Raw genomic sequence first — 228,376 nt, forward strand, 5'->3', positions numbered from 1 at the left:
AGGATGAAGACTTGCTTTCTGGGGGAGCTGAAAGGAAGGTGTTCTGCACAACAAAGAAAACATTGGAAAATTTTTGCTTCCTGCTGCAGCAGAGGAGGTCCCAGATACCAAGTGGTCCAGCCTGGGGAGGAGGGCCCTGTGAAGTCCATCCAAGAGGTGGCCCATTGTGCGAACATTTGGGTCTGCCTGAAGTGCCTTGGGATCCTTCGACTGTGTACGAGTGGAGAGAGGAGACAGACCTGAGGGGTGGGGTATCCACTCCGGCTTCTCTCCCAGACACGTACAAGGACTGGGACAAAAGACCCATGTGAGATCATTGGGACCTTGTGTTGGTGATAACAGGATACAGGCTGTGGACAGAGTCTGCGTCACTCAGAAATCCACAGGGAGGAGCCCCCTGGCTTTGCCTGCTTAACACCTTCAAACTTTGGACCTGCCTTGACAACACAGGTCTCTCCTCACCATCAGTTTCCCAAACAGCGACCACCACCACATTCAAATTCTTGAATGTGAGTCTGTCTCAAATCTTTTTTCTTAGAAAGACACAAATCATTGGAATTAGGGCCAACCCTAATCCATCTCAAGATCCTTAATTACATCTACAAAAACTATATATTTACAAGTACATTTACAGGCATCAGCAGTAAGGATGTGGACATAACTTTGGGGAGACACTATTCAACCCACTACAGTGTTGGACAAAGGTTTTCACCCATCGGGCTCCTGGCACAGCCCTGGGAGTTTGTTGGCCACAGCCAGGTTCACCATGGTCAGGTCTGGACAACACAGACATCAGAATCTTTGCAGCACAGTGGGTATCTGTCCTAAGGGGACAGCTCATGAGCACAGGTTCTTCGGCACCCTAACACTACTCGGGGACCTCATTGGTGATGACCTGGTGGTGCAGCTGGCCAACTGCAGTATCCTAACTCTCAAAACCTGCTACTTCAGGAAGATGTGGCTGCCACCTTGAGCACAGAGAAGGCCTTGCGGCTGCATACCCATTCAAAGCTGACCAAGGTCTTCCCAGGCCTGTTGACATCCAAACCCAGGAAGCCAGCCTGGAGGAGGGCCTTCCTGAGCTGCTTTTCCACCACCTCTCAGCTAGGGCCATGGTGAACAACAGATGGCCTATATGGAGATGCTTTGGCCCATATATTGCTGGAGGACAGTGTTATGTGTTTGTAACCCCAGAGAGCACCAGGAGCGTGAGCAGGAAGGACCAGTGACCCACATGCTTACTCAGCGAGTTGATCAAGAGGGTGTTTGCTGGATAGGCCAGGGGGTCAGTGACCCAGGACTGGACACAGCACTCCAGAGGGCTCAGGATACCTTTGGAGGGAAGAAAGGAAAGGAAAACCACTGACAGTACAGCTGGATACGGGCATGGTGGGCCATGATGGCATCTGAGAGAGGGTCAGGGCCTTTCCAGGGATTTGGACTGATTGGGGGGGTGGGGGGGGGGAGTGTTGGGGATTGGAAATTTTAGACCAAAGGGGCCTCTGAGCAGTAATGGGTCACAGATTGAGGATTTCACCTCTGTATTTGGCTGTCACTGGGGCTCTTGTGTCCCTTTGGGCTGGGGTCCAGTCTGACTTGGAAGTTACCAGCTAGCTGCCCAATTTTACCTTGGCAGAGCAGTCACTCATGAACCATTGAACATTCTTGTGTAGTCAGCAGGACCTTCCCTGCCCCTGAAGCCTGGCCCCCTGCAGCTGGGCTGTCATGCTGAGAATTTAGTCTCCAGGTGTGAGCCCCACGCTGGCTGTGGGCCTTTGGCAGCAAACCTTGGCCCAGATGGATGCTCGTTTTAACCCATACTGGAATAAATGGAAACTTCCTGTGTTCATTGTTTCATTCACTCAACATGTATATATTGGGTGTTGCTTATGTCACTCCTGCACTGAGTGCTGAAACTGATAGTGGACATGGTCCCTGCCCCATGGAGCTTCTGGGCACCAAGAGGGCACTGTCCCATCTGGGCAGGGAATGTCAGGGAAGTCTTTGTGTTTCAAGTGAGACAGGATGCTTGAACTGAGACCAGGTGCATGTTAGGAAGGGTGAGAGAAGGGTATGCCATGCAGAGGTGACAGCATGCACAAAATCAGCTGGGGGGTGGGGTGGGAATAGACTGGTAGTCAGGTGAGTGAAGGTTTTGGTTGCAGAAAGAAGTGTGGCTGTGTCAGTGAGGGGCACCGGTGCAATGCCTTGACAAGCCAGCCAGAGAAATTCTCTCCTTTATCCTGAGTGTAATCCGGAGCTATGGAAGGATTCTGAACTGGGAAGACTACAGGCTGAGTTGTGTTTAAAAAGTCTTTTTGGCTGTTAGAGAATAGGTGTATGGGAGAGGTGAGAAGGGCAACAGACCAGCAATGAGGCTTGATTTCTGGAATATCCAAGCTGTGAGGTTCAGGGGAGCTTGGGGGCAAAAGTCCACCGGAGTTAGTAAGGGAACAGCTTACAGACCCAATAGGGGTAAAAACAATGTCCCAGACCAGCAGACTGACCCAGCAAGGGGTGTTGCCTTGCCTCAGAATACAAGATAGGGAGAAGCCTAGACACATACGTCCTCACCCCCCCCCACCCCCCCGTTGTGGGGAGACGAGCAGGGATGGCTAGGGAGTGGCCATGGAGGTCACTACCCAGAGATTGCAAGTCTTGTCCCTGACCTTTTCAGTATCTCCCAAGAAACTGACACCTAAGATCAGCTTCTTAGCAGCTGGGCTGGTAAATGGGTGGGGCAAAAATATCACGAGTGTGCTTACCACTCCTAGAACAATAAAACAAAGCCTCTAGGTCCCTGGACCCGTATTTCGACGTTAGAGGTATTTGAAACGCCCACCTCTTCAGAGGTTCCTGGAGTCCCCATTCCATAAATCTAACTTCTCTTTTCTCAGTCCGGGGACATCCTTAAAGCCAACCACCTAGTATCCAGTTTCGGGGGCTCTCCTGGGCAGCTGCAGCAATCCCTGAGGAAGTTGGGGAACCTACGGATCACCCCCAATCCCAGTTACAAATCTGGGGTGATGCGCCGGCCTCCACTTGAGGGGCGAGAAAATCAGCGAAGACCCCGTTCTGTAAACATCAACCTTACCAAACCGCCTCCAGTTTGCCCTTAGAGCGGTTTGTTGGTTACACACTGTAGTCTTCCCTGCCCAATCAACATGTCCCGCCCTAACAGAAGCGTTTCACAGGCTCCGCCCAGTGGCTGCAGGCTGCATCGCAGTTATCGCAAACACTTCTAGTGGGACCCTTTCGTAGGCCCCGCCCCTGCCACATCCCATAGGGTGCGTACAAAGCGCCGCTTCTAATAGGATAGCTTCGCAGGCTCTACCCTTAGCGCTGCTTTCCTTGTCGCCAGGCAACGTGAGGGGAGCTATCCAGAGTGCTGAAGACTTCCCAGGGCCGCCTCAGAGAGAGTTCATGGCGCCCCCAGCCCTCAATAAGCGGCGCAGAAAACTCGATGCCACTGAACCTCTGCTGCACCCCCTTCCACCCCGTACTTGACCTCTTGGTGATAGAAATCTCTTCTCTCCACACCCTCCCTGCCATCTAGTTCAGAGGAAAGTTATCATGGTAAACTAGAAGACTTGCAGGACCTTGCCGCTTGACCTCCCAAACCTCATCTTCCACTCCTTCCCTCACTCCCTCCAGGCACACTGATCTCTCCAATGCACTACAAACAATCCAGGCACGTGCCCACTCAGGGGCTTTGCTCTCATTGTTTTTACTGCGTGAAATGTACTCAGTGCCCATCATGGCTCCTACCCCATCTCATACCTTAAAAATGTCACCTCAGTGAGTCTGATCATGACCACCCTGCCTTTCAACTCCTTGTCTCCTACCTTGCCCTCTTATTCTCGAGCACTCCTCACCACCTGACACAAGATATGCATTACTAATTTTTCTTGTTCGCTCAAGGGCACAGATTTTTGTCTGCTTGTTCATTGCTATGTTGCCAGCAATGAGAACAGTGCTTGACACGGAGTGGGTGCTCCATAATATTTATTGCATGTATATTCATGTTTGTAGTTGGGCATTTACTGTGAGCCAAACCCTGCTTACTTCATAATGATCCTCTGACCCCATTTGAAGATGGAGAAACTGAGATTCAGAGAGTGGTGATCACCAGACCAAAGTCCCTGGCTTCTGAGGGTCAGAGCCTGAATCCTCCCTCTCAGGTTCCTCTGGCCATAACCTTTTCACCCCATATCTGTGCTTCAATCCCTAATACTGCCTCCTTCTTCAAGAAAAGAAGTTGTATAAGAGAGCAGCTTCACAGGGCTCACACAGGACTAGATTTCAACTCCTGTTCCTTGATTACAAGCCATGTGACCATGAGCAAGCCAGCAAACATCTCTGCTTCATTTTCTTCATTCATAAAATAGGAATGAAAATAATACCCACCTCATTATACCGAGAGGGTCAAATGATGCAATGACAGTATAGAGCTTACCAGACATCTTGCATATATTGACACCTGCTCCATTAGTGTTGGCTGTTAATCATTATCATATTATTTGTGTGAACTAAAAAACAAAAAATTTAGAACAATGAGACCAGAAAAGCTACAGGAAGAAAGGGATTCAAGAAGGTGTAAATGAATAAATGCCAAACCTTACTGGAATAAGTGATTGAGCAAAAAAGGAAGAACTCATGGACATGAACATCAGTGTGGTGATCGTGGGAGGGAGGGGAGTGTAGGAAGGTGGAATAAGTGGGATAAATAAATGGTAATAGAAAACAATAAAAATAAACTTTTTAAAAAAGAAACAAGTTACAGTTAGCACAGTGCTTAAGTCAGCAGGAAAACTTGGAGAGGCTTTGGGGAAATAGGCACTCCATCTACTATCTGGTGCAGGTGCAAATGTCAAAAACTGATATAGGGCATTTGTAGGATCTTAAAATATTACAGACTTTAACCCAGTCATCCACCTAATGGAAATTTTGCCTAAAAATATACTTGCTGCCATGTGAAATTACTTAAATACAAGATTACTATTGCAGCCTTGTTTATAGAACCAAAGGTTACTCATAACTCAAGTGAGAATCAATGGGACACCACTTAAGAAAGTGATGGTCTACCAATACTTTGAGATACCAGGCAACTGTTAAGAGCAAGGAGACAATGTACTGACAGGACGGCCTCCAAGGTATAGACAAAAAGCAAGGTGTATCCTAACAGTGTTACTAGTAAGCCTTTTGTATTAAAAAAAGGTGTGTGTGTAAATATTTAACTTTCTATTTGCTTCTGTTTGCATGAAGAAATGCAGGAAAGACAGGAATCTAATAAAAAAATTATTAGGAAAAGCTGAGGTGAAAAGTGGGTAGGTGGGGGATGAGGTGGGAATGAGTTTGTTTGCCTTTACATTTTCTGAACTTTTTATACATTTGAAATTTTGAAATACTACAAAAGAAGAAAAGTGCCTAAAACATAAAATTTAGTTCAATGAAGACTCTTGTACTTACAACCTCCAAAGACCACCATTTTGTATTTTTGTTTCATGTGGAAAAGATATATGAGTGTGTGTGTATACACAAAACACTAAAATAAAAAAAGAAGTGTTCAGCAGCCTGGTTGTATTGAATTATGCTGCCATGTCACCTAAGTGAGTAATAAAAAATATTTGTAAATGGCTCCAACATCTGAAAAGGTGTTCAATCTAAGTAGGAATCATGGAAATGCAAATTAAAACTCCATTGAGATTCCGTTTCACAAAAACTTGATTGGCAAACATTTTTTTAAAGAGTTTAAAAAAATTTTTTAGAGAGAAGGGAAGAGAGGAAGAAAGAGGGAGAGAAAGATCAATGTGTGGTTGCCTCTCGCATGCCCCCAACTGGGCCCTGGCCCGCAACCCAGGCACATGCCCTGACTGGGAATCGAACTGGCTACACTTTTGGTTTGCAGGTCGGTGCTCAATCCACTGAGCCACACCAACCAAGGCTGAATGGCAAACATTAAGAGTTCTGAAAATATGGCCTGGCCGGTGTGGCTCAGTGGATTGAGCACTGACATGTGAACCAAAGAGTCTCCAGTTTGATTCCCAGTCAGGGCACGTGCCTGGGTTGCGGGCCAGCTCCCCAGTTGGGGGTGGGTGAGAGACAGCCTATCGATGTATCTCTCACATGTTTCTCTCCCTCTCTTTCTCCCTTTCTGTCTCTCTAGAAAAAGTAAATAAAATAATTAAATTATGTGATAATATAGTATCTATTTTTAAAGTATAAGTAAATCTATTTAAAATTAAATCATAAAACATTAAACTATGTTTTCACATTTTTCTTTGATTTTTTTGTTAGTGTACATGTGTTTTTACTCATTAATATACTGTTTAATGTAGTAAGCTATATAAAATATAAAATTTATTTTAATCTTTTTCATATTACTAAGAGATTTCTCCTCACCCCCCCCTTTTTATTGAGATATAATTGACATATAATATTGTATTAGGCCCTTGCTGGTGTGGCTCAGTGGATTGAGTGCCAGTCTGAGGACCAAAGGGTCACCGGATCAATTCCCAGTCAGGGTATATACCTGGGTTGTGGGCCAGGTCCTTGGTTGGGGGCATGTGAGAGGCAACCACACATTGATGTTCTCTCCCTCTTTCTCCCTCCCTTCTCTAGGAATAAATAAAATCTTTAAAAATGTACTAGTTTTAGGTGTACAACTCAATAATTTGATATACATTGTGAATATATTTTATATTTTCAATGGGAAATAACATTAAAAAGTATGCAGAGACAATTGATTTCCTGCATGCTAGTGTGAGGAGCTTCATAGGTCCACTCCCAGTCGAACTGGTGAAAAATATTAAAAAGAAACTACTTAAAGTCTCTGAAAATGGTCCTAAGGGCATACAGCCAATGAGGAATCATCTATACAAGAAACCCTATGAGAAAATTTGGTTAGAACAGTGAGTGTGGTATTTGATATCTCCTGTCTCCCTTTTACCAGTTCAGAAGATGGAAGTTGCACTCCAGACTGGTGCATCTCTCTCCCAGCCCCCAATCAGAGGGCTAGCTTCTTAGGAGGGGCAGCAAGTCAGCATTTTCCATCTTGCCTTAAGCTACCTATGCTGAGTCTAAGTTGCAGGCAAGTGCTGCTCTTCAAACAGAAAAACAGAATTTTCCAAAATTATGGAGAGACTTCAATGATCAGATCCAAGAAATTCAGGATATCCCAAACAGGGTAAATGAAAAGAAATCCACTCCTTGGCTGGGTAGCTCAGTTGGTTAGGGCATTGTTCTGTTTCACCACAGTTGTGGGTTTGATGCCTGGTTAAAGCATATACAAGAATCATTCAATGAGCCCTGGCCAGTGTGGCTCAATTGGTTGAAGTGTACTGTAACCTAAAGTTTGTGGGTTCGATTCGAAAGCTCAAGCAATTGGTCAAGAGCCAGGGCAAATAAATTTCTTTTCAGGTAAACAACACTTTAGGAATTATCAACTTAGGGTTTTTATTATTGAAATAAATTTCAAAGATGTTCTTCAGACAAACACATTCACCTGAGATTCAAAGTCTCAGTGAATATAAGTTATAAGCAAAGATATTGCTGAATATATATAAAACTGATTGGTAGAACAACAACAATCAAAATGCCTAATCTGTAGTCAAAAAACCCAATCAACATATCAAATACTGGACAAATGAGGCTTCTGAGTTCTTAATTAAATTGTCTTAGTTGATTGGGATATGTTAAAGGTACTGGTTGAGTACACCACTTACCATAGCTAGCAAGTCCACCACAATAATACACAGAGCACAAAGTTTCAGTAAAATCAGAGAAAAAATCAATTGAGAAAAATAAAAGGTGAAACATTTTTAACAATTAAAAAAAAGGCAAGCAACAAGTGCTGGCGAGGATGCGGAGAAACGGGAACCCTACTGCACTGTTGGTGGGAATGCAGACTGGTGCAGCCACTATGGAGAACACTATGGAATTACCTCAAAAGATTAAAAATGGAACTGCCTTTTGAACCAGCGACTCCACTACTAGGATTATACCCGAAGAATCTTGAAACACCAATTCAAAAGAACTTATGCACTCCTATGTTCATTGCAGCACTGTTTACAATAGCTAAGTGCTGGAAACAACCTAAGTGCCTATCTGTAGATGAGTGGATCAAAAAACTGTGGTACATTTACACAATGGAATACTATGTAGCAGAAAGAAAGAAGGAACTTCTGCCATTTGCAACAACATGGATGGAACTAGAGAGAATTATGCTTAGTGAAATAAGCCAGGCAAAGAAAGAAAAATACCATATGATATCACCTAATACAGGAAACTAAAGAACAACACAAACAAAGGAACTAAATAGAACGAAGAGCAGAATATCAGTCAATAGGGGGGAGGGGAGAGGGAGAGAAGAGGGATAAGTAAGGGAAGGGTTTAATTAAAGAGCCTGTATAAAAGACTCATGGACATGGACAACGGGGAGGGATATGATTGCGGGAGAGGGGGTGGGTTGGGTGGGGGAGAGAAATTAGGGGAAAAGGGGACAACTGTAATTGAAAAACCAAAATTAAAAAAAAAAAAAAGGCAAGAGAGACAGAGGAAAAGCCAATAAAAGAACCCTCAGCCTTGGCTGGGTAGCTCAGTTTGTTGGAGCGTTGTCCCAGCCAAGGTTGTGGGTTTGATACCCAGTCAGGGCACATACAAGAATCAACCAATGAATGCATAAATAAGTGGAACAATGTATTGATGTTTCTCTTTAAAAAAAAAAAAAAATTAGAAGAGAACCCTCAGACTCTACACAAATAGCCTGTAAAAAATGGAATCAGATCCAATATATTAGTAAGCATTATAAATGTAAATAGAATAAACATCAGTAAAGGCAAAGATTATTGGAATGTTTGAAAAATACCAACGTTCAGTTTTTGTCTTTTTTTCTAAAGACACAACTTAAGGCAGAAAATGTCAAGATCAGGGTACAAAAATATTTAAGGGTTACCATAACATAAAGGAAACTGGTATAGTTATATTAGTATCAAATAAAAAGATTTATACAAACCCATAGGTTGTGGAGATAAGGGAATGGGAATTAAAGAAAAGAGAAAAAGAAGAGAGAGACCTTACATGGATTGGTGTCATTCAAGGACTGCGAATAACTCAAACCTCTGCATTTGAAATCCAAAAAGAGGGGAACAAAATTATATGAGGACATTAGGAGTAACTGTAAGCCAGTAAATTTGACAACTCAAATAAATTAATAAATTCTTAGAAAAACTACTTACCTGTATTGAGAAGAAAGAGAACACCTGAATAGTCTTGTATAAGTTTAAAATGTTTTGCAAGGAAAGCAACATAACCAGGCTTGAGCAAGATATTACTATAAGCAAAGAAAATTATAGACCAATATAATTTATAGCCAAGATGCAAAAATTCTAAATAAAATAAAAATATTAATAAAATGCCACAGTCTAAAAAACAAAACAAAACCATGAACAAGCTGGATTTACTTCAAGAATGGAAATAAAATTTATTAATAAATTAGAAAAGAAATTTTATGTCATTGGGCATTTTATTTTATTTAAAAAAAATTTTTTTATTTTGGTTTTTCAATTACAGTTGTCCCCTTTTCCCCTATATTTTATTTTTTAAATATTGATTTTAGAAAGGGGAAGGGAGGGAAAGAAACATTGATGTGATCAGTTGCCTCTTGCAGGCCTCCCAATGGAGGACCAAACCCGTAACCTAAACATCTGCCCTCACCAAAATTGAACCCACGACCCTTCGGTTCATGGAACGACACTCCAGCCAACTGAGCCACACAGGCCAAGGGCTCATTGGGCATTTTAAAGTAAATGAGACAAATTATATAGTTATCTCTATAGATATAGAAAAAGTGTACAATAAACATTTATTTACAATAAAAATCTGTGAGTGAACTAGGAATTGAAAGAACTCCCTCTTTTTTTAACTTAATATGGTGCATTTTCAAAAAACCTATAACAGACAACTTACATAATGGTAAAATGTTAAAATCACTTGTTTTAAAGTGTCTTCTGGTTTATAGCATAAGGAGTCCATGACAGAAGCCCAAACATTGAGGAGAAGGCTGCAATAATCCAGGCAAGAGCTGTTGGTGTCTGGACCAAGGTGACAGCTGTGGAGGAGGAAAGTGTGAAGTATTTCATTTTGGCTAAATGTTGAAAACAGAGCAGCCAGAATTTGCTGATAAATCAAATATAGGGAGTGACAGACAGTGAGAGCTCAAGAATCATCCCTAATTTTCTATCGGAGATCCTGGACGATTTGAGCGGTTACTATTTGAGAAGCTGAAGGTGAAAGGGAGTAGGCAAGCTTGGACTGGGCTACAATCAGGAGCTCTGCTTTGGACATGTAGAGTTTGGATGCCTATAGACACCCAGTGGAGATTTCAAGGAAGCATGTCTTGAGATGGGAATTTAGGAGATAGGAATAAAAGTTTGGGTATTGTCTACATATAGAGGTTTTAAAAATATATTAGTTACAGGTCATGTGACATAGTCTTGAGGGGGGAGGGTTCTTAAGATTTGGGGAGTTAGGGGCAACTGATGGTGAAAATAGAGGCCAGCCATGGGAAAATCAGAAGTGTTGCAGACAATGGCAACAGCAAAGGCCTTGAGGTGGACCTCCTGACCGGTCGTTTCCTAGATGTGATCTCAGTGAGGAATCTCCACCATCCTGAGAAACGGGCATCATTATCCCGAAGCTCCGAGGATCAACCCAGTTAGGCCAGTGGTAGTAAGAGGAAACAGTCTGGATTAATAGCGCCCTCTACTGGCCTTAACGGATATCAGCTTCATTTCCCACAAAAATAACGGTTATTATATTTATTATATATATAGTTGCTATTATTGGTGGAACACAGCCAGCGCTTAATGAATCCGTGACTCAGCCTCTTTCATCCCTGTTTAACATGGAGGATGGCACTAGTGGGGATGTATATGTAGGTGTGCACTGAATGAATGAACGAACGAATAGGTGTGGCCAGGTTCTGGACCTGCAAATCTGAGATTCCTTCCTTCACTGAATAAACTAATGTTGATTGAGCACGTACTACCTGCTAGGTCCTATTCTCAGCACTGAACAAAACATACAAAGCTCTATACACATCTATCCTCATTCAATCTTCACAATGTCCTTAATCCGAGATGCTATCATTCGCCCCAATTAGTTGGCATACAATATTATATTAGTTTCAGGTGTACAACAAAGTGATTAGATATTTATATAACTTACAAAGTGATCAGAAGTCAATTTTTGATACCTGAAGGCAATGCGTTGCTTTGGAGCAAACTGCACGCCCTGAGAGGACCAGCAGGCTAGTGTCTGTTGCCATGGCCCCCTGACGCTCTCCCAGAGTTTCGGCAGCCCTTACGCCTCACGTGACACTAGCCAATATGGCGCGGCCCAGAGTGTTTCAATGCCCACGTGGTTCTGGCAGGCAAGATGGCGGCAGCTAGCCCCACTTCCCTGGAGTCGACTCCGCGGATCTTGCGGCTGGTGGCCGAGTGCAGCCGCTCCAGGGCACGGGCAGGCGAGCTGCGGCTACCGCACGGGCCAGTGGCCACTCCAGTATTCATGCCAGTGGGCACGCAGGCCACCATGAAGGGCATCACAGCGGAGCAGCTGGACGCGCTGGGTTGCCGCATCTGCCTGAGCAATACCTACCATTTGGGTCTGAGGCCGGTGGGTGGGCTCTGCCCGTAAGGGGTGGTGGTGGACTTGGGGAGCTCTGGAGCATCTCCTAGGCCCGGGCATGGCTCCAAAAGTCGGCTGACAAACGCCTACTGAGAGCCCCCGGTGGCCCAGGCCTTGTGCTGTGCATGAGGGAGCAGCGGGGATCCAAGTTGGTCATCCCTGCCCCCTACATGAGTTCCCAGGGTCGCGCTTCCCCCCGACACGACTCTTTCTTTCACCCCCTTCCGATTCCCAACCCAGGGCCCCGAGCTGATCCGGAAAGCCCACGGTCTCCACGGCTTCATGAATTGGCCCCACAATCTGCTGACGGTGAGGTGGGACGGGGATGCGAGGACGCTCCTCGGAGGTGAATCTCTCCTAACCCCTCTCATGACTGCCCTGCGGTGGGTTTTCCCCAGGACAGCGGCGGCTTCCAGATGGTGTCCCTTGTGTCCCTGTCTGAGGTGACGGAGGAAGGCGTCCGCTTCCGCTCCCCCTACAACGGCGACGAGACCCTTTTGAGCCCAGAGAGGTCCGTAGAGATCCAGAACGCGCTGGGTGAGCAGATCCGGGGCACTGCCCCTTCCCCTACATTTCGAGGGTAGAGGTGAGGCGGCCGGCCCCTTACATGCTGTGTGGCTTTGGGCAATCGCTTTCCTTCCCTGAGCTTCAGTTGAGCCAACTAAAATGCCGATAGTTCACAAGATTAATGATCTAATGCCGGTAAGTCTCTTAGCACAGTGCTTGGCATGTATTATCCCTTATTATCCTTATTACTATTATGACTTTTTCTTTTTTATGCTCACGCGAGGACATGGCCATTTATTCTAGAGAGAGGGAAAGGGAGGGAGAGAAACAGAATGGAGAAGAAACATCGATCGGTTGTCTCTAGGCATGTGCCTTGCTGTTGGACGTGGCCTAACCAACTGAGCCACACTGGTCAGGGCATGGCTGGTTTATTGTCTTCATTTGTCTGTTTTCTGTTTTGTTTTTCTTTTCTTTTTAAAGCTTTATTGTGATATGATGCACATATAATTCATTCATTTAAAACGTACACTTAAGTATATTCAAAGAATTGTACAACCACCAGAACATTTTTATCCTCCTAAAAAGAAATTCCATACCTATTATAAGTCACTCCCCTTTCCTCCCTCTTCAAGCCCTAACTAATCTACTTTATGTTTCTATAGATTTGCCTTTTCTAGACATTTCATGTAAATGAAATCCTACAATATGTGGTCTTTTATGAGTGGCTTCTTTTATGTAGTATAATGTTTTTGTTTTTTGTCTTTAATATGGAACGCTTCATGAAATTGCGTGTTGCACTTGCGCAGGGGCCATAGTAATCTTCTCCATCAATCCAGTCTTAGTATACATGCTGTCGAAATGAGCACTAGTATAATATTTTTGAGGTTCATCTGTATTATAGTGGGATCAGTACTTTATTTCTTTCTATATCCAAATAATATAATATTGAATGGATATGCTTCATTAACTTTTTTGATAGTTGCAATCTCACATATCCTGTTTAGTTTTTTAAAAGATTTTATTTACTTACTTATTTTTAGAGAGATGGGAAGGGAGGAAGAAAGAGAGGGAGAGAAACAACAATGTGTGGTTGCCTCTTGCGTGTCCCCAACTGGGGACCTGGCTCACAACCCAGGCATGTGCCCCAACTGGGGATTGAACTAGGGACCCTTTGGTTCACAGGTTGTCACTCCATACACTGAGCCATACCGGCCAGGGCTCCTGTTTATTTTTTAGTTAAATAACTTTTTTGCTTTGCTCCTCTTTTTCTATCTTAAAAAAAAAAAAAAAAGATTTTTGTTTACTTATTTATTTATTTTTAGAGAGAGGGGAAGGGAGGGAGAAAGAGGAGAGAAACATCAATGTGTGGTTGCCTCTCACATTCACCCAACTGGGGACCTGGCCTGCAACCCAGGCATGTGCCCTGACTGGGTATCGAACCAGTGACCCTTTGGTTCACAGGCCGGCGCTCAGTCCTCTGAGCCACACCAGCCAGGGTTTTTTCCTACCTTTTAAAACCCCTTAGATCATCTGTAATAATCAAACCAACTCCTAGATAGTCTATCCTTTCATCTGTATTTTAATTTGTATCTTTAAAACATAGGAATTTTTTTTAAATATAAATTTTAAAAAGATTTTATTTCTTTTAGAGAGAGGGGAAGGGAGAGGGAAAGAGAGAGAGAAAAACATCAATGTGTGGTTGCCTCTCCCATGCCCCCAACTGGGGACCTGGCCTGTAACCCAGGCATGTGCCCTGACTGAGAATCAAACTGGCGACCCTTTAGTTCGCAGGCCGGTGCTTAATCCACCAGCCAGGGCATAATAGCACCTAAAAATAATTAACAATAATTAATTAACATCATCAAATATCTGGCCAGTCAGTGTTAAGAGTTATAATTTCTTTATTTTTATTTTATTATTTTATTTAATCTTTATTGTATTTTTTCCCATTACATTTAGTCTCCTAACAACCCACTGCCCCTATATAGTTGTTTTATAAATGTCATTTTTCTCCTTTATAGTCTGTTTACTTTAGGGTCCAAATAATGTGCAGATACCACAATTGTTTGAGTGGTCTCATAATATTCTTTTAATGTATATTATATATAATATTATATATATTACATATTATCTAGTTTCTCCCTATACTTTTTTGTTTGTTTTCAATGGGCTTCTTGAAGAAACTGGTTTCTTTGTCTTGTAGTGTTTTCCACAGTCTGACTTTTTGCTGATCACTGCCCTGTGGTGTTGAGTAACAGTTTTTCTCCGTCCCCTATATTTCCTGTAGGTTGCTACTTGGATCTAGAGGTTTGAGCCAGATTCAAATTCTTTTCTGTATGGGGATTTTAAAAAATTTGTATTTATTGATTTTAGAGAAAGAGAGGAAGGGAGAAAAAGAGAGAGAGACATCAATTTGTTGTTCCACTTATTTATGCATTCATTGGTTAATTCTTGTATGTGCCCTGATCAGAGACTGAACCTGCAACGTTGACATATTGGGACGATGGTCTAACCAACTGAGCTACCTGGCTAGAGCCTGCAGATTCTAATTATTTTTCCTTTTGGCAAGATGGCCTCACTGTATGTATTGCCATTGGAGAGTGCCTAATGTCTCCCCTTCTTTCCCAGTTAACTATCCTTGCTTCTTGCTTGGGACCATTATGCCATTAGGAGTTACAACATGGTGATGTTCTGGTTCTGTCATTCTTCTGTAAAGAAAACCATCTGTCACCAACTGGGAGACCAAATAGTTCAGTTCATATAGGAAACATGGGATTAATTCTTTTCCCTTATTTAAAAGTTTTCATGGGTTGATTACTTAGCATCCTCCAGCAGGGGCAAACTAACGTTTAGATTTTTAGGATCACCATGAACTCATGGCTTTACATGTATTTGATGTGTCTCAGTCCATTGCAATTGGATCAATTCTTATTGATTGTCAAATTGCCCCATGTTTGGCTAGTATGGTGTGCTGTGCTTTTTTCCTATAATGATACATGATACTTAATATTTTCTACATGTAAGTACACATTTCCTAATCTGAAATTCTAGGAGCCAAGAATTTTCACGTTTTAGAAGATAACAAGCCCCACTTACTAAACACACAGCATCTCAGTGAGGTCTGGAGCAGTACTCTGTGGTGCTGCACTTCACTTTTTTTTTTTTTTCGAATTAAAAATATTGTGGTAAATACACATAACATAAAATTAACCATATTAACCATTTTAAGTGTTCAATTCACTGGCATTAAGTACATTCACATTATTGTGCAACCATCCCCACCATCCATTTCTAGAACTTTTCATCTTGCAAAACCGAGACTCTGTCCCTATTAAACAATAACTCCATATTCCTCTTTCCCTCTTCCTCTGATACCTACCCTTCTACTTTAAGAATTAGACTACTCTAGGAACCTCATATAAATGAACACATACGGTATTTGTCCTTTTGTGGTTGGCTTATTTCACTTAGCATAATATCTTCAAGGCTCATCTATGTTGTCGGATGTGTCAGAATTTCCTTCCTTTTCAAGTATGCATAAGGTTCCATTGTATGTCTATATCACATTTTATCTGTCGATGGACATGGGTTGCTTTCACCTTTTGGCTCTTGGGAATAGTCCTATGAACATGGGTATACAAATATCTCTTAAGATCCTTCTTTTAATTCTTTTGGGTATATGCCCAGAAGTGGAATTGCTAGATCATATGGTATATACTTAACTTTTTTTGGATTAACACTTTATGAATATTTTTATTAAATTGGATTTTTGAAAGAGTTATAACCATCTTGGGTTTTGTTACCAAATGAGTGTGCTATAAACATAAGAAAAACCTTTTGATTTTGAGAAGTGTCTAGATTTTGGAATGGTTGGGAAGGCACATTCTGTCAAGGGCTGGACCATGGTTTATTAACCAGACCCCTGTTGATGGACACCTGGGTTCCTATCTTGCTATTGTTTGCCACACATCATTTTATACTCACGATGTTTTGTTCTTGAAGGATAAATTTGCAGAAGTGGGATTTTATTCTACATGCCAGGGAAGAGATTAGCCTGGGAGTGCTAGGGTTAGGTGGAGGAGGTAATAACAAATGGACATTTTGAAAGTTCTCTCTAGCTGCTGTATAAGTGATTAGGGGATTAAATGGGAGTCAGCAAGACCCAAGGAGGGACTTTTGGTGTACAGTTTGCCCCCAACAGGTGGGGTCTTTCCTAGTGACAGTGCCCGATTTTCAACTCCCTCCCACTTCAGGGTCAGACATCATCATGCAGCTGGATGATGTGGTCAGCAGCACTGTGACGGGACCGCGTGTGGAGGAGGCCATGTACAGGTGTGTGTGTGTGTGTGTGTGTGTGTGTGTGTGTGCGCGCGCGTGCACCAGGGGTGGGGATCCTGATCCTGCACCCTTGTTTCCCTGCCCTTCACCGGACCCAAACAGCTGATTGGTCCTCTTGCAGATCAGTCCGCTGGCTAGACCGATGCATTGCAGCCCATCAGCAGCCGGAGAAGCAGAATCTCTTTGCTATCATCCAGGGTGGACTGGACACGGATCTCCGGGCCACCTGCCTTGAAGGTAGAACCATGTTCGGCAGGGCCAGAGTTTGTCACATTGCTGAGGGCCTTACATAGGCCTGGCTTGTGATGGTGCTGAGGCAGTGGTGGTTAATGGGTGAAAGGGTTCTCCCGGTGAAAAGGTTTTCCATGTGGAAAGAACAGCTGAAGCAAAGGCCGAGAGGCAGAATGGAGTAGAATGTTTGCAGAATAATAGTAATTCCAATAACTGTCAGTGTTTTCAAGTGCTGGTCACAGATTGACCCACTGAGTTTTAATAACAATTCTGTAAAGTGGGAACTACCAGTTCCCAGGTTTACAGAAGGGAAAAGAAGGCAGAGAGCTGTTAAGTTACTTACCCCAGGCCTACAGTTTGGATGTCACAGAGCTGGGATTTGGGCCCAGGCCTTGAGCCCTAGAACCTACAGCATTAGTTGATACACTGAGATACTGGGGAGCCATTGAGGGCTGTTGAGTGGGAGAGTGACAGGAACCAACGGGAACTGTAGAGAAACCCTGATAGGACAGGAAGCTGAAGGCCCATGAGGAAGCTAGAGTAATTATCCTGGGAAGGGCGACTAGGCTTAAACCAAAGCTGTGGCCCAGGAGATGAAGGGGAGCAAGTAGGGGGGCAGAGAGGAGGAGGAGCAGTATTTCCTTTTGCCTGGTTGCCCCTCACCTTGCGCTGTACCTTCAGAGATGACCAAGAGGGACGTCCCTGGCTTTGCCATCGGGGGACTGAGCGGGGGTGAGAGCAAGGGCCAGTTCTGGAGGATGGTGGCGCTGAGCACTTCAAGGCTACCTAAGGACAAACCCCGATACCTGATGGGGGTCGGGTATGTCCAAAAGCGGGGAGACTGCTGCACCTGTGGGGAGCAGATTCCTGGGGACCCTCTGTTCCCCCTTCTGCCCCTCTTCCCCACTGTGTGTTAGGGGAAAGGATATAGCCCTGCCTGGGAGGGGACTAAGGAGGACATGGTCCTCTGCTGGGTATGTTTCTGAGGGTTCCAGTTTAGGGGGAGTCTGAGAATCCTGAAGGGGGTCTGGGTGTGTGCCCAGGGTTTGAGGTACTCTGCTCCCCTCCCCCCATGGCCCCACCCCCAGCTATGCCACTGATCTGGTGGTCTGCGTGGCTCTTGGATGCGACATGTTCGACTGCGTTTTCCCTACAAGGACAGCGGTGAGGCCTTGGGCAGGGGGCAGTAGGGGCGGGGCCTGATGGTGGGCAAAGGTGGAGGTGGGGCCAGAAAGCTTAAAGACCTTGTTAACCTGCTTTGCGCCCCCTTTTCTCCCTCAGCGATTTGGCTCTGCCCTGGTGTCTACTGGGAACCTGCAGCTGAAGAAGAAGCAGTTTCAGAAGGACTTCCGCCCCATAGACCCTGAATGTGCCTGTCCTACCTGCCAGAAGTAGGAGAGGATAGGGCTGGAGGCTGGGGGAAGCCGTGAAGGGGCGCAGGACCCTATACTGCTGAGCCCTGACTTTCTGTTCCCAGGCACAGCCGGGCCTTCCTTCACGCGCTACTCCACAGTGACAACACCGCTGCCTTGCACCACCTCACTGTCCACAATATTGCCTACCAGGTAGGCCCGTGGCTTGGGTGGATAAGGCAGGGGTGGGACGGGGTTCCCCTGGGTGCAGGAGGCTGACACTGACACCTCTGCCCCATAGCTGCGGCTGATGGGCGCCATGCGCGCCAGCATCGTGGAGAAACGGTTTCCTGACTTCGTTCAGGACTTCATGCGCACCATGTATGGGGACCCCACCCTCTATCCCACCTGGGCCACAGAAGCCCTGGCCTCTGTGGGAATCACATTGAGTTGACCTGGCTTGGGGGAGGGAGGGGAAGAGGATGGAAGATAATGAAGGGTTTGGATTTTTTTTTTTAGAACTTACAGTGTGTCTGTTCTTTCTTGGGGAGGTGGCCTGTGTTGGTCCCCTTCCTGGTCTGAGTGTCCTGCAGTCATGCCCCTTGCCTATCATTGATAGTAATAACTAGTAACCATAGCAACAGCTAGTATCTGGAAACCACCTCTCACAGCCCATCATGTAAGAAATGTCCCAGAGCTGCATTCCTTTTTCTGTGGCCCAGGCCTTCGAGCCACTCCAGGGGTCAACACTCTTATCTCTTCCCCTTTTCACAGGTGAGTAACAGGCCCAGAGACGGGAAGTAGCTTACATAAGTTCACCACTTAGAAAGTAGCAGCCTGGCTCCAGAGCTCATGCCCTTAGCCTTGATTCTTCAAACATGTGGCTTAATCTTGCTGTCAGTAAACAGTTAAATGATAATAGGTATGATGTAGTAGGTGCTTACACTGCACCTGGCCTTGTTCTAAATGGTTGTCATGTGTATTTAATCCTTGCAACTTTATGATGCATGAATAGCTACCTTCCCCATTTTACGGATGAGGAAACTTGCGTTTCGGGAATGAAGTTACTTGGTCACTATTACCCAGCAAATAAGTAGGCCCAGGATCTAACCCAGATATGGCCCGTTACAGAGCTGGTGCTCTTAGAAGATAAGGGTTTTTAAATTGAAAAAATAATACGTGTGTATGACCTGCCATTCAAATAGCATAAAAATGCAACTATGATATTTTGATCGGTTTGTATATTCTTCCAGAAACTTTCCATGTGTGTATATTTTTCATGCATGTCAGTGTTCTTTACATGCAGTATATTCTTGGCTTTTTTTCCCCTCGTATATATCAAATTGTTTACATGTCAGTACATGAAGACTTATCCTCTTTATAGCTGCTGCAGAAAATTTAGCTCCATGGAGGGACAGTTGGGGTGTTTCCAGGTTTCTGCCATTCTAGTCAAGGCTGCAATGTCAATCCTTGTTGGTTGTCTTTTTACCCCTCTATCTGAGATTGGAGTATGTGTCTTGGAGCAAGTATATACTGTTGGCCACTCTGCCACCCCACTCCTGTTTCTACAACCAGCCCACTGCCCCACCTCCATTGCTCCTGACTCCTTACTGGGTTGCTTCTGTTTTCTTGGACTCCTTGGTTTCTCTCTGGTCCATCTATGCCCAAAGGGATAAAATCACTTATTTCTCTCTTTCTCTTTTTAAATATTTTATTTATTTATATTTAGAGAGAGGGAAAGGGAGGGAGAAAGAGAGGGAAACATCGGTGAGAAAAACATCAATCAATTGCCTCTGAAATGCGCCCTGAACGGGACCAAACTTGCAACCCAGGCATGTGCCCCAACCCAGAATGAAACTGACAACCTTTCGCCTTGTAGGGCTACACCCAACTGAGTCACACCAGTCAGAGTAAATCACTTCTTTCTTTAAAAATATTTATTTTTAGAGAGAGGGGAAGGGAGGGAGAAAGGGGAACATCACTGTATGGGAGAAACTCCAACTGTTACCAGGCTGGCAACCCAGGCATATGCCCTGACTAGGAATCGAACCAGTGACCTTTCAGTTTGCAAGCCAGGGCCCAGTCCACTGAGCCACACCAGCTAGGGTACACTTCTCTTCTTAACGTGTCTATTTATGGGCTCAAGATCCGTTGAGTTTCAATGATACTCAAAAAAGATAATGTTCGCTAAATTTGAAGAGGCAGGTGTGTTTGTTAGCTTTATCAAGGCAGGGGTAAAGGAAGATAGGCAATCGCAAAGGCATAGAGGTGTGACTTTTATATACGAAAGCGGGGGAGACAATGCCCAGCTAGACAGCCTTTCCCTAGAAACCACTAACATCCTCAGATTCGTTTTAAAAGCGTTGTGAAACCGCGAGCAAAGAGCTGGTTTGCAAGCCCTGGGACAGATGCATTCTGGGACGTGTAGTTTTCGTTAGAGCCTAGAAACTCGCTAGTGACAATCATCACTTAGTCGCCCCACGAGGAGTCGCACTTTCGCGAGTATGGTGGGTCTTACCCTCTGCTCCGGAAGACTTAATAGGCCTGCGAGTCACGAATAAGAACGGGAGAGTGTTGATTGACAGGTGCAGCTCTAAATCAGAGGTTAAGGCCCTCCTATCTGTTGGCTGATGGAATGATTATATATATATAAACCAATGGGGAGTTTTTAGGGAACTAGGTAACGTCAAATGACAAACCAGCGTCCAAAGATTTGATCCCAACATCATTGGCCAGTGTTGTTGATTGGAGGGTATTACTACCAATAAATCTGGCGGATTTGCCAGCTACCCGGGAACTCCCCTCGTAGGCGGAGCCAACGTGCCTTTTTTTCGAAACACCACTTATTAGCCTTGACGAGTCGCTGCCAGCGCTTATTGGCTCAAGCATACCAGCGACAGGTTTTAACGTCCAATGAATTGGCCAGGAGGTGCCCAGGGGTAAGGCTCACACAATCCTGAATCTGTGCCTCGCTTTCATTGGCTGGTTTGCCTGAGTGGCAGTGTGGCCTGCCAATCAGGGGTGTCGCGAGAGTTTTGGGGCCGGAGCGGGAGGTCGCTCCGGTCGGGTGTCGTCTGAGAACCGGATGAAGTGGCGACCGTGAGGCCGAGGGAGCGGGCGTCGCGCTGAGCCCCGGGCGGGGAGCAACGGCCGCGGACGCCGCGGGACCGTGTCGTTGAGGGACGGGAGCGGGCAGGGAGCGCTGGGCGCTCTGGCCGGGGCCACCGGCGCCATGGGCAACCGCGGGATGGAAGAGTTGATCCCACTGGTCAACAAGCTACAGGACGCCTTCAGCTCCATCGGTCAGAGCTGCCACCTGGACCTGCCACAGATCGCTGTGGTGGGCGGCCAGAGTGCGGGCAAGAGCTCGGTGCTTGAGAACTTCGTGGGCCGGTAAGCGAGCGCGGTGGCGACGACCGGCGGGCGGCGGCCTAGGGCGGGGAGGGCGGACCGGGAATGGCGCGCCCTGCGCCTCCAACGTAACTGCGGCGCTTGCGTGCCGGTGACGGGGACAGGGGCCGGGAGGCGGGCCCTGTGGGTCACTGTGAACGTAGGGTTCCTTGAAGGGGCTGGGGAGCCGGCCCAGGCCCAAGGTGCGCCTCACGGGCTGGGAGGCGTGGGCCGGGATATGGGGTGGACTGCTGCCGACTCTCTGGTCACCAACTTTGTGGGTGACTTCTACCATCAGGTTGCCTGTGGGTCAGGGGTAGATCTCTTCTCTCTGTCAGAAACGTGTCACCTAGCTGTCTGTTGGGCTGACCCCTGCCGTCTGGCGGGCTCTTCATTTATCTGGAGCAGTCTTTGCCGCCTGGTTGGCGGACTCTTTGTCCTGGATAGGCCTCCCTGCCACCACCATTTGGCTGTCCATCTGTCAATTCTGCAGGGCAGTTCCCTGCTGTCTAGCTAGCTGTCCAGGGTGACCTGTGTGGTCTGGCTGCCCATCCGTGCCTTTCACAGACTAACAGTTAGCCATCCCTCTGTTGTGTTACCCCAGCTGAACTCTGCTGTCTGACTGGCTGGACCCTAGGGGACCCTGTTGTGTGTCTCTCCTGGGCTTACTCCTCAGCTTGGTCCCTGACAAACACGGGCTCTTCTCTCCCAAGTTCATCTTTTTGTTTATCTGTCCTGGTGTCTGTCCTTCTCCTAGTCTGCCCATCAGTGCCCTAACAACCCCTGACTAACCCAACCGCTGTCAGGGTCTGGTGGGAACATGGAGAAGAGGAGGGAGCTGAAGGATGAGACTTGAACTACTGTCTTCTCATTTGGAAGTAGGACCCCAGTGGGGACTTTCTACAGGATTCTTTCCTGGCCCACAGGTCAGGATATTCCAGGGCCCCAGAACACAGGGACAAGCCCCCTAAGCGAAAGCCTGCCAGTGGGGGGCCCTCTTGGAGCCTGGGAAGGGAGTTCTTGTCTGATCAGGCCTTCATGGTAAGAGCTGGGATAAAGTCTTCCCTGGGCTACCCTGAGAAGCCCCAGTTTGCCCATCTGTCCAGGAGGCAAATACTACTCTCTGGGCTGTTTCAGGGATCCAGGAAGGTAATGAATGAGAACTGGTACTGTAGCCTTTGAAGGCAGTTGATGCTCCCCTCACTTCCTTCTTCTGCTGCCTCTTGCCTTTCTGCCTCCCAGATGGGCAGCCGCATTTCCATTCCAGGAAGGACTCCATTTGTGACTGTGTGGCTGCCATATGATAACATCATAGTTGTTGTTATTATTAGTGTTGTTGTTATCAGTGTTAAGAAGTAATGTTTGTCCAGCAGGTGCCAGGTTGAGTTCTTTATATCTGTTTTTTCTTTTTTTTAAATCCTCACTTGAGCTTCACTTGAGGATTTGTTTATTGATCTTAGAGATAGAGGAAGGGGTGACACACACACACACACATCAATGTGAGAGAAACCTCCTCCTGTATGCACTGCAGTGGGGGTTGAACTGGGGACAATGCTCCAACCAACTGAGTCACCTGGCCAGGGCAGGCTGAGTTCTTTCTTCATTCAGGATCTTGACTCCCATGATAAGCAAGTGGGGTTGAGATTCTGTTATTCACACTTTAGAGATGAGCATGGAGGCTGAGAAAGGACTTGCTGTTTTCCCAAGGCCACCAAGCTGGTGCTCAGTGGAGCCCAGCTGGGTGCCTGGCCCTGCCCATGCCTTCCTAGAGGCCTGGGGTTTTGCTCCCAGCACTTTCTCTTTTGTCTCTGGTCCTTTGCCCTCTGACCACTGTGATGTTGTTTTGGGGTCAGCTAGGCTTGGGCTGTGGGCCCCTCTGCCTGACCATCTTTGTACCTGCCCAGACTTCCAGTGGGTATCTGCAAAGCTCTGTCCATTTCAGTTGCATTTGACTTTGTACAGTTTTTTGACCCCTCCAGGCCTCAGTTTCCCCTCCCAAAAATGAAGTGATTGTCTCTCAGGACTATGGCAAGGGTACAGTGACTTAGTGGGTTGAAAATGCTTACTTAGCACAGTGCTTGCACACAGTAGGTCAATATGGCTATTATTCATTGGTCTGGCTCTTCTCATATCAACAACAGAAACTAATCAGAATTAAAGTGCTCTCAAGTTTCCCACTGAACTTCATTTAAGTCTTATTAGGGTGGCACTGCTATGATCCCATTTTACAGAGCAGGAAATGCTCAGGGAGCTGAGCACTCTTGCTTGAGGTTGTTCAGTGAGGAATGAGTGGCTCTGGGTGGGTAGAGGCCCGAGTTTCTCTCCCCTTGCCACCTTTTTTTCTGTCCCTCTGCTCCTTCCTTGCCTTTCTCTGCTGCCTACTCTGGCATACGGTATTGCCAACTACTGTAGCAACCTCCTCCCAGAAGCCTGCAATGCAACATACCATATTAAGAGCATTAATTCAAGACCTGAGAACCAATTTTGTAAAAAGGCCTCTCTTTGGTTATGGGGTGCTCTAACAGATCTAATTTCTTTTTATTTCTAGAATTTGGGGAAGGCCCCTTAGCTACAAAGCCCTGTTCCAAGGGGATGGCAGATGGGAATTTCACTCCCTACTTCTTTTTCTGAATTTGGTCAAGCCATTTTTTCTCTTGTACTGTGGACTTGTGCAGTAGACATCCCTGTTGGTTTGAAGGAACAAGTAAGAGAGTGTCAAGGGCATGTGCCTGGGGGTCAGCACAAGCTGCTTCATTACTTCTTATTTTTTATTTTTTTACACGCTGCTCCGTTTTATTGCTCCCTCCTTGTGGATTTTCTAAGAATGTGGTAGGAGTGGGAATGACCCAGTTAACTTAGCCCTGTACCAGAGTTGCACATTGGTGGCCCTGGGGCCCAACGCTTGCTTGCTGGAACTTTTGTTTCAGCTGCATGGTGTTTGTTACTTTTTATTTTTTTTAAGATTTTGTTTATTTTTAGAGAGAGGGGAAGGAAGGGAGAAAGAGAGGGGAGAAACATCGATGTGAGAGAGAAACATTGATTGGTTGCCTCTACACTCCTAACCGGGGATATGGCTGGCAACCCAGGCATGTGCCCTGACTGGGAATGGAACTGGTGACCTTTTCATTCACGCTTCAGTGCTCAATCCACTGAGCCACACCAGCCAGGGCCACCTGCATGGTGTTTAAAGTATTTTGTTTTCAATTAGCTGTCAACATTTAAAAATTAGATTCTGAATAAAATCCAGATTTTTGAAGTTCTGGCAAATGTCCAAAGATCTGTAGCGATAAAAGCTCCACCATGTTTGGCTGTCCTGTGTACCCATGGGTGCTGCTGGTGTAATTGTTTTCTGGCCTCCTTGTTCCTGTGTCTTGCTTGCTGCCAACTGCCTGGATTTCAGAATCAGCAGTCACTGGCTACCTGGTCAAACCAGGACTGGCCATTCGAGCTGCGACAGTCCCCACCACTACCTAGTACTTGCCCAGGCCTATTTCACATTTGCCTCCTGGACCTGACTCAGCACCAATAGATAGACCTGTGGCCCTAAGAAGAGGGAGGGACTTGGGAAATTTTTCCTTGGGGAAAAAAGCAGGAGGAGGCCCATGGTGAGGTCTCCAGCTCCTGAGGAGGCCAGGGCTTGATCCTATGAACCTTTCCGCTCTGAGCTTCTGTTTACCCAGCCAGTGGGGCTGTTACAGTAATTACTCAAAGGCCCCAGTCAGGCATCCAGATTGGGTATGTTTCACTTCTTAGGGCAGGTAAAGTCATCTGGTGCACCTCATTGAGAGTGAAGTGAAGGTTAAATGAGATCATTTAGAGCACTTGGGAACCTCTAGCACAGAAAAAGTGCTTAAAATGCTTTGCATTTTTCATTCCTTCATTGAAACATGTTTCTAGACCACGAGCAAGATACCAAAACCCTTGCGCTGGGGAAGCTGACTTTCCAGCAGGGGGCAGATAAAGCAGAAACTTGGTAGAAGGTGATAACTTACACAAGAAAGAGCAGGATTAAGGAGGGTGTGTGGGATGGAGAGAGGTTTATGGTTTAAATGGGGGTGCGTGTGTCAGGGAAAGGGTCATTTGATCAAAGACTTGAGGTGAAGGAGGAGCAGGGAAAGGGTCATTTGATCAAAGACTTGAGGTGAAGGAGGAGCCTCCAGTGGAGATGGAGAGTTACTGGAAGAGCATCCAGGCTGTGGGAACAGCCAGTGCAAAGGCACTGAGGTCGGAGAGTGCTTGGGGGCTCCTAGTATAAGGGGAGGAGAGGAAGATAAAGGAGGTATTGTCAGTCTGGGTGGGTGAGGGTCACATGGAGTCCTGGGGGCTAAGGAGGACTCTGAGTAGAGGGAAAACTGCTGATGGTGCCCTCACTGTCTCCCTGGACCTGGTCCTGGGTGAGCTGAGGTTTTTGCCTTTGATTTTCAGCTTTACTTTGTTTTCTCAATGAGCAGATCCCTCAAATGCATGTGGGGGTCTGGTGCCATTTTTGTTTTAACAAGAAACAGCTGCCCATGGGACTCTATTGTCTCCAGCTGCTTTTCCATTTGATCTTTGGTGATGTGTTCCTCCAGGGAGACATGGCTTCTGCCTGGCAAAAAGAGGGTGCCAAACAAATGTAGGTTGACTGTTAGTTCATGTCTCTGCCAGACATGGGCATGTGGTCTGCCCTTTGGACTGGTTTGTTCCCTAATGGATCTTAAGTGTTTGAAGCCACTTGGCAGTGATGGCTGCTATTCCCGTTGTTTTTTCTTTTGGACAAAACCAAGTTGTCTTTGCCTGTGTGGTCTGTAGTACCCGGGGCAGTCATAATGGGGAGAGTCTAGAGGTGCCTGTGGGAATGTGGCTGTCCCTGTGCTGCTGCACATCAATTGAATAACCTTACTTCTCTGGGCCTCAGTTTCCCTCTTTGGAAAATGGGGATCACAGTGGTCCCTCCTTCCTGGGAGTGAGCTGAGGATCAGTTGAGCTAATCCTTGTGAAACATGCCTTTTACATAATCCTGGGTCAGGACTCTGATGGTCAGTTGTTAATTTCTTTTCCCGTAAAGAAAAGTAATTCATAATTACATTATTAATATAAGTAACACCACATTTTAGCCCAAACACGTAGTTGAGCTCCTGTCAGTGCAAGCCAGAACCAGATGGGGAACCACATGTGTACGGCCCCCCAGGTTCTGAAAAACTAGCCAGGGTCCTGTTCTTAGTTTGTTTCTAAGTGGATACAGTCAGTGGCTGCAAACAAGTATTTGGCCCTGAAAATTATTTCTGCTCATTTTATTTATGGTGGTGGGAAACTGGAAGCAAAAATGCCTAACAGTAGGGAATTGGCTAGACAAACAATGTGTCCAGACAACAGACTGAAGTAGCTACTCAGAGTGATCTAGAAGAGGATTTAATGACCCAGAAAGCTGTGTAAGACCTGTTAGGTCCCAAACTACATGGATGGTGTGATCCTATCTTGTTCAAAAAAGTTTCATTTCCATAGTAAAAAGCCTGGTGAGATGTGTGCCCCCCCCCCCCCCACCTCATATGTAGGTTGTCTTCCTATGTGATTCTTAGTTTGGTTTTGCTCATTTTGTGATTATGTTTATAACCAGGATGGGATTGTTTATATCCAAGAAGACAAATTTCTCCAAAGTTCAGAGTTCTTTGTCTGGGGATAATGTCCCTCTGTAGGTACTCAGATTGAAATCTGCTAATAAGCCAGCTCAGTTCTGGGTGAGAGCAAGGGACTGGCTTGTGGAAAGTTCTAGAGTTAGTTTTCGAAGATAGAGCAGGAAGAAGGGCTGGTCTTGAAATGGAATCTTGTGCCTCTCTGGGTATTTGCAGTTGGCTCAGAGCCACATCTGCCAAGCTTTTGTCCGATTAGAGTGAAAATGCCAAAATTATAGGCCCCTCTACTGCAGAAAAAAATGGGAACATCAGCTAACCCTTAATTTACTGGGGTTGCCAACCGCATGCCGTAATTAAGTCCTTATTGTGTTAAAGCTTTGGAAGAATGCAAGCCAATAATGAGATATTTATAGGGTATTAGCTACAACCTGAATAAAAGAAAACAGTTGTTCTACCCATGAAGCAGGATGGCACTGGAGAGGAAAGTTTACTCCTGTTTCTGGGTGCATTTGGGTTCCTGTTAGTATTGGCGATGAGGCCCCTACTGGGTGCTGGGGGGTTCTCCCCTTGGAGTCACCCTCAACTTGAACAGGATGCTGGGTGGCTCTTTTGGTTGCACCTGCTGCTGCATGTTTATGATACAGTAAAAGCTGATATTTGTGGAGAATTACCCTGTGTAGTTCAGAGAAGGAAAACTCTGACTCCAAAAAAACCTCCGCTGCCTTGCGGCATACCTCTTCAGAGGAAAGGCTAAGGGAGTAAACCCCGACAGAAAATCCGGAGCCGGAGTCCCTAAGGCGGTTTGATGTTGTAGTCAACACCGGCAACTCCTGCGGCGCACCTGAACCCAAGCTGTATCGACTCCGTCTTTCCCTTGGACCCTTCAGCTGCGAAGAGAGGGGGGGTCTGCTGCATGGGCAACACAGACCCTCCATATTACCCTGCCCAGGCTCTGTAGCTTCAGCGTCATCGCAAGATGTCGATTCAACACGGGAGGAGACAGATACCGTGTCACTCCCGAGTCGGACTGCACAGCCATTCTCGGCGGTGCAGATAGACTCTTAAGAAGCTACACCATCGTCTCTCGAGACGGACGGCTGCCGACGACGACGACGACCCTGTGTAGTATCTAAAAGTTGAACACAAGGTCCTAGCAGTCACGGGGAGCAGGTACTGCTCATAATATCCCTGCTTCAGAGGTGGGGAAACTGAGGCCAGATGGGGGGTGCTGACTTGAAGTCACAGAGGGAGGAGTGCAGGAACCAAGGCCTAAGCTGGGCCTTACTCATCCAGATGCAGACTCCCAGGGACAGTGGGGATAGGAAGGTGTGGCCACGGCTTTTGGGAGTGAGGTAAACATGGGACGCCATGTCACTTGTGTCCAAGGATGGGGTAGAGGTCACAGATGGAGCGACTACCAGCTTTTAGAATCATTTGATTAGCTGTGTGTCCACTGGCATACCTTAAATAGAACCTATTTTGTGCTGCATGCTGGGGATCCAGCAGGGACTTAGAGGGGCAGAGATCAGGTGAATGGTTACAAGAAGAAAACATTCTGAAGATCAAGAAGTACAGTGAAAATGGGGGGTGGTAGGTGAGAGAGTGACTGGGCAGGGGGCTGCTTCAGAAGAGGGAGTCTGGGTGGGTGTCCTGCAGTGGAACCAGGCCCTTGAAAACCCCAGAGAAGAGTGTACCAGGCAGAAGGAATGGCAGAAACAGAGGGCCCTGCACAGCTGGCCTGCCAGCTGCCTGCTGCACGTGTGGAAATGGGCCTGAGATGGAGTCAAGAATCAGCAGGCACGTGAGGGTCAGCGGAGGCCTATTTTTCGTAAATTTTAGTTACACAAGTAGAACACTGCTGACAGTGTTGTAAAAAGGGAAATCATGACATATGAGGAAGAACACACGGCCCACCCTGTCCCTTCCTCCCAGCTCTGCATGGGAACACCATTGCCAGTTTGGGGTATACCCTGCCAGACGCTTCTTGTGTATTTACGTATATATGTACATGTTGGTACCTATAGGAAACATATAGCACTTTTAGGGGTTGGTTCTTTTTCAGTGTATCTTTCCAGAACTGGGACCAACCCATTTATGTAGTTTGGCAACTTGTTTTCCAACCACTGAACACATCCTAGGTCTTTACGTGTCAGAATGTTTGTAACTGCTGCTTAGAGCTTTATGACTGTCCCAGAGGGTTAAGTAATGGAGGCAGGGGGCCAGCAAAGTGGCTGTGGCTGTCCAGATGAGTGATGACAGCACCCTCGCTGTGCCATGATCCACGCTTGAGGCCGGTGCTTGATCCCCATTTGCTGATCAGGAAACTGAGTCACTGAGGCCTGCCCAAGTGATGCTGGGGTTTCAGATGGTCAGACTTGAACCCAGAGCCTCGGTTGCCTAGGGAGGCCTACCCCACAGGTCTGCTGGCCTACATGTGGAGTGGCACTCTCACCCCTGGCTTCGTTGGATCGGCTATCTTCCTTTTTCCCTTGGTCTTGTTTCACTCCCCCTGTACTGTGTCTTTGTGCCTCAGCATGGCCTCAGAAGTTTCTGGAACAAGGCAGGGTGTCAAGAAGTAATCCAAACATTTTTGGAGTCCTTGTCGTGCCCAGCGCTATGCTTCACTTGCCTGATTATCCTCCTTCAGTGGTGACCAGGGCTGTGGGTCTGGTCTTCCTCCTGCACATGTCTTTGAAGCACTTGCCATGTGTGAGGCATTGAGTATTGTCTGTACGTTGTCTGGCTCAGCCCCATTTCACAGATGAAGCAGTTGAGGGGCAGAAATGGGGCAGGCAGATGGGGGCCTCTGAGCCCTCATACTTAATCACTTGTCCACTCAACCAGTATTTTTCTTTTTTTTTATTTTTTAAAGTATATTTTATTGATCATGTTGTTACAGTAGTTTCAATTTTTTTCCCCTTTGTTCCCCTTTGCCTAGTACCCCGCTTCCCTCCAGCAACCCCACCTCCACTTAGTTCATGTCGATTGGTCGTGCATATACGTTCTTTGGCTTCACCCTTTCCTATGTTATTCTTACTTCCTCCTCTCTATTTTGTACCAACCACTTATGCTTCTTAATCCCTGTACCATTGCCCCATTTCTCCCCCTTCCCCTTCCCAGCTGATAGCCTCCAAATGATCCCTATACCCATGATTCTGTTCCTATTCTGGTTTGTTTAGTTGGATTTTGTTTTTATTTTTTAGATTCAGTTGTTGATAGTTGTGAGTTTGTTGTCATTTTAATGTTCATAGTTTTGATCTTCTTTTTCTTAAGTAAGTCCCTTTGACATTTCATCTAATAATAGCTTGGTGATGATGAGCTCCTTTAGCTTTACCTTGTCTGGGAAGCACTTCATCTGCCCTTCCATTCCAAATGATAGCTTTGGTGGATAGAGTAATCTTGGTTGTAGGTCCTTGCTTTCCATCCCATTGAATACTGCTTGCCAGTCCCTTCTTGCCATCAAAGTTTCTTTTGAGAAATCAGCTAATAGTCTTATAGGCACCCCTTTGTAGGTAGCTCTCTGCTTTTCTCTTGCTGCTTTTACGATTCTCTCTTTATCTCGAACCTTTGGTATTTTAATTATGATGTGTCTTGGTGTGGTCCTTTTTGGGTCTAGCTTGTCTGGGACTGTCTATGCTTCCTGGACTTTTATGTCTCTTTCCTTTGCCAAATATGGGGAGTTTTCCTTCATTATTTTCTTTTCTTTTTTTTTTTTTTTTATTTTTTCCAGATTTAATGTGTTTTATTGATTAAAATATTACATTTGTGCCACTTTCCCTTCCCTCTGCTCCCCTCCACCCGGTGGCCCCCTCCTTCCAGTTGTCCCCCCCTTTTAGATTATGTCCATTAGTTGTGCATACAGTTCCTCCCAACCTCTCTCCGTCTATTCCATTCCCTCCTACCATGATCCCCAATTCCTATATCATCTCCCTCCCTCTCCCCACTCCCCCTCCCTGTTGACCTCCCCCCACTATGCTTCCCTTACCCACAGTTCCTTTTCCACTCTCGTTGCCTGTTTCGTTTGCCTTTGTTTCATCTCCCTAGCTTCTGTTTTTTAAACCAGTCCCTTTAACTTCTCATATAACAGTGGTTTGGATCTAATGAACTCTTTCAGTTTTATTTTGTCCTGGAAACACTTTCTCTGTCCTTCTATTCTGAATGACAATTTCGCTGGATAGAGTATTCGTGGTTGTAGGTTTTGGATTTTCATTACTTTGAATATTTCTTGCCAGTCCCTTCTTGCTTGTAGGGTTTCCCTTGAGAAGTCAGCTGATAGTCTAATTGGGACCCCTTTGTACATAATTCTTTTCTTCTCTCTTGCTGCTTTTAAGATTCTCTCTTTATCTTTAATTTTTGACATTTTGATTATAATGTGTCTTGGGGTGGTTCTCCCTGGGTCCAGTTTTTTTGGAACTCTCTGTGCTTCCTGGATCTGTAAGTCTATTTCCTTCCCCAAGTCTGGGAAGTTCTCCTTTATTATATTTTCACTCAATTTTTCAAGTTCTAGTTCATCTTCCTCATTCTCTGGCAAACCAATGATTCTTATGTTGGGCCTTTTATAGCTGTCCCAGAGGTTTCTGATCCTCTCATTGTTGCTTCCTATTTCCTCTCGCTGCATTGGTTGACTGCTTGTTCCTTCTCCATATTCCAGTTTGTTGAAATGAACTCTGGATTCCTCACCATCTGTCTCGTACGTGGTTTTGTTCCTTTCGTTATGAAAGTTTTTCGCTTCTTTCATATGTTTTTCCAGATCTTTTGTGAATTCTGTAAGCCACCTGATAACAATGGCCCAGAACTGAGCCTCTGACAGGTTTCTTATCTGTTCATCTGTCAGGTTCTCTATCTGCTGCCTGGTGAGCTGCACCACCGGGATCTCTATATTTGTCTGCCACATTTTGACAGATGCGTTTTGTTTTCCTGGGCTGGCTGTCGGGGGCGGTGCCTGTGTAAGCGTCACAAATCAGCGACCTGCCGGCGCCTGCCTGTCCGCGACCTATTTCGCAGCCCTGTGGTGCTTTCTGTGGGGGCGGGGGTCCAAGATGGATTCACACAGTTATTCAGCTAGGAGACCGGGATCCGTCCTCCCGCCCCCCTGGGCCTCACTGTTCAAGGCGATGCTGCGGCTGCTCCCCAGCGCCGGAGTCGCGCACGCCAGGGGCTTGATTGGAGTCGCGCCAGGGGCTTGATTGCCTCCGGGCTTTTTCGCCGCCCCGCCCCGCCGCTCCGCAAACAACTTTGCCTTCTTTAACTCTTACCTGCCCAAATGGCACCGCTGGTTTATAACTTCATATGTTGGGCTTCCGTGTAGCTTTATTTTCTGGAATTTCTAGTTATCCTTTGTTTTGAAGTAGTTGTATTCCTCTCTGGTTGTAGAGGGAGACCTAGCGTGTCCGTCTAAGCCTCCATCTTGGCCGGAAGTCATTTTCTCACATAAGTTTTCAATTTCTTGCTCTTCCTCTTCTTCTGGCACCGCTATGGTTTGGATGTTGGTATGTTTCAAGTTGTCCCAGAGGTTCCTAAACCTTTCCTCATTATTTTCAATTCTTGCTTCCTCATTCTGTACTGGTTGACTGTTGTTTTCCTCTTTATGTTCCAAATCATGATTTGAACCCTGGTTTCCTTCCCTTCACCGTTGGTTTTGTGTGGATTTTCCTTCGTTTCACTTAGCATAGCCTTCACTTCTTCCCTTATGCGTTTGCCATATCTGTCAAGCCTGTGAGTATCTATCACCAGTGTTTTGAACTCTGCATCTGTTAGGTCAGCTGTCTCCTTGTTTGTTAGGTTGGCTATCTCCTCTCACTTAGTTCTCCCACTGGAACCTTGATCTGTTCCCCTTTTTGGGCCATACTTCTCTATCTCCTCATTTTGACAGGCTCCGGTGTTTGTTTGCCTGTGTGTCTTAGGTAGAGCTGTTGCACCTGTTACATTGTAAGGGGCGGAGCCTTAGGTTTCTCCTCAGTACAGGGCGACCTGTTTCACCACGTTGTGGCGCTGTATATGGGGGAGGGGTCTGAGAGGGAACAATGCCACCTGCCCAGCACTTGCCCCTTTTCCAGGCAGTTCTTCCACTTTGTATGGGACTGGCGCCCCTCTAGCTGTTGCCCTGGATGTCGTCCTCAGAGTGGGTGGGTCTGTGGACATTATAGGACGGGGGGGCCCTTGAAACAAGTGGACTCTGCTGAGAGACGAGCTCTTTCTTCCTCCGCCCCAACCCCCACTGATTTTCATAGTCAGAAGCAATGAGGCTTGATTTTCCCCGGCTCTAGGACAGTGAGCTGTGTGGTCTGGTATGGAGCTGGGAACGCTCCCCAGGTGTCCCTCCTGACTTTTTAAAACATGTGACTGCGCTTTCTGGCAGTGTGCCGCTGCCACCACTGCTGCCGCCACCACACCGGGTCTCTCCGCCCTGGCTCTGCCTCTTCTACCTGTCTCAATGAGTATTCCTTCTTTATATTTTTATTTGTTGGACTTCCATGCAGCTCAATTTTCTGGAACTTCTGGCTGTCTCTAGTTTTGAGGTACAGTAGATGTGTTCCTTCTTAGTTGTGGCGAGAGACGCAGCGTGTCTTGTCTAGGCCTCCAGCTTAACCAGAAGTCTCAATCAGTATTTTTCCCTAGTGGAGAAAATCACCACCATAGCAAGTGACAGAGGCTATGTTTGAATGGGGAATGTCATGGTGAGTGAGGCTTAAGAGGTCCCTATTGTCTCAGGATGCACATTCCAGTTCAGAATGAGAGGAGGCATGTGGAAGATGGCTCTGGTATGGAGCCTTGGGGCAGGGATCGTGGTCAGGGAATGCTTCTTGGAGGAGGCAGTAGGCCTTTGTGCTGAGGCAAGGAGGACAGGCAGCAGCTGGCTAAAAGCAGGTAGGTGACTGTTGAACTCATACCTTTGTGCCCATCTTGCCTGGCTGTGGGCCCCAGCTTGTGGCTCATGCCCTATTGTCCATAGAACACTTTCTTTCTTTTCTTTTCTTTTTTTTTTTTTTACAGCTGCACAGTACTTCACAACACAAAGGCAGCTTTACTTATGAGCCCTTGGTAATGGGTGTCGAGGCCCTTTCCAGTCATTCAGTCCCAGGACTTGCTCCTGGATAGGGTATACCTGTGTAGAACGTGGAGGAGGCAGACATCGGGAGGTTATGGCCAGCACTGTATGTGTGGCCCTCACCTACTTGGGTGTGGTATCCAGGACGCCACCAAATGGCTGCTTCGTAGGGGTTGAATGAGCAGATTTGGGACTGGTCAGCATGTCCTCACCGTGCCTCACTCCTTCTTACCTCTTTCATGCCCTGGACCAGTGCAGTGGCCTCTACCCTTGTCCCACAGCTCCTGCCCTCACCCCCCACAGCATCCGCTGGGCTCCTGTGAACGTCTGACTCAGGGCACCTTCTTCTTCTGCTCACCAGCCTCCATGGCCCACACCTCACTTGGGGTAAAAACCCAAGGAGTCCTCCCATGACTCCTGTCACCTCCACTTTCCTCTTTGCTTATCCCTCCAGCCACATGACCTCCTGGCTGCCCTCTAGGCTCACTTCTACCTTGGACCCTTCTCTTCCTCTCTCTGCATCTCCTTTTTTCTAGAGCTCTATTGTGCCTGAGTGGCCCATCTCTCCTCAGGTCCCTGCTCAAACGTTACCTGCCTGAGAGGCTGCCCCTGGCCTGGTCCAGCTCACACAGGACCCCGGCACTCTCAGGCTGTCTCGATGGGTTTTCCTCAGAATTCATATTAGCACCTGAAATTATTTGTTTCCTTTGTCTTCCCCCTGCCCCCTAGAATTGCATGGACTCGGGCAGGGAATTTTGTCTGGTATGTCCCTTGCTGCCCTGGCACATAGTGTGAGCATGCATATTGGATAAATGTACCTAGAAGCCAGTATTGGGTTAATTTCACTGTACAAATGTGCATTGAGGAAGGGGCCAGAGGACTGGCCCATGACTCACTCACCTTTGGGGGCACATAGCCCACTTGGGGGGTGTCAGACTATGAACAGACAGGGGGCATGGGGTGCTCCAGGGACACAGAAGGAAGTGCATTTTCTTTATGGGTAGGCTGTGATTTGCCTTGTTGACACAAATAGTGATAATAATAGGCTAACACTGTGAGGTGGGCCAGGCATGGGTGTCTTTTTAGGCTGGCTCCTGGCTCTAAGATGGTGTCCCTTCCCAGGGCCCTTAACAGCTACCAGTTAAGTGCCCCCTCCGACTCCTGCTTTCTCTGTTGGTGCCAGGAAGTCCCAGCAAGAGAGGGCATCTCTGTATTCAGGCACTTCAGCATTCAAAACAGGGATCTGTGGTTTTGAAATGAGCCCCCAGCCCCCCACCCGGCATGGACAAGTGCTCGCTTGGACCCAGAACCCAGGAAAGCAAGCCTCTGGGAGTTGTCACTCCTCAGCCCTGGTGGCCCATTAGTATCCACCATAGAGATGCCATAAAATACCACTCCCAGTTCTAGGCCCCTCCCCAGACCAACTTAAACTCCCAGGGGTATTCCAGGCACGTGCCACAGTTCAGAGAATCACTGCCATTTGTCACAGGGGACCTCCTTTGATTAAACTTGAATCCACTTGGACTGCATACCCTTAGGGCTGTGGACAAGTAGCCAGCAGAGCTGTCCATGGCCCCGGTGACACCCCTAAGTTCAGATATAGGAGTAGGTACCCTGGAGACTCTGCCGCATGACACATTTTCCCAGAGATAAGAGTGTTTTGGGTCTGGCAGCCTGGCAGGCAAGTGGAGCAGGCAGGAACAGTCCCGGCTGGGGTTACACCCGCCTGCTGGGTGATACACCCTGGTACAGCCAGGCCAGCCCCTCATTGTGGATCAGAGACATAGCCCCGTCTGTCCGAGGCCACGGGACCTTTGTCTTTGGTGCTGATGGGCAGGGTCCTTCTTGAGGGTCAGTTTCCTCACCCAGGAGGTGCCCAGCTGGCGCTGCAGCTGGGGAGCTAGGGTTTGAGAAGTTATTTTTACTTGGCAGGGTGATAGAGTGCCAGGGATCTAGAAATTGAGATCAGAGGCCTGGGATCAGAGACCAGGAGCCACCCATTCAGCTGGAGAGAGCCTTCCTGTGGTTTGGGTTGGCATGGCTTCTTGTCTTGCTACATGGAGTTCCCCTCGTCTGGGCAGAAGCCCTTTCAGTGGAAGCCTGGCTTCTGCAGTGTCTGCCCTGGTGGCATTTCTCCACCTGGCACAGGTCATTGGGGAGCTCAGGGTACCCTCTGAGCACTGGGTGAAAAATGACTGCTGGCTTGACTTTTTAATTACAAGAATTATTAGGCTTTTTGTTTATTGTAAAATAAAATTCACTCCTTTAGGATGTGCACAGAGTAAGGCCAGTTTCCTATTGCCCTTTGCATGGGAACCACCTCCATCAGTGTGTGGCTCTTCTCAGGTCCTTTTTCTATATTTCTATGTGTAAATGTCCCCTATTCCTCCCCCCCAATGCCACCGTAAGTTCATCTCTGACAGTCTAAAGTCTTGCCAGAATGTGACCACCTCATGCCAAAACCCTGCTATTTAGTGGCATGAGGGGTTTTTGCCCTTGTTTTGTTTTTAATAAAGTTTTTATTTGGGAATAATTTTAGATTTATGAAAAATAAAATTTAAAAAGTTCCTAAGATACAAAGAGCTACCATATATATACCTTTCACCCATCTTTCCCTAACATTAACATCTTACCTTAATATGGTACATTTCTCACAACTAAGAAGTTAACCTTAGTATATTACTATCATTGATAAAGGCCAGACTTTATTCGGATTTCCCCAGTTTTTCCCCCATGTTCCTTTTTCTGTCCTAGGGCCCCATCTAGGTTCTCACATTGCATTTTGTTGTCACATCTTTTTAATCTCTGCTTGTCTGTGATAGCACCAGTCTTGTTTTTCACCACCTTGGTATTTTATCGAATGTCCTTCAATTTGGGTTTATCTTGTATTTTCTTATGATGATACTAGGGCTTTGGGTTTGGGGGAAGAGGTGAGGTGCCCTATTCTCCGCATCCTATCGGGTCCTGGATATCAACAGGCTTACCACGGGGGATGTTGACCTTGATCTCTTGGTTAAAGTTATGTGTGTCAGCTTTCCCCACTGAAAAGTACTCTTTTTCTCCTTTTTATACACTATTCTTCTGAAGCACTGAGGGTTCTATAATTGTTTGAATACGTAATATGTCCAAAAGCCTCAAGTTCAAAACCATCATAAAGGATAGAGGCCCTATAGTTAACCACTCTTTTCAGTCTCCTATGCATCTTCCCAGTTTCTCAATGCAAATAGAAGCAAATATGAATGTGTTTTTATTCTCTCCTCCCCTGTACACAGTTTTACACCCTGTTCTGAACAGCGAGACTGTTACTTAACAGTATTTCTTGGAGATTTTAGTGTTTTAGCACATAGAGTGCTTGCTCATTTGTTTTTTTCTCCCTTGAGGTATAATTTACCACCAACCAGTTTTATCTTTATTTTTTATTTTTCAGTGTATTTCATTTTTAAAATTTTATTTATTTATTTTTAGAGAGAGTGGAAGGGAGGGAGAAAGAGATGGAGAGAAGCATTGATGTGTGAGAGATACATCGATCAGTTTGCCTCTTGCACGCCCCCAACTGGGGACCTGGCCTGCAACCCAGGCATGTGCCCTGACTGGGACTTGAACTGGTGACCTTTTGGTTTGCAGGCCGGCACTCAATCCCCTGAGGTGCACCAGCCAGGGCATCACCACCAATTTTCAGTATACAGTTCTAAGAGTTTTGAGAAATGCAAAAAGTTGTATAGCTACTGTAATCAACACATAGAACAATATAAAAGGGTTCGTGTAGCCTTTTGAGTCTTGACTTGTTTCCCTCTGCATAATGCATTTGAGAGCCATCTAGACATCAGTAGTTTGATCCTTTTTAAAAAGATTTTTATTTATTTATTTTTAGAGAGAGGGGAAGGGAAGGAGAGGGAGAGAAATATGTGTGAGATTGATTGGTTGCCTCTCACACACCCCCAAATGGGGACCTGGCCCTCAGCCCAGGCATGTGCCCTGACCGGAAATCGAACCTGCAACCTTCCAGTTTGCAGGCCGGAGCTCAGTCCACTGAGCTGTATCAGCCAGAACATGAGTACATTTTTTACGTTGCTTTTAGAAAGGGAAGAAGAGGGAGAGAGAGAAACATTGACATGAGAGAAGCATCTATTGGTTGCCTTTCATATGCACCCTGGCTAGGGATCAAACCCTTAACCTTTCAGTCTGCAGGACACATTCCAACCAACTGGGCCACACTGGCCAGGGCAAAGTGGGATACATTTTGAGTTGATTTTTATATGACTTATGAATGCACAATTGTTCCAGTACTATGTATTGAAAAGACTATCCTTTCTCCATTGAGTTGCCTTTGCCAGAAATCAATTGGCCATATTTATGGGGGGTCTATTCCATGCATCTGCCCTTTGGCCAAAACCACATTCCTTTATCTTTACAGTAAGTCTTGACTCAGGCCAGTTGAGTCTTTGTTTATCTTTGCCAAAATTGTTTTGGCTAGTCAAGATCCTTTGTCTTTACTTATAAATTTATTTAACTTATTTTATTTTTAATTTTTTACTCCTCAGCTGGAGATATGTTTATTGAATCCAGAGAGAGGGGAAGGGAGAGGGAGAGAGAGAGAAACATCAATCGGTTGCCTTATGTATACATCCTGACTGGGGATCGAACCTGAAACCTTTTGGTGCATGGGATGGCACTCCAACCAACCAAGCTGCCTGGCCAGGGCTGCTGTATCTCTTGATTGCATCATTTCTCTGTGCTTGATTTAATCAGCTGTTGCTTTGTTCAGTAATAGGCTGTATAGACTCAGAGAAGTAGGCTCTACCACATAGCCTGGGTCCGTAGTAGGCTCTATCATCTAGATTTGTGGGAATGTACTCCATGATGCTTACACAACAATGGCATTGCTTAATGACACACTTCTCTGTTGTTAAGCAGCGCATGACTGTATTTTCTCCGTTTATGTGGTGAAAATTTGGTGTCCTTTGAAGCAAAAAAGTTTTTTAAGTTTTGATGAAGTCCCATTTATCTATTTTTTCTTTTGGTGTCATATCCAAGAAGCCATTGCCAATCCATGAAGGTCATGAAGATTTACTCCTATATTTTCTTTAAAATGTTTTGTAGTTTTCCTCCCTTCCCCTCTTTCTAAAAGTACATAAAATCTTAAATAAAAAAGAAGACTACAGCTACATGGATAAATCTTAGGAACAAGATATTTAATGAAAGAAACAAGTCCCAAAATGCTACCTACAAAAGATATAAATTTTCGTGAAATTTGAAAACAATAAAAACGAAACAATATTGTTTAGGTATTCATGTATGTGATAAGAATATATGTAAAAAGAACATGGAAATAATAAATGTAAATCAAGAGAAAAATGTTTTGTAGTTTTAGCAGTTACACTTAGGTCTCTGATCCATTTTGAGTTCACTTTTATATGTGGTGTAAGGTAGGAGTCCAACTTCATTCTTTTGCATGTGGCAATCCAGTTGGCCCGGTGCCCTTTGTTGAAAAGACTGTTCTTTCAACCATGGCACCCTTGGTTGAAAATCAGTGGATCATAAATGGAAGAGTATATTTCTGGATCCTCAAATCTATTCCATTGGTCTTTATGTCTGCTCTAATGCCAGTACCACACAGTCTTTATTATTGTACCTTTTAATAAGTTTTGAAATTGGGAAGCATGATTTCTCCAACTTTGTTATTTTTTGTTTGTTTGTTTTGGCTGTTCTTGGTCCCTTGCATTGCCATATGCATTTTAAGATCAGCTTATCAATTACTGCAAAAAAAAGAAAAAAAATGCTTTTGGGGTTTTGATAGGGGCTGCATTGAATCTGTAGATCAATTTGGTAGATATTGCCATCTTAATATTAATTCTTCTAATCTATGAATACAAGATATCTTTTTATTTATTTAGGTCTTTAATTTCTTTCAACAGTGTTTTTTAGTTTTTACTGTAAAAGTTTGAGCTTCTTTTGTTAATCTTATTCACAAGTATTTAATCCTTTTTGATGCTGTTGTAAACGGAATTGTTTCCTTAGTGTCGTTTTCAGATTAATTGCTACTGTACAATAATATAACTGATTTTTGTATATTGATCTTGCATTCCACAACCTTGCTGAATTTATTATCTCTAATAGATTTTTTGAGGGGGTAGATTTTTAAGGATTTTCTATAGAAATGATCATGTTATCTGTAATTAGTTCTCCTCCTTCCTTTAGATGCCTTTATCTCTTTTTTTACCTATTGCCCTGGCTAGAACATCCAGTCCAATGTTGAACAGCAGTGAGAGTGGACATCCTTATCTTGTCCCTGATTGTAGAAGGAAAACTTCCAATGTTTCACCAGGAAGTATGGTAGCTATGGTTTTTGTATAGATACCCTTTATCAGGTTGAGGAATTTCCTTTCTATCCCTTATTTGTTGAGTGTTGTTGTTGTTTTTTTATCTTGGAATGGTATTGGATTTTGTCAAATGCTTTTACTGTACCTGTTGATATACAATTATAGTTTTGTCATTTACTCTGTTAATATGATGTATTGTGTCGATTTTTGACATTTTTGGACCACTGTTGGATTTCTGAGATAAATCTCACTTGACTATGGTGCATGATTCTTTTTTGAGTTAATTTTTATTTATTGATTTTTAGAGAGAGACATAAATTTGTTGTTCTACTTATTTATGCATTCATTGGTTGATTCTTGTATGTGTCCTGACCGAGGATTGAACCCTCAACATTTGCGTATTGATGCGACATTCTAACCTACTGAGCTACCTGTCCAGGGCTGGTGCATAAACTTTTCCATATGTTGCTAGATTTGTTGTACTAGTATTTTGTTGTGGGTTTTTGTGTTTGTCTATATTCTTAAAAAATATCAGTCTGTAGTTTTCTTGTGACTATTTTGCTTGGCATTGATATCAGGATGATGCTGGCCTCACAGAATGAGTTAAGAAGTGTTTCTTCCTCTTCTGTTTTTTGAAAGAGCTTGTGAAAGATTAGCAGTACTTCTTTAAGTGTTTGTTAGAGTTCACCTATGAGGTCATTTGGACCTGGGCTTTTTTTTTTTTTTTGAAAGATTTTTGAGCACAAGTTTAGTCTCTACTTGTTATAGGTCTGTTCAGATTCCTATTTTTTTGGGGGGGTCAGTTTCAGTAGTTGGTGTGTTTCTAGGAATTCGTTCATTTCAATTTCATCTAGTTTAATTTGTTGGTGTAGTGTTTTCTTATAATCCTTTTTATTTCTGTAAGGTTGGTAGTGATAGCTTCTTTTCTTATTCCTGATTTCAGTAATGTGAGTCTTTCCTCTTTCCCTTGGTTAATCTAGCTTAAAGGTACATCAATGTTTTTGATCTTTTTAAAGAGCAAGTTTGGTTTTATTGATTTTTCTCTATTTTTCTTTTCATTTATTTCCTCTCTAATCTCATTTCCTTCTTTTTGTTCATTTTGGTTTGGTTTGCTTGTCTTTTTCCAGGTTCTTAAATGAATGATTAATTTTTTTATTTGAAATATTTTTTTAAATTAAATTGTTTTGAATTAAAACTTTTTTTTAAAGGTTTTATTGGGTTATAATTGATATACAGAAAATTATAATTATTCTTTTTCTTTGAGTTAGGTGCTTACATCTATAAATTTTCCTGTGCATGTTGCTTTAGCTGTATCCTTTATGTTTTTGTATGTTGTATTTTCAATTTTGATTCATCTCCAAGTATTTTTTAGTTAATTAATGTTTTAGAGAGAGGGGGGAAGGGAGAGAGAAAGAGAGGGAGAGAAACATTAATCGGTTGCCTTTCATATGCGCCCCAACTGGATACTGAACCTGCAACCTAGGCATGTGCCCTGACCAGGAATTGAACCAGTGACCTTTCACTTTCTGGATGACGCCCAGCAAACTGAGCAACACCAGTCAAGGCTCAAAGTATCTTTTAATTTCTTTGTGATTTCTTTTTTGACTCATGGTTATTTAGGAATGTGTCGTTTAATTTGCACATAGTTTTGAATTTCCCAAAATTTCCTTTTTTATCCTTCTAATTTCATTCCATGTGGCCAGATATCATTTCAGTCCTTTTACAGTTGAACCTTGTTTTGTAGCCTAACTCTAAGTAGGCCTATCCTAGAGAATATTCCATGTGCCGTTGATAAGAATGTGTATTCTGCTGCTGTTGGGTGGAGTGTTGTTTACGTGTCTGTTAGGTCTTGTTGATTCATGGTGTTGTTCACTTTTTATTTCCTTGTTGATCTTTTGTTTAGTGTTCTAGCAGTCTCCAACTATTATTATTGACTTATATTTCCCTTGCCTCTTGCTTTCTCTACAGCTGTGTAATATTCCTCAGTCTGGACCAGCCCTACTAAGTCCAGTCACTCTTATGTGAGCTTTTAGTTTTCTGATTTTCTAGTTTCCCCCTCCTGACTGAGTGTTCGGGGTCTTCTGGCTTGTGTGTTTGCTATGCCCAGGGCTGATTCCTGTAAGAGGGTTGCCGTGTTGGAGAGGAAATGGATTTAGAATCCTCTTGCCAGTTCTGCCTGGAAAAGCTATGCCAAAGCCCTTCTTGAGGTGCCAAGAAGGAGAGTCCCCCTTCCCCATCACCTTTGTGAACTGTCCTGTAGAATGGAGCCTTACACCTGCTGGGTGCTGGTTACCGTGACTCATTCTTCTAGTCCTGCTGACATCCTGACTGGGTTGGCACTGTGGTTATTCCCATTTTACAGACAGAACAAATGAGGCTCAGGAGAGTGACAACCCTTGTCCAGGTCACATGGTGTGGCTATGGTTGAGCTGTCCAGCTGCAGACTGCTCTCCACCCCCATGTCTACTCACCAAGTTGTCCCTACACGGAGATGTGACTGGCCTTCTGTCTTTGGAGTTCAGGGGCTCCTTTCCATCTTTGTTCCTGGATGTGTGGTGTGACTGAGATGGTGTCCTGCAGATGGAGACAGGAATAAGGCCGATTGGGTTGGTGCCTCATTGATATGGGGGTGTTGTTAGCTGTGTGGCTTTGGTCCAGATGACCTAAGCTCTCTGGCATCAGTTTTACCATCTGAGAAATGGGGTTGGCGGGAGCCCCCATGAGGGTGCAGTGCCTTTGCCATATGTGTACCCTGGAGATGCCAGCAGCTCTTGTTGTTTACATCTCAGCAGGCATTTATTGAGCACTTTCAGTGTGCCAGACACCATGCTGGGTGCTGGGGACTTGGCAGGGAACAAAGCAGACAAGAATCCCTGTCTTCTTAGGGCTGACAGTTGAGGGTGGGAAGGATTGAGACCAGGAGGCAGGAAAGGAGGTTAGATGCTGATGCTGGGGTCAGGACAAAGATCTTGCAGGGGGAGTTTATATAACCTGGCCTGGGGAGGTGGGAGGTGAGGGCTCTCTCCTAGGAGACACCAAACAGCCAGTGTCCTAAGGAAGAATGGAAGATGCTGTGGGGGCATCTGGGGGCAGAGCCGCCTAGGCTGAGTCATAAGCCCCCAGGACCTTGAGTTGGGAGCCAAGGGAGCGAGCAGGGGAAATGGCAAGGAGGTGACAGGGTGCTGGTACAGGGCCCTGTGAGTCACAGGGAGGACACTGATTTTGTCCCAAGTATGCTGGAAGCCGTGGATTTTAAGCACGGTGCAGTGTTTTGAAAGCTCTCGTTGGCTATTGGGTTGAGAACACACCAGGAAGGGCCAGGCTCTGAGAGATGTGTGGAGTGTGGCTATTACCCAGGGTACTTAGTCTAGGGATGTTGGAACTGAGCAGGCTAGAAGAGCATGGGTCTGGGTCCATCTCTGGCAGCTGACAGAATTGCCTGAGATGAGCTGTAGGAAATGGGGAAGTGACCTTGCTGCCAGGGTCACAAGGCTGGCCAGCCTGTGCACAATGCAGGCTGTCTGCTGTGTAGAGCAGTGGTGAAGATGCTGAGGGGACCTCCAGGTGGGTGGAGTCAAGAGCTGGATCCCAACAGGAGTGGTTTCCTCTTCATTCTTGAAAATGCTACTAAATACTACTTGGTCGATGCACCAGTTGCTTTGGAGCTTCTCAGTACAACTGAAAAGTTACTAGTTACCTGGTATTCCCCTCCACACCCCCACTGTTATTAGAGACTTCTGGACCCAAGGGTAGGTAGGACAACGACCATGTCCAGCTTGAAGCATCTAGAGGAGCATGAGACCTTCACCCATTGTCCTTTATAAGATTATAAAGGGTCTTAAGTCTGAGAGGGGGGGAATTGTAATATTTTAATGTTATAAAAAATTAATTAATTTTTAAAAAGACTAATATAGGAAAGGGTGAAGCCAGGGAACTTACATGCACGACTCATGGGACATGAACTAAGAGGGGGTGGGATTGCTGGGGGAGAGGGAGTGTTGGGCAGAGGGGAACAAAGGGGGAAAAAAATTAGAACTTGTAACAATATAATCATAAAATATACTTTAAAAAATTGCCTGTTATAAAAGTTATCAAATAGTTATAAAAGAAAGAAACCCAAATCCTTTGGAGACTATAAAACAGAAAGTTTTCCACTCTCACTCTACAGACAACCTCTATCAAGGGTTCTGTTGTTGCGTCCAAGCTTATTGTTCCCACATAGGCCAGAAACTTAAACAAGCATTAAAAAACAAACAACAACAACAAAACAAAATCGAAGGACACTGTCAGTTCTGTGTATCACATTTGGCTTTCAGCTCTGCAGCCTGGATTGCTTCCTGGGCCAGTTCCAAGGCCAATGCAGCCAATTCCCTGCTCATGGACCTCTAAGTGGAAAGCAGTGCTGCAGGGAGTGGCTGTCCTTGCAAACCCACTCAGGAGAGTGATGTAGGGCAGAGTGGTAAGTAGGGACAGTCAGAGGAGGTGACGTGTGTGTTGAGTCCTGAATGAACAGAGGAAGCCAGGGTTGTGGAAAGGCTTGGAGGAGACATTTCAGACAGGGAATCAGCATTTGCAAAGACCATGCAGCAGGAATAGATTTGGCTTCCTTGCTCTACCTTGACCACCAGGTTTGGCTGGAATTAACAAGCAAGGTGGAGGAGGGCAGGGAGGAGATGGGGCAATTGCTCAGGGCCTTCGTCGCCATAGGAACACTTTGGAGCAGAGGAGAGACGTGATCTGACTCACGTTGTTTTCCTTTGATTGTATAGAGCAAATGTTCTCTTTTGGTAAGAACTTTCCAAAACTCTTTCAACTACCCTCTGAGGCGTGGCATTATTCCCACTTAACAAACGAGGAAACTGAGGCATAAAGAGGTGACCTGACTTATTCAGGTTGTCCAGAAAGGAAAGGGCAGTGCTTGGATTCCAGCTGGGCTCTGAGAATCCCAGAGCCAGGACAGCTAGTTGTCATGGGCCACTTCCTGCTTTTGCTTCTGGCCTGGCTGCCAGATGAGACCATGGAGCAGGTGACACTGTGGCTGAGTGCCAAGGGCAAGGCTGGCTCTGGAACCTGCAGGATTCCTGAGTAGGGAGGAGCCTGTTGAGAATTTTGTGAAGGGGTGGTGGCTGGAGTGGAATTGTGAAAGCCAACAAGATGTCTTCCTACCCCACCACCTCCTGAGGCTCATTCTCATTTGTACAGTGGCGGGTTTGCTCCTTCCTCCCATAAGCACTGGTCACCTGCCTTGTGCCTGGCTCTGTGTTGGGAGCTGGGGAGAGGCCTGAGAACGTGCCAGGCAGAGGACCCTGTCCTCATGAGGCTGCCACTCTAATAGGTAGGTGGGTGGGGAGGGACAGATCATAGCCATGTGAACAAATCAGTGAACTGGAGGTTGCCAGTTAGAAGTAGACTTGGGAGTGGAACAGGATGGTGTGCGACACAAAAGAGCTGCTCAATATTGGGGCTGGGAGTAGGGTGGAGGTAGTTTAGCTAGCAGTTGCCTGCTTGCCATGTGAATGCTGCAGGGAGAGGGTTCCAGGCCTAGGCAGACAGTGCAAAAGGTCCTGAGGCAGGACCGTGTCTGATGTAGGGCCCTGTGGGCTGTGGGGAGGACTTAGGCTTTTTACTCAGAGGGAGCTCTGGGAGGGCTCTGAACAGAGGGGGGACATGCCATGACTTCGCATCCACAGGCACACTGTGGCCATTCTGGAGAGAACAGTGTGGAGGTCAGAGTGGGCAGCCTGAGAGGATGATTGCGCTGGTCCAGGCAAGTGCTGAGGGGACAGGCCAGTGGCCTTGGATGTAGAGAGAAGTGGCTGCATTTGAAGGTGGAGCCAGCAGCACTTGCTGCTGGGCAGGGCTGGGCAGGGATGGGTGAGAGTCAGGAGGAGCCCCAGGTCTGTGATCTGAGTGAGGGGTGTAAGTACCCTGCTTCACCTTTGGGGTGACCACAGCGACAAAGTGGCATCTGTCTGGGGACACTTGAGTGTGGGCTGGGCTCTGGGTGACCAATAGTTACTGTTGGATGGCCATTGTTGGGTGCAGATGAAGCAGGAACCCAGGGCAGGATGTGCACAGGCTGATTATTGAGGCTCTGGAGACTGAGTGGTAAGCTCTATCTCTGTTCTAGCAAAGCCACAAAAGAGGCCTCCTGGGAGGTGAGGGTGCCTGGGGTGTCTCCCTCATTGATGTCCCACCCACGTTCCCATCCTGGCTCTTCTCCTTCCTGGCTGAGTGTCCTGAGCAAATCCTGAAACTCTGAGCCTTAGTCTCCCATCTGTGAAATGGGTGTAGTGGCCCTGGCCTCATTCCTTCAGTGTTGCTTGAGGGTTGCTGAGGTGTTGCCCAGGCTGGGCAGGTGGCCAGTGGTCCTTGTGCATTGGGCATGACTGGGGTCCTGCAGCCTGTGGCCCCTGCTGACATTGTGCTAAGGTCTCACGCCACACTGAGGCTTTGAGTAACTCCAGAAGGGTGTGGTGATGAGGAATGGATCCCAGCCCAGGGCCCTTGCCCGGCACCTGCTACCAGGCTGGCCAGGCAAGGAGTGGCCTAGGCACTCACTGGATCTGGGTTGGGCTTGCTGACTCATCCTTTGCTCGATTAGCTATTTGTTTTCCCTCCCCTGGGAAGGCCTGCCCACTTGCCAGCCTGGGGTGTTGGCCTCCATTGTTCCTGCATGCAGGAGTTCCCAGGTTTGCTCATGGGGGCTGGAAGTCAAAGGGCTCCTGCTGGGGCCTTGTACTCTGTTCAAAGAACACTTCCTGGAGCCCTCGTCACTTTCCAGGGAGAGGCCCATTTTAGAGCTTGTAAACTGAGGCAACACAGGGGTTCAGTGACTCATGCTAGGTCATGCAGCCAGTCCTCTTGTGGTTGGTGAGCATCCTCCCATTCCACAGGTGGCTGAGCCAGTGCCTAGAGAGGGTCGAGAACCCAGGCTGTCTAGTTCCAGAGTCCATGGACTAGACCTCCATTGGAGGCCGTGTTGGTGTGTGGAAGATGTGCATTTGGGAGAAAGTGCATTCCACTGTCCCTGCCCAAAGGTGGGTGGGCAGGGCCTGTGGGGAAGGATTTCTTAGCAGAGATTACAGCCTTTTGCTTCTGCCTATCGGTCTGGTACCCAGTAGTCCTGAGGTGGGCGGAGTTACACACACACCCCCACCCCCACCTTCTCTTACTGACCAGGGAAGCCAGTCCAAGGTCATACAGCATGTAGGGCAGTCTAGTTGCACGGTGGCCCTTGTAACAGTGGGGAAGATGGAGATGGGAAGTCGGCGTTTTGAGCATAAGTGAACAGTCAGTGTTTTGGGCAAAGCTGCTTGGGAGGAGCTTCTCTTCCACCATGCCACCTGGAAGGCCCCAAGAATGCCCCTGCTGCTCGTCAGTGACTGATGTGGGTGGCCTGAGGGCACAACTGGTCAGGCCCTTCCTCAGCGAGTGCCTTGGAGATTCTGGGGGGCTGCTTTTTGGGAGCTGTCTAGGCTGAGGGAGGGTGTCATTGTCCTTTTTACTCAGTAGTCCAGGACCATCTGGAATGCAATTGGATGAGTCCCAGGGCTCCTGGCTTGCAAGCACCCCCCCACTTTCCCCCCACACACACCCCCACCCCCATGCCTGCCCAGCCTCGTTTTTCAGACTTCTCCCAATGGGTTCCGCCCTCTTCAACCAGTCCATGGCCTCCACTCATCCTTCCCGTTCACCACTGCGTCCAGGGCCCAGAAAGCCCACGTCCCCCATGTGTGCCCAGAGCTGGGTTCTCTTGGGCATCATACTAGCCCTCATGTTCTCAGGCTCCCATTGTCCATGTCTGTGGTATCACCTTGTGTTTGCAGTGCCTGGCCCCCAGACATGTCCAGAGCAGTCACAGGATAACATGTGTCAACACTAATGGCAAAAGGCCTGGCCCTGGCTAGGGAGACGCTGGCGGCCTCTCTGTCAGATGTGCACGCCGAGAGGCCTGGTGATCTGGTGGTCAGAGGCTCAGACCCCTTGGGTTTCAGTCCATGCTCACACCACTCCAGGCCGCTAGGTGACCTTGCACAGCTACCCGTCCTCTGGGCCTAGCTGCATCTGTAAAGTGGAGCTCACAGACCCATATTGGTGGTTCTTGTCATGGTTAAGTGGGTTAAATCCATGGAAAGTTCTCTGCTCCTTGCTTGGCACACAGTGAGCGCTTGACAAACGTTTATCTGCTTTTTTAAAAAAAGTAATCTTTTGGAGTCAGTAATCCATGTGGTTGATGATACACAATTCAAAGGTGTTCCAGAACGTGCAATGATTTTTCCCTCCCAACAGACCCAGTCTCCATGGGTTCAATTTGGTGGTGGTTATTGTTTTCCTCAGTACGTCCAAGCGGAAGTTCTGTGTCAGGAGATAAAAAGCTTTTTTTTTTTTTTTTAGTGACTCCACAGTAGTGTGAATGGGTCCTAATTTATTTAATTAGTTCCACTCCACCCCACCCCATGGGCTTTAAAATTCTTTAGATCTGAGCTATTCTTACTGGGAAACTAACAAGACCGTAATGATTCTGTGGGCAAATTTTTATGGAGTGTTCTCTCTGTACTTTCCTGAGTCTTCATGAGCATGTCTTCCTAAACTTATTTTAATTGAGCTCTAACTTACTTGATACATGAACTCGCTCAACATTAAGTGTGTGTCTTGATTTTTAAAATGAATGCATGCACACCCAGGTAAATCACTGGACAGATTAAGACAGAGGATGCTGTCATCGTCCCAGAAAGTGCACTTATCCCCTTCTAGTGAGTTCCCCCAGAGGGATCTGAGTGCTCTGATTTCTATCAGCAGATACTAGTTTTGCCTGTTCAAGTTCAAGTCTTCTCTGTGACTCAGCAGGTGAAACAAGACCACATGTCTACAAAAGGCATGTGTGAGAATGTTCATAGCAACTTTATAATGGCCCTGAAATGGAAAGACCCCCAAATACCCTATCACCTAGTGAATTAAACCATCTGTGGTCCATTCATGCACTGGGACATGAAAAGGAACTGGCTTTGGTCACACACATCAGCAGGGAGGAACCTCACAGACAGATGTTGGGGATTCATTCACACAATGCTCCTGTATTGTTTGGTTACTGATAACATTCCACTTGCAAGGAAGACGGGGAGCAGGAGGTTCTTATGAAGGATGCACACACTGTCACTGCTGCTGTTGGTGATTCTGTGTTGAAGGGCCAGGGCCCATGGTCTCTAATGTGCAGGGTGCCTCCTGTTCCTGCCTCTCAGATCCCTGCCTGTGAGCCAGGTGGCCCGGTGCTGCAGGGAGCCAGGGTCAAGGCCATGGATGGTGCTCTAGAGGTTAACAGTCCCCAGCAGGCCTGCTGCATCCATGGGAGAGCCTGGGATGCTCCATGAAGGGACATTGCTCTCTTAGAGGCACTGGCTAACAACCCCTCTGGCAAGGGCTGAGGTAAAGAACTTACTTTGGGGTCTGGTTACCGCATGTGGCCTCCTTGCTATTTCCCCTGCCCTCCCCACTGCACCCCTACATGTGCATTTTCCCTTGTCAGAGGCCTTCCCTGACTATCCCACCCCAACCCCTCTAACTCCCATGGTGTGTCTTCTTCATCCCCACCCCTGCATCTCATGGGTCCCCATCAGGATGTTGGTGCTGGTGTCCTGAGCACCTCCAATGTGCTCAGTAGGCGTAATACTTGAGTGAACGCATCTGTGACCTTGGCCAGACCATGTAGCCTCTGTACCTTGGTCCTCTCATCTCCCAAATGGGAGAATAGTACATAGTTCACAGTGTCACCCTGTATGAAGTGGGTGGGAAATGCTCTGTGAAGGGCTCTTTGTCATGCTCAGGGACGTGGCTTGCATGGGAAGCACCCAAGGTATGGAGGGTTGACTGTGCCAACAGGGGCTGTAGGCTCCCTCTCTCCCCTGGGTACTCAACGCATGTCCTCCAGGTGTTCTTCTGTTTTGGCCTCTCCCACCCTCCATCGTCTCCTCAGTCCAGCCTGTGCCCCCATCATGGCTGTTCATCTTCTAAACTCCTCTCAGCTCTACCCAGTACCCAGTGTCTGCCCACTGCCCTCCATCTCCCTATGACCCTCTGGGACGGCCCCTGTCATCACTCACCGGGAGCAGTGCCACACCTTCTGCCTGCCTTTTTGGCTGCCACTCTCACACCTGCAGCAACCAGAGGGCTTTTAAAGCCACGCACCTATAAAAGCACGCACAATTATAACTTGGTTGTCCCTAAACCCCATCAGTGGCCTTGCACTAAGAATGATGACCACCCTTCTTATCATGACCTCCGGCACCACCCTAACCCCATCCCTCTCTGGGCCTGTTCATTTGAGCACCCTGCTCTGCTGCTTGTTGGGAGCACCCCCCATCAGGCCTTCAGAGCCCTGTATCCTGCTAAGGGCCCCTCATCTCTCAGGCTTGACTGCAGTTCTCCACGAGGGTGCAGGCTGATCTGTTGTGTAGTCACTGCCATGCCCCTGATGCCAGCCAAGCAAGGCACTGCATGAGCGCGCTGGGAAGGTCCATAGCTAATGGGGTTCCTCCTTCTGCCCACTGGGTTAACACATTCCAGGGATTCTGATTCCCAGTTCAGGCTGAGAAAAACAGCTTCCTCTGGTGCCCTCCAGAGTCCCAACAGGGGTTCCCAACACAGTTAGGGTACCCCTGAGACACTGGGAGCAAGGTGGCACTAATGGCACTAGGCTGGGAACCCAGAAACACTGTTGTCTTGCCATACGAGACACACCTGTCTAGTCCCAGTTGTACTATGTCCTACACAGATTTCAGATAATGCAAATGTTAAGGTGTAAACTTTGTTGGAAATTCCCTGATCCTTGAACCTGTCTCTATTTTACATGACACAAGAGTTATTTGCATGGCTTTAAAAGTCTCTGAGAATGTCACTTCTACTCCAGTGCTTGCTTGGATCTCTCTGCTCCTCCGCTTTCCTTCCCTAATGGTCCAGGGCGGCTTCCAGTCTTCCCACTCTGCACGAACCCACGGGTAATAAATAGTGAGTATAAGTTGGTGTAGGTAGTGCCTGAGTATTTCTGTAGTTAAATATGTAGCATTAAAAAAATAAAATTAAACAGCTACACTGAGGAATTATTTACACGCTAGGAAATTCACCCATTTCAAAGCAGTGATTTTTAGTAAATATACAGTAAATATTAGCAAACATCACCTCGGTCCAGTTTTAGAACATTTTCATCACTCCAGGGAGCTCCCTCCTCTCTGTTTTCTACCCTGGGCACCCACTGATCCACTTCCTGCCTGTATTGATTTGTCTTTTTGGAACATGAAATACTTCATATTTTGTCATCTGCTATTTTCTTTTAATCTTTATGTGATACATATGACATTAATACATTTTCTACATACATGTTTTAAATTAATGTAATCTCTTTGGGTCTGGGGGAGATGGTTCAAGTATTTGTTAAGGAAAGGGCCCATTGGGTGTGTTGAGGCTGGAGCACAGCCAGCCAGAGGGAAATGGTTCTGTTTGTTACCAACCTTCTATCCAGTCCCTTCCATGTGCCCCATTTCTGCCTCAGGAACCACTCCTCTCCAATGCCACAGTGTTCCCCAGGGCCCTTCTGAGGTTAGTGTCTTTGCTGAGGTTACCCAAAATGCAAGAGGAGATTACCTCACCATGTGTGGTCACACTTCCTGTCCTGCACACTGGCATCATGAGTAATGCCTGTCCCTTTTCCCTCCCGCAGGGACTTCCTTCCCCGAGGGTCAGGAATTGTCACCCGGCGGCCTCTCATTCTGCAGCTCATCTTCTCAAAAACAGGTACGGTGGGGTGAGTGGAGCTGTAGCAGGAAGTGAACGGGACGCTGTGTCCAGCAGGAACCAGGGGGTTCATGATGGAGTCTGCTGGCTGGGCTGTTGTTTGGGTTTGAATCCATGTTTTCCATGTGTGCAGGGAAGTTGAATCACAGTTCACTGAACACCCTCCCAGCATCCTCAGCCACAACCAGGCCACCAGGCACCATATGTGTGTGCTGTGTTGTAGATAACAAGTTCTTGCTGAACGCTTTCAAAATCAGTAGCGGATGTTGTGACACTTCAACCCCAAATGCTTCAGTGCACCTCCCCTTGCAATAGGGGCACTCTCCTGCAGTCACAGACCGCACCCAAGAAAAGGATCATTACTTCATGTTACTTAATGTCTACTCCATACATGTTGCCAGTTGTCCCTTAAATATCTTCCCTGGGTGACTTACACATGCTCTGATCAATCTGATCAATCCCATGCTGCATTCACTCCATTGTCATGTTTTCTGTTTTCATTAGTGCAACATCCCTGCCCTTTCTTTTTTAATTACAACATTGACTTTTGGGAGATATCCTCAGAAGGAAGTTCAGTCCTTTGAATTGAATAAAGAATCTTCCACAGGTAGATTTCTTTCTGTCCTCCCCTTGGTGGCCTCAGTTTATTTCTGTTTTTCCCACACAAGTCTGACATGACAGGGGCATGTTGCCCAGCTTTAAACCCTCTTGGGCTTCCTTGGAGAGCATCTCAGTTCAGAAAGTGGACGAGGATGTTACTGGATAGGAAGCCTGGTCCTGTGCGGATCTGCCGAGGGCTAGCCAGTAGTGTGTGGCTTCTTGACTTTGTGCAGGAGAGTGTGTTTGTTAAAGCTGGGGACAGTGAATCAAGGAAGGGCTTAGCATAGAAGCAGCAACAGGAGAGCCAAGACTGGGCTGCTCTGGCTCCCTAAAGACGTTATAGGAAAGAAATGAGCCAAGATGGGGCTGTTCTGGCCCACTGGGAAGTCAGAGAAAAGGGGCCTTGGAGACAGGTTTTGAGGGTTAGCTTGGGAGAAGCTGCTGCGGCCCATTGCTTCCCTGGTTGCAAGTCTTATGGGGACCCTTAGAGTTTAGGAGATGCGTGCCTGTGGGGGAAGAAGAGGGAAAGGCACTGCATGCTCCCCAGAGAGCTCCTCCTGGGTCCTTTGTCTAGAAACTTTTATATCTCTCTGGCAGGCAGGAATCTTAGAGGAGGTCTCAGAGGAGAGTTTCAGCAGAATGTTCATTAGTTTTCAAGATATGCCTTTCAGGGTCATGGTCTCCACTAAGTGGTCAATGCCAGGGCAGGGGTTATTGGTTATTGAAGCTGGTTCTGGCGTCACTCACTTGGTTTTGCTGCTTTTCTGGGCCTGGAACTGAAATAAATTGGGTGCCTAGATGTTAGCTCATTGGAGGTGACCTTCTGTACCTGTCTGTAAATTGCTTGGCCATTTTGTTCATCTCTGTCTGTTTCCCTATTCCACTTGTCCTGGCTTACTGGCCTGTCTCAGGGAGAGGGATGCCGTTGGGGCTGGGTCCTGTCTTCTCTCCGGAGCCCCTGTGGGTCTCCATGCAGAGTCTCAATGCTGCTTCCCCACTGACCTGGAGTGTCAGCCCTGGCCAGTTCAGCATTGGAAAGGCAGCACATAACGTTCATTTTACAGATGAAGAAACTGAGACCTATCCAAGTTACCTGCCTTCTTAGCAGGCTCCAGATCTGGAATCTGAGGTTAGACCTTAGCCCAGGCTCTCAGCTGTGTCCTAGTCCCACACTGCCCATTCTCTGTGAGAAGGTGTGACTCCAGTAAGAGGCTGCTTCAGATTGGCCCAGCACCTCTTTGTTAGTCAGCTGTGCCAGGACAGGCAGCTGCAGAGCAGCAGGCTTCAGAGTTCATGGGGATTGGGGGATGGTGGGGGGGATTGGGGCTTGGCCTGTTGGGCTTCCGCTTCCCGTTTTGTAGGTTGTTGGGGGTGGGGATGATAATCTGAATTTTAATGCATTCCTGGCCCCTAGCCATAAAGGGAAAACTTCTGACCCTGTGGGTAGAAGCTGGGAGCTGAGGCTGCCCAGGTTCAGATCCTGGCTCTGCAGCTTACTGGCAGTCTGGCCCCTGGGGAGGGATTGCTGCTCACAGCCATGCTTCCTGTCTGGACAGTGGAGATAATAATAGCACCCCTTTTGTCTGTTGTGGTGAAGACCATGTTATTCAATATAGGTACATCCTTAGAACAGTGCTGAGTGGTGCTGACCCAACAGCTGCAGTTTTGTGCTTGCTGTCAGCCTGTTTGGGGACAGCTCGCTGGGAGAACAGGTGGGCTGGCGTCCTTCACTGGAAGGTCATGGCCATGTCATGGCAAAAGGGCTCCCTCATCACCTCCACAGTGGCTCTCACCGAATGGTGGTCCACTGCGCACCTACTGTGGGCCGCAGGCTGCCGTAGGGCTGGGCACTGAAATGAGCAGGACCAGGGCCTGCCACCTGTCCTCCTGGCACTTCTTTAGTGCCACACACAGGCCTAGCCCTCATCAGGTGGGAGCATGTGCGGTAGGGGGTGGGGGTGGGGCATCATGGGGCTTTTCAGAAGTCATGTGTGAATTGAGTTTGACAGGGGCGGTGGGTATGTTGAGGAAGGGGGCACTCTCCTTCCAGCAGTGAGTATGTGTGAAGACCATGAGGGCACAGTGCCCAGAGTGGCCTGCTGGAGGAACTGAAATTCTTTCTGCAGGAAGGGAGAAGCATATGACAGGCAATGGCCCTGTGGGAGCACCAAGGGCAGGAACTTGAGGGCACACATCTGCCCAGTGCCTGACCCAGGTTGATGCTGAAATCTTCATGTCTCTCATCCCCACTTCATCGAGGACTGAACTAAGGCTTCTGAGATAAAGCCTCTTTCCTGAGGGCACAAGGGAGAGTGATTTTGAAAGTCCCTACTCTGGGGAGTGTGGCCTTAGACAAGGTGTGATTTGAACAGATCCTGCAGCTGCTGACAGAGAAGAGACCACAGGGACCAGCGCAGGGGCAAGGGCAGGGGTCCCAGGAGGGGGTGAGAGCTGGTGCCTGGAGGGCAGGTAAGGGCAGAGTGGCAGCCAAGGAGATAGAGATGTAGTTGGATCCTGTTTGGTGGGTTGTGGGTAGGGGTGGGGGAGATAAGTCCTGGTGTCCCACAGGGGAGTGGCCTTTGCTGTGCCCCAGCCTGTATACTCTCCCTCCCCCACCTGACTATGGCATTCCAGGCCTCTTAAGGCCCAAATAGACGTGTGCGCACTCTGATGTGGGCCTCTTTCAGACACCAGTGAGGAAGTGTGAATCCTCAGAGTCCCAGCCCTCCCTGAGCCCAGCCAGGCTGAGGGGGGAAAGCACAGGACATTGTGGGAGTGCCTGTTTTGACACTGCCTCTGCTTTGGGCCAGAGACCCCCGGAGGACACTCTAGGCAGGGGCAGCAGTGTGTATGAAGCTGTGAGGTGCATCTGGGGAAGAGGCAGGTGGCACAGCCTGGCAGGGGTGGTGAGGGATTCCGGCCGTGGGAGCCTGAGTGGCATGCAGGTTGGGATGAGCAACTCAGCTCATTGGCTGCTTTGTGCAGGAGGGACCGGCAAGGCCAGGAGTATGGGCCGGTAGGCCAGGGAGAGGTTAGCCTGGTGAGAAGTGATGGGGCCTGGCCCGCTGTGGTGCCTTGGGCATGAAGGGCAGTCTAGAGTGACCTTGATGTGAAGAGGCCACCAAGATCCTAAATGGCGAGGCCCTGGGGCTGGGAAAAGCAGGTGGGAGAGAGGACACCCCACTCATATGAGAGAGTAAACTCAGTGCAGTGTGGGATGAAGTGATGCCTGGGGTTCCTGGGTTCTCTGGGGGCCATAGGGGCTGTGCTGTTCCCAGAGATTGAACTTCTGTCTGTCTGGCTCTCTGGGACATGACTTCGGAGCCAGGCTGCCACTCTTTACTATCTGGGGCCTCTCTCTTGCCTCAGCTTTCTCATCTGTAAAATGAGGTGAGAATGGGACCCTGGTACCCCATGTGGCTGAGTGGCCCTGAGGCTGTGCCTCATTCCTCCCCTCTGACTCCTGTGATGCCCAGTGGTGCCCAGCTTCCCCTTGTCTAGTCTGGTCTCAGTGAGCCATTACTTTTAATCAGCTTAGTTTGAAAATTACCTGAGACTGCAGCCTCCAGGAAGTTTGGTGGCTCATGTGTGAACCCTGCTTCCCTTTGGGAACCATCCCTGGGCCTTGTAAACCCTGAGTGCTGGGGACTTTTCTTGTGTGGAATGTGGATGACTGGGACCTCCTGAGCCTCCCCTTCCAGCCTTGACCTTGGCCGGTGCTTACAGGAGCCAGAGAAGGGATGTCATGACTTGGTTCCCAGCCACCTTCTCGTGGCTTTGTGGCCCTGACAGGGCTCCACTGGCCTCTGAGACCTTACCTCCTGTTGGTCACTAGGTGCAGCCACAGTCCCCCTCCTCATCCTCAAGCTTAACTCATTTGTTTCTGCCTCCAGGCCTTCATCCTCACTGTGCTGCCTGCCTGGAACATCCTGCACCGTCCTCCTCCTCCACCCCACCCTCCAGTCACTACTGCTGTATTTCCTCTGCAACCCGGGTTATGGGACATCATCCTGTTCTTTGATTTTCTTAACGGTCTCTCTCTGGTCCTGCTCCAACACCAGTGGCGTGAGAGCAGGGACCTTGGTCTGCTTTGTCCACTGCTTTCCTCCCGTTCCCCCCTCCCCCCATGCCCAATATAGGGCTTGGCACCTAGTAGGTGCTCCATCACCATCAGCCAGGTACCCAGGCTTGCTTTAAGGGCTGCTGCCGTGCCCCTTCTCTTCCTTGGGTGGGATTAACAATGACTGTGCTGCAATTTTCCCCATGAGCCAGGCTCTGGCAGGGCCCTTCTCTAAAGCCTGCAAACACTGTAGCAGTCAATTGTGTCTCCATGAGGAAATGGAGCTGGGAACTGGTGAGGGTTGGGCTGGGATGCCAGCCGGGGCTGTCACCTTCTCCGGTGTGTGCTCTTTTTCCATATCACCAAGCAGTTCTCCCAATTTTAAGTGGATACTTACCGGACGTCCTATAATTCCACTCAGTTCTGATAGTATTTATCTGGAGGGAGCTTCAGATCCCATAGATTAGGGCTCAGTCCCACAAGACTGTACCCTCCCTCACCTTTAGACACCAATTGCAAGTCCAGGTGGTCACCTGTACTTCTGACTGATTCGCTATAGATCAGAGGTTTCAATGACCCTCTCCTTGGGTTAAGTTTCTAGAGTGGCTCACAGAACTCAGAGAAACATTTTAGTCACTAGATTTCTGGTTTCTTAGAAAAGTATATAACTCAGGAATAGCCAGATGGAAGAGATACACAGGGCAAGGTCTGGCTCAGAGCTCCTGTGCCCTCCCTCACCTCCAAGTGTTCACTAACCCGAACTCTCCAAAGCCATTCTTTTGGGGTTTTGTGGAGGCTTCATCACGTAGGCATGAATGATTAAAGATCCCTCATTGGTGGTTGAGTCAACCTCCAGCTCTGTCCCCTCCCAGGAGGCTGGGGTAGGCCTGAAAGTACCAATCCTCTAATCACATGGTTGGTTCCTCTTGACATAAATTCAGGTGAGGTTGAAAGGGACTTATTATGAATAGAAACTCCTTTATGGTTCTTTTATCATTTAGGACTTTCCAAGGATTTTAGGTGCTTTGTGCCAGGTATGAAGGGAAGACCACATATATTTTTTATTATAAATCACAGTATCACAGCTTCCCAGTTGCAATGTGTCCTAGGCTGGGAGATTTGTCTCAAGTCAGAGGGAGCTTGAGGGCCAAATGAACTTGAGAGATGACATGTGCTTTGTCCCTTCGTCAACTAAAGGCTCTGAAAAGTCTCTGGAGATCAGATCCAAGTCCCTGGAGATTGGATCTGTTTGATTGTGTGGTACTCAGGGTCTTCCAAGTGTTTTTGAGCCACGTCATTCCTCCTGGGCCATGTCAACAAGACCAGCATGCCTTTCGGTGCCAGACTTGGAGAAGGCAGACCCCATCTCTTGCTGCCAGGGGTCAGCCTCATGGTTCTGCTCTTTGCTGGGTTCAAAATGGGGAAGGGATGGGATCTGGGCATGAAAATCGGGGCAGAGCCCCTCCATGTGGAGCACTGGGACTCCCAACAGCTTCACAAATGTCCCTAATCTGGCAGCTAAACTATCTGTGTGCTCTTGTGAGCCCAGCACTGAGCACTGCAGGTTTGTTTGTTTTCTCACTCGCCCAGCACTGAATTCTATGTTGTTTTATTTCCTCGTGGCGAAACTGAGGGCCTGATAGACGGGTGTGACTAGGTACCTCTCCCTCTCTTCCTCCTGACATCTGCCCAGATCATGTGGTATCTTGACGTGCCTTCTCCGGGCCTGAAGGGTAGGGCTGAAGGCAGGTTGTTCTAGTGAAACATTTCACAATTCTTAAGAAATGCCCAAACAAAACAAGAAGACGAAAAGAGAGGGGAAAAAAAGAACAACAAGAAAACAAATGTCAGCAGGCATGTGACTTGGTCTGCCTTTGGGATAGGGAGGGTTATCTTACGACCTTGTTTTCTTGATGTCCACCCAGGCTACAGCACCTAATGCTTTGTTATAGGCTGCTCCATCAAGTTTTCCTAAGCAGCTACTCGTACCAGGCACCGGACAGAGTATGACCAAAACCAAGTTCCTGAGAGTCCTTCTCTCTCAACTCCAGCTCTAGCTGGGGATATTTGAGCAGATGGTGTGTCAATGTGAGGAGTGCCATGGATGAGGGGACAAAGGGACGGGGCAGGGGTGCTGTTGGCATTGGATGGTCACGGTGGGCCTCCCCAGCAGTGTTCAGAGATGAGACCTGAAGGAGGCAGGAACAAGTGCTGGGGGGTGAGCAGAATCTTTTTAAAAACTACCACAAGTGCATTTACTGACCCCACAACTAGGATAAGGCTGGAAGCCCTGGGGAGGATGAGCGCATCCGGCTCCTCAGGGTTGGCTGTGTGCCGGCTGGACGCAGGCCCACTTTATTCCTTTATTTCTGCTGTGCTCCAGGCACTGGGCTGGGCCCCACAGAGCCCCGAGGCCTGGTTACATATGCTGACCCTCCTCCTAGGGAAGCTACTTGGCTAGGAGTGGAGGGGATGTTTGTGTGGTTGTTGAAATACTGTGGCAGGGCCTGGACACAGGAGGGACTGGCTTTGTTGTCTGTGCGTGATGGAGAGAAGGTTTGAAAACGCTGCAGCTGGGCCAGACACAGGCGCAGCTCTGAAGTGGGGACTAAAACAGGCAGAGTGCGCAGTAGCTTGGCCTTGGCTGAGGGGGCGAGTTGAGAGGGACCTCTTCAGGCATCACAGGCTATGGACATCACAGGCTATGAACTCAGTCCTAAGTCCTTTGACTTACCGAGACTGTGGATAATTAATCTCCAGGATTCAAACATGTACAGGGCTATGGAGGCCCAGGCTAACACCTCTTGTCTCTTTCTCCCGTTTTCATTTTCCTCATGGGGCAACTAAGGTACAGCAAGCGGGCTTGGCCAACAGCCAGGCCCCTCCCTCTCATGTAGTCTCCCCTAGGTCTGAAGCACCCTCAGGGCATGGGGAAAGGTTGCCACTTCAGAGAGATGTCCCCGCCCTTACCTGCCTCCATCTTCTTGCCTTGGACTGGGGTTGGAGTCAGGTAGGTCATCTCTCCCAGTTATTAGTATGTTGGCTCTCTATCAGAGCTTCTGTGACATGTTTATGCAGTGTCTGTCCTCCCCGTCAGGCCAGGAGACTGGCCCAGGGCTGGACCTATGTCCTCAAGCAGTGCTTTGGGAAGAAAGGAGGGAGGGGAAGACAGCAGGTGACCCCTCCAGACCCTGCCCTGTCCAGACTTCCATATATCCAGTTTGGTGGCTTTGGAGGTGCTGCGCTACCTCAAAGAAGCTGAAGCAGGGGCCATATTCTGGCAGAGTCATTTAGTCATGCATGCAATTATTGAGCACCTACTGTGTGCCCAAAGAGAGCCCGGGGAACGCAGAGTGCACAACACAGATTCAGATCCTTGCCCTGTCAGTTGGATCTTCCAGCTGGGTACCAGAGACAATATAAAGGATGTGAAGGTAAATGATACTAGAGTGCTTGCAGGAGGATAAGACACCAGAGGGGGAGGTCTGTCATCTCAGGTCGGGGCCAGGGCATCCCTCACAGAGAAGGTAATACCTGAGTGAGGCCAGGGAGGGAGCCATGAGTGTACCTGCAGACAGAGAGCCGTGAGGCAGGAGCAGGCATGCAGTTGTGAACAGGGAGGCCAGCATGAATGGAGAGAGAATGAGGTGAGGTCAGAAATTGGGGAGGAAGGAAATTTTGTAGGGCCTTGTAGGATATGGTAGACTCTGGCTTTTACTTGGATGAGACGGGGAGCCATGGCGGATTTGGAGGAGAGGAAGGCTGAGGTTTGGCTTTAAGAGGGACAATGCTATTGGGGGGAAGCAGGCTTGGTGGAAGCTTTTTATAAAAAAAAGATTGTGTTTATTTTTAGAGATGTGGGAAGGGAGCGAAAAGAGAGGGATAGAAGCATCAGTGTGAGAGAGAAACATTGGTTGGTTCCTTCTTGTACACGCCCTGACTGGGTTCTGAACCTGCAACCCAGGCGTGTGCTCTGACCAGGGATCAACCCAAAGACCTTTCACTTTGCAGAACAACGCTCAACCAAGCCACATCAGTCAGGGCTGGTGGAAGCTTTTTCTTTTTCTTTTCTTTTTTTATTTATTTATTGTTTTTCTATTAACAGTTGTCCCACTTTTTCCCCCATTGCCCCCCCCAACCCTGCCTACCCCTTCTCCCCACAGTCAGTCCCCACCCTGTTGTCCATGTCCATGGGTCATTTATACTAGTGCTTTAACTAGACCCTTCCCCTTCTTACCCCGCTTCTCCCTCCCCCTTTCCCTCCGGTCTCTTGTTAGTCTGCTGCTTGTTTACATGCCTCTGGTTCAGTTTTACTTGTTTGTATTGTTCATTAGTTTCCTGTATTAGGTGATATCATATGGTATTTGTCTTTCGTTGCCTGGCTTATTTCGCTAAGCATAATTCTGTCTAGTTTCATTCATGGTGAAGCTTTTTAATGTTGGTATGACCCTGGAATCTAGCACATGGTTCCAAGTGACAAGGAGCCCAGTAAAGAAGGCAGGTGGTGAGGGATGGGCCTGGCTGGCTTCTGAACCTTCCTGCTGCCTGGTGATGTGCTGGGGAATAGCCGGGGCTTTGCAGCGCGATCTCTTGCATGTCCTTTACCCACACAGACTGGAGACCGCCAGCACATGCTGGGCTCTGGCAGACCACAGCTGGCAGGTTCTGGTCCCACAAACATGATTATCCAGTGACCTGGCTCTGACAGGGGAAGAGACCCAAGGTGCAGGGTGGAGTGCCAGGTAGCACAGAGTCTGGGAAGGATCCCTGGAAGAAGTGACAGGCAGGTACGCCCTGGAAGAGAAGGAGGTGGGGCCAGACCTTCTAGGCACTGGATCTGGTGGGGCAGAGGTCTGCAGGGTAGAGGGCCCATGTCCTGGCTCCCACCCCCATCTCATCCCACATCCCCCTGCATTCGTCCTGGAAGGAAGATGGCTTCTTGCAGGTGCTGAGTCCAGGGCCTTGAGCTGGAAAAGAACTGAGGTTTGCTGTGAGGGTTGGAGAACTGTTTCATTTTAGGGTGGCTGCTGCAGGAAGAGCCGCCAAGTGTTTCTTCTTGTCCCTGTGGAGAGCTGGAACATGACTGTCTTTGAGAAACAGGGCAGCTCATGGGGGTGGGGTGGGTGATCCTTAATCCTCCAGTTGGTGTCCTCATTGCCCCTGCTCCCTAGTGTCCACTGCCCATGCGGACAAGGTCCCCAGTAATCTGAGCCTGTGAAGTCCCCCTGACCCCGGCTGCAGAACTTCAGAGAGGTAAAGAGCATATCGTTTGAGAGCCACTGCCTGGAGACAGATGATCTGAACTCCAAATCCCAGCTCCACCACTGAACTTGGGCCAAGTCACTTCACCTCTCTGGGCCTTAGTTTCCTTACTGTGGTGCAGGCATCACCGAAATGCCTACCTGCAGAGATGCTCATCCACGGGGAACAATGGGACCACACACTGGGCCTGGCCAGAACAAGGAGGGCCATAGTTTTTTAGGTTACTGTGATGGGAAGGTGAACCTTTTTGAACTCACTTCTTTCTGTCTCATTACACTTGTGGGTAGAGATTCTAGACCTGCTGGCCTTTCTCTGTCTCCTTCTCTATCCTTTCTTTTGAGGCAGCTGATGGTAATGTCTGTGCTGTGGTTTATGTAGCCAGGTCTCCTCCTGGTGGACATTAGAGGTGATTTCCAGATTCTTACTTTTTGAAAGCACGGTAGTACACACTTTCGCATCTCTGCAGTGGTCCAGTTCTTTGGGCTGTTCGTTGCATGACTTATTTTTCTGTCTTTAGCATCCCTGCAGGAGCTGTGATTTCTGAGCCTTGTTCCCAACATTTACTTTGAAAATTGCAAACCTAAGGAAAAGCTGAGGAATTATACAGTAAATGCATGTAAACTCAGCACCTACATCCTACAATGGACATTTTTTATTCTTGCTCTATCCCATATCTGTGCTTTTGATTTCTCTTGCTTGATGATAGGACTGAGGCAGGATAGTAAGAAGCTAGGAGAATTCCTTGGCAAGTGTACTAGGGAAACTGAGAGAGAGAGCTGAACACAGTGGCCTAGCAGTTTACAGCCAAGTACAGAAAGTCACCAGGGCCGAAGGCCCCAAGAGCCTGGCAGGGGGCAAAACTTGGAAAACAAGGACCTCACCCCTAGGGCAGCCTCTTCAACCCTGGCCTTTCCTCCCGGGAGATATCATCTAGGCCTCAGCTGTGTTTCAGCTTCAGGCCCAGAAAAGCAGCAAAACCTGGTGAGCTATGCCAGACCCAACCAATTGCAATGACTAAAGACCCTCTGGCCGGTCACTGACCAATCAGTGGAGACCACGACCCTGAAAGGGTACACCTGGAGAACTGATGCATATTCTGCTGAAACCCTCCCCTGAGTCCTCCTCTAAGATTCCTGCCTACAGGAAAGAAATAAAAGCCTCAGGACTGAGGACCCAGCATGTACACTCTCCCTCTGGGGAGCAGCCCTCTCCATTCCCTTCTTCTTCTCCCACTTCTTCACAGGCACTCTCTTAAACTCTTAAAGCAATGGGCTGCTGGCATCTTGTCCCAGGCTGATCCCCTGAACCTGTCCCCAAGGCCCCCTTTCCTCTGACATCCCATTGAGCTAAGACAGCCCATCCTAGGCTCTCCTGTTGCTTCTATGCCAAGCCCTTTCTTGTTTCATTGTCCCCAGCTTTAATAAATGTATCTTCATAGTCATCTGGACTCATGTTATTAAATCTTTACTACGTGAAGTCAAGAACCCACATGCTACCGCTGGCCCTTGGCAGACCCACACAGGTCCCTGTGTGGTAACAGGACCAACTCTGCCTTGTTACATATTTGTTTCCCTCCATCTCAGTTTCAATATGGCATTCAGACACCTCAGGCTCAGAAGGCAGGCAGAGGCCTCTTAACGTCCACTCAAGGCCCTGCCCAGAAAGCATTTCTCCTGGAGGGATTCATGTCTAGGTGGGGCACCCCTTGAATAGCCAGGAGTTAGGAGGGACATTGAGACAGGCTTTGGAGGCCAGTGGTGGTGCCCTATTCCCCATACTGTGTTGGTGTCTTGGGGAAGAACAAATGGGTTCCAGGGGTATGTGCCAAGTGGCAAGTGCTGGTGGCTTGGGATACCACTAGGACAGCAGCTGGCATCTCTTTTGACTGTGACCACAGTGAGGGAGATTCTACATCACCACCTAGGACACAGTCTTATGTATGACACCACAGCAGAAGTTTCATCAAATGTACATCCCCATATTTCCTCATTTATTCTCTTCATCCCAAAAGAATAAATGCTGGTCACATCCACTTGTTGATTTTATTTTTTAATTCATATGTCACAATGTGTACTTTCACAAAATGCTTCATGAGGGTATCTGTTCCGTGGGGATGGGATCTTTGCCAGTTGCTACCTGTATTTCTAGAGCAACTGTGACTGATTCTTCACTTTCTCTGCTTGCAAAGCACCTGTCCCACAATGCTGTTTGCTCCTCACCCACTACAAAACTGCTTCTCTTTCTCATTTTGAGCATCTTTCTTTCCTTTGCAGAATATGCCGAGTTTTTGCACTGCAAGTCCAAAAAGTTTACAGACTTTGATGAAGTACGACAGGAGATTGAAGCAGAGACCGACAGGGTCACGGGGACCAACAAAGGCATCTCCCCGGTACCCATCAACTTGCGGGTCTACTCGCCGCACGGTAGGCAGCACGAACACGTACCTATCATGGGGGCAGAGGAAAGCTGACTCTGCTAGACACAGGTCAGGTCGGCCTTACTGTCACAAGGAATATGTCCCCTTCCATTTTCTTCACATACACCAGCCCTCTTGATCTGTAGTTTCCCACTTCTGATAGGAAGGTGGTACTGTGAGACATTGATCCCAGCTGTAAGAAAACCAGCTGCTAGGAAGACTGTTGGGAATGGTGGGGACTGGGGCAAATTGTAGCTGTATGCTCCTTTTATTTTTTCAAGTATTTATTTTTAATTGAAATATGTTTCTATTTAGTATTCTATTAGTTTCAGGTATATAGCATAGTGGTTAGACATTTATGTAACTTAGGTCATTCTGCCGAAAGTTTAGTGTCCACCTGACACCATACATAGTTATGACAATATTATCTACTATGTTCCCTATGCTGTACTTGACATTCTCTTAACTATTTTGTAATTCCAAATTTTGTATGTTCCTTTTAAAAGGGCAAACACCACTTGGCTTCCAGGTGATACTGGCCCACATAGTGACAGGTGAAACCAGCCTGAGGCAGCCAGGTCTTTCTGATTCTGAAGAGGATCCAGAAAGACTTCTCTGCAGAATGTCCTGATTTTAAAACTATACATCATTTAAACAGAGAAGCCTGTGGTCATGTGCAGCACAGATTGCTAATTCAGACAGCATTTGGGAAATATTCCAGCAGACTCAAACTTGTTAGTATGAGATCCTTGTGATCAATTTTAAAATTTATTTTTGAATAAATTATGCCTGTAGATGGCTCATATTAAAAATTATAAAAGAATATACAGCAAAAACCCACCCTGGCCCCCAATATTACAAATATATTTTATGTTCTTTGTAAATTATAATACATATGTAAACATTTATGAATGTTTACATGTGTATGGGTTGTGTGTTTTTTTTTAAAGGAAACACATTTTAAAAAATATTTTTATTTACTTTTAGAGAGAGAGGGAAAGAGAGGGAGAGAAACAGCAATGTGCAAGATATACATCAATTGGTTACCTCTCACATGCCCCCAGCTCGGGACCTGGTCTGTAACCCAGGCATGTACCCTGACTGGGAATCGAACTGGCAACCTTGTGGTTTACAGGTTGGCACTCAATCCACCAAGCCACACCAGCCAGGGCTGGATTTATATGAATATACATATGTGTGTATTTATTCAAATTGTAACATGAAATCATTTATGCCTCTTTTTTTTGTATGAATGTATCTCAGAGTGTATTTCTTTTCAGAGTATCATCTTTTTATTTTTAATGGTTCCTTGGTATTGGCTGAATCTTTGAGTTGAAATTTATTTAGCCATTTAAAGCAATTAAGATCTGTAAATACAGATGTCCTCACTGAAAACTGTTTCACTGAAACAGAGTAGATAAAGGGTGTCTGTAGGATAGGATCCTAGAAGGGGAATTACAGGATCAAAAGATGTAACCTAGCCCTGGCTGGTGTGGCTCCGTTGGTTGAAGCATCATCTCATAGCTGTAAGGTTGTAGGTTCAATTCTCAGTCAGGACACATACCTAGGTTGCAGATTGATCCCTGGTCCAGGCACATACAGGAGGCAACCAATTAATGTTTCTCTCTCATATCAAATGTTTCTTTCTCCCTCCCTCTCTCTCTCTCTCTCTCTCTCTCTCTCTCTCTCTCTCTCTCTCTCCCTCTGTCCCTTCCTTTTTCTCTAAAAACAATGAGAAAAAAATGTCCTTGGGTGAGGATAACAAAAATTAATTAAAAAAAAAAAAAAAAAAGGTGTGACCCAGTTGGAGTAGCAGGAGGAATCCTGAGGCCTGACCCCTCTGGCACTTGGAGAAATGGGCTGAGTGGCTGAAGGGTCTGTGCGTGCCTCCCCTTCCCTGGCTCTGATGACCTTTCCCTCTGGTTTCTTTCTCAGTGTTGAACCTGACCCTTATTGACCTCCCGGGCATCACCAAGGTACCAGTGGGGGACCAGCCCCCAGACATCGAGTACCAGATCAAGGAAATGCTCTTGCAGTTCATCAACCGGGAGAGTACTCTCATCCTCGCTGTCACCCCTGCCAACATGGACCTAGCCAACTCAGATGCCCTCAAGATGGCCAAAGAGGTTGACCCCCAAGGTAACCACCAAATCCCACAATAGCAGCTCCCTCTTCCAGGTGCCTCCAAGCATTGCAGCTTGCCTATCAACCTTGATTCCAAGTCATGGATGTTCTCTTTGGTATGTGGCCTTCCTAGGAAAAGGTCTCATGGAACATAGCATTTCCCATGAGGACTGGCAGTGCCGGGGGGCATCCCCCAGGAGACTATCGTGTGGCAATTGGGCATTCCTCAGACATGATGGTCCCCACTTTGCCTGTGCTGAAAGCTAGTGTAGGGGAGTGAGAAGAGTTCAGTCCTCCCAGGGCACAGATGCAAGTCCAAATCTCATCTCTAGAAGTTGCTTACCCTTCCAGGCTTGGTCCCCTTTCTGTCCAAACAGGAGCAGCAATCCCAACCTGTAGAATTGCTGAAAGGGCTGGAGATGTCTCCATAGATGCTCAGGGACCAGGCAGGGGAGGTGAAAGAATGAGTTAATGAAGCAAATTTGGGCAATTGGTAGTAGTGGGAGACTTTGGCAACTCTGGCTCCGGGCGATGCGGGTCCAACTTTTCCAGTGGCCATTTATTCAGTGAATGTCAGTTAAGCATCTGCTGTATACCTGGCTCTGTTTTGGCCTTGGGAATCTTGTAGGGGACAAAATTGACAGGTCCCTACCACCGGGGAGCTGTTATTCTGATGGGGGTGATAGAATCCAGTGAGGAAATAAGCAAGCGGGATAATTTCTGGTAGATGTAAGCACTGAAAGAAAATTAAACCCTTTGAGAGTGCTGGAGTGGAAAGGGATCAGGAGTCTGAAGATGTGAAATTTTAGGCAAGACCAGAATAATAAAAAGAAGCAAAAATCCAGGAAAATGGACAGTAGATACTAACTAGGCTGGGTTTGATTTGAGCCTGGGTTGCCCAAGACACAGCGAGGAGGCTAGTGTGGCTGGAGCAGAGCCAGCTAAAGGGAGGGCAGGGGAGGTGAGGGCAGGGCTGAGGCCAGAGCTGATTGAGCAGGACCTTGTGGGCAGCGATGGGAACCTGGGTTTATTCTGAGAGTGTTGAAGGTTTAGTGGAGTGTAACACACTGAATTGTATTTTGCAAAATGCCCTCCAACTGCATGATTCCATAGTTGTTTGGAGGGAATCAGGTACCAGCAGCAAACCGGGGTGACAGGTTCTATGGCTTGGCTTTCCAGTTTCCAGCCCTGAGTAAGCGAGGTGATTGGCTGCTGATGGCCCTTTCCCACCCTGGACTACTGGTTCCTGAAAGTCCAGGGCTGTGTGCTGAGCATCTTTGTCCCCGGGGGGGATAGGCTGTTCTAGCTCCTCAAGGTCATCCAAGGTGTGCTTCCCAGGAGGGGCTGCCCCTGCCCACAGTCCCTACAGCATGCTTGTCCCCCAAGTCTGGTCCCACAAAGTGGGATATGACTATGACAAATATGTTGCAGAGGCTTTATCAGGTGGTGAGAAAATCTGAATACAGTTAAACCCTGTCTGTGAACTTGTTGCTGGCATTCTGCCTTAAAAGAAGTATTTTTCTGCCTTTGAAAATATTCATAATTTTCACTTAAAAAGGGTCACTATTTTAAAATATAGAACCTAAAAGGTGACAGCTTCTCTTCCCCTGCAGAGATATTGGTAGTCACACTTGGTAGATAACCTTTCAGTTTGTTCTTCCTTGTAAACTCACATTTTTGAAATGAGGTGATATTTACTTATTTTTCTGTGATGTGTGTTTTCTTATTACCATAGGGTTGTGCAAACATAGGCACCTACGGCGTACCATTGTTGCATTTTCTTTGTTCTTGAACCGGTGGGTTGTTTCAGGTCTTTAATAAACAATGGTTCAGTGACACTTGATGTTTCAAAAAAGTCAGTGATCCTGGATCCCCTCCCCCATCATATCTCTGGACCTTGCTCTGCTTCTCTGCTCCAGACCAGGCAGGAGCTTTGTGCATATCCATGGCTGTGGTCCCTTTGCCCTCTGAAGAGGTGACGCCAGCTCACAGTCTCACAGCAGAATGGGTTCAGGCAGAGGCCCCAGGGAGGGTGTGCTATTACCCTCAGATGCCTACCTTAGTGCCCATTGGAGATCTTCCTGGGCCTCCCTTTGTCCTCCTGTCATACATATGCTTGTACACACACACACACACACACACGCACACACACCGTTGTCACACAGGCATCCCTCGGGCACTGGCAGGGGAGGTTGAGCTGCAGGTTTCAGGCTTTGCTAGGAGGTTCCTCTTGATTCTGGGGGGCCTGGAGAGAGGCAGAAGTCAATAGGTGGCTTCCAGATTAGAATTTTGGCCATTCAGGTAAAAGGCTACCCTAGAAACAGTAGCCTTGGTTTGGTATTGTGTTGGGCTTTGCACACGGAGAGCACAGCATGGAGCCTCTGACCTGGGAGTTCAGTGAGATTTCCCATGATGCTGCAGCAGTAAGACATAGTCACTGTTCATGCAAATGATGATGACAATAGCCAGTATTTATTGATTGAACATTTGCCTCACATCAGATTTATTCTTATGATCAACCCCCTGAGATTGGTGCTGTTGCTGTCCACATTTAACATGAGGGAAACCAGAGTCCAGCTAGGTGACATTGTGGCTTGTCCCAGGCCATACAGCAGTGCGGAGAGGGGGGTCAGTTGGACCCATGGTGGCCTGGGGCTTCTTCCTAATAGTTCCCTTGACCTCTGGGCTCTTTCAGGCCTGCGGACCATTGGCGTCATCACCAAGCTGGACCTGATGGACGAGGGCACCGATGCCAGGGATGTCCTGGAGAACAAGCTGCTTCCCTTGAGAAGAGGTGGGGCTGGATGGGAAACTGGGGGCCATGGGGTGGGGCAGTGGGAAGCCATATGGCCAGGAAAGGCAGACCTGGGTGGGGGGCCATAAGGCCAGGGGAGGGGCAGGAAAGATAGGTGGGGCGGAGCAGGAGGGCTGGTGCACCCCTGCATTTTGAAAACAAAATTTGTTTTTGTTCTCGTTACTGAAACCTCAGCAAATGCTCCCAGATACATTTCCCCAACACCCGTTTCCCCACTACCCAGAAGTTGCTGCTTTTCTATTCTGTCGTAAACCCTTCTAACTTCTTTTTATTTATTTATTTTGAGTGAACGTATATTATTTTTTTCTTCTGTTTGTATACATTTATTTTTCAATTACACACTTAACACCTGCTTATTTGGGGAACATGAGAAAACAAATACAGTTGAGCTACGCAGGTCCAGTATATATGGATTTTTACACTGACCCGCACAGTTTAAGCCCACATTGTTGAAGAGTCAGTTCCCATTGGGAATCCACATATGCTGAGGGCTGGCAATAATTATATGTAGGTTTCAACTGCACAGGAGGTAGGCGCCTCTAACCGCCTTGCATTGTTCAGGGGTCAACTGTCGATAGAAGGAAGAAACTAAAATCAAATAACATCAGCCACAGCCTAATTCCCCCAGACAGCCACAAGTTCACACTTTGTGGCTCTACTTCCAAAAAGTTCCTAAGAATTTGTAACTTACTAATTTTCATACTTTAAATTATAAACATTTTCACACATTCTTGAAAGTAGAACTGAACCAGCCTTTGTGGGTATCAACATACAGCTAATCTTGAATCTTCCACATGTCCTCACTTCCTGTTGGGATTTTCTTACTGGGGATTATAAAGCAAATCCTAGGCATCCTATCAGTTTCCACATAAGTACCTAAGTTTCTGTTCAAACAGCTCCCTCTCCCAGCCCCTTGGTTTTTTTTCTCTGACATTCATTTGTGAAAGAAACCAGATCATGTCCCACACTCGGGATTTGGCCAGTGGTAGTTCCCTGTAAACTGGTAATTAGGTCTAGACAGAGGCCTGATTAGACTCAGTTTTAGGTTTAGATCTTCTTATAGGAGTAACCTAAATATTTTTATTTCCAAAAAATGAATAACAAACATTAAGTGTCTGGTTATGCACTAGGCACTGTTCTAAGCTCTGGATGTGTAAGAGTCCACTTCATTCTGATAACAACCAACACAGTGGTTCTATTCTCATCCCCGTCTTATGGATGAAGAAATTGGGGCACAGAGAGGCTAAATCCCTTGCCCCAGCAGCACAACTAGCAAGTGGTAGAGCTGGTTTTAAATGCCAGCGCCCCAGCACCATGATGCTTTGTGACCTGATTTTCCATTTCATGTAGCAAAATAGCAGAACATTTTTCCATAAAAGGCAAATATTCTACAAGATGACTCCAAAAGGTCCCACGGAGTCCCTTATATGGGCGTGTATGGGCCAGTTGTTATTCATTCCCCATTTGTTGAACACTTAGGTTGGTTCTGCTTTTTTTCCCGTGTGCAGCAGTTTGACTCTCCATCTAGGTTTTTGGTTTTTTAGGCCATTTTGTCCTTAATTACTTGGCTGCTTTTCCCATTTCTTCCCTCTGGGATCAGCTCTCAGCAGCAGGCACCTTCTGGCTCTTGCATCTTGTGGATACCATTTAGGTCTTGTCTTCTGCTCCCAGGGTGTCCGTCCTTTGTGTCTGGGATAGCCACGGAAACATTCAGACCTTGATTCCCCTCCCCCGGCACAGCTGACACTGATGGAAGGTGGCCCTAGATAGATCAGGACAGAGAGGGGTCAGGAGCAAAACGCAAAAACCTTTTTGACTGTGAGGATCAGAGGCTGAAGAGCAAATGCATGTCAGAGGTTTAGGCTAAAGGAAGGGTCAGTGCTGAGGAGGGAAGCAGACCCCTTCTGTCTCCGCGCCCTCCACTGGCAGTGCAACCCCATGCTCCCTTGCATGTGTTGGACCACAACCTTAGACTCTGAGGGACACTGGCTGTGCTCAGCGTTGCCATCTGAGCAGCTGAGTATGTGGACCTCCTCACCTTCCTTCCTCCCCATTCACTGTTGCTAGTGTCTCCCCTCCTCTGCCTTCCTGTCTATTTCTAAGAAAGAGGCTCTTCCTGTCTCCACTCACATGCTTACTTCTGGTGTAAGACCTCAGGCTCTCTCAGTTTTCTCCTCCTGCCCCACAGCTTTCAGAATCCCTCCTATTGGATCCTTTTTCTTGGCTTATGAAAGACCCAACCACAGCACCTTTAGAGGAACCGAAACCCAAGCCAGACTCCACTCTCTGCCCCCTACTGCTTCCTTCTGCTTACGATGATGGGGATCATAGAGACTTTGAGCTTCCCATGAATCTGGGTTCTACTGATCCTCTCTGAGACCTTTGCAAGTGACCCCATCTTGGTCTGCCTTGGTCCCCTCATCCATAAAATGGGTATAATGACAGATAGGAAGAGGATGAAATTGGGTCTGCGTAAGACTCCGCAGGTGCCACTCCCCTTCTTCCCAAGAGAAACATTGAAGAAGACGCCCACTGCTGAACAATGGGGATAAATATATATGTTTATCATTTCAGGTCTTGCCATCCATCTCTAGTCTACTTTTCCAACTTTAATTATATTAATAGCAATGAATAACTGCGTCTGATTATTGAGTGCCTAGCGTTTGTCAGCTGCTAGGCTAAGTTCTTTATTTCACACAACTCCCATTTGTACACGCATATTGCTTGGTGCCTCATGTCCACGCTCAGGGGCTCCCAGCTGTTCTAGCTTCTCTTTTTTTATCCCCATTTCTTTATGTTTTTCTCTGTCTAGTCTTAATTTCCAAATATTGCAAAGCTTTTCTTTACACTAGCATTTTTATTCTAAAAAATAAACTCTTATGCTTGGAAAAATATTCCAAAATGGTACTGAGGGCTCTTAATTGAGGAGGCTGCCTCTCAACCCTCTCCCCCAAGTCCCATTTCTCATGTACTGTCAGTTAACTGTTTCTTAGGTTTCATTCAGAACATTTTAATATAAATACATTCATTTTTAAAACTAGCCCATGTTTTCTTTAAGTACTTTTGTAGTTTCATGTTTTATGTGTAAATCAATGATCCCTCTAGAATTAATTCTGGTAGGTACCCAACTTTGCCAACAGCAACCATTGAATAATCCACTTTCCTCCCACTGTGTTTGAAGTGTTAGCTGTTAGTTTCCCCTACTACTGGGTATGGTTTTGGACTTTCCATTCATTCCATTCATCTCTCTGGACATACATGTTCCAAAATACCCACCCTGTTCCAATATAACAGCTTTAGAATAGGTTTTAATATCTGGCAAGATTAGCTGTCCCCCAATTGCCCTTCTTTTTGATCTTTGTTTTTCTTACCTGTTTTTAAAGCTCAGTTTGTGGATATCACCTTCTTTAAAGCCTGTCTCTCTCCTCCTCCCTCACACAGGCTGGATGTCCTCTCTCCTTCCAGACACTTGTGTTGGCTTTTCAGGACTGCTCTCTGTGCTTGTGTTCTCCGTGTTGTTTCTAAGTAGAGCATACTGCTTGTAACCCAGTCTGTCAGTGACTCATGGGACAGAGTCCACGAATTCGCCTGCACCCGGTTTAGCTTTGTGCTTGGGCTACGGTGCGCACCTGGGCATCTGGGCTGTCCTGCCAGTGGCCCTGCCCTGACCCTCTCTCCCTGCAGGCTACATTGGTGTGGTGAACCGCAGCCAGAAGGACATCGAGGGCAAGAAAGACATTCGTGCAGCATTGGCGGCCGAGAGGAAGTTCTTTCTCTCCCACCCAGCCTACCGGCATATGGCTGATCGCATGGGCACCCCACACCTGCAGAAGACTCTGAATCAGGTATGGCAGTGGTTTTGTGCAATTACACATGCTGTGCACTGCACAAATCTACCATCCACAGTGATGCTGGCCTTAGTCCAGAGTAGCTCTTGTTTTAGCAGAGTGTGTTTAATCCATCTGTGATTCATGGCTTGGTGAAGAGTGTATATTCAGTAAGTTGGTACCAGTAATATCACTATTATTATTATTATTATTATTTCTATTATTAAAATTATTTAGTCAAAATACCCAGAAGTTGGCATATAGTTCCTTAGATTGGTGACCTGGCTTATGAATGCCTGGCCTGAACCAAAGTAGGGCAGCCAGCAGCACCTATAGCTAAGTGCAAAGACCTCAGACCCTGTACCTCTTGGGTCCAAAAGAAGCCCAGGGAAGCTTCTGACCAGGAGGCCCTGGACCAGGGGCCCAGCCTCTCTGAGCCTCCCTCAGCTGGGAATCAGCACCATGCCTGCCCAATAAGGCTGGCATCTTACCTACTAAGTGCTCAGTGCATACACTATAAAATGCAGCATGTACCAAATGCCAGCAACTCCAATATTTCACTTTTTCTATCACTCCTTTTTTGTATAGGCAATATATTCACAGGTTCATAAACAAAACCAGTATTAAAAAGTGCACAATGAAGCACCCTGTCTGCCCCTCCCTCCCACCCACTGGTTAATACTGCTTGACTTTCTGTCCGTAAAAGCCGAAAAGACTTCCAAGAATCACGTTCTTTCTTACCGTAAATGATGACATAGTCATAGATGCCACCCTTGTTTGTTTGTTTTTTCTCAGCAGTTTCTCCTCAGCTCTGCCCATGTGGAAAAGAGTACTCACTATCTTTCGTGGCTGTGTAGTATTCCCTAAGCACAGGGCCCCTACTCTGTTTAACCAGTCTCACTGTGGAGGCCACTGGGACAACTTCTTATCTTCCTAGTCAGTGAAAGGCAGGTGTTAGTAACAGAATTTTGTGCACGTGCCAATTTACTCAGGGGACTGTGAAACCCCACTGTAAAAGGCAGTGCCTTCCCTTAGGAGCTGTCCTGATTTGCCCATCTGGGGTCACAAGGCAATCCCCCCTTGATACTTTCTGGCACTTTCCTGGATGGTGGGAGGGCCTCAGAGCGACAATCTGAGAGTCATTCCTTCATGTCCACCATGGGGACACAGTGGCAACCCGAGAACAGGGATCTTATCTTCTGGGAAGGCAGATTTTAATGGAGTGGACAGACTTGGAACAAGTCACCAGATGAATGCTCTGTCAGGTGTTCAGTAGTGATGGGGGCCAGAAAGGGAGAGGGCACAGAGCAGAAAGGCAGACAACAGCTCAAGGGAGCAAAGAGGAAGGGAATTGTCCAAAGGAAGGGGCCCTGCAGGAAAGGAAGTGGGTCTGCCTGGGCAGAGGTGTGGAGGAGTAGGAAGGGAAGTAAAACTGCCCTGCAGACTGCTGGGGCCTCCTGAGGGCCTGGCTTCACATCAGATGCTTCCTGGAGCGGTGGTCCCCCACTCTCTTTCCCCTTGAGTTACGTGGAGCTGTTACAATGCCCTAAGGTGCCGTTGGGGACCAGAGTGGTCTGTAGAGTACATGGCCCATCCTCAGAGACTGGCAGGGCCCGTGGTCACAGAGGACTTGGCAGTAGCTGAGATTCATACCACAGAGTATTATGCTCCTTCTCACCTGTGTCTAGCTTGATGGATGTTTTGTAACTTCTTTTCTATTGTAGGGCAGATGGCAACAAAAGGCCGCATTAGACTTTCAGGATATTAGATGGTTTTATGGCTTTGTTTTGCCCTTCCTTCCTCCCAGCCAATCTCTCTTCGTCCCTGTCTCCCTTCCCCTTCTCCCCTCCCCTCCATCACCTCTTCCTTTCTTTCTCTCTTTTACCCCCCACTTACAATAATAAACAAAAAATGTCATACAACTCAAATATAGTGACTCCCATTTCCTCCCATCCCATGAGGAGACAGCCAGTGTCACCATTTCCTGGGCTTCCTTCTAGAGACACTCAGGCCTATAGGGCCATATCACCGTCCTCTCTCTCTCCTTCCTGCCTTTCTTTTCCTTCCCTTCTGTTTTTTCTTCTTTCATTTCCCCGCCTGATCAGTATTTACCCACTGCTCTGTATCTGGCTTCTTCTCTAACAACTCATCTTGAGACTCATTCCCTAAGCTTTTCTGCATTACTGCCTCTTTAAAAGTTAGGCATAGTGACCAAATCCACATGACACGAAAGCAGAACTGTAGAGGAAAAGGAGGCTGTGGTAAAAGCTCTCCTTCCTGCCCACCTGCTCTGTTCTGCCCGTTTCTTTCACTTTCATTTCTTGTGAATTTTCCTTTTCTCTGTTCCTACAGATGAACACATGTTCTTACTTTCCCCTTGTCTGTCACAGAAAGGACACTTAATGCATATGCTTCATAACCTTTTGAGGGGAGCTGTTTCCCATTTAGTTTGTAGGACCCATCCTGATGTCTATCTGCTCAGTGTCCCGCCATCCACATGTACTGTCTGTCACCCATCCGCATGGTCCTGTGGTGGCCTCCTGGGTCTTTCACTGAGCAGCACTTATGGGAGGCTGTTCTAGGTCAGCACACATGTCCTTGTACATAGTTATGTGTCCTCTCTGGTACAGACACTCGGATGATCTGTCCTACAAAGGCCCCGTGGGCTGTTCTCAGCCTCTTCCTGCTCCGGGCACAAGCATGACTACAGTTGATGTTCTGTTGCTTTTCCTTGAGGCTGGGGGCAGGGGTTGTGCTGGGCCCAGCACCATCATGCATGGCCCTTTCTCATGCCTGCACTGACCTCTGACCTCTGGCCTTTCTCCTGCAGCAACTGACCAACCACATCCGGGAGTCACTGCCGACCTTGCGCAGCAAGCTGCAGAGCCAGCTGCTGTCCCTGGAGAAGGAGGTGGAGGAATACAAGAATTTCCGGCCCGATGACCCCACACGTAAAACCAAAGCCCTGCTGCAGTATGTGTGCCCCGCACCAGCCCCTCAGCCCAGCTCACTGGGGCCTTCACCCAACCACAGGGTTTCCAGTCTAGGGCAGGCACCAATCCTCATTCATCCATCTGTTCACTCAGCAAACATTTTCCAAAGGTCCTCTGTGTGCCAGGCCCTGTCCTGAGACCTGGAGTCACCACAGTGAATGGGGCAGTTGTCTATTCCTGAGGGATGATGAGACAAAGTAAGCAAATAAGTAAATATGTAGTATGCGAATGGTGAAGGTATTAAAGTGGGGAAGGGACTAGAGAGCACCAGGGTGAGACAATGAATATCAGGCAAAGACTTGAAGAGGTGAGGGAGGAAGCCATGTAGAGCTCTGATGGGGCCTGGCCAGTGCAAAGGCCCTGAGACAGGACTGTGTCCAGCATGTTGGAGATCTATGTGGCTGTAGCAGAGTGAGTGAGGGAGAATGGGAAGAGGTGAGGGCAAAGTGTGCAGGGCCTTGTGGACCATGCAGAGGACTTTGGCTCTTGATCTGAGTGAAGTGGGAGCCATGCTTGGTTCTGAGCAGAGAATGTGAATGGCCTGTCTTGAGTGCTCACAGGCACCCTCTGGCTGCTGTAGTGAGGACAGATAATGGAGGAGGGTGAGAGCTGGACCCTATGTTAGCTGCTTCTGCCTGGTCTCTTTGAGTTCAGCTCAGAACTCTGGGAGACTTGCTGTAGCTTCGTAGCTGAGAGGCAAGAGAGCAGGTGTGCCCCACCATTCCAAGTTCTCACTTGGGGCTCCTCCTGCCCCTGCAGTCTTGGTTTCTGCTCTGCCAGGGACCCTGAGCTCTGCAAGGACTTGGCTAGAGTGAGTTCCAGAAACTCCCTGGCAGCTCAGATAGTATGCACGAGATTCCTCCTACAGGCACACCAGAGGGACACTACCCCCATGACCATCTTAGGTCTGACATCCCCCCACCCTCTCTGCCATGTGACAGTGCATGGTGGTGGGGTCAGGGTGAGAGTGTTTTCTTTTATGCACAGACAAGCTCAAGTGCATTCTGCAAAGCTTTCTACAAAGCAAACGCAGATCCTTGGCAGACTTGAAGAGGTTTTGGTCTTGCAAGTGCTGCAGTGTGAGGGTAAGCCTGGGCCTGCTGGGCTTCCACCAGCTGGAGACCATGTATCTCTGAACCTTGCTTTTCTTGCCCCTAAATGAAGATGGCAGCAGCTGTTATCTCACGTGGCCATTGGTAGAACTTGTAAAAATGCCTGGTGCTGCTCTAGAAGCCTTTGGCAGGACTGAAGCCAGGGTTTAGCACGTCACGTGTCATTTTTCACCAGGGCCCTGCAGATAGTTTTGACATCACTGTGGAGGTACACTGCTGTCATTTGCAGAGCCCCCTTGGAGGGCTGGGCCTTTCCTCTTTAGTGTTTTATCCATAGGTCCCAGCAGGCTGCAGGCCACACAGACAAACAGAGGCCCCTGCTCTTTCCTTTCCTGTTACTGGTTGTCCCTTTGAATGGCTTGTTGCACGACTTCCTTCTCAGCCTTGATTATAAAAATGATGCAAAGGGACTGACTGTGAAAACGTTCCCTCCTCTGTACCTTGGTTCCCATCTTCAGGTTGTTGCCTTGTAAGAGAATAAGAACAGTTGACAAAGCATCATCAAGACCCTTCTATTTCTTGTGGCCACCTGGCCTATGCCACAGGTTATTACTGTGTTCTGACATTTGGGTATTTTTTGCTTCAACAGATTCTTCTTGAATTCATTGTTGAGTACACATGTGAGGATTCCTGCAGGGGAGACTGCTAAAAGTGGGATTCCTAAGTTGAGGGGCACTTAAATTTGAATTGACATCACTTATAGTTTTCAGAGGTGTTATCAGTGCCCATGCCTACAGGTCTGCAGGTCATGCACAGGCACATGCAGTGTGTGGTTCACAGGAAGCCAATGATGGAAAAGCTAACTTTTACTTTTATCACCGTTATTATGATAAATTGTTCTGTATCTGTGTCCCTCCTCCCTCCTCCCTGCACTGCTTGGTCATCATGCCAGGTGGTATGCCACCTTATTTACCTGCCAGCTCTATCCTGTGACTAGAATGCAGATCATTTTAAAGCTTCTGGCAGGTTCTCTACCCTGGCAGAGGATGGGGGCATCTTTCAGACCTGCTTTCCTTCCTCAGCTTGTGTGCCTTTCACTTGGATCTCTCCCCTTCTAGTACTAGAAACGGGAATGCCCGTTCCCTAGATGTGCGAATGTGGCTGTCCACTCACAGCCAGTCATGTCTGGTGACTGCTGGCCATCTGCAGGTGTCTCACCTGCCCTAGACATTGCTGTATTTGTTTGCTCTGGCTGCTTTGACAAAATACCACGAACTGGATGGCTTAAACATTTGAAATTTACTGTCTCGTAGTTCTGATGCCAAGATTTCGAGATCAAGTGTCAGCAGGATTGGTTCCTTCAGGGGGATTTTGGTGGTTTGCTGGCAGTCTTTGGTATTCTCAATCTCTGTCTTGGTCTTCACGTGGCTTCTCGCTGTGTGCGTCCAAATTTCTCCTTTTTTCTAAGGACACTAGTCACATTGGTTTGGGGCCCACCCTACTACCGTGTGACTTCATCTTAACTAATTACATCTGCAATGCCTCTGTTTCCCAGTAAGGTCCCATTCATAGGTCCTGGGGGTTAGGACATCAACATGAATTTGGGGGACACAGTTCAACTCATGACAGTTGTTAAGGGTGCTCTGTGAAGTGACTTGGAGTCCAGTGGCCCTGGGAGACTGGCACACAGTGTGCTGTATCTTTTCCTTTCTGAGGCTGGTGGCAGATGGCCAGAGTCTCCATCCTGGCCCTCATCCACTCCGCTGCTCTCATTGTGCTACTAAGCCTTTTACAATTTTGGCCTTGGGATTTGGCCCACCATTCATAGTCCCCATTCCATGTGTGGCATGAACATAGACATTTTATGTGTCTCTCGAAAGGAAATCCAATATGCACACCATCTGCTTCCGGTGGGTAGACCTCTTCTTAGGACCTGGGACACCCTGCCTCATGCCCCCGCTGCCCCAGGTGTGGAGGGAGAACACTTTTCACCAGTGGCCAATCCTGGTCACCGCGGCAGCACACTAGCATCTCCTGTATTTGCTCAGAAGAGCTGGACTTCTCTTTGCTGGAGCACTTCAGGCTCCATGCTGCAGACCCAGGGTGGGTAACTCCATGCAGCAGTATAGACATGCCATGTTTTATTGTGTTTTGCAGGTACTACATTTTTTACAAATTGGAGGTTTATGACACCCCTGTGTCGTACGAGTCTATCAGTGCTATTTTTCCAATAGGCTTAGATGATGGTTAGCATTTTTTAGCTATGAAGTATTTTTAATTAAGACGTGTGTTGTTTTTCAAAAACAATGCTATTGGAACTCTTAATAGACTGCAGTATAGTGTAAAAATAACTTTTATGTGCATGGGAAAAGAAAAGTTTTGTATCACTAGTTTTATTCCAGTATTTGCTTTACTGCAATATTTGCTTCATTTCAGAGGCCTGGAACTGAACCTGCAGTATCTCTGAAGTCTGCCTGTACTTGAGTGGACCGGGAATTGGGGGGGGGGGGGGGGCAGAAATAAGGAAATAATTAAGGCAGACAGTGCAAGGGACTGGGGGGAGCAATTAGAAATGCTAAGGAAAACCAAGACATGAATAAATATCTTAGACTTCCGCTTTGCTCACAACATCACAGTACTAATTAGTTACACTTAGATGCACTTTGAAAGTGTAGGGCTGGCTTCTAATAGGTCACTCGTGGTGGTATCATTTTTTTTAAAAAAGATTTTATATATTTATTTTTTAGAGAGAGGGGAAAGGAGGGACAAAGAGGAAGAGAAACCTCAATGTGTGTTTGCCTCTCACACGCCCCCAACTGGGGACCCAGCCTGCAACCCAGGCATATGCCCTGACTGGGAATCGAACTGGTGACTCTTTGGTTTGCAGGCTGGCGTTCAGTCCACTGAGCCACACCAGCCAGGGCAATATTATCACCTTTTGTCAATTATGTGACATTTTGAATTCTCTGAATTCAGAAATTTTAGGTGAATTACCATGAATTGGCAGCGTTTTTTCTTTTTTGTGGGTATATAGACTAAAGGTGCATTTTAGGATCAGTGACTTCTTGGAGCTAATGAAATCTAGAAACTTCTGAGTGCTCACAATGACCCTGTGTGGAGGTGCTGATACTATCAACCCACTTTGCAGATGAAGAAACTGAGGCTCAGGGACAAAGCCATCTGTCCAGGCCCTCTGCCTATAGTGTTAGAGTGCCGACCCACATATGTTGACGAGTTGTGGGAACCAGTGGGAACCACATTGTGTGGAGGGACTATCTTTTCACTCCATGGTGCTGTTAGATTAGGCCAAGCCTCCAGACAGAGGTGAGTTGCTAAGCTGTGGCCCCTGCACCTCAGTCTTGTCATCTGCAGAGTGGAATAATGCATGCCCCTTCAGTTCAGTGAATGGTCATAACAGGCCTATAGAATGAGCCTGGTGTGTACTGAGTGCTTGCTACCTGCAGCTCCTTAGTTTTGTTTATTTGTTTTGATCTACATATAGATTTTGCTGCTAAAAAATGAAAAGAGGAAACAACTGTGGTTTGACTCAGGACATAACACTGGAGCTGTGTCAAAACCTCTGCTTGATGTTTCGGTTTTCTTTTTCCTCGTAGGATGGTCCAGCAGTTTGGGGTGGACTTTGAAAAGAGGATCGAGGGCTCTGGAGACCAAGTGGACACACTGGAGCTCTCTGGGGGCGCACGAATCAATCGCATCTTCCATGAGCGGTTTCCCTTCGAGCTGGTGAAGGTAGTGTGGCCAGGGCTGAGCCCTCTTGTCCTGTCAGGTACTCTTCTGCTTGGCCTTGAGCCCAGCCTCCTTCCAGATCTTGAGGTCTTGAACTCTGGCCTTCAGGCCTGAGCCTGACATGGGCAGAGTGTGGCCTAGGGGAGACATCCCCAATGTGTTTCCTTCCCTGAACAGGCAGGTTTCTGGCAGAGTTGTACAAAAAGATTCATTATTTTCCTCTGACAAAAGCTAATACATGTTCTTTGCAATTACGTAGACAATAGTGGGAAATTCATATTTCCCAGCATGTTGAAGAGAAAAAATGAAAACCAGGTTGTGGACCCAGCATAACATGTAGATAATATTTGTAATATCCTTTCATATGAAATTACACATGTGTGTCTAGATGTGTGTATTTGCCTAGACCTGTAAAGATGTTCTTTCATTTCTTGGTGTGGTGATTCGAGTGTTTTGTTTTTAAGATTTTATTTATTAATTTTTAGAGAGAGGGGAAAGGAGAGAAAAGGAGAAAGAAACATTGATGTGCAAGAGATTCAGCCATCTGTTGTCTCTTGCATGCCCCCGGCTGCGGACCTGGCCTGCAGCCCAGGCATGTGCCCTGACTGGGAATTGAACCGGTGACCTTTTGGTTTGCAGGCCAGCACTCAGTCCAGTGAGCCACACCAGCCACGGCTGAGTTCTTTTGTTTCTTTTTTTGTTTGTTTGTTTTTTCTTAAACTTCTACTTTACTGTGACCACATATTTTTTTAAGAACCAGGAAAGTTTTGAAGCTAAAAAGCAGGAAAACTCCCATAATCCTAGCACCCACAGACAACTCCTGTTAGCACTTAGGTGTGTGTCCTTTCAGTTATTTCTATGCAAATGGAAAGTCCCACCTTATGCTCACTTCAGTGGCACATATATTAACATTGGAACGATACAGAGAAGATTAGCATGGCCCCTGCGCAAGGATGACACACAGATTTGTGAATTCCATATTTTAAAAAAATAAAAGCTCCCCTTGGATATGGAAACACAGTACATATATTCATGCAAACTTGTGTGTACATATATAAATATATTTTTAAATGCTGTATTTTTCATGTGGTGGCCATATTTCAAAACTAGTCATAAACATTTCATGCATTGTCAATGACAAAACAATATATTTTACGTATGTCCCATCATGCATTAAACCAGACTCCCTTTGTTGGACATTTAGGGGGTTTTGTGTTTGTTTGTTTGTTTGTTTGTTTTTCAAATTTTTTAGCAGTTATGAATAGTTCTGTGAATATAGCTAATTCTTTAATTCCTCAAGATAAATTTTTAGAGCATTTTAAACTCCCAGGTATATTTTTGGGTTCTTGATTTGTACTACATGTAGCTCATAAAAAAGTTTTATGTGAATTCATGTTTCCAAGAGAGCAAGAGTGTTATTTTCACAGCATCCTTGCTGATACTAGGTTTTAATATTTTAAAAAATTTGACCAACTTAATATCCTGCCGTGTGAATACAAATACACACAGGAGACAACATTCTCTGAAGGTGCCCCAGGTATATCCTTGCATGTGTTTGGTTTCTCTATTCTCAGATGGAGTTTGATGAGAAGGACCTAAGACGAGAGATCAGCTACGCCATTAAGAACATTCATGGAGTCAGGCAAGTTCTATAGGGAGAGTCAATACTGTTCCCTTCACCTTTGCGGTGCCACCCTCCAACCAGTTGTTCTGGGTGCCCTGATGGTGAGGGCTTGACAGGGTTCCTGGGTGTCTCTCAGTAGCTATCTCTCTCCAAGGGCACTTGAGGGTGAATGTGCTCAGTCCTGTGTGACTTCGTAATGGGCCACAGGGCTGTCTGCTGCCCTTGGATTAAACATTAAACTGCCCAGTCAGTTGGCATGAGCCCTAGTTACTATGATCATCCAAGAAAGCTCACTGCATATTTGTCCTGGAAAGTGGGGGTGGGGGCCAGACCTAAGTGTGATTGTAGGAACCCAGCGTTTATCCCCCTCACAGGTTCTCCATTGAGCCTCATGGGTCCCCTTCATATTCCACCAAAAGTAGTCGCTCCAGTTGTCCAGTCTTATATCATCATGGGGTCCTTAGGTTGCCCTGGGGGTTTCCAGGTAGTGGACACAGGCGTCTGACCCCCAGACATGCTATGGCCATGGCTCTTTCTCGGGAACCTGGCCCGTGCCTGTGAGATTGCTGACCATGCTTTGTTTTTCTCTGACTTATCTCCCCTGCCCCTGGGTTTGGATGGTTTTAGGACTGGGCTCTTCACCCCGGACCTGGCATTCGAGGCCATTGTGAAAAAGCAGGTCGTCAAGCTGAAAGAGCCCTGTCTGAAATGTGTCGACCTGGTTATCCAGGAGCTAATCAATACAGTTAGGCAGTGTACCAGTAAGGTATCAGCCCTCGGTGGGGACCCTGGCCGTGGAGATGGGGTCAGGGCTTTGGTATCAGGCTCCCAGTGCTGCTTCAGCCTGTGCCCTATGGTGCCTCCCCCGCCTCCAGACTGCCTCAGTTTCCAATAACGTGGCATCTTCCCAGAGGCTAGGGTGGGGTCTTGTCAGCCTGGGCACAACTGGGGGAAGGGGATGCTAGACCTCCAGAACTGGCCAGACTGGTGGACAGGGCTCCCTGGGACCCTGATACCAAGCCTAGCATGTGTCTGATGGAATTGGGGGTGTCATTGGGCTGTCGCTTTGCTGCCTTCTGGGAAAGAGAGAGACCCTGCGTCAGCTGCTCGAGGCCAAGCTCCCTGAACCTCCCTGGCTGTCACTCCTTGAGTGACGCCATTGGGCTTCCCTATAGACAGTCACTTCTCTGTCCCCAAGGTGCCAAGAAAGACCCAAATGCCAATGCACAATGAGTGCTTGGGTCCCAAAGTGAGCTCGACTCCTAACTGCCTCCTCTAATTTTCTTGCTACTCCCAGGAGCAGTGCTCTTCCTCCAGGTAGCCAGTCCTCAGATCCACTGGGTCACAAGCATCTGTGTCTGGGCCACTGCCTCCCCATAGAAAGTTGTGCTGGGTTCCCCCCGCGGACCTGGTTCCCAGGGCAGCATGCTTTGGCCAAGCAGCTGAGGCGCCTCCTGGTGGGCAGTTTGTGCTTGCACGTCCACAATGGCCCTAGAGCTCTGGGTTGGCCTTCCTAGGCAGGGGTTTCTGCTTGGGCTTTCTGTTCTCAGTCTGGAAAAGCTCACATTTGCTTCTTAAGCTTCTTCAATAGGAACAGAGAGGGGAAAGTAACCCAGATGGGTTTGACACAGATATGAAAACTCAAAGCATCCGCACACCCTTAGCCGTCTGCATGATGACACTGACCCTTAGCACTTCTATAATTAAACCCAGACCAAGTCCACCCCTCGGACCCAGGATGCCTCTTTGATCTGAAGCAGCTTCCGGGGCAAATGCGGGCGCAGGCTCCCCCATGCATGTCACTAACCAGCTGACTCTCGTTTCTTTCTTTCTCTGTCTCCTGTCCCTGGTGTGTGACCTGCACTGTCCCTGGGTGTCTTTCTACTGGTCCCACCCTCTGCATGACCCAGGACGGGGCTCTTCACCCCTGATATGGCCTTTGAAGCCATTGTGAAAAAACAGATTGTAAAACTCAAAGAGCCGAGTTTGAAGTGTGTTGATCTCGTGGTCTCAGAACTGGCCACAGTCATTAAAAAGTGTGCTGAGAAGGTAACAGAAGGTTTCATTATTATCATCTATGCATTTGTCCTCCATCTTCTCCCTCTGTTGTTAGTCTTAACCAGTGCACCTGGGAAATGCCTCGGCTGGGACCCCCGCCCCATGGTCCAGTTGTCACTTAGCAATGTCTCAACTTTTCATTTGAAGACAAAATGGGACAAGTTGCATCGCATGTGTGTTTTACCTTTGCAGTTTGGGCTACTGAAGGGGCTGGGAGGCCTTTGGTGTTGCCAAAGGCATTTACTTAGCAGCCATTGGGGATGAGAGTCAGTGCCATTTCCGGGGCTCTTAGAGAAAGGGGGTCTCCATACTGTCACCAAAGCAGTAAAACATTTCAGGGTATGGACCTTCATGTTCTTACGTCATGGGACATTTACTAGATTTTCATCAAGGAATTTTGACTGCTCAATTTTCTTCAATTTGTGAACTTAACCCAAACTGCAGAAGGTACACTCTTCATGTGTTTGGTTTGGTTACTGCTGCAAAGCTTGGGCTCTAGGGGTGTTAGAAGAGTGGATTCCAAAGATGAGATGATGGGGAATGGGGGTCCCTCCGAGATAGATGGTCCAGATGCCAACCCACCATCTTAGAACAGTCGCTGCGCATTCACAAGCTGAGCGAGAGCACTCGCCCCAGTGACCAGTGGCTTTAATTACCATCAGTGTCCTCACTCTCACCCAGTGCTGGGTGGGAAGGGGATGGCTGTCACCCACTTTCTCTGCCACTTCTCACCTCTAAATCATGTTCTCAAAAAGCATCTTTGCTTTTGCATGGGCACTCTGTCACTCTCTCTGGCCCACTGTATCCCCACTGTCCCCTTGTCTCCCAGCTGGAACAGCTATGAGACAGGAGTGAGGTGGGGACTCAGTGGGCCAACCCCATGTCACCTACCTTCCCCCATGTTTTCACTGTGGTTCGCATCGCTTCCCAAGACATGAGGACCCAGCCAACACTGCCACTCTGCTTTCCCCCCAGCTCAGCTCCTACCCCCGGTTGAGAGAGGAGACAGAGCGAATTGTCACCTCTTATATCCGCGAGCGGGAGGGGAGAACCAAGGACCAGGTATTGGCTTTTTGTTTTAATTTTCAATTATCATTTACTTGCAGTAAATCTTGAGTGTACAGTTCTTTGAGTTTGGTTTATTATTATTATTTTATTTTGATAGTGCGTTTATTAAAGGTAGGGACAGTGAAACAAGGAAAGGCTTAGGATAGAAGAAACAAGAGAGAGCCCAGACGAGGCTGCTCTGGCTCCCTGAGAAGTGAGAGAAAAGGGGCCTTGGTGTTGGGTTAGGGGGTTAACTTGGGACGAGCTGCTGCTGCCCATTGCAAGTCTCCTGGGGTCCGTTAGAGTTTAGGAGATGCATGTCTGAGAGGGAAGAAAGGCAAGGACGTGCTCCTGAGGAGAGTACGCCTGGTTCTTAGAGTTTAGACAAATACATACAGTAACCCACACCTCAATCACAATATAGAACGGTTCTATCCAGAACCCAAATTCTTATCCTTTGCCCCTTTGTTATCAACCCCTTCCTGACCCCAAGACCCTGGCATCCACTTGGCTGCTTCTTGTCCTATGGTTTTGTCCTGTTTTTCCAGAACGTTTTCCTATACTACATAGCCTTTTCTTTTAATTGACTTATTTTAGAGAGAGAGAGAGAGAAATATTGATTTGCTATTCCACTTATTTATGCAATCATTGGTGGGATTAAACCTGCAACTTTGGCATATCAGGATGACACTAACCAGCTGAGCACCCAGCCAGGGCTACATAGCCTTTTGATTCTGACATCCTTCTCTCGGCATGATGTATTTCTCATTCATCCCTGTTGTTTGTGGTATTTCCAAAGTTTGTTACTTTTGATCATTGACCGTATGGACCACAGCTTGTTTATCTGTTTGCCTGCCAGAGGACATTAGGGTGCTTGTTTGTGTTTTAAGTTTCCTGTGAAGACCATCCAAGCTCACACAAAGGTAGAGAGTGGGACTCCTCCAAGCAATCACAGTGGAAGCCTCACCTGTCCCCTGCTGAGTACAGTCAGGGCCTTTATCCTGCCTTTATATGACCTAGCGCCTGGTCTGAGTCACTTTCCCCCAGTTGTCTGCTATGGTCTCTTGGCAGCTGTTTGTTTAAACCAGAACTGAAATAAGCCAGTGTGTTGTACTTGGTTGTGATATCACCTGTTTAGAATGGTTCCCCCCCTGACATTGATGGAGGAGATACTGGCTCATTTGTCCTTCAGCGTTTCCTCCAGTCAACCTGTGCCTTATTTTCTCATTGTTTCTGTAGCTTAGAAGTTGTATCAAAAGTGGAGAGATTCCAATTCATTTTGTTGTCAATGTTGTCAAGAATGTTGCTGACCCTTCCATACACAGTCCCTGGTTGCCTCCCTGTCAACATTGCTAGGCTTGATCCACTGACTTTATAAAACTGACGACAGTGGATCCCATGGACGGAGCTCCCCAGAATCTTCCAGCAACCCCGTAGGGTCTGACCCAGTGCCCAGACTGTTTTATGTTTGCGGGCATGGAGGCATGGTGAGATGATCAGAAGGGGCAGGGTACTGTTTAAGGGCATACATATCATTTATCTGAGATGACATCCCAACTGCCTTCTCTGCATGCGTGCGTGCGTGTTTCATTTTAATGTTTTCATCTGACCACACTATCTTTGCTGTTTAAATGTAGCACTTACAAAATGTCAGGTGCTAGCTAAAAACTTTTTATATTGTGAATTATTTAACCTTCGAAGTGGACCTCTTGGTAACATGGGGCCCAGGGTCACACAGCCAGAGAGTGGCTGAGCCAAGCCCACAGCCCAGGTGGTCCACCCCAGATGCTGTGTCTGTGCCCACCTTGCTGGGCTGCCTCACTCTGCCTGTCTTACTTGGTTGTGAATCCTTGATGTCTGGAAGCACCTGTGTCCCCTCTCCCCTGCAGGTGTACCCCAGGGTGTATGTTGGTAGGTGTATATGTGGGCCCTGTTCTCCTACCTGGGAACCAGCGTGGTTCTGCACCATTCCCCCAACTCCACTCCCCATGAGAAAGTGCTCCATCTGCTGCCCCTCCTTGCCATGCTGGGCTCTATACAGATGCTTCTCAACTTACGATGAGTTTATCAGGACATAACCTCATTGTTACATCCTGATAACCTTATCATAACTTGAAAATAGAGTAAGCTGAAAATGCATTTAATACACCTAACTTACTGAACATTATAGCTTAGCCTAGCCTACCATAAATGTGTTCATAACTCTTATAAGAGCCTACAGTTGCACAAAATCATCTAATATAATGAATACATTGCAGAGCATCAGTTGTTTACTCTCATGATCATGTGGCTGACTGATAACTAGGACTTGCTTCCCAGAATCACGAGAAAGGATCATATTGCATATCACTAGCCCAGGAAAAGATCTAAATTCGAAGTACTGTTTCTACTGAATGCTTGTCACTTCATACTCTTGTAAAGTGGAAAAGTCATAAATAAAACCATTGTAAATTGGGGACCATCTGTACTCACAATGCCCTCTGCTTTCCCCCAGATTCTTCTTCTCATCGACATTGAGCAGTCCTACATCAATACAAACCATGAGGACTTCATTGGATTTGCCAAGTATGTACTGTTCAGTACAGAGGTTGACGGGGTGGCACCAGGCCACTCGCAGTTGGGATTCCTGGTGTGGGCTGGGGGTCTTGGGATGAAGTATTTGGTGGTTGCCTGGACTAGTAGCAGTCCCATTGCCATTGGTCCCACTGCATCTCCTATGGGGCACCAGTGATTTAAGGAAGAAAGTGCAGTCCTGAGGTCAAGCGTGTGAGGAAAGGCCAAGGCCAGCCAGCATCCAGTACTTCCTTTCCTGAGGGACTTCTCAGAGCCTTTCATAGACTCCTGCACACTTTTCCCAGACTCTCCGCATCCACCTGGCCCTTTCATAGAGCATCTCACAGGGTCAGGGCTGCCCAGGAGCACCATGGCTTACATTCATACACTGTAGACTTAAAACCAGCACCTTCCACGGAACCTGGATAAGGGACTACAACAGGGAGCTCTGATTTTAGTAAGATGTAGATAGAAATGCTGGTTGTCTCAAGCATCCTCCCACCGATTCCATCAGCCCCTGGACCCACCTCAGTGGGCTTGGGTGTCACATGGATTGTTCTGGTGGCTCACAAAGGTTTTCTTTCCTGAGTCCAATAGAATAACAGATCATTGGTAGCCAACTCCCTTGTATCATTTAGCAGATATTGCTGGTGTGCCTTCTCTGTGCCAGGCCCTATGACACAGCAGTGAACAAGCACAGACCCAGGTCCCTGTCCTCAAAAGAAGGTCTCATGCCAGGGACAGACATACACCCAGACAGTTAAGATGCAGTGTGATCAGGTCCAGGGCAAGGGCTGTGTAAGACCCGTGAGAGTCCAGAGGGTGGCCTTCTGGCATGGCCTTGGGGTGCAGGGAGGTACCTTTGAGGAGGGGCCTGCTGGAGCCCAATCTTGGGCTAGCAGGCTGTAATGAGAGAGGATTTCTGTCAGGGGTCTCTCTGTTGGGCTAAGTAGTTACCATGTAGAACCTTTATCAATACATTCAACACAGTTGAATGAGCAGCTGCTCTGTGTTGGGCACATGGTAGGTGAGTGGAATGAATGAATAAGGGCACGGTCAGAAACTTAAAGCCCCAGCTGGGCTGTCCCTGCTGGGAGTGGGCTGTGGGGCACAGGCCATGGACTGCCCCTCAGGCAGGATTCTCAGCCTGGGGAGTAACCCCTCCTGCCCCCTACCCAGCAGCCTCTTGGGTGTGGGCTGAAAACACTGGCCCTCCCTGTTCGATTTACTGCTGTTTTCCTCACTTTGACGTCTCTGCTTCTCACACTTCATCCACAGTTCCTTCTCACAATCTCTCCTGTTTTTCCTTTGACTACTCCACTCTTTCCTCTGGATTCCTGCGCCTTCCCACCTCCCCCAGCTGTTACTATACTGAGCAGCTGGTGACCTGGTGGGTATTGCCTGCTGTGTGCCTTTTCCCTGGTGTGTGAATGGCTGGGGGCAGGGCCCAGGGTGCCAGGCTCCACCCAGCCCAGGTTTAAGCCAGGGCTCAGCCCCGGGAGGGATATCCTAGAATCCCACTGTACAACCCTGGAACACTGTCTCAGAGCCTTTGGACTAGGACAGTGAATGTGCTAGACTTTGGCGCTGCTTCTTCAGAGCCTCCAGGCTGGGGACACATTGTCATTGAACAAATTGTCACAAGGAAAATGGGACTTAGAAAGGAGGGTAGATGAGGCGTTGTGGGAAAGGAGGATAAAGGATGCATCCTGGAGAGACCTTCCTGAGGTCCTGACAGCCAGATGACAGGCGGGGGCACCCCAGAGACCGTTAGAGACAGGGAAGGAAGGCCAAGAAGCCAGGAGCATGGGGAAGGTGAGAGGCCAGGCCCCATCACCAGGAGGGCCCTCACAGAGCTAGGGTTGGACTTTGTACTCCCCGCAAGGGAGTGGGAGATCTCTAGCTGGGTGCAGGCAAGGGAAATGTGCAGCATGTAGGCTGCCACGAAAAGGAGGGAGCCCAGAAGCCCGTAGGAAGTAGCATATCTGGAATCTCTCTAGCTTAGCTTGGTTCTCTCTTCTTCAGGCACTTTTGATCAACTGTCTTCCCTTGCTTAAATGTTCTGAGCTCCTTTACCATGGCTCTCCAAACACTAAAAACAGGGCCCAAAGAAAACACCTTATAATAAACTCATTGAACATTAGGAAAATTATTGGGTAAAATACTACCTCTATTTTTTTTTTATATATATTTTATTTATTTTTAGAGCAAGGGGAAGGGAGGGAGAGAAACATCAATGTGTGGCTGCCTCTTATGCGCCCCCAACTAGGCACCTGGCCCACAACCCAGGTGTGTGCCCTGCTCTGACTGGGAATCAAACCAGCAACCCTTCGGTTCGCAGACCGGCACTCAGTCCACTGAGCCACACCAGCCGGGGCCCAACCTCCACTCTTAATGTTTCAACTTTTACTGATCAAGGAACAGAAGCTTATTTCATTTGTGCATGTGTGCACACAACACACACTCAACTTATCCAACAGCCAACTTGAACTTTAAGGTAAAACCCCAGAGAGCAGCCCTAGCTGGGTGGTTCAGTTGGTTGGAGTGCCCTCCTATATGCGATAAGATTGCAGGTTCCATCTCCAGTCAGGACACATACCTAGATTGTGGGTTTCAATCCTCGGTTGGGGCATGTAGGTATGATGTTTCTCTCTCACATTGATGTTTCTTTCTCCCTTCCTCTTTCTCAAAAGAAAAAAATTAATAAACATATATCCTTGGGTGAGGATTTAAAAATTAAAAAATCCAGAGGCAGTCAGTAAAAGAACAAAACAAGAGGGTTTTTCATGTTGTTCTGAAAGTTCCAGCTAAAGCAATACAATAAGAAGATATGACATTAGGACAAACAAGAGAACTAAGTAGGTGCCCATATATAAGATGCATGGCCTTCCTCTGCACTCATCATTTCCTGTCACAAGCTAGCCAGGAAGCAGGATAAAAGAGACCTGGGACTATAGATAAATAACAGACCTTGTAATAGAAACATGCCCTGTTGACCTTGACTGTCCTCTGGTTTGGGGCAGGAGCTACTGAACATGAGTGAAGTACCAGCGAGCAGCTCTCCCACGGTCTGATGTCTCAGGTCTGACAACACTGTGGTCACAGCTGTTGTACTTAGGACTTGGTGCCAGGGTTGGCATCAGGAATGGGGAGCGGGAGGAAGCCTCAAGCCTTTGACCCCCGAACAGTCTGACAGTCAGGTTATTGTGAAACCACCATGGCTAACTTCCAGCCACCTGGGAATCCAGCTTCTCGTGCCCATTCTTGGAGGCTCCATTACCCAGTAAGTTGTGGAAATAGCAGGTGCTCTCAGGAGTGGCGGAGATCAGGGCCTAGAAGCCTTGGTTTAGCTCCATACGTCTTCTCCTCATTCCACAAGTCTGGGCTCTTACCCTGGAGCAGCCCTTTGTGTGCAGGGAAGCTTCTCTCTGACTGTGCCCTTAACTGGTCTCCTCCTGTAGGAAGGAACCCCACCTTTTCCCTCCTATCATCTCACCTGCATGCCTCTGTGCTTTGGTTTCAGCGCTCAGCAGAGGAGCACACAACTGAACAAGAAGAGAGCCATTCCCAACCAGGTAGCCACCCCTCGGGCCCGCAGCACCACACTCGGGAGCAGGGGTGGGAGGGCACTAAGGGACCATTAAGTCTTGCAGTGGCACCTGGTGTGTGCATGCCCCACCAGATCCTCACCCCTGTAGCCTCCTGAGTCCACTTAGGTTTTGATGCTTTGGGAAACTGGTCTGAGAGCCAAGGGGGAAGATTCTGCACACCGGTAAGGCCCTAACTGAACATGCAAGGCCATGGTTAGAACTTGACCCCCTCAGGGCAGCCCAGTCACCCATGGTGTCTGCAGCTGCATTGGGTTCTCAGCCCCAAGGACTAGGAGCCTGTGGGAGGCAGCATCGTGACAAGCACTTCTGGAGAGGCGTGGGGTGGTGTGACTGCACCCCTAAGCCACACACAGGGTTTTTTGCCTTGATGTTGTGCCTCAGCCAAAAGCCTGTGAAATAAGAACAGCTTTATATTTACCAGTATTAGGTACTTTTCTTTTTTTCTTTTTTGAGAAAATCATCATCTTTGCAAAAATTTCTATCCATGTCCCCTGCTTCTCCACATCATGCGGGGGTGGAGATGGGGGCTCTGCTGTTTATCTTGCACGATTATAGAGCCCTCTGGAAAAGAAGGGTGTAACCACTGCATGATTTTTCTTTTTTTGTGCTTGTAGGTAATATGTATGTTGTTGCTTTTTTGTTTGAGAAATGATAATGAATTAAATATTAACACCATGAATATAATTAATAGCATGTAATTTTTTTCTTTTGCTGTTTTTTTCTCTGCTCTTCTCTCCTCCCATTTTTGTGCCTTTCCTGCTTTTTCTCCGTCCCCTCATGTCCCTCATCTCTTTTCCTCCGCCTGCTCTTCTTTGATTTACCCACAATCCTAACTTTGCATTTCCAAAGGGGGAGATCTTGGTAAGTACCCACTTAGCGTGCGTTAGCAAACATTAGAGAATGTAGAAGTGGTGGAGATCCCCCACCCCTTAACATTCCCTTCCCCTCAAAATAAAAATACCACTAAAAATCAAACTAACCTAAAACCCTCTGCCTATGCCCGATGTCATGTTGTCCTGGGCATAAGCCTACTCACAGACGCTAACCTGACCACCACCCTGATGGGAGGCCCATTCCTCCAGCCCATTCCTGACGTATTGACTTGGTTTCCTGTAGGTCAGGGATGGCAAAGTACCTCTCACCTCCCTCCTCACATCCCTCTCAGGGAAAATTTTGCTTAAGCTCTGCTGGAACTTGCCATTGCCACCACTTTGTCTCCAGTGTGAACGGCACTGTGCAGAAAATTCCCCCCTCCTGCACTCATGGCAGATGTTACTAATTGATCTAGCACTCTTTCCCTTGTGCCTCTCCCCTGTCATGTGCCCATGGCAGACACTACTAGCCAGTCCTGGCATTCTTTCCTAAGCATGTCACCACTTACCATTCCATGGCCAATGTGACTAACTTCCCAGGGAATTTTTTTCCACATGATAGCTTTGTATGTGACCCAGTCGCATGACAGATATAACTAATTGATCAGGCAGCTCTGTTGGACACTGCCACTATCCTGCCTCCATGGCAGAGACACTTGCCCCCTTTGCCTGTGGCAGACATCACTTGTTGATCCTAGCATTCTTTCCCTCTGCACCTAGAATTCTTACCATAGGGCTTCAGGCCCCTTCTACTCATTGATGGGTGTGGCCCCCCACATGGGTGGTGTTTGCCATCCCTCTCCTTGTGTGGCCCAGTCCAGGGGGGAGCAGGTGCTGCTCAAGTCTGAGAATTGAGCTCTTTTCAAGGTGCCTGCCTCCAGACAGCTGCTTCAGCCCCAGCTCCCCACCTTAGAGAGCATGGCCTGGGCCTCCAATGCTGACAGTTGCCTCCTCCTCTGGGATAGTCTGCCACCGCCAGCCACTGAGGCACTGGGTTCCACTGCTGCCCTCTGGCGGAGCTCTTCTGGCAACCCCAGGATCTTTCCAGTAGCTGATCCTATGCTCAGGGCCTAGAATTCTCTCAGATTATACGGAAAGAGGAATGATTGTCCTTGGTCCTTAGCCCCTGATTTCACTTCCTCACATGTCACTTACAGCCCTCTTTGAACTTGAATGATTTCCTGCCTCTAAACAGCCCAGTGGCCTGCTTCTTTCCACACCCGGAGAAGTTTAGTCGTTCTTTCCCTGCTGGTTCCTGGGTCTCCCAGCCGTGGTTGCCATCCCTGCCTTCGTGACTGGGGCTGGGACCCTCATCTGGGAGGAGGCTGGCCCATCCTGCTGGTGGGCCTCAGCTTTGTTGCTTCTTGCCTGCTGCCCGTGCTGCCCCTGCTACGCTTTCTCCCATTCCAGCATGCTCGTTGCTGTGCGCCCTGGAATGTGGGAGCTCTGCCTGCCTCTTCTGTCTCCCCTACCCACCCCACTCCTGTTCCCCCTCGTTCTGAGCCCAGTCCCCTTGGGCACAAATCTGCCTTTTGGGTGAGCGGGCCTAAGTGCTCCTTTTTCTCTAGACTCAGCGCCTGTGTTTGCCACCCATAGCTTACACTTCTCCAGGTTGAGGTTCTGTCTCTCACCTCAGCTGGGCTCCCATGAAGGCAGCTCTCTGGGTGGCTCAAGGGAGAAGGGACCTCAGGGGCTTCCCCAGGTCTGACTAGTAACCTTCTGCCCCAAGACTCAGGCATGCTATTCCTGGCGTGGCCCTACCTAATGTACCCTGCAGCACAGCCAGGGCCCTGCCTTCCAGCTCGCACCATGCTGACTGAGGGTGGAGACAGACAAGTCAAACCACCAGGGAGGGGGTGGTCGGGGCACAACTGCCCCTCAGAACCAGGCTGGGCCCAGGAGTGCGGAGGTCTACCCATGGGAGGATTTCTCTGGGGAACACTTAACAGCCTGCCCCCCACTCCTCACCATCCTCCCTCCCCCGCCTGTCAATCAGTGACTGAACTGAAGGTTAGAAATACCCTTTCTGTGTGTCTGGCCTAAGCCAGGACAGGCCCCACCTACCCTAGGGGAATGGAGGAGCAGGTGTGAGCAGAGCTCCGAAGCTCTGGGGCTGGATGTGGTGACCACATGTAGGGGCTTCTTCCTGCGTCCTAAGCGAGAGGGCCTTGGGCCTGAGTGTGGAGACCAGCCTTGCCCCCAGCCTGACCAGCCTTCCTGCTTTATCCAGTACTGAGGGTATCCTCAGGACTTGAGACTTTTAGTGCCAAATTGGGGGTCCTGGGAAAACTAGGGTGAGTTGGTCACCCTGCTGCCAGGGAGAGTATCATGACCTTGATGGGGATGATAACCTCTGTCTCCTCGCCCTCCAGTCAGCCTGTGGCTGAGCAGGTGCCAGAGGTCGCTGTCTGCTCCCTGATGGCAGAAAGACTCCAAAATGCTGTCTTGTCATCCCAGGGAGGGAGAAGCCTACACCCTTGGCTTAAGAAGGGCTTCCAGGCAGCATCTCATGCCATCTCCAGCCAAGGCAGGGACTTCTGCATGGTGCAGTAGTCTCTGGGCGCTCTGTTGCCACGTTGATCTTTAGGCTCTGAGGCTCAGAGCCCAAGTCTAGCCCCAGGAGGGGTGTGAGCTGGGGGCTGGTCACCCTGTTAAGATTGGGCAGGCTTGGGGGCAGGTCAGAGTGGGCAGGATTCAGCCCCTCCTGGTAGCTATCCACTAGGAAGCATCCCCTGGGCCTCAGAAGCATCCCCAAAGCCCCATCTAGGGTACTCCTGCTCCACCCCAACCTGGGGTCCCAACACCAGCTCTTCCCAGCTGTTTGTGGCCACTTGCAACTTACCCACTGCAGGTAGGCCTAGTCTGTTGCTGCCTTGGTCCCAAGTAGTTCTGCCTATGCCTCCACATGCTTCCCGCTGCCCCAGGGTCCCCAGTCCAGAGTGATGGGGGGCTCTGGCTCACACATGCCTCCATGGCCCAGGAGGCTGCCAGCGTTTAGCTGTCAGGTGAGTTCCCTGTGCAGGCCTGGGTTCGCTTTTCACTGAAATGACAGCCACTGTCCGATGACCCCCATCCAGGAGGCCTCTCAGCCTAATGTGTCAGGCGGAAAAAAAGAGATCACAGGGCTTGAGTCCAGCATGGAGAGTATTCCCTGCAAGTCCCCTGGGCTTAAACCTTCACCCCCAGCGCTCTGGATGGAGGCATCCCTTCATCCTCATACCCTGAAGGAGCCTGTGGGGAAGGGAGCCCCGGGATGGGGGCTGTCAAAGCAAGTACCTGTGCCTGCTAAGCATCTGCCCTGGCAAGTCGGGCCAGGTGAGCAACAGTAGACAGCAGAGTTAAGGCTGCAAGTGGAGCCTCTGCCAGTTGGCTCCTGAAAGAAGAGAGAGCTACTTCATCATGTAGGTGACCCCTCCAGCCCTCCATTGATGGCTGCCATCCAGAGGGCATGGCCCAAGGGCATCCCTCTTACCCACATCTCATTGAGATAACCACAATTCTTCCAGTGTCACATTCCATGTGACATGGCCCTACACATAAGCCCGGATTCCTCCTCTGGGCTCCTTTCAGCAGGCACACCTTCTGTCATCTATGCTAACTCAACCTAATCCCAGGGGCCCCATTCCCTGTCACCTCATCCCAGCATGTGAGTGAGTCAGTAACTGTCCACCTGAGTGCTCCTCACTGGTTTCCAGTGGGAAGTGCTTGTGGCAAGGCGAATGTGGGTTGGCTGTCTTTGGGCTGGAGATGTCTCTGCCTTGGTCCCTGGCTTCCTGCCTTGCTGAGGGCAAGGGCGCAGGCTGTAGCGCTGGGGGTGGGCTGGGCTGGGGGGTGGGTCCTCCACTGAGCTGCACCCTTCTCCCCAGGTGATCCGCAGGGGCTGGCTGACCATCAACAACATCAGCCTGATGAAGGGCGGCTCCAAGGAGTACTGGTTTGTGCTGACGGCCGAGTCTCTCTCCTGGTACAAGGATGAGGAGGTGAGTGGCTGCCAGCAGCGGGGCCCTAGGGTGAGAGTGGTAGTTGCTCTCTTGTCACTTGCTCACTCACTTATTTACTCATTCGCTTACTTGCTTACTCGTTCATTTAAGAAAGGTTCTCTGAGCCTCAGAGCTCACCATGCCAGAGCTGGAGGATGTGCCAGGCATTGCACATCACGTTCCGGCCCCCCATGACCCACTGTGGGGTCCAGCCTAATGGAAGAAAGGGGGATGGGGGAGGGAGCCACCAGCAGGCTACAAACAGACCCCAGCCTCCAAAGGCACAGCAAGAGGAGGTTCTGGCTCTCAGAGGGAACACAGCCTGGGAACAAGGGTTCGGGTTCAGGCTCAGAGCCAGGCTGCTGGGGTGCTGGGGTTCTATGGTCTACAAACTACATGGGCTCAGCCAGGCCCTTAGCCTCTTTGGGCCTCAGTTTGCTCATCTGTGAAGTGGGAAGAATGGCCTATAACTACTGTGAGGTGCTTAGCCATAGTGTTTCTTTGGTGTCCTGATCAGGACAGAGGGAAGTCTCACAGGACAGCACCCGGAGCAGTAGCCTCAGGGAGCAGTGTCACAGGCTGCTTTGAGCCACAGTCTCTGTGGAGTGGGGCAGAGGGTGAGCCGTGCGTGGGCGCCCTCCTGGCCCAGCAGGCAGCCTCCTCCAGGCAGCACCACAGGCGCTGCTGCCCTGGTCCCTCCTCTGCCTCTGCTCTGGCCCATCCCATGTTGATTGGCCTGTTTCTTGACTTAGTTCTCTTAGTGGAACAACATAACTGTGAAGCCACTCCTTTGGTCCCTGTTACTGCTGTTGTGGGGTCAGGGTCACCAGCGAGGGGCATTGTGTTTCTGTAATTTTCCTTGGTTGCCTTCTGAGAGACCCACAGGCTCTTCTTGTTGGCTAGAGCAATCTTATGTGTTCGTGACAGAGGCCCAAAATGAAGGCACTTGCAAAGACAGAAGTCTCTTGTATGTATCCCTGGTGAGCTTGGTGGCCCTGTGCTGCAAGGCTGACCAGGGCCTGGGCTTCTCTTTTTATGTTGCCACCTTAGCACATGGTTCCCCCTCATGGCCCAAGGTGGCTGCCCCCGTGCTCATTACCATGTGGCCTCTAGCAGCCTAAGAAGGGAGATAAGGGCCTCACAAGAATGTGCATGCATTGCTCTGCTCATTGTGTGTCTGACCAGAATCTAGTCACACACCACTGTGTTTCCTGCTTGTCTGGGCTGACATAGCCACAACCCAGCCCAGGTGCCCTTGGAGAAGTTAAGCGTCTCTGATCACCCCTGGTGCCTCCCCTCCTGGCTTTCCTCCCCTCCCCTCCTGGCTTTCCTCCCCTCAGGGGTTTTGGAGGGCCCCCTTGAGAAGTGGCCCACACTAGAGGCCCCACTGTCAGCTGACCCTATCCCAGGACAGGCAGGGCTGGCCCATTGTGTGTATGTCCACCCAGCTTCAGAGCCGAGGCAGGTAGAGCTGTGTCGGGGCCCCTGGGCAGCTCTCTTATGTATGAAGCCCACTGAGGCCACATGTGGAAGGTACCCTCCTCCTCAGGAAGTCCTCACACTTTGTCAGTGAGAAAGCAGGCTCCAAGTAGTGACTTACCCCATGTCACAGAGCAGAGAGGGGGCCCCATGGGTGGGTAAAGGGCATCAGCTCCCTGACCCAAGACACAGCCCAGCCTGGACCCCTGCCCCACAGCCCAGGCCAGATGTGCATTCCTCCAAGGGAGGGTAGTTGGGGGTGAAATGATCCCACTTCACACAAAGCCAGACACACACCCCTGGAGTGTTCCAGATACTGCAGGAGCTCTGAGTCCCCTGAAGGGAGGGACCCTATCTAGGTGGCTGTTTTTAAACAAAGATGTGGGGTTGTCCAGGAACCCACAGCTTCATGGGTTTGGATGTGGAGGGAGGGTGAGACCAGGCATTCCTCAAGGAACCCTCATGGCCACATCAGCTCCCTAAAATGGCCGGGTAAGGGGTGGGGTGATGCTTTCACATTTTTTCCCTCTCCACCCCCACAGCCTGAAACCCAGCCTGCTCTGCAGTTTCTCAGCTGTCAGGCAAGTTCAGGGCTGGTCCCTGCCTTTGGGCTCAGGGGTCCTCAGGGCCTGGTGCTGGCCTTGGGCAGTTGTAGAGGGACTTTGGGGCCAACCCCCAGCCTGGTTCACTGTTTCTCTTCTTGAACTTCAGGAAAGGCCTTTCATTTATCTCTTACCTGGGGGTTGAAAGCAGGAGCCCCAGACTCTCCCTTGGGGCCCCAGGGGCAGGGGAAATGTTGAGAGGAGGGTTGAACACCCCCCCCACCCCCACCCCCGGTGATAATGAGAACCAGCAGGCCTGTATGTGCCCCCAGACACAAAGCAAGCTCAGGTCAGGAGGGGTGGGAACGAAATTCTGTGCCCCTCCCCAAGTTTGGATCCTAGCTGGGACCCTCACAGTCACATGTGGCGACCACCCCCAGGGACCAGGCCTCTAGAGAAGCCTCAGAGAGGGGCAAGATATCTGTATTTCTTTATTCTAAAAAATACACAAGAGAAGGTCGTTACAGCAAGAGGTAGGGATAGGGGAATGGTTCGGCCCCGGCCCCCCAACCTCACGACTGGTGTCGGATCTCCCTCTGCCTTTCCCTGGAGCCTTTTCTCCCACCCAGACCCTTCTTTTGGACTCCAGAGCCTTCCATCCAAGTCTCCACCCCAGTGGGAAACAGGGTGGTGGGCGATGACACTCACCTCTGGCTCTGCCTCTCTGTGGGGAAGGCAGCAAATTTGGGGGGCCCTGTCCCGACGTGCCGCTGGCCCAAGCCCAGCCTAACCAATGTGCAGACTACTGTACACATTCAGAGCCCCCTGAACAGGTAGTCTGAACACTGGGTTGGCGGGGCTGGCTGTCCATCCTGCAGGCCCCCCAAGCAGCAGCAGAGCCACCTCGCTTCAGCACCTCTGAGCAGACAGGGAAGCCACTGCTCCACCCATGGCAATCCGCTCTAGCTTTTCTGACGTGGCAAGGCTGGGCTGGCTTGCATCTGGAGAAAGTTGTGGGTTTTCAGGAAATCCTAAGGGGGATAGGGGGTGGGAAGGAGGGTTTGAGTCTGTGGCCTCTTCGTGCGGGAGAGAGTTTCCTTGGGGGTCGGGGTGGGGGCGGGCGCACATACGGCTGTGTGTGTGCATGTGTGTGCGCGTGCGCGTGCGTGCCGGCAGCATCAGGAAGGCAGCCACTGTGCTCTGGGCAGAATCACACTATAAACACTTCCAGATGTGGCGTCTCGCTCAGGGTCCAAAAGGATTGTGACTCAGTTACTTGGCCTGGCCGGCTGACTAGAAGCTTCCTGCCACATGACACGGCAGAGTGGGGGCAGTGAAGGCCTTTCCACAACTTCCGGCCAGGGAACTCCTGCCTTGGCCCCATTTAAAGCTCCTAAAACTCCATGGGACAACTGGTACGCCCTTTCCTCACCACCCTTCTTCCCTTGGGCTTCAAGTCTGGGGCCTGAATGGAGGGGTGAAGCTCCCATCTCCTTGCCTCTCTGCAGCTTGGTCTGGAGGCCTGGAGAAGCTCTGTGCTCTGCTTCCTCCCTGCCCAGAGCTGGGTAGGCTGACCCTGGAACCATGAGAGAGACAGACAAAAGAACACCCCTGGTGTCTTATAAGCTCTGGCTCTGGGGATCAGCACTTTCAAAATGTCGATTCTCATCTCAAACAAGGAGGGCAAGACTCCTGTCTGCCATTGACAGGTGTAGAAACTGAGGCAGAGTGGAAGGGGCTTGCGCAAGGGCACACAGTCAGGGAGGGGCAAGCCCTACTTCCAGTGCTGAAGGATAGCCCACATATGCACCCAGCCTGACGCTAGTTCCTGCCTCTGTAGTCCTGAAACTCCCAAGCCAGCACCCATCCACCAGGGAGCCCCTTCCATCACTGTGGTTGCTCTTGAATTTGGGAGCAGCAGCCATGTTGGGCTTCTTTCTGGGGTTTTCTGGCAGACAAGGACAAGAGGGATAGAAGTAAACTGCTAGTGAGGGGGCAGGTCTCTCCTTCAAAGTGACCCAGGAAATGAAAGGCTGGGAGAGCAGAGGAGAGAACCTAATTTGGGACACAGGTGCCTCTGTGGCCCATTACACCTGCTGTGTGGCCCTGGCAGCTGGCTCCCCTCTCTGAGCAGACGCATCCCTGGTGGGGCTGGGGGAGAGTTCTGTGAGCTGTTGGAGGAGCAGCACTTCATATCTGTCCTCGGTTCTCGAGCTGCTGTGGGTCACGTGGGCATGGGAGCTGGGAACCTTGGTGTCGTGCTCTGGTTTCCTGATGTGAAAACCCAAATAGTATGTGCATGTGAGCACATGGCTACTGCGGGGAATAATGGCACACTGGCCCTGTAGGTGCTTAGGTGATGACTTTGGGCGAGCATTGGGCTCCAGTATGACTTGATAAGCCCATGCTCCTGACCAAAGGACACAGTTTCCCTGGGCTGCTTCTCCAGCAGCCATCAGCAGGCATTTTCTAAAAGGGGCTACCCTTAGGAAGTGAGTGACACTTCTGTGGCTTTGGGGCTCAGGCATCAGCTCCTGGATCATCTGAAATCCCAGCCCCACTCCTGATGCCTTCTCTGCCCTTCTCTGTGCCTCTGTGCACAGCAGTAACTCACTTTCAGGCTCGTTATGAGGCTTTAGCTTAGTTAGTGGTCCATTCTCTCAACCTGGAGGAGCGAAATAGTTGGATTCTGGGTAGTCAGAGCTGGCCAGATTTGAGCATCCACTGTGTGTCAGTAGTAATCAAAATGGATAGGAGTCCCCTGCCCTCCAGGAATTGAGGAGTCAGTCTGGGTGACAGACTGCAACCTGGGTCAGTAAGTAAGATACCTTGTGTTGCGTTGTGAGGGGAAGCACCAAGGGGAGAAGTTAGGGTCAGGGGGAGCTTGCACTGGGGTTAGGGTAGGTATTGACAAGGGGGTCTCCTCTGCACAAAGATGTGAAGGATGCAAGAAGGGAGCCACAGAGGCATGGGATGTTCCAAGCAGAGGTGCCAGATGTGCAAAGGTCCTGGTAGGAGCTTGCCTAGGACGTTCAGGGAATGGCAAGGAGGCTGGCATGGCTGGGGCGGGGTAAATAAGGGGGCAGCAGTGATCGATGAGTTCATCTGAGTAAAGTGACTAACATGGGAAGCATCAGCCTTTGGCAGTGGTCCTTGCAGTAGAGTCCAGCTCTGAGCAACCTCAGGTCTTCAGTTAAAGAGCACAGGGTGACTGACACCTGCCCTTCCGCCCTCAGGAGAAAGAGAAGAAGTACATGCTGCCTTTGGACAACCTCAAAATCCGCGACGTGGAAAAGGGCTTCATGTCCAACAAGCATGTCTTTGCCATCTTCAACACGGAGCAGAGGTGAGCACCCATGGGGTCCCAGGGTGGAGACCGATGACTTCAGTCATTCAGCAGCATCCACTGAGCACTTGATGTGTGTATAGTCCCTGCACTAGGGTGTCACATTCTAGAAAGGGAGTCAGATGAGAAACAAAAATGCCATTGACCCTTTCAGTGGATGGTCAGGGCAGAGGGACTGGGATGAAACGATGCAGGAGCCTTGGAAAGGTCTAAACAAAGGGACAGGACCTGACTCAGGTGCTCGCAGACGCCCTCTGGTGGCTGTGGGAGAAACAGACATGAGGCCCCTGGCCAGCTAGATCAGTTGGTTTGCGAATCATCCAGATTTGCCAAGGTTGTGGGTTTGATCCCCAGTCAGGCACATACAGGAACCAACCAATGAACTCTGGCTGGTGTGGCTCAGTGGATTGAGCACCGGTTTGCAAACCAAAAGGTCGCCAGTTCAATTCCTGATCAGGGCACATGCCTGGGTTGCAGGCCAGGTCCCCAGATTGGGGTAGGCAAGAAGCAACTGATGGATGGATGTATCTCCCACACAAAATAAATAAACAAAATCTTTTTTTTTTTTTTAAAGGAATCAACCAGTGAATGCGTCAATAAATGTATGCCTGTATCTCTCTCTAAAATCGATAAATAAAAAATTTTCAAAAGAAATAGATGTCCGGGGGTGGGAAGAGCTCAGGGACTGAGTACCAAGAGACTGTGCTGGTCCAGGTGGGAAATGGTGGGGCTGGATCCTAGTGGTGCTGAGGACATAGAGGGGGTGCACATTCCAATCGAGTTGACCAAACTCCTGGTGGGTGTGGTTGTGGAGAGAGCAAGGCATTGCTGGTGACCCTGAGCTCCTGCAGGGAGGAGCTGCCATCAGCTGTGATGAGGAAGGCAGAAGTGAGATAGGCTAGGGGACAATCAGGAGCCGGTTTGGGCCATGCTAAGGGAGAGAGGCCTGGGGGGTTTTAGGAGGCAGCTGGGTAGGTACAGTCTTCAGAAAGGGATGTGGATTGGAGAGTTGTGATTGCATGGTGGTGTTTATAGTCATGAGACAGAATGAGATCCCTGAGTGTAGATAGAGAAGAGAAAGGACAGGGAGCTCTCTGTAAATATGATCCCTGGGGTGTTGGTGGGAGACTTTATTTAGCACAAGAAAAGGCAGTCCCTCCCCACACTCACACATACACCCTCATTCAGGAACCAGGGACCACCTGAATCAAGGGTTAGCTGTCCGGCAAGACCTGGTGGCTATTCATGACCAACTGGCAGGTGATTGACATCCTCCCAGTTAGCCCCAGGACCACCACCCCACTGCTCATCTGTACCTCCAGTTCCAGCTGAACCCCCTGTTTTGTGTAAAAAAAGCTCTGTCTTGTTTTTTTTCTGAGCTTCCCGAAAGACCTACTTTGACCAACAGCTGGCTTCAAAAACCTCTATAGCTCTTTTGGGCTCACTGTCTTCCCACCTCCTCTGCCCAGAGAACTTGGGCTCTGCAGTGGGACAGACCTGTTGAGAAGCTTTTTCTGGCTTAGGGACACAGGGAAACTGCCCCCCCCACCCTGGCCCTGTGTGTCCCCCTGTGCAGGGGGTTGAAGATATTACCTGATAAATGTTTATGAGTTCAGAAAACCCAGAATAATAGTAGCAGAAACAAGATAGATGTCCTTATTCTTTTATATAAATCAAGTTAAGACTTTACTATACAGGGCAGGTAGGGCAGCGCCCCAGGCACCTGAGCCCAAGCCCTTTCCTCAGGCTTCCTCCTCTTTGTCCAAGATGGCTACCCAAACTGCAGCCATTTCGATGACTTTGCAGGCATCAGGGAAGAGGGGGAGGAGCAACAAAGGCATGCACCTCCCTTCATAACTCCTATAAGTCCCTCAGGGGAGCCACTCACCACCAGTTGGCCAGAGCTCTGTCATAGGGCGATGCCTAACCTCAAACCCAAATCTCCCGTAGATACTTTGGGGTAGCTTGGCTATCTCAGCCATACCTGCCCCATGGGACAGGATGGGGTGCAGATGCTCCTGCTACCCTGGGACCTATGGTTATGAGTGTCTGGGTCAAGTATGAATCCTGGTCACTTGGACCCCAGAGCTCACTACACCTGAGCTGGACCATCAGTCAGGGTCGAGCTCATGCCTCTCTCTCTTCTTCCCATCACAGGAACGTCTACAAGGACCTGCGGCAGATCGAGCTGGCCTGTGACTCCCAGGAGGACGTGGACAGCTGGAAGGCCTCATTCCTCCGAGCTGGTGTTTACCCTGAGAAGGACCAGGTGAGCAGTTGTCATGCCCTACCCAGCCAGCAGGGGCTGAGCTGACCCCACCCTGGGGGAGGAAGGGAGCTGGGGTTCACAGGATGAGTCATTTCCAGGCTGTATTTGCCATAACTCTCTAAAGGCATGTAGCCTATACCCTCAAGCAAACAAAGCAGAAAGGTGGAGGAGGCTTTTGTCATCAGGGCCCAGAAGGTTCTCCAACTGAAGCCAAAGACAGGGATGAATAGGGACTGGAATCCCATCTGCTTTGTTCTCTCTTCTCCTCCCCTCCTTGAGGTAGCGTGAACATGGCTGCCTTCAGTACCCAGATATACGTGTTTCAATCCTCAAGTAAGAGGATCTAGCCCGTTTTAGGCTCTGGTCACCCCGGGTCCAGGCAGCTCAGGCCAGGGGCAGACAGGGCCACATGGTGCTGGCACAGCCATCAGGAGCCAGCCCTGGAGGATTGGTTGTGGGTGGGATGGGGCAAGCAACTTCCAGGGAAAGGGGGCTCCCAACGCTCTCCTTGGGCTGCAGTCACCCCTCATCATCTCTGTTCCCACCTTGTAGGCAGAAAACGAGGATGGAGTTCAGGAGAACACCTTTTCCATGGACCCACAGCTGGAGCGCCAGGTGGAGACCATTCGCAACCTGGTGGACTCCTATGTGGCCATCATCAACAAGTCCATCCGTGACCTCATGCCAAAGACCATCATGCACCTCATGATCAACAATGTAAGTGTTTGGCCCCTGCAGGGCCTCCAGTCACAGGCAGGGGCCAAGGAATTAGTCAGTCATCACCATTTAAACATCAAAATCAGGATTCCCAGCCTTTTCTGGGAAATTGGAATGTACAAGCTGCACAGGGTTCACACTTCCATTTATCAGGTAATTGAAGCTAACATGACACATACGCACTTCCTCTAAATTAATTTTTTTTTTTTGTCTTATAGTAACTCTAGGAGAGGGATTACTATCATCCCCATTTTATAGAGAGGAAAACAGAGGCCCAAAGAGTTCAAGAAACCTACCCCAACACTCAGAAGAGTGGGAGATGGGATTCAAAGTTAGGCTGTATCCCCAGCTATCGCCTGGTATTGGCAGCCTTGGCCTCCTGATGGCCTGTAGTCCAGCCCACTCTTATTTTCAGCGTTAGCTGCTTGCCATGGGGCTTGCAAGCCTCTCATTTACACTTCTCTTTTGTAAAATGCAGCTGTACTAATTATCTCCCATTTTAGGCCTTCTGCTTGGCAGTAGGTACTCAGAAAGCTATATAGACCAGTTTTGATTTGTGTTGTGGCTATAAAAACTGAAACTATGGCAAGAGTCTAAAGCAAAAATCCCAAGTCTCCTCTCTTTTGTTCCGTTTTTCACAGTTTCCTGAGTGGGGTCAGTGCTAAGTTTTGTAGGTGCCCTGGTATATTCTTCACAGATAGATGAAGTTTATATTAATGGTTCTGCAGCCTGAAATTTAAAATGCATATGCTTTGACCCTGCAGTTCTACTTGCAGGGATTTCTCCCACAGAGACATTTGCCCATGTGCCAGTTGAGTATGTACATGGTTATTCTTTTCAACATTGTTTTGTAGTGGCCAAAGATTTGAAATCTTTATTCTTTTAATAGAATCCATTTAATAAATATCAGTTCTATCACATGAAAGAATGAGGAATATCTGCAGGTCTATAATAACTTTCATTATTAAGTGGAAAGGTATGGAGCATAACAATATACAGGAAGACTCCATTTGTGTTTAAAAGGATAAGAAATAAATATATATAGTATATGCATTGCTGTCTCTGGAAGTTTGTACAAGGAGCTGGTAAAAGCAGTTGCTTCCCAGAAGGGAAATACAGGGGGGCTAAGGAGGCCAGTGTGGACAAAGGAGTTTTTGTTGTACCTTTTTGTACCTTTAGGTTTTATTTTCCTTTTACCAGTTTTTCAAAATGTAAATGTTTAAATAGCTGATGCATTCACATTTAGAAACTATAGAGCTTGGTCATCTTTGCAGATGTTGAAAGTTTGAGGAAATTTCCAATATAGATAATTTGTAGTCAGAGTCTTTTATTATGAGGTGTCATATATCCACTGAATCTATGTATTTCAGTCTCAAGCCGCACTTGACCTTAATGAGCATGCTTTGGAAGCATCCCCTCTAAAATCAAGAACAAGTTGGCCATTTCCACTTTTATTTAACTTCCTTGTAGAGTTACTAGCCAATGCAGTTAGACAAGAAAAATAATTTAGAGGTGTGAACGTTGAAAAAGAACGGGGAACTTCCGGCCAAGATGGAGGCCAAGACTGACATGCTCCATCTCCCTCCACAACTAAGAAGGACTACAACTACCGCAAAACCAGAAATAACCAGAAGTTCCAGAAAATAAAGCTACATGGAAGACCAACATATGAAGTTATAAACAAATGGTGCTCGTTCAGATGGGTAGGAGGGGCGAAGCTGGGGTGGAGAAGTCAAGCTGTGCTGGCCGTGGCAGCTGCAGCGATGGCGGTGGGACGGCGGTAAGCACAGACACCTATATTTAAGGGGAGGTAAGAAGTGCCTGGGGAGCACCCCCGGCTGCAGACCAAACCTGTCAGCTCGCGATTCCAACACCAGGGAAGGCAGACCCCCATTGCCTCGGACTGTGAGGACCGGAGGGCGTGGGGACGGAGAAGGCTCCTGGTCTCAGCAGAGGGTGAACGGCAGGAATCCATCTTGGATCCCCGCTCCCACACAGAACGCCACAGCATGGTGAGAAGGGTCGCCGGGTAGTGACAAGTGCACGGGGCTCCACTCAGGAAGCAAAGATAAACACAAAACTGTCAGGGTGGCACAGATCATGATAGAGATCCCAATCACGCAGCTGACCAGACAGCAAATATCTTAGCTAATGGATCAGCAGATAGGAAATCTTTCTGAGGCACAGTTCAGAGCTTTGGTTATAAAACTACTTACAGACCTAACAGCAGATCTTAAACAAGATGGGGAAGGAATGAAGGCTAGTCCTGCTGAAATGAATGAAAACACATACGAAACTAGTGGTGAGGGAAAGAAAACCAGGGATCAAATAAACAAATTGGAACATAGGGAAGGAACAACCAGTGCAGAAAGAGGAAACAAAAAGTGAGGAAAATGAGGAGAGGCTCAGAAACCTCTGGGACAGCTATAAGCGGGCCAACATCCAAATCATAGGGTTGCCAGAAGGTGAAGAAGAACTAGAAATTGAAAAGTTATGTGAAAAAATAATGAAGCAGAACTTCCCTAACCTGGGAAAGGAAACAGACTTACAGGTCCAGGAAGCACAGAGAGTTCCAAAAAAACTGGACCCAGGGAGAACCACACCAAGACACATTATAATCAAAATGTTAAAAGTTAAGGATAAAGAGAGAATCTTAAAAGCAGCACGAAATAAGAAGAGAATTACGTACAAAGGGGTCCCAATAAGACTATCAGCTGATTTCTCAAAAGAGACTCTGCAGGCAAGAAGGGACTGGCAAGAAATATTCAAAGTAATGAAAAGCAAAAACCACCCTGGCTGCTGTGGTTCTGTGGATTGAGTGTCGGCCTGCGAACCAAGTGTCACTGGTTTGATTCCCAGTCAGGGCACATGACTAGGTTGCACGTGCTTGAGAGGCAATTGCACATTGATGTTTGTCTCTCTTCTTTCTCCTTTCCCTTCTCTCTAAAAACAGATAAATAAAATAAAAATACAATAAAATAACCTTGTTAAAAAATAAAAATAAATAAAATAAACAAAGAAAAGCAAAAACCTAACAACCACGATTACTCTATCCAGTGAAGCTGTCATTCAGAATAGAAGGGCAGAGAAAGTGCTTCCAGGACAAAGTTAAACTGAAGGAATTCATCGGATCCAAACCACTGTTATATGAAATGTTAAAGGGACTTGTTTAGGAGAAAGAGGATCAAAACTATGAACATTAGAAATGAAAACTGTATCACAACAACCAACAACAGAAACTAGAGAATTGAAACAAAGGCAAACTAAGTAGGCAACGAGAGTGGGAAAAGAATTATAGGTATGGGGAACATTTGGGAGGGGGAAGGGGGGAAGGGGAGGGTGATGGTACAGGAATTAAGAAGCATAGTTGGAGGGAGTGGAGTAGACAAGAAGATGTTGAGAAGAACTGTATGCACAACCAATGGGCATGGACTAAGGAGGAGGGACACTGGGAGGAGGGGAACAAAGGGGAAGGAAGTTGGTACAACTGTAACAGCATAATTAAAGCGTATTAAAAAGAAAAAAATAGGAAAAATTATTCCTATTTGTTGAAGTTCATGTACGCATGATATGTGTACCTAGAAAGCTCAAGAACAGTAACTGAAAAACTACTGTATTCTATAGGAGGATTCAGGAACAAAGTATAAAATTAATGAACAGAAACTAGTGCAGGAAGGTCTCAATTAACATTGTAGATAGGTTCTACAATTTAAAGTGAAATAACTTATAACGAAACAAAATTTTCCATAGGCTAATTACATACACTTGAAACTAAAATAGCTAATATAATATTGTATACCAACTACACTCAAATTTTAAAAATGCCATAGGCTAATTGTTATATATAAATAAGGGTATGTTCCTAGGAAATTGCATCAATGACATAATCAAATTACATTGAACTAAAGGACATTATTGGAGGACCTGCTGCAGTTTTCAAACAAAAGCCAGTTTGAAGATAAAATGATAGCAGAAAGGATAGTAATAAAAGAGATAATGCTTCTAGGAATAACTTTAAAGAATCTCCTGAAATGTGTTGGAAGAACACTTGAAAGCTTCCCTGAGGAACTCGGAAGACAGCTAGGTGCAAAGCTCACCTATGTTTTAAACATCTTACATGTTCTACAATAAAGACAAAGAAAGCCCTACCTAGTGTGATGGGTGCTTTTCCAGCCAGTCACAGAAGCCGAGTGCATGTTCAGTGTGGTGGGAAGCCCTAACCTCTCTGACCCTTGCCCCCAGACGAAGGCCTTCATCCACCATGAGCTGCTGGCCTACTTATACTCGTCAGCAGACCAGACCAGCCTCATGGAAGAGTCAGCTGACCAGGCCCAGAGGAGGGATGACATGCTGCGCATGTACCACGCACTCAAGGAGGCGCTCAGCATCATTGGGGACATCAGCACCAGCACTGTGTCTACACCCGTGCCCCCACCTGTTGATGACACCTGGCTCCAGAGCACCAGCAGCCACAGGTCTGTGAGGCCTGGTCACCCATTTGCTACAGAGGCTATTGCCTGGGGGTGCCTAGCTCTTCTCCCAACCCATGGGCAGGCAGGGTAAGGGGCTCAACTCAGATGGCACAGCACCCAGGGCTACTGACAGTGGGAGCTGCTAGCCCACCTCAACCTGAAGGGATAAGGAGAAAAAAGGGTTAGAGGCCTGGGCAACACCAGCCATGGGGGTCAGCCTCCTGGGGCACAGAGCATGGCCAAGAATGGTTGGGAGGGGGAGGATTTGGAGGGACAAACAGAGGGCATAACCAGCACATCTCCTTCCCTCCAACTGTCCCCAAGCTATTGGATGGAAGTAAGACCCTTGTGTGGGAAATTCAGAGCAGCTGGCATGGAAACCTAACCAGTGGAAGGGTGGGCAAGTGGTGGGAGGAGAGAGGACAGGTCAGGGAAATCTCATTGGTGTCAGCCCCACTGATACTTCAAAGAACTAGTTACTTAGGGAGAGGAAACAGCATCTAGCCCAGGGAGCAGCAGGTGCTCAGGCCCAGAGGTATACTGTGGGGCACCTGGAGCATGCGCTTGTGGCCTCTGGAAGTATCTGGACTTTATTTGTAGGGCAGAGCTGGGCTCCGGTAGGGTTTTCAACTATGGAGGGTGGATTAGAGGAAGCATGGAGGTGAGGAAGCCTGAGCAGGGCCAGTGAGAGAGAAATATCTGTGAAAGGTCAGAGGGAAGCAGGAGCCCTTGGCCAAGCACAGGTTTTGGGTAGGAGACTGGCCATCTCTAACAGGTCTGGGGGGGTGGGAAGAGGATTCCAGTGCACCTGCACTGCCCCTTGCCCTGGACCAGGCAGTCACTCACATCTACCTCAGTGGTAGCTGGTACCAGCCTGTTACAGAGGCTGCCACCATGGCTAGCACTCCCAGCCCGCTTCAGGCTTCTGTGGCCATGCTGGCATGGCTGGTGCTCCTCGCCACTGTTTCCAGCTCACACCTTTTTTCTTCCACAGCCCCACTCCACAGCGCCGACCCTTGTCCGGTGTGCACCCCCCAAGCCGGCCCCCAGCGGTGAGAGGCTCCACCCCAGGGCCTCCCCTAATACCCGTGCCTGTGGGGCCAGCAGCCTCCTTCTCAGCGCCTCCCATCCCATCCCGACCTGGACCCCAGAGCGTGTTTGCCAATAACGACCCCTTCTTGGCCCCGCCTCAGATCCCATCTCGGCCTGCTCGGATTCCTCCTGGCATCCCCCCTGGAGTGCCCAGGTAAGGCTGGCCCCCTCATTGCATACCATCTAGTCACTGGCCTGTGCCCTTTAGGGAATAGAGGAGTCACTGGCATCTTCATTTTACTGGTGGGGAAACTGAGGCCAAGAGAAGCCAAGTTAACTGCCCAGAGTCACAGAGTTGTGGAATTAGGTGACTCCAAGGCTCCAGGCTTGCCCACACATCTTGGGATCCTCACATGGGGGTTTTGGCCTTTGCTTCCTGCTTCCTTACTGAGGACACACATCAATCATGGCATAACCCTGCCCTCCTCTCCTCACTTTGCAGGCTAAGCTCTCTTCCCCACCTGTCCCCCTTGCAGGTCCAGGGCTGGTGGGGTACTTGTCCAGGGTCACAGAGCAAGCAACTGCAGGGGTATCAATGCCTAGGCTTGGCAAACTCCTTCCTGGCACTCTGGCAGCCTTCAGAGCTTCTAGCGAAGAACAGCAACCTGGGAAGGGGTGGTTGGGCCTGGGTCCTCATTGTTGCCCTGCTTCCAGCCTCACTGCCGTCTCCCACCTCTGTCTGTCTTTATTCTCTTTGCAGCAGAAGACCCCCGGCTGCGCCCAGCCGGCCCACCATTATCCGCCCAGCCGAGCCGTCCCTGCTTGACTAGGCTGTGGGGCATTTTCTCGGGGCTTTCTTGTGCACCCTCGGTGCAGGAGCTTCAGTGGTCTGGGCCCCTCTGCTACCCCTGGCCCTCCCCTCCCCATGCCAGGACCAGGCTCCCCAACTCTTTCCTAACCCTAGCCCCCATCCCCAGCTGGACATAGCACTGAATGAAGGGGCCCTGGAGCCCTAGTGTGGGGGGGGACCTTGGGTGTTGCACTTTGGGGGATGAGCCATTGGGTAGCAGAGGAGGGAACTGGACCCTGGGCACCATCTTCAGTGAGGGATCCCAGCTAGTATAAGGTGGACTCACCCAGGGGCCTCTCTGGCCTAGAAAGCCTGAGTAGACCAGGCCTTCTGGAAACTGGGCACCAAGGGCAACTGTACCCTTAAGTCATTGTTGGGGGGCAAGGAATGTATCCACTTCTCAGCAGCAGGAGCTCCTGGTGGCAATCCAGGAGTGGATCCAGTGCTGCCCGCCCTGCCCAAGTTGTACATATTCCTTCCTTGGCCGTACTAACCACACGGCCCAGCCTTGGCTACCAGAGGTGCCTTTGCCAGGTCCGGAACCTTCAGCTTCCATGGCCTCGCTCTCTCTTCCCTCAGCCCCCTTCTCCTCCTGGGTCCCCAAAGTGGCCTGGGCTTGGGGCTAGTGGGTGAGGAGACTCTGGGGGCCCCTTGGCTCCTATTCAGGCCTCCCACACAGGGCTGGCCCCGGGTGGCCGCTCTGAGCAGACTTGCTCACTGCTCGCTTGGTTTGACCACTGTAAGTGCCTGCACTCTGTATCCTATTAATAAACTAAAATAAAGGGAAGACGCTTCTGGTGGCTGCTGTGTGGGCCTTTTGTGTTGGCGTGTGGGCTGCTTGCTTTCACCCAGGAGGCCTTCAAGTAGAACCACCCTTCTCACCATGGGTTCCCCCACGGGGGCTCTTCTCTTGGGGTGGTGGTTCACTTCTTCCAGAGGAATCTATGCTCTAGAAGGGAGAACATTTACTTTCCTTAACACCTCAGGAGTGGAGGCAAATATTCCCCAGCACCCCACCTCACTACACTATACAGAGGCCTGTGGTGGGTATCAAAATCACTGAGGGGAGAGGGAATCCTAGCCGTCTATCCCAAACTGCAGTTGTCGGGCCCTCTCTTCACCTCGAAGTCCTGAGCACTTCCCCCCAGGTCCCCTCTTCCCCTTCTTGGGGCCCCAGGCCTTCTGGCCCAGCCCAGGACACAGTTCAACTTTGCTTTCTGATTTTTCTCTTATGCCCAGGCGACCACCTCCATCGGCTCCCACCAGACCCTTCTTCTGAGCTTCGTGGGAGATCCCTCCCGCCTGCCTGTCTACCCTCCTGGGGGCAGATCTGATCTGGCTCATGTCCCTGAGCCCCAATCACCAGGCTCTGATTTTCTGACCATAATTTATTGGCTTCGGTCCCCAGGTCAGACCGCCCTTTGTTCTGTGAGGTTCCTGGCCACCCCTCAGCACTGTCTTGGGCCCCTGCATGGGGAGCAGGAGGGGCAGGTGATCTTACAGGCTCCACTTCTGGAATTCGTTACTGGACCTCACACCTAGCCCCTGCTGGGCTGAGGGGCCAGCTCCTTCCTGTTAATAAAGTGACTGTCCTGGCAAGAACACTGCAGCTGAGTTTCCTTCCCAACCCCTGGCATGAGGGACACCCTCAGCAGCAGCAACAGGGCTCAGGTGGAACAACAAGGAGGGGAGGGGAGGGGAAGGGAGGCATGGGGTTCCATGAACAGCAAGCCTCCTCCCACTACCACCTGACTCATAGGGCCAGTGGGGAAAGAAAGGGGAAGTTTGTTTCCTGGGCCCCATCCTGCACCAGGCAATGGTGGTGCAGTTAGAAGGCTCAGGCTAAGGCACATTTACAGTAGGGGGTAGAGGTGAGGCCAGGGAATCCTAGGATTGCATCCAAATGCTGCAGTGCCCCCCAACCCCCATGTACAAATTTTCAGAAAAGTAGATGCAGCCACTGAGCCACCCTTCTGGATGGCCCAGACCTGCAAGCCAGTCAGTCAGTGTTCCGGCCTGGAAGGGAAGATGCACAGGGGCCACATCTGAAGTCCAGAATGTACAGCCTCCCTTCCCATAGGAAACTAAGTTGGTGAAGGGACCCCCCCCTCCCCCCAGTCTTACATGCATGCACCCTGCTGTCACTCCTTTTCCCTGTTCTTCCTTCAGGGGCAGGGGCTACGTAGGCACAGGGCGCTTATCCTGGAAGAAGCGCTTGAGTGTGCAGACCTGCAGCACAGCCACTAGCAGCAGCACAGCCACATTCACAGCCGACCAGAAGTTGACCCGTTCCAGGTTGCCCTCCTGCAGGTTGCGGTCACGTGCCTCAAAGGCTCGCAGCAGTGTCAGCATCTGGATACTGCGCTCCAGACGAGTCCTCATGGTCTCGATAGACTCCTGTGGAACAAGGGAGGAGCAGGGTCAGGCCTCCGTCCTTTAGGGAGCAGAGAACAATAAAATGAGGAAAGGGGGTGAGAGTCCATGTTGCAGGGAAAGAGAGAGCTGAGAACACAAACTCTGAACAGGCTGCCTGCCTGAGTCTAAATCCTCATTCTTCCACTCACTGGCTATGCAAACATGAGCAAATTAACCTCTCTGGGCTTCAGTTCCCTCCTCATAATTGCTGTGTGGACTAAATGCTTAAATAAGTGTAAAGAATGTATTTACTAGTGGATAACAGCACAGTTGCTGAAGCCAGATTACCTGGGTTCAAATATTGGCTCTGCCAGTTGCTAGCTGTGTGACCTCATGACCATTACTTAGCCATCCTGTGCCTCAGTAAAACAGGGGATGATTTTAGCACACTACTTCATAGGATGGTTATAGAGATTTAATGAGTTATGTAACTCCTTAAAATAAGGGTTTACACCTAGAAATGTCCTTTTTTAAACTGTGAGTTGCAATATTAATATAAATTGGGGGCCCTGCTGCTAGGAAAGGCTAGGTCAGGTCAAGGAGGATTCTAGCCAAGGCTGGAGGGCAGGGGCACACTGCTGCCCAATGCCAGAGATCTGGGAAGAGTCTCCCAGATCAGCCTGGGCACACCTTGATGTCCTCCATCTTGACATCCAGCATCTCCTCAGGCTCCACGACCTCCGCCCAGCCTTCAACCTCCTCATCATCCTGCAGGCTGTCAAAGATGAGTTCGAAGAACACCAGCTTCTCAGAGATTGTGCTGAAGGAGTTGTCGAAGCACAGCTTGTAGTCCCCAGCCTCCGTGGGTTCTACCCTGGGCAGATAGGCAGACACACAGACGTGACCCTGAATGGCTGCCAGCCGGACTTTGCGAAACAGACAGGGCGGTAACCGGAGGCTGCTGGGGAGGGGCAGGGCTGTAACTGGACCCCAGCAAGCGCCGGGACTTAACTCACGTGTGCACCCCATCTGCCTTGCGGGACTCACTGACCAGCAGCACACCCTGAGGGCTCTCCAGCGTGAAATCCACATCCAGCCCAGCACCTCCGATCACCTGGGGGGCAGGTAAGAGCAGTTTGAGGACTAGGGGTAAGCCAAGGGCACCTACCAGACAGCCAGGACTGGACCACCGCGCAGACCCATACAGACCAGTAGGGACCTACGTGAGCACTGACACTCACACCTGCAACTGGGTCCTGTCCCACCGAGATCATTGCCCTGGCTGCACCCTGATTGATAATGCCAACTTTGGTATCAGCTCCTTAGCCTGGTAACGCCCCCGTCGGAAGTCCTTTATTGGCTTTTACCTGGCCACGCCCTGATTTGTCACGCCCCAAATGAGACAACTGGTCCAGCCTTCAGCACAAGACCCCCCTCCCCCCAAATTCTCATATTGATCATGCCCTTTCTCGTAGAGCATACTGGTCACGCCCACCAGCCCAAGCCAACCTGTCTTGGCCACACCCATGAGGGTTGGGCTCTATAAAGGCCTCTATTCTTCCCTATGGCCCGCCTCCCGGCTGTCTCCCTCTAGCCCCGCCTTCGTCAGTTATTCCCACCCCTTCCACTCCCACGCGCTGTGTCCGCCCCCTCCGTCTGACTCAGGCTCCTCCCCCACACTTTTGCACCGGTTTCTGCCCCTTCCGTCTTTAATGCAAGCCTTGCTGTAGGCTGCTTGGCCACGCCCCCTCCTCTTGGCTCTGCTCGCTCTCCGGTCCCGGACCGTCTACCTGGTACTCAGTCTCGAGGCTTGCGTTGGCTGGCGCAGACTGGTAGAAACATTGCTTCCTCCCCGCAGGCAGCAGGAATGTGAACTCGCCGTCCTGGATCGGTGGAGGCCCTGCCCCTTCCACCCCCACTGACGGGAGTAGTAGCCACAGAGCCAAGGTTAGGGCCACGCTGGCCGCCATCATCTAGATCATACTCCGGTCTGCTAACGGGTCACGGCACCTTTAAGGGCTAGCCCTGCCCCCTCTGCTATTCGGCGGAGTTCATTGGCAGCCGCTTCTGCCGGTTTTCTGAAGTCAGGAGTGAAGGATTCCCCCTGTGGGTGTAGCTGCCCAAATGAATGCCTGATGTGCCCGAAAACACTCGGCCTCTTAGAAACTTTTTTTTTTTTTGGAAAGATCTTATTTATTTTTAGAGAGGTAGGAAGGGAGGGAGAAAGAGAGGGAAAGAAGCATCAGTGTGTAGTTGCCTCTTGAGTAACCCTAACCGGGGACCTGGCCCACAGCCCAGGCATGTGCCCTGACTGGGAATCGAACTGCAACCCTTTGGTTCTCAGGTTGGCACTGAATCCACTAAGCCACACCAGCCAGGGCAAAAACTTTTTTATGAAAGGCCTCCACTTTTGCTCTCAACTGCTGGTGAAGGGAAAATGACAAAAATAAGTACCATGATGGCATGTTCTTCTCAGGCAAACATTAAGACAACTAAGGTAGAGGCGGCCGGGTCCTAAGGCACAACCTTGCGGTTTTTCTAGAGTAGTTGGCGCACGACGAGCACTGGATTATCCGGTCTGGATGGAGTAAGGCCAAAATAGAGGCTGGGCGTGGCCCTGCACGCGAACCGTAGGAGTGGTGTATAAAAAAGGCTCTGCAGGGGTAGGGCGGAGTTTTTTATGTTAACTGTTGTATCACTTTGTCTCTGGTTTCTGAGCAGAGCCCCAGATTCGAAGCCCGACTTCTCATTCCCTTTGCGCCTTAGAATCATCACTATCAGTTTCGTCATCTGTAAATTGGGGCTATGAGAATTAAGTAAGATGAAGCCCTGGTCTATAGTGAGCTCTCGGTTTTCCTTGCATAGTCACCAGAGGGGCGTGGCCCCGACCCACCACCCAAGCGTTTCAAATTTACGGATCAGGGTAAGAAAAACGTAGCTCAGGTATTTTAGAGTCAGCAGAGATGAAGCGAGAGTGTGGGCCTCGGAGCCAGGTTGCCTAGCTCAAAGCACGCCCAGCCCTTTACTTGAGGTAATCACCCTGCTGGCCCTCAATTTCCTCATCTGTAAAATAGGATGATACAGGGCCTACCTCAATGGGCTGTTGTGAAGACAAAGTAAGATCATGCTTGTTTAGTGCTTGACACATCATAGCCCCTCATTAAATATCTGTTATATTCTAGGTTTATCATCCATCCATTTAACCTCTTCCTCAGTCTGGCTTAGAGCATTTGGAGACGACCTCCCTCTGGGAAGCAGACAAATAAGCAAAGAAGTCATTGGAGAAATGGATTCTGCTTGGTGATCCGTCTAAACATAAGAAAAACTGTTTAGATGGAAATTTTGAGTCTTTAAAGATAGGACTGGGAGAAGTTGGCAGATGGTGACAATTACTCTTCAAATACAGCTGTCAGCTGTCAGCACCTTCCAGCATTTGGAGAACTGGGGAAAGTTACACCACTTTGTAATGTCAAAGTTTATGTAAGGTTGTGGTTGGTGTTTTGTTTCACTAGTATTTCTGTCATTCAGACTGCTTGAACATTTTGAATTAGTTGTGGAGACTGATTTTTTTTAATGAGATGAGGTGAAATTCACATTACTACATAAAATTAATCATTTACATAGAATAATTCAATGGCATTTAATACATTCACTATGATGTGCAACCACCACTTCTACCTACTTCCAAAACATTTTCATCAGCCGGAAAGGAAACCCTGTACCCATTAAGCAATTATTTCTCATTTCCCCATTCTCCCCAGCTTCTGGCAACTGTCAATCTGCCTATATGGATTTACAGATTCTGGATTTCTGATAAGTGGGATGTGTGACCATTTGGCTAATTTCACTTAGCATGTTTTCGAGGTTCATCATCGTAGCATGTATTTAATTCCTTTTATTGCTGAATAGTATTCCATTATATGGATTACCACAATTTATTTAACCATTCATCTGCTGATGGATGTTTGGGTTGTTTCTACCTTTTGTCTATTGTAGATAATGATGCTGTGAATATTTGTGTATGTATTTTTTGTTTGTTTGTTTTAGTATCTGCTTTCAATTCTTTGGGGTATATACCTAGGAGTGGAACTGCTGGGATCGTATGGTAATTCTACATTTAACTTATTTAAGGAACTGCCAAACTGTTCCACAATGTCTGCACAATTTTACATTCTCACCAACCATATATGAGGGTTCTGGTTTCTCCACATCTTCATCAACACATGTCGTTTTCTATTTTATTTTTATTATAGCCATCCTAATGAGTGTGAAGATGTATCTCATTGTGGTTTTGATTTATATTTCCATAATGATGTTGAGCATCTCATGTGCTTCTTGACCATTTGTATTTCTTCTTTGGAGAAATATCTGTTCAAGTCTTTGCCCATTTTAAAATCTGGTTGTTTGTCTTGTCTTTTTGTTGTTGAGTTATAACAGTTTTTACATATTATGAGAGAAAAAGGAAGAAAAAAATGAAAAACGTCTCCTACTCTGCAGATCTATGAAGTTTCAATGTTTTGCCAGGTCATTTCCAGCTCTTCCTTAGCCTTCACTTCCTATTTGTGTTGAACTAGAGATCAGCCAGGGGTGAAAGCTTGTCTTCTCAGGTCCTTTCTAAGCATTTGTCTTGCGTTGGGTATACATGATGCTTTCTAAATCCCCCAGTATATATGGGTATTTTTGAATGCTCTAGTTACCCAAAGAAACTTTCATCCCAGCTTTTCCTCCCAGCCTTTATTAATAGCATGTCTATCATTGTCCTCAGTTGTAATCTTTTGCCCCAGGAAACTATGGGTCTCCCTTTTCCTTACACTGTTCTCCAAGAGTGCATTCTGAGTCCGACACATACTTATATCTGGGTCAGCCTTGCAGACAGCCCCCAGACATGCCAGAACAGACAAAAACAATACTGTGAGAATGAGGGCTGCTCCCTCAGACACCAAGGACCAGGGCCCCACACTGATGACACAGGTTGCTGTCTTCAAGACCTGCCATGCTGGGGAAGGAGCTAAAGGAAGCGCATGGAAAACACCAAGCTTTTCTGCTGTATTCATGTTGCTTTTTTCTGATTGTGCATTTGCTTGGTTGGCATAAACCTTTTCCAGAGTTTAGAAAAGGTTGATTCTGACTGTTTGCTCAGTTTGTCATTGTTTTTGTGGAGGGACAGCCCCTTAGAGCTACTGACTCTTCCATTTTCACTGCCATCTGGGGCCTGAATGGGTGATTCTGATTTCCCTCAATTAAACAAAAACAAAAACGGCCCCCCTCAAATATTCAACAAATATTTACTGAGTATCTGACACTGAATAAAGCAGGTACTGTTTACATCCTTGTGGAGCTGTCTTCCTAGGGTTGCTCCACTAAGATGTTTTTAGGTAGTCATAGATGCTAAGAAGTAAATGCTAGGTTGTAGGTGGGTGGCTCATTTAGCCTGGGTGGAGTCAGGGAAGGCTTTCCTGAGGAGGTGGCATTGAAGCTCAGACTTGAAAAAGGGAGAGGAGGAGACAAACAGAAGAGTGCTCTGAGGTCAGAAGGCACTCAGAGTGTTCAAGGGGCAGAAAGGTGAGAGGAATGATGGGAGTGAGAGAAGTAACCAGAGAACAGATGGGAGCAGTCAGCACAGGTCACAGCATGAAGGGTCCCTCTTTGTAATGTTGGCCTAGAGTCTTAGCCTGGGTCTTCAACCATGGGGAGTTGGCAGCCTGACTTCCAAAAGGTTCTAAGAGTATGTGCTGGGCAATCTTTGTATGCTCCACACCAGAGTTGTTCTTTACCCTTCCCTGCACCACTCTGTGCCCTGGAAGGCTGATCAACCTGGCTGCTTGGGTTCAGCTCCAGCAGGAGATCTGAGACCTGGAGGAGAGGAAGATCTAGGTATATATCCCCTGGTTCCCACACTGTTGGTCTGTATCTCTCTACCAAAGTCTGGAACTTCATCTCTCTCCAAGTTCCAGGACCACTTCCTCCCCAGCAACTTCAGGCCTGGGCTAGTAATATCCCCCTATAACCCAGGAGTCACCATCCCTCGTTGATTTTCCTTCATCCTGTCCATGACTCCTCAGTTGTGCCTCTTAAGGACAACAGCTATGTGACAGGTGACTAATATAGGCATGTGTTGCTGTTTTCTGAACTCAATTTCAGGTTATAATTTCTTACACCATATTAAACGCTTCCAGGATGAAGTCCTTCACACATACTTTTCCCTCTACCTAGCATGCCCTTCCTCCATCTCCTCAGGCTTTTGGAGCCAGACACAGTCAAACCTTGGTTCTTGACCATCTTGGTTCTCAAACAGTTTGGGTCTTTACCTAAAGTTTATGAACAAAAAAGTCTCGGTTGTTTAACAAAACTTCAAGTCTCAGTTGTCTACCTGACAAACCTTTCGTGCTAATACCTATATGATCATCGGTTGGGTGTCTCTCAGGCAAAGGAGATTCGGTTTTTGAACAAATTGCTTCTCAAAACAGTTTTCTGGAACAAATTAAGTTTGAGGACAGAGGTTCCACTTTATCTGGAAGGAATCTCTCAATTCTGTCTCTTACACATCAAAGCCAAGAATCTCTCAACTTTCTCATATATATACCAGATAAAGCCACAAAAACAGATAATGGTTTTTGGCTTTCAGATCAGACAATCAAGAAATATTTGTGGTTCACTGTGTGCCAAGCACTGTGGTAGGCATTGGGAACCTGCAGGAGACAAGGACCCCAGCCCTACACCTCTCGGGGAAGAGAGCTGAATGAATTCAATTTCAATAAATTCAAGCATGTTCTGTGAATCACTTTGACGTAATCTGACATTTACAGAATATTATACCAAACAACAGCAGTGTTGTTTCTATATTTTAAGGGCCAATGGAATATAGGTCAAGATAGGCTGGGCCATTAAAAAAAAAAAAAAGTTTCAAAAGATTGAAATTATATAGAGTATATTGTCTGAACACAAAGGAATTAAATTTAAAATCAGTAGGTAATCAAAAAAGTCCAAATATTTATAAACTATAGTTCATAGAAAAAAATTCACAAGGAAAATAAGATAATATTTTTAACAATGATAATGAGATGTAGTTAAAGCAGTGCTTAAAGGAAGATGTATAGCTTTAAATGTTTATATTAGAAGATAAAGCTTATATTAATGCTCAAAGCTTCTATCTTAAGAAGCTTATAATAAAAAGTGCCAATTAAACACAGGGTAAATAGAAGAAATAAAAAATAAAGATAAGACCAAAAAGCAAAGAAGTAGAAAACAAAAAATAGAGAAAAACAACAAAGTCAAAAGTTGGTACTTTGAAAAGATTAATAAAACTGATTAATTCCTAGCAAGACTAATGAAGGGGGAAAAGAGAAAAAAAACAATTTATGTTACCAAGAGGGGACATCACCACAGACTCTACAAACATTAAAAGGATAAGAAGGCCCTGGCCAGTTTGTTAAAGCATTGTCCCGATATGCCAAGATTGCAGGTTCGATCCCCCTTCAGGGCACATGCAAGAATGAACAAATGAATACATAAATAAAGTGGAACAACCAATTGATGTTTCTCTCCTGCCCCCCTTCTCTAATATAAATAAATAAATTTATTTTTAAAATGGGAAAATGATAAGAAAACGAACAATTCTACAATAAACTACAACTTAGATGAAATGGACAAATTCCTTGGTAACAATGAACACGCTAACTGAAATAAAAGAAAGTTACAAGATACTTTGGGAGAATTCAGCAAGGGGATTTTTCTAAGTCCAGAGGGATCTGAAAAAGATTTCCCATAAGAAATTTTTAAGCAGAGACCTGAAGGAGTGGAATTTGACCAGCATGATAGAATTGTGTCCCAGGTAGTGGAGACAGCATGTGCAACGGCCCGGAGGTTGGAATGAGGTTTGTATGTCCAGAGAAAAAAAACTCTAGTGGCTCTTTTTGCTGCTTGGTGAACACACGCTTATGTCCTCCCTGGGTGTAAACTGGGTGGACTTGCTTGATTTGAACAGAAACCTTTAGAGACCAAAGCAAACCCAAAGGTCAAATTTTGGGCTTGAAATGGAAGGCAATTTATCCTGCAAAGTATATCATTGCCCCAGTTCTGGAGCTACTGTTTCACCTGACTGGGGGAGTTCCTGAGGCTTTTCTTCTCTGTGGCTTCACACTGGAAATGCTCACACCCCACTTGGCATTATACTTCAAATCATGAGTTCTTTGGATCTTCTGTCTTCTCCTCTTAGCCCCATTCTACAGAGCAGCAAGGTGAGGCTTCAAAGAAGGACCATGTCTTGCCTGAAGTCACAAAGGTCAAGCCCTAATCACCCTCCACCTGGCACGTGTATAACTCTGGTGCTGGTTGGGCTGCGGTGTGTGTCTTGGGCCTTGGTTTCCCAAACAGCCCACAGTCCTTAACTTTCCTCATGCCCAGGAGGCCCTTCAGGGGTAGAAAAATAAACACACCCCAACCATTTCATTTGTCCCTCCCATTTGCAGAACCATGGCCACCAAGGCACAGAGAGGTGCCAGGGTCTGATGTGAGCCAATGGAAGGGGTGGGAAGAGGAGAGAGTCTCTTTTAGTACCCAAGTATGTATGCAACTTCCTGTCAGTGAGGAAACACTTGGCTGAAATCTGTCCAGCTTCTCCTTTCCCTGCTCGTCTCACAGGAGGAGTTGTGGCGCGCCGTGGGCCGCACTGCCCTCAGCCCGACTGTCCAGCCAAACGCTGGAGAAGCGATGCCCTGGATGGTCCTGCTCTTTGCAGCAGGTGAGCCTGACACCCCTTCACCACCCCACACCACTCCCCCCATGCCTGCTCACCTCACCTCTGCTCTGGGGGCAGTAACTAGTACCCTTGGCTGCCACCCCAGGTGCTAGAAGAGGCTGAGTCCTCATAGATGTGCCCTAGAGCCTTGGGAATGTCCTAGGAGCATGACTTTCTTTTACTGGGCTCCTCATTACCCCCACATCATGGATATCAGAAATGCCACCCCACTGGAGAGAGTGGTGCCCACACCCCATGATTCAGCCTGCTTGGCCTCTGAGGCTCCCACCTCCAGGACCAGAGCAGCAGATCTGCAGGGGGACATGGGAAGGCTTTTGTAGACTCACCTGAGCCAGACACATACTGTGCTCAGGAGCCTGGGGGCAGCTGGGGAGAAACTGGCTCCTCCTGTAAGAAACTGAACCCCCAAATCTACATTCCTCTCCACAGCCTGTGAAGCAGGAACCTCTCAATTCTCCCTTCCTGCTATTCATCCCCACCTACCCACATCCCCTCTAGCCACCCTGGCCTCCCTGAATATCCCACACCCCTTCCAGCCTCCCAGCCTTTGCCCACGCTGTTCCCTCTGCTTGAAATGCTTTCCTTCAGCTCTCCTCAGGTCACTTCTTCAGGGGAGCCTCTGTGGCCACCCCAGCTAATGCAGCCTTCCCATTACTCTGATGTGCTGCACAGCATTTCTTGTCTCCTTGAGAACGTCAGCTCCCCAAGGCAGGCATGTCTGTCTGTCTGTCTGTCTCATTCACTGCTCTAACCCCAGCACCTAAAACAGGGCCTGGCACATAGTCAGTGCTGTTGATTGAAGTAATGAGAATTTAATTGTGTTGCTGTGCAATAACCACTGCAATTATTTTAAAAAATGATGCACCCCTGACTGGGTAGCTCAGTTGGTTAGAGCATCCCCCTGATATTCCAAGGCTGCAGGTTCCAGACCTGGTCAGGGCACACACAAGAATCAACCTATGATTGCATAAATAAGTGGAACAAATTAATGTTTCTCTCCCTTCCCCTTCTCTCTAAAATCAATAAATAAATTTATGCCTGGGCTGGTGCGGCTTAGTGGATTGAGCATCAGCCTGCAAACAGAAAGGTCGCAGGTTGGATTCCTGGTCAGGGGACATGCCTGGGTTTCAGGCCAGGTCCCCAGTTGGGGCCTGTGAGAGGCAGCCTATCCATGTTTCTCTCACACATTGATGTTTCTCTCCCTCTCTTTCTCCCAACATTCCCCTTTCTCTAAAAATAAATAAAATTAAAAAAAATAAAATCAGTAAATGCATTTCAAAAAAAGGACTCGAATGCAGTAATCCCTCACCAGGTGCTAGGCACTTGATTCCCTCAACATCACAGTGGGGTAGGGATGACTAACTTCCAGTTGTACATAAAACTCAAGGCCCACCCTAGCTGGTGTGGCTCAATGGATTGAGTGTTCGCCTCAGGGAATATGCCTGGGTTTTGGTTTAGGTCCCTGGCTAGGGGCCTGCCAGAGGCAACTGACCAAAGTATCTCTCCCTCTCTTTCTCCCTCCCTTCCCCTCTCTCTAAGAGTAAATAAATAAAATCTTTTTTAAAAATTGAGGCACACAGAAGTTCTATCAACCAGTTTGAATCTATCTTGATTTGAATGTCTTCTAAATATGTGAAAATAATAAATAAATGTATCTTTCCTGCTAAATGTATAATAAGAACTTCTATAATTGTGTATATGCCTTTGATATATTTTTCCTTTAAATTACCAACAGTGTGTTTGACATGTGAAAAAAAGAAATCTGTCATCAGTTGGGAAAAAATCCAAAACCAAACAAGGGCCTGAGAGGGTGAGCCACTTGCCCAAGGCCACACAGCCAGGTTGGCCCCTGCTCTAACCACCCACTAACCCAAGACCCCCCTTATTCTGCATTATAGGCTCCATGGCGATACCAGCACCGTCCATACTGCTGGTGCCCCCACACCCCAGCAGTCAAGAGGACCCCATCTACATTGAATGCATGGCACCCATGGGCTTCCCAGGGGCCAATTTCACGCTGTACGGAGGGGAGAAGGTGGTCCAGCTCCTGCAGGCCCCTGCAGACCAGCTCAGTGTCACCTTTAACCTGAGTGGTGGTGGCTGGGACGCTGCAGGGGGAACATTTCACTGCCAGTATGGTGTGCTCGGTGAGCACAGGCAACCACAGCTGTCAGACCTCAGTGAGCCCGTGCACATTTCCTTCCCAGGTAAGGCCCTTTCATTAGCCCTCAGCAGCCTGGGGCTCCAGTTTCTCACTGCCAAGCCTTTCCATGTGCTGTTTCCTCTGCTTGGCAGTCATCATAGGACAAGCCAGGCTTCCAACTTGCCAGGATTTACCTTTCCATGTTTAATCCTTACAGTCACCCCGTGCAATGGGTATAGTGATTATCCCCATTTTGCAGATAAGGAAACCAAGGCACAAGAGATGAAGGGACTTGCCCAAGTCACACAGCTAGCAGGCGGCAGAGCTGAGATTCCACAGGCCTCCAAAGCCCAGGTATTAAATCGGCCTGCTCTGCTGCCTCCCTCTCCTCCTGGCCACAGAACATTTGAGAGCACTTGCCATCCACCAGGCACTGTCTTTAGCAGTGCAGTTTCAATAGTTACCAAAACAGTGTCCCTGCCCTCTAGCAACTGACATTCCAAGGGAATGGGGACACACATTAAACAAGGAGTCTGATAATTATTGGATCTGCCAGCAGGGGCAAGTAAAATGCCAAGGATGAAATACAGCCTGGTGAAGGATATCATTTTAAATATGAAGAGTGGCCAGGGAACACCTCTCTGAAGAGGCAATGTTTGAGAAAAGACCTGAATGATAAGGAGCCAGCCACCTGAATGTCTGGGGCAGGAGGGTTCCAGGTAGAAGGAGCAGGCTGTGCAAAGGCCCTGAGGTTGGAGTGTACCTAGTGTGTTTGAGCAACATGGAGATGTCCTTGATTGAAGCCGAGTGAGCAAGGAGGAAAGTGGGGAGAGTTGAGGGCAGGGAGGTGGCAAAAAGATCTAGCAGGGCCTTGTGGCTGCAGCAAGGACCCTGGCCTTTTGGACGAGTGGGACAGAATTCCTGGGAGGGCTGCTGGTCTCTCCAGGACAGGGAGTGGATGTGGGCTCTGGATCAAGGAGTGGGAGGGAGGGAGGAGTCTCCAGGTGGAGCCTCTGTGTCAGTATTAATAGGAACTTTTCAGCTGCAAAGAGAACTTTGTTGCCAGCAGAAGCTCACAGGCTGTAATGACAGAACAGTCTCTGTGTCCTTCCCGGCCTCAAGTTCCACTATCAAAGGCACCCTTCTCTCACCTTGGTCCTGTGGTCTCAGAGTGAGGAGGTGACAACCACCCCACCCCACCCCCAGATGAATGAATGAACAAGGCTAATACTGTGAGAACATCAAGTGTGCATCTCTCCTTCCCACCCCTGGCTTAGCTCCTGCCCTCCACGGGGGTAAAGGCATCTGCTCCCAGCTCCCCTGAGAGATCCCCTCTCTCTCCAGGGAGGAGCAGCCAAATCCTTTGCAGAAAAAACTCAGCAGCTGGGGCTTCATGCTTCTGTGGCTGACCTCTGGGTGGGCCTTAGGGTCTACCATGTGGCTGAGGGTGGATGTCATCTGATCCCCTTATACCCATGCTGAAGCTAACAGGACTCTTCAGGCTTCAAGTAACTGAAATGACTCAAACTGGCTTCAACAACAAAAGAGAATTTGTTGGATCCAGGTGATCAAAGGTGCCAGGAATCATTTGCCATCTCTCAGGCAAGCCATAACTTCATGGTGGTAAAATTGTGCCTGGTAGCTCCAGATGTATATCCTACCAGCTTTGTAATACTGGCTAGAGGAGTAAACCTCTCCTCTCCAATCTCAGAATTGGCTCTCACTGGCTCAGCTTGGGTCACATCCCCATCTCTGAACCAATCACAATGGCCAGGGGGAGTGAATATACTAATTGGCTAGATAAAATATTTGCTGGGTCCCTAGGGTCCAGCTATACCCAAGCCACATAGGTGGAGTGGTAAGTGGGGCAGGCTGCCTCCACCAAGGTAACCTGGAGGAACGACAGCTGTCCTACCTCCTCCCTGTGCCTCCACAACTCCATGACCTGCCCACTCTCTTTTCCCATTTTTCTCTAGTACCCTCTTGGATCCTGGCACTCTCCTTGAGCCTGGCTGGAGCCCTTCTCCTTGCTGGGCTGGTGGTGGTTGCTGTGGTGATCAGGAAAGGTAACAGCAGACAAAGAGATAAAGCATGGTCCATGGGCTGCCACCCCTAGAACGTGTAAATGCACTTCCACTCACACCTGTTTATTAGGAGCACAGAATGGGGAGGTCTTACTCCAAATCTTAGCAGTAAAGAACCTCCCAGAAGTACGACGATGGTGGTGGGCAGGAGTGATATGTATATATTTTTATTGTGGTCAAATATACAAAACATAAAATTTACCATTTTAACCCTTTAAAAATATTTTATTTGTTTATTTATTTATTTAGAAAGGAGGAAGGGAGGGAGAAAGAGAGGGAGAGAAACAGCAATGTGGGAGAAATATATCAATTGGTTGCCTCTCGCACGCCTCCAACTGGGAACCTGGCCAGCAACCCAGGCATGTGCCCTGACTGGAAATTGAACCAGCGACCTTTTGGTTCTCAGGCCAGCACTCAATCCACTGAGCCACACCAGCAAGGGCTTAACCTTTTTTAAGTGCCCAGTTCAGTGGCATTAAGCACACTCACATTGTTGTACAGTTGTGACCACCACCCATCTGCAGGATTCTCTCATCTAAAACTGAAACTTTGTCCCCATTAAACATTAACTCCCACCCCCTCCCAACTCCTGGCACCCACTGAAATTAATAATGTTCTGAAAGCAGTTTTACATGCTTGTACCTTGTTTGACATTTTTACCAACACGCATTGCTCCTATACTTGGGGGGAAAATGTTTGCAGTAGTTCTCCTGTAAAGTGGCAAATTTGCTAGGGGAGAAGGCAAGGCTGGGTTGCAAACATCTGAGTTGGGCTTTGGCTTTTTGGTTTTTAGAAACTTGCAAATAGGATGCACCCAGGACCAAAATCTAACAAGTGCTTATCTATTTTTTTTCCCTCAGTTAAAGTAAAACAAATGCAGAAGAAAAGGTGAGACCATCCCTGGAAACCCTCAAAGGGTGGTTTTGGGGAAAGAAATATTCAGTCCCAGGGCAGGATGTTAGGGACTCTAAGAGCTGGCCAGGCTCTGGGAACAGAAGGGCACTTCCCTGGCTGTGTGCCAGCTCCATTGCAAGCAGCACCCTCTGATGGGGGTGTGTGCAGAGCACTCTGATAGGAGACTCAAGCTGGAGCTCCTGCTATCCTCAGAGCAGCCCTGGAAGCAGGCATTATAAATAGCACCATTTTACAGACCAGGAAATAGGCATAGGGAGCAAATGGTTGAGCCTTCCTCACATCCTTTTACTGCCAGCGGCCAAAAATGGCCTAATCACTCTAGAAATCCACAGTGGGGGAAGGTGAGTGGTGTCCCCCTGGGGTTGTGTAGTGCCCAATTTGATGCCCTGGTTCCTGGGCATCAGGATGTCCCAACTGGTCCTGGCCTTGATTTCTCCCCTCTAAGTGAGGGGTGGACCCCTGCTGCCTAGTGGCAGAGAGCTAGCAGCAGCCCTGGGATCAAATCCCGACTTTATCTGGCTTGTGGGGCTCTTGTAAGAGAATTTCTATCTGAGAGGATTCAGGGTGGATGGCGAACCAAGATCAAGTCTGGGGCCTGGAAAAAGCCTTCTGCCTGATATGGCATCAATCTCTTCCCAATTCCTTGTCAGAGAGCAAGAATCCTGCTGGGCCCAGATTAACTTCACCACCACAGGTTTGTGCCTCTTCCTTGATCCTGTCCCTCCCCCAGCTACCAGGCAGGGTTCTTTGCCTCAAAACACCATGAGCCTCTTCTGAGGCTGATCACTTCCCTTAGGGACAAGAATATACGCCCCCACCCCCCATTCCATCTCTCTTCCACCCCAGGTTTCACTTCTCACCTTCTCTCCTTGCCCCCTCCTTGGGCCTTTCATGCATTCTGCCCTCTGCCTAGAGCCCTCTTCTTCCTTCTGGTCTCAGTCTGAAGGTCAACTCCTTAGGAAGTCTTCCTTGACTCCCTAGACAGGTCTGTGCTTTCTACTTACATGCTCTCCCAACATGCACCCTGTCATCCTTCTTATCCCTTAATAGAAACACAATCAAGTAATCATTTCCTGTTGGGTATGTAATATTCACCTCCACCGCTGGATAGTCAGTTCCACGGGGGCACACTGTGTCTGCCTTGGCTGCTTGAGCACCGGGTGCTTTCACAGTACCATCACCGTGCTCAAATGGGGCCCTACTCGTGGTCCAAACGTGTCGTTCTGCTGACTCCCACCAGGGGGCGAGCGGCAGCCAGTCTGTGAAGTGCGATGCTCAGGAAGGGGCCCTAGACGGAGTAACTCCATTCTTGTACTTTTTTCACTGTCCCACACATTTGTTGAGCACCTACTATGGGTTGATATCTCTGGGCCTCCCCGATTAGCAAGACAAAGATGGTCTCTGCCCACGAGCTCACGCTCCAGTGGGGAAACAGGCGATGTCGGCCGAACCTGTCTGGGGCTTTTAGAGTGGTTCCCCAAAGAAGTGATGTTTAAGCAGAGACCTGCAGGAGGAGAGCCTGGGGAGGTGAAGGAACTAAGGGGTGTCTCCAAAAGCGGGAGTTAAGATAAAGCACCCATGTTCCGGAGGGCAGCGAGAGGCTGCTGAAGAAACTAAGTGCAGAAGAGGGACGTGGTGCAATTTGCAGCTGTGAAGCGTTCACCCTGCAGATGGGCTGGAAGGGAGAGCAAAGAGGACGTGGGGAGATGGACACGTTGACATAGAGCCGGTGGGAGCGTGTTGAGCAGGGAATTTAAACTGGCTCCAGTCCTGGTTTTCCTCTCTCTTTCTCTTCCAGACATGTCCTTCGATAATTCCCTGTTTGCGATCTCAATGGTAAGTCATTTCATTTCTTGGTCCTGGTTTTTTGCCTATCTCCAGGAAGGGTAGGGCCACCACCAGGCTGGGTTGACCTTTTGTCAAAGTGTGTGTGTAGGGAGCCTAGAATCACTGAGCATTTGTTTGTGAGCTGAGAGTTGGCTGTGAGACATCCTGGGGCGGTTGGAGGCAGCCACATTCAAGTCTGTGTGTGGCAATTGGTTGGCCCCTGGGGGTGCTTGCTGTTGGGTTCAGCACTGTCTTTGCAGTCAGTCTGGCCAATTCCCCACAATGGTGACAGAGGACTCAGGGGACCTGGTGGCTTTTTTTGGGTTATGGAGTTTTGTGACAATCTGATGTACCATGTAGTCCCCTCCTGGTATAAAGAAAAACCTACTTGTGTTCAGTTTCTGGGATTTCAGCTTAAATGTCCCAGTTGTGTATTTTCCCTTTTAGTGGGAAGGGCTTCACTGTACCCCCTGCCATCGAGGGGTGTTACTCCCCCAGATCATACTTGTTTGGGCTGGGATTTGAACCCCTCTGCACAATTGCATCCTGGGGTGGCCTTGGTGTTTGTATTTTATTACTTTTTTTTAAGGGTTACGTGGGGATGCTAAAGCTGGGTAATGTCATCTCTGTGTAGTTTCTTCTGCTCTTTTATTTTAATATTTTATTTATTTATTTTCAGAGAGAAGGGAAGGGAGGGAGAAAGAGAGGGAGAGAAATATCAATGTGTGGTTGCTTCTCACACGCCCGCAAGTGGGGACCTGGCCTGCAACCCAGGCATGTACCCTGACGGGGAATTGAACCAGTGACCCCTTGGTTCGAAGGCTGGCACACCAGCCAGGGCCAGAGCTTCTTAATTCTATGGGGAGAGACAGATTATGCCGCATGGGCCCAGGAGTGACCAGGAAACTCACTTCTCATATAGATAGGAGATCCAAAGGGTCTCAGAGATGGGTGACAAGCAGGAGGTAGCTGTGGAAGATTTATCCAGGCTTGGGACACATTCTTGGTACGGCACATATAACTGGGGTAGAGCGGAGAGAGGAGTTGACAGGCCATGTGGAGAACTTTGACTTTTACCCCAAGTGAGGTGGGAGCCATGAAGGTTTCAGAGTAGAGAAGGGACATAACCAGATTCAGGTGCTCACAGGCTGTAGCAACGACAGACTTGGAGGGCATGGATGGACTGGTCCAGGCATGCAAAGTGGTTTGGTCCAGCTTGTTGCAGCAGAAGTGGAAGAAGCGCACAGAGGCAGGTCAGGTAGATTCAGCAAATGGGAAATAGAGAGTTGATTTTTGACTGGATGAGCAGGCTGAAGGAGGAGGAAACACAGGGGGAGCCTTGGGGAGGGACAGCTTGGAGGCACAAGGGACAGGCCATCTCGTTTGGTTATGCCCAAGAGCAGATGGAGATGTGAGTCTGGAATTCTGGGAAGAGGAGTAGGGAAGTTTAAACTGGTCCCCAGTCACTGGTGTACAAATAGCGGCAAGGAAGGGCGTTGGTGCCGGGCTGTTTAGCTTTCTGAAGTCTCTGCTCCCAGAACAAACCCTGAGTTGTTAAAAAAAATGCCGACAGGGCAAGTTCTAAAATTTTCCGAGAGAAGCCACAGGCACCAGTCTGGTGACTTTTCCTTTTTTCTTTTTAAAAATACATTTAAAATGAAACAATGGAAAACAGAATGAACAACTTATTTCTTAGTATCCTAGATCTGGTGACTATATATATTTTTATTTATTTTTTGCTATATGTATTTTTAAATTTTAAATATGAAATACATCCATATGCCAAAATTATACATACAGCATTTTTTTTTTCTATCACTTAACCCTTCTCCACCCATTGGTCTCCCTCTCTACACATGCAGAAGTAACCACTGACCACTGATAGGGGCTTCTTGCAAAATGCAAGCAAATGTGAAAATAGCAAATTTATATACTCGCCCTTTTAAACACAAATGATAGCATGATATTTACACTGTGATGTACGGTGCTTCTTTTCCTTCATAGTAAATTCTACTGATCTTTTTTTAGTTTCCTTTTTTTTATTGTGGTAAATATACATAACAAAATGTAACATTTTAACCATTTAAAAAATTTATTGATTTTAGAGAGAGGAAGGGAGAGAGGAACATCGATTTGTTGTTCCACTTGTTTATGCATTCCTTGGTTGATTCTTGTATGTGCCCCGACTAAGGCATCAAACCTGCAACCTTGGCATATCAGGACATTACTCTAACCAATGAGCTATCCGGCTGTGGCCCAATTTTAACCATTTTTAAGTGTGCAGTTCTGTAGAAGTAAGTACATTCACATTGTGCAACTATCACAACCATCCATTTACAGACTTTGTCTTGGAAAACTGAAACTCTGTTCCCATTACACATTAACTTCTCAATCTTACCTCTCCCTCCAGTCCTTGGCAACTACTTTTCTACTTTCTGTCTCCGTGAATCTGCCTTTTTTGGACATTTTATATAGAAATGATTCTATACAATGTTCATCCTTTTTGTGTTTGGCTTATTTCACTCAGCATAATGTTTTCACAGTTCACTCACGTTCTAACATGTGTCAGAATTTCCTTCCTTTTTAAGGTTGAATAATATTCCACTGTATGTGTATACTACATTTTGTTTATTTGTCCATTGATGGACACTTGGGTTGTTTCCAGCTTTTGGCTATTGTGCATAATGCTGCAATGAACATGCATGTGCAAGTATCTGTTTGAGTCTCTGCTTTCAATTCTAGTTTCTTTTTGAAGCATTAGAAAGCTGTGCTGTTGGCTGAAATAAAAATGAAGCAGTTGACCAGTCCCTTAGCTTGTGCTGTGTTACTTACACTGAGGATCTGACATTTACTTTGTAACATCCTATAAAGTGTGGTTGACTTTTTTTCTTTTAAATACAAACAAGGAGACTGGAGCTGGTTATTGGTCTTACTGGGGTCACCCATCTAGGGAGGAGCAGGACTGGGAGTGGAACCCCAGCCCGCTCTCACCTGCCAGGCTTCAGTTTTAGCGAATTCACCTCTTCATGACTAGCATTTAGAGCAGGAGCCTTCAAGGCAGAGGAGAGTGTAGACTTTTGAGGAAGTCCAGAAAGGAAGGGGAGGAAATAATCATAATAGCTTTGTTCACTGAACACTTACAGTGTGATGCATCAGGTGCTTTAATTCCTTCATGCTCGGAGCAACCCCAGGAGCGGGGTATTAGTGCTCTCTCCCTATTGTGCAAGAGGAGAACCTGAGCACTGAGGAATTAAGTCATTTGACTGAGGTCTCACCACTAGGAAGTACTGGAGCTGGGATTTGAACCCAGGCTGCTTGGTCCTCTATTCAGCAAAGAGGAAGGCAGGAGGACAGAAGGCAGATCAGGGCTCTGAAGCTGTGGGGTACGTGGTGGGGGGTAGATGAGACCTGATGGATTGGGGAGTCTCAGACTCAGAACATGGGGAAACCCTGAAATACCAAATCACCCAATTCTATTTTTTCTTCCACAGACCAAGAAAATGACTTCAGAAGGAGACCCAGTCACCCTGGATGCTTACTTAGGCTCTGCTGTGACCCCTGAAAACTCTGGGCCCCGGAAGAGGCCCACCTCCACATCATCCTCACCTGAGCCCCCTGAATTCAGCACCTTCCGGGCCTGATAGTGAGGCTGAGGATTGCAGCCCCTCTATGTACTCTACTCTCCATTCAACTCTCTCACTTGGTCTGGCGGACCATGTGGGGCCCGAGGTCCCTCCAGGTACTTTGGTGGGGCTCTGGAAACTGCTTTCTCAGGGAACTGAACAGAGACAGTGGGCCTTGGGACCACCTTCACAGAGGAATAGGAGTGGAAGAGTGGGAGCAGGCATTGGCCTGGGGGGCTGGACAGAAAGCAGGAAGCCTCTCTTTGGATTCTCAGCTTCAAAGACCACCAGGGAAGTAGTTAGGATCCTTTCTGGTCCCCAGCTGGGCGGGCCATAAGAGGTCTGAGCTCTCTGCACACCCCTCCAGTTTCCTCATTCCTCGCCACACCTTACTTGGACATCCCAACTGGGATTTTGGAGCATAGGGTACCCCGGGGTATGTTCTGTGAGTCTGCCTTGCTGATATGCCTAAGTTATTAATTATAGCACGTGTTGAGCTGATTCTATGGCCTCTATGGAGTGTAATCCTTCAAGCCCCATACTTCTGGGGTCCAATCACTGGATGCCTGGTGAGTGGGGGGAGTATCCCACAACTGCATGGAGACAAGTGTGGTTAATAGGGAACCCATAAGGGTGTGGGGAGGGGACAGTGCTACAGGGAGTCTCTGGTGAAGTCCTGGTGCTGTTGGGTGCAGGGGGTGGATTGATGGGGGAAAGGGGCAGAGGACTATTGGGGAGAATGAATAGTAAATGAGGTTGTCCAGGGAAGGCTGGGAGCTGGGGAAGATGGGACGGGGCCGCAAGCCTCTTCGAGTTCCCCAAAAGGGACCCTGGAGCAGTGGGAGGAGGGGCTTGGAGGGAAGATGGATGGGTGTGTGTGTGTGTGTGTGTGTGTGTGTGTGTGTGTGTGAGACAGAGAGAGAAAAGGCACACTTGGCCATGCTGTGCGAGACTCACTAGCCAGCCATCACTGGGGGAAGGCAAATTAGAGCGAAGGGAGGGGTCCAGAGGGAGAGTCCAGGAATTTTTTGTGGAAGAGAAGATAGTGAAGGTCTGAGGATGGAGGAGCGGGGGTTGTGGGACGGGAATGGAGATGATGGGGGAGAGGGAAGGAACGCTTGAATGCCGTGGGTTCCCACAGGGTTCAGGTCGGGTGTAGAGGACAAGTCCCACCTGGAACTGCTTTTCCAGCCGTGTGGGCTGAGGGTTGGAGTGGGGTGCCACAGCTACAGCCTGGGGGCATGTCCCAGGCCATGGCCCCGCCCCTAACCGAGGTTCTTACAAGGAGCCGTACGCCTTACAAAGTGAGGCCCCGTGGGAGGGAGCAGGGCCGGTATAGAGGCGGGGCCCCGTCGCAGCTGGACTCCGCCCCTCCACTTGTCACCTCAGAAAGTCCGGGAGGGCCAAGGGGCGGAGCCCAGTCTCAGGGGCTTGTCGGAGCCGTCGGGCGTCAGACCCGCCCCCACCGTTTCTCTGTCTGGGGAGATCCCTCACAAAGCGCGACCACTTGAGCGGGGCGGGGCCCGGGGGCGTGTCCACATGGCCTAGCACCGCCCACTGACGCTCTCCTACCCCGCCCCACTAGGGCGTCCGAACCAGCACCGCCTTACAAAGTACTGCCCTTCCAGAGCGCCGGCTGGGGGCGGGACTCAGGCTTAGGGGCGTGTCTTCGGAGCCGAGCACTGCTTCTTGACGCACGCTCCCACCTCCCCACCCGTTCCCGGGCCACCGACTCACCTCACAAAGCGGCGACCGTTCGCACTGGGCGGGGCCGGGGCAGGGCCGACCCCTTCTCCCGGCTTGTCCCGTGCTCGGCGTGCTCTCTCCCCGCTCCTAGGGCCGCCGGCAGGGGGCACTGCGCCACGGGTCCGGGCCGTCGGCCGTGGCAGCGAGGCGGCGCGTGGCCCGCAGGCGGCGCTGCCCGGCTCGGCCTCGGTCTCGGCCTGCACGGCGGCGGCGGCGGCAGCGGCGGCGGCCTGGGCCCCGGCGGCGGCGGCTGTGGTGGGCCTGGAGCCGGATCTAAGATGGCAGCGGCGGCGGCGGCTGGACCGGGCGCGGGCGTTGTGGGGGTGGCGGGCCCGGGCGTCGCCGGGCCCTGCGCGGCCGTGTCGGTGTTCTCCGGCGCCCGCCTCCTCACCATTGGCGATGCGAACGGCGAGATCCAGCGGCACGCGGAGCAGCAGGCTCTGCGCCTCGAGGTGCGCGCCGGCCCGGACGCGGCAGGCATCGCCCTCTACAGCCGTGAGTGCGGGTTCCCGGGTCCGGGCAGACGGCCGGGCGGTGCGCGGGGACTGCGCACGAGGCGGGCCGGGCGGGTGGCCAGGGGCGGGAGGGACGCGGCGGTGGTGGGTGAGGGGCTTGGCGTCCCGAGGATTAGGGGCCCCAAGCCCTGGGGGCTTGGTGTAGGGTACGTGGGGCCGAGCTCAGGTAGCCGACTGTTGGTAGCCCCGACTGAGGGGTGCGGAGGAACCGTATCAAGGGGCAGAAGCAGAAAAGAGGGCGTGCGTGTCGGTCAGAGGTGAGGTGCCCTGTGTACGGAGGGAAGCGGAAAATGGGGGATTGAGGGCCCGGAGATTGGAAGGGGGTGGGCAGGAAGTGGGGGGCCGAGAGTGGAAGGTGAATTCGGAGGATGCCGGGGGTGTGGGGGCTGGGTGGTAGAGAAGGGGGTCTGAGGTGTGGGAGAGATGAGGAGTCTCGCAGTCGGGTGCGGCCGCCCTGGCAGGGGGGAGGGGTGTGGGCAGCCTCTGGCCATCTAAGGGGGCTCCCCTGGACTGCCAAGGACAGTTGGAAAGTGGTGCCCAGTGTGGTGCGGCTTGGAGGACCGGTTCCACCCATCTGGAGGACTTGGTTTAGGGGCCCCTCCCCCCAAGGGAAACTCGTAGATCAGGGCAGTGGGGGGCCCACGTGAGGGTGGTGCGAGCCCCTGGATGTGCTTCTGGTGATAACGTGAATGAGTTGGGCTCCTTGTTGCCTGGCTCGGAAAAGGTAACAGCTTTCTCCTGAGCTACAGCCCTCTGACCTTCCTTTTAGGGGATGTGAGAAGCTGGGTGCGTTTTCAGAAGCTAGTTTCAAATCTGACATTTCAGTGGGAAAAAAGAATCATAAATGTGTTTGCCAAAGACCCCGACTGAGTCTTTGTAGTTCATCCTTTTTCTTTCTCTTGTTACTTTCTTATCTCTTCTCTCCTATTCTTGATTCCTCCTTCAAATTTTGCTATTCTGTTTCATTCGGCTTTGTCTCTCAGGGTTTCTCTGGGTAGCCACTCAGAAGTCTCTTACTGGCTTTGGCCAGTGTGCATTTTTTTGTTACTTTGGCTACACGGTGTGAAGAGCAGTTGGTTCACACAGGGTTCTCTCTGTGCCTTGACTTGGAAATTCCAAATTCAGTAGAGCTGTGTCTATTTTGCAAGTGTCCCACCTCTCTTTGCTGGGGCAGAGCTAGGTCTTGGACCAGGTGAGGAGAAGGAGAAGGGTGCCCTAGGTGGGCATCTGAGCTCAGGACAGACACTTAAGATCCATCTTATGCTCAATAGGATCCCCCGGCTCATAAACAAGGCCGTTCACTGTGCAGGAATTAATGGAGAACTGAGTAACGTAGCGTAGAGTTTTTCAAACTAGGGTCTCAAAGGCTGACCCGCAAAGGAATTCCAGGAGAGTTGTTTTTTCTTTTGTAAATAAACTTCTGGTTTTAAAACAGCTTGAGGTTTATAGGATTATTAGGAAGATAGTACAGAGAGTTCCCTTATACTCTATACCCAGTTTCCCCTATTAGCATCTTTGTCCAGGAGAAATTTTACTTTAGTGTTTTTGTTGATAATCTTGAATTGTAATACACTATGAAGATAACACTTCTCTTTTCAAGGTAGTTCATAACTGAAGTATCATTTGTAAAGAGGAAAAAGTCTGTGTTTCTTAAACTGAGATCCTTAGTCTGAGATGATACAGTCTTACAAATCTGAAAGAGTTTTCCCCCTTTGTGTTCACATAACATTGGTGTGGGGTTGAGAGCAAAGGTTCTGGAGTCAACTGAATTGGCTTGTGTTAGTTTCCTAGGGCCGCCATAACAAATTTGGTGGCTTAAAACAACAGGAATGTTTTCTTGTACAGTTCCTGGCCCAAAATCTGAAATCAAAGTGTTAGCAGGGCCACATTCCCTCTGGAGGCTCCTTTCTTGCTTCTTCCAGCCTCCGTGGCTCCAGGTATTGCTTGGCTTACAGAAACAGAACTCCAGTCTGTGCCTCAGTCTTCACACAGTCTCTCCCTTGTCTCTGTCTTTATCTGTAAGGACAGTCACCTTTGGATTTAGGGACCACCCTAAATCCAGGATGATCTTATCTTGAGATCATTTAATTACATCTGCAAAGACCCTTTTTACAAATAAGGTCATCTTCATAGGTTCTGGGGGTTAGGGGTTGGACATTTATTTATTTATTTAGCCCATTATGTAGGTTAGGCTGGTGCCCTGCCAGTAGCCGTGTGTCTTTGTGACTCAGTTTCCTCATTGGTAGAATGAGGGTGGTGATAGGACTAAGTAGCACAGTGTGCTTCCTCAATGAATGAACAATTCTTTGGAGGTACCACCTGCTGCTGTAACTGGCTGGCGATGGCCTCAAAGTTGGCTGGGTTACTGTTCAGGGTGAGACAGCACTGGTTCCTTAGTAGGCCTGGAGAGTGTGGGTACACAGGGACAGATTGCTGTGAAGGGTGTTAGGGAGTGCAAAGTCCTAGGGCTGAGGTGTGGGCTGCATGCTGTTCCTGGATCTGAGAGCAGGCCTGCTGGGTATAGAGTGCTGGCTGACAGTCTCCTGGAAAAAGTCAGAGATGGTCCAGCCACTGAAGGGATGTGCAGGCAAGTGGTGGCTGGGTGGAGGGTGGCGTTGGGGGATGGGACTTGGGGGTGAACCAGGCTGCTGGGACCTTTAGGCCTTTTCTTGGAATGAACTTCCTTTTCTTGCCTCAGCAGTTTTCCACCTTAATCCTTCTGGGACCTGAATGCTTTGGCCAGATGAGAAAGTGTCAGGATCCCAGTTTTGCTTACCTATCCCTAATGAGGCGGGGTCCTGCGAGCTCTTTCTGCTTCTAGATTACTCCCAGCATCTGAATCTGTGTTTGGGTGGGGACTGGGGGGTTGGCCAGGAAACCTGCATGAATCTCCCAGTGCCTCACACGTGGGATTTGGGCTGGAGGTATCTTTGGATGATGGCAAGGGTTCTGAATGTGGGATTTGACTGGTGTGGTCTTACACAAGCCATTTCACCCCCCTGAGCCTCTTTCCTTACCTGTAGCAACACTCACCTGCACACAACCTCTGTTTCCTCATTCACACCGGGAATGCTGCCACTAGGAGCCTGGGAATGTGGGTGAAATGGACCATGGGGGTGTGGAGGAGGGTGTCTGGCAGTAAATAGTCGATATTTCTGTAGATATTATTGACTGTGATATGATTAGTGTAGAGTAGTGAAGAACTGGGTTTTCTGGGAGGGATCCCCTTATGCTGCAGGGCTATCCAGATGTCTTGCAGTTTCTGCAGGTGGGAGAGGGACCCCTGGGGTGCAACCTCTCCCTGAGGCAGCAGGTCTGGGAGCTGGGTGTGGGTAGCTGGATGAACAGCTCTGTTTCTTGACATCTGTATCCTCCATGTGGGAATGATGACAGCTGCAAAAGGCCCTGTCCCAGTCACCCTTCCTTCTTGCCACTTGAAGTAACTCTCCCCACCCCTTTTTGCCACTTAAAGTCACCCTGGCCTGTTTCCATGGCACTGGCTAAATGGCAGCTACCAAAACCAGGCTATTTTCTCTGGGCAGAGGTGTAGCCTTCCTGGGCTTGAGGAAGCTTTGGCACAGCCTGTGGAGTTCTTGGATGCAGGCTGTCCTCCCCTTGGAAGGAGGCAGCTCCTTGAGGAAGCCTGCGGTGGGATGGAGAGCAGAGCAGATTCTCAGTTCTTCAGACCCATAGCAGCCTTTCTGGAGATGACTGTGTCACTTTTCTTTCTTGGTCAGCACGAGTCACTTTGGCTGTCTGCCTGAATTCTCCCTGCCTCAGGACTGGCTCATACAGGGGCTAAATTTCAGTTTGTGGGGGCCATGCCAGGTGTGGAAACCCCAGAGAAAAACCCTCTGTTCAAACACCCCTTGGGACTTCCTTCAGTCATACTCCTGATACCGCCCCACTCCTCGCAGCTGGGGGCACAGAAGAGTTTGACATATGTGTCTAGCTATTAGAACATTCAGTGTCATGCTGTGGTGACAATGAAGAAAGTAACACTTGGAGGACATTCACATTTCACTGGTGCCTGCAAGTTGCTATTGGTGCTATTCTTTATTGAGCATTTACTGTGTACCAAACTATGTAAACATAAACCTCTGTTGACAGATTCAAGTGCCTGACCTTGGGGAAAGCTGGGAAAAGGATATTGGTGTAAATCAAGGCCTGTGGGCAAACTGTGGCTTGTGGGCCAGGTTGTGCCTGCAGCCTATTTTTATATAGTCACAGCTAAAGGGAGGTTTGTACATTTTTGAAGAGTTAATTTAAAAAAAAACACCAAAAAACAGCCAAGGAAGAATATTCAACCAAGACCATCATGTTCTGCTGGCCCTTCGCAGAAAAGGTTTTGGACCCCTAGGAAAAATGAATGAAGCTGGCAGAAGGAGGGGGCGCTATGGGAACTTGGCCTCAGCCAGGAATGCCAGATCAGCCATGGCTTTAAAAGAAGCAGAAAAGCCTTTCATTGCGTATGTCTGTTTGCTTTGATTATGAAGTGTCCTGATTGCCCAGGCCAAAGAGAGTAGACTTTCTGGACTGTGTGGGGCAGTTGGTCTGACAGGCGTGGCCCTTGCTGTGTGATATCACTGGTCTTTCAGAGTCCTGTGAGGTCAAGGGCACCATTCACATTTTATTGATGGAAAACAGGTGAAAAGGCTTGACCAAATGACATGGCTAGCAGGCAGCAGAGCTGACTTTGGAGTTCAGGACAATTGGACCTGCTGTTTTAATGCAGGGTGGTTCAGTGAAAAAAGGTGAGCCAGGTTCAGTTTGTCTGTGCATAACACAGACCCGAAGTAGCAGTGGCTTAAACGAGATGGCATTTTATTTCTTATTCTCTTCATGCTAAAGTTTGGAGATTGGCAGATTAGGACTGGTGTGGAGCCTCTAGTTGAGGAACTCCTCGGACCCAGGTCCTTCCTGGAGTGAGATCTTGTCATCGTGATCAATGTGCCTGGAGTCCAGCCATTACACCCTGGTTTCTAGGCAGCAGGATAAAGAAGGCACAGAGGATGCCAAGGACCAATTCTGGTGTCTGTTAAGGGAGGGTCCCACAACTCTATCTTTCTCTCTCTCTCTCTCTCTCTCTCTCTCTCTCTCTCTCTCTCTCTCTCTCTCTCTCTCTCATCAATAAATAAAGTTTTTTGTTTTTTGTTTTTAAAAAGGGGGAGATTCCCAGAGGCTGGCTAAGGGAATTTCTGCTTTTATCCTATTAGCTAGAATGTAGTCACACAGCCACCACTGGCTGCAAGGGAGGCTAAGAAATGTAGTCTTAGGGAAGGTATAACAAACACTGAGAGACAGTTGTCTTGGCCACAGTGGTAGGATGTGGAAGATTCCAGACTAAGGACCCCAACAGGAATGTAACCAAATAGTTTCACCTTAGCCTGCCCCCAAAGCATGTGAGAGGTCCAGAAGTTGTGTTAAAGAACAAAAGGTGAATTCTGCTGAGGGCATTGGGGACAAGGTGGCAGAAGTCATGACCCTTGGTCAGGGTTTGTAAGTGACTTGCCTGCAGCATTTGCTTGGCTGTGGGGTTAAAATAAAGGTAGATATTCAATATTTTTTAAATTGGGTGTCTTCACATCAAAATCTGAGTTGGTGCTTCTGAAAAATCAGAAAGCCTGCAATCCTAGGCATACATGTCCTGAGACCAGGTAAATAGCAGTGCCAACTTCAGAAGAGGCATGCCACCCAGTTGGCTAGAGTCTCCTCCCTGCCTGCCTCCACCCCAACTCAGGCCTCATGCCAGTAGCCATCTGTCCTTTCACTTACAGTAGTTTGTTTCTTAAAATAGAGAAACACTTGTCTGAACCCAGGTCTCCATCGGGAAAACATCTCTTTCCCTTAGCCTTAAGACCTCCTTTTGGCCCCCAGACCCTCCCTTTAGGTGGCTGAGTTTGATCCCTGTGCAGATGAAAGTTGTCACACCAACTCCTAACCTGGCCTGGCTTCCAGACCCAGGCTCTGTCTACTGCCCACCTGCCAGCCTCTTGTCTTCCTCACCTCCACCTACAACCTGTTCAGGCCCACAGCCCCTCCCCAGCAATTTGGAAATCCAGGACTGAAAACCTGACCTGCAGTTCTTTTGACAGCAAAATCTAATCAGACCTGAGTTCTACCATCTGGGCTCTTTATTATCTCTATGTATCCAATTTAGTGTGACTAATCACATGTTTCCCGGTAAAACGAGCTTGGTTACAGGTGTTGCCCATACTCTGCCTGGGACAATCTACATCATCTGTACCTTGTTACCTTTGTAAAACTGAAAAGTGTGTACAGGCATACCTCATTTAATTGCACTTTGCTTTATTCTACTTCACAGGTGTTGCAGTTTTTTCTTTTTTTAAAATTAATCTTGGGAAAGGGAGAACATTGATTTGTGTTCCACTTATTTGTCCATTCCTGCACCCTCACTGTGGGAGTCTAACCTACAAACTTGGTGTATCAGGATGATGCTCCAATCAACTTAGCCACCCGGCCAAGGCAGGTGTTATGTTTTTCACAAATTGAAGGCAGGACCCTCCACCAGCAAAAAGATTATGACTTGCTTTATTGTGGTACTAGCTTTATTACAGTGGCCTGGAACCGAACCTGCAATATCTCCAAAGTCTGCCTGTGATTTGAAACACACTGGGCCTATGTGTTCTAGACAAGGGGCTAAACGGCCTGGCATCGGACCTATTGTTGGGGTTGTTGGGTTCTATGTGTGAGATCACAGGAGAAAAGTGGACAGCACCATGCATGTCACCTGGCAAGCAAGCAAGCATGCATTATACATAGGCATCTGGATATGGTGGGCGTGCAGGCCCTTTCAATGGAAGGAGGAGTATGGCATGAACTCATGATGATGCTTAGGTGCCAGGCTTTGGACCAGGTCAGCTTTAGCAGAATGGGGGAGGCTCAGGAACCCTTGCCACAGGCATGTTTCCTTTCCCAGGGAGTCCACTCTGTGTCTGAGATCTGCCTACTATCCAGGGATGTGGTGAGTTAAGTTTGTTGGACATCTGTCAAGATGCCCATCCCAGAGAGGGTGGCATGGAGGGCCAGACCTGGCTGCTCCCAGTGGAGAGTGGAGACCGCTCAGAGCTAGGGCTCTTAACCTGAAGTCTGTGGGTAGCTCCTGTGGTGGTGAGGGGGTCCCAAGATTCCCTGAAATTGTATGTACTTTTGCTTAAGGGTAGAGGGACAAGAGTCAGTGGCTGTGACCTTGTATGAGCCTCCCTGAATGTAGCAAAGGTGTGACAGTGGCACTTCTCTAGAGGGAACACATGTAAAATGCTTCAGTCCATGTGCGTCTGGTAAACCTTGGCCTTGGTGTCCTCTGTGCATTTGGTGGTGTGGAGAGGCTTCCCTTCTTATGATCTCTGTCAGGGATCTGTGACTGGAGAAAGGCTGACAGTAACTGGAGGACAGTACCAGATTGGGAAGTGACATGGATGTCCCTGGCTTGTATGGGTGGGGTGTTAAGTGGGAGAAGTATGGGAGGTGGGTGAGTGCGGGGGGTGCTGTGTCTGCAGGGTCTGGGGGAGCAGCTTTGAACAGGCAGGATGGAGAGTAGCAGTATCAGCTGCCGCCAAGAGGTCAGAGCAAGACCCAAGGGGAGGTCACCAGATTTCTGATCTGGAGGACAGCACCCTTGGAGGGCTGGAGCAGGGAAGGGAGCCCAGCCAGCTGGCTGGTGGAGTAGAGTCTGAGAGGGTGGTGGGGGAGCTGAACTCACCCAGGAAGACAGGGCCCATCAACAGTTCTTTGAAGATGGGGAGACCAGATCTTTCATTCTTCAACCAGAAACATGTATGGAGCATGGTCTTGCTGTCTTTTTATTGTGGTAGTTACCATTTCTCTAACCAAAGCAAAATTTTACTGAGCATCTGCGGTGTTGCCAGCTACTGTTTTAGGAGCTGGAGATACAGTAACACCTAAGATGAACACGTGGTCTCACATTTTGGGGTCTGGGGATGTTATGTGACAGTCAGAAATCACCTGGAACATGCTAGTGCCCCTAATGGCCTGTCCCTGGGAGAAAAATAACAGAAACTGAGGCTTGCTGGAGGTGGGGCTGATTCAAAGGAGAAGGGGTTTGGGGGGTGGTTGGAGGGTCCTGCTCAGGATGGGGCACTAAAGCTGCCAGGAGAAGAGCAGGTTGGGGCTGGGGCCGAGTTCTGACCCCACACCTCATTATCTGCATTCCCTTTCTGTACCTGTTTCCTCTGCTGTAAAATGGGGGTCTTTTTATTTTTTTTATTATTTTTAAAGATTTTATTTATGTTTAGAGAGAGGGGAAAGGAAGGAGAAAAAGAGGGAAAGAGAAACATCAGTGTTCTAGAGAAACATCGATTGGTTGCCATCTGGGGACCTATTCCACACCCTAGGCATGTGTCCTGACTGGGAATTGAACCAGCGACCTTTCACTTTGCAGGATGATGCCCAACCCACTGAACCACACCAGTCAGGTCTAAAATGGGGATCTTAATAGTAGCCACCTTGATAGGTTGTTGAGTTGTGAGCTAACAGAATTCAAAGTGCTTACAATAGTGCTTGCTCCCTGGCAGCTGGGAAAACCTCTGGGAGTGAGCCTGTGGGCCCTTCATGGCCTAGAGCAGCCAGCAGCCAGTGTGGCTGAAGCAGGGCATGCAGGGGGGAGGTGTGGGTCCCAGCGTTGGGGAGGGAAGTGACCCCTGTGGCTGTGTCTGGGTTAGCCCAGTTCTGTTGCCCATTCTTTCCTAGCAGGGTGATCCTGAGTGACCCTAAGTATCCCAAATCTCAGCTTCCTTGTTGGTGGGGCGGTCTCACTGAGGGGCTGAGCTGATGGCAGGTGCCCTTGGTGAGGATGGATATCTGCCTGGACTGTAGGCACAGCCCTGCTGCACAGGTCAGGCATGAGCCCCCTAACACACTCCTACTCTTGAGCAGCTGAGAGAAGGCAGAGGAAGAACCCCATCTCCCATTCTAGGGGAAGTAGCCAGGGGCCTAGTGTGAAGAGAGTGGCAGCTGAGGAGCTCTGTGTAGGGACAGGAGGCAATGGGCCAGACCGAATTGAGGTGGGAAGGAGGGAACTCCGAGACAGGGGGGCAGTAGCTCTGCTGGACCATCAGCCTGCTCTCAGGGCAGCTGGGGTCTGCATTGTCTCTGGGTCAGTCCTGATGCTCTCCTGGGCCCCTGTCTTTCCCTGCTTTGCATTCCTTGGCTGGAACATTCTGTCTTCCCCCTCCTGGACTGCAGCAGCCCTCTCTGGGTCAAAACTGCTGGAGGTTGTGATTAGCATAGGCTGGGGAACCTAACCTTGATGTGACCTTGTGACCCTAGCCAAGTGACCTAGTCCAGGCAGTTACCTTCCTGGAAAACAAGGTGGTTTCAAGGGCTGGTGTCAACTAGCATACAGCAGATGAATACCACCATGTAATATGTATTGTATGTATCTCCTCAGCCTGCTGTGTGGCCTGGAAGAGAAAATATGTCACAGGTTTTGGGGTGACCACTAATCCCCGAGACAAGTAGAGCTGGGTGGGGCACAGAGAGGTGGGCTTTCCTTGTCAGGAATGACCAAGGAGGGACCATCTCTGTTAGTGTTGTTGCCCTCCCATCATCACTTTGGGGACTTGTTTGGGAAGCTTCAGGATTTGGGCCTCAGTAATTGGGCAGGGCAGGGCCATGGGCACGGCACCTTCATACCTGCCCAGGAAAACCATGGCAGCTGTCCCTGATGCTTGTTTCGCTGCCCAGCTCTGACTTTATGATTAGGAATCTGGAGTCCCTGACTTCTTCCATCCCTACTTCCTTTGTTCCCCCCAAACAAGTTATGTGAAGGAAATTGAGACCAGGCTCTACCCAGGCCTGCAGGAGTTGGATATGGAGACTCCATGGCTCTTGTGTGTCTCCTCTGGTGGGTTATTCTTTTGATTACTTATTTGTTTAATCAACACACAGAGGCCCAGGCTTTAGGTGTCCTGTTTGGTGCATTCAGCAATTGTGTACACTCATATAACCGCCCCCAAAGCCAGACCTAGAATTTGTCCCTCAGCCTATGGGTAGTTTTTGTTTGGTCAGGTGCTGCCAGGCAGGACATTCTTGAAAACAGGTCCAGACTGGTTGGAGGGATGGGGGCTCTGTCTCCTCCCCACCCCCACTCCTTACACAGAGAGGGGAGAACCTCCTTTTATTCCCTGTTTTTGTCTGTTTCTTTCAAGCGTTTCATCACCCACTGCTTTGGCAAGAGCGGGTCTGGGCTGTTTTCTTTTAGATTGTTGGTGGATTTGCTCCCCCGCTAATTGTGTTCCTGTGGCTGGGATTCATTTTTGCTGAAAGTGTTACACATGTCGGGGGGGAACGGTTTTATGGATAGAAACCTGCTTGACAACCAGGCACCTATGGGATTTTGGGCAAGAGAAGGACCCTGGCAGATCAGTGCCTTAATGAAAAAGAGATGCTCTTGTGACTCCCTGCAGGGGGCATGGGAATCAATAATCAAAGACAGATTGGGGGGCCTCTTACAGACCAAAGAGGGACATTCCAGAGAACTTGCCAATTTCTTTCTTGAACTGGAGAGAAAGCAAAGGCAGATTGGAGCTTCCAGACTTCTCTTGTGTGCACTGGGGGCCCCTCCCCAGAGCCTGGCCTCTGACTCCCCTTATCCCCCACCCCTGGGCCCTGCTTATGGGCACCTCCAGGCCTTAACCATGGCTAATGTTTACTGAGCCAGAGCATGTGCCAGGCTCTTTACGTTCATGGACTTGCCGAACCATAGAGCAACCCCAAAGGGTGCTGTCTGCCTGCGCTGTTGGCACAAGGATGCTCAGCAGAAGCATGATTCGAGTGAGACCAGCTCATTCCCTTCCCCACACCGTACATACACCATGGGGAACCACAGCTCCTACCCCTGTTTTGTAAACAAGGCACTGTGTGGTGGGCAGCAGAATCAGGATGCCAACCCAGGTGGACTCAGTGGTCACCAGCCCTGCTGCCTCTTAGGCACTGGTGAGGAGTCCAGGCCATACCAGGAGATTTAGCTAGCACCTGCATGGAGGAGGCACCCAACCACCCCTTCTTGTCATTGTCCTGTATCAGGGCAGTGGCCCCATGTACCTTTCTGGAGCCCAAAGCCAGTTTTTCCTTATTCCTACCTGGTTGTGGAGTCCCTTATGGTGTCCCTTGTAGTCTGCACTACATCTGGAGTCACATCTGGTGAGGGGGGCAGGCAGTGGCCCTCCTAACTTAAACATCCTGTTCTCTAAGCCCCCAGTGGGGCCAGTCGGACCTCTGGAGTCTCAAGGGCCTGGCAGAGGCCCTCTACCAGCAATGCGGCCTCAGGATATCCTGTTTCACCTCTGGGCCAGTGGTCAAAACCTTTTTTTCAAGATGGACCTTGGTGGGGGGACTCCAGTCAGCATCAGCCCTGGGTTGCAGTTTCCTCCAATCACTCATTCCCTGTGAAGCCATCCCTGCCCCACCCACCAGTCTCTTTGCTTTGGTCTCTCCAGAGCCACACTGGGCTGCATGTTGAGGCCCCTTAGCTGGCCAGAGGCCCCTTCCTAGGAGCCACATTATCAATCCTCAGACCCTTGACTGACTCAGTTTCCTGCTCTATCCTCGTAGTGGCGGGAGCCAGAGTGTGGAGTATACGAACCCCCCAAGTGCCGGCAGTCCCCCTGTACAGCCCTGAGGGTCTTGACACAACTCATGTCAACCTGGGTTTCCAGGCCTTCCTAAGTGTCTCCTCTGCCAAGGGCCTCCCCTGCTTGCCTCAGTTCTCGCAGAGCATTGCCCGCTCAGCTCCTGCTGTGTGTCACAGGTGGCGGGAACCCTCAGGGATCCCTCACCGCCATTGGAGGAAGGCTCTACAGCCTTCCTATGGTGGTGGCTCAGGCAGGCGGACAGTGCCTGTCAGTCATGGTTGACCAGTCAGGCTTCAGTCTGTCGGGGTCCAGAGCCCAGTCCCCCACAGCCTCCTGGGCCCATATCTCCTCCTTGGAGGCTGGGATGTGGTTTGGCTGTCTTTCACAACCTGCTGGGTCCCCGGGCTGAGCCACTGTCAGCATGCCATCACTCTGTGCCTCAGTTTCCCCATTAAAAACGAGTTAAATGTACCATGGAAGGTGGTTTGGAGCACTGCCCAACTCACTGTGTGACAATAAGTGTGTGCTTGGAGTTGTGTAAATCACAGCTTCAAAGTCATAGCTGGAGAAGAGAGGCCAGGTAAGGGAGGCTGGCGACCCAGCTTCTGGAGCAGCAAGGGGCTACGGTGGCCTGTTTGTTTTCTTGCTCACCCCCACCCCTTCATAATTATTCGCTAAGCCCCTGTGCTCTCAGGGGCTGAGGAACTGGTGCACATCTGCTGTCCCTTTTGTAGCTCACAAAGCCTGGCTGCAGCTGATTAGCATGGATGGGGAGATATCTGCATGTAATAGCTCCCGCCCAATTGGTGCCCTAGGATTCTTTTCAGAAAGCCAGGCCCTTTCTTTGTCTGGTCCTCCTTTGCTTGGGGTTGCCCTTCTGCACACCTCACAGTTAGGCTCCTTCTGGGGCCCATCAAGATCAGGCCTGCTGGGCCCAAAGCCTTCAATCCCAGAAAGCAGAGCTGGCCTTTCTGGGAGAGGAGCCCCTGCTGAATGTCCCCACTCAGGCCTCTGACCTCTCCAAACCATCACTGATTTATGCGGTTTCATTGTCCCTAGTGCAGGGGCCCTTCTCAAGCCCGTGGGGCAGAACTGCCTGCTGTTTCTCAGGGTGTCACTCCCACGAGTGGCTCCAACAGTCTCCTGAATTCAGCAGAGAGGCCTGTGGCCTGGGTAGTGCCGGGGCTGCAGGAGCCTTACCTTCCCCACATGCCAGTGGGAAACCTTGGGGTGGGGGTGTTTCTGCTCCCCAGATGGTTGTCTCTCCAACCAGGAGTCTGTTCCATCCTCAGCCCTGCTCACGCATCATCGCCCAGAGTCTTGTCACCCTGCCACTGGGTGACTTTGGAAGTGATTAGCCCTCATGGGAAACTTGTATTCTCACAACCTCTCTTGGAGTAGATTTAACTGCTTGACTTTTCCAGCTGCCTGTAAATTGCTAACCCTGTATTCGGTGTGAGCCTTTTGGGCCAGCAGAAGTGGCTGTGTTGAGTTACTGCGAGATATTTTGAAAGGAATGAAGGATATGGCAAACACTGTGTGCTTCCAACCCTACCTTAAGAAATAAAATGTGGATAGAATGAAGACCCCCTCCCCCCATCTTGTCTCCTCCCAGGGAGGTAACCTCATGTTCCCCCATTTCTCATTTCTGGGGTGTTAGCCTTCACCAGGGGCCATTTTGATGTGGTCTAAAGACCCAACCTAAAGGAAGATGTGCCCAAGCACTATGTGAGGCTGATGCCTCTCTCAGCTACAGCCAGGTGTCCCTGAGGAGCACACGTAGCCTGGTCTGGGTCTAGCATGGCCTAGTGTCCAGAATTCTCTCCAGGTCTCCTTCTCTCTACCATTGGTTCTGGCCTTAGGGAAAAGGGGGCCAATAACACCTGCTGTTCGCCCTTGGGTCTTGGGCTGGGCACAGGGTGTGTTAGTCCATGACAACACTGTGTAATGCTTTATTATTTTTCTAGACATGGAAGCTGAGGATTTGGTGAGGGTCCCCCTGCTAACTGATTCCAGAACCAGGGTTCTGACAACTACCTTGCTTCCCCCACAGGAGAAGGGCTTTCCTAGGTGACTGCTGCCTGGAATGCAGGCCTGCTGCCTCAGGCTTAAAGAAACCTGAGCCTCTAGTGGCCCTGGGAGCTCAGACCTGGCCAGCTTGCTGCCCCTCCTCCATCACACCCACTAAGGTGCGGGGGCGGGGGGATGGGGGAACGGGATGGTGCAGGCCTGCTCTGAGGAAGAGAGTGGCTGGAGGTACTGGTGTGCTTCATCCTCTAGCCCTAGTAGGACCCTTAGGTCATAGGGCCTGAGGCTGCAGAGGGCCTGTTCCCACTACCCTTCCCTATGTAGCAGGGTTGGGGGTGCAGTACACTTAATCAGACCTGCTCACTTAGGGGAGGGCCCAAGCAATGTAATGATTGCCTTTTGTCTGGTTGTCTTTTGTGTACAAGGTAAAAATTCTAGCTGCTCAGGAGAGTGTAACATGAAAAGTCCCTCTTTTCCTCCCTCTGGATCGTGACGTGTCTCCACATCTGGTCTTCTGATGTGACCTTCCCACACCGTTTTTCAGGCACCTGTGCATAAATCTCTCCCTGGGACCCCCACTGTGCTGAAAGTTCCACAATTTCAACAATGGGAGAGGAGGGTGCCCATGAAAAGTGTATCTCCCTTCCAGAGGCAGTGACTGGAGTCATTTCATTGTGTTTCTTTCTAGACAAGGCCCAGGCTTGCAGTGCGCTTGGCCACCCCCCACACCCCCATTTTTTACACCCACAGCACATCTCTTTTACACTGTTCTGTGCTTAACAGTGTGGCTTGGTTATCCTAACATGGCAATGTTTACAGATTGAAATCTACGTCTTCATTGGCTGCACTGCACCTTCATTCACTCACTTAGGTATTTAGGTTTGCTGCTGCTTTGAACAGTCCAGATCTAGGTAAACCCTGGCTGACATTTGTAAGCAGAGCTATAAGATAAGGCATGGGGATTGCTGGGTCAGGACAGATTGCCCTGGAAATAGATGCTCAGACGCAGGCTGCAGGGTGTACTAGGCTTGCCCAAGGAGTCCAGGGGGACCCTCCTGGTCCTCAAATACCATGGCACAGGGCAGTGTGTGGCAGCAGCTGCTTGGAACACTTCTGAGGACAGCACCAGAGCACCTGGCTTGGAGTTACCTCTGGAGAGGGAGGCTGGGCTGTGTTAGGATTCCCCCCGGTTGGGATCGATCTGACAGTGGTCAAAATGGCTGCTCCTCAGTCATGAAGTACTTAGTACACTTAACTGCTACCTCTGTCATGTCAGCTAGTCCTCACAGCAGGGGTTTTATCACCATTTCATTTCCATTTCACAGATGGGGCTCCTGAGGTCAGGTGTGAAGGCAGGTTGGGGGGCTGGCTGCCAGTCCCTCCAGGTGGGTTGTGTCATCTCACCCAGAGGGCTGTGTCAAAATGATCATTTGACAGATGAGGACATTGAGACCCATGGTCACATAGCAGGAGAATGGCAAGCTTGGCCCTGAACTGAGGTCCACCATGATGCCCATTATTTTAACCACTACTGTTTTTGGCCTATCTTGCTGGATGGTCAGAGAGTGACCGCTTCCCTCTCCTGGCTATGGGGAGCCATGACACACAGGGACAGAGGGAAGCTTCTAGCCCACAGTTTAGAAACTTAATCACTACCTCCAGGGCAGTCGGTCCTGAGCTTCTGGTTGGTGGGATGTCCTTCCCAGACTTGAGCCCTGCCTCACCCAAGGCCTGGCTTGGCGTGATTGCTGTCACCTCCTCGAGCCAGTCTGTAATCTGCATTGTACCCTACATCTGTGTGATCGGACTCTCTGAGTTCTTTCCAACCCCCTTATTCTACCTTCTTACTGGCATACCATGTGCCATTGGCCTCCCACTGGTACCTGTGTGGGAAGGCAGAGCCTGGCATCCTGTTCACTGCTGGGGCACCTGTGCCTGTGCTTGGCACAGGGCAGCTCCAGGCAGGAGCTGCCCAGGGGCCCTAAGCAGAGGGAAGCCGATGGAGGTTGGGAAGCACCTTGATTTTTTCATGTCTTGTTCTCCTTTCCTTTTAATTTCCCCCTTGGAATGTTCTCCCTCTAGAAGGTGAACAGCCCATGTTTTATTTGGCAGCAGGAGGCGATTTAATAAAAGACCTCACATTCGGACAAATGTTTCTGTTTCCCCTGCTGCTCAAGTTATTTCTTGTTTGATGGCTGTAATAGTTTTCCTGTTATAGAGGCAAGGACTGGAAATGTGGCCTTTTTGTTGTTGTTTTTCCCCTGAGCTGATGGCTGCTCTCCCATCTCGCCCTCCACCGTCCTGTTCTCCACGAGGGAAAGAACTCTCATCTTGCATGAGGATGGAAGGTTCTGCTGGAGGAGAGATTAACTCCAGGCATTTTGTTCTTGTTCCACTTTGTCCCTCTGATCCAGGTCTGTCCATTCTAAAGGGCTTGAGACCCCACTGCTTGCTTCATTACTTTCTAGAAGCAAGGGGGGGAAAGCAAGGAGGACAGTCGGGGCAGAAAGGTGACTTGGGGCCACCCAATACCCAGTGTCTCTGAGCAGCTAAGTGACTGTCCTGAGGCCATGAACTAGGTCAGGGCCTAGGTGCCTGGTCTCCCACACCAGCTGCTTCCCGCACATAGGGAGAGGCTCTGCCTCCCTGACTGCATGCCTTGGGCGTCCATGTGCAGAGCCCTGGGTCTGTGCGAGGAGGGCGTTGAATATGGAGCCACCCTGTAATTGGGGCTTGTCCAGGAAGTTCTGGAGGATCTCCAGGAGAAGGTAACAGGGATTCAGGGGAAGAGAAGAATGGTGCTCTGGGTCTCAGGAGCCATGGAGGCTGGAGAGAAGTCCTTTCTGGCCATGTTCTGCGGGGTGGCAAAGGCCAGCATGGCATGACTGGGGAGATAGAGAGGTGTGACAGGGCTGCAGACATTGAGAGGGGCTCATGGGCCCTATAAGGAGTTTGGACTTGTTCCAGAAGACTCTGGGGAACCATGGAGGGGTGTAAGCAGGCAAGAGACCACAGTAAATCAGCAGTATTAGAAACTGTGACTGGGAGGTGACTGGAGGCTTGGCCTGTCACCCAGGACCACTGGTCACTGTCCCTGAGACAGGTATTTCTGTGTCAACATCTTCCTGAGGCTCCCAGCTCTTTTGAGGCATTCCTAGGTGCTATGCCTGGTATAAGGTGGTGAGCTGAGTGTTTCCTTGAAACCAGGACCAGGGATCCCCTTGTGCCTCAGGGTACCCCCAGTTCTGCTGCCTGGATCCCAGGGTGCTGTCCAGGGAGCCAACAAGGAGGTTGGCTCTGTGGTGGGCAGGGAGCAGGCAGTCTGCAGCCCCTAGAGTTGCCCCCTTCTGATCCTCCCTCATCTCCTGGCCAGCAGCTCCTCCTCCAGTCCTGTCTCTCTCAGCACATGGTCCTTCTGGTGCTGCCAGTGGCTGTGGAAGCAGCCAGACTTGAGCCACACATCCACCAGGCCCTTTTGCGACCCCTCAACAACCCTCCTGCAAATCACCTATCTTTGCCTGGGAGTCTGTCTTTGCAACCTTCCTGGGCACAGCCAAACTATCTCAGTCACCCTCATTCTCCCTGCTGTATCCCTCCAGGGAAAATCATTTCTCCTGCACTGCCTGTGTGGCTCGGTGGGTTGGGCATTGTCCTGCGAACTGAAGGGTCGCTGGTTTGATTCCTGATCAGGGCACATGCCTGGATTGCAGGTTTGGTCCCTGGTTGGGGTGCATACAGAGGCAACCAATGGATGTCTCTCTCATGTCAATGTTTCTCTCCCTCTCTTTCTCCTTCCCTTCCTCCCTCTCTCTAAAAAACAAATAAACATTCCTTCTATATGTTTCATACAGAACACTTTGAACACTTGTGATTACCAACTATGTATGTGTGAGGGGGATAATTCCCACACACCAAGCTGGGTGTCTGATAATTCAACTCTGTTCTGATACTACTTCCCTGGAGATAGCAATAGATCCCACAGGTTAAGGGTTGAGTTCCACAAGAATGTCTCTCAACCTAGAGAAATATCTAGGTTGTCACCTGTGCTTCTCAGCTACCAGCTATAAATTGGGTTTTCCCCTGACCCCATCTTCAGGTTTGACACATCTGTGAGAGTGGCTCACAGAACTCAGGAAACTATTGTACTTACTAGATTCAGGTTACTATAGAAAGCTGAAACTCGGGAACAGCAGATGGACAAGATGCACAGGGCAAGGGCTGTGTTTGTGGGGGGGGGGGGCACAAAGCTGCCATGCCCTCTCCTCAGGCATGCCACTCCCCTAAATCTCCAGGTGTTCACCAACATGAAAGCTCTCAGAACCCAGTCCTTTGGGTTTTTATGGTGGCTTTATTATGTAGACGGTATTGATTAAATCTTTGGCTCTTGATAGCTGTGGGGGCAGGGATGGGGACACTGAAAGTTCCAACCCTCTAATACTTGGTTGGTCCCTCTGACAACCAGCCTTCATCCCTAGGGGCTTTTCAAAGGTTGCTCACTAACAAACTGCAGTGATTGAAAGGGGCTTGTTATGAATCACAAAAGATACTTTTTATTATTCTTATCACTTAGGAAATTCCAAGAGCTTTAGAACCTCTGTGCCAGGAACAGGAACCAAATATGTATTATAAGTCTCACTATCGCAGTCCCCTTTTCTCTCTGCCTTCCTATGTGCTCTCATTGGAGAATTTGTTCCCAGTCTCTTTCCCAGGCTCTGTCAGATGCCACCTCTAAGTTCCTACTGTGGCCCTCTTCCCCTGGCCTCAGTACCCAGCACCTGGGGATCCTCATAACTGCCACCCTGCTCACCTCACCTCCTCTGGGGTGGGGATGATGTCTCTACTGCTCAATGTCTGGTGAAGTAGGCAGAGAAGGGGGCTTAGCACCCAGCCTCCTGCACCTGTAGTTCTCGATGCCCCTGCTGGGTTTGTACTGGGCTGGTCAAAAAGTCCAGTATGTTTTTTTCCTGTACGGTGGCTCTAATAGCACTTAGTTGTCTTTAACTTCATTTGAAACAATTTTGTTAGATTGTATTGTGACAGCTGTCATATCAGCGTGCATTTTAAAAAAAACATTAAAATTGATGAATTTTTGTGCAGCCATTTTAATACTGAAGATGGAAGAAGATATGCAGCTGAAATGCAAAAAAAGATTTGTGCAGTGTATGGAGAAGGTGCTGTGACTGATCGAATGTGTCAAAAGTGGTTTGCAAAGTTTCTTGGTACTATTGACATTTTGTGCAAATAATTCTTTGCTGTTGGGACTGTCTAATGCATTGGAAGATGTTTAGCAGCACCCCTGGCCTCTACCCACTAGAAGCCAATAGCAGGAGATAGCCAACATACTTGAAATATCTAAATCAATAAAGTTATTGGTGAAAATGAAAACTGTGTCTTTTATTTTATAGAAGAAAACATATGGACTTTTTGGCCAATTCAGTAATAAAGTTTTATTGGCACATAGCCACACTTGCTCGTTGACACATCATATGTGGCGGAGTTGAGTTGTAGTAACATTATATAGCCCACAAAGCTGAGAATATTTACTGTCTGGTTATTTAGAGAATGTTGGTTGACCCCTGCTTTAGGAAGCATAGAGAGGCTGGACAGCCTGTCAATTAGGAGCACAGACCCTGAAGCCAGTCACCTGAGCCACTTGTGTGTGACCTTAACCTGTCTGAGCCCATTTCCTCATTTGAGTCCACCTGGGCAGTAACAGTAGATACCCACAGGATTGCTATGAGGGGTTCATGTAAAGTGCAGGGACAAAGCCTGGCACCTGGAGAATGTTGTTACTCATAGTCTGACACCCCAGCCCCAGAAGGGTGTGGGTAGGGGTTGGGCCTGGCTCCCCATGGGGCCTCTGTGTTTATGATAAGGACTTGCAAGAGCCTTGCTTCCCTGGAGCAAGATAGGTGAGGTGGTTTTCTGACCCCACTGGGGCTCCACCTAGGCACACCCACCCAGTGGTGTTGTCCCTGGTGGTTTCAGTCCTTTACCCCTAGGCCCCAGAGCTTCAGTTGGACAGACTTGGCAGGGTGGCAGGTAGGAGGGAGGCCAGCCCATGGTGCCTGGCTGGGACAAGGAATAAGGCATACATTTGTGGCGGATGTGGCATGATTAACATCCCTCAGTCTGGGTTCATCTGTGTCATGCTCCCTGTTCAGACCCTGCCTGCAGGGAAAAGGAACACAGCTCTGCTGACCCCAATCTGTGGGACCCCCGCACAGCACCCTTTGTACTCACCCCCACTTAAATTGTCACCGCAGCCTGCTAGCTCCTCTCCTGATTCTTGTGCCCCACCTCTCTGGGCCATGTGTACATAGGCCCCGAATACACCAGCTATGTGACAAAGCTGGTGCTTTCTAGGTTGGTTTCTGCAGGTGGGGCACAGAGGCCTTGAGTTCCTGCTTTTTCTGTGGCTCACCCACTGTTGTCAGCCTGTAAGTTGCCAGCAGGTTTTCTGACAGACAGGGCTGTGCCTGTGTGGGGACATAGTCTTCATTGCTAGGTGAAGGCCATATGAGATCCAGGCCGAAGGTCCCTTTCCTGAGGGGAGATGCTCTTCCAGGACACTCCCCGTGGGGAGCCGTTAGGGAGCCAGGATGCAGGGTACACATTTCAGTTGTGCTCCACCTGGCCACAGGTGACTGTGGACAGTGGGTGAGCCTGAGCCCTCTGTGCAGCAGGCCATGGGCAGATAGAAGCACAGCACCACCACCTCCACCTGTTGCCCTCAGGGCCTATCCTAGTGAGAAAAGGAGAGAGAAGGGGAGGGGGAACAGTGAGTGTGAAGGCCCAGAGCTGCTCCATTGCAGGAAGGGGCTGGGGAGTGGAGAGGCTGATGAATGAAGGATATAGGTTATGCATGGCCAAGCACCTCCTATGTACCAGGGACTGGCCTGTGGAGTGGCATAGCCGTGACTCACAAAATGCTGACTTCACAAGCTTTGGGTGCTGGTGCCACTGCCGTGATAGGACAGGTTAGGTTTCCTTCAGCCCCAGCTTCTCTGGCCCGAGCCTTAGCCTCTAGATACAACCAAGCTTCACTCAGCCACAGGCCCTGGTGGTTGCCTGCCCTGCTCCAGGTTGCAGAGGATGCTAGGGCAACTGGTCAAGTTGCCAGGCTGCTTTGTAAACAGAGGCCTTCACTGGTCTGCTCACTGTCACTGGCTCAACCAACAAATTGACTTATCTCCTGCCCCAGAGCGGGTGTGGGTGTGGGCACCATGCCAAGGTTTGGGGTTTCTTCCTGGTGGTACCTGCTTATAGCTGGACTTAGGAGTACCTTGTTGTGAATCCCCTGTGGGGATAGCATGGCTGTGAGCCTATAGCACTGCCTTCACCCCTCCGCCCCCCAGGGCACGGGATCTGGCTCAGGGAGCCCTCTTCCAGGATCTGTTCCTGGCCCAGTGAACACCTATAGGCCCTTTATAATCACCCACTGGGAATTTTTTTATTTTTCTATTGAGATAAAATTTATATGATGTAAACCATTGTAAAGCATACAGTTCGGTGGCATTTAGGACATTTCCACTATCCCGTAACAGTCACCTCTGTCTCATTCTAAAACATTTTCATCAACCCAAAGGAAACCTTTTATCCATTAAGCAATCATTCCCTGTCCTCCTTCCTCCCTCCTCCCATCCCCTGGCAACCACCAATTTGCTTTTTGTCTTTATGGATTTGTCAGTTATGGATAGTTCATATAAATGCAATCATGTATGTTACCTTTTGTGTCTGACTTCTTTCACTGGGCATAATGTTTCTGAGGTTCATCCATCTTAAAAACATATCAAGGCTTCATTCCTTTTTATGACTGGGTAATATTTCTTTGTATGGATGCACCATGTTTTGTTTATACATTCAGCAGTTGATGTACATTTGAGTTGTTTCTACTTGCTGGCTATTGTGAATACTACTACTTTGAGTATTTGCACACAGTTATTTGTTTGAATACAGTATCTGCTTTCAGTTCTTTTGGTTATATAGCTGTGGTGGGATTGCTGTGTCAAACGGAAACTGTATTTTTAACTTTATGAGGAATCACCAAACTGTTTTCTACCATTTTTCTGTTGCTATCAAGCAGGGTATGAGTGTTCCAGTTTCTCCACATTCTTGCCAGTACTTGTTATTTTCACCCCCTCTTTTTTTCAGCTTTTAAAAATATTTATTTATTTATTTTTAGAGATAGGGGAAAGGAAGGAAAAGGGAGAGAGACATCGATGTATGAGAGATACATCAATCTGTTGCCTCTCCCATGCCCCCAACTGGGAAACTGGCCTGAAACCCAGGCATGTGCCCTGACTGGGAATTGAACCAGCGGCCTCTTAGTTCACAGGTTGGCACACAATCCACTGAGCCACACCAGCCAGGGCTCACCCCTTCTTTTTTGTGTTTTAAATTATAGCCATCCTAGTGGGTGTGAAGTGATATCTCATAGTTGTTTTGATTTGCATTTCCTAATGACTAATGGTGTTTTTTTTGATGGGCTTATTGGCCATTTGTGTGTCTTCTTTGGAGGTACATGTCTCTTCAAGTCCTTTTGCACGTTTTTCAATTGGGTTATCTTTTGTTATTAAGAGTTCTTTGTATCCCTAACCATGTGACTCGGTTGGATGTCATTCTGCGAAGTGAAAGGTTGCCCGTTTGATTCCAGGTTGGGGCACATGCTTGGGTTGCAGGTTTGGTCCCCAGTCAGGGTGCGTACAAGAAGCAACCAACTGATGTTTCCCTATCACATTGATATTTCTCTCCCTCTCTTTCTCCCTCCCTTACCTTCTTTCTAAAAATAAATAAATAAAAACTTAAAGAGCATTCTTTGTATATTTTGGGTGCTAGTATATACAGGTAAATGATTTGCAAATACTTTCTTCCATCCCGTAGGTTGTCTTGTCACTTAAAAAAAACAGTTATTTATTTATTTTTAGAGAGAGGGGAAGGAAGGGAAAAAGAGAGGGAGAGAAACATCAATGTGTGATTGCCTCTCGTGCACCCCCAACTGGGGACCTGGCCTGCAACCCAGGCATGTGCTGTGACTGGGAATCGAACCTGCAACCCTTTGGTTCTCAGGCTGGCACCCAAGCCACTGACCCACATTAGCCGTGCTGTTTTTATAGTGTCCTTTGATGCACAAAAGTTTTAAATTTTGATGAAGTCCAATTTATGTAGTTTTTCTTTTGATACTCTTGTTTTTGGTGCCATATCTAGAAATCTTTGCTTAAATTCTTTGCCAAATCATGAAGATTTACTCCAGTGTTTTCTTTTAGAAGTTTTATGGTTTTCACTCTTATATTTAGGTCATTAATCCATTTGAGTTAGGTTTTATGTCTGATATGAGGTAGGGATTCAACTTCATTCTTTTGCATGTGGAGATCCAATTATCCCAGCACCATTCCTTGAAGAGATTCTTTTCTCCCCACTGAATGTTCTTGGTACCCTTGTTAAAAATCAATTGACTGTTTGTGAAAAGTAAAAAACAAAACAATAGACTGTAAACATAAGGGTTTATTTCTGAACTCTAATTCTGTTTCATTGATTTATATGTCTGTGCTTTTGCCAGGACTATTTTGTTTTGATTACTGTATCTTCATAGTAAATTTTGAAACCAGGAGGCGTGAATCTTTTAACTTTGTTCTTTTTCAAGACTGTTCTGGCCTCCCATCTGTGTGGCTCAGTTGGTTGGGTGTCATCCCATGAACCAAAGAGTTCTCTGGTTTGATTCCTGGTCAGGGTACATGCCTGTGTTGCGGGTTTTGTCCCCAGTCACGGCATGAATGTGAGGCAACCAGTCAGTGTTTCTCTCTCACATCAATGTTTCTTGCCCTCTCTTTTTCCTCCCTCTCTCTTTAAAATAAAAAATAAAAAATAATTTTTTTTTTTTAAAGACTGTTCTGGCAATTCTGGGTGATGGGGAACATTTTGCCACATTTGTACTTGTGCTTCTCTCTGTACATATATTTTGTTGTTGTTTTGATGAACCACTCCAAAGTGAGTTGTAAACATCACCAGAATCCACTTGAAATTATTTCACATGTATCTTCTAAGAATAAGGGCATTCTCCTACAGAACCACATTGTTATCATCACATCCAAATCATTTTAAATGATCGTGTCTACCAAGTGTCGCTGGTTCAATTCCCAGTCAGGGCACATGACTCGGTTGCGCGTTGGGGGCACAAGTGAGAGGCAACCACACAGTGATGGTTTCTCTCCTTCTCTTTCTCCTTTCCCCTCTCTCTAAAAATAAACATAAATTTAAAAAACAAATAAATTATCACATCTATAGTTCACACTTACATTTCCCCCGATGTCTTCTGCAGCTCTTGAAAAGCTTTTTTTCTTAGGCTCCTGTCCAGGTCACACTTGGCAATTGATGTCTTTTTAGTCTCCCTCCTTCTGGAATAGTTCCCTGCAATTTTGGTATTTTCTGACATTGGCCTTTTTGAAAAGACCAGGCAGGTTGTTTGCAGACTGCCTCATCATTTGTCACTGTCTGTTGTCCCCTTGTGATGAGACCAGGGTAAAATTTTTGCTAAGAATGCATGACATGCCACATTTGTCCTGCAATGTTACATTAGGGCCACAGTGTTAACATGGGTTTGTCCTGTTCCTTGTAATGCTAAGTTTTACCATTGGGCTGAAGTGGGCACACCTGTTGTGTGAGTCTGTTGAATGAATGACTAATAACAGTAATAGTGGCAGGCACGTGGATGCAGTGCTTCTGTGTGCACTGGACCCTATGCCAACCTCGTCATTAGCCCCATTTGACAGATGAGAAAACTGAGGCACAGGTCGGCTAAGTGACCTGCTTATGTGCCACACTAAAGCATCATAGGCGGGACATGAACCCAGGCTGTCTGGTTCCAGTGGCCATGCTCATAATCATTATGCTGCATAAATGCAAGGAGAATGTTCAGCTGAAAGAAGTAGGGGTGCCACCAAGAATTCATTCTTGACCCCCATTTCAGCACCAATAGTCCCCCCTTCCTCTCCATGTGACATGGAAGGATTGGCAAATGGATGCTTGACTCTTAGTTGGGACTGGGCACCCGCCAGGGAACCCTCTGACTCTGCCAAAGTTGCCCTTCTGTCACTGTGTCTTCCCACCTAAGTGCCCACTGGATGAATAGGAGTCCTCGCCCCAGGATGTGCTCCGTGAGGGGATGTCCTAGACGAGGATACCTGCGTGGCCCCACCGCTACTGGCACTCCCCATCTCAGCCCTGGTTGCCCTGTGGATAGTAGTCCTCTCCCACTGGACAGGCTGTGTTCCTGCGTCCCCGCTGCCTGATTGGCTATCACCTTATCCTCAGTGTGGGCTGGGCAGGCAGGACACATGGCAGCACTTTCAGGGAGGGATTTGTGGCACCTTGGAGCAATTGGAAAAGAGGGAAGGGATGAGGACAAGACTCAGGCAGTTTTGGGGGGGTCTTGCTCCCTGGGCCCTGAGCCTGCTAGCTCACACCCACTTCTGTCCTTGTAGATGAAGATGTATGTGTGTTCAAGTGCTCGGTGTCCCGCGAGACGGAGTGCAGCCGCGTGGGCAAGCAGTCCTTCATCATCACCCTGGGCTGCAACAGCGTCCTCATCCAGTTTGCCACACCCAATGGTATGTGTTCCTTCTGTCCTGGTGGCACAGAGAGTGCCCAGAGCCAGAGGCTCTTAGGCTCTGGGCTGTGGCTGGTGGGGATTTGGACACTAGTTAAATTGTGGCCCATCCATCTGTCCCAGCAAAGGCTCCACTATTGTTCAAAATCATATTCCCATGTAGAGATATGTCCCCATTCCTAGAACACTCTGCATCAGACCCTCCCTCACTGGCTCCTTTGCGTCCTTCTGGGCTTGGCTCATATCTCCTCTCCTCCACGAGGCCTGTTCTACACTCCTGCTGGGCTGCAACCCAGGCCTCTAGGAGCAGCCTATCAGGTGGGGTTTGGGCCTGGCCTGCCCGACAGCAGAGGATGGGGGTGAGACAAAGTCCTGAAGCACAGGCAGTGGCTCTGTTCTGAGCACAGAGAACTCATTGAAAGGTTTTAAACAGACCTGAGAGGATGCAAGCAGACATGGGTCTACCGAGGAGGGCTTGTGGTGACTCAGGGGTGGGGGAGCAGCAGCGGAGGTGGTAGGATGCCCAGGGCTAGAGACTGCCTGAGGCCCAGCAACAGGGCTTGGTCACTGCAGAACAGAAGTCACTGGTTCTGGTGGGTGGCACAGAGGCTTGTGTGGGAGAGCTCAAGTTGGAGAGGCTACCTGCCCATAGACGCATGGTGATTGGGTCTCTGAAGTGCTTTTGTGTTCACTGTCCATCAGTCCTCTGTTATGGGATATTGAGGTGGCATCCCTTGTGTCCAGTGTCATTCACAGACACTGCTGTGTGCCGCTGGGTGGACTTGCTAGGATGAATCCCAGAAATCTGATACCCAGGTCGGCAGACTTACGCCTGCAAAGGCTCCAGCCACACTGCCCTTCGGCGAGGAAGTTCCCAGGCCCATGGCTACCAGCCACGAGGAGCACATTCCCCCCAGAGAATGAGATGCCCTCCTTCTTGTGTCAGGCACCAAGTGGCGGTCTTGGCTGCCCTTCTTTTCCTTAAGTTTCATTATTGTTTTTGGAAAAAAAGAAATTGCCAAATACACATGCTCAATACAGCTAGACAGAGGGCCACTGGCCCATACAAACCCTTCCACCCCCAACACTGCCATGTGTGACCTGGCTTCCCCCTTTCAGATTTCTGTTCCTTCTACAACATCCTGAAGACCTGCCGGGGCCATACCCTGGAGCGGTCGGTGTTCAGTGAGCGGACGGAGGAGTCCTCCGCCGTGCAGTATTTCCAGGTGGGTATGTGTGGTCTTGGACATGCCACCACCAAATAATGGCCCCTGGGAGGCCGCGAAGCACAGGGCAGGCCCACCTGGGTTCATGTCCTGGCTCTGCCCCTTACTAGCCGTGTAACCTTGGGCAGGTTTCCTCCATTTGCTGGGTCTCACTTTTCTCATCTGTGAAACAGAGATGCCAGGGCCTGCCTTAGGAGGGTTGCTGGAAGGACTTGAGTGCAGGTGAAGTTCAGGTCCACAGGCGTTTTGAGCAATGACAGCACAGATAGAATGTACTGACCACATAGGGCATGCCAGGCACTGGTCCAAGAGCTTTCACAAATATGGAAGCACTTGAGCCCTCCCAACAACTCTAGGAGGTAAGTACTATTATTGTCCCCATTTTGCAGATGAGAAAACTGAGACTCAGAGGGGTTAAGTGACTTGCTCCAAGTCACACAGCTATTATGCAACAGAGCCAAGATGGGAAGCCAGGCCTGCCTGATGCCAAAGCCTGTGCCCCTGCCCAGGTGCCACGCTGCCTCCTGATCGCCTGTTGTCTTACAGAGAGAGCCTGCAGCACCTCACTCGCCTGGCACTCTGAGTCCTAGGGTTCTGTTTGATCTACTCTGCTTCTTTGGGGTTCCTAAGATGGGACAGGAGGTCCCTGATCCCAGAACTCTGCCTGTGGCAAATCTTGAGTTGTGCTGGTGGATTCCAGGTCCAGATGGCATCCAGCTGTGTCCTTTGGCCACGGTGATGGTAGAGGTGTCCCTACTGGGGGCTGCCTCTGGCTTCTCATTCCCTCTCCTGGAGTAGCCAGCAGCTGCCAGAGGGGTTTGGCCAGCAGAAAGGGTGCAGCCTTCTGTGGAAGGTTTGTGCCTGAAGTGACCCTTCTTCTGTCTCGGATCAGCCATGGCCTAGGCCATTTGTGTCACCGAGTGCCCTGTGCCATTGGCGTGTCTCTGTTCCAGTTTTATGGCTACCTGTCCCAGCAGCAGAACATGATGCAGGACTACGTGCGGACAGGCACCTACCAGCGTGCAATACTGCAGAACCACACGGACTTCAAGGACAAGGTGAGCAGGACCTGCTTTGCCTTCCCCTCCCTCTCCCCCATACCCCTTCCCACGGCTCTGTGCCCACCTCAGTACAACCGTTGCTTCTCTCTTTTTTCTTTGCTCATGGATTTTAGCTTTAATTTTTTCAGATTACAAAAACAAAATCTACTTTTTGTAAAAACTCAAAAGAACCCATCATGTACAATATGGACATGAAAGGCTTCTGTCATTTTCCTCCAAAACAACCACTGCCCAATTTTTTCTGTGCATGTATCAGCATATATGTTTTAGAGTTATTTAATATTATATATGTATGTGTGTGTATCCTATCTTATATATATATATATATATATTTATATATAAGATAGGATTGTGTTTTACTACATACTCTTCATCCAAAATTCTTTTTCCCCACCTAATGGCGTGTCTTGGGACATATTATCAATTCACATGGATATAGTATAATTTATCTAGTTACTTTTCTAGTTTCTTTTAAGATCTTTTTAATATTACCAAGTATTATACAGTGATTTTCGATGTCATCAATAGGTTCTGTGACTTTAAGTGAAATGGCATATAAGAAAACCAGTTTTACCCTAGGCTAATTGATATAAACGAGTTAGGTTTCTGTGCCATCCCATGAATATTTTAACGAATGACATTGAAAAAAATAATGTTATTTGAGGATGTGCTCTATACTTATGGTTAAAAAGAGAGAAAGCAATACGGAGTATCTATGTTCATAAGTGGAAGTTTATTTCCCTCTCTACCGTTTTGAACCCAGTGAGACCTTGTGTTTTTCTTGACTTATCTTTGGGTCTCTTAACATGATCCACGTGGATCTGCCTCATCCATTGCCTTGGTCACATCCCTCCAGCATTTTTGAGAATTCCTTCAGGACACTAAGCCCCCTGGGCCCCAGGGCATGACCCCTGTAGCCTGGGAAGATGTCCTGACCACAGCAGCATGCATGTCAGGACTGTCCTCCTAGCTGCTGGTGTGTGCTGTGCTGGAGCAGTGCTTGGGGCCTGGGAAGCGCACACTCCTTCAGTGAAGTTTCTTCCAGCTTTCCCAGGATGGCAATCCATTTCTTGGTTTATCTAGAACTCTGAGAGGCACCCTGAGGCCCTCCTACCTGACTATCTCAGCGCCCTCTGGGCGGGCACTTACTCTGTGCCTGCTGCTACTCAGAGCAGTTCTGCATATACAGGTCACAACTAGGCATTTCCATCCTGACTCTGCTGACATAGGTGCAATCAGACAAATCTGGAATGAGGGATGGTGTCCCACACACTAGCATGGACTCTTCTAAGAGCTCATGGTCTTGGAGCCAGCAGCCGTTTAGAGGGTGCCTATCAGTCCCTGGTCTTGGGCAGCTCAGGTGCCCCAGCCCAGCCACTGGGCTTGGGTCAGTACACAACCAGAGGACACTGCCACCAACACCCTAATACCTCGCAGGCCCCTTCCTTCCCTGTAAGGGCTGCAGAGGTCCCAGAAGGGTGCCTCTCAGCTGTTGGACCATTTTCTAGGGAGGACCACAGTACTCAGCCCAGTTGATTCAGGGTCCATGGGGCCCATGGGGTTGGAGCTGAGTAAACTTTCCCTGGGGGTTCCTCCCAGGATTCAGGGATGCCCTGTGGGGCCTGGCATTGGGGGTTGCCCACCTCCTTCTCTCTGGGTGGGCCTCAGTGGTCATGCTGTAGGGCTCAGAGGTGTCTTGACCTAGTGAGCGCTCAGTCCCAGAGAAACTGCAGGCTCTCTTGCGACAGCCAGGTGTCTACCATGCTGTATAGATAAAGTTAACAGTCCAGTCACTCCTGGAATCGGGTCTGAGAGCATGTGATGGTTTTAACATCGTAGCTGTCTTCAGAAATCCCACTCTTCCATCTTCAGATCCAGAACTGGGGGCTCCCACATGCCCCAGGTTGCTCAGAAACCAAGCTGTTGTCAGCTGGCCTTTGCCAAGGGGAGGCCGGCTGCAGGGCCCAGGGTGCTCTCAGCTGCATGGGTCTGCAGGGAGCCAGAACCTGGTGATGTGCACATCCTTGCGATCACCATCACTTCACAGGTGTCTTGTTCTCACTGCCCCGTCCTTCTCAGATTGTTCTTGATGTCGGCTGTGGCTCAGGGATCCTGTCGTTCTTCGCCGCCCAGGCCGGAGCAAGGAAGATCTATGCTGTTGAGGCCAGCACCATGGCCCAGCACGCCGAGGTCAGCGGCCACTGGGACCCCAGCCAGTCCTTGTCCTTCAGCTCTGTGCCCGCACCAGCCTGGGAAACTGGCCCTGCTGGGAGCCCCAAGGAGAGGAGATGTGACACCCCGCCCCCCCCAATTCAGGGGAATCTGTGGATATCACCTCTCTTTGGTCTGTTGTCCCCAAAATCTGGGCCTGAGGTGGTGTCCCTTCCATGACTGGTGGTCACCTACTGGGTTCAGGGGTGATTTGGGGTCTTCAGAGGCTTGACTGCCTTGTGCTTCAGGGAACTTTGCAGTCACACAGACTAGGATGGGATCTTGGACCTGGCCAGCGGCCTGCCTCTCTGAACCCTACTTCCCACATCTGTGAAATGTGGGTAACAACTGGGTTTTATTCATTAGTTTAAGCTGTCAATTTTTTTTTTTCATTCAGTGGTTCTTTGCACTAAAACCTTCAATCACAAGGTTCAAAATTAAAAGCCACTAAAGGTAAACAGTGACATTGTCCCATCCCCACCACTCACTCCCAACTGCCCGTCCCTCTCATCGCGGGAAGAGAGACATAAGTGCAAGCTCTGCAGAGCTATTGGGCATGCCCTTCTCTGCCTGCCCGGCTCTTACACACATGGTAGCCCACCACCATCTTGCACCTGCTCTGTTCCCTTAACAGTTTGTCTGCTACTATGTCATCATATAAAGAGCTTTTTTACTCTTTCTAGTGGCCACAGAGCATCCCTTTGCCTGGATGGACTGCTGTTTGTGTAGATACAGATTATTACCGCCACTCAGGCTGCTTCCCAGTCCTTGCAGCACAAATGGATGCTGTACTGAACCCCTCACACACGTGTCACCTCTCCTGTGTGCGATTATGTTCATAGGACAAATTTCTAGTACTGGAATAGCTGGGGTGGAGAATGTGTCCCAGTTTAGCTTTGTGGCTTTAGCAAAGCCTATCATCCCCATCTTCGCTCCCATGAGCAGTTACTGCCCTCTCAGGGTGGGGGTGATTTGAGGGGTCCAGGAGCTGCAGCAGGGAAGAGCCTGAGGGAGAACTGAGGCCATGGCTGATCATGGCTCTGGGTAGGGTGCTGGTCAAGGAAGCAGAGGGAATTGGGTGGCTACATGGGGACAAAGGTCCTCCCTTCCCTGAGGATGTGTGGTGGATGGGTGGGGGCAGGGACCCCTGTGACCCCTCTGGCCTGCCCACCCACAGGTCCTGGTGAAGAGTAACAACCTCACTGACCGCATCGTGGTCATCCCTGGGAAGGTAGAGGAGGTCTCGCTCCCTGAGCAGGTGGATATCATTATCTCAGAGCCCATGGGCTACATGCTCTTCAATGAGCGCATGCTCGAGAGCTACCTCCACGCCAAGAAGTACCTGAGGCCTGGTGGTGAGTGTCCTTGCCGGCATGGGGCCTGGCACCAGGGGTGCACCCACCAGGGCCCCTTGGGGTGCCCCTGGCTGCTACTCTGGGCACAGTTGTGGTTTAGCTCTCTGCTGGCCTGCTTTAGTGGCTCGCAGTGCTAAGGGCATCTAAGCCTTTGTGCCTCCCCCTACCCCCCGCTCCCTATGCCCAGCCTGCTTGGCCAGAGTACTGAGGGGTTCCCTCAGGTCCCCTGAGAGCCTCTGGGCTGCCTGCCATCTCATGCCCTGGTATCATGGGGACAGTGTGTGGCTGGGCATGCGGCAGGTATGGAAGGTGTTCTGTGGTGGGCTTAGAGGAGCTGACCTGTCATCTTCATTCCTAGCCCAGTAACCTTACCTTCAGCCGACAGGCCACTGCACTCCTCTAAGCCAGGAAGATGGGGCAAGGATCAGTGTGTTGCAGGGGCAGCTGGCTATCTGGCATGCCAGTCAGTGGCCTCATCTTTGTGTCACTGTGCCTGCCTGTCCATGCTCCTTGGTTATTGGGTCACTTTTTACACCTACCCATCTGTGTCCCTGTGGGACTGTGCCCATTCCTGGGTTGGGGTCTATGCCCGGTCCTGAACATCTGCTAGCATGTCCATTCTTGGTTCAGGTTGTGTCTTTGAGTATTTCTGTAAAAGCATGGAGTTGTGTGTGTGCACATACACATGTGGCACAGGAGGACCAGGTCAGGATAGCAGTGTGGGAACCCAGCAGACTGGTGACCCAGTGGTGGGCAGGGGTGGGTTGGTCTCTGGGGAAGCACCTCTGGCCTTCCTGGATCCAGGCTGCAGGGGCCTGCCTTGGATGTCACTCCTGGAGGTAGGAGGTGACTGCTGTTTCCCACAGCTGTGTCCCACAGGTGTGAGTGTGGGAAGCTAGATTTCCCCAGAGGGTTGAGTATACCCCACTCTTCCTCCCTTTCTACCCTTTAGGTGGCCAAGCCTGTTGGAGGGTGACCCTAACAGAGTAGGCTTGTCCTTATGGTATACAAGGACAGAAAGAGGCAGGCTCTAGTGGGCAGCTGCACGTTCTACCCCACTGCTCAAGCAGCCTACCCCAGATGAGGCCTAGGGCCGACGACGCCCCTTGCCCCGTCTGCATAAGTGTCCTTTGTTCCATCTCAGGAAGCTCTTTAAGGGGATTGAAAGGAACCCTCTTCCCAGCTGCACACACTTAGGTACCTTCAGGGCTGGAGCACTTTCTCATGATGCCCCAGGTGACTAGCAAACTCCTGTGTAGGCGGGCCTAGTGAGTGGCCTCTGGGTCAAAGTAGAGCATCTCCCCTCCCCTGCCCCAGCCTGATTACTGCTAGTGCCTCAGCTCCTTCCCCCTCTCCCACCCTACATAGGAGGCCAGGGCATATCTGGAGGCCAGGTGACTGCCCTAGACTTAACTGAGGTAGCCGCTGGCCCTGACTCATCTGGTCCTTGAGTCACACAGATCAAGCACCCTGCTGCCCCTCCCATTTCAAGCCCTGTACCAGACCAGGGTGGCTAGAAGGTTCACCCTGCCTGTCAGAGCCTGGGCAGTCCCAGCAGCGGACCTTTAGGTGATCCTCCACCCAGCCTCTGGCCTCAGCTGAGGCCCATACAGCATAGCTTCTTTGTCCAGAGCACACTGCTTTCCTCTGCAGCACATCAGTGGATGATGGTGCTTAAAGTGACACTACCTGTCTTATTGAGCAGGACCCCTGGCACCACTCGCTTACCCTGAGGCTCTGGCAGGTTCTTTCCTGTCTCTCAGCCCTAGTTTTGGGACATCAGGACAGGCCCTCCTACCCCCTGGCTGGCCATCCAGGTTTGGTGAGATGTGCACATTAAGTGCTCGTTGTGGCCACTGGCAGAGTAGGTGCTCAGTACCTCTGTGTTGCACAGATGCATGCATGAATGAATGAATGAATAAATGAGAGGCTTGGAAGGCCCAGGGTTGGGGGTCCTGGGCCCTTGGAGGCTCTGCCTGGCCCTGCAGAATGTCCCACCATGACGCCAGCACCCCTCCATGCCTCCCAGGAAACATGTTCCCTACCATTGGTGATGTCCACCTCGCGCCCTTCACGGATGAACAGCTCTACATGGAGCAGTTCACTAAGGCCAACTTCTGGTGAGTGCCCTGCGTGTGTCCTGCCTTCTCAGGGATGGCCTTGCCTTTTTCCTCATTCTAAGTAGGACCTGAAAGACGGGCTGGACGAGGGCCATCTGGGAGAGAAAGCAGGCTGTTTACCTGCCTCTCTGCTGCTGGTGACCTTGCTGTGGGGGGGTGGGGGCTTTCTGCAGGTACCAGCCATCCTTTCATGGCGTAGACCTGTCAGCCCTCCGAGGCGCCGCTGTGGATGAGTATTTCCGGCAGCCTGTAGTGGTGAGTAAGGTACCCAGGGTGATGTTGAAGCTAACTCTGGGCATGACCCTCATCCGGGGTGACAGGAGGGGGTGGGCATGGGCTTTCTGGTCAGGCATGTGCAAGCTATGCAGCCCTGGAAAGCCACTTTCCCTCTGAGCTCTTGCTTCTGCCCCTCAGGCACAGAGCTGTCTCCCAGATATGTTGGAAATAAAGTGGCAATGCATATTGCGTACTTAGCACACAGTAAGTGTGCAGTACATGGGAACTGTTATTAGATGAATTTATCCTTGGCGAACTGATTTTATATGATTGATTTTAATTACTGAGATTTTAGAACTGATATATAGATCCGTGATACAAAAATCAAGAAAGTATAAAAGTGAAAAGCCTCCCCACTCATCTCCAGACACTCAGTTCTCCTTCATACACGCAAACGATGTTTCTTGTTTATCTTTCCAGAAGTTTTATAACTAAATACATAAACAATTGTGCATATATACCTTTTTTTCCTCAAAATATGTATAGCACAATTAACATACTGTTCTGTCTTACTTTCTCTGTGGTCAGAGAATATAAACTATGATTTTAGTCCTTTGAAATTTGTTTAGAGTTTCTTTATGCTCATTATGAGATCTCTTTTATGTTCTGTGTGTACTTGAGAAAAATGTATTTTAATCCCTTCTTGAGTTCAGTTATGTTACTGACAATTAGGTTGCATTTGTTAATCATGTTGATCAAATATTTGTCTCTAGTGATTTTTTAATCTTTTCCTATATATTACTAATTGTAGATTTATTTTTCTATTTAGTTTTGATACTTTTTGCTTTATATTTTTGGACACTGCATTATTAGATGCATACAGGTTTAGGATTATTACATTTTCCCGTTGAATTGATCCTTTTGTCATTATAAAAAGTGTCTTTTTATCTCAAGTGGTATTTCTGCCTTAAAGTTATTCTTTTTTCCTGTTGGTAGTTTAGCTGCTCAGGTTTTATTTTGGTTAATCTTTGTACAATATTAATTTCTCCATTCTTCTATTTTCAACTTTTTGTGTCCTTATCAATTAAGGTTTGTCTCATATAAGCAGCATATATTTGGGTTTTCTTAACCAGGTTAATGTTTTCTATCTTAATTAGAATAGAACATTTACATTTAATGTAATTACTGCCCTTTATGGGTATAAAATCTTTCATTTTACAATCTTTCTATGTATCCTGACTGCTGTTTCTTTTTAACTCTTTCCTTCTTTTAATATGGTATAATTGTTTTCCCCTCTTGATGTCTTCCACTAGTTTCGAGACTCTTGGGCAGTATCTCTTTAAACACTACCTTTGCTCCATTCTCTTTCTCCTTCTAGGATTCTGATTATATGTACTTTAGACCTTTTCACCATGTCTCAGGTGATTCTTACATCCTTTTCTGTATTTTCATCCTTTTATCTCAGTTGCTTCATTTTCATATTTTCTACTGATGTATTTTCCAGTTCCAATCCTCTTTGCTATGTCTAATCTAATTTTCTAATTCTTAATTTCAGTTCTAGAATTGTATTTTGCTTATCTTAAATTTCAATTCTCTGTGAAATTCTCCATATTTTCGCCTTTCTTTTTGAACATAAGTTATTGATCGCTTTTAATATCTGGATATGTGGTAAGTGTCTCTCTGTTGTTTATTCTCTTGGTGTTTGGTCCTCATCCTTTGGTCCTGTCTCTTGATGCCTCGTCATCAAATGCCAGAATGAAAAATTATAGAGGTTCTGGATGATGTCTTTCCTTCTAAGGACTTTTGTTTTTTCCAGACAATTAGCCATATGGACAGATCATTTTGGTCCTATCATGCATTGAGTGAGATACTTGGTGGCTGCTTTTCAGACTCAGCTGGTGGATTTCCTGGCTTCCCTTCAGGGCAGCAGTTTTCAAACATTGTGGCCTTAGGTTCTTTTTACATTCTTAAAAATGGAGAAACCACCCTGGCCTCTGTGGCTCAGTTGGTTGGAGCATTGTCTCATAATCAAATGGTTGTGGGTTCAATTCCCAGTCAGGGCACATGCGAAAGCTGCAGGTTCAAGCCCTGGTCTGAGTGCTACAGGAGGCAACTAATTGATGTTTCTCTCCCTTCCTCTCTAAAAGCAATGAAAAACTGTTCTCAGCCCTAATGTGGCTGGCTCAGTTGGTTGGGTGGCATCCCACAAAGCGAAAGATGTTTGGTTCAATTCCCAGTCAGGGCACATGCCTAGGTTGCAGGTTCGGTCCCTGGTTGGGGAATCTATGAATAAAGAGAAAATCAACTGACCAATTTTCTCTTACATTGATGTTTCTCTCTCCTTTCTCCTCCTCTTTTCCGTAAAAATAAAGTCTTTTAAAAAGAAAAAGAAAAAATAAAAAAAGTCCTCAGGTGAAGATAAAAAAGAAAAAAAAAAGAGAATCCCGAAGAACTTTTGTTAATGTGTGTTATATCTGTTGATATACTGCCAGTGTCTGTTGATATTAAAAACTAAGCCCAGCCCTGACTGGTGTGGCTCATTTGGTTGGGCACTGTCCAGTAACAAAACTAAAGGTCACAGGTTCAATTCCAGGTCAGAGCACATGCTTAGGTTGCAGGTTCAGTCCCTGGTTGGGGCACTTAAGAGAGGCAACCGCCAATCCATGTTTTTCTCTTTCTCCCTTCCCACCCCTCTCTAAAAACAAATAAGTAAAATCTAATTAAAAAAACAAAACAAAACCCTAAGCCCAGGAAATTTAAAAGTATTAATTCATTTGAAAAACAACAGTAGTAAAACCATTACTGCCCTGACTGGTATGGCTCAGTGGATTGAGAGCCAGCCCGTGAACCAAAAGGTCATCGGTTCGATGCCCGCTTAGGAACATGCCTCGGTTGCAGGCCAGGTCCCCAGTTGGGGGGTGTGCAAGAGACGACCGATCCATGTATCTCTTGCACATGTATGTTTCTCTCCCTCTCTAAAATAACTAAATAAATAAAATCTAAAAAAAAAACCAAAACACTAAACCATTACCTATTAAGATAAATATCATTCTTAAGGGAAAAAACCTATTGTCCAATAATTGTCAGCAAGAATAGTGGCATTTTTAATTTGCAAATCTCTTTAATGCATGGCTTAACAGAAGACAGTTGGATTCTGCTTCTGCATTCCTCTGTTGTAATATCACAGATGCGTTAATTAATGAAAAAGGGCAGAAAACATGTGAGTCTTAATTATGAAAATAGTTTCGACCTTGGGTACTTGGAAGGGACCACACTTGGCGAACTGCTGCTTTAGGTCGTGGCCTGGTTTAAGTGAGCCACGTGGTTCACAGAGTCCCTGGTTTCAGCTTCCCAGCACCAATATGTTGCTAAACCTTTCTTTGGCTTTTTTTTCCTTTTTTTTTAATTAAAGATTTTATTTATTTACTGTTAGAGAGGGGGGGAGGGAGGGAAGGAGGAAGAGGGAGAAAGACCTCAATGTAAACATCAATGTGTGAGACACATTGATGGGCTGCCTCTCGCAGGCCCCCAACTGGGAACCTGGCCAGCAACCTGGGCATGTGCCCCAACTAGGAATTGAACCAGCATCATTTCACTTTGTAGGCTGGCACTCAATCCATTGAGCTACACCAGCCAGGGCTCCTTTCCTTAGCTTTTTCGTGTCTTACTAGTGGCCTTCTGTTTGGTTTCTTCCCCTCTAACTCCCCCACCTCACACACAACTCAGGAATTGGCAAATGCCACAAAGTGAAATTACACACAGAACATCCACCTTGCATTTCCACATTTCCATTTCCTTGAGCATCTTAGCCCTTGCGTCCCAACTTCCTTCATAACCCTGTGCCTCCATTTTGCTTTCCCCACCAGGGAGGCCACTGAAAGGTCCCACAACTAAGAGGAAAGGCACAGGCCAAAAAGCGACTCCCTTCTCTCTAGGATCTTGGCTCCCCAAAACAATGGCTGCTGCTCTTGCTCTTCAGTGCTTTCAGACAACTGGGTTTTTTTGTGTTTTATTCGACTTATATAGTTCTTGACAAGAGTGGTAGTCTGATAGAAAAATGTGTCATAACTGATTGGAAGGACATTAGCACTTAGTCCTATAACTTGCTTCTTTGTGGACTTGCTTAACAATTTATCTCGAGGTCTTTCCCCACCTATTCATAAAGAGCCTCTTCCCTCTTTTTCACATACAGCCTTTTATGGATGGGCCATCAGTTTAATTAGATGGTTTCTAGTATGTTGCTACTACAGTTTCTAATTACATGTATGAGTGTACATGTGCACCACTATCTGTAGGTTAAACTCCTGGAAGTCTTTAATGCATATGAAAGCTTGTCATTTTGAGAGCTGTGATCTAATTGTCCTCCATGGTGTTATACCAGTTCATCCTCCCCTAGCATGTCTGAGAAGGCCCAGCTAGTTTGACCTGAATGGCCTAGAGGCCGTGGCCAGACTCCGGGAGAGGGGTAGGGCTCTCCCTTGCTTCACTAGCCCCTGAGCTTGAAGCCAGGTCACCTCTGTGGTCTCTCCCAGGACACATTTGACATCCGAATCCTGATGGCCAAGTCTGTCAAGTACACGGTGAACTTCTTAGAAGCCAAAGAAGGGGATTTGCACAGGTACCAGCCCTCATGCCCCTCCTGCTGGGCCATTGCCGGCTCTTGCAGGCATTCTGCTGCCCCATGGCAGGCAAGTGGGCCAAGGTCTGGGCTTTGCACCTGGCCACCCTTCTTCTCTCCTAGCAGGCCCTGTTCAGCTTCCCCAGCAATCACTGCCCTTTGCCTTCCAGGATAGAAATCCCATTCAAATTCCACATGCTGCATTCCGGGCTGGTTCACGGTCTGGCTTTCTGGTTTGACGTCGCATTCATTGGGTCCATGTGAGTGCACCGGCGCAAAGCATGCTACCCCCAGCCCCCAGGACTTCCCTGGAGTTGTGAACCTCAGGCCTGGCTGGCTCAGTGCTGACAGGACTGGGAGCGCAGGCCAACTCCACCAGGTTCCCCTGTTCCTTCCAAAACACAGTGAGAGCTTGCCTCAAGCCAGAGACTTTTGTGGGAGGGGAGTGTGCCTACCCTGTTCTGACTGTCCTTTATGGGGCCTGGCCAGTCTCTTGGCACGTATGTAAGGGTGAATGGGCACCTCCTAACTGTAGTTCCCTTGTATGTGTGACTGGGACTACCTCAGTGGCCAGCCTGTCGTAGCTCCAGAGCTCCAGGGCCCTAGGGGAACTGGGGAGAGCTCAAGGTGCATAGGGTGGTGGCTCCAACCAAGTTTGTGTCTGTCTCTTCTCGGCAGAATGACTGTGTGGCTGTCCACAGCCCCGACAGAGCCCCTGACCCACTGGTACCAGGTCCGGTGCCTGTTCCAGTCACCACTGTTCGCCAAGGCTGGGGACACGCTCTCAGGGACATGTCTGCTTATTGCCAACAAAAGGTGCCAGGTGCTGCCCCAGCCTGGGGGAGGAATGGATTCATCCACCCAGCTGGCTTATGGCTACCCTCCCCTACCCTCTCCACAGACAGAGCTATGACATCAGTATTGTGGCCCAGGTAGACCAGACGGGCTCCAAATCCAGTAACCTTCTGGATCTGAAAAACCCATTCTTCAGGTAGGATGGGCCCACGGCCTGTGGGAGGGCCACCCTTTTGGCCCAAAACCCCACGGCCCTGCCCATGAGTCCATCTCTGCTGCAGATACACAGGCACAACACCGTCACCCCCGCCTGGCTCCCACTACACATCCCCCTCGGAGAACATGTGGAACACGGGCAGCACCTACAACCTCAGCAGTGGGATGGCTGTGGCTGGTGAGCAGGCCCCCGTGTGGGTGGGGTGAGTGGCAGGGCCACTTACTGGTCACACCTACCAGTGCTTCCTGGGCAAAGCTGGCAGTTCTGGCCCCTTGCACAAGACACTGTGTCCACCCCTGACATCTCCCCTCTTTGGACACAGGGATGCCAACTGCCTATGACCTGAGCAGTGTTATCACCGGCGGCTCCAGTGTGGGCCATAACAACCTGATTCCTTTAGGTAAGTGTCCCCGGGTCTGGGGAGGGTGGGGTGTGGTCGCCACCCAGGATGGCCCATGTGCCTGGGCCTTCTGTATCACCTTCTCTTCCTGGGGCTCCTGGCTGAGGTCCTCCATTCCTCTCTGCCTCGCTCTGCCGCCGCTGCACCCCAGTGTGAAAGTGTGAGTGGGAGCGCCCACCTCAGGCAGAACGTGGGCGTGGGCTGGCCGGGGGCGGTGACACCGTGTCCCTTCCTTCCTCCCTCTGCTGCGCAGCCAACACAGGGATTGTCAATCACACCCACTCCCGGATGGGCTCCATAATGAGCACGGGGATTGTCCAAGGTAATGGAGCGAGCGGGTCCCGTGGGTGTGAGCACACTGACTGCTGGGCCGCTCACTGGCCCTCTTGCCTGCTCTCTCTATCCCTCCGACTCTGCTGTGGGGCTGGGTGGGTGAGGGGGCAGAGCTGGCCCTCAGTGCCCTTGCCCTGCTCCACAGGGTCCTCTGGCACCCAAGGCAGCAGTGGCAGCGGCTCCAGCGCCCACTACGCAGTCAACAGCCAGTTCACCATGGGCGGCCCTGCCATCTCGATGGCTTCACCCATGTCCATCCCAACCAACACCATGCACTACGGGAGCTAGACCCTTCCACTGGAGAATGGACTGACAGCACCAGGAAACCAAATGAAGACCCTGCCCACCCACCCCTCCGCCTGGGTGGCTTTCACCCCTGTACTGGAGAAGCCCAAACACCGGTCACAGCCCTCTTTGCTACGGGAACTTGGATACTTTTTTACACAACATTGCTGCCGCTACCCCCACCCAACAGCCCACCCACATCTCAGCCCTGAGGGTGTGTTGCTGCCATATTTTACACAAGATCATGTCATGGGAGCCCTGTTACCCCCTCCTGCCCTCTCCACCCTGACCTGGGCTTAACATCTACTAAAACAGGCGCGTCTAGGCCTGATAGCTGCAGGCCCTGTGGGGCAGGTGGCAAGGAGCAACTACAGCCCCACCCAGTTCCCTGGCACCTGCCCCCTTGCTCGTCTCCAGTGGGAAGGCAGTCCTAGCTAGATGGGTCCTCCCCTTCAGCCACCAGGCCTTGGTCACAATGGGCGTGACATGCTGCTTTTTTTAATTTTATTTTTTTATGGAAAGAACCAGTGTCAATGCACAGACCCTCTGAGATACCAGGCCGGCTGGGCCGAGCCAGCAGCCCTGCTCCCCAACTCAGACGCTGTGATGTGGGGTGGCCCTGCCAGATCTTCAGGACAGGGTGGGGCCCGGACTGTGCAGCCCCCCAGTCACCTCCCACAAATGGTTTCACCTCACACTTGAATGTACAACCCACCCCAGCTGTTGGGAAGGTCCTCTGGCCAGCCCCTGCCTCTTGCTGCTGTCCTGTCTCTGAGCCCCTTTGGGTTCTAACCTCCCACCCTTCCCAAGAGCTAGAACAGAAGGCCTTTGGGCCTGGAGGGGAAGAGGGTCACTGTCAGCCAGTGGGGGCAGACAGAAACCTCAAGGATCTGTCATGGAAGGCGTCCTTTTTCCTTGTAGCTAATATTAGGCCTGTGTACTTCCCTCAGTATTTGTAGATGATCTAGTCCCTACTATGATGCTGGCGTTTTGGTCTTTTCCCAGCCTGGGAAGGGACCTTGCAGGGATCCTTCCCTCCAAAAAAAAGGAAAAAATAAACAAGGAAATGTGTTTCAGCAGAGGCAATTTTCTTCTACTGCTCCCCCCATCTCTAACACCCCCAAACTTGGATGTGGTGGAGCCGAAGCCAGACCCAAGGCCCGGCTAACTGGGCACGCAGGGGAGGGCAGGCACAGCTAAGGCTGGAGTGGCCCTCTGCTTTCCTGCCCCACCCTTGGGAAAAGAGGAAAGGCCCAGCAGATAGCCCATAGGGCCACAGCTGCACTGGAAGCTCCCTACGCAGCCACCCTTCTCCCGCCTTTATATAAATTCTCTGAATCACCTTTGCATAGAAAATAAAAGTGTCTGCTTTGTAAGAAAAGTCTGGAAAGTAGCATAGTGGTCTTGAGATGTCAAGGGAACTTTCAGTCATCGTCTCGGGGGCAGGGCAGGCAGAGGCGTCCCCTCATGTTGGACCTGAAAGAGAAACTCCCACCAGTGGCTCTGTGACTTCTCACCTTACGGGCAGGACGCTGGAAGCCCCTCAGCCACAGCTGGAAACGGTTCCTCACCTGCAGGCTTGGGCCTTAGATTGTCATGTGTCTTTGCGGGGTGGGTGTCTGGAGTACATCTGAAGTCACAGATATGTCCTGGGGTGAAGGTGCCACATGCTCCAGAGGCAGTGGCTGGAAAAAGTAAAACTGAACCCAAAGCCTTGGGGTTAGCATCCTGACCAGCAAGCTGCCCAACCCAGAGGTCCAGCTGTGACCGCCCCAGACCCGTACCTTACAGCCCACGGCCAAGAGGGCATGGAGTAGCACGACAGCAGAAAGCAGCACAGAGGCCACCAACCTGGTGTCCTCACGAACAATGGGCCAGAGAGTGAACACCAGGCCAGCAGCTGACAGGGCCAGAGCCAGCACCCCAAAGAGCCACTGGAGCCATGGGACAGGAATCAGCCACAGGACCTGAGGGCAACATAGGCAGATGGCTACCAGGTTTCTCCACAGCGTACGAAGCCCTCACCCCCTGGGGCTGTACTCACCACAGTGGGGATGAAGATGAAGAGGGAGTAGCCATAGACACACACGGTCTCCAGAAAGGTGTAAGGCCCCATGCGCTCCCGGACGCCCTTGCGCCACTGCAGGAAGGCCCACAGTGCCAGTGGCACCAGCCAGGCGTAGCAGTAGATGGTGATACCAGCCACAGTCACTGGGGGGCAAGGCAGGCAGTCACCTCTGAGTCTCTGGCACCCCCAGCCCCACCAGGTGCTGGGCCTCACCTACTTCACTTACCCTTGTGGAACTGGGGGCTGTAGTGAAAGGAGGAGTTCCTCCTTTGGGCCAGCACCATTGTCAGGTTGCTGGTAATGGCCAGGACAAAGGCCAGTGTGGCGCAGATCCAGAAGGGGCCTGAGGATGGGGTGTAGTCAGGGTCCCAGAGCTTCTAGGAGAGGTGACTTGTTCTGTTTTGACCCAGCCTTTCCAAGCTCTGGGCTACCTCCACCTCCACCACTCCATCCACCTGACTTACACCCATGACAACCTGGTGGTTGAATCCAGTGCTGGCTCAGTCCTCATTTTTCTTGGCCTTACAACAGCCTTTGATGTAGCTGATCCCCATTCCTCTGGAAACACTCTCCACATTCTTGGTTTCTGTCTCAGGTCACTGACAATTCCTTAACCTCTTTGACTCCCTGACCTCTAATGATGGGAAGCTGGCTGGGCCCAGTTCTCGGCTGTGCTCTGTGTTCACCTCTTGCATGATCTTGTCCAACCACAGGGTTTTATGCCACCTCTAGACCAACAACTCCCAAATGTCTCATGTCCCGGCCTCTGCCCTGAACCCTGGACTTTTATTCGACGTTTCGACGTGCATACCTCTCTCTACCCACCACACTCTTTCCCTTCAAACCTGCCCAGCTTTTTCCACCAATAAAAAGCAACTCCATGCTTCTCACAGTCCAGGAAAAAACCTTGGCACCCTCCTTGGCTCCTCTCTTCCCACCCCATTACCTAGTTGGCCAGCAAATCCTGTCAGCGCCACCCCTTTAGGAATAGACCAGAATCTTCTTTCCCTGGTGCCAGCCACCCCCCACCCCCAACCTGGACCACAGTAGTTGCCTCTTCCCTGGTCTCCCAGCTCTGACCTTGTGCCTCACAGTGGCCAGAGGGCACCTAAGAACACTTAACTAAACTCCCTTCTCACTGAACCTTTGTAGGGCTGAGCAATCTGTCACCTACGTGGTAACCTAGCATTTTATTCTGCTCCGATGACAATGTTGCCCTGAAGTTCAGGTGTTTCCTCCACAGAACTTATGCCCCTTCTGGAATGTTCTTCCCCCAGCTCTCCCCACCCCCAACCCTGACACCAACAAGGCTCATTCCCTCACCTTCCTCAAACGGGCCTTCCCTGACCAACCCACACAATGTAGCAACTGTCATCCTCTAAACCAACTGATTTTTCTTTACCCTCTGAAATCCTTTATGTCTCCGGAAGTGTATGTTTCGCACTCTCTGTGAGGGACTCTGCTTTCTTCTAAGCTATATTCGAGGGTCAGGCACACAGTCCACATCTGCTGAAGGAATAATCAAATGGCTGAAAGCACAACCTCACTCACCATACAGGTCTGGGCGATTCCGCAGGTGGTGCCGTACAAAGCTGTGGCCAGGCCAGGGCAGCAGTGAACCTTTAATCCGGTCCAGGACCTGGGGGCAAGGCCAGGACCAGGATGGAAGCCTGCTGGGGCTCCTCACCACCCACAGAGGAAAAAGGCCAAGCTCCTCTCCTGCCCTTAGATGCTTCTTCTCTGCTGCCCTCCCATTTCCTCTCTCCACCCTGCTTGAAAGGAATCAGCACTTCCCTCTGGGATTTTGATGGGCTGTTCCAATGGCCTGAAGCCCTTTCCCTCGGCCGGCCACCACTCAATATATCTGTGTGCCACCGTTCTGAAGAACTTCAGGGCCTGCCATCTTCCTCTTTGTTAGGCTGCCCTGGACTGCTGCCCATGCTGCTTCCCCCAACCCCAGTAAGAAGTCAGCAAGTCCTGGTCATTCTCCTTCCCACATCTTTCCAACAGGCCCTCTACTCTGTAGCCCTGGTTTATTATCATCTCCCACCCTGGCCTAGGGGATCCAATCCACCTTCCATGTTGCAGATCTGTTCACTCCATTCAATCATCTCCTGTTCTATACCCTTCTATGACTCTCCAACACCCTCAGGATAAAACCCAAACTCCTTAATGTATCTCACAAGGCCTTTTGTGATCTGGCTTCTGCCTGTCTATCCCCCACCTCTCACGTTCCAGAGTGACAGGTAGCTTCTGTGATAGCACCTGCCTTCTCTCAACTTCGGTTTCCTGCATGTGATGTTCCCTGTGTCTGGAACACACTTATGCTTCCTTCCACTCTGCCTGGCTAAGTTTTCATTCTTTAAGTCTCAGCAAATTCCTTACCACCTCCAGGCAGCCTTTCTCTAACTCACCATATCATGTTTGTCACCTGTGTTCCCCAAAGCCCCATTTATCACATCATAATCCTTACAGTGCATCCCAGTTAGTTACTTCTTCTAGCCTGGGTGGAATCTCTTTTGTTCCCATGTGTGAATCTCCAGCAACCTGCCCAGGGCCTGATGCACAGGAAGTGCTCAGTACATAGTAGCTGAACCCCAGGCATGACTCAGGAGTCCCATCCCACCAGCTTCCTAGACCTGACCTGTGAGGTGTCCACGTCAAAGAAGCTCTGATAGTAGCCAAAGGTCCAGAATCCTGGCTGCTGCTTCTCCTCCTGTAAAAGCTGCATAGTGTGGGCTTTCAGTGCCTGCCCTTCAAGCCTGGGTCAACCGGGGTCTGGATGGAGGTAGGGCACAAGGACCTATGTGACTCACCGTGGTCTTGTCACTCTCCTCTACCTCGTCCTCTGTACCATAGCTGCCACCTGAGTCCACAGACACAGCTACATGCCCCTTTAGGTTCAGCTGATCACTTCTGGTGGTGGTCACATCTGGGGTCTCTGCCAGCAGATTAGTGGCTTCCTCGAACTCTATCGCGAACAAATATGGGACACAGGTATGTTTGGTTGGGGGAAGTCAAGACAATTCAGTTTGGCCTATTACTCACCTGGGGGCCAAGACTCTAGCCCTGGCCACTTCAGTGCTCTCCCCAATTCAGGGCCTGGGTTCCTCAATTTTGGGGAGTGGAAGGTGGTGTGTTCCCTCACTCCTAACAAGGGATACAACTGAGAGCTGGCTCTGGGATGGGCGGTCAGGTTTGAGGTCTGAGGTCGGGGCTGGAGCGGAGTTGGAGTTCGGGCTGGGTTTCACGCCTGGAGTCAGGGTTCACAGCAGACTGCGGTTCGGGTTAGATATGAGTCAGGACTTGGACGTGAGGTTCTGGCCAGCGGAGGGGGGAAGTCACAGCAGATTGCAACCGCACTCACCATGGAAGGCCAGCTCGTCGCCCGCTGCCATGGTCGTTTAGGGGCGTCACCGCATCCCACTCTGAGGACAGAGGCCAATCAGGCCCGCACCCAGTCCCACTCGGCGCTCCTTCCGGAGTCTATCCGTCAGCCCCCCGCCGGCCTGGGGGTTAACGGTACCCACCTGGGAGTGAACTAGCCGACACTGCCCCACAGGTACAATCCGCCCTACTCACCTGAGGCGGTCTCAGCCGGCGCGGCCAGGGGTTTCTGCGCCTGCGCGACTGGCCTACCAGTCAGTCAATCCGATTCGTTTCAGACAGCAACATCCGGCGCCTGTCCGTTTTCTATCCTCTTCCGTTGGGAAGCTACTACCGGCAATATTGACGCTTGCGCAGACGAGACTCCCGGGCCTTTTACTTCGCATACTTGTCGTTTCTCTTCGGAAAACGGACGTCAAGCCGGAAGGGAATGGCGGCAGCCGCTCTGAAACGACTTTGGTTGCGAAGCCGTGGAGAGGCAGGGATCTCCGTATCTGTGAAGCCAGGCGTGTGGGCAAGGTTGGGTGAGTAGCGGCAAGGTGGGTGGCCGCAGTGGCTACAGGCGGCGGAGTGAGTGGCTGCGGCAGCTGGACCCCTCTCATCGCGCTTCCTTTCCCATAGGTGCCTGGGCCCGCGCGCTGCTCCGGGACTACGTGGAGGCCTGCGGGGACGCGGCAGCGGCTGCGCGGGCCCGGCCCGGCCATGCTGCAGTGTACTTGGGGTTGCTGGGCGGAGCGGCGACCTGCTGCGCCCTGGCGCCAAGCGAGGAGGCCTTCGAGGAGGCGCTGCTTGATGCGTCAGGGACCCTTCTGCTGCTGGCGCCCGCCACGCGAAACCGCGCCTCGGAAGCGTATGTACAGCAGCTGCTATGGCTGCGGGGCCGCGGACGCCTGCGCCACGTGAACTTGGGCCTCTTCTCGCTGGTGTACGAGGCGCCCTGTGACGCCCAGGCCAGTCTCTACCAGGCCCGCTGCCGTTACCTGCAGCCCCGTTGGGCCGAGTTCCCAGACCGGATCTTGGACGTGGGCTTCGTGGGCCGCTGGTGGGTGCTGAAGGCTCGGATGCGTGACTGCGACATCAACGATGATCAGTTCCTCCACCTGCCGGCACATTTGCGCGTTGTCGGGCCCCATCAGCTGCACTCGGAAGCCAATGAGCGGCTCTTTGATGAGAAGTATAAGCCCATAGTGCTCACTGATGATCAGGTGGACCAGGCGCTATGGGAGGAGCAGGTCTTGCAGAAGGAGAAGAAGGATAAGCTGGCCCTGAGCCAGGCCGAGTCCCTGGTACGGAGCACCCAAGATGAAACCCAGTGAGGCCTGGATACTGACCTAGCTCCGAGCCCTGTTGCCCGGGATTGTGCAATTGGTGTGAGTGAGCCTCAAGTGCAGAGTGACTTAAATAAATTACATGCAGAGTATTCTTGCTTGGTTTTCACAAAAACGGGGGGCGTGAGGACGCAGGACTTTATCCCTCTCACATTTTTCTTAACGCTGAAGCTAATTCAGAGCCTTTTTGGTCTAGGAGTTGGGCAGAAGCCAGAAAGACCATGTAATGTTTATCACTGCCAGAATTAGTAATGAGCTTTATACATAAGTAAGCCTCTTATTGGGCCTTATGGTCCCCTGACTGAGGCGTCATATGTCAGGTGACTCCCAAGCTGTCCTAGATTCATTCAGATTTTGGTTTTAAATTTTAACCTGAAGTGTTTATGCTCTAATTTTCATAAGTTACATTTTTGTTTTAATTTTATTTTGAAATAATTATGGTGTCAGAGGAAACTGGAAAAATAATACAGGATGATATCCTTTGTACTCTTCGCCCACCTTCCCCCAAATGGTAACATTTTACATAAGCAGTACCAAACTAGAGATTGACATTGCTATGACTCTGGATTTTACAGAGAAATTTTTTGCCAAATAACCTGCTTTTACCATTTGTGTATTGATAGCGATGTTCAAGTGAGTTGGAAAGATAAAACATTTTCTGACCTGGAAATTATATGGAATCATACTTTCTGGTTATGTTAAAGTTCAGTAACCTTTAAAACAGAATCTTATGGAAAGGAATATGTTAGCTGGTACCTAGCTAGGTTACGGTAAACATATTTTAAAAACTAAACTTAAAAGAGTCGGACTAACTTTTTCACCTAGGTGTCCTGGGGCTAGTTAATAAAACCAGGAGAGGAAACAACCAGTGTTGTTGTGATTTTGTGTTCTTGCATTTTGCTACCAAGTTTTGGTACTTGGACTTTTCACTTCTACTTTGGGTGTGCTGGACACATGGTAATTTTTATATCCTTATTTTGGGGGCAGAGGAGGATCTTCTCAGTCTGCATTTCCATTTTCCTAAAAAGTGAAGGTCAAAAAGCTTTATTTTTTTCCAAGACTGAGGCAGAGCCATGATTCAAACTGTAACTCCCAACCCTGTCACTTAATTCTAAAACTCATGGCGCTATCTTTGATCCTAACAATATCCTGTCAGAAACTATTAAGTACTGCCATCACTAACCATAAACAATACTGAAATACAGAAATAAATGTATTTTAAAATGAAACGAAAATGATACTAAATTTTAACCGCATACTGTTATATGCCAAAGGCTCTGGACTTAAATCCTGATGATTTTGTTAAGAGCAGCGGTTCTCAACCTGCAGGGCGCAACCCCCTTGGGGGTCAAACAGCCCTTTCACAGGGGTCACCTAAGACCATTGGAAAACACATATATAATTACATATTGTTTTTGTGATTAATCACTATGCTTTAATTATGTTCAGTTTTTAACAATGAAAATACATCCTGCATATCAGATATTTACGATTCATAACAGTAGCAAAATTACAGTTACGAAGTAACAACGAAAATAATTTTATGGTTGGGGGTCACCACAACATGAGGAACTATTAAAGGGTCACGGCATTAGGAAGGTTGAGAACCACTGTGTTAGAGAGATTAGCCAACTTCAGGTGAGGGTTTAAGACACACTGGCATCAAAGTGAGACTTGTTCCTTACTGTGATAAGTATTGAAAGAGGACTGCATATCTTCATTGCTTGAGTCAGTTATTAAGTACCACTTCTGACTTCCTGCCAGGGTGTATGCCATGCAGACCCCCTGTAGCTGTGAAGCTCAGCAGTGGTTGGCAACAAATTATATGTAAACAACTCTCAATTTGTTCACAGGAAATGCGGGGCTTGGTACAGGCCTGACATTCGTGTGGCTTTGTCTTTTATAGGAAGGTTGACCTTTTCAGGAGAAGTACAGTATTCCCTCACTTATCGCGGGTATTATGTTCTAGACCCCCTCGTGATAGGTGAAAATCTGCAAAGTAGGAACCTTACATTTATTTTAGTATTTATATATATTTTAAGGCTTTATAAACCCTTCGTACACACTTATGAATCATTCCCAATCCTTTATTAACCTTTCCCACTCCCTTATTAACCTTTTCCATGCTTTTATAAACACTACCTATGTTCTTAAATATATTCTATACTCTTAAATCTACATTAACTACATATACAGTACCGCAAAATCCTGCGATATAGCAAAAAATCCACGATAAATAATATTTTTTAAAATCCTGTGATACAGTGAGGCCACGATAAGTGAACTGCTATATAGAGAGGGACTACTGTACTGCCCTCTCTAGTAGCTCTGGCCTCCTGAATTTGATGTAAGGCATGTGAACTGGAGCTGTTAAGATTGGATAGGGGACTGCATTCCTCAAGCTCTGCGTCTTGGGGAATATACAGGCACAGGACAGGTCTTGTTCACTGCCAAGCTCCCAACGCTCCACGGTGCTCAGCCAAGGATGAGCCCCAGCAAATGACACCTGAAACATACAATTTTATTAACCAATGTCACCCCAGTGAATGCAATAGAAATAAAAGACAGACCTGGATGACATACTGCGCATGCCCATTGTGGGTGAGAACTGGTATGGCCTGGCTGGGGAGTGGAAAGAGGATCAAGGTTGGCTCCCCCATCTGTTGGCCAGACCAGGGAAGAGGACCTCTGGTCTCAGCCCTGCCCCGTGCCAGAAACAGCAAAGGGAACATTCTATCTCCAATTTCAAAAAGGCAATAGGACCTGGGATAGAAGTGGCCTTTTAAAATTTTTTTGCTTTTAAAGTATATTTTATTGATTATGTTGTTACAGTAGTCCCAATTTCTTTCCCTTTGCTCCCCTCTGCCCAGTACCCACCTTCCCTCCAGCAATCCCTCCCCACTTAGTTCATATGCATGGGCCATGCATATATGTTCTTTGGCTTCACCCTTTCCTATATTATTATTAACTTCCCCTGTCTATTTTGTACCAATTATGTTTCTTAATCCCTGCACCATATCCCCATTTCTTCCCCTTCCCCCTCCTAGCTAATAACCCTACGAGTGATCCCCATACCTATGATTCTGTTCCTATTCTGGTTTGCTTAGTTGGATTTTGTTTTTTATTTTTTAGATTCAGTTGTTGATAGTTGTAAGTTTATTGTCATTTTAATGTTCATAGTTTTGATCTTCTTTTTCTTAAATAAGTCCCTTTAACATTTCATGTAATAATGGCTTGGTGATGATGAACTCCTTCAGCTTTACCTTGTCTGGGAAGCACTTTATCTGTCCTTCCATTCTAAATGATAGCTTTGCTGGATAGAGTAATCTTGGTTGTAAGTCCTTTTCATCACATTGAATACTTCTTGCCAGTCCCTCTTGCCTGCAAAGTTTCTTTGGAGAAATTAGCTGAGAGTCTTATAGGCACCCCTTTGTAGGTAACTCTCCTTTTCTCTTGCTGCTTTTAAGATTCTCTCTTTATCTTGAACCTTTGGCATTTTAATTATGATGTGTCTTGGTGTGGTCCTCTTTGGGTCTAGCTTGTTTGGGACTCTGTGCTTCCTGGACTTGTATGTCTATTTCCTTCTCCAAATTTGGGAAGTTTTCCTTCATTATTTTTCACATAAGCTTTCAATTTCTTGCTCTTCCTCTTCTCCTTCTGGCACCCCTATGATTCGGGTGTTGGCATGTTTAAAGTTGTCCCAGGGATTCCTAAGCCTTGCCTCGTTTTTTTCAATTCTTGTTTCCTCATTCTGTACTGGTTGACTGTTTTTCTCCCTTATGTTCCAAATCATTGATTTGAACCTCGGTTTACTTCCCCTTTGCCATTGGTTTTATGTGGATTTTCCTTCATTTCATTTAGCATAGCCTTTACTTCTTCCCTTATGCATTTGCCGTACTTAAGCATATCTGTCAAGCCTGTGAGCATCTTTATTACCAGTGTTTTGAACTCTTCATATGTTAGGTTGGCTATCTCCTTGTCTTTTAGGTTGGCTATCTCCTCGCTTAGTTCTCCCACTGGAACCTTGATCCGTTTCCTCTTTTGGGACATACTTCTCTGTCTCCTCATCTTGACAGGCTCCTGTGTTTGTTTGCCTCTGTGTCTTAGGTAGAGCAGTCGCACCTCTTACATTGTAAGGGGTGGAGCCTTAGGTATTCGTCAGTACAGGGTGACCCGTTTCACCACGCTGTGCCACTGTATGTGGGGGAGGGGTCTGAGAGGGAACAATGCCACTTGCTCAGCACTCACCCCTCTTCCAGGCACGTTTCCCACTTCTGTGTGGGACTGATGCCTCTCTAGCTGTTGCCCTGGCCATCATTCCCAGAGTAGGTGGGTCTGAGGGTATTCTATGACCATGGGGACTCTTTAAGCAACTGGACTCTGCTGAGAGACTGGCCGTTTCTTCCTCCGCGCCAACCCACACTGGTTTGCACAGTCAGAAGCAATGAGACTTTATTGTCCCCGGCGCTAGAACCATAGCTACGCAGTCTGGTCTGGTGCTGGGAGCACTCCCCAGGTGTCCTTCCTCACTTTTTATAATGTGTGACTGCACTTTCTGCTGGCCTGCTGCTGCCACTGCTGCCACCACCACACTGTCTCTTCTTCGCTCCTCCTACCTGTCTGGATGAGCATTTCTTCTTTATATCTTTGTTTGTTGGACTTCCATGCAGCTCAGTTCTCTGGATCTTCTGGTTGTCTCAAGTTTTGTGGTAGTTATATTCCTTCTTAGTTGTGGAGGGAGACAAAGTGTATCTGTCTAGGCCTCCATCTTGAAAGAAGTGGGCTTTAAAGCAGGTTTGAATCTCAGCTCTCACACTTACTAGCTTTGTGATTTACCTGGACCACAGCAGTTAGAAAAGAAAAGAAAAAAGCATCCAAGATGTAAAAGCATCCAAATCATAAAATGTAAAACTATTACTATAGTCACTTGCCACTTAATGATGGTGATATTTTCTGAAAAATGAATTGTTAAGAGATTCTATCATTGTACAAACATCATAGAGTGTACTTACACAAACCTAGATGGGAGAGCCTACTGAACACCTAAATTATATGGTTTAGCCTATTTGCTCTTAAGCTACAAACAGGTACATCATGTTACTGTACTGAATACTGTAGACAGTTGTAACACAATAGTACTTGTGTATCTAAACAGACCTAAACATAGGAAAGGTATGGCTAAAATATGATATAAAAGATAAAAATTGGTACACCAATATAGGGCACTTACCATGAACAAAAAATAAATAAAATTTTTAAAAAACCCAAATAACCAAAATAATCTTGAAAGAACAAAGCTGAAGCCATCACATGCCCTGATTTCAAACTATATTACAAGGCTATAGTAACCAAGACAGTATGATATTTGCATAAAAACAGACACATAGATCAATGTAACAGAAGAGAGACCAGAAATAGACCCACCCATATATGATCAATTAATTTATGAAAAAGGAGCCAATAAGACACAATGGTGTTGGGAACTTAACAGCCACATGATTTTATATCATACATAAAAATTAAGATGGACTTTAAAGACTTGAATGCAAGACTTGAATCCAGAAAACTAGAAGAAAATAGGCAGTAAGCTCCTTGACATCAGTCTTGGTGGTGATTTTTTGGATTTGACAACAAAAATACAGGTGAGATTACATCAAAATTAAAAGCTTCTACACAGCAAAAAAAAAAAATGATTGAGAAAATGAAAAGGCAACCTGATGAATGGGAGAAAATGTTTGGAAATAGTATCTCATAAGGTGTTAATATCCAAAATATATAAAGAAATACAATCAGTGGCTAAAAAAAAAATTCCAATTAAAAAATGGGTAGAGGCCCTGGCTGGTGTGGCTCAGTGGATTGAGTGCTGGCCTGTGAACCAAAGGATTGCCAGTTCGATTCCCAGTCAGGCATGTGCCTGGGTTGCGGGCCGGGTCCTTGGTTGGGGGCATGTGAGAGGCAACCACCCATTGATGTTTCTCTCCCTTTCTCCTTCTCTTCCTCTAAAAATAAAGATAAAATCTTTAAAAAAAAAATTGATGGCTTCATCTTTCCTTGGTAATATAAAGCTCTCCAAATCTAAAAACATTTTAAAAAATGGGTAGAAGATCTGAATAGACATTTTTCCAGAGAAGATACACAGATGGCCAACAGGTACATGAAAATGTGCTCAACATCACTAATCATCAAGGAAATGCAAATCAAAGCCACATGAGCAACTCACATTATCAAAAAGACAAATAACAGAGAAATAACGTGTTGGTGCACTGCTAGTGGGAATGTACATTCATGCAGTCACTACAGAAAACAGTATGGCATTTCCCTAAATAATTAAAAATAGAACTACCATATGACCCAGCAATTCCACTTCTGGGTATTTATCTGAAGTAAACACTAACTTGAAAATATATCTGCACCCACGTGTTCACTGCAGCGTTATTTATAATAACCAAGATATGGAAACACGAAAGCATTCGTAGTCCATGGTGTGACTGTGTGGGGAAGCTGAAGGTTCTGCGTCCATGCGCCTTGTCCGTCCCTCTCAGCTATGCACAGCCTTGCCTGCTGGAGTGGAGCTGGCCCCGTGGGGAGAGCTTAGTGAATGGAGGAACAACACAGCCTGGTACCTGGATATGTGCATCTCTCGGGGCCAAAAGACACTTGAACCTAAAGTGAACATTTTCCAGTTCTCCCTTCCTCTTAAAATGTAGTCTCCGTCAGCTGAATCATTTCAGTTTTGTAGGCAAGGTCCCATGTCCTCAGTGCTAACTGTTGTAATCAGAGAGACCAGCAGAGGGCACCCGAGGTTCAGTTCGGAGAAGCTGGCTGGCTGCTCAGCGTGGGAACACAAGCCAGCTTGCCTTTGTTCGGAGCAGCAGCACCCGTTTACGTTTACTGCTCTTTAGAGATGGCAGGAAGATGGTGGCTGAAGTCAGGGCTGTAGGGCGCTAGGGACTTCCATCTTTAAAACTTGTACCTACCTTGTCAGCAGAGGAAGCCATGCCCTACCATTGAGACTTTCATCTCCCTCCCTTAGTGCAGGGAGAGCAGGATCACCTGGTTGGCCTGAGAGCTTGTCCAGTTCCCTAGTTTTCTAGAAGTTGAACTGAGAACTCAACACACTAGACCCTGGACCAGGGTAAGGCAAGCGAGGTCCCTCAGGCACAGGGGTCTAGCAAGTGCAGGGTCAATCCCAGAAATGGGAGTGTCTCCTTAAATTCTGTGCCCGAGGCACCTCGAGCACTCACCCTAGTCCTGGCCTTGCAGCATGCTCTGCCATACTCACCCACTGTGCCCAGTGGGCTTTTCCAGATTTGCTCGGCCCTGACACCACAAGCCCTTCTTAAACTGAAGTTCAAGCCACAGATAGGAGGCCACAAACAAGCGTCTGACTTTTTAAAAATTCTCAAACATGGTCCTCCAGTTTGCTCACATGATAGGTGCAGGCCCATCTCAGAGATATTGTGGATTTGGTTCCAGACCACTGTAATAAAGCAAGTATTTCAATTAAGGGGGGGGGGGTGTTGCAGTCTTTTTGCAGGTGGAGGGCCTTGCCTTCAATTTGTAAAAACCGCCACATATGTGAAGCACAATAGAGTGAGGTGAAATAAAATGAGGTATACCTGTGTTCATTTGGGAGCCAGCTGAGAGAGGAGAGACAGAGCCAACAGGACTTTAAGGTTTGGGAATAGCTAACAACATTTTTAAACTTTTGTATGAAAAATTCCAAATACAAAAGTGCATTTCAACCCCCATACACTCATCACCCAATTTGACAGTTAAGATTTTGCCACATTTTCATCAGCTGATTTTTCTATGCTTAAGTATTTTAAAGCCAATCCCAGACTTCACATCAATTCACCCCTATAATTTCAGTATGTGTTTTACATAATGAGCATGAGATTGTTACACCTAACAAAACTCACAATAATGCTTTGGTTTCATTTGATCCCAGCCCATGATCACATTTCTCTAAGAGTCTTAAAATGTCTTTTTACATTTTGGTTTGTTTGACTCTAGTTCCAAACAAAGTCCACACATTATATTTGGCTGTTGAGTCTTTTAAGTCACTTTTAATCTAGAGAAGTACCCCCACCACCACCACACACACACACACACACGCACACACACACCTTTGACCTGTTGCAGAAATGGGTTCAGTTGTCTTGAGAATTATTTCACATACTGGATTGTTATCCCGTGTCATTGAACTGGCTCCTTTATCCTCCATAGCTCCTGTAAATCAACTCTCAACTCAGCATGCACGTTGGGCACAGCTTGTTTTATTGCACGTCACAGGTGTTGCATTTTCTACAAATTGAAGGCTGTATTGTGATACTTGCTTTACTGGTGGTCCACAACCAAACCTGCAACATCTCCAAGGTCTGCCTATATTTAGGCCCTAATCTAGGCCACTTAGGTCGATGTCATGGGGTGGGCCATAGGCAACCAGGTTTTTAAATCTCCCCAGGTGTTGCCAATAAACAACCATGTCTGAGAACCGCTGCTGAAGAGGTTTGATTAGAATCCTGTTCGATTGTGCCAGCATGTTCCTTCTGAGCGGTGCTGCTTATCCCTAGAGCATCACCAAGAGGCACACTCTCTCTGGTCACCTCACTGTCTAAGACTGGTCCCTCTCGTTAGGCTTCCTGTCAGCCTTTCTTCTAACAATGTTATCATTTAAAAATATTTTTTAAATTTATTTTTAGAGAGAGGGGAAGGGAGGGAGAAAGAGAGGGAGAGAAACTTTGACCGGTTGCCTCTTTTACATACCCCAACCTGGGACTGGCTTCACAACCCAGGCATGTGCACTGATTGGGAATTGAATCCACGACCTTTTACTTTCCGGGGCAACACTCAACCAACTGAGCCACACCGGTCAGGGCACGATGCTATCATTTTTGATCAATGGGTGAATTAACCGTGTCATTGGGGCTGTGAAACGGAGCCCGGTACTTGTGTAATCTTATTTGCAGCTGATGAGTGCAGGCGTCCACATATGCTGTCACAATTCACCTGTGACCTGCTAGATGGAGCTTCTGGAGAAATCACTACCATCCATATGACAAGTCCCAGACGTGCCCTTTTGAGAATTTCCGGAGGGTAGCTGCAAGGGTGCTATGTCCCTTCCTCCACCTTGCAGATGAGGTGGCTGTTACAAATAGTCATTTATTATTACAGATGGTGCCTGTGAGGCCAGACCAGGGCACGCAGCCAGGAGCCATCCTCACTGGAACCAGAAGCTCTCTGGAGAATGAAGACGTCTTATGCAGCCAAGGAGGGGCCCAAAAAACTTTTCCTTGGGTCCACTGCAGTTGTCAGAGATGTTGCAAGGATTCCCTCCCCACCTTTTTTTTTTTCCTTTTCCTTATGTGACTCACTTTGAATAAAGGAAAAATACTAAGGCAGTTAGCATTGGGAGGCTGTAAGTTTTATATTTTTTATTTTTTTAAAGATTTTATTTATTTATTTTTAGAGAGGGGTAGGGAGGGGAAAGAGAGGGAGAGAAACATCGATGTGAGAGGGAAATATTGATTAGTTGCCTTTGTCATGTGCCCTGACCACGGACCAAACCTGCAATTATGGCATGTGCCCTGGCTGGGAATTGAACTAGTGACTTTTGCTTTGTGAGACAATGCCCAACTAACTGAGCCACACCGGGCAGAACTATTTTTATCTTTATTGAGGTTAAACTCACATAACACCACATGAACCATTTTAATGTATATGATGCAGGGATATTTAGAATATTCACATCGTTGTGTGATGACCACAACTAGTTCCAAAACATTTTTATCACCCTAAAATAAAATGCTGTACTCATTAAGCAGTTACCCAATAGGCCCCCTGCCAGCTAGTTCCTGTCAACTACCAACCTGCTTCCTGTCTCTGAAGATTTCCTGATTCTGGATATTCCACATAAATGGGATCATATGTGACTTTTTATGCCTGCTCTTTTATTTAGCCTAATGTCTTCAAGTCTCATCCATCTGTGGCGTGTGTCAGGGCTCCGTTTCTTTCTATGGCTCATATTCCATTGTGTGTCTAGGCCTTCTGTTCATCCTGAGATGAACACTTAGCCTGTTTCCACCTTTGAGCTTCTGTGAAGAGTACTGAACATTTGTGTACAGTATTTCTTTGACAGCCTTTCCCATCAAGTTTTTAAACTCTTTTTCCCCAAGGTGGTATGCTTGCTGTATCAAATAAAAACATAAATAAATTAGGCCCCATAATTCCATTCCCCTTGAGTTAACATATTCTTCCAGACTTTTGCCAGAGCCTTTTAAAAATATTTTTAAAATTTTTTAACCATATGAAAGATAAGTTAAATGGAACAAAAAAATCTACTAAAGTAAGCTGTTTAGTAGATATCCCAGTGACATTGGCTGTCATAAGAAATGCTAATTAATCAGCCCCCCCCCAAAAAAAACTGGTTCAGTGATTGATCATTGTATTTCCCAAGCGTTTGAGTGGCTGTTGACTGAGAGACTCTGGAGGGCCCCAGTCCCGAGCTTCTGGTGAGTCTTTGGATGAGGCAATGGAACTGGCAGGTGGCAACCAGAAGCCACATTGTTCTCACTCTTTGGTCAGTCTCATGGAGCGCCCAGGGTAACCTGAGTCAGCTTGGAAAAGTAAGCAGATATGTTAATACAGAAATTTGGATCCAGGCATCAAGGCTCAATATTTTGGAGAAGAGTTTTCAGAGACCAAAGGACTGTGTAACAGCTCGTAGGTAACCATGGTTTGAGAGCCCACAGACTCCAGTCTTTTAGTGGCATTTAGCACATTAAGAGTGAAGGCTGAATTCTTGGAAGGAGGTTTTGAAGACTATTTCTCAGAATATCCCTATAAATGGTATATTTTTCTAAATATGTATAATTGTCTAAAAATTGAAATCCATGTATATGTTCATGAGGAATCAACAGTCAATCCCAGGTCGACTCTCTTTATGGAATCCTATAGAAATTAACAAGAGGGCGAGGTTACGTGTACCAGCACGGAAGGGTGGTCAAGATATGCAATGAACTACCAAAAGCAAGTTTCAGCAGAGGTTGAAGGTAAATTTCCCACAGTGGAATTGCTGGATTAAAAGATGGGTGCATATACACTCATTTGGGGGGGGGGGCTATAATCAAACCACCAGAAAGAAACAGCCAGTGAGGATGTGGAGAAACCTTTGTGCACTGTTGGTGGGAATGCAAAATGGTGCAGCTACTGTGTAAAATGGTTTGGTGGTTCCTCAAAAAGTTAAGCATGCTTACACAACAATCCCACTCCTGGGTATATAACCAAAAAATTAAAAGCAGGGACACGAACAGATTTTTGCACACCCATGTCTATAGCAGCATTATTCACAATAGCCAAGAGTTGGAAAGAACCCTAGTGTCCATTGATACATGAATGAATAAACAAAATGTGAGTATATCCATACAATGGAATATCATTCACCCTTTAAAAGGAAGGACATTTGGACACACTACAACATGGATGAACCCTGAGGACATTATGCCGAGTGAAATAAGCCAGACACAAAAGGACGAATATTGTATGACTCCACTTATAGGAGGTACTGAGAGTAGTCAAACTCCTAAAGACAGAAAGTAGAATGGTAGATGCTGGGGAATGCGGGAGTAGGAACTGGGAGTTAGTGTTTAATGGAGACAGAGTTTCCATTTTAAAAGGTTAAAAATGTTCTGGAGGTGCATGGTGGTGATGGCTGCACAACAATGTGAATGTCCTTAATGCCGAAGATCTGGACTCTTAAAATGGTTAAAGTGGGCCCTGGCTGGGTAGCTCCGTCAGTTAGCATGTTGTTCTGATACACCAAGGTTGCAGGTTCAATCCCCAGTCAGGGCACATACAAGAAGCAACCAATGAATGCATAAATGGGTAGAACAACAAATTGATGTTTCTCTCTCTCCCTCTCTACATCCCTCTTTCTCTAAGTTAAAGTGGTAAATTTCATGTTATTTGCAGAACATTTGAAATCTTGCTTCCCAGCATATGTTGTTAACTTGGCTCAAATAAACTCTTATAAAAAATTTTAAAATTCTTGTTATGAGTACCCCCCCCCACACACACACACACGTGTGTGCAATTGTCATTTCGGTCAGTATTGCCATTTCCCCAGATGGGTCAGGCCGGTTTTCCCTCCTGCAAGCAGTGTCTGTGACTGCCGTTTGTCCCATAGCTTCTCCCACTGAGACTGTTATCAAACTTTTGGATTTCACCATGATAGTTGAAAAATGTAGACTCACTGTAGTTTTAATTTGAATTTCTTTTAAGAGTGAGGTTGAACATCTTCTCATAGGTTTAAAAGCCATTTGTATTTTGGGGTTTGGTTTCATTTTGCTTTCTGTGAAGTGACTGATCATATCCTTTGATCTTTTCCTCTTTGGTTGTTAATCTTTACTTACCGATGAGAACTCTTTGTATTAGCCTGTCAGGCTTTTCACTGTGGCCTGAGATGTAAATAGTTTTCTCAGTTAGTTATTGACTTTGGCCACAAAAATGTTTATTTCTATGTAGTTGAATTTATCAATATTTTTTTCCTTTTTATTGATTCTAGGGAGAAGGGAAGGGAGGGAGAAAGAGAGGGAGAGAAACATTGATGTGAGAGAGAAACATCAATCGGTTGTCTCTCATACATGCCCTGACTGGTACTGAACCCACAACCCAGGCCTGTGCCCTGACTGGAAAGGAAAACAGCAGCCTTTTGGTTTGTGGGACAACACCCAACCAACCAAGTCACACCGGCCAGGGCTGAATTTATCAATATTTTATCTTCTAGTTTTAGAGCCATAGTTAGAAAAGTTTAAAAAGGGATTTGCCCAAAGTTTCTTCAAATAATTGTATGATTTCTCATTTTCCCTCTCTAAGCTTTTTTAAAAATTGTGTTTAAAATACAAATGTAATTTACCGTCTTAATCATTTTTGTGTCCAGTTCAGTAGCATTAAGCAATTCACATTGTTGTGGAACTGTCTCCACCACCCATCTCCAGAATGCTTCATCTTGCAAAACTGAAACTCTGTCCCCATTAGACACTAACTCCCCCTCCCCAGTCTCCTCCACCAGCCCCTGGTGCCCATCATTCAACTTTCTGTCTCAATGAATCTGACTACTCTAGGGGCCTCATGTAAATGGTTTCATGCAGTATCTGTCCTTTTGTGTCAGTTACCCTAAATAAAGCTGTTTTTTAATTAGACTTCAGTTTTAAGTTTACAGGAAAAAAATGAGCACCTAGTACAGAACGTACCCATAGACTCCTGTCCCCCAGCTCCCTGTTTCCCCTATTGTTAACATCTTTGTTCAGAGGGGAACATTTGTTACAATTGACAAACTAATACTGATACATGATTATTAACTAAATTTAACAGTTTACATAGGGTTTACTTTCTATGGAAAGAGGGGGTTTGGACAATTATATAAATGACATGTATCCACAATTATAGTACCGTACAGAATAGTTTTACTGCCCTAAAAATCCTGTGCTCTCTCAACTTCCGACCAAGATGGAGGCGTAGACAGACACACTGCATCTCCATCCACAACTAAGAAGGAATACAACAACCTCAAAACTAGAGACAACCAGAAGTTCCAGAAAATCAAACTGCATGGAAGTCCAGCAAACAAAGATATAAAGAAGAAATACTCATCCAGACAGGTAGGAGGGGCGGAGCTGGGGCAGAGAGGATATGGTGTGGTGGCAGCAGCAGCGGTGGCAGCAGCAGGCTGGCAGAAAGCGCAGTCACATGTTTTAAAGTCAGGAGGGACACCTGGGGAGCATTACCAGCTCCTCGCTGGACCCAGCAGCTCACGGTTCCAGCACCAGGGAAAATAAAGACTCTTTGCTTCTGACTGTGCAGAACAGTGGGGGTTGGGGTGGAGGCAGAAACTGCCGGTCTCTCAGCAGAGTCTGCTTGTTTAAAGGGCTCCTACAGTCCTAGAACGTCTGCAGACCCACCCACTCAGGGAACGACGGCCAGGGCAGCAGCTAGAGGGGCGCCACTCTGGTGCAGAAGTGGGAGAGGTGCCTGGAAAAGGGGTGAGTGCTGGGCATGCGGCATTGTTCCCTCTCGGACCCCTCCCCCACATACAGCGCTGCAACATGGTGAAACAGGTCGCCCTCTACTGACGAGAAAAATAAGGCTCCGCCTCTTACAATGTAACAGGAGCGACAGCTCTGCCTAAAACACAGAGGCAAACAAACACAGGAGCCTGTCAGAATGAAGAGATAGAGAAGTAGAGCCCAAAAGGGGGAACGGATCAAGGTTCCAGTGGGAGAACTAAGCGAGGAGGAGATAGCCAACCTAACAGATGCAGAATTCAAAACACTGGTGATAAAAATGCTCACAGGATTGACAGATAGGCTTGAGTATGGCAAACGCATAAGGGAAGAAGTGAAGGCTATGCTAAATGAAATGAAGGAAAATCCACACAAAACCAATAGTGAAAGGAAGGAAACCAGAGTTCAGATCAGTGATTTGGAACATAAGGAAGAAAAAAACAGCCAGTGCAGAATGAGGAAGCAAGAATTGGAAAAAATGAGGAAAACTTCCCAAATTTTGTGAAGGAGATGGACATACAGGTCTGAGAAGCACGGAGGATCCCGGGCGAGCTGGACCCAGAGGGGACCACACCAGGACACATCATGATTGAGATGGCAAAGGTGAAAGATAAAGAGAGAGTCCTGGGGGCAGCAAGAGAGAGGCAGAGAGTTGCCTACAGGGGGGTGCCTATAGGACTATCAGCTGATTTCTTAGAGGACACTTGGCAGGCAGGAAGGGACTGCTAAGCAGTATTCAATGTGATGAAAGGCAACAGGATTACTCTATCCAGCAACGCTATCATTTAGAATGGAAGGGCAGATGAAGTGCTTTCCAGACAAGGTAAAACTAAAGGAGTTCATAATCACCAAGTCATTATCATATGAAATGTCAAAGGGACTTACTTAAGAAAAAGAAGATCAAAACTATGTACACTAAAATGACAACAAACTCACAACTATCAACAACTGAATCTAAAAAACCAAAACAAAATCCAACTAAGCAAACCAGAATAGGAACAGAATCCTAGGTATGGGGATCATTTGAAGGGTTATCAGCTGGGAGGGGGGAGGGGGAGAAATGGGGATATGGTTCAGGGATTAAGAAGCATAATCAATTGGTACAAAATAGACAGGGGGAAGTTAAGAATAATATAGGAAAGGGTGAAGCCAAAGAACTTACATGCACGACCCATGGACATGAACTAAGTGGGGTGGGATTGCTGGAGGGAAGGGGGGTACTGGGCAGAGGGGAGCAAAGGGGAAAAAAATTGGAACTGTAACAACATAATCAATGAAATATACTTTTAAAAAAATCCTGTGCTCTTATCTGTTCATCCTTCCTCACCCCCAACCCCTGGCAACCACAGATCTTATTGTCTCCATAGCTCTTTGCCTTTTCCAGTATGTCTTATAGTTTCAATCACGCAGTATGTAGTCTTCTCAGACTGGCTTCTTTTACCTAGCTATATGCATTTAAGGCTCCTGCATGTCTTTTCGTGGATTGAACACTCAGTTTTAAAAATAACTAAATATATTCCAATAGCTGGATTGCCACAGTTTGTTGATCTATTCACCTATTGAAGGACGACAGCTTGGTGGTGTTGACTTGGTGGGCTGTATGTGGCCATGGAGTCACAGCCTGACTAGTGTTTGGCACATAGTGACCACCAGAAGGTGCCAGATCCCTCCCTTTCTCTCAAATTGGGTGGGAGTCAGCCACCTTTCCATCTGTTTCAATCCACTGTTCCCTGCACTAAGGTTGATCCAGTTTTTGCCTTGAACTAGGATTGATCTGGAAACCACTGTGGCAAAAGTTAAGTTGGACTTGCTTCCTTTGGAATAAAATCCAGGGGTTCCTGACTAGATGTTTCCCTTGAACTTGATGGGAGGCAGGTGTGTGTGTGTGTGTGTGTGTGTGTGTGTGTGTGTGTTCGTGCTTCAGCATTTATGGAGCTTGTCCAGAATCTTGTCCCCAGAGGAGGTAACTAATGAAAGTGCCAGCTGGTTATTCCATCTGTAGAGCTGAGCAGGTAGGGAAAGCAGACCCATGAGTGCGATGCCATCAACTCATTGCGTTGGGTGCTTGCACTTGGCTGGATGAGAAATCTGGGGCCCAACTGAAGGGTTGGTTTGGGAATGTTGTGGGTTTGTGGTGGCCTAAGGGATCCATCTAGAAAGGACATCTTCCTGAATCTAGTGATCACGTTGAGCAGCTGTTGCCAGCTGCAGGCCAAGCTTCCTTCCCGTGTGTGCACACTCCCCCCGTGGATTTCAATGCAGGTGAGACAGGCCACCACAGCCGTGACCCGCTTTGTTCACCCTGTGCTGTCAGGCTCTGTAGAGAAGATGCTGCCTGTTCCTCAAGTACTGATCAATTTTAAGAATGTGTTTACTAAGCACTTAAGATGATAAGGGGTATGAATTTCTACCTACAGATAGGTTTTTTAATTACTAATTCATGATAAATTATTACACACTGAGTCCAATTGAGGGGAAATAGGGCATTTAAAGCCACTTAAGTGTTACCATGGAAAACTGAGTGAAATCAGAACTCTTTTACCTCTTTTTATTCCTTATTTCCCGATGTCTCTCTCTCATACTTTCGAAGGAAAATTACAACTTATTTTGGTGAGAGCAACCTGGACAAAGATAAACTGACCCTAAAGGAGACTTGATAAAAATCCAGCCCTGGCTGGTGTGGCTCGGTGGATTGAGTGCCAGCCTGCAAACCAAAGGGTCGCCAGTTCAATGTCATCAGGACACATGCCTGGGTTGTGGGCCAGGTCCCCGGTTAGGGGCGTGTGAGAGGCAACCACACATTGATGTTTCTCTCCCTCTCTTTCTCCCCAGCATCCCCTCTAAAAATAAATAAATAAAATACATTTTTTTAATTCAGCTCCTGGCCACACCCATGGCCCTTGGGTTCCTCAGCCTCTCACACAACATTTCTTCAAGATCACCACCTGTCTCCAGAAGCCAGAGGGACCAGGGATCACAAGAGGAGATTGCTGGGAAACCCGTCCTGGGAGTCCCAGAGGCTTCAAAGGTAAGGAGGGGCAAGCTAGGCAGAGGCAACAGCATGAGCTAAGACCACAAGGTCACATGACCTTGGCCATAGTACAGAGATGGACTTGGTCCTATGCAGTTGGGATGGGACATGGCTTTTGTAAAAACTAATAGCCTTTATTTTTTTAAACAGTTTTAGGTTTATAAAAAGTTGAGCAGTAAGTAGAGAGTTTCCATATACCCTCCACTTCTCCCCACCCAAATTTCCCCACGTATTAACAACACCTTGCATTAATGTGGTGCATTTGTGATAAAGAATGAAAAAATTGATACATTACTATTATTAACAGAAGCCCATAATTTACATTAGAGTTTACTCTTAGTGTTAAGCAGTTTTATGAGCTTGGACAAATGTGTAATGACATGCATCCACCATCACAGTCTCACACAGAGTAGTTCCACTGCCCTGAAAGTCTCCTGTGCTCCACCTATTCCTCCCTCATCCCTGAACTCCGGAACATACTGATCTGTTATGATCCCCATAGTTTTACCTTTTTGCAGGGTATCTGATGGTTGGAATCATATGGTAGGTAGTGTTTTCAGACTGGCTTCTTTCACTAAGCAATATGCATTTAAGGTTCCATCATGTCTTTTCATGGTTTGACAGCTCTTATTATTATTTTATTTCTAACATATATTTTTATTCATTGTGGTGAGATGGACATAACATAAAATTTACAACTGTAGCCATTTTTAAGTAACTAGGTCAAGCGGCATTAAGTGCATTCACATTGTTGTGCAACCATCACCATCACCCATGAATTATTTTTATCTTCCCAAACTGAAACTCTGTCTCCATTAAAAATATCTCTTACTGCCCTGGCCAGGTAGCTCAGTTGGTTAGAGCGTTTTCCCAATATACCAAAGTTGCAGGTTCGATCCTCAGTCAGGACACATATAAGAATCAACCAATGAATGCATAGATAAGTAGAACAATAAATAAACGTTTCTCTCTCCTGTCCTCTCTCTCTCAAATCAATAAATAAAAGATAGCTCTTCCTTTTTCAAATTTAAAACATTATGATATAAAACACATATCAAAAATTTACCATTTTAACCATTCTCAAATGTCTAGTTCAGCAGCATTAAACACATTCCCGTAGCTGTGCAGCCATCACCACCTATAGAACTTTGTCATCTTTCCAAATGGAAACTCTCTCCCCATTAATCACAAAGCCTGCATCCCCAGCCCGAGGCACCTTCCTTCTCTAAGAGTCTGACTCTTCTAGAGACCTCATTTAAGTGGAATCATACTCTTGTCATACCTTCATTTTTTCTGATTCTTCCACCTCTCTTTTTAGGTTTTCTATTATATTTCTTCATGGATATTTCCTTTTTGTTCATACAGGTAATCTTGCTGTGCCCTTGTCACCATCTTACAGGCAAGGGGTAGGATCTGAATTTAGACTCAGAGAGTTAGATTGGAGCCCAAGGTCTTAGCAGTTGCTGCTCCTTGCCCTGGATGTGGATTCTACATTAGTTCACTGTAGACGCACATCACTCCAGGACTTCCTGGTTAGTTAGCTACCTAAGAGGATACAAGGCCCGGGGGCAAGTGACCCCATAGAATGACATGAGTTAATGTGAGGCCATGCATCTTAGCCTATCCAAAAGAAAAAATTCAACAAAAAACCTCTTTCTACTTTGTTCAGAAAGCAATTAAAGGTAACTAAATTTTAGCACACACTACATTGGGGGATAATAACAAGGTGGCCTCCTTTTCTCCAGCACTCAGCACTTGCTAAGTGCTTTTGAGGAGCCTGCGAGGGTGGCACAGATTATCCAGTAACCACCAAAGTCCTCACAGTAGCCTGTGAAACCCTGGTGGTGCATCTGGCATGTTTCTCCCCCTGCCCATGCAGTTCCTAGCACTTTTCAAACACAAACACACAAAGCATGGTCACACTGCAGCACCTTTGCATTTGCTGTTTCTTCCACCCAAAAGCTGCTTTCCCATATACTGACTGGCTTCCTTCCTTCATTCTGGGCTCTGCTCAGCATCACCTTATTGGGAAGCTGTTCTTGACCACCCTGTCTGAGATTACTCTTTGGCCTCTTGTCCTGCTTTGCCTCTCTTGCTGGTACTCACTGTTTTCTCTGTCCATCTCCCACACTGGGTGAAAATCTGAAATTGCAGGGATCTGCCTCTCTTGTTCACTGCCACCTCTCCAGCGCCCAACATGTGTTATACACTCAGCTAATGTTATGGACTAAATGTTTGTTCCTCCCCAAATTTATATGTTGAAATCCTAACCCTCAGGGTGATGATATTAGGAAGGTGGGGCTTTTTGGATAAGCTTAGATCATGAGCTGGTGTGGCTCAGTGGATTGAGCACCAGCCTGTGATCCAGTTTGAAGCCCAAAATGGGCACATGTCTAGGTTGTGGGCCAGGTCCCCAGTTGGGGGCGCATGAGAGACAACCACACATTGATGGTTCTCTCCCTTTCTTTCTCCCTCCCTTCCTCTCTCACTAAAAACAAATAAATAAATAAAATCTTAAAACAAAAAAAAAAGATTATATCATGAGGGTGGAGCCTTCATGAATGGGATTAGTGCCCTTATAAAGTGACCCCAGAGAGCTCTCTTGCCCTCTCTTTCTACCATATAAGGCCACAGTGAGATGTCCCTCTATAAACCACAAAGTGAGCTCTTACCAGGCACAAATTCTGCTGACACCTTGATCTTCTACTTCCCAGCCTCCAGAGCTGAGAGAAATAACCTTCTGTTGTTGATAAGACACCCAGTCTACGGTATTCTACTAAAGCAGCCTGATCAGATAAGACAGTCATTATTTGGAGTTAAATGCATGAATTTACATCCTGCACCTTATGTTTTATAGAGAGGGCACTAGGGTGACCTCAAATGACGGCCTGATTTGCTACAAATAAAAAATCTTGTACAATCATTGAGCAATGAATGAGAGTCACTGGATCCCAGGCACTAGGTCCTGGTGGCCGTAGATTATATTTAGGTTTCCTGCCATCATAACACTACTTCTTTTTTTTTCCCAAAGAATAAGATTTATGAAAGTCTCTGTTCTTCTATAGCTTGAAGGCTGTTCTGCTTCATCACGTGGTTAGGGGCACATCCCTTACCTGCTTGATTTCAGGCCATTGCTCCAGGAAGCTTTGAAATGCTACTTTGCAAAACAGTCAAGGCCCCATTATGAGCTTTTCTGCTCTTAAAGCATTGAAAACTTGACTTACAGAGATGGGATTTGTTTAAATGGGGCTTTAAAAATACACCAGTATCTTCTCCCCCTGGCTCTACTTTGGTCCCTATGCAACCATGTTCTGAAAGGAATGAAGGTGACATTGAGAGGGTACAATGTTACTATGTAGATGACTGAGACTTATTCTATGAACAATGTTCTTGAAGGGATGCAAATGACAATGATATATTACAGCGTTACCATGGAGACTGCTGGGCCTGATTCTGTTAGCTGCAAACAACAGCAAAATGGTTGTGAAGAAATTAATATGCCAGCAGCAAAAAAAGCTGTTTTAGTTTGTGTTTCTACTGACCAATCAGCAAATATCACCTGGGAGCATCATGAAGTTGAAATACACAAAACTGCCAGAAAGGGTGTCAAGAAAAATCCAGTCTAACCCTCATTTGGGAGATCTGTCCTATATTAACAGCAAGATAAAGCAGAAATGTTTTCACCATTAGTAGTATATATAAATGCAAAAGAAAGCAAATGAGGCAAAGAAGAAAATAAGCTCACCTTTAAAGTTCATATAGGGCATAAAATTCAACATGCAGTAGTGAGAGCAGCTGAGAGTATGCTTCTATGTGCTCTATGCCCAGATTTTTTAGCAGAATTTTAGTTATATTTCTGCTGGAAGGAGGGTTACATCCCCCAGAATATGAGAGACGCCAACATTATCACCATGTACAAGAACAAAGGAGACCGCAGCGACTCCAACAACTACCGGGGCATCTCTCTCCTCAACGTCGTCGGCAAAGTATTCGCCCGGGTCGCTCTTGCCCGCCTGCAGACCCTTGCTTCCCGCGTCTACCCAGAGTCCCAGTGTGGCTTCAGAGCTGGCCGATCAACAGTGGACATGATCTTCTCCCTACGCCAGCTGCAGGAGAAGTGTCACGAGCAGCATAAACCACTCTAACTCGCCTTTATCGACCTCACGAAGGCGTTTGATCTGGTCAGTCGAAGCGGACTCTTCAGCTTGCTACGGAAGATTGGCTGTCCACCACATCTGCTTGCTGTGGTCATGTCCTTTCACGACAACATGCACAGCACGGTGTCCTACAACGGCGCAACCTCTGAGGCCTTCCCAGTCAGCAGCGGAGTAAAGCAGGGCTGCGTCCTCGCGCCTACGCTGTTCGGAATCTTCTTCTCCATGCTCCTCCAATACGCCTTTAAGGACTGCAGCGAGGGTGTCTTCATTCACACCAGATCCGATGGCAAGCTCTACAACCTGGCCCGTCTACGAGCCAAGACCAAAGTCAAAGAGGTGCTCATCCGTGAGATGCTCTTCGCCGACACGCAGCCTTGACATCACACTCCGAAGAGGGACTCCAGCAGCTAGTCACTTGCCTTTCCCACGCATGCAAGGAGTTCGGACTAGCCATCAGCCTGACGAAGACGAACGTTATGGCTCAAGGCACGGGGACTCCCCCATGCATCACCATCGACGGATACACCCTGGAGGTTGTCAACGATTTCACTTACCTCGGGTCCACCATCTCGAGCTCTCTGTCAGTCGACTTGGAGGTCAATCGGAGAATCGCCAGGGCAGCCACAGTTATGGCCAAACTGAACCGGCGAGCGTGGAACAATTCCAGCCTCACTGAGAAAACCAGACTGCGCATCTACCAAGCCTGCGTACTCAGCACTCTCCTCTATGGCAGCGAGACGTGGACCACCTACGCAAGGCACGAAAGGAAACTCAACAGCTTCCACATGAGGTGCCTGCGACGCGTCCTGCATGTTGCCTGGCAGGATAAGGTCCCCAACACCGAGGTGCTGAAGCGAGCCAACATGAGCAGTTTGCATGCAGTTCTTAGTGAGAGACGCCTCAGGTGGCTCGGCCATGTCAAAAGAATGGATGCAGGCCGTATTCCCAAAGACCTCCTCTACGGCGAGCTAGCAGAAGGCCAGAGGATGACAGGGCGCCCAAAACTGCGGTTCAAAGACATCTGCAAAAAGGACATGACACAGTGCTCCATCAATCTCAACACATGGGAAGTTCAAGCAGACGACCGCCTAGCCTGGAGGCTCGCGGTCAGGCAAGGTACATCACGCGCAGAGGCTGCGCGCAACGAGGAGGCGGTCCAGAAAAGATCGAGGCGGAAGCAGCGTCAACAGCAGCAACAACGGCCATCTGCCTTCACCTGTAACAAGTGCGGCAGGGATTGTCACTCCCGAGTTGGACTGCACAGCCATTCTCGGCGGTGCAGATAGACTCTCAAGAAGCTACGCCATCGTCTCTCGAGACGGACGGCTGCCGCTGCCGCCGAGTTATATTTCAGTGGGCTTACCATTTTATCTAACAAATTTTTAAAAGGAAATTTTCTGTTGCAACCATACATGGCAGCCAGCACCACTTGTTCTAATGAGAAGATAACAGTGAAAACAGATGTAATGACAGCCACTATGGAAACAGTATGGTGGTCCCCCAAAAAGTTAAGAATAGGATTTCCATACCATTCAGCAATTTCACTTCTGGGTATATGCCCCAGAGAATTGAAAGCAGGGTCTCCAATAGATACTGTACACTGTGTTCACAGCAGCACCATTCACAATGTGAGGCCTACCTTCTGAGTTGTAGAGAGCTGAACTCTTAGCAGATCTTCACATAGAGAAAACAAGGCCAGGGAGTTCTGTGAGATCTCTAAGGGCATTAATCCCATTCTTGAGGGCTCCACCCTCATGACATAGTCACCTTCCAAATACCAAGTCTCCTGTTACCATCCCACTAGGCCTTAGGATTTCAACATATGAATTCCCAGGGCCACAAACATCCCCTCCATTGCAGTGGTCTGCATCTTCCAGGGAAGAACGTTCACTCTGGACCACAGCTAAGGAGGCAGCCCTGAGGGTCAGCAGCCTCTGATTCCTGCTGAGCATCCAGGCCTTCAACGAAGGCACATCAACACTCCATCCCTTGACAGTAACCCAAATGCTTCAATAGTGGAAGAAGACAAAAAAAAAAAAAAAAAAAAAGTTCCCATTCTTTGCATCCAACAAACTCCCTGGCACTGGAAGACAGCAAACACAACTCCAGTTTCCTGCCCTCACGGAGTTTATAATTTTCTGGAGGAAATGGATTTGGAAACTGTGTAGTAAGAGCTTAACCTTGCCCCAAAAGAGGTCTGGCTCTTCTCCCAAGCTTCTGGAAGATCAGCTCTAAGATGTTATGCTTGGCAGGAGTGTCTTTCTTTGCCTGGGGCCTTGGGTCACACTGGATAGTCTAACCCATTAGGCCAGAAAGATCTACGATGTGATTTAAGGTGGGGGCTTTGGGACATGTGGTATCAGTGGACCTGGAGACTGAGAGAACCTGTGGACAATCAATCAATTAACCAACTGTGTCTACATAATGGAACCCTGGTAAAAACTCAGATCCCACCTTGGCTGGTGTGGCTCAATGAATTGAGAACGAGCCTGCTAACTAAAGGTCGCTGGTTTGATTCCCAGTCAGGGCACATGCCTGGGTTGTGAGCCAGGTCCCCAGTTGGTGGCGTGCGAGAGGCAACTGATTGATGTATCTCTCTCTCTCTTTCTTCCTCCCTCCCCCTTTCTCTAAAAATAAGTAAGTAAAATATTTTAAAAACTCCAACAACGCAGATCCTTGTGCTTGGCTGGGCTTTCCTGGCCAGTTGTACTCTGCATGTATCATTTGATGCCAGGAGAGGAAAGCTGCCTACCCCTTGGGGAGAGAACAACTTCTCTTGGACACTGCCCCACATTCCTCTTTCTTTGGCCAATTTCAATCTGTATACATTCCCTGTAATAAACCATAACCGCGAATGTAACAGCTTCCAGTCAGTTCTGTGAGTCAGTCTATCCAGTGAATTATCAAAGGCAAGGGTGGTCTTGAGGACCTCTGACCTTGCAGCTGATACCAGAAATGAGAGCAGTCTTGGGTGGGCTGTGTCCTCACTCATTGTGGTTGTCTCTAACTCTTCACAGCAAATCATTAAATGAAAAATATTTAATTGAAATTCTCATAGTTCTTTGAATCAAAAACAGGGAGGGTGCTCTGAGAAACCACTCTCCTGGATATTATTCATGCTAGAATTTCTAGGGTTTTCTACTGTTTGAGTCCTGGAGAGTATCATTGCTGACAGTGTAGGCAGTGCTCTCTGTGGACTGGTTTAAACGTCACTCTTGGGTCAGCTGTCTTTGGGAAGTTCTCAGCATCTCCTTTAGGGGCCACACTGGTCTTCGTTGAGACTTTTATGTCTGTAGCTCTGTTTTCTCCCAGCTGAATTTCTGATCTGTGGTCTTGCTGACACTCTGAAAAGTCTCCTTACTTCTCCTGAAAACAGTTAATCGTCTGGGTGTAGGCTTTTGAAACAATCCTATAAGTCTCACCCATTGGGGGTTTATAGAAGCTGCAAGAGAGTTAAAAACACTTTCAAAGTATGAGGAAGATTACCACAATGAGCTATTATCTCACATGCATCAGGATGGCTAGTATAAAAGACAAAACAAAAACAAAGACAATAACAAGTGCTGGGGAGGATGTGGAGGAACTGGAACCCTTGTGCACTGTTAGTGGGAATGCAGACTGGTGCAGCTAATGTGGAAAGCAGTTAGATAGTTCCTCAACAAATTAAACATAAAATTACTATGTGACCCAGCAATTTCATTGCTGGGTATATACCCAAAAGAATTAAAAGCAGGGTCTTGAACAGATATGTGTATATCCATGTCCACAGCAGTATTACTCACGGTAGTCGAAAGGTGAAAACAACCCAGTGTCCACTGACAAATGAATGGATAACCAACATGTAATACAGGCACACAATGGAATAATATTCCATCCTAAAAAGGAAGGAAATTCTGAAACATGCTACAACCAGTTTTCCAAAGCAGCTGCACCATTTCACATCCCCACCAGCAATGCACAAGGATTTCAATTTCTTCACATCCTTGCAACACTTTGTTATTTTCTTTCAGTTTTAAAAATAAAATATCCACCCTAAGGCAGGCAAAGTGGTATCTCACTGTGGTTTTGATTTGTATTTCCCTAATGATTAGTGTTGTTGAGAATTTTTTTTTAATCCTCACCTCAGGACATGCTTCCTGATTTTAGAGAAAGGGGAAGGGAGGGAGAAAAAGAGGGAGATAAACACTGATGTGAGAGAGAAACATCAATTGGTTGCCTCTTTTATGTGTCCAGACTGGGGACAGAACCCACAACTTAGGCACGTGCCCTGACCAGGAATGAAACTGGTAACCTTTCAGTTTATTGGACTATGCTTCAACCAACTGAGCCACACTGGTCAGGGTAAGAAAATATTTTTAAATTAAGAATTATTTCAAGACTTCTGACCAAGATGGAGGCCTAGACAGATACACTGTGTCTCCCTCCACAACTACGAAGGAATACAACTACCTCAAAACTAGAGACAACCAGAAGTTCCAGAAAATCGAGCTGCATGGAAGTCCAACAAACAAAGATATAAAGAAGAAATACTCATCCAGACAGGTAGGAGGGGCAGAGCTGGGGTGGAGAGGATGCAGCGTGGTGGCAGCAGCAGAAGGCAAGTGGAAAGCACAGTCACATGTTTTAAAAAGTAGGGAAAGACACCTGGGGAGCGCTCCCAGCACCAGACCAGACCAGACCACACAGCTGACAGTTCCAGCGCCGGGGGAAGATAAAGACTCATTGCTTCTGAATGTGCAAACTAGGGGGTGTTGGGGCGGAGGAAGAAACAGCCAGTCTCTCAGCAGAGTCTGCTTGTTTAAAGGTCCCCCATGGTCCTTGAACATCCGCAGACCCACCCACACTGGGAACCACAGCCAGGGCAACAGCTAGAGGGGTGCCAATCCCATACAGAAGTGAGAGAAGTGCCTGGAAAAGGGCCAAGTGCTGAGCAAGCAGCAGTGTTCCCTCTCTGACCTCTACTCCACATGAAGCGCCACAACGTGGCAAAACATGTTGCCCATACTGATGAATATCTAAGGCTCCGCCCCTTACAACATAACAGGTGCGACTGCTCTACCTAGACACAGAAGCAAACATAGGAGCCTGTCAAGATGAGGAGACAGAGAAGTATGGGCCAAAAGACAGAACAAATCAAGGTTCCAGTGGGAGAACTAAGCGAGGAGGAGATAGCCAACCTAACAGACCAGGAGATAGCCAACCTAACAGATGTAGGGTTCAAAACACTGGTGATAAAGTTGCTCACAGGTTTGACAGATAGGCTTAAGTATGGCAAATGGGTAAGGGAGGAAGTGAAGGCTATGCTAAATGAAACAAAGGAAAATCCACACGAAACCCATGGTGAAGGGAAGGAAACTGAGGAACATGAGGAAGAAAAAAAGTCAACCAGTATAGAATGAGGAAACAAGAATTGAAAAAAATGAGAAGTTTAAGAACCTCAGGAACAACTTAAATGTGCCAACATCCGAATCATAGGGGTGCCAGAAGAGGAAGAGCAAGAAATTGAAAGTTTATGTGAAAATATAATGAAGGAAAACTTCTCAAATTTGTAGAAGGAAACAGACATACAACTCCAGGAAGCACAGAGAGTCCCAGACAAGCTAGACCCAAAGAGGACCACACCAAGACACATCGTAATTAAAATGCCAAAGGTGAAAGATAAAGAGAGAATCTTAAAAGCAGCAAGAAAAAAAGCAGAGAGTTACCTACAAAGGGGTGCCTATAAAACTATCAGCTGATTTCTCAAAAGAAACTTTGCAGGCAAGAAGGGACTAGCAAAAAGTATTCAATGTGATGAAAAGCAAGGACCTACAACCAAGATTACTCTGTCCAGCAAAGCTATCATTTAGAATGGAAGCACTTTAGTGCTTCCCAGACAAGGTAAAGCTAAAGGAGTTTATCATCACCAAGCCGTTATTATATGAAATGTCAAAGGGACTTATTTAAGAAAAAGAAGATCAAAACTATGAAGATTAAAATGACAACAAACTCACAACTATCAACAACTGAATCTAAAAAACCAAAACAAAAATCCAACTAAGCAAACCAGAATAGGAACAGAATCATAGGTATGGGGATCATTTGAAGGGCTATCAGCTGGGAAAGGGAAGAGGAAGAAAGGGGGAGATGGTTCAGGGATTAAGAAGCATAATTGGTATGTACAAATAGACAGGGGGAAGTTAAGAATAATATAGGAAAAGGTGAAGCCAAAGAACTTATATGCATGACCCATGGACATGAACTAAGGGGGATCGGATTGCTGGAGAGAAGGGGGGTACTGGGCAGAGAGGAGCAAAGGGAAAAAGATTGGGACTACTGTAACGCCACAATCCATAAGATATACTTTAAAAAAAGAATTATTTCAAGACCACAGAGAAGTATCCAAAATTATATAATAGCCACATGTTGTGTTTAGAGATGATAGTGATGTTAATGACCTCTTTCTTCTTTGTGTGTGTGTGTGTGTGTTCGGGAGTGTGCTGCACACCCTTCATATAATTTTTTAAAACTTTTTATTTTTCAATTAGAATAGACATTCAGGGACTTCCAGCCAGGATGGAGGCCTAGACTGACATGCTCTGTCTCCTTCCACAACTAAGAAGGACTACAACTACCGCAAAACCAGAAACAACCAGAAGTTAGAGAAAATAAAGCTACATGAAGTCCAACATATAAAGTTATAAACAATTGGTGCTTGTCCAGACAGGTAGGAAGGGCGAAGCCAGGGCAGAGAGGTCAAGCTGTACTACAGTGATAGGCAGCGGGACGGCGGCAAGCACAGGCACCTGTATTTAAGGGGAGGCGAGAAGTGCCTGGGGAGCACCCCCAGCTGCAGACCAGACCTATCAGCTCGAGATTCCAACGCTGGGGAAGGCAGACCTCCATTGCCTCAGACTGTGAGGCCCAGAGGGTGTGGGGATGGAGGAGGAGGCTCCCCGTCTCTCAACAGAGACTGAATGGCAGAAATCCATCTTGGACCCCCACCCCCACACAAAGCGCCAGTGTTATGAGAAGGGTCACCAGGTAGTGATGTGTGCACAGGGCACTGCCCCTCGATAGCATAGGAGGTGTGACAGTTCTGCCCAAGAAGGAAAGGTAAACAAACCTGTCAGGATGGCAGGGATCATGATAGAGATCCCAATCACGCAGCTGACCAGACAACAAATACATGATTTAATGGACCAGCAAATAGATAATCTTTCTGAGGCTGAGTTCAGAGCTATAGTTATAAGACAGCTTACAGAACTAACAGCAGATCTTAATAAAGACAGGGAAGGAATGAAGGCTAGTCCTACTGAAATGATTGAAAAGGGAAGGAAAACCAGGGATCAAATCAACAAATTGGAACATAGGGAAGGAACAAACAGTCGACCAGTGCAGAAAGAGGAAACAAAAAGTGAGGAAAATGAGGAGAGGCTCAGAAACCTCTAGGACAGCTATAAGCAAGCCAACATCTGAATTATAGGGTTGCCAGAAGGTGAAGAAGAAGAACTAGAAATTGAAAAATTATGTGAAAAAATAATGAAGCAGAACTTCTCTAACTTGGGGAAGGAAATAGGCTTACAGGTCCAGGAAGCACAGAGAGTTCCAAAAAAACTGGACCCAGGGAGAACCACACCAAGACACGTTATTAACAAAATGTCAAAAATAAAGGATAAAGAGAGAATCTTAAAAGCAGCAAGAGAGAAGAAGAGAATTATGTACAAAGGGGTCCCAATTAGACTATCAGCTGATTTCTCAAAGGAGACTCTGCAGGCAAGAAGGGACTGGCAAGAAATATTCAAAGTAATGAAAAGCAAAAACCTACAACCACGATTACTCTATCCAGTGAAGCTGTCATTCAGAATAGAAGGGCAGAGTAAGTGCTTCCAGGACAAAGTAAAACTGAAGGAGTTCATCAGATCCAAACCACTGTTATATGAGATGATAAAGGGACTTGTTTAGGAGAAAGAGAATCAAAACTACGAACATTAAAATGAAAACTATCACAACAGCCAGCAACAGAAGCTAGGGAACCGAAACAAATGCAAACAAAGTAGGCAACGAGACTGAATAAAGAATTATGGGTATGGAGAACATATTGTGGGGAGGTCAGTGGGGAGAACATATTGTGGGGAAAGGGAGGGAGATGATGCAGGAATTAAGAAGCATAGTAGGAGGCAGTGGAGTAGACAGGAAGATGTTGAGAACTATGTGCACAGCCAATGGGCATGGACTAAGGAGGGGGACAACTGGAGGGTGGGGTGGTCACTGGGTGGAGGGGAGCAGAGGGAAAAGAAATTGGGACAACTGTAACAGCATAATCAATAAAACATATAAAATAAAATAAAATAAACATTCAATATTATTTTGTATTAGAAGGGCTCTCGGGCTGTCGGGCTGGCTCTCGGGGTGGCTGGCTGACTCTCTCTTCCTCGAGGATGCCTGGATGATGGTGCTGCAGCTGCCTGCATTTCCCAATTGCCGGTATTTTGGATGGGAAGAAACTCAGGGCATAGTGTAGGATTGGGCTGGCCTGGCAGACGGTGGCAGGGTTATTCTTATTTGGGTGTAAGCCTGCCATTCTTCGTGTAGCTTTTGTATCTCAAGTTGTTTCAGTTTGTAAACTAACCCTATAAGGCTAACAGGTGGAATGATAGAATGCAGACGTTAAAGAGTTTAGCCTTAATTGATAGGCTTAAGTGATTAAAGCTGTAACTAAATAGTTAAAGAGTTTAGCCTTAATTGATAGGCTTAAGTGACTAATGCATGTGGAAAGCTGTTAATTCCAAAATTGTGAAGCTTTTGAATAGAGTTCTTTCCTTTCCTTTATCACCAAACCTCTGCCTCTAGAATTTTGCCTAAGGGTGGGGTGGGCAGCAGGGCCCCACTTGCTGTTCGGTACCAACACCACCTGTTAAGGGCTTTATCCCCTAAGTTCAGGTTGTCACCTGCGCTTCTGACCCTCTGGTTATAACTCAGAGGTTTCTATGGCGCCCTTCTTGGGTTTTACTGATGTGCTAGGTTGGCTCACAAAACTCAGAGAAATATTTTACTTATTAGATTCTGTTTAATTACCAAGGATATTAAAGGACTCAAACCAACAGCCAGATGAAAAGATACATAGGGCAAGGTCCTTCTGTCCCTAGGGAGTTTGGGGCTTAGCACATAGATAAATCTGGTTTACCAGCCTGGAAGCTTTCTGAACCCTGTCCTCCTGGGTTTTCATGGGGGCTTCATCACACAGGCATGATTGATTGAATCATTGGTCATTGGTGGTTGATTCAACCTCCAGCAGTAATTACCACGTGTGCGTGCTGCCTCAGGGCCGGGCTGATACTTTCATAATTATAGCTAGTACCATAATTCACATGGGATGCAGACTTGATCTCAGAAGACCAGCGATGAGAGAATTGTGAAGGGGAGCTCCACATCCCCTCCATAAACACAGTTGTCATGGTCTTGATCAGATAAAAATAGTTTCCCAAATTTTTCATGGTGACTGTATTAGGCAACGGAGTAAATCCTTAATTAATTATCAAGCTTATACTTCTCATTTGGAGATTCTTCATTTTGCTCAGTCTGCATCTAAGGTTGGTCCTGAGGAACCAACCCTTCCACTTTCTGTCTCTGAATTTGACTCCTCTTGGGATCTCCTGTAAGTGGAATCATACGGTATTTTTCATTTTGTGTCTAGCTTATTTCACTCAGCATAATGTTCTCAAGGTTTACAGTGTCCTTCCTTTCTAAGACTGAGTAATACAGTTGTATGGATATGATTATATTGTGTTTATCCATTGATCTACCAATGGACACTGGGGTTGTTTCCACTTCTTGGCAACTGCAAATGATGCTGTTGTGAAGAATCAATAAAGAGCCCTGGCTGGAGTAGCTAAGTGGATTGAGTGCCGCCTATGAACCGAAGGGTCACTGGTTTGTTTTCTTGTTGGGGCACATGCCTGGGTTGTGGGCCGGGTCCCTGGTTGGGGGCATGTGGTAGGCAATTGGTTGACGTAGCTCTCATGCATTAATGTTTCTCTTCCTCCTCTTTCCCTCTCTCTACAAATAAATAAAATCTTAAAAAAAAAAAATCAATAAAGAAAATTTAAGATTCGATTAAGGAGGGCCTATGGGAGGGACCTTGCATTGCATCTCCAATAGGAAAATGTTTTCTATTCTACTACCTCAGCAAGAGGAAGGATTTTCTTTTACCCTGGCTACAGCTCAGCCAATGACAGACTGTCACAACCCAGCCAATGAAAAGCCACTACACTTCAAACTCTCAGTTTCCTTCCACAGGCTCTTTGTTTATAATTGCTCCTCCCAACTAATGGCCTTCCTCTACAAGAGGACAGTTGCTCTCCTTTGTCCTCCGCCTGGCCTATGGTTTTGCCCCAGCTTGCACTTTCCAAATTGCAATCCTCTGCTATTCCTGAATAAACCCATTTTTGCTGATAAAATAAGGGTTTTATGCCCTGGGTGGGTAGTTCAGTAGTTTAGAGCAGCAGATTCAATCCCCAGTCAGGGCACATACAAGAATCAGCCAATGAATGCATTAATAAGTGGAAGAACAAATCTGTGTGTATGTGTGTGTGTGTCTCTCTCTAAAGACCAATAAATGAAAAAAAATTGTGTTTTATTTTTAAGGTCAACATTACTATGAACATGGTATACAAGTATCTCTTTGAGGCTTTGCTTTCAATTCTTTTGATTATATACCCACAAGTAGAATTGCTGGATCATATGGTTAATTCTATTTCTTATTTTTTGAAGAAATACCATTTCCTCAGCAGCTGCACCACTTCACATTCCCCCCAACAGTGCACAAGGGTTTGAATTTCTCCACATTCTTGTAAACACTTGTTATTTTCTATTTTCTTTATAGTAACCATCCTCGTGGGTATGAGGTGGTAGTCACTTCCTGGTGTTGAGTCTGGTTCTGTTTTCCTAGAACTGTGTCTCGGGTTTATAAAGTCATTCAAAGAACAGGGAGAAGTAACAGCCAGAGACACCCAGGACGGTAAAACCTTCCTTTGAGAGAGGTAGAGCCACCGAGTCCCTACCTCCTGTGTCTTCCCCAAGGTCACCCTGCAGTGCAGGTGAGGTTCATGGAACCTCAGCTCCAGCAGAGACGGGTTCTTGTTTCTCCGGTTCAGGGTTGGACAACCTGTTTTGCCACAATCACAAATGCCACTCCCAGGCTCCATTTGCACTGCAAATGAGGTCAGTGGAAGAAAGGGAGGAGACAGTACAAGAGGAGCAAAGAGGAGACAGAGGGAAGGGGGCCGATGGGACAGCCACTTGGTTCGGTCACACCCCCTTGCCTGCCTGCAGGGTCTCCACAAACCCTGGGGGCTGGGGTGACGAATCATTCCTGCTATGACCCTCCCACAGCAGGTGAAGGTAAAAGGAGGATTAGAAACAACCTAACCAGTGCTTCTCAATTAGGGTAATTTTGCCCTCTGAGGGACATTTGGCCATGTCTGAAGACATTTTTTGGTGGTCATAACTGTGGGTGGCAAGGGTAGGAGGTTTGTTTTCTTCGTTTTTTTAAAAATAGGAAATATTTTTATTTCAAAAAATATTGAAGGTATCCTAAAACCTTAAACAGGATTCTGGACATGTAAACCTACAGAACAGATAAATAAATACACAAGTCTGTCCCTGCTTTGGGTTGAAACTGGATGTTGGACATCAGAGGGAAGGTGTCCTTTATCACAGCAGTCCCTATCCTTTCTGGCACCAGGGATCAGTTTTGTGCAAGACAATTTTTCCATGAACCGGGGTGAGGGTGGGGGAGACAGGAGGCGGAGCTCGGGTGGTAATGCAAGCGGCATCCACGGATGGGGAAGAGGGAGGTTGGGGACCACTGCTTTATCACATAAGAGTCTCTAAAATCATATAAATATAGACTACTTAACAGTGGATCAGCATTAAATACTTGTCGCTGAATTTATGTAACTTAATTTGTCAGACTGATAACATCTGTACATCAAATATGTAGATAGTCACTTCCCCAGCTGGCCCAGCCTTTGTCCCCAAGTCAGGGTACAGACATCTGCAAGTGGTGGGTGCTTCAGAGGGCAGGGCAGGGCAAGGAAGCGGCTGTCTTTGAAGAATAGTCCCTACTTCTGCATCCCCAGCTGGAGGCAGAAGGGCCTTGCTGTGGCTGAGGCTGCTGCCTCCCCTTCTCATCTTTGGACTTTATTTTTCCCCCCACATTCAATATTACTTTGTATTAGTTTCAGGTGTACCCATCCTTGGTCTTTGAATCAACGAACGGGGTCCTGGTGGTGGCATCTGGGTAGTTCTAGAGAGGACATGAAGGAGAAAAATGTAAACCCAATCCTATCTCTCCTTCACTGGCCCACACCAAACCAATCTTCAGCTGAGAAACTGCCACACAGTGGGATGGTCAGTCACAGTGAAGGACCAAAAAGAAGAGAAAAAATGGGAACCTGGGATAGTGGGTCCCCTCCCACAAGGAAGCTTCTATAGGCAAGGCCAGACAAAGGCCCAAGTGCCAAGGGGGCATCCGGGACAAGCCCTGGCTCTGACCTCAGAGCTGACTGGTGTTGGATAGAGACCAGGGTTGTTGCTTGATATCCTATAGTCAGAGGATGGTTTCCACAGCAGAGGATTATCTGACTCAAAATGTCAATGACACCGTGGTTGAGAACCCCTGCCTTAGATTGTCTTCTAACAAAACCTTGAAAAAATGGACCCAATGTGGGCCAAACACTAAGATACACGTCCTGGTGATTTTCCCCACAGAGAAGGGGAAATGCTACATTTTGGATGTTTTCATTTCATACTCTTGTGGCCAGCTTCAGCCTGGGAAAGAAGAGAAAACAGAGCTCCTCTTCGAGCCCTGGGGATCAAAGTTGAATTTTCTGGTATGCCCATGCCAGCTGTCTGGAGTGTGTCCAGCACACACGGTGTTCTTATCCCACACGTTTCTAGTCTATTTTGGTGATGTGATGGTTCATTTTATGTGTCAACTTTGCTCGTCCACAGTGCCAAGATATTTGATCAAACATTCTGGATGTTTTTGTGGGGGTGTTTTTGGATGAGATTCATATTGAAATCAGTAGACTTTGAGTAAATAAGATTGCTCTTCATAACGTGGGTGGGCCTCATCCAATCAGTTGAAGGCCTCAGTAGATCAAAAGACAGACCTTCCCTGCACAAGAGAGAATTCTTTCAGCAGACAGAAAGCCTTGGGGCTTGAACTGCAGCATCAGCTCTTCCTGGGTCATTGGACTTTGGACTTGCAGCCTCCATAATCACTTGAACCAATCCCTTAACATCTGCTCAGGCTAACACCATAGTTATTTCTTACAGTTTTGGAGGCTGGGAAGTCCAGGATCAAAGCACCAGAAAATTCACTTTTTAGTGAAGGCTATCATCCTGATAGCCACCTTTTCATTGTGTCTTTGCATTACACAGAGATAGAGAGAGAATGAATGAATGAATGTGAGATTGCTCTCTGGTGTCTCTTTTTATAAGGACACTAAACCTATCAGATCAGGGCCCCACACTTATGACCTCAATTAATTTTAATTACCTTCTCATGAGCCCTGTCTCCAAATATATTCACACTAGGGGTTGGGGTTTCAACATATGAATTTTGAGGGACACAATTCCATCCACAGTAAATCTCTGTCTATGTAAACATCCTATTGGTTCTGTTTCTCTGGAGAACACTGACTAGTAATAGTCGATGTAAGATGAGATCTTCTAAATAAACCACCCTAGCCCTGGCTGCTGTGGTTCAGTGGATTGAGCACAGACCTGCAAACCAAAAGGTCATGGGTTCAATTCCCAGTCAGGTCACATGCCTGCGTTTCGGGTCAAGTCTCTGGTTGGAGGTGTGTGAGAGGCAATTGATTAATGGTATCTCTCATACATTTGATGTTTCTTTCCCTCTCTTTCTCCTTCCCTTCCCCTCTCTCTAAAAGTAAATAAATAAAATATTTAAATAAACCACAAGGGGTGTGATTACACACACACACTCTCACACAAGAGCAGGAGAGACCAAACAGGCCCAAATGAATAAGGCAGGCTAAGTTTTCCCTGTAAATATCATAAGCACCTTGCTGGCTTCCCTTGATGGTAGGCTTACAGACTTACAAGAAAATGCAAGTGATCTGCAGCTTTGCTTTGTTTAATCTTGTATTAATATGTTTATGAGAATTTTTATCCCACAGATCTTTAAGATTTTCATATATATGTTTTAAAAATATTTAAAGGAGACTCTTACACTGCAGAAGCAAACATCAGTATAATTACTAAAACATACAATAATGTTAGAATTAATTACTGCATGTTGAGGTCAATTTTTTTAATCCTCACCTGAGGATATGTTTATTGATTTTAGAGAGAGAGGAAGGAATGCTCTGGCTGGTGTGACTCAGTGGACTGAGCACCGGCCTGCAAACTGAAATGTGGCTGGCTCAATTCCCAGTCAGGGCACATGCCTGGGTTGCAGGCCAGGTCCCCATCTGGAGGCGTGTGAGAGGCAACCAATGAATGTTTCTCTTGCCCATCAATGTTTCTCTCCCTCCCCCCCTCTAAAAATAAACAAGAGAGAGAACGAGAGAGAGAGAGAGAGAGAGAGAGAGAGAGAGAGAGAGAGAGAGAGAGAGAGAAAAGAGAGAGAAAGAAACATTGAAGCGAGAGAAACTTTGATCAGCTGCCTTCTGTATGTGCCAGAACTGGGGATCAAACCTGCAACCTTTTGGTGCACGAGATGATGCTCCAACCACCTGAACCATCCGGCCAGGGCAGACTTAAATTTTTAATGGAAAATTTTGAGATCACTGTTGATTCACATGCAGTTGTAAAAAATAATACAGGTTGATTCCTCATACACTTTATCAGTTTCTCCCAACGGTATCATTTTTCCTCCTTTTCTATTTTTATTGTGGTAAAATACACATAAAATTTACCATTTAAAAATTATTTTATTTACTTTTAGAGAGAGGTGAAGAGAGAGAGAAAGAGAGAGAGAGAAACATCAATGTGTGTTTGCCTCTCCTGCACACTCAACTGAGCACCTGGTCTGCAACCCAGGCATGTGCCCTGACTGAGAATCGAAGCGGTGACCTTTTGGTTTGTAGGTTGGTTCTCAATCCACTGAGCCACACCAGCCAGAGCAAATTTACCATTTTTAAGTATGCAGTTTAGTGACATTAGGTACATCCACACTGTTGTGCAAACATCCCTGCTAGCCATGTCCAGAACTTTTTTTAAAAGATTTTATTTACTTTCAGAGAGAGGGGGAGTGAGGGAGAGAGGGAGAGAGGGAGAGAAACATTAATGCAAGAGATAAACATCAGTTGGCTGCCTCTTGCACACCCCGAACCAGGGACCTGGCCCACAACCCAGGCATGTGCTCTGACTGGGAATCCAACAGGCGACCTTTTGGTTCACAGGTTGGCGCTCAATCCACTGAGCCACACCAGCCAGGGCCAGAACGTTTTCATCTTCCCAAACTGACACTCTATCCCTACTAACCACTAATTCTACATCCCCTTCCACCAACCTCTGTTCTATTTTATCTCATTTGCCTTCTTGGTACCTCATTCAAGTAGAATCACACAGTATTTGTCATTTTGTGTCTGGCTTATTTCAAAGGCATAATTTTCTCAAGGTTCATCCACATTGTAGCAGGTGTCAGAACTTCCTTCCTTTTCAAGGCTGAATATATTCCATTGTACGGAGCGTTCACATTTTATCAAGTCATCTGCCAATGGACACGTGGGTTGCTTCCACATCTTTTCTACTGTAACTAATGTTGCTTTGAGTGTACAATTATTTGTTTGAGTCTCCAATGGTAATCTTTTGAAAAATGATAGTATAATATCATAGTCAGGATATATATATTTAACATAAATAATTACATTATTTCCACATACCCCCAGCTTTGAGATATAACGGCTAAGATATTGACATTCACATAATTCACTAATCTTATTCAGATTTTCTCAGGTTTACTTGTACTCATTTGTGTGTGTTTGTGTGAATTAAGTTCCATACAGTTTTAATATGTGTGGGTTTGTGTATCCACCACCACAATCAAGATACCAAACAGTTCCAAAGGCACAAAGATGTCTAGTGCTGCCCTTTTATAACCACACCCACCTCCCTCCTGGAAACTGCACTTCATCTCAAAAATGTTACCATTTCAAAAATATTATATAAATGAAATCAGATAGTATGTAGCCTTTCTGAGAATGGCTTTGTTTTTTCCTCAGCCTAATCTCCTGGAGATTCATTCATCTGGGTTGTTGTACGAATCAACAGTTCATTCCTTTTATTGCTGAGTAGTATTTCATGGTACAGATGGATCAGTGTGTTTAACCATTTACCTTTGTGAAGGACACTTGGCCTGGTTCCAGTTTTTGTCTATTGCAGATAAAGCTACTATGAACATTCACACACAGGTTTCTGCAGGGACATACATTTTCATTTCTCTAGGATAGTTGTTTAGTTTCTTCTGAAACTGCCAAACTTTTCTAGAGTGGCTGTATCACTTAAATCCCCAGCTGCAATGCATTCACACATATCCCAATGTATTCCAGTTTCTTCACATCTTCACCAGCATGTGTTGTCACTAATTTTTATTTTAGCCATTTAATTGTGTGTAGTAATTTCTCATTGTGGTCTTAATTGACATTTCCTTAATGGCTAACGACACTAAACATCTTTTCTTGCGCCTACTTGCTATCTTTTCTTGTATATCCTCTTTGGTCAAATGTCTAAATGTATCAAGCCTAATCCAAATTATATGTTTGGGGTGTGTGTGTGTGTAAAACCTATTGTGGATTACTTTTTAAAAAATCCTCACTTGAGGACATCTTTCCACTGCTTTTGTTAGAGAAAGTGAGAGACGGAAACACTGACACAAGAGAGAAGCATCAGTCAGCTGCCCCGCTGCCAAGACTGAGATTGAAGCCACAACCTAGATATGTTTCCTGACCAGGAATCAAACACACAACCATTTGGTTATGGGACTATGCTCAAACCAACTGAGCCACACCAGCCAGGGCTATTGTTGATTATACTTGATGGAGGACCAAAATGTAATAATTCAGAACTAGTGTTTTAGAAGAGCTTATAAATTCAACTAAAATAAAACATATTCTATCTAGAATAAAACACCTATAAAACTTTTGACAGATGTTTAGTTAGGTTTCCACTTGTAGTTGCAGGAAGTGGCATGGTTTAGTGTAAGCACAACGTGACATGCTGGTTATTGCTATGTTCAGTTAAAACCATGGCTGTCAGTTAAAAGAAATCTATTGTCCTGGGTTTGTAATTTGGAAGGACTGCTTCTTGTTTTCCCACACTACACATCTCATTGCTTGATATGGGAAAATTGCTTTCTTGTGTGGCCTATTTTTCAGAGAAGTTGGTCATGTTTGAGGAATAAATATATGTTAGTTTAATAAATAAGTTATTTCGTGTTTTAAGGAAGATCTGAAGAGATTACTCAAAAACTTATTCACTTTACAGTGGCAACTGAAGGATACTTTTTGCATTTCCACATACTAGACATAGGTGAACCTCTTCTTTCAAGTCCTCAATGTTGAGTCAAAAGAGAAATCAATTTTCCTCTGCAATGGTTAATTTTATGCATCAACATGGCTAGGCCGTGGAGCCCACTTGTTTGGTCAAACACCTGTATAGAAGTTGCTGTGGAGGTACTTTTAAAGATATAATTAATATTTAAATTAGCTGACATTGAGTACGGTGGGTGACATTCCATAATGCGGATGGGCCTCGTCCAATCAGTTGAAAGTCTTAAGAGCAAAGACTGTGGTTTCCCAAAGAAAAAATTCTCTTCAAGTCTCTAGCGTAAAAACCTTGCCTGAATTTCCAGCCTCCTGCCCTGCAAATTTGAACTTAAGACTGTAACATCAACTCTTTCCTGAATTTCCAGCCTGATGGCCTGTCCTACAGATTCGATTTTGAACTTGCCAGTCCCTACAATCACATGAGCCAATTCCTTAAAATAAATCTCTATCTAAACATGTATGTATCTTAGCCCCTTCCTCATACATATATTCTCTATATACATGTTTTGTTTCTCCGGAGAAACAATCAATAGAATATATATATAAGTATGTCCAACATCCTATTGATTCTGTATCTCTGTAGAACTATAACACATCCTCTGAACCATGAGAAACTCCCACTTCATAGGCCAACAGTTACATACAATGTAGACATGAACACCGACTCTTAGGTTACTAAAAACAAACAGTGAATTTTAATTTTTGCCACATGGCGAGTTATGCTGCAAACATCATGTCCTTTACACACCTCTTGGTAGTCACAGAACAAACACCCTTCCCCATTACCTCACACTATCCTTCCCCCCTGGGAAGGCAGTAGGGGCAGGTATCATGGCCCCATGTGGCAGGGGAAGGTGACTTGGCCAAGGACATATGAGATGAGGGTCAGAGCCTAATGCTATGCAACTCTAGGCCAGGGCCCACATGATTTTCCCTGTTGGCATCGGAGAAGCAGGTGGTATAATAGAGGCTTCAGAAAGCATCTCATAGACCCAAATTCCATGTGAGGAGAAGCAGCATTAAGTCACCCCAAGAGCTCCATCCTTGGTGCCTATGCACTCCTTTATCCTTGCCTACATGCAACAGGAATCTGGTGCTATGCTAGGTGCTGGGGATACATGGGTGATGGAGACAGACACAACACTTATGATCCAGCATGGGGGATGAGTACTACAAAGACAAGCAAACTAGAAATGCAACATTATACAGGGGCTCTGGGAGAGAGTCATACAGGTGTTGGGAACATATGGGCAAAGGCCCTGGGGAAGAAATGTGCCAGGTTCGAAGAATAATGAGCAAGGAAGCCAGTGGCAGAAGTGTAATGAGTCAGGAGGAGGGTAGAAGATGTGGTCATGGAATAAGCAAAGGTCCTGTAGGCCCCTGTGATGACTTTTTGTTAGTTTACATTTAAAATATAAACTTCATTCTTTAGAGCAGTTTTACATTCACCATAAAAGTGAACAGAAAATAGTGTTCTCATGTAACCCCTGCCTCAACAAATGCAGACCCCCCTGCCAACCCACCACTATCTACATCCCTCACCAGAGTGGTATATTTGTTACCAGTGATTAACCTACCTTGACGTATCATCACCCAAAGGCTGTCATTTATTTTAGGGTTCACTCTTAGCGTTGTGCATTCTATGGGTTTGGACAATTGTAGAATATGTCTCCATGAATATTGTAGTATCCCACAGATTAGTTTCACTGCCTTAAAAATCCTCTGTGCTCCACCTATTTATTCTTCCCTCTTCTTCAGTCCCTGGAAACCACTGATCTTTTCACTGTCTCCATAGTTTTACTTTCTCCCAGAATTTCATACAGTTGGAATAATACAGTATATATCAAAATTGCCTTCTTTCACTTACTAATATGTAGTTAATGTTCCTCCATGTTTTCATGACTTGATAGCTCATTCCTTTTTAGCACTGAATAATATTCCACTGTGTGGATGTACCACTTTTTATCCATTCACCTGCTGAAGGATTTCTTGATTGCTTCTGAGTTTTGGCAATTACGAACAAAGCTGCTATAAACACCCACTTGCAGGTTTTTGTGTGGACATCTGTTTTCAACTCCTTAGGGTAAGCACCAAGCAGCACGATTGTTGGGTCTTTTGGTAAGAGTATGTTTACCTTTGTAAGGAACTCAAAATGTCTTCCAAAGTAGCTGACCCATTTTGCATTCCCACCAGCAATGAATGAGAGGCCCTGGTGCCACATCTTCACCAGCACTTGGTGTTATTAGAGTTTTGGATTTTTCCATTCTAATAGGTATGTAGTAGTACCTCATTGTTGCTTTAACTTGCAATTCCCTAATGACATATGATGTTCAACATCTCTTCATATGCTTATTTGTCCTATGTATATCTTCTACGGTGAGGTGTCTGTTCAGGTTTGTCTATTTTTTTAAATTTAAATCCTCACCCGAGGATATGTTGCCATTGATTTTAGAGAGGGGAAGGGGGAGCAAGAGTGAAACACTGATCAGTTGCCTCCCACATGCTCCATATGGGAGGGATCGAACCTGAAACCTAGTTATGTGCCCTGACTAGGAATTGAACCCTCAACATTTTGGTGTACAGGATGATACTGTGAGCCACCTGGCCAGGAGAGGTTTGTCTGTTTTAAAATTGGGTTATTCATTGTCTTACTAGTGGAGTTTCGAGTTCTTTGTGCATTTTAGATAGCAGTCCTTTATCAGATGTGTCTTCTCAAATATTTTCTTCCAGTCTGTGGCTTGTCTTCTCATTCTCTTGATGGTCTTGGCCTTTTAATTCTTGGCAAGATGGGAGCCACTGGAGGGTTTTGAGCTAAGGAGAGATGTGATGGGACTGAAATTTTAACTCTTAATTAGTATCCAAGTGGGTGTGAGAGGCAATTTTCTAGAGCTCAAGGGTAAGGTGCAGACAGGAGATAAACATCTGAAAACTATCAGCATGTAAATTTTTTTCTTAAATTAAGATTCATACAACATAAAACTAAACATTTGAAAATGGACAATTCAATTGTATTTAGTTCATTCACAATGTTGTGTAAGCACCATCTCTATCGAGTTCCAAAATATTTTTATTGTCCCCAAAAAAGTCCTTTACCCATTAAGCAGTTCTTTCTCCTACTACCCCCATTACCTGGCAATCTCCTTTTTGTCTCTATGGATTTGCCAATTCTGGACATTTGAAAAAAACAGAATCATACAATAGGTGGTCTTTTATGTCTGACTTCTTTGACTTATGTGTTTTAGGTTCATTCACATGGTAAAACACTATGCATTAGGACTACATTCCTTTCTATATCTAAATATTCTATTGCCTGTATAATACCACAATTTGTTGTACCCTGGCTGGTTTGGCTCAGTGGATTGAGCGTCGGCCTGCGAGCTAAGTGTCGCTGGTTCGATCTTCCAGTCAGGGCACATCAGAGAAGGAAAACTCTGACTCCAAAAAACCTCCGCTGCCTTGCGGCATACCTCTTCAGGGGAAAGGCTAAGGGAGTAAACCCCGACAGAAAATCCGGAGCCGGAGTCCCTAAGGCGGTTTGACGTTGTAGTCAACACCGGCAACTCCTGCGGCGCACCTGAAGCCAAGCTGTATTGACTCCGTCTTTCCCTTGGACCCTTCAGCTGCGAAGAGAGGGGGGGTCTGCTGCATGGGCAACAGCAGACCCTCCATATCACCCTGCCCAGGCTCTGTAGCTTCAGCTTCACTGGAGAGGACACTCCAGCGTCATCGCAAGATGTCGATTCAACACGGGAGGAGACAGATACCGTGTCACTCCCGAGTCGGACTACACAGCCATTCTCGGCGGTGCAGATAGACTCTTGAGAAGCTACACCATCGTCTCTCGAGACGGACGGCTGCCGACGACGACCACAATTTGTTTACTCATTCATTTGTTCAGGAACATTTGGATTGTTTCCACCTTTTGGTTATTGTGAATAGTGTTGCAGGAATAAGTATTTGTTTATGAGTATTTGTTCAAGTACTTATATTCAACTCCTTTGGGAAGATACCTAGAATGTGGATGTTTTTTAAGGTTATAAGACTAGAAAGGTATCAAGGCCTGAGTCCTGGAGCAGTTCATTATTAAGAGGTCAGTATGAAGAGGAGGAAGCTGTAAAAGACCTTAGGAAGGAATAGCTGATGGGGTGGAAAGAAATCCAGATTGTGTGGTGCTCTGGAAGCCAAGTGAGGTGAATGTGTCAACTGTTGCCAACAGGTCAAGGTCAAGAAGAGAACAGACCTCTGGATTCAGAAACAGGTAGGTCCTTGTGACCCTGGCAAGAGTCATCTCAGTGGAGTAGGAAAGGCCCCAAAATAGCAAGTTTAATGTTAATTAGAAAAGATCTTAACAGGGAGATATACCATGTCCATGGAAGACTTAATAGTGACAATATGGCAATTCCCCTGAATTGGTCTACAAATTCAGTGTAATCCCAAACAAAATCCCATCATGTTTTGGGTAGAAATTGACAAGATGATGCTAAAATTTACAAAGTAATGCAAAGGACCTAGGGTGACTAAAACAACCTTTAAAAAGGATTCAGTTGGAGGGTTACCTGATTTTAGGACTTATTATAAATCTAGAGTAATCAAGATAGTATTGCCTTAGCACAAGGGTAGACCTATCAATCAATGAACAGAAGAGGCCAGAAACAGATTAACAGTCAACTGATTTTGACAAAAATGCCAAGAAAATTCAATGGGGAAGCAGGCAGTCTGGAACCACTGGTGCCAAAACAGAATAACCCTATCAAAACCATGAACTTCAACCTTAACTCATACCATATACAAAAATAACTCAAAATGTATCTCAGGATTTTCCCCAACAGATATCTTATCCTTAAAACAGGATTCTTGACCCTTCTTTGCCAGAATTTCCATGTCCCATTGTCCTAGCTGCAAAGAAAGCTTGAGCTCACTCTTGATCCTCCTTCTTTACCTCAAGTCTATTCTTTCCATTTCTAACCATTCTTCCTCCAACTCTACCCATACCATCTTCAATCTAGTGCAAGCCACCACCTTCTCTAACCTGGGCAACTACTATGGCCTGAAGACTCCCCACTGCCTTGCCTTCCTGGCCAGCCCAGCCTCTGCCCAGCAGCCAGAGCAGCCATGGGATTCCTGATTAAAGCCCTTCAACTACTTCCCACTGTGCTCCAGGAAAAGCTGAAGATCTCACCACAGCCCACAAGGCCCTGCATGGTATAGCTGTTGCAGACCTCCCCTTCAGAGCCACATGGGCTTTTATTTATTCCCACACTCCTTTCCTCCAGGGTCTTGGCATATCCTATTTCCTTTACCTAGTGTTGTTCTCCACTTTGCTCTAGATCATCTTTTGGGTCTTGGCATAAACACCTCTCCCTCAGAAAGGTCTAGCTGACTCCTCAATCCCAGGCAGGAAGGTCCCATGTTTTGACCTCATCATACCTTAGGCTTTTCCTCCATTACACTTAAGATTTTCCTATTCACTGATCAAGGGGGAGCACGCCTGTGCCTTTGCCTTCTCCCTTCTTCTCCCCAGGAGCATTACCTTTGCCTTTCTCTCTCCTAAGCTCCGAGGGCTCCTCTTCTGCCTGTGACTTCTTTCCTGAGCCTACGAAGCACAGCTGGGTCACTTCTACTACCTCCGTAACTTTCCAAATAGACTTTCTTTTATAGAAGAAAGTATTTTTGTATCATTTATTAGTGTGATCAACATGGGAAACAGTCAATGGAACTTACAGATTGCTTCATGGGAAGGAAACCTGCCTTCTCGATGCATCACTGAAGGCCTGTGACCAAGCTCAGGGCTCAGCATGTTGAAGGTGCTCAACAAATATTAATTAAATGAATGAGAGAGACCAATGTTCAGACCCCACTTGCCCATTTCTGTGCATTACTTCCAGGTGGCCTGCTTTTCATGGAATTCCCATAAGCAGCCTGTGGAGGTGGGCACCATTGTTTCCATTTTACAGGTGATGAAAGGGAAGTATATGTAAACAAGTCCCATAAGCTTGCCTGGCACACCCACCCACTAACGACGGAGCCAGGTTTTAAATCCAGGTCTTTCTGACTCCTGTGTGAGATTTTACCTTCTGCTCTATGCTGTAAGTGATTCATCTTGGGCTTGAAAAGATTCAATGAGCTAATGCACGTATGATGCACACTCAATAGGCAGTCAATCCCTATTAATTCTTTCAATTAAAAAAAATGAAGTGAGGGGGGCACCACACTAGATGCTGGGTATTCACTAGTGACTACAATTAACATCTTTGCCATTTAAATCGAAAGGAGGGAGACAGACAATAGAAACAGTACCCAAGAAATATGAAGGAAGGGGAAAGGAGGCAGTGATCAAAAAGGTGAGGCTTGAGGTGGTGAGTCAGCTGACACCTGAAAAATAAGGAAAGGCAGGCCTGACAGAGGCAAGGGTACTGTCACAGGCTGTGGAACGTGACCTTGGGGAACGCTTGTTCAGTTGCGGGACTAAAGGAGATGGGCCCTAGAGATCCTTCTAGAACACAGAAAAAAGGCTGCTTAGAGGTTCTCGGCCTTCACACTCGGCATAAGGCTCTCTCCGTGTTTTTATGTCTTGAATCAATGTCTTCTTCGCACCGAGGCGTTCCCGGGCTGCCCCATTCAAAATTTCCATGACCCGCCACGTCTCCTTCTCCACACAATGTATCTACTTCTTTTACCTCGCGTCTGCCTCTCCCACTAGACCCAGGGCGCCACTGCCGCTGATATTTTTGACTGTTCCGTGCTGCAGCATCTGCGCCTGGGGCACACAGTAGCCGGTCAATAAATATTTGCTAAACTAATAGCACTTGGTAGGCTCAGCAGAAAAGGCAGACGCGGTCGGGGCCCCCTGGGCCCCGCCGACAGGACCCACCAACCCACGACTAGGGATGAAAGCGACTCCCCGGTCCACGTTGACCGCCCCTGGTCAACTTCAGTTACAGCCTCAAGCACAGCCTCTGGCCCTCACTTCTAAGTCTCAGGCCATCCATACCACTCCCTCCCCACCCCATCCCCCAACCTCCCGCAGCCGCCATCACCACCGCCGCACTGACGCCCGCTCTGCGCACGCTCGGCGGCGTGAAGACGCTCGGCGTCGGAAGACGAAGACC

At 47.9% G+C, this 228,376-nt stretch overlaps 7 protein-coding genes and 2 non-coding genes across 26 annotated transcripts; 6 read left to right on the forward strand and 3 right to left on the reverse strand.

The window, feature by feature from the left end:
- Positions 1–11,406: 11,406 nt before the first annotated feature.
- Positions 11,407–18,632, forward strand: QTRT1 (queuine tRNA-ribosyltransferase catalytic subunit 1). Its single transcript, XM_090289578.1, has 10 exons — positions 11,407–11,676; positions 11,929–11,997; positions 12,087–12,225; positions 16,449–16,527; positions 16,655–16,770; positions 17,446–17,584; positions 17,853–17,928; positions 18,046–18,155; positions 18,242–18,329; positions 18,418–18,632. The coding sequence occupies exons 1-10, from the start codon at positions 11,437–11,439 to the stop codon at positions 18,568–18,570; spliced, it is 1,209 nt and encodes a 402-aa protein (XP_090145704.1). The 5' UTR covers positions 11,407–11,436; the 3' UTR covers positions 18,571–18,632.
- On the reverse strand, positions 12,957–13,061 carry LOC149999854 (U6 spliceosomal RNA). Its single transcript, XR_016513785.1, has one exon. It is a non-coding gene; the product is annotated as a U6 spliceosomal RNA (small nuclear RNA).
- A 2,532-nt stretch (positions 18,633–21,164) lies between the features above and the next one.
- Positions 21,165–113,055, forward strand: DNM2 (dynamin 2). Of its 14 annotated transcripts, none has more exons than XM_090289592.1 (23): positions 21,165–21,509; positions 52,200–52,273; positions 64,469–64,618; positions 66,547–66,750; positions 69,431–69,529; positions 73,235–73,395; positions 76,208–76,350; positions 81,037–81,172; positions 82,744–82,811; positions 83,421–83,559; positions 85,827–85,913; positions 88,393–88,463; positions 89,812–89,841; positions 91,975–92,026; positions 92,912–92,923; positions 96,801–96,914; positions 102,172–102,281; positions 104,439–104,550; positions 105,103–105,267; positions 109,510–109,742; positions 110,734–110,791; positions 110,933–110,985; positions 112,861–113,055. In XM_090289592.1, exons 1-23 carry the CDS (start codon positions 21,349–21,351, stop codon positions 112,898–112,900), a joined length of 2,472 nt encoding a protein of 823 aa, XP_090145718.1. In that variant the 5' UTR covers positions 21,165–21,348; the 3' UTR covers positions 112,901–113,055. The 14 variants fall into 14 exon arrangements, with proteins under 14 accessions (XP_090145718.1, XP_090145717.1, XP_090145711.1 ...); XM_090289591.1 differs by lacking the exon at positions 112,861–113,055 and adding an exon at positions 111,532–112,421; XM_090289585.1 differs by having other exon boundaries at positions 110,734–110,985.
- Positions 82,051–82,154, forward strand: LOC149999856 (U6 spliceosomal RNA). The gene has a single exon (XR_016513894.1). It is a non-coding gene; the product is annotated as a U6 spliceosomal RNA (small nuclear RNA).
- Positions 112,992–116,009, reverse strand: TMED1 (transmembrane p24 trafficking protein 1). 2 transcript variants are annotated; one of them, XR_016513576.1, is made up of 5 exons: positions 115,767–115,973; positions 114,993–115,090; positions 114,667–114,850; positions 113,746–114,018; positions 112,992–113,637 (listed from the first exon to the last, which is right to left on the reverse strand). XR_016513576.1 is itself a non-coding variant. In XM_090289593.1 (4 exons), exons 1-4 carry the CDS (start codon positions 115,947–115,949, stop codon positions 113,800–113,802), a joined length of 684 nt encoding a protein of 227 aa, XP_090145719.1. In that variant the 5' UTR covers positions 115,950–116,009; the 3' UTR covers positions 112,992–113,799. The 2 variants fall into 2 exon arrangements, 1 of the variants encoding a protein (XP_090145719.1); XM_090289593.1 differs by having other exon boundaries at positions 112,992–114,018; positions 115,767–116,009.
- CUNH19orf38 (chromosome unknown C19orf38 homolog) lies at positions 113,309–133,493 on the forward strand. Of its 2 annotated transcripts, none has more exons than XM_090289595.1 (7): positions 113,309–115,101; positions 124,633–124,941; positions 126,854–126,943; positions 127,822–127,849; positions 128,527–128,570; positions 129,675–129,712; positions 133,195–133,493. In XM_090289595.1, the coding sequence occupies exons 2-7, from the start codon at positions 124,638–124,640 to the stop codon at positions 133,342–133,344; spliced, it is 654 nt and encodes a 217-aa protein (XP_090145721.1). In that variant the 5' UTR covers positions 113,309–115,101; positions 124,633–124,637; the 3' UTR covers positions 133,345–133,493. The 2 variants fall into 2 exon arrangements, with proteins under 2 accessions (XP_090145721.1, XP_090145720.1); XM_090289594.1 differs by lacking the exon at positions 113,309–115,101 and adding an exon at positions 122,473–122,716.
- Positions 133,494–135,294: 1,801 nt separating this feature from the next.
- Positions 135,295–176,748, forward strand: CARM1 (coactivator associated arginine methyltransferase 1). Of its 3 annotated transcripts, XM_090289599.1 has the most exons (16): positions 135,295–135,567; positions 160,711–160,836; positions 161,955–162,061; positions 163,015–163,119; positions 165,202–165,312; positions 166,511–166,688; positions 168,718–168,808; positions 168,982–169,063; positions 173,557–173,642; positions 173,813–173,902; positions 174,321–174,458; positions 174,544–174,633; positions 174,719–174,831; positions 174,977–175,054; positions 175,308–175,376; positions 175,533–176,748. In XM_090289599.1, exons 1-16 carry the CDS (start codon positions 135,351–135,353, stop codon positions 175,673–175,675), a joined length of 1,824 nt encoding a protein of 607 aa, XP_090145725.1. In that variant the 5' UTR covers positions 135,295–135,350; the 3' UTR covers positions 175,676–176,748. The 3 variants fall into 3 exon arrangements, with proteins under 3 accessions (XP_090145725.1, XP_090145724.1, XP_090145726.1); XM_090289598.1 differs by having other exon boundaries at positions 135,311–135,567; positions 175,308–176,748; XM_090289600.1 differs by lacking the exon at positions 175,308–175,376 and having other exon boundaries at positions 135,314–135,567.
- On the reverse strand, positions 176,155–181,421 carry YIPF2 (Yip1 domain family member 2). The gene is made up of 10 exons (XM_090289596.1): positions 181,323–181,421; positions 181,108–181,168; positions 180,557–180,711; positions 180,385–180,465; positions 179,292–179,379; positions 177,967–178,083; positions 177,717–177,883; positions 177,457–177,639; positions 177,244–177,372; positions 176,155–177,148 (listed from the first exon to the last, which is right to left on the reverse strand). The coding sequence occupies exons 2-9, from the start codon at positions 181,136–181,138 to the stop codon at positions 177,259–177,261; spliced, it is 936 nt and encodes a 311-aa protein (XP_090145722.1). The 5' UTR covers positions 181,139–181,168; positions 181,323–181,421; the 3' UTR covers positions 176,155–177,148; positions 177,244–177,258.
- A 54-nt stretch (positions 181,422–181,475) lies between these two features.
- On the forward strand, positions 181,476–183,320 carry TIMM29 (translocase of inner mitochondrial membrane 29). Its single transcript, XM_090289597.1, has 2 exons — positions 181,476–181,651; positions 181,749–183,320. The coding sequence occupies exons 1-2, from the start codon at positions 181,558–181,560 to the stop codon at positions 182,441–182,443; spliced, it is 789 nt and encodes a 262-aa protein (XP_090145723.1). The 5' UTR covers positions 181,476–181,557; the 3' UTR covers positions 182,444–183,320.
- The last annotated feature ends 45,056 nt before the right edge of the window (positions 183,321–228,376 follow it).

The sequence above is a fragment of the Furipterus horrens genome, unplaced genomic scaffold, assembly GCF_987537825.1.
Source record: "Furipterus horrens unplaced genomic scaffold, mFurHor1.1.pri manual_scaffold_10, whole genome shotgun sequence".
In the NCBI taxonomy this organism is placed as follows: Eukaryota; Metazoa; Chordata; class Mammalia; order Chiroptera; family Furipteridae; genus Furipterus; species Furipterus horrens.

Coding starts and splice junctions, on each gene's coding strand:
- QTRT1 (XM_090289578.1), top strand. CDS start 11,437: ATGGCGGCAGCTAGCCCCACTTCCCTGGAGTCGACTCCGCGGATCTTG. Junction 16,771..17,445: donor CCGGGCCACCTGCCTTGAAG/GTAGAACCATGT, acceptor CTGTACCTTCAG/AGATGACCAAGAGGGACGTC. Junction 17,929..18,045: donor TTTTCCCTACAAGGACAGCG/GTGAGGCCTTGG, acceptor TTTCTCCCTCAG/CGATTTGGCTCTGCCCTGGT.
- DNM2 (XM_090289579.1), top strand. CDS start 21,349: ATGGGCAACCGCGGGATGGAAGAGTTGATCCCACTGGTCAACAAGCTA. Junction 64,619..66,546: donor GCGGGTCTACTCGCCGCACG/GTAGGCAGCACG, acceptor TTTCTTTCTCAG/TGTTGAACCTGACCCTTATT. Junction 102,282..104,438: donor ATCTTCAACACGGAGCAGAG/GTGAGCACCCAT, acceptor TTCCCATCACAG/GAACGTCTACAAGGACCTGC.
- TMED1 (XM_090289593.1), bottom strand. CDS start 115,949: ATGATGGCGGCCAGCGTGGCCCTAACCTTGGCTCTGTGGCTACTACTC. Junction 114,851..114,992: donor AAGGCAGATGGGGTGCACAC/GTGAGTTAAGTC, acceptor CTATCTGCCCAG/GGTAGAACCCACGGAGGCTG. Junction 114,019..114,666: donor TCAAGATGGAGGACATCAAG/GTGTGCCCAGGC, acceptor CTTGTTCCACAG/GAGTCTATCGAGACCATGAG.
- CUNH19orf38 (XM_090289594.1), top strand. CDS start 122,686: ATGCCCTGGATGGTCCTGCTCTTTGCAGCAG. Junction 122,717..124,632: donor GGTCCTGCTCTTTGCAGCAG/GTGAGCCTGACA, acceptor TCTGCATTATAG/GCTCCATGGCGATACCAGCA. Junction 126,944..127,821: donor TGCTGTGGTGATCAGGAAAG/GTAACAGCAGAC, acceptor TTTTTCCCTCAG/TTAAAGTAAAACAAATGCAG.
- CARM1 (XM_090289598.1), top strand. CDS start 135,351: ATGGCAGCGGCGGCGGCGGCTGGACCGGGCGCGGGCGTTGTGGGGGTG. Junction 163,120..165,201: donor ACACGGACTTCAAGGACAAG/GTGAGCAGGACC, acceptor CGTCCTTCTCAG/ATTGTTCTTGATGTCGGCTG. Junction 173,903..174,320: donor GTCGCATTCATTGGGTCCAT/GTGAGTGCACCG, acceptor TCTTCTCGGCAG/AATGACTGTGTGGCTGTCCA.
- YIPF2 (XM_090289596.1), bottom strand. CDS start 181,138: ATGGCAGCGGGCGACGAGCTGGCCTTCCATG. Junction 179,380..180,384: donor TTGACGTGGACACCTCACAG/GTCAGGTCTAGG, acceptor CCTTGCCCCCAG/GTCCTGGACCGGATTAAAGG. Junction 177,373..177,456: donor TCTTGGCCGTGGGCTGTAAG/GTACGGGTCTGG, acceptor CTTTGGGTTCAG/TTTTACTTTTTCCAGCCACT.
- TIMM29 (XM_090289597.1), top strand. CDS start 181,558: ATGGCGGCAGCCGCTCTGAAACGACTTTGGTTGCGAAGCCGTGGAGAG. Junction 181,652..181,748: donor AGGCGTGTGGGCAAGGTTGG/GTGAGTAGCGGC, acceptor CCTTTCCCATAG/GTGCCTGGGCCCGCGCGCTG.